General features: G+C 47.4%; 1 protein-coding gene across 2 annotated transcripts; it reads right to left on the bottom strand.

The window, feature by feature from the left end:
* Positions 1-46,719: 46,719 nt before the first annotated feature.
* LOC132819213 (collagen alpha-1(XI) chain-like) lies at positions 46,720-267,567 on the bottom strand. 2 transcript variants are annotated; one of them, XM_060830676.1, is made up of 63 exons: positions 267,467-267,567; positions 266,697-266,846; positions 266,369-266,467; positions 262,940-263,368; positions 242,343-242,411; positions 241,828-241,869; positions 234,091-234,153; positions 228,467-228,541; positions 223,890-223,973; positions 223,461-223,517; positions 207,409-207,462; positions 202,841-202,894; positions 202,311-202,364; positions 196,004-196,057; positions 192,973-193,026; positions 192,794-192,838; positions 182,287-182,340; positions 181,784-181,828; positions 180,568-180,621; positions 179,869-179,913; positions 179,689-179,742; positions 179,165-179,209; positions 178,999-179,052; positions 178,844-178,888; positions 166,402-166,455; positions 165,479-165,586; positions 164,803-164,856; positions 158,181-158,234; positions 156,031-156,075; positions 154,029-154,082; positions 153,890-153,934; positions 152,755-152,808; positions 151,882-151,935; positions 143,822-143,875; positions 141,354-141,461; positions 129,213-129,302; positions 128,186-128,239; positions 125,241-125,348; positions 119,697-119,804; positions 115,809-115,862; positions 115,053-115,106; positions 112,126-112,233; positions 101,528-101,581; positions 99,931-99,984; positions 99,793-99,846; positions 98,895-98,948; positions 89,832-89,939; positions 88,919-88,972; positions 88,513-88,566; positions 83,502-83,555; positions 69,492-69,545; positions 65,095-65,202; positions 64,941-64,994; positions 64,250-64,303; positions 62,358-62,465; positions 61,278-61,331; positions 60,228-60,263; positions 58,796-58,849; positions 53,205-53,454; positions 51,312-51,424; positions 48,901-48,969; positions 48,476-48,709; positions 46,720-48,363 (listed from the first exon to the last, which is right to left on the bottom strand). In XM_060830676.1, the coding sequence occupies exons 4-63, from the start codon at positions 263,240-263,242 to the stop codon at positions 48,217-48,219; spliced, it is 4,485 nt and encodes a 1,494-aa protein (XP_060686659.1). In that variant the 5' UTR covers positions 263,243-263,368; positions 266,369-266,467; positions 266,697-266,846; positions 267,467-267,567; the 3' UTR covers positions 46,720-48,216. The 2 variants fall into 2 exon arrangements, with proteins under 2 accessions (XP_060686659.1, XP_060686660.1); XM_060830677.1 differs by lacking the exon at positions 266,697-266,846.
* Positions 267,568-288,358: the final 20,791 nt, after the last annotated feature.

Raw genomic sequence — 288,358 nt, 5'->3', positions numbered from 1 at the left:
TGGTGTTCTGTCCCACTTTCTGTTTATGTCTCTTGGTGGGTTGTGGTGGGTGATGTCACTTCTGGTTCTTTTTCTCAGAGGTTGGTAAATGGGGTCCAAATCGATGTGTTTATTGATGGTATTCTGGTTTGAGGAATTCTCATATCTTTACACAGAGTTGTGAGAGCATGGAATGCGTTGCCAGCAGCAGTGGTGGAAGCGAGGTCATTGGGGATATTTAAGAGACTGCTGGACATATGGTCACATAAATTTGAGGGTTCGAATATTAGGTTGACCTTACATGAGGATCAATGATTGGCACAACATCGTGGGCTGAAGGGCCTGTTCTGTGCTGTACTGTTCTATGTTCTATGTGTCTCTGTTTAGCCTGTCCTAGGATGGGTGTGTTGTCCCAGTCGAGGTGGTGTCCTTCTTAGCCTCTATGTAAGGATATTACTAATAGTTGGTCATGTCTTTTGGTGGCTAGTTGGTGTTTGTGTATCCTGGTGGTTAGTTTACTGCCTTCTGTCTGATGTAGTGTTTGTCACAGTCTTAGCATGGTATTTTGTAAATGACATTCATTTTGCTGGTTGTTTGTGTAGGGTCCTTTAGGTTCATCAGCTGCTGTTTAAATATGTTGATATGTGTAGGCTACCATGATGCCATGGGGTCAGAGTAGTCTGGTAGTCATTTCAGAGATGTCTTTGACATCTTCCAGCTCAGTGAACAAACTTACAACCTGAATCCCCTAGTCCTCTGGCACATCCCCTGTGGCCAGAAAAGAAATTGAGGGTTTGGTTAAGAAAAAGAAGGAAGCATATGTCAGGTACAGACAGGAGAGATCGAGTGATTCTTTAGAAGAATATAAAGAAAGTAGGAGTATACTTAAGAGGGAAATCAGGAGGGCAAAAACGGGGACATGAGATAGCTTTGGCAAATGGAGTTAAGGACAATCCTTAATTTACGAATATATTAAGGACAATAGAGTAACTAGGGAGAGAATAGGGCCCCTCAAAGATCAGCAAGGCGGCCTTTGTGTGGAGCCACAGAAAATGGGGGAGATACTAAATGAATATTTTGCATCAGTATTTACTGTGGAAAAGGATATGGAAGATATAGACAGTAGGGAAATAGATGGTGACATCTTGAAAATTATTACAAAGGAGGAAGTGCTGGATGTCTTGAAATGGTGCCGGAAGACTGGAGGTTGGCAAACATGGTGCCACTGTTTAAGAAAGGCAGTAAAGACAAGCCAGGGAACTATAAACCGGTGAGCCTGGCGTAAGTGGTGGGCAAGTTATTGAAGGGAATCCTGAGGGACAGGATATACATGTATTTGGAAAGGCAAGGACTGATTCAGGATAGTCAACATGGCTTTGTGCGTGGGAAATCATGTCTCACAAACTTGATTGAGTTTTTTGAAGAAGTAACAAAGAAGATTGATGAGGGCAGAGCAGTAGATGTGATCTATATGGACTTCAGTAAGGCGTTTGACAAGGTTCCCCATGAGAGACTAATTAGCAAGGTTAGATCTCATGGAATACAGGGAGAACTAGCCATTTGGATACAGAACTGGCTCAAAGGTAGAAGACAGAGGGTGGTGGTGGAGGGTTGTTTTTCAGACTGGAGGCCTGTGACCAGTGGAGTGCCACAAGGATCGGTGCTGGGTCCTCGACTTTTTGTCATTTACATAAATGATTTGGATGCAAGCATAAGAGGTACAGTTAGTAAGTTTGCAGATGACACCAAAATTGGAGGTGTAGTGGACAGCGAAGAGGGTTACCTCAGATTACAACAGGATCTTGAACAGATGGGCCAATGGGCTGAGAAGTGGCAGGTGGAGTTTAATTCAGATAAATGTGAGGTGCTGCATTTTGGGAAAGCAAATCTTAGCAAGACTTATACACTAAGGTGGGGGAGGCCCGGGGGAGTGTTGCTGAACAAAGAGACCTTGGAGTGCAGGCTCATAGCTCCTTGAAAGTGAAGTCGCAGGTAGATAGGATAGCGAAGAAGGCGTTTGGTATGCTTTCCTTTATTGGTCAGAGTATTGAGTACAGGAGTTGGGAGATCATGTTGTGGCTGTACAGGACATTGGTTAGACTACTGTTGGAATATTGTATGCAATTCTGGTCTCCTTCCTATCGGAAAGATATTGTGAAACTTGAAAGGGTTCAGAAAAGATTTACAAGGATGTTGCCAGGGTTGGAGGATTTGAGCTACAGGGAGGGGCTGAACAGGCTGGGGCTATTTTCCCTGGAGTATCGGAGGCTGAGGGGTGACCTTATAGAGGTTTACAAAATTATGAGGGGCATGGATAGGATAAATAGACAAAGTCTTTTCCCTGGGGTCGGGGAGCCCAGAACTAGAGGGCATAGGTTTAGGGTGAGAGGGGAAAGATATAAAAGAGACCTAAGGGGCAGTGTTTTCATGCAGAGGGTGGTACGTGTACGGAATAGACTGCCACAGGAGCCAGAGGAGTTGGAGGCTGATACAATTGCAACATTTAAGAGGCATTTGGATGGGTATATGAATAGGAAGGGTTTGGAGGGATATGTGCCGGGTGCTGGCAGGTGGGACTAGATTGGGTTGGGATATCGGGTTGGCATGGACGGGTTGTACCGAAGGGTCTGTTTCCGTGCTGTATATCTCTATGACTCTATGACTCTAATTATAAATTTGAATCAGGCCCCTGTAATTTCTTCCCTTGTCTCTCACAGCATCCTGTGACAGAACTCACTCAGTTCTGAAGATTTGTCCACTCTCAAACCCAATACCTCCTCAGTCCCAATATTACTCTGCTGAAGAACCTCACAATCCATCTTCCCCAATTCTGTACCTATATTCTCCCCCTCTTTCTGAGTGAAGACAGATGTGAAATACCCATTTAAGACATGACCAATGTCCTCTGTCTCCACACACTGATTGCCCCTTGGGTCCTAATGAGCCCTACTCTTTCCCTAACCTTGCCCTCTGGTGTTTCTTTATGCTCCCTGCTTACTTTTTAAATTTGATCTTTTTGTCTTCTTTTCATTCCTTCCCCCAGATTAAACTATTTGAACTAGTAAATAAATGTTCACCTTGTCTCTATCATTTTTCTGACTTTGTCTCGTTTTCCCTGTTGCAAATTAGTTCTTGATCCTCAAAGGTGGAAAGGCGATGACATGTTTGAGAAAGTTCTTATTTGTTGTTCAGTTGGTATCATTGTCAATGTAACTGCTGCGCTTTCATAACTTCCTTGAACACCTTTTATAATTGCAACATATTTCTTGCATCTTCATCAGATTTTTGTACCCTTGGTGACATTTTGCCATTTCCTTGGTATTCATTACTGTTACAAAGGAGTGTGGTCTGTTTCTTAAGGACACCACAACCTGGAAACCACTTTCAAAATATATTACATGCCCAGGTAGCTTCTAATGTATCTTTCTGAATCACTATCGAAGTTCTGATTCTGTTAGTGATCTGCACACAGAATAAACTGGTATTTATTTTCTGTCCTTCTGGATTTGAACTTGCACTGCCCCTAGTCTAGGTGTTCACTAGTTCAGAGTTATAATGAGCTATCCCTTGTCCAACTGTTAACTTATTCCAGGTTATAAAACATAGAGCATGCAACAATACAGCGCAGAACAGGCCCTTCGGCCCTCGATGTTGTGCCGACCTGTGAATTAATCATCCAGGAGTTTATCTAAGGATTGTTTAAATCTCTCTAATGTGGCTGAGTTAACTACATTAGCAGGTAGGGCATTCCACACCCTTACCACTCTCTGAGTAAAAAACCTGCCTCTGACATCTGTCTTAAATCTATCACCCCTCAATTTGTAGTTATGCCCCTCGTACACGCTGACATCATCATCCTAGGAAAAGGATTCTCACTGTCCACCCTATCTAATCCTCCAATCATCTTGTATGTTTTGCTTAGCCTTCTTCTTTTCCAATGAGAACGGACCCAAGTCTCTCAGCCTTTCCTCATAAGACCTTCCCTCCAGACCAGGCAACATCCTGGTAAATCTCCTCTGCACCTTTTCCAATGTTTCCACATCCTTCCTGTAATTGGGGAAACCAGAACTGTACACAATATTCCAAGTGAGGTTGCACTAGCTTTTTGTATAGTTGGAGCATAACATTCCGGCTCCAGAACTCAATCCCTCTGCCAATAAAACCTAACACACTGTATGCCTTCTTAACAGCAGAAATATATGATGAGCTGTCCCTAGTCCAGCTGTCACTTGTTCAGGGTTATACTGGTCAGGGTTATAATGGTCAGCGTTATAATGGTCAGTGTTATAATGGTCAGGGTTATAATGATCAGGGTTATAATGGTCAGGGTTATAATGGTCAGCATTATAATGTTCAGCGTTATAATGGTCAGCGTTATAATGGTCAGGGTTATAATGGTCAGTGTTATAATGGTCAGGGTTATAATGGTCAGCATTATAATGGTCAGGGTTGTAATGGTCAGGGTTGTAATGGTCAGGGTTATAATGGTCAGGGTTATAATGGTCAGCATTATAATGGGCAGGGTTATAATGGTCTGGGTTGTAATGGTCAGGTTGTACTGGTCAGTGTTATAATGGTCAGGTTGTAATGGTCAGCATTATAATGGTCTGGGTTGTAATGGTCAGGTTGTACTGGTCAGCGTTATAATGGTCTGGGTTGTACTGGTCAGATTGTACTGGTCAGGTTGTACTGGTCTGGTTGTAATGGTCAGGGTTATAATGGTCTGGGTTGTAATGGTCAGGTAGTAGTGGTCAGCTTTATAATGGTCTGGGTGTAATGGTCAGGTTGTACTAGTCTGGTTGTAATGGTCAGGTTGTACTGGTCAAGGTTATAATGGTCAGGTTATAATGGGCTGGACGTAATGATGAGAAAAGCTTTTCTTTTTTCAAATATCTTCTTCTGACTTACATTGCAGCATAATTCCTGATCCTTTATTAAACTCTCTAAGTGATTCTGAACACCTCAGTTAAACTCCCTGGAATCTTCTCTGCTCTCAGGAGAACAGTCTCAGCTTCTCCAGTCTCTCCACATTCACTGACGACCATTGTCCCTGATCTCATTCTGTTAAACTGAATGCAGATTCTCAAACTTTCTCTGGGTGAGATTGGACTTTCCAATCTCTGTGCCTTTAGATATGAGCCACCCTGTCCTTGCACATTCATGCTGATGAAATGATCTGAAATTGTCTCCACAAAGGCCAGCAGACTGTCTGGATGTTTAGGCCGAGAGGCAGCAACTGAGAATGTTTTAAACCTCGCCCCACATCTGTTCACCTGACAGCCTGTACAACTGGGACAGTCACTGATTGTTGATGAGACTGATTAATCTCAAATGTGTTGTGTTTTGACAAAGATATTTTCTCACAGCTCTGCGCTCCTACAACATGACAATGGAATATTTGGCACATAAAAGGTAGATAACCAGCAGAATGTTGAGGGAGTCTGTCTCCTCAGCAGCTGCTCTGGCTATGTTTACGCTATTGATTTTCCTGTCACTTTTAAAAGCAGCTGCTGCAATGATTTGAGATCAGCTTGAGGGACCGGATTGGGTGGGATTGGCTGAGCCCTCTCAATGTATCACTGGAGGTTGTTGTAACCTGCAAACACATGATGAAAGCATACCTTGTCACACAGCAATATACAGATTGTTGGCTGATTAGGACGGCACTGATCAAGGGGCCTCCGTTGGCAAATGGAACTTGGCTAGTTATTGCTGGTTATTCCAAGAGGAACAGAATATCATGTCAGGGATGTTTTGCTGCAGTTGCACAAAACATTGATAAGATCACACCTAGAGTACTGTGTACTCCATGGCCTCCTTTGTAAAGATTCGAAATATAAATACATTCAGAGCAGATTCCTGAGGTGAGGGGGTTATCTAATGAGGACCTGTATCCATTGGTGTGATGAAGAATGTGAGGGATCTTATTGAAACCTATCAGTTCCTGAGGGACCTTGTCAGGGTGGATACTGAGAGGATGTTTCTCCTTGTGGGAAAGTCGAGAGCGAGGGGACACAGGTTAATAAAGAACAAAGAGAACAAAGAACAAAGAAAACTTACAGCCCAGGGACAGGCCCTTCGGTCCTCCAAGCCTGAGCTGATTCAAATGTACTGTCTGAACCTGTCGGCCAATTCCTAAGTATCTGTATCCCTCTGCTCCCCACCCACTCATGCATCTGTCCAGACGCATCTTAAGTGAATCTACCATGCCTGCCTCTACCAGGGCCTGTCTGTTCATAGCTGCCTGGACCTTATGTACACTTCCTTTTTCCTCTTGGCTAGTCGTACGATTTCTCCTGTCATCCACAGTTCATGAATCTTGCCTTTCCTTTCCTTTGCTTTCAACGGGCCATGCCTATCCTGCACTATCTTTAATCTATCTTTGAAAGCCTCCCACATCTCAAATGTGGATTTCCCTTCAAATAGCTGCACCCAATCCACATTTCCCAGCTCCTGCCTAATTTTGATATAATTGGCCTTGGTCCAGGTTAGTACTCTTCCCTTAGGACTACTCTCTTCTTTGTCTCCAAATTTCTAAAACTTTCAGAATTATGGTCATTGTTCCCAAAGAAATCTCCCACCGCAACTTCTACCACCTGGCCTGCCTTGTTCCCCAGTACCAGGTCCAATATGGCCCACTCCCTCATCGGACTATTGATATACTGCTCCCCACTGAAGACACATGTGAGGAGAAGTATTTTCAAAGTCATGAGTCTTTGAAACTCTTTTCTCCAGGAAACAGTGGAGGGGAGGGAAGGCCAAGGTAGATGAATTCTTGATGAAGAAGGCAATTGAAAGTGATCAGGGGTAGGCAGTCATATGGTGTTGAAGCTGCAGTTGGATTAGTTGTAAACTTCTGGAATGGTAGGCAGGTTTGAAGGGCCAAATGGCCTACTCCTGGCCCTCATTAGCTTATTCATATAAATTGAGGACTGTGATGCCAATGATACTGTATCTCACTGGGCATAATGTATGCAGAAAACTTAGGACATAAGGCATAGTCATTATAATGAGGTCAGTCAGGTGGACTTCATCGAATACGGGTTCCCTGAATGGGACGGGTAGTCTGATATGATCAAGAAGCCCTGACTGAAAAATAAAATCTGGAGTGTCAGAGGTTCTGTTCACTCTGTGATCTGGCTGTGAGGGAGCTGGGTCAGTGTTAAATGTGCAAATAAAGGGTGATGAGTGACAGGATTCTGGTCTCTGAGGTATATCCAAGAACAGGAAGAGTGCAGCAAGTCCAAATGACTGTATCACCGTGAAGAGGAGTGTGAAGGAGCTCAGGTCATTGTGAAACCAACTGGAAACAAAAAAACTGAAAACAAGGATAGTGTAAATCACAAAGGGCCCGACAGCGTCCATGGACAGCATCCTGCTGTCTGACCCACTGCGACAGCCAGCACCTATTGTTTTCAGGACAGATTCCAGCATCTGCTGTCATTTGCTGCTGTATTATGGAAACAAAATGAAGCAAGTTGGATCAATGTGAACTAACTTGGAAGAGTTTGCTGTAGTTAGGATGTTACAGCCTTGCTGGGAGGAATAAAGATTGGAATTAATTTGTCTTATCATGCAGAATAAAAGAAACATCCACAAGACTTCTTTAACAAATTCAAAGTTATTAGTTTATTTTCAATCAAAAAATATTCTTAAAGCAAGTTGCAAGCCATGGTCTGAACTTAAAACAATATTCCTTTTAATTCCACAGACACACAAATGCACACAATACTAAAGACAGATCTCTGTGGGGGTGATTGCTGTCTCCTTTTTGTTTTCTTTTAAAATTAATCATTGTGGCTAATGGTCTAGAAATAAAGAATAAAATGTGGTGACATCACACATCTATTCAATTTCCTCAGGATGAAGCTGAATTGCTGAATTGATTATAAATATTCAGTTCTGATTCCAATCTACTTGTTGAGAATTAATTATGTTCAGTACCTCAGGTTTTAAGATCATAAGATATAGGAGCAGAATTAGGCTGTCCAATCATGGCTGATATATTTCTCAGGTAAAAAGCTGAAGGGCTTTTGCCCGAAACATTGATTTTCCTGCTCCTCAGATGCTGCCTGAACTGCTGTGCTTTTCCAGCACCACTCTAATCTAGAACCTGATATCTTTCTCAACCCATTCTCCTGCCTTCTCTGTGTAACCCTTGATCTTCTTACTAATCAAGAACCTATCTATCACTGTCTTAATGATTGGCCTCCACAGCTCACTGCAGAAATTAGTTCCACAGATTCACCACCTTCTGGCTGAAGAAATTCCTCCTCATCTCAGTTCTTTAGGGTCATCCCCTCACCCTGAGGCTGTGCCCTCAGGTTCCAGTCTCTTCTGCTGGAGGAAACATCTTCTCCATGTCCACACTATTGAAGCCTCTCAGTATTCCACAAGTTTCAATCAGATTTTCCACCCCCTTATCCTTCCAAACATCATAAAGTATAGACCCTCAACAGCTCCTAATATGAGAATCAATGTTTCAAGCATAAGCCTTTCATCAGGAATATGGGCTGGGCGGGGGGTGGGGAGCAGGCAAAGGGAGATAAATGGGAGGAGGGTGGGCCTGGGGGAAGGCAGCTGAGAATGTGATAGGTGTTGCGGTTCTGTTTGCCGAGCTGGGAATTTGTGTTGCAGACGTTTCGCCCCCTGTCTAGGTGACATCCTCAGTGCTTGGGACCCTCCTGTGAAGCGCTTCTGTGATCTTTCCTCCAGCATTTGTAGTGGTTTGAATCTGCCGCTTCCGGTTGTCAGTTCCAGCTATCCGCTGCAGTGGCCGGTATATTGGGTCCAGGTCGATGTGCTTATTGATTGAATCTGTGATGAGTGCCATGCCTCCAGGAATTCCCTGGGTGTTCTCTGTTTGCCTTGTCCTATAATAGTAGTGTTGTCTCAGTCGATTTCATGTTGCTTGTCATCTGCATGTGAGGCTACTAAGGATAGCTGGCCGTGTTGTTTCGTGGCCAGTTGGTGTTCATGGATGCGGATCGTTAGCTGTCTTCCTGTTTGTCCTATGTAGTGTTTTGTGCAGTCCTTGCATGGGATTTTGTTCACTACATTGGTCTTGCTCATGCTGGGTATTGGGTCCTTCGTTCTGGTGAGTTGTTGTCTGAGAGTGGCTGTTGGTTTATGTGCTGTTATGAGTCTTAGTGGTCGCTGCAGTCTGGCTGTCAGTTCAGAAATGTTCCTGATGTATGGGAGTGTGGCTAGTCCTTTGGGTTGTGGCATGTCCTCGTTCCGTTGTCTTTCCCTTAGGCATCTGTTGATAAAATTGCGCAGGTATCCGGTTTTGGCGAATACATTGTATAGGTGTTCTTCTTCCTCTTTATGCAGTTCTGGTGGACTGCAGTGTGTTGTGGCCCTTTTGAATAGTGTCTTGATGCAACTTCTTTTGTGTGTGTTGGGGTGGTTGCTTTCGTAGTTTAGGACTTGGTCTGTGTGTGTGGCTTTCCTGTATACCATTGTGGTGAATTCTCCATTCGGTGTTCTCTGTACCATCACGCCTAGGAATGGGAGCTGGTTGTCCTTTTCTTCCTCTCTCGTGAATTGGATTCCTGTGAGTGTGGCGTTGATGATCCGGTGTGTGTTCTCTATTTCTGTGGTTTTAATGATTACAAAGGTTTCATCCACGTATCTGACCCAGAGTTTGGGTTGAATTTGTGGTAAGACTGTTCTAATCTTTGCATTACTGCTTCTGCTATGATTCTAGAGATGGGTGAGCCCATGGGTGTGCCGTTGATTTGTTCATATATTTGGTTGTTGAATGTGAAGTGTGTTGTGAGGCACAGGTCCAGTAGTTTGAATATGCCATCTTTGCTAATAGGTTCCCCGTCCTGTTGTCTGTTCTGTATGTCCAGCAGGTTGGCTATTGTTTCTCTGGCTAGGGTTTTGTCGATAGAGGTGAACAGTGCCGTTACATCGAATGAGACCATAGTTTCTTCCTTGTCTATGTGTATATTTCTGATGATGTCCAAGAATTTTTGTGTTGACTGTACAGAGTGTCTGGATTCGCTGATCAGGTGTTTCAGTTTCTGCTGTAGTTCTTTAGCCAGTTTGTGTGATGGAGTCCCTGGTGTCCCTTATACAATGGGTCTGAGTGGGATGTCTGGTTTGTGCACTTTAGGTAGTCCATAGAATCTGGGAGTGTTGTTGCTTTCAGGTTTCATTCTCTGTAGGTCAAACCTGGTTATCTGTCTGTTTTTTGTAGGTTCCTCAGTGTGTTGTTTATCCTATTGGTGAGCTGTGGGGTGGGGTCAAACTCCCTCTTTTGGTAGGTGTAGGTATCTGCAAGTAGTTGTTGTGCTTTTTGGATGTAGTCTGCTTTGTCCAGTATGACTGTCATTCCAGGACGACCACTGCAGCGGACAGTTGGAACAGACAACCGGGAGCGGCAGATACAAATCACTACAAATGCTGGAGGAAAGATCACAGAAGCGCTTCACAGGAGGCTCCCAAGCACTGAGGATGTCACCTAGACAGGGGACGAAACATCTGCAACACAAATTCCCAGCTTGGCGAACAGAACCACAAGAACGAGCACCCGAGCTACAAATCTTCTCACAAACTTTGAATGCAATAAGTGGATGGAGGTGGGGATGATGGTGATAGGTCAGAGAGGAGGGTGGAATGGATAGGTGGGAAGGAAGATGGGAGGTAGGACAGTTCAAGAGGGCGTTGCCGAGTTTGAGGGTTGAATCGGGATAAAGTGGGGGTGGGGCGGGGGAGGGGGGAAATGAGAAATTGACATTGATTCTGTGTGATTGGAGGGGCCCAAGGCGGAAGATGAGATGTTCTTCCTCTAGTCATGGTGTGGCTAGGAGGCCCAGGACTTGCATGTTTCAGAGAACATCTCCAGTAAACACACACTAAACAACCCCACCACCCTATGGCCAACCATTTCAACTTTCCCTCCCACTCTGCCAGAGACATGAAAGTTCAAAGTTTGTGCGAAGATTTGTAGCTCGGGTGCTCGTTGTTGTGGTTCTGTTCGCCGAGCTGGAAGTTTTTGTTGCAAACGTTTCGTCCCCTGGCTAGGCGACATCATCAGTGCTCTGGAGCCTCCTGCGAAGCGCTTCTTTGATGTTTCTTCCAGTATTTATAGTGGTCTGTCCTTGCCGTTTCCGGGTGTCAGTTTCAGCTGTCCGCTGTAGTGGTTGGTATATTGGGTCCAGGTCGATGTGTTTGTTGATGGAGTTTGTGGATGAATGCCATGCCTCTAGGAATTCCCTGGCTGTTCTCTGTCTGGCTTGCCCTATGATAGTAGTGTTTTCCCAGTCGAATTCATGTTGCTTGTTGTCTGAGTGTGTGGCTACTAGGGATAGCTGGTCGTGTCTTTTCGTGGCTAGTTGGTGTTCATGGATGCGGATTGTTAGCTGTCTTCCTGTTTGTCCTATATAGTGTTTTGTGCAGTCCTTGCATGGTATTTTGTAAACTACATTAGTTTTGCTCATGTTGGGTATTGGCTCCTTTGTTCTAGTAAGTTGTTGTCTGAGCGTGGCTGTTGGTTTGTGTGCCGTTATGAGTCCTAAGGGTCGCAGTAGTCTGGCTGTCAGTTCTGAAACGCTCCTGATGTATGGTAGTGTGGCTAGTCCTTTTGGTTGTAGCATGTTCTCGTTCCGTGGTCTATCTCTTAGGCATCTGTTGATAAAGTTGCGCGGGTATCCGTTTTTGGCGAATACCTTGTATAGGTGTTCCCCTTCCTCTTTTCGCAGTTCTGGTGTACTGCAGTGTGTTGTAGCTCTTTTGAATAGTGTCCTGATGCAGCTTTGTTTGTGTATGTTGGGGTGGTTACTTTCATAGTTTAGGACTTGGTCTGTGTGTGTTGTTTTCCTGTGTACCCTTGTGGAGAATTCAATGTTGTAATTGTACCAGCCTCCATCACTTCCTCTAGCAGCCATTCCACACATTCACCACCCTCTGTGTGAAAACATTGTCCCTTTAGGTCTCTTTTATATCTTTTCCCTAAACCTATGCCCTCTAGTTCTGGACTCTCCCACCCCAGGGCAAAGACCTTGTCTATTTATCCTATCCATGCCCCTCATGATTTTATAAACCTCTATAAGGTTGCCCCTCAGCCTCCGACGCTCCAGGGAAAACAGCCCCAGCCTGTTCAGCCTCTCCCTATCGCTCAAATCCTCCAACCCTGGCAACATCCTTATAAATCTTTTCTGACCCATTTCAAGTTCCTCATCTTTCCGATAGGAAGGAGACCAGAATTGCACACAATATTCCAACAGTGGCCTGACCAATGTCCTGTACAGCCACAACATGACCTCCCAACTCCTGTAGTAAATGCTCTGGCCAGTAAAGGAAAGCATATCAAACACCTTCTTCACTATCCTATCTACCTGCGACTCCACTTTCAAGGAGTTATGAACCTGCACTCCAAGGTCTCTTTTTTCAGCAACACTCCCTAGGACCTTACCATTAAGTGTATAAGTCCTGCTAAGATTTGCTTTCCCAAAATGCAGCACCTCACATTTATCTGAATTAAACTCCATCTGCCACTTCTCAGTCCATTGGCCCATCTGATCAAGATCCCATTATAATCTGAGGTAACCTTCTTCACTGTCCACTACATCTCCAATTTTGGTGTCATCTGCAAACTTACTAACTGTACATCTAATGCTCACATCCAAATCATTTATATAAATGACAAAAAGTAGAGGACCCAGCACCGATCCTTGTGGCCCTCCACTGGTCACAGGCCTCCAGTCTGAAAAACAACCTTCCACCACCCTCTGTCTTCTACCTTTGAGCCAGTTCTGTATCCAAATGGCTAGTTCTCCCTGTATTCGGTGAGATCCAACATTGATAACCAGTCTCCATGGGAACCTTGTCGTACGCCTTACTGAAGTCCATATAGATCACATCTACTGCTTTGCCTTCATCAATCCTCTTTGTTACTTCTTCAAAAAACTCAATCAAGTTTGTGAGACATGATTTCCCATGCACAAGGCCATGTTGACTCTCCCTAATCAGTCCTTGCCATTCCAAATACATGTACATCCTGTCCCTCAGGATTCCCTCCAACAACTTGCCCATCATGACATCAGGCTCACTGATGTACAGTTAAAAACAAGGACTGCAGATACTGGAAACCAGAGTCTAGATTAGAGTGGTGCTGGAAAATCACAGCAGTTCAGGCAGCATCTGAGGAGCAGGAAAATCGACGGTTCGGGCAATAGCCCTTCATTGGGAATAGAGGTAGAGAGCCTTCTGGGTGGAGAGATAAATGAGAGGAGGGTGGGGATGGTGAAAAAGTAGCAAAGAGTACAATAAGTGAATGGGGGTGGGGATGGAGGTGATAGGTCAGAGGGGAGGGTGGAGTGGATAGGTGGAAAGGAAGATAGGCAGGTAAGACAGGTCATGGGGACAGTGCTGAGCTGGAAGTTTGGAACTAGGGTGAGGTGAGGGAAGGGGAAATGAGGAAACTGTTGAAGTCCACATTGATACCCTGGGGTTGAAATGTTCCGAGGTGGAAGATGAGGCGTCCTTCCTCCAGGCGTCTGGTGGTGAGGGAGCGGCGGTGAAAGACGCCAAGGACCTCCATGTCCTCGGCAGAGTGGGAGGGGGAGTTGAGCTGTTGGGCCACAGAGTGGTGTGGTTGATTGTTGAGGGTGCCCTGGAGATGTTCCTTAAAGCGCACTGCTAGGAGGCGCCCAGTCTCCCCAAGGTAGAGGAGACCGCATCGGGAGCAATGGATACAATAAATGATATTGGTGGATGTGCAGGTAAAAATTTGATGGATGTGGAAGGCTCCTTTGGGGCCCAGGATGGAGGTGAGGGAGGAGGTGTGGGTACAAGTTTTGCAATTCCTGCAGTGGCCAGGGAAGGTGCCATAATGGGAGGATGGGTTGTTGCGGGGCATGGACCTGACCAGGTGGTAAAGGAGGGAATGGTCTTTGCGGAAGGCGGAAAGGGATGGGGAGGGAAATATATCCCTGGTGGTGGGGTCCGTTTGGAGGTGGCGGAAATGTTCTCAGATGATTTGGTTTATGTGAAGGTTGGTAGGGTGGAAGGTGAGCATAGAGCCCTCACCGGTCTACAGTTCCCTGGCTTGTCCTTATCGCCCTTCTTAAACAGTGGTACCACGTTAGCCAACCTCCAGTCTTCTGGCACCTCACCTGTGACTATCGATGATACAAATATCTCAGCAAGAGGCCCAGCAATCACTTCTCTAGCTTCCCACAGAGTTCTAGGGTACATCTGATCAGGTTCTGGGGATTTATCCACGTTTATACGTTTCAAGACATCCAGCACTTCCTCCTCTGTAATATGGACGTTTTTCAAGATGTCACCACCTATTTCGCTAGATACTATATCTTCCATGTCCTTTACCTAAGCAAATACTGATGCAAAATATTTGTTTAGTATCTCCCCACATCTCCTGTGGCTCCACACAAAGGCTGCCTTGCTGATCTTTGAGAGGCCCTATTCTCTCCATAGTTACCCTTTTGTCCATAATATATTTGTAAAAGCCCTTTGGATTCTCCTTAACACTATTTGCCAAAGCTTTCTCATGTCCCCATTTTGCCCTCCTGATTTCCCTCGTAAGTATATCCCTACTGCTCGATGCAGGTTTGCTCGCTGAGTTGGAAGATTCATTTTCAGACGTTTCGTCACCATACTCGGTAACATTGTCAGTGTGCCTCTGGACAAAGCACTGCTGATTATTCCTGCTTTCTATTTCTATGTTTGGGTTACTATGGGTTGGCGATATAATTTCCTGTAGTGATGTCATTTCCTATAGTGATGTTATTTCCTATTCTTTTTCTCAGGGGCTTGTGAATGGGGTCGAAGTCAATGTATTTGTTGATCGAGTTCCAGTTGGAATGCCATGCTTCTAGGAATTCTCGTGCGTGTCTCTGTCTGGTTTGTCCTTGGATGAATGTCTTGTCTGTATGTAAGGATACTAGTGAGAGAGGGTCATGTTGTTTTGTGGCTAGTTGATGTTCATGTATCCTGGTGGCTAGTTTTCTAACAAACAGGCAACCTGGTGTTGTGTGATTTGTAACTTAATACTGAATCAGAAAATTGTCTTGTACACGCTTAACAAATTCTTCTCTATCTAAACCTTTAACACCATGGCAGTCCCATTCTATGTTTGAAAGTTAAAATCTCCTACCATAACTACCCTATTATTCTTACAGATAGCTGAGATCTCCTTACAAATTTGTTTCTCAGTTTCCCTCTGACTATTAGGGGGTCTATAATACAATTCCAATAAGGTGATCCTCCCTTTTTTCCTTCTCAGTTCCACCCAAATAACTTCCCTGGATGCATTTCCAGGAATATCCTCCCTCAGCACAGCTGTAATGCTATCTCTTATCAAAAATGCCACTCCCCCCTCCTCTCTTACCTCCCTTTCTACCCTTCCTGTAGCATTTGTATCCTGGAATATTAAGCTGCCAGTCCTGCCCATACCTGAGCCATGTTTCTGTAATTGCTATGATATCCCAGTCCCATGTTCCTAACCATGCCCTGAGTTCATCTGCCTTCCCTGTTAGGCCCCTTGCACTGAAATAAATGCAGTTTAATTTATTAGTCCTACCTTGTCCCTGCCTGCCCTAACTGTTTGACTCACTTCTGTTCTCAACTGTACCAGTCTCAGATTAATCTCCCTCACTATCTCCCTGGGTCCCCCCCCCCCCCCCCCCCCTTACTAGTTTAAATCCTTCTGAGCAGCTCTAACAAATCTCCCTGCCAGTATATTAGTCCCCTTCCAATTTAGGTGACTCCGTCCTTCTTGTACAGGTCACTTCTACCCCAAAAGAGATTCTAATGATCCAAAAATGTGAATCCTTCTCCCATACACCAGCTCCTCAGCCATGCATTCACCTGCTCTATCCTCCTATTCCTGCCCTCACTAGCTCGTAGCACCGGGAGTAATCCAGATATTACTATACTCAAGAGCCTCCTTTGTAAATTCCTGCCTAACTCTTTGTATTGTCCCTTCAGAATCTCATCCTTTTCCCTTTCTATGTCGTTGGTTCCAATGTGGGCAATGACCTACTGCTGGTCTCTCTCCCACTTGAGAGCATTCTGCACCACCCTGTCTTCTATGTCTCTACTAAGTCACCTCTCAACCTTCTTCTCTCCAACAAAAAGAGCCTCAAGGCCCTCAGCCTTTCCTCATAAGACCTTAAGACCACAAGATATAGGAGTGGAAGTAAGGCCATTCGGCCCATCGAGTTCAACCACCATTCAATCACTCCGCCTTCCCTCCACACCCGGCAACATCCTAGTAAATCTCCTCTGAACCCTTTCCAAAGCTTCCACATCCTTCTTATAATGCGGTGACCAGAACTGTACGCAATATTCCAAGTCAGCCACTCTAGTGTTTTGTAGAGCTGCAGCATGATCTCATGGTTCTGAAACTCAATCCCTCTACCACTACCTTATTCCTTCTTAACAATTCTATCAACCTGGGTGGCAACTTTCAAGGATCTGTGTACCTGGACACCGAGATCTCTCTGCTCATCTACACTACCAAGAATCTTACCATTTGCCCAGTACTCTTTATTCCTGTTGCTGCTTCCAAAGTGAATCACCTCACACTTTTCCACATAAAACTCCATTTGCCACCTCCCAGCCCAACTCTGCAGCTTATCTATGTCTCTCTGTAACCTACAACATCCTTCAGGACTGTCCATAACTCCACTGACCTTAGTGTCATCCCCAAATTTACTAACCCACCCTTCTAAGCCCTCATCCAGGTCATTTATAAAAATGACAAACAGCAGTGGACCCAACACCGACCTTTGTGGTACACTACTGGTAATTGGACTCCAGGATGAACATTTCCCATCAATTACCACCCTCTAGTTGAGTCTTCTTTCAGCAAGCTAATTTCTGATCCAAACCACTAAATCAACCTCAATTCCATGCCACTGTATTTCTTGCAATAGCCTCCTGTGGGGGATCTTATCAAATCCATATTGAATTACTGAATTAGCCTGACTGAAATCCATATACACCACATCAACTGCTTTACCCTCATCCACCTGTTTGGTTATCTTCTCAAAGACTTCAATAAGGTTTGTGAGGCATGACCTACCCTTCACAAAACTGTCTTGACTATCCCAAATCAACTTATTCCTTTCTAGATGATTATAAACACTATCTCTTATAACCCTTTTCCAACATGTTACCCACAACCGAAGTAAAGCTCACAAATCTATAATTCCCAGGGTTGTCTCTACTCCCCTTCTTGAACAAGGGGGCAACATTTGCTTTCCTCCAGTCTTCTATTATCTCTAGTCTTCTTCTAGACACTATTCCTGTCGACAATGATGACATAAAGATCAAAGCCAAAGGTTCTGCAATCTCCTCCCTGGCTTCCCAGAGAATCCTACGTTAAATCCCATCTAGCCCAGGGGTCTTATCTATTTTTAATTTTTCCGGAATTGCTAACACCTCCTACTTATGCACCTCAAGGTAACTCTGAAAGGATTGCTTAAAGATGAGCATTTTTCAACTGAGGTGTGCGAAAGATCCAGGAAGAAGGGATCAGTCTTTCCAGTAAAACTATAAGCAGGTGTTTGGGAGCTTATACTCCATAATAATTCAAAGCAGTGTTTGGTACATCTTCATCAACTGGGGCCCAGGCAGCAGAACCTTGTTATGAAGGTTAACACAGACAGAGCACACCCTGAAACTAAAGCTGAAGGAGCTCCAGAGGGTTATTCTGTAAATACTGAGTTCTGATGAGCAAGTGGAGACATCGTCACTGACCTGGATGGTTTTTCATTAGCAGTGATACCCTCCAGGTATTGTGAGTAGTGGATGAAATTCCTGTTGCAGGACATATAAGAATACAAAAAATACAGATAACAAATATCTTACGTGATAAACAAATATTTTACGTGGGTCAGGGCTTCATAAAGCTGTAGAGCCACTCTGTAAAATATGTCATAGGTGTCAGGTGACATGAAACTGTTAGCGTGTAATCAGAGCAGGACCTTCCCTACCCAGCCCAGATTGTGGAGCACTGTTTAGATGCCTGTTCCATTGTGTAGGATCATTACTGAAAACAGGACACCTGGCCATCCTTAACTTTCTCATCAACCTGTTCAGAGTTGCTATAAAACACCCCTGGAGCAGTAAGTAATTGAACCCAGGCCTCCTGGTCCAAAGGCAAGGAGACTACCACTCCATCCCAAGAACTTCTCTGACAATCCCTATAACTGAGGGCTGAATGACCTACTTCTGTTTGTAACTATGGATAAGATAATTTAATTTCCCAGAACCTATTCCTTTAAAGGCCATTGTCATTTATGTATTAGTGGGAAAGTTAATTTTGGTTGACTTGAAGTTTTTTTTAAGTGAAGCAATTGTGAGAAAACAAGCAATTGCAAGAGAAAGTAAGAAAGTGGGCGATACAGAGGCTCAGTGGTTAGCACTGCTGTTTCACAGCGCCAGGGACCTCGGGTCAATTCCAACCTTGGGTGACTGTCTGTGTGGAGTTTACTCATTCTCCCTCTGTCTGCGTGGGTTTCCTTCCAGTGCCCTGGTTTCTTCCCACAGTCCAAAGATGGAGGTGGATTGGGTCTGGAGATGTGCAGGCCAGGTTGATTAGCCATAGGAAATGTCGGGCTATAGAGATGGGGTTGGATTTGGGTGGGATGCTCTTCAGAGGGTCAGCAAAGACTTGATGGGCCAAATGGCCTGTTTCCACTCTGTAAGGATTCTATTCTATGAAAACAGACCTGAGAGCAGACATCTGGAAAAATGTTTCAGATAATGCTTGGAAGATGACTTAATCGAAGGAGGAATATTTATTTGAGTTAAAATTACAATAAGGATCCAATTCAAGAGTATTGACCAGGAGCCAGGTTAATTGAATATAATTTTAGACCCTGACACAATGCAACTCACTGTGGAGATGAATTAAGTTTATATGCTGGTTTTGTAAGTTTCTCCCCTACTGTTGTTAGATTACTGAATGGCCTCACAAACTCTTAACATTCGCCTCAACTCCTAACATCCTGTGTTTTTGTTTTTGCTGCTGTTACCTATTATTTACTTATCTCTGCTCCTTAACTCTGTGATCTGTCTGTATTGCTCACAAGACAAAGCTTTTCACTGTGCCTTGGTACATGGGACAATAAATTCAATTAAATTCAGTTCAATTCAATTCAATTCAATTTAATTTCTCTTTATGGTTTCCAGTGAAGATTGGAATACAGATACTGAGCTATTTTCCAGATCCATGTTAGTTTTTGTTTGAAATGAGGCATTGCACGTGCAGACATCATGGAATTTTCCATTTTTGAGAAGGACATTTGTTGGAAAGTTTAAAACTAAAAATGCCAGTTTGTTTAGATAAGAGTCTATTCATTTAGCTATTCAATATAAATGTGTTCACATGAATGGTAAAGACAATTTGACCGCATCTGCATTGTTTTGATAGCGACATGATGAAATGTTAAGGATTTAGGAGGTATTAAAAAATTCTATAAATATTGTATCGGGGATGAGACTGAGGATGGTTAGATGTGAATACCATGTTTTGTTGTCAGTATGTCGCTTACTTTTTGAAATGGAGTTTCATCTTTCCTAAAGGTATAGTCATTTAAAGACACATTCTTTTATGTCCTTGAATTTTGGAGTGTGAACCAATGAAGGAGGATTGTGTGTTAAACCAGGGAGATGGTTCAAGCCAATGGCTGCAATAATAAAAATCACCTTCACTGTAGAACACTGTGAGTTGTGTATAATAGGACATGTCCTTGGAACAGTGAGAGCAAAGTGGAAAGCCCACATGGATGGGTTCCGAACTAAAGGAAATCTACTTGACCACATCATTCTGATTGGCTCCTGACTAAGTGGTCATGGCTTGTATGAAACAGTGCAGCGGTGGACTCTGTTTCTCTCCATAAATGCTGGCAGACCTGTAGAGTTTCTCCAGCAATTCCTGTTTTTGTGGCAGCGGAGCCTGAAAAGCTAAAACATCAGAGAATCTCTCTGTCTGCATCTCTCCTCAGTAACAGTTGGTCATCTTCAACTCACTCTTCTCCGTGCACTACCTTTTGAAGGAAGACTTTAAATTCTTTTCAAGGCAGTGATGGGACAAAGTCTTGACAGTAAACGAAAGAGAGCATTAGTGTGGAAACAACTCTGGGTCAACAGCGAAGAACCAAAAAGGAATTGACAGAAATTGAAAGAAACAATTAATCACCTCCTGTGGTGCAGACTAGTGTTATTAAATTGTGGTTTCCCTGATCTTTCTCCTTTGCTGTATCCTGGGACCACCCCCCGTCACTGTTCCCCCATCACGGACAGGTGTATATTCACATGAAGATGGTTCTGCGCATGGACACTTTGTGAAATATCCTTTCATAAAAACATCCAGGGACCATCTAGGGAAGGATAATAAGTCTGAGTGAATGGGTATAGCGATGTCGCTGGGTGTACTGACGTGGGGTACAGTGTACACGTGTACAGAGAGCATTTGGGGCTGTCAGCAGATCCTGTTTTCCGTTTCCATCCCTAACACCCACGTCTTGCCTGTCTGTCTGTGAAGGGAGACGTTGAAGAGGTAGAGTTTAAGTTGCAGAGAGTTATAGGTCAGCTATTTATAGGAAGCATCCCAATTTATTTTCATTTGCTCCCACCCTTCCCAAAGATGGAGTATCCTCAGATACTCAGTTTCCAGCTTTGACTTGCTTCTGAAACCTAAATATTGGACATCAAGTAACAGTTTTTGGAATTGCTGTCTTTTAAGTAATGACGCACAATGTAATTGAACCAAGTCCAGAGGTCTGTGCAGCAAGTACATGCTAATGTGGAATGATGCAAAATAGAACAGCCCGGACTCATAAACACCTGGAGATTAGAATGAGAAATGTACTGTCCCTCTGGAACTAAACATATCCAGTTGATAATCATCAGTGATATTACTGTCACAGACAAATGTTGAATCCATCAATAAATTGTGTGTGCAGTTATGTAGTTATACTTATATAGTGACAGGTCACGGTATAAAAGGGACAGAAACAACATGGATACAAAATTGGCTGAGAAACAGGAAACAGGCAAATGGTCAAAGGGAATTTGAAGGAAGGAAGCGATCCACTAGGGGTCAGTACTGAGATCATTGCTTTTCATGATGCATCTTAGTGTGCTGGTGACAACAGGAGATAACAGGAGATAACAGAACACTGAAGAGATAACAGAACACTGAAGAGATAACAGAACACTGAAGAGTTGTGACCTGTGAGGAAGACAACGTGGAACTACAGAAGGACAGAATCGAGTTTGTAGAATGGGCAGTTAGATAGAAGGTGAGACGCTGTGTTTTGGTAGAAAGAACATTGAAAGACATTATGAAATAGGGGGTACAATTTTAATGGGAGAATGTTCAGGGGCAGAAGGACGCGCGTATATTTGTGGCAGATCAGGTGGAGAGAGCAGTATTCTCAGCTTTATTATAGGGGCAAGGTGTACAAGAGCAGGAAGGTGATGTTGAACTTGTATAAGACTATAAGACCATAAGGCATAGGAGTGGAAGTAAGGCCATTCAGCCCATCGAGTCCACTCCGCCATTCAATCATGGCTGATGGGCATTTCAACTCCACTTACCAGCATTCCCCCCGTAGCCCTTAATTCCTTGTGACATCAAGAATTTATCAATCTCTGCCTTGAAGACATTTAGCATCCCGGCCTCCACTGCACTCTGCGGCAATGAATTCCACAGGCCCACCACTCTCTGGCTGAAGAAATGTCTCCGCATTTCTGTTCTGAATTGATCCCCTCTAATTCTAAGGCTGTGTCCACGGGTCCTAGTCTCCTCACCTAACGGAAACAATTTCCTAGCGTCCACCCTTTCCAAGCCATGTATTATCTTATAAGTTTCTATTAGATCTCCCCTTAATCTTCTAAACTCCAATGAATACAATCCCAAGATCCTCAGCCGTTCCTCATATGTTAGACCTACCATTCCAGGGATTATCCTTGTGAATCTCCGCTGGACACGATCCAGTGCCAGTATGTCCTTCCTGAGGTGTGGGGACCAAAACTGGACACAGTACTCCAAATGGGGCCTAACCAGAGCTTTATAAAGCCTCAGTAGCACAATGGTACTTTTATATTCCAACCCTCTTGAGATAAGAGACAACATTGCATTTGCTTTCTTAATCATGGATTCAACCTGCATGTTTACCTTTAGAGAATCCTCGACTAGCACTCCCAGATCCCTTTGTACTTTGGCTTTACGAATTTTCTCACCATTTAGAAAGTAGTCTATGCTTTTATTCTTTTTTCCAAAGTGCAAGACCTCGCATTTGCTCACATTGAATTCCATCAGCCATTTCCTGGACCACTCTCTCAAACTGTCTAGATCCTTCTGTAGCCTCCCCACTTCCTCAGTACTACCTGCCTGTCCACCTAACTTCATATCATCGGCAAACTTCGCTAGAATGCCCCCAATCCCTTCATCCAGATCATTAATTTATAATGTGAACAGCTGTGGCCCCAACACTGAACCCTGCGGGACACCACTTGTCACCGGCTACCATTCTGAAAAAGAACCTTTTATCCCAACTCTCTGCCTCCTGTCAGACAGCCAATCCTCAATCCATCCCAGTAGCTCACCTCGAACACCATGGGCCCTCCACCTTGCTCAGCAGCCTCCCATGTGGCACCTTATCAAAGGCCTTTTGGAAGTCTAGATAGACCACATCCACTGGGTTTCCCTGGTCTAACCTACTTGTCACCTCTTCAAAGAATTCCAACAGCTTTGTCAGACATGACCTCCCCTTACTAAATCCATGTTGACTTGTTCTAATCCGACTCTGCTCTTCCAAGAATTTAGAAACCTCATCCTTAATGATGGATTCTAGAATTTTACCAACAACCGAGGTTAGGCTAATTGGCCTATAATTTTCCAGCTTTAGTCTTGATCCTTTCTTGAACAAAGGGGTTACAACAGCGATCTTCCAATCATCCGGGACTTTCCCTGACTCCAGTGAGTTTTGAAAGATCTCAACCAATGCCTCCGCTATTTCCTCAGCCACCTCTCTCAGAACTCTAGGATGTATCCCATTGGGGCCAGGAGATTTATCAATTTTAAGACCTTTTAGCTTTTCTAGCACTTTCTCTTTTGCAATGGCAACCATACTCAACTCAGCCCCCTGACTCCCTTTAATTGTTGGGATATTACTCATGTCTTCCACTGTGAAGACTGATGCAAAGTACTTATTAAGTTCTCCTGCTGTTTCCTTATCTCCCATCACTAGGCTTCCAGCATCAGTTTGAAGTGGCCCAACGTCTACTTTTATATAAGACACTTGTTAGACCTCAGCTGGAGTATTGTGTCATATGGTGGACATCACATTATAAGAAAGATGTGAACATATTGGAGAGAGTGTGAAAGCAGTTTACAGGAATGGTTCTAGGGACAAAATAAACTTCAGCTAGTTGGAGAGATTGCTCAGAAGTTGGGACTGTTTTCTTTGATTTTGATTTGATTTATTATTGTCACATGTACCAAGATACAGTGAAAAGTACTGTTTTGCATGCTACCCCAACAAATCATACCTTATATAAGTACATCAAGGCAATGGAACAGAATGCAGAATATAGAGTTACAGCTACAGAGAAGGAGCAGAGAAAGATTAACGCTAATATATGAGAGGTCTGTTCATAAATCTGATAATAGTGGGGAAGAAGCTGTTGTTAAATCTGTTGGTACGTGTTTTCAAACATTTGTATCTTTCCTCGACTGAAAGGGGTATCACTGGGGTGGGAAGGGTCTTTGATTATGTTAGCTACCTTCCCAAGGCAGCGGGAAGTATAGGTGGAGGGAAGGAGGGCTAAGAGGAGATTTGATAGAGGATTTCAAAATCTGGAGCAGACTGGAGAAAGTAGCTTGTGAGAAACTGTCCCTGCTCATAAAACACACAAGAACGAGAGGGCATAGATTTAAAGCAAACAAAGCAATGGTGATGTGAGAGGAAAGCATTTTCTCACAGCGAGTAGTTGGGATCTGGGATGCACTTGCTGAAAATGCGGTGGGGACAAGTTCAATTAAAGCATTCAGGAGAACATTGAATGGTCATTGGATAGTAAATGGTGTACAGGAACCTGGGCAAAACAATGCAATTGGCAGCAAGTAATAATGCTCGTTGTGAGAGTTGGTGCAGACACGATGGGCCGAATGGTCTGATTCAGTGCTGTACCAGATCCATGATCCTGGGACACTGCCCAGGTGCCTGTAACAAGTAGCAACTGAGACTCAGTTTTATTTGGTAAGTAGATCCTGATTGAATTCTGAAACAAAAGTGAGGGTAGAATAAGGATTTCAGTCAACTTTGCTTTTTTGGATGTAATTTATATTTCTGTTAGTGCCTTTCAAGTTCCTTGTAGACACTCCAAGTGAATTATTAATGTTTGTTAATGTGTTGCTGATTTACATATTGTTTCCCAATGTGTAAGCTAATACATCACGTTCTCTCAGTGTAAGTAGCTCTGCTCTGGGACTGTGAGCTCTGTATGACTGCACCAGGCAGCAGCTCATTACCATTGACATTACCAGCCTCTCCATCAGCCAGCTCCCTCCTGCTCCAAGTGACCCCATCAAACAAAAGCAGCCTCTGGTGCTGTTTGCAATTTGGGAGGAAATATATTTCAGTCTCTCTGTCACTAGAGGAACATGGAGAGCAGGAACGTTGAGAAATGTTGGAGTCTCCCGGCTATTCTGATGAGGAGCTCAGTGGCAGATTTTGCAGCATCTGCTCATTTTGGTTCCTGACCTCCTTCAAAAGAGGCCAAATATTTCCATTTCCTTCAATTCTGTTCCATGAGTCTCTGATTTATTGGAAGCAACAGGGATGGGAGGACGTTGACAGGTTATGTGGAAAGCATAAGGAAATGGGTCTAATTTTTTCAGCTGTTTCAGACAGCGTGCTCAGGGGGATGAGCTGAATCTAAGCAGACTGCTCTGTAAACATTGGATCATTTTTTACAAAGCTTCTGTAAACATGGCTGTAATGTCTGCAATTCTCCATCCCCAGGCAAGTCCAGGGAAGTCTGAAAGATTGCGGTCAGTGCTCCCACAATTTCCACTCTCCATTCCCCCAAAATCCTTGTATGGATCTCACCTAGTTCCAGTCAAATTTATCTAATGACTGCTTGTCCAACAGCTCCTCCTTACCAAATATAAACAGTCCCAGGGACTCAGGTTCCTCCTTCTTCACCATGGCCTTGGCACCATTTGCATTGTGGGTAAAGACAGATTCAAAGTAGCGATTTTATACCTTTGCCATTCCCCCTGCCTCCAGATAAATCCCCATTTGATCTCCAATTAGTCCTACTCCTCTTTTCAATATACGTCTGTTATCTATCTATCTGGAGAAGACACTGAAACACCCATTCATGTTGGCTGCTGGTCTCTCTTCACGATCCCTCTTTGTTTCTCTTATTTACTTTTTCACTGGCTCACTAAACTACTTGACATTCAATGGCATTGCCATCAGTGAATCCCCTACTATCAACATCCTCGGGGTTATCATTGACCAGAATTTCTCCTTTGAATCCTCCCACTTCCTCCAGACCAAAGGGGTAGCCATGGGCACACGTATGGGCCCCAGCTATGCCTGTCTCTTTGTTGGCTACGTAGAACAGTTGATCTTCCGTAATTACACCGGCACCACTCCCCACCTCTTCCTCCGCTACATTGGTGACTGCATTGGCGCCACCTCGTGCTCCCGCGAGGAGGTTGAGCAATTCATCAACTTCACCAACACATTCCACCCTGACCTTAAATTTACCTGGACCATCTCTGACACCTCCCTCCCCTTCCTGGACCTCGCCATCTCCATTAATGATGATCGACTTGACACTGACATTTTTTGCAAACCCACCGACTCCCACAGCTATCTGGATTATACCTCTTCCCACCCTACCTCCTGCAAAAATGCCATCCAGTATTCCCAATTCCTCCACCTCCGTCGTATCTACTCCCAGGAGGACCAGTTCCACCACAGAACACACCAGATGGCCTCCTTCTTTAGAGATCGAAATTTCCCTTCCCACATGGTTAAAGATGCCCTCCAACACATCTCGTCAACATCCCGCACCTCCGCCCTCAGACCCCACCCCTCCAACCGTAACAAGGACAGAACGCCCCTTTCCGCCTTCCACAAAGACCGTTCCTTCCGTGACTACCTGGCCAGGTCCACGCCCCCTACAACCCACCCTCCCATCCTGGCACTTTCCCCTGCCACTGCAGGAACTGTAAAACCTGCGCCCACACCTCCTCCCTCACCTCTATCCAAGGCCCTAAAGGAGCCTTCCACATCCATCAAAGTTTTACCTGCACATCCACCAATATCATTTATTGTATCCGTTGCTCCCGATGCGGTCTCCTCTACATTGGGTAGACTGGGCGCCTCCTAGCAGAGCGCTTTAGGGAACATCTCCGGGACACCCGCACCTATCAACCACACCGCCCCGTGGCCCAACATTTCAACTCCCCCTCCCACTCTGCTGAGGACATGGAGGACCTGGGCCTCCTTCACCACCGTTTCCTCACCACCAGATGCCTGGAGGAAGAACGCCTCATCTTCCGCCTCGGAACACTTCAACCCCAGGGCATCAATGTGGACTTCAACAGTTTCCTCATTTCCCCTTCCCCCACCTCACCCTAGTTCCAAACTTCCAGCTCAGCACTGTCCCCATGACTTGTCCGGACTTGTCTGACCTGCCTAGCTCCTTTTCTACCTATCCACTCCACCCTCTCCTCCCTGACCTATCACCTTCATCCCCTCCCCCACTCACCCATTGTACTCTATGCTGCTCTCTCCCCACCCCACCCCCCTCTAGCTTATCTCTCCATGCTTCCAGCTCACTGCCCTTATTCCTGATGAAGGGCTTTTGCCTGAAACGTCGATTTCGCTGCTTGTTGGATGCTGCCTGAACTGCTGTGCTCTTCCAGCACCACTGATCCAGAATCTGGTTTCCAGCATCTGCAGTCATTGTTTTACCTCAGAAACTCAATTAGACTCACCAATGGCTATAAGAACAGGTCAGAGGCTAGGAATACTGCAGTGAGTAACTCACCTCCTGACTGACAAAGCCTGTCCACCATCTGCAAGTCAGGAGTGGGATGGGATACTCCCCACTTGCCTGGATGGGTGCAGCTTCAACAACACTCAAGAAACTTGACACCATCCAGGACAAAGCAGCTCACCTGATTGGCACCACATCCACAAACATCCACTCCCTCCACCACCAATGCAGCAGTGTGTACTATTGACAAGATGCACTGTAGATATTCACCAAGGCTCTTTAGACAGAGGGACCTTGGAGTCCATGTGCATCGATCCCTGAAAGTTGCCACCCAGATGGACAGTGCTGTTAAGAAGGCATACGGTGTGTTAGGTTTCATTGGTGGAGGGATTGAGTTCCAGAGCCGCAATATCATGCTGCAACTATACAAAATGCTAATGGGGACACACTTGGAATATTATGTACAGTTCTGATCACCATATTTCAGGAAGGATGTGGATGCATTGGAAAAGGTGCAGAGGAGATTTACCAGGATGTTGCCTGGTCTGGAGGGAAGGTCTTATGAGGAAAGGCTGAGAGACTTGGGTCTGTTCTCATTGGAGAGAAGAAGGCTAAGGGGGGATTTGATAGAGACATACAAGATGATCAGAGGATTAGATAGGATAGACAAAATACTTTTTTCCTAGGATGATGATGTCAGCGTGACGAGAGGGCATAACTACAAATTGAAGTTGTCAGAGGCAGGTTCTTTACGCAGAGTGGTAAGGGCGTGGAATGCCCTACCTGCTAATGTAGTCAACTCAGCAACATTAGGGAGATTTAAACAATCCTTCGATAAGCACATGGATGATTTTGGGATCGTGTAGGGGGACGAGCTGAGAATAGTTCACAGGTCAGCACAACATCGAGGGCCGAAGGCCTGTTCTACGCTGTATTGTTCTATGTTCTATGTAAATCCATGATGACTAAAAGGACAAAGGCAGCATATACAGTGAAAACCAATAATTGCTAGTTCCCATCCAAGCCACACACCATCCTAACTTGGAAATATTTCACCATACCTTCATCGTCGCTGAGTCAAAACCGTGGAATTCCGCTCCCCCTCGCCCCCCCAAGGGCATTGTCAGTCTATCTACACCAGATGGACTTCAACAGTACAAGGAAGCAGCTCACCACCATCTGCTCCAGGGCAACTAGAGATAGGCAACAGACGCAGGGCTTACTTGTGAATTAATCAGAAAATGATTAAGTCACGTTTCTTTGTTAAACTGGTAGATATTGCTGTAAGAAACTTTCCCAAAATCAATCCAGGAACACCTGTTCTTCTTTACCCCTTACAATCCTCGTCTAAATCTGGGGAGTATTGCACCTGTCTGACTTCTGTGCTGACCTGTTTTTCTAATCCCATGATTTGGAGATCCATAGATCACTCTGAGCAATGCCATTGCCCCCTTCTTATTCCTTAGTTCTAACCAAATTGATTCCACCCTGAACCCCCTGAAATCTCCTCTTTCTCCAGGATGACAATGATCTTCTTACCAAATGCTGCTGACCCTGCTTCTTTTGTTCTTTTCCAACCTTTTCTGAACATTTTGTAACCAGGAATATTTAACAGCCTGAACCCTTGAGCTAGATCTATTATTGCCACAACATCATGATCCTACATTGCAGAATGAGGATTTTGATCGCTTCTGAGGCAGATGTTGAGTTTATTTAATACTCAGATCAAGAAATGTTTAGACTCTAATGAAACCAAGCGATACAAGAGTGGATTTTGTTCAGATCAAATGACATCTCACCAACTGTTTTGCCAGACTGAAAAAAAACTGACAGAAAAGTTGCTGAAAGTCGATTTAATATTAACAAACAGTTGGTGGCTTAGATCAATTGACAATAACGACCTCTCCATGGGGTGGGGGTCGGTTCAAAATTGACATGCATCATCGATGCAAGTGAAACTGACCAATCAAAAGCCAGGAAAATTGTTGAAGCATCTGTTATTCAACTTCCCAATCATTTTTACTGAGCTTTTGTCAGAAAGGATAGGATTGGGAAATCTTTCAAAAGGGGAGGAACCTTCTTGAACTGATGAGGTGCTTTCATAGAAATGTAGACATAGGAGACTATTCAGTCCCTCACCTAATCACCCTGCTGTTCCGGTTGACATCCTCCTGTTAGTTTAGAACTTTGACCAAGTAACATCAAAGCATTCCAAATTCCAGACAATAAAAATCCAGCTCGTGTTACCTTCTATTAGGAGTCAATCCTTTAGAGTTCAGAAAATGCCAATATCAGTTCCATTAATTATGTCCGATCTCAGCTCAGGGACTTGGCGCTGCTCCCACTTCCCTCACGCCATGTGAACCAGGGCTCTCTGAGGCCCAGGCAAATGCTTTGGGTTCAAGCTCCAACAATACAACTGGTGGAATTTATATTTAAGCCAGAAAGTCTGGTGCCTGGGAAACTATCATTGACCAACAATAAAAAAACCCAACTAATGTCCTTAGGAAAGAAATTGTCCATCTTTACCTGGTCTGACCTACGTGTGGGTCCAGATCCACAACAATTAATTACCTCTGGACAAATGGGATGGGCAATAAATGCTAGCCTAGCCAGCACGAACTACAACTCATGGGTTAATGTAAAACATTGTCATACCTTGTGGGGTTAGTTGACTCAGTTGGCTGGATGGCTGGTTTGTGATGCAGAGTGATGCTAACACGGCAGGCTCCAGGTGAGGTCACTCTGAAGATCCTGCCCCCTAGGCCTGTCCTCAGGCATGGTGACCCTTAGGTTAAACCACCACCAGTCCTCGCTCCCTCGCTCTCCAATGAAAGGGTAGCCCTATGGAACTACGGTGACTTTGCACCATCCTGTATCCTAGGCTCCTGGGAAGGGTCTGGTATCCACCAGGAACCTTTCCTATTTTCTGGACGTGTTTCTGGTATTTTATTGATGTGTGGCCCAGCTGTTTGACGCTGATGGGTCTTACTCTTCACGTCGCTGTTAGCAATGTTCCACTTCCCTCCTTTACCCTCTAAGGTCCAGTATGAGGGAGTGAAACTCTACAGAGAGAATGCAATGAGGAACTGTCAGAATTCCCTTGTACAATTTGACATTGTCAGTTCCTGGCTGTAACTCTCAAAGGAAGAGGAACGTTCACAAGTTATCCCTCGAAGAAGAAAGTTATCCCTCGAAGAAGAAAGTTATCCCTCGAAGAAGAAAGTTATCCCTCGAAGAAGAAAGGGAGTCATCAGCAAACCTGAGAATGGATAATCTGTGAGCAAGATGCAGTTTCTGGAAAAGTGGAGGTTTTCAGATTCCCCACAATGATAAAAGAAACTGCTGATGACATTAAAAAGAGTCATCGATTCTCATGGTTTATACCATTACTGCTGGCATAGATTCTCACTCCAATCCACAGCTTAACCCAATACCTGAGGCTTTACCTGACAATTAATAGAGGACTTTGATCGGGTCGATGTGGAGAAGAATTTTATGGAGGGAGACCAGAGAACCGAGCATTAACAAACCAGTTCCCAATAAGTGCCAGCAGGAATCCAGGCGAAACATCTGGGGAGGGGGGGAATGGTGGTGGGGTGGGGAGAGAGAATGTAGAACTCAGTCCCACAGGGAGGAAACATTGTAGATACATTGAGGAAGAAGCAGTATAAACACATGATGGGGACAGGAATGGAAGGGTCTGCTGACATTTGTATTTAGCCGCCAACTCTCATTGGCATCAGTTAGATCCTTCAATACCACCTTGTTCCTGCTCAATATTACAGGGTTAACATGGGTAGTCCTGCATAGGTTTGACAACCTGTTGGAAGCAAAAAAATTCACCATTTATCACCTGATTTTCCTGGTAGTCAGATGAATACATTGTCCTACGTTTGCCATGTGTCAAAATGAACAATTTAAACTGACTGCATTAACTCTGTTTGATTCAGTTTCCATCAGGGTTGAATAATTCGACATGAAGCACGTGCTAGATTAGCCCCATTCTCACCCCACTGCAATAGGATTGGGCACTTCATGTGTTCAATCTCAGAACATTGTCAGAGTTTAGAAAGATGAGAGGGGATCTGATTGAAACATATAAAATTCTAACAGGGCCGGACGGACCAGATGCAGAGAGGAGGTTACCACTGGTCAGGGAGTCAGAGCCATATTTGGCCCATTGAATCTTAACCAACCAACCAACACACCCCATTCTATAGCACTGGGCACTCAGCCCATAGCCTGAAAGGTTATGACACTTTGTGTGCTCATCCAAGTACTTTATAAAGATTGTGAGGTTACCCACCTCAACTCCCCTCCCTGGCGGCTCATTGCAGACCCCCACCATACTCTGGCTGATAAATAAAATCCTCAAGATGTCTCTAAACCTCCTGCATATTAAGTTAAAATTATGCCCTTTTGTTATTTACCTTTCAACTAAGGGGAACAGCTGCTTTCTATCCCCTGGTCCATGCCCCTCATAATCTTATAGAGCCATTTAGAACAGAGTTGAGGAGAATCTTCTTCACCCAGAGAGTGGTGGGTGTGTGGAATGCTCTGCCCCAGAGGGCGGTGGAGGCCAAGTCTATGGATACTTTCAAGAAAGATTTGGATAGAGCTCTTAGAGATAGTGGAATCAAGGGTTATGGGGATAAGGCAGGAACAGAATGATCAGCCATGATCATAATGAATGGTGGTGCTGGCTCGAAGGGCTTATGCTCGAAACGTCGAATTCTCTATTCCTGAGATGCTGCCTAACCTGCTGTGCTTTGACCAGCAACACATTTGCAGCTGTGATCTCCAGCATCTGCAGACCTCATTTTTTACTCGAAGATTTTAACCTACTGCGAATCCTCTTACAAGGATGCCTTCCTTGAAGAAGCTCTCTTCCTCCCTCTACAAGGATTTCAGTGAGTCCCTCTCTCACTGCACCCCCCAGGTCATCTCCTCTGCACAGAAGACCTCCTTCCACCTATCCCACCTCCATCGCCCCTCCCCCTAGTCCCTCCTCCCTACCTTTTATCTCAGCCGGCTTGGCTCTCTCTCTCTTATTCCTGATGAAGGGCTTATGCTCGAAACGTCGAATTCTCTATTCCTGAGATGCTGCCTAACCTGCTGTGCTTTGACCAGCAACACATTTGCAGCTGTGATCTCCAGCATCTGCAGACCTCATTTTTTACTCGAAGATTTTAACCTACTGCGAATCCTCTTACAAGGATGCCTTCCTTGAAGAAGCTCTCTTCCTCCCTCTACAAGGATTTCAGTGAGTCCCTCTCTCACTGCACCCCCCAGGTCATCTCCTCTGCACAGAAGACCTCCTTCCACCTATCCCACCTCCATCGCCCCTCCCCCTAGTCCCTCCTCCCTACCTTTTATCTCAGCCGGCTTGGCTCTCTCTCTCTTATTCCTGATGAAGGGCTTATGCTCGAAACGTCGAATTCTCTATTCCTGAGATGCTGCCTAACCTGCTGTGCTTTGACCAGCAACACATTTGCAGCTGTGATCTCCAGCATCTGCAGACCTCATTTTTTACTCGAAGATTTTAACCTACTGCGAATCCTCTTACAAGGATGCCTTCCTTGAAGAAGCTCTCTTCCTCCCTCTACAAGGATTTCAGTGAGTCCCTCTCTCACTGCACCCCCCAGGTCATCTCCTCTGCACAGAAGACCTCCTTCCACCTATCCCACCTCCATCGCCCCTCCCCCTAGTCCCTCCTCCCTACCTTTTATCTCAGCCGGCTTGGCTCTCTCTCTCTTATTCCTGATGAAGGGCTTATGCTCGAAACGTCGAATTCTCTATTCCTGAGATGCTGCCTAACCTGCTGTGCTTTGACCAGCAACACATTTGCAGCTGTGATCTCCAGCATCTGCAGACCTCATTTTTTACTCGAAGATTTTAACCTACTGCGAATCCTCTTACAAGGATGCCTTCCTTGAAGAAGCTCTCTTCCTCCCTCTACAAGGATTTCAGTGAGTCCCTCTCTCACTGCACCCCCCAGGTCATCTCCTCTGCACAGAAGACCTCCTTCCACCTATCCCACCTCCATCGCCCCTCCCCCTAGTCCCTCCTCCCTACCTTTTATCTCAGCCGGCTTGGCTCTCTCTCTCTTATTCCTGATGAAGGGCTTATGCTCGAAACGTCGAATTCTCTATTCCTGAGATGCTGCCTAACCTGCTGTGCTTTGACCAGCAACACATTTGCAGCTGTGATCTCCAGCATCTGCAGACCTCATTTTTTACTCGAAGGGCCAAATGGCCTACTCCTGCACCTATTGTCTAATGTCTATTGTCTATTATTCTCTAAGGTCCTCCCTCAGCCTCCTCTGCTCCACAGAAAGCACTCCGCGCTTATCCAGTTTTCTTCATCGTTGGAATAGAGTCACAGATTCATAGAGTCCAACAGTACGGAGACAGGTCTTTGGCTCAAACTGGTCCATGTGACCAAAATATCCAACCACTTGGCCCATTTCCTTCTAATCCTTTCCTATTCATGTATTTGTCCAAATGCCTTTTAAATGTTGTTAATGGACCTGTCTCAACCACTTCAACTGGTAGCTCATTCCATATTGTTAAAAACAAGGACTGCAGATGCTGGAAACCAGAGTCTAGATTAGAGTGGTGCTGGAAAAGCACAGCAGGTCAGGCAGCATCCGAGGAGCAGGAAAATCTGTATTTCGGGAAAAAGCCCTTCATCAGGAATAGAGGCAGGAAGCCTCAGGGTCGAGAGATAAGTGAGAGGGGGGTTTGGGTGGGGAGAAAGTAGCATAGAGTACAATGGGTGAATGGGGGTGGGGATGGAGGTGATAGGTCAGGGAGGAGGGTGGAGTGGATAGATAGAAAGGAAGATAGGCCAGTAGGACAGGTCATGGGGACAGTGCTGGGCTGGAAGGTTGGAGCTGGGGTGAAGTGGGGGAAGGGGAAATGAGGAAACTGTTGAAGTCCACATTGATGCCCTGGGGTTGAAGTGTTCTGAGGGGGGAGATGAGGCGTTCTTCCTCCAGGCGTCTGATGGTGAGAGAGCAGCAGTGAAGGAGGCCCAGGACCTCCATGTCCTCGGCAGAGTGGGAGGGAGAGTTGAAATGTTGGACCACAGGGCGGTGTGGTTTATTGGTGCGGGTGTCCCAGAGATGTTCCCTAAAGCGCTCTGCTAGGAGGCGCCCAGTCTCCCCAATGTAGAGGAGACCACATCGGGAGCAACGGATACAATAAATAATATTAGTGGATGTGCAGGTAAAACTTTGATGGATGTGGAAGGCTCCTTTAGGGCCTTGGATGGAGGTGAGGGAGGAGGTGTGGGCACAGGTTTTACTGTTCCTGCGGTGGCAGGGGAAAGTGCCAGGATGGGAGGGTGGGTTGTAGTGGGGTGGGGGTGTGTGGACCTGACCAGGTAGTCACGGAGGGAGTGGTCTTTGCGGAAAGCGAAAAGTGGGGAGGGAAATATATCCCTGGTGGTGGGGACCGTTTGGAGGTAGCGGAAATGTTGGCAGATGATGCGGTTAATGCGAAGGTTGGTAGGGTGGAAGGTGAGCAACGGGGGTTTCTGTACTTGTTACAGTTGGAGGGGTGGGGTCTGAGGGCGGAGGTGCAGGATGTGAACGAGATGCGTTGAAGGGCATCTTTAACCACATGGGAAGGGAAATTGCGATCTCTAAAGAAGGAGGCCATCTGGTGTGTTCTATGGTGGAACTGGTCCTCCTGGGAGCAGATACGGTGGAGGCGGAGGAATTGGGAATACGGGATGGCATTTTTGCGGGAGATAGGGTGGGAAGAGGTGTAATCCAGATAGCTGTGGGAGTCGGTGGGTTTGTAAAAAATGTCAGCATCAAGTCGGTCGTCATTAATGGAGATGGCGAGGTCCAGGAAGGGGAGGGAGGTGTCAGAGATGGTCCAGGTAAATTTAAGGTCAGGGTGGAATGTGTTGGTGAAGTTGATGAATTGCTCAACCTCCTCGCGGGAGCACGAGGTGGCGCCAATGCAGTCATCAATGTAGCGGAGGAAGAGGTGGGGAGTGGTGCCGGTGTAATTACAGAAGATGGACTTCCGCCTCGGAACACTTCAACCCCAGGGCATCAATGTGGATTTCACCAGTTTCCTTATTTCCCCTTCCCCCACCTCACCCCAGCTCCAACCTTCCAGCTCAGCACCGCCCCCATGACTTGTCTTACCTGCCTATCTTCCTTTCCACCTATCCACTCCACCCTCCTCTCTAACCTATCACCTCCATCCCCACCCACACTCACCTATTGTACTCTATGCTACTTTCTCCCCACCCCCACCCTCCTCTCATTTATCTCTCCACTCTGCAGGCTCCCAGACTCATTTCTGATGAAGGGCTTTTGCCCAAAATGTCGATTTTCCTGCTCCTCGGATGCTGCCTGACCTGCTGTGCTTTTCCAGCACCACTCTAATCTAGACTCATTCCATATGTGTACCAATCTCTGTGAAATACTCCATCCCTGGCAGCAGCCTGGTGAATCTCCTCTGCTCCTCTCTCCAGTCCAATCACATCCTTCCTGTAGTGTAGGGACCAGAGACTACACACAGTACTCCAGCTGTGGCCTGGACAGCTCCAATATAACCTCCCTGCTTTTATCACCTACACATCGGCTGATAAAGGTGACTGTCCCCATCTGCTTTCTTAACCACCTGTTTAACGTGTCCTGCCACCTTCAGGGATCGATGAACAAGGTCCCTCTGTTCCTCTAAGGTTCTGAAAGCCCTGTCACTCATTATACTCACCAGGAGTGTTGAACCAGTGAACACAACCTCACAATGAAGTGTAAAACATTTAGGACTCAGATGGGGAAAGCATTTTTTTTAACTCAGAGAGTGGTCACCTTATGGAATTCTCTTTCTCAAAAGGCTGTGGAGGCCAGGTCACTGTTTATAATTAAGAAAGAGGTTGATGTGTTGTTAAACTTTAAAGGCATCAAAGGGTATGGTCAGAAAGTGGAAAGAGGATATTGAGGATACCAGGATGCTGCCTGGAATGGAGGGCTTATCTTATGAGGAGAGACTGACTGAGCTCGGACTTTTTTTCATTGGAGAAAAGGAGGAGAAGAGGGGACCTAATTGAGGGATACAAGATAATGAGAGGCATAGATAGAGTCGATAGCCAGAGACTATTTCCCAGGGCAGAAATGGCTAACACGAGGGGTTATAGTTTTAAGCTGGTTGGAGGAAAGTATAGAGGGGATGTCAGAGGCAGGTTCTTTACACAGAGAGTTGTGAGAGCATGGAATGCGTTGCCAGCAGCAGTTGTGGGAGCAAGGTCATTGGGGACATTTAAGAGACTCCTGGACATGCGTATGGTCACAGAAATTTGAGGGTGCATACATGAGGATCAGTGGTCGGAACAACATCGTGGGCTGAAGGGCCTGTTCTGTGCTGTACTGTTCTGTGCTGTACTGTTCTGTGCTGGACTGTTCTGTGCTGGACTGTTCTATGTCCTATGTTCTGTTAGGCTTTTAATTCCAGATTTTTATTGAATTCAAGCACCACCATTTGCTGTGGCAGGATTTGAACCCAGGGCTCAGGACATTCCCTAGGTCTCAGCATTAACAGTCCAGTGGTAATATCACGAGGTCTTCCTCCCTAAGGTGATGTATTATTTACAACAAAATATTACAAAATCATGAGGGGCATGGATAGGGTAAACAAGGTTGAAGGATCTGAGCTATAGGGAGAGGTTGAATAGGCTGGGGCTGTCTTCCCTGGAGCGTCTGGGTCTGAGAGGTGACTTTATAGAGGTTTATAAAATCATGACGGGCATGGATATTTTTGTACCTGGGATGGGGGAGTTCAGAACTAGAGGGGCATAGGTTTACAGTGAAAGGGGAAAGATCTAAAAGAGACCTAAGGGGCAACGTTTTCACGCAGAGGGTGGTACGTGTATGGAATGAGCTGCCAGAGGAAGTGATGGAGGCTGGTACAATTACAACATTTAAAAGGCATCTGGATGGGTATATGAATAGGAAGAGTTTAGAGGGATATGGGTCGGATGCAGCCAAATGGGACGAGATTAATTTGGGATATCTGGTCAGCATGGATGAATTGGTTCCATGCTGTACATCTCTATGACTCTAAACTCACTGTTTATTTTTGTGAAACCATTTTTTAACCAATGGCAAAAAAGAAAATTTAATTTTTATCTTAAAGTCTACCACTTTCTAAAGCTTTCTGAGGATGCAGCAGGATATGGTGAGGAAGGCATATGGTGTACTGGGCTTTATTGGCAGAGGAATTGAGTTCCGGAGTCCTGAGGTCATGTTGCAGTTGTATAAGACTCTGGTGAGGCCTCATCTGGAGTATTGTGTGCAGTTTTGGTCGCCATACTATAGGAAGGATGTGGAAGCTTTAGAACGAGTGCAGAGGAGGTTTACCAGGATGTTGCCTGGAATGGTAGGAAAATCTTATGAGGAAAGGCTGAGGCACTTGGGGCTGTTCTCATTGGAGAAGAGAAGGTTTAGGGGAGATCTGATAGAAGTGTATAAGATGATTAGGGGTTTAGATAGGGTAGATACTAAGAACCTTTTACCGCTAATGGAGTCAGGTGTTACTAGGGGACATAGCTTTAAATTAAGGGGTGGTAGGTATAGGACAGATGTTAGGGGTAGATTCTTCACACAGCGGGTTGTGAGTTCATGGAATGCCCTGCCCGTATCAGTGGTGAACTCTCCTTCTTTATGTTCATTTAAGCGGGCATTGGATAGGCATTTGGAAGTTATTGGGCTAGTATAGGTTAGGTAGGACTCGGTCGGCGCAACATCGAGGGCCGAAGGGCCTGTACTGCGCTGTATCCTTCTATGTTCTATGTTCTATGTTCTATATAAATCAGTTGGAGGCATGGGTAGAAAAATGGCAGATGGAGTTTAATCTGGACAAATGAGAGGCAACACATTTTGGAAGGTCTTGTACAGGTGGAAACTATACATTGAATGGCAGAATGATTAGGATTACCGATATGCAGAGGGATCTGGGTCACTGAAGGTGACAGTGCAGGTAAATATAGTAATAAAAGGCCCACGGCATGCTTCCCTTCGTTGGAAGGGGTATTAAGTATAAGGGTAGGCAAATTATGCTGCAGATTTATAGAACTTTAGTTCGGCTGCTTGGAATATTGTGCACAGTTCTGGTCACCACACTACCAGAAGGATATGGATGCTTTGGAGAGGGTACAGAAAAGGTTTACCAGGATGTTGCCTGGTATGGAGGATTTTAGGTATGAAGAAAGGTTGGATAGACTGGGTTTGTTTGCACTGGAACACAAGAGATTGAGGGCGACCTGATAGAAATTTATAAGATTGTGAATGGCATGGATAGAGTGGATAGTATGAGGCTTTTTTTTCCCAGGGTGGAGGGGTCAATTATTTGGGGATTCAGGCTCAAGGTGTGGGTGTGGGGGTGGAGTGGAAAGTTTAAAAGAGATGCGGGAGGCAAGTTTTTCTCTCAGTGAGTGGGTGAGTGTCTGGAATGCGCTGCCAGACGAGGTGGTGGAAGCAGACACAACAGCAGCGTTCCAGAAACACCTGGACAAACACATGAATAGGAAGGGAATAGAAATGAAGACAGCTTTAGTATGGGAGGGCAAATTGTGTTGGCACAGACTTGGAGGGCCGAAGGGCCAGTTCCTGTGCTGTATTGTTCATTGTATTCCCCCACACATTGAACGAAACACACAAAAAAAAAGATACAAGAATAATCGGTAGGAAAGGGAGAAATGTTCAAAGATGAACAAAACATAAGAATAGAGAGGCATTAAGAGCAGGAGTAAGCCATTCAGCTCCTCAAACTTGCTTTCCATTCAGTAAGACCACTGCTGACTTACCCCAGGCCTCTTCAAATCCACCAGCTCCTCATCACCCTCAACTACCCCATAATTTAAACATCTTTGTTTATTTATTTATTTTGTGGGACATGGGTGTCACTGGCTGGGCCCAGCATTTATTGCCCGTCCCTAGTTGCCCTTGAGAAGGTGGGAGTGAGCTGCTTTCTTGAACTGCTGCAGTCCATGTGCTGTAGGTTTACGCATAATGTCGTGAGGGAGGGAATTCCAGGATTTTGACCCAGCGTCACTGAAGGAACAGCAATATATACCCAAGTTAGGATGGTGAGTGGTTTGGAAGGGAACTTGAAGGTTGTGGTGTTCCCATGTATCTGCTGCCCTTGTCCTTCTAGATGGAAGTGGTTGTGCGTTTTGAAGGTGCTGTTTGAGGACCTTTGAATTTCTGCAGTACATCTTGTAGATAGTACACACTATTGTTGCTACAGAGCATCAGTGGTGACGGGAGTAAATGCTTATGGGTGTGGAGCCAATCATGTGGGCTGGCATGCCCTGGATGGTGTCAAGCTTCTTGAGTGTTGTTGGAGCTGCACCAGTCCAGGGCAAGTGGGGAGTACTCCATCACACTCCTGACTTGTCCCTTGTAGATGTAGGACAGGCTTTGGGGAGTCAGGAGGGGAGTTACTTGCCACAGTATTCCTAACCTCTGACCTGCTCTTGTAGGCACTATTTATGTGGTGAGTCCAGTTGAGTTTCTGGTGAATGATAACCAAGATGTTGACAGTGGGGGATTCAGGGATGGTAACACCATTGACTGCCAGGGGGTGGTGGTGAGATTATCTCTTATTGGTAATGGCCACAGCCCGGCATTTGTGTGGCACAATTGTTACCTGTCACTTGTCAGCCCAAGCCTGGATATTGTCCAGATCTTGTTGTATTTGAACATTGACTGCTTCAGTATCTGAGGAGTCACGAATGGTGCTGAACACTGTACAATCGTCAGCAAACATCCCGACCTCTGACCTTATGATAGCGGGAAGGTGATTGATGAAGCAGCTGTAGATGGTTGGGCCTAGGACACTCCCCTGAGGAACTCCTGCAGAGATGTCCTGGAGCTGAGATGACTGACCTCCAACACCCACAACCATCTTCCTCTGTGTCAGCTATGACTCTAACCAGCGGAGAGTTTGCCCCCTGATACCCACTGATTCCAGTTTTGCCCAGGCTCCTTGATGCCACACTCAGTGAAATGCAGCCTTGATGTTAAGGGCTGTCCCTCTCCCCTCCCCTCTGGAATTCTGCTCCTTTGTCCATGTTTGACCCAAGGCTGGAATGAGGTCAGGAGCTGAGTGACCCTGGGGGATCCCAAACTGGACTTAAATAAGAAAGGGACTTTACGTTTAAAAAAGATTGTCGAAGGGATCACTGCACATTTTTGCAGCTGGTTACTGTCACTCATTGTAAGTTCTGCTTACACAGCTGCTTGCTGAAGACAGTCTGGGTTGAAGCTTGGTCAGAGACGGTCTGGGAGAGGTTTGGTTACAGACGGTCTGGGAGAAGTTTGGTTATAGAGAGTCTGCCACCATGCTGTGTGTGCAAAGCAAGATTTAACAATCAACAAACAGCTGATTGGAGTTTAGAATGATGACCAATTGTCGATGACAGTGGCTTTCTGTTCACCAGAAATTCAGTGACTGACTACTACGTAATGAACAGTTTGTGAATGTGAACAATGTGGCCAGAGGCCTTCTCTGCTCTGGAATGGGAGGGGCTGCCTTTCTCTGTCGTAAAATAAAACTATTTTAAGACTGAAGGAAACTGGCTTCTTATTCTTTATCATTTGCTGGAATCTGTGGCTTTTGAGTTGTTCCCTCCCTAAAGGCTCATGGATTGCAATAATTGAAGAAGGCAGCTTCCCCCAATGTCTCCAAGGCAACTAGGCACCAGCAAGAAATATGGGCACAGCCAGCTACGTTCATGTCTTAAGAATGAATAAAAATTCAAAGACCAGTAGCTAAGAGACTTTACAATTTGTGAACCAGTCACTCCGTGTCTCCGGCAAGGAAGAATAGAGGTGTTTGGAGAAGAGAGAACTCAATGAACAGAAAGTCATGATAGGGATTGAATTGAATTGATTGTCACGCCTACTGAGGTACAGCGAAAAGCTTTGTCTTGTGAGCAATACTGTCAGAGTTAAGTAGCATCGATAAGTAAATAGTAGGTAAACTGCAGCAAAAAGAAAAACACAGGTACAGGCGAATGTTAAGAGTTTGTGAGTCCATTCAGTATTCTGACAAGAGTAGGGCAGAAACTGTTACGAAATCAGCTGGTGCATGTGTTCAGGCTTCTGTACCTTCTCCCCGATGGTAGAGATGGAGAAAAACCTTGCAAGGGTGGGATGGATCTTTGAGAATGCTGGCGGCCTTTCCTTGACAGCGGGCCTGGGAGATGGATTCTATAGATGGGAGGTTGGTCTTTGTGATTGTCCGGGCTGAGTTCACCACTCTCTGTAACCGTCTCCGATCTTGAATGGTACAGTTGCCATTCCAGGTAGTGATATATCCAGACAGAATGCGCTCGATGGCGCACCTATAAAAGTTGGCAAGGGTTTTCACCGTCAAATTTCCTCAGCTGTTTGAAGAAGAAGAGACGTTGGGCCTTTGTATAACCAGTGCAGCCACATGACCACTCCCAAGAGCTTGACACTCTCCACTCGTTCCACCTCTGTGCTGTTAATGTGTAGAAGGGACATGAGTAACATCCCGCTGAAAGTCAATAATGAGTTTCTTGCTTTTGCTGTCATTGAACACTTGGTAGTTCAGCGAATTCTATTTTGTGACCTTTGAACTGATTTCAAAACCTTTCCCTTCACCCATTACACCAAAGGTCCTTTAGAGAGAATCTATTAATTTCTTATGAATAGTCATTGATTATAGAAGCAATATTTGTGTTTTTGTTAACTTCTGTCTCAAAAGATAGATAAGATGGGAATTTTGTTAACTTTGATTAAATCTTGAACTTCCACGATGACTCTAGGATAGCAAAGCTTGATTTCTAATGCACTATCCCAGTGAGGTTTGACAAAGCTGGGGGGATCAATCCTGAAACTGGGGCAATGAGGATTTTGGGGTAACAATGGGAAATGACACACATGAAGGAAAACACCAGCTTCCGGACTCCATTTAAAACATGGCACTGGAGATAACAAAGGAAATCCAGTAAGTGGGAGACCATATGACTCTATAATGTAGGAGCAGAAGGAAGTGGGCCATTCAGCCCACCATGTCTGGCCCATAATTCACTGAAATTGTGGCTGGTTTGATAATCCTTCACTTTCTCAGTGTCCTACCTTTCTCCCCCATAACCTGGTAATTCTCTTATAGATCCTAAAACGGTCTCTCTCAACCTTGAAAATACTTAATGCCTTTGCCTCAACAGTCCAATGATCCACAGGTTTGTTCTCCTTGAGAGAAATGAATCCATCTGATTTCTGTTTTCAATGTACAACATCTTATTCTGAAATGATGCCCTCTGGTCCTAGACTCTCCTACAAAGTGATTTCCATGTTCACTCTGGCAAGTGTCCTCAGAATATCCTGTTTTTCAATCGGGTCACCTCTCATTCTTCTAAATTCTAATGAGTACAGACTCAAACTACTCAACTTCTCCTCATAAGACAGATCTAACAACTCAAAACTGGGAATTCATGAGGCGCTGTGGGCCATCAACAACAGCAGAACTGTACTCCAGCACAATCTGTAACCTCATGGCCCAGCATATCCCCCACTCACCCATTACCACCAAGCCAGAGGGTCAGCCCGGGTTCAATGGAGAGTGCAGGAGGGTATACCAGGAGCAGCACCAGGCAGACCTGAAGATGAGGTGCCAACCTGGTGAAGCCACCAAACAGGACTACTTGCCAAACAGCATAAATAACCAGTGATAGACAGAGCCAAGCAATTCTACAACTAACGGATCAGATCTAATCTCTGCAGTCCTTCCACATCCAATGCTGAAGGGTGGTGGACAATTAAACAACTCACTGGAGGAGGAGGCTCCACAAATATCTCCATCCCCAATGATGGGCAAAAGCTTTAGCCTTATCAATACAAAGATAAGGCTAAATCATTTGCAAAAGTCTTCAGCCAAAAGTAGATGATCCATCTCGGCCTCCTCCTGTGGTCCACAACATCACAGATACCAGTCTTTAGCCAAATCGATTCACTCCACGAGATGTCAAGAAATGGTTGGAGGCACTTGAAGTATCAAATAGCAAATAGCAAAGGCTATGGGCCCTGACAACACCCTGGCAATAGTAGTGAAGATTTGTGTTCCAAACTTGGCGATCCCCTAGCCAAGCTGTACTGTAGCTGTTTATCATGGCTAACCCACCTACAACTGCACATTATGGGTAATTAATGTTTCTCTGACATGGCTAACACACTTGCTTGCACAGAGGCAACTGAGCGTGGCTAATCTACCTAACCTGCACATCTTTGGACAGTGAGAGGAAACTGGAGCACCCAGAGGAAGCCCGCACAGGCACTGGGAGAGTGTGCAAACTCCACACACAGTCGCCCAGGTTCCTGGTTCCCTGTGCTGTGAGGCAACCGTGCTTACCACCGAGCAGCCCTTCCCACAGTTTGTACAAGGCGTAAGTCAGAAGTGTACAATTGAGTTTGTTTTTAATAATTAACATGTTTGTCTCAATGAAGTAAGTGGTTCATTAAATTAGATGTTGTTTAATTATTTTTTTTGCAATCAGGGTCACTGGACTCAAAACGTTAACTCTGTCTCTCTCTCTCCACAAATGCTGCCAGTCCTGCTGAGATTTTCCAGCAATGTTTGTTTCAGATGTCCAATACCCACAGTTCCTTTGTTTCAAGTTACCGTTTACTTTGTTTCCTGTCCATCAACCAGTTCTCCAGCCATCACTAACACGACCCACAATCCCATGAGCATTAATTTTACACACTCATCTCTGAGGTGGGACTTTGTTGAAAGCCTTCTGAAAGACCAAATAAACGGCATCTACAGGCTCTCCCTGATCAGCTACATTCACGAGCTACATTCTTGAAGAATTCTAGTTGATTTGTCAAGCCTGTTTTCCCCATTTAAATCCATTCTGATTGTGTGTAACCCTGTCACTGTTTTCCAGGTGCTCTGCTATTAAATCTGTTATAATGAACATCAGGGTGATTGGTTTATAATTTTGTCTCTACCTCCCTTTTTAGATAGTGGGGTTACGTTAGCTACACTCCGATCTCTAGAACTTTTTCAGAATATAAAAAGTCTTGCAAGATGAACATGAATGCATCCACTATTTGTAGAGCCACTTCCTGAAGTCCTCGGGATGTAGGTTATCAGGCTCTGGGGATTTTTCAGCCTTCATTCCCACCAATTCCCCCAACACTATTTCCCTCATAATACTGGTTTTCCTTCAGTTCCTCCCTGTGTTCCCCGAATACTGTTATTGCCCTCTTTTGCTGTGCTTGGCCTGTAGTAACTGACTTTAGCAGTGAGTGAGAGTTCTTCGAACTGCAACACGGGGGTGATCGAGGATAGTTCTTAACCTGCGATCTTTACTCATGAACATTCAAGGAGAAAGTGAGGTCTGTAGATGCTGGAGATCAGAGCAGAAAATGTGTTGCTGGAAAAGCGCAGGAGGTCATGCAGCATCCAAAGAGTAGGAGAGTCGACGTTTCGGGCATGAGCCCTTCTTCAGGAATGCTTTTTTTTGAGGTCGGGGTGGAAGGTGTTGGTAAAGTGGATGAACTGTTCAACCTCCTCGTGGGAGCACGAGGCAGCGCTGATACAGTCATCGATGTAGCGGAGGAAAAGGTGGGGGGTGATGCCAGCGTAGCTGCGGAGGATGGACTGTTCCACATATCCTATGAAGAGGAAGGCATAGCTGGGGCCCATGCGGGTGCCCATGGCTACTCCTGAAGAAGGGCTCATGCCCGAAACGTCGATTCTCCTGTTCCTTGGATGCTGCCTGACCTGCTGCGCTTTTCCAGCAACACGTTTTCCGCTCATGAACATTCAAACCCAGGCCAGTGCTCACAGGTACCTTACCATACAAGTGTACTTCAGGAGAGTTAAAAGTGTGCTGTCCTTTATCCCTCAATGGGAAATCATAAAATGTGTGTGCAATTGGGATATAATTCACAGATGATAGAAGATGGTGTACTCTGCTGCTACTGAGTGTCAGTGTTGGAGAAAGTGGATCCTTGTGGATATGGCACCAATCAAGTTGGCTGCTTTGTCCTGAATGGTGTCAAACTTCTCGAGTGTGGTTGGAGCCACACCACAGGCAAACAGGGATCTACAAGTTGCACTGCAGAAATTCACCAAAGATCCTCAGACAGCACCTTCCAAAACTACATCTACTTCCACCTAGAAGGACAAGGGCAGCAGATACATGGAAAACCACACCCTGAAAATTCCCCTCCAAGCCCCTCACCATCCCGATTTGGAAATACATTGCCATTATGTCACTGCCACCAGATCAAAATCCAGGAACTCCCTTCTTCCAGGACATGGGCTGTAACAGTTCAAGGAGGCAGAACGGGGAAGCTCTGTATCTCCGTTGAGCAGCTGACAAAGATGGAACACTGTGGTCCTGTTTTGTACACAGCATTTCCCCTGGGTCTACTGAGCTGTGATGTCCCTGTCATTGAAGATGCCCCAGTTTATGAACCAGCAGTGGGGGGGGTGGTCAGGCTGGTTGAGTTTAGCCAGGACCTGCAGTCTGTCTGGGCTAATCCCTCTCCCACACTGCTCCAGAGCGGGATGCTATACTCTCCGTGCTCACAATCTTTAGTTTACACATACCCTGGGGCGATCACACTGCCCACTCCCTCCACCTGACCCACAGCTGTTTGGGCAAAATCTTCAAAAGCGTCATTGTCCCACCTATCTGCTCCACCCTCCAGTCTGACCTACCATCTTCTGTCAGGGTACTGTTTATGGAGGCTTGCTGTGTACTGTCATCTTTTCTATCAAAGCGACAATGATATTTCATACTGGATTGTGGTGTGTCATGGGAAGATGCCATAGAAATGCAGATCTCCCTTTCCTCGGGAGCCTATGATGTCAGCAATGGGACTGATTCAGGCGCTATACAGACGGAGCAATGAAAAGAATTCAGGAGCAGGCTGTTCAGAGATTTTTGAGATGGGACAGCTGGTTTGCAACACAGAGTAATACTGATTGCACAGATCCAACTCCTGTCTTGGTAAAGGTACTCTGTAGCTCTACCTCCCTCCCCTTCCCTCCCCTCCCCTGAGGAACAGAGACCCTCAGGATACACTCATTATCAGATGCATCTCTCCCTGTCTCTCTCTCTCTCTCTGTCCAATCAGCAAGCCGTAGAGATGGCAGAAACTTTCATTTGAACAGCTTTACAGACCCCGAGCTGAGAAGTGCTGAATCATGCAATCCAATTGAAAGCTTTGGAAATTATTTTATTTTTATATAAACTTTTTTTTAGTAAAATACAGAAAGTGATTTGCTACAGGTGTAGCAATACAACGTAACTGTAAATCTGAAAGCGGTTTGATTTTCTCATCTAACTAAAATTATTCTACAATTAATTTATACACCAACAGAAGACTGAAAAAGATTGCCATGTGTGTTTTTCATAAATCTGTATAAATAGGAAACCATTCAAGGAGTTATCTGTTTTTGATTGGCGTCTTTGACATTATTGATTTAGTTATAAAGCTGGGACTGTACTGGTGAGAAACCCCTCTCGCTGTTAACTTGAAGGAAGTTTGTTGGTTCATTGTAAGCTCCTTACATCAGATTGTTGTGAGGGCTTAGCCCAGGTTCTAAATTTCCCCACAACACCATGCTTACCCTGAGACTCCTTCGGCTTTAATTCAAACAAATTTCTACCAAGCTCCAAAAAATATACTTTTTTAAAAAAGCAGAACTACCAAGGTAGACACGACTTGACTTTTATTCATGAAATTCTCTTACTATTTTCCAGGTCGATATTTACAAACGTAGCTCTGGAAATGAGAGGAAAGGCAGTATTTCCATTTGAATCTCAAGTGTCACAGATTATTGGATGGAGTCTGAATATCAATCAACTCTGAAGGTAAATAGTTAACCAAACGCTTCTTTTCAAGTCTTACATAGATTAGAAAACAAATTCCAAGATGGAAATTGTTAGAGAAGGAATTGCAAAATCCAATGTTAACAAACAACGAATGTGGAATTTTTGGATGTAAGTGGATCGTTACTTACTTGTTGCTTAGCAACGAGTTAGAATCACATGACCTAGACATATTATGGTCTTTGCATGGCCTTTCATGAACAATGAGTTAAATAGTTTGTTTAAGGGAGAGAGCGTCCAGTCTAGCTTCTCCAGGCAACACTTAGCTTTAATAAAAGATGTCTCAAATAGCCCATAGACCTCATGTTCCAACCACTGGAGAACCAATTTCTCTGCTTCAACTAAAGAGTGCCAAGCAAAACAGAGAGATCGAGTGTTTGAGGGGAGCAAAGCCAGAGTCCAGGAGAATGAGTTCTTAAACTCAGGTTGTGTAAATCGCTGAGATTCACTTGGGTAGCTCAAACCTATCAAATGTAGATTTGTCAATTCTGCAAGTGCTCTTGACTCCATTTTACATCGTGGACATTTCAGAATCCAATGAAAATGTATAAATATAGCACCATAACACAGTGTCCTGCACCCTCTTGCAGAGTCAGTCTCCACAATTGGGCAAGTTGTTGTAAAAGGAGACATCAGCAGCATCCTAAAAGGAGCTGTCAGTTATCGTTCACTTCATCACCATGGGTGGCCCTTTTCAAGGAATTCTTCAATTGGCTCAGAGTCCCAATGACATTCACTTGGCCTCAGCTCAGCTCCCAGTTCCATGTTAAAGAGCAACATCTGTTCACACAAGTCCAGTGCAGGAAAGAATACAGCTCATTCACAAGAGGCTAACATTTTATTTTGTTTCTTTTTAATTATTACAGTTTGCTTCTGAGTTTCCAAAAAAAAGTTAAAAATGGCTCTTTAAAAAATGGCAGCCAGAGAGACACATGCAAGTTCTGAGAGTGGAAACAGATATAAATGGTATTTTACAATAAAATAATTACAGTTCATTAAAATACACCTTCAGACCACCTTGGCAACGTGTGTGAACACCTTGAGTAGTCAGTTCCACTCTCTGTTGGCTGATGATCTCCCTCCAGATTGGACCAAAGCTTTCCCTTTGGCAGCGAGACAACTCCACACCATTATACGTTCCTCTAGGATCCCCATAATAGGTTTAAGTCATGTGATTCTGACCCCACAAGGGCATTTAATAATTTCTAGATATTAGTACATACATACACAGTGAGACAATGTTTACTCCATCCAGGATCAAAACTTGCACGTGTCTTGTAGTGGGTGGGTGCGATGAAGGTGTTGGTTTGTCTCAGTCTCTTAGCCCAGGAAACAAACAGGACCCACCTCAAATCCAAACTTCTGGTTCGTGTTGCCAAAGTCACTCACCAATAAGTCAATGATAGGCACTTGATCCACTTTTGCAGTGTGAATCTCGAGTACGGTCTTTTCTAAACCTTTCCGGAACTGAAAAAAACAACAACATCGATATTTACAGCCTCAGCACAGGATAAAATCTGAGCTGAACAGAGACTTAAACTTTATACAGTCTTACACAGACCAATCATACAGCACTCACCATACAACCATCTGAGATGGCTTTGATGTACAGATTATTATCATGTGACATCTCCTCGTCATTGGAACCCAGGAATCGGAGTGCCTTATCGTAGCTGTCTGAGGCTGCATCGTACCAGGCCACGGAGTTCTGACAGTTATATGTGAGATTCTGCCTTGCAGAGGCACTCAACAGCTTCAGGAATGTCATCTGCACCAAGTTAATTGGCTCACCCTGGGCGTCCACATATGCCAGCTGTGAAAGGAGCACACAGACAAGAGTTTACATTATTCTTAGGAATCAGTGGAATTAGGAAATCAACATTTAAAACACACAGCTCTCATCCACGCTGCTTTGTTGCAGTGAATTGTCTAATTTAAAGCTACAGGTTCAATCAGACAATAAACAAAGAGAATAATGAACAATTTCCGACAAGTAAAACTGACCAGTTTTCCTCTCTTGAACTCACTGAACCAGGAGCCAGGGGTTTCCTTGGGCCAGGGAGAGATTCGAACCTGCAACATAAGGAACAGAGGTCTGATTGTGTGAACAAAACTCATCGATCCAAGTCAGGAAACTAAACCATGATGTTAGGAGAAAAATTCCAATCTGTGATAGTCACAGAGAAAATAGATCATAGAACATTACAGTACAGTACAGGCCCTTCAGCCCTCGATGTTGCACCAACCTGTAGAACCAATCTGAAGCCTATCTAACCCACACTATTCCATCCACATCCATATGTCTATCCAATGACTATTTAAATGCCCTTACAGTTGGCGAGTCTACTACTGTTGCCGGCAGTGTGTTCCACACCCCAACTACTTTGAGTAAAGAGTCTACCTCTGACATCTGTCCTATATCTATCACCCCTCTCCTTGTGCTAGCCATCACCATCTGATTATCTTATATGTCTCAATTAAGTCACTTCACAACCTTCTTCTCTCTAACAAAAACAGCCTCAAGTCCCACAGCCTTTCCTCGTAAGACCTTCCCTCCATACCAGGCAACATCCTGGTAAATCTCCTCTGAACCCTTTCCAAATCTTCCATATCCTTCCTATAATGAGGTGACCAGAACTGTACACAATACTCCAAGTGTGGCCACACCAGAGTTTTGTACAGCTGCAGCATGACCTCTTGGCTCCGAAACTCAATCCCTCTCCCAACAAAAGCTAACACACCGTATGCCTTCTTAACAACCCTATCAACCTGGGTGGCAACTTTCAGGGATCTATGTACCTGGACACTGAGATCTCCCTGTTCATCTACACGACCAAGAATCTTACCATTAACCCAGTACTCTGCACTCCTGTGACTCCTTCCAAGGTGGATTACCTCACACTTTTCCACATTAAACTCCATTTGCCACCTCTCAGCCCAGCTCTGCAGCTTATCTATGTCCGTCTGTCATCTGCAACATCCTTCAGCACTATCCACAACTCCACTGACCTTAGTTAATTTGCAACTTTACTAATCCATCCTTCTACATCATCATCATCTAGATCATATATTAAAAAATGACAAACAGCAGTGGCCACAAAACAGATCATTGTGGTACACCACTAGTAACTGAACTCCAGGATCCACATTTCCCATCAATCACCCCCCTCTGTCTTCTTTCAGCTAGCCAATTTCTGATCCAGACCACTAAATCACCCTCAATGCCAAGCCTCTATTTTGTGCAATAGCCTATCGTGGGGAACCTTATCAAACACTTTACTGAAATCCATATACACCACATCAACCACTTTACCCTCATCCACCTGTTTGGTCACCTTCTCAAAGAACTCAATAAGGTTTCTGAGATATGACCGACCCTTCACAAAACCTTGTTGACTATCCCTAATCAACTTATTCCTCTCTAGATGATAATAAATCCTACCTCTTATAACCATTTCCAACACTTTACCCACAAGCAAAACAAGGCTCACGGGTCTATAATTACCAGGGTTGTCTCTACCCCCCTTCTTGAACAAGGGGACAACATTTGTTATCCTCCAGCCTTCTCGTCCTCCATTAATAAAGACAAGAACATTATTTGCAATTCTCTAATTTTCTGGCGCCTCCCTGAGTTCAGAGAAAACTGGAAGATTGTGGTCAGTGTCTTTGCAAATTCTCCCCTCACTTCCCTCAAATCCTTGGATGTATCTTAACCAGTTCTGGGAGCTTGTCAAGGTTAAGTGTCACCGATCTAACCAAGACATTATTCTCATTAATTTTGATTTCTACTCATGACAGAGTTTTACAAAGACAGATGTAGAGGATTCATTAGCTTTTATTAATAGAGGGATCGAGTTCTGGAACCATGAGGTTATGCTACAGCTGTACAAAGCTCTGGTGTGGCCGCACGTGGAGTATTGTGTACAGTTCTGGTCACCGCATTATAGGAAGGATGTGGAAGCTTTGGAAAGGGTGCAGAGGAGATTTACCGGGATGTTGCCTGGTCTGGAGGGAAGGTCTAGCGAGGAAAGACTGAGGGACTTAAGGCTGTTTTCGTTGGAGAGAAGAAGGTTGAGAGGTGACTAGATTGAGACATATAAGATAATCAGAGGGTTAGATAGTGTGGACAGGGAGAGCCTTTTTCCTTGAATGGTAATGGCGAGCATGAGGGAACATAGATTTAAATTGAGGGGGTGATAGATATTGGACAGATGTCAGAGGTAGTTTCTTTACTCAGAGAGTAGTAGGGACGTGGAATGCACTGCCTGCAACAGTAGTAAACTCGCCAACTTTAAGGGCATTTAAATGGTCATTGGACAAACATGTAGATGAGAATGACAGATCTAGTATGGGTGGGATTGGCTGAATGCCCTGCTCCTGAGCTGATGGTTTGTATGAAATAATGGAGTACTCACGCCGTCAGATTTCCTGTCGGGATAGATACAGGTCTCGCCTCCACTGGTGAAGTTGCAGTACACCTTGAAGGAATCTCCATGGCAACCTTGGTTTGGATCAATCCAATATTCACCTGATGGGGAGCAGAGACAGAAAGACACATCCTTACAGCAGAACATTCCAGAAACATAAAGCAAGCCCAACATACAGAAAAATATCCAATTTCCAGCAATGAAGCAAGCCATTCAGCCCATCTGCCCCAAGTGTCCCACATCCCCACTCCCACGAGGGCAGGGGAGGAATGAGTCCCACAATCTCTCTCCAATCTCTTGGTGAAGAATGTCTTCCTGAATTCCTGATTGGATTTATTAGGGATCATCTTACAATTATGGCTTCTAATTTTAAACTCCTCCACATTTCACATCATCCACCCTTTCAATTCAGTTTTTAATTTAAAAGCTCACTCAACTCTCTTGACACAATTCTAAAGAAAACTAATCCTCTCTTTCAACCTCCCTGATTGAAATCTTTTAGCTTGGTGACCTTTTTGCGAATTTTCCCTGTGTCTTCTCTAGTACCCTCTGTCCTCAGTCCTTGTGATTTATAAACATAATCACTGCTCCTTCAGCGTCACTGGTTCAAACTCCTGGAATTCTCTGCCTAGGGGCATTGTGGGTCAATCGATAGCATATGAATTGAATTGTCATTAACATGAAAGAGAACTCCTAAACCAGCCAGCACTTTGTAAATAGTTAACAGATGGCAAGAGGAGTGGGTGGGATCTGGGACCAGGAGGATGCTGCACAGGGCGGGACTGGAATATATAATGAGCATGTTGTCTCAGTGTTAATGATGGGGAGGTGCCAGTGTTGGACTGGGGTTAGCAAAGTCAGAAGTCACATGACACCAGGTTATAGTCCAACAGGTTTATTTGAAATCAGAAGCTTTCAGAGCGTTGCTCCTTCCTCAAGTGAAGTAGAGGGAAGTGCTCAGACACAGACTTTATAGGCACAGAGATAATGGCAAGATAATTCCAGTGATTAAAAGCATCAAAAGACACCACAAATGGTGTGAATGGAGGGTCGACAATAGCTATTCAGTTATTGACACCCTACTCACACCATCTGGCTGTCTCATGATGACCTCCAGTATTGGGGAAAAATCCATCTGGGTCACTCATGGCTGACATGTGGCTCCAAACATTTACTTTTAACCCTACTCTGAAATGGCCCCATCCTAGGGCAGTGAGGATGTACAGTAATACTCAAACCCTAGACGTAAGGAAAGAAGAACAAAAAGCAATGAACTATAGTCACACTATACAAAACTATTTGGAATAACTAACTATTTGGTAGACTCTTATATGCCCTCTGGGTAATTAGGGATGTTCAATGCTGCACTGTCCAGCAACACCCACATTCTTTAATTTATTACAAAAAACTGGAAGTTATTTTTGCATTTCAGGATGTCCCTGGAATAACAAATAGTTTTAGACATGAGCAGGACCCAATCGTGTCTGAGATCCAGAACATTCTTCCACAAAAACAGGGTGTGCTAACAGGGGGCCAATCAAGCTTTTAAGACCAAGATGGTGGATATTTGTTGAGTTAGAAAAATGAAGCCAAGCAGATAGAAATTGTTAAGGGTCATAGAGTCATACAGCATAAAAGAGGCCCTTAAACCATTGAGTCTGTGCTGACCCCTCTCTATAGACCTTTATATTAAGATGTAGATGAGTCACCACCTAATGGACTGAAGTGTGTGCGTTGCTGACTGGCCTCTCCTCGTCCCTGTATGTTTTGGAGTAAGATCAGGGGAAGGGTCTCCACTTTTCTCTGGGAATGGTGGCACAGGCTCAAAGGGCTGAATGGCCTGTCTGTAACGGTGCTAGGTAATGAAGGAGCTCCACTCACCATCTGGGAAGTCTGGATGAGACAGCTGCAGGTCTTTACAGGTCCGGCCGGGATTGCTGTGTGTTCCCATTGGATTCTTCATTCGATCAACTTCCATTTTCAAGTTATCAAGGGAGCCAAAGATGTCCTCCATCCCATTGGTGTAATCGAGGATGTTGTCAGCCTCATCAGCCTGGATCCCGTCGGAAGATCTCCGTGTTTTCTTTGGAGTCCGGATTGGCAACGGCTGAATGACCTCACCAGGGGGGCCCTTGAATGATCAAATGGAATAGTGAGACAATCACACCCTTCGAGTGGACCAATCCCAGTGCCAGGAATGATGTGCTGCCTGAAGAAGTATGGGGGAGGGGAGTAAATTCAATACCAACTTTTAAAAATGATTCAGGGAAATGCAGGACAGTGGGTTAGTTTATAGGGGAAGAGCAAAGGGGAGTGAGATTAATTAAAGATACTGTTTAAGGAGTTTGCTCAGAGAATGGCCTCTTGCTGTGCAGCATGTTGAGTGTGAGTTAGAATCGCACAGAGCCACTGCCTTGTCTGGTATTCCCTTCAATGAAGAGGGTGAACCAGCTGCTGATTCTGATCCTGCGTTTTGGATGAACATGTTAAACTGACCTTGTGGATGTTATCTGTCCCAGTTACTGTCATTGTGGTCATGTCAGCACTGACAAACAGCAGCATCCCGAGAGCTGAGGGGCGGTGATGGCCCCATGGTATTATCATGATTCTGCTAATCCAGAAACTTAGCTAACGCACTGGGATCTTGGATTAAAATTTCACCATGGCAGATGGTGGCATTTGAATTCAATAAAAAATGTGGAATTAAGAATCTACTGATGAAACTATTGTCAGTTGCCAGAAAACCCAACTGGGTCACTAATGTCCTTCAGGGAAACAAACCTGCCTCCCTTACCTGGTCTGGCCTACATGTGACTCCAGACCCACAGCAACGTGGGTGACTCTTAACTGCCCTCTGAAGTGGCCATTCACTACAAAGTCTCAAAGAAATGATACTAGACAGACCACCTGACATCGACCTAGGAACCGGAAAAGACAATGGCAGAAACAGCCCTGTTGCCCCTGCACAGTCCCCCTCCCTCACATCTGGGGGTTCGTGCCAACATTGGGAGAGCTGTCTCACAGACTGGTCAATTAACAGCCTGACACAGTCACTCTCACAGAATCATACCCTACAGACAATGTCCCAGACCCCACCAGCACCATCCCTGGACAAGCCCTGTCCCACCGGCAGACAGACCCAGCAGAGGTGATGGCACAACGGGATACAGGGAGGGATGGAGGTGCCCTAGGGGTCCTCAAACCTGACTTTGCACCTCAATTAGTCACACAGCTTCAGATTAAACCTGGACAAGGAGACCTCTTGCTGACTACCATGTACTGTCTTCGTGTGGCTGATGAATTAGTACTCCGTGTTAGAGGGAGTGAGGACTGCAGATGCTGGAAATCAGAGTTGATGAGTGTGGTGCTGGAAAAACACAGCCAGTTAGGCAGCATCTGAGGAGGAGATTCGACAAGAGTCCGGCACAAGCCCTTCCTCAGGAATGTGGCCCTCCATGTTGGACAACACTTGGTTGAAGCCCTGAGGGGGACAAGGGCACAGACTGTACTCTGGGGGGGGGGGGGAGTGGGATTCCAATGTCCACCACCAAGAGTGACTCAGCAGCAGCATTACTGATCGAGCTGGTTGGGTCCTAAAGGATACCGCTGCTAACTGGGTCAGTGACAGGTGGTGAGTGAACCAACAAGAGGGAAAAAACAAACTTGACCTCATCCTTACCAATCTGCCATCTGCAGATATATCAGTACATGACTGTATGAGTAAGGGTGACCACTGCACAGTCTTTGTGGAGATGAAGTCCCATCTTCACTTTGAAAATACTCTCCATTGTGTTGTGTGCACTACCACCACGCTAAACAGGACAGACTTCAAACAGATCGAGCAACTCCAGGCTGGGCATCCATGAGGCATGGACTGTACTCCAGCATAATCTGTAACCTCAGGGCCTGGCATATCCCCCACTCACCCATTACCATCGAACCAAGGGATCAACCCTGGTTCTACTGCTCCTTGGATGCTGCCTGAACGGCTGTGCTTTTTCAGCACCACTCTAATCTAGAACCCTGGTTCAATGGAGAGTGCAGGAGGGCATGCCAGGAACAGTACCAGGCAGACCTGAAGATGGGGGTCAACCTGGTGACAACACCAATCAGGATTACTTGCCAAACAGCAAAAGCAGCAAGTGATTGACAGAATTAAGGAATCCCACAATCAACGGATCAGATCTAAGCTCTGTGATTATGTCCACATCCAGTCATGAATGGTGGTAGACAATTAAACAACTCATTGGAGGAGGAAGCTCCACAAATATCTCCATCCTGAATGATGGATCCCAGCACATCAGTGCGAAAGACTGAAGCATTCGCAACAATCTTCAGCCAGAGGTGCCGAGTGGATGATCCATCTCGGGCTCCTCTGATTGTCCACAGCATTATAGTTACCAGTCTCGAATTAATTTGATTCACTCCATGTGATGTTAAGAAACAGTTAGAAACACTGTATATTGCAGAGGAAACAGACCCTTCGGTCCAACCCGTCCATGCCGACCAGATATCCCAACCCAATCTAGTCCCACCTGCCAGCACCCGGCCCATATCCCTCCAAACTCTTCCTATTCATATACCCATCCAAATGCCTCTTAAATGTTGCAATTGTACCAGCCTCCACCACTTCCTCTGGCAGCTCATTCCATACACGTACCACCCTCTGTGTGAAAATGTTGCCCCATAGGTCTCTTTTTTATCTTTCCCCTCTCACCCTAAACCTATGCCCTCTGGTTCTGGATTCCCCCACCCCAGGGAAAAGACTTTGCCTATTTACCCTATCCATGCCCCTCAATTTCGTAAACCTCTATAATGTCTCCCTATAGCTCAAATCCTCCAACCTTGGCAACATCCTTGTAAATCTTTTCTGAACCCTTTCAAGTTTCACAACATCTTTCCGATAGGAAGCAGACCAGAATTGCACGTAATATTCCAACAGTGGCCTAACCAATGTCCTGTACAGCCACAACATGACCTCCCAACTCCTGTACTCAATACTCTGACCAATAAAGGAAAGCATACCAAACGCTGCCTTCACTATCCTATTTACCTGCGACTCCACTTTCAAGGAGCTATGAACCTGCACTCCAAGGTCTCTTTGTTCAGCAACACTCCTTAGGACCTTACCATTAACTGTATAAGTCCTGCTAAGATTTATTTTCCCAAAAAGCAGCATCTTGCATTTATCTGAATTAAACTCCATCTGCCGCTCCTCAGCCCATTGGCCCATCTGGTCCAGATCCTGTTGTAATCTGAGGTAACCCACTTCGCTGTCCACTACACCTCCAATTTTGCTGACATCTACAAACTTACTAACTTTACCTCTTGTGCTCACATCCAAATCATTTATATAAATGATGAAAAGTAGAGGACCTAGCACTGATCCTTGTGGCACTCCACTGGTCACAAGCTGTTCCAGTACAGTTACAACGCTGACATCTACTTGACAATGTTGAAGATTGCCCAGAGGAGAGGGGAGAGTAACTGCCCTTATCGAGGCTGCATTCGACCGAGTGTGGCATCAAGGAGCCCTGGTAAAACTAGGTATTCAGCACCAAAGTCTCTTGTGGTTGGAGTCATACCTAACACATAGGAAGATGGCTGTGATTGTGGAGGGTCAGTCATCTCAGCTCCAGGACATCTCTGCAGGAGTCCCTCAGGGTAATGTCCTAGGCCCAACCATCTTCAGCTGCTTCATCACTGACCTTCCCTCCATCATAAGGTCAGAGGTCGGGATGTTCGCCAGTGATTGCACAGTGTTCAGCACCATTCGCAACTCCTCAGATACTGAAGCAGTCTGTGTCCAAATACAACAAGATCTGGACAATGTCCAGGCTTGGGCTGACATGTGGCAAGTAACATTCATGCCACACAAATGCCAGGCTGTGACCATCACCAATAAGAGACAATCTAACCATCATCTTTTAACATTCAATGATGCTACCATCACTGAATCCCCTATTATTAATATCCTGGGGGTAACCATTGACCAGAAAGTCAATTAGACATACCATGTAAACACAGTGGCTACATGAACAGGTCAGAGACTAGGAATAGTGTGGTAAGTAACTCCCCTCCTCACTCCCCAAATCCTGTCGACTATCTCCAAGGCACAAGTCAGGAGTGTGATGGGATATTTGCCATTTACCTGGATGAGTGCAGCTCCAACAACACTCAAGGAGTTTGATATCATCCAAGGCACCACATCCACAAACAGCCTGTTCCTCCCCCACCCAAGCTCAGTAGCAGCAGTGTGTATTATCTACAAAATTCTCTGCAGAAATTCACCAAAGATCCTCAGTCTGCACTTTTTACACCCATGACCACTTCCAACTAGAAAGTCAAGGGCAGCAGATTCATGGGAACACCATCCCTTGCAAACGTCCCTCCAGCCACTCACCATCCTGACTTGAAAATATATCGCTATTCCTTCACTGTCACTGGGACTAATTCCTGGAAATGCCTCCCTAAGGGCATTTCGAGTCAACCCACAGAACATGGACTGCAGCGGTTCAAGAAGGCAGCTCACCCCCACCTTCTCAAAGGGCAACTAGGGTTGGGTAATAAATACCGGCCCAGCCAGTGACACCCAGATCGGACATCCCACGAATGAATAAATATAAACTGAGTATCATGCTCACTTCAGACAGCGGTAAAGAGTTACCCAAATTCCCACGTGCATCAGGACTGCAGCTTGTCTCTGTGAAGGACAGTGGTGAACCAGATGGGTTTTTAATGGCACCACCACAGCTTTACTGAGACCAGGGGTTTACAAGTTGTTGTATTTCTCAGTCAGCACAGTGCACAGACCTCTCTTCACCCCCCACACCCACTGTAGGGTGGTTGTCAACTCATCCACCTGAAACCTGGCTTCACTACTGAACATTATGTTGGGGGAGGGGGAGGGGCAGCCTGGATCACACCCCTCCTCCCCTGAGCCCTCCATATCCACCAACTTCAAATACAACAGCGATGAGGAAGGTAGTGGGGGGTGTATGTGAACATGATTTCCAGCATATTATCTTGGCTCTTAATCTGTGATCGATCTAATTCCCATCTCCAGCGTTTTCAAATCTCAGAGGACAAAATGGATATTGCACTTTGGAATTTCTAGGTAAGGATTTTCGAGGTCAGGCTGGGCTGAGAAATTGTGTTAATTTGATATTGATTAAAACATTACAAATTGGTGCTTAGTGAAATGGATGGATTTTCTGGCATTGCTATAAAAACAGTTAGCGGTAAGGACTGAGTTCTGGGCAATTTAAAATTGATCAAATTCTTTCATTGCAACAAGGATCACACGTTAAACTATTTCATTGGTTGTGACAAGCTTTGGGACAGCTTGAGATTCTGACAGGTGCTATAGAAATGCAGATCCTGTTTTTCAACTTTCTTCTGAGTAAATTCCTGGATCAATATTTCAGCCAATCCATATCCATCACTGTTTCCAAAAGCTGCTCATGACTTACAGGAGGCCCAGGAGGTCCCATCAATCCAGTGTCTCCTTTCTGCCCAGATGGACCCTGAAAACAAGGAGAAAGACTTAGCAACACAAGGCACTGCCTAGGAAACTCTCACTGTCGCTCACACACACTCTCGCTCACACTTTCTCTGATGCTCATGCTCTCTATCTCTCACTCACTCATGGCCTTTCTCTCTTTCTTGCTCACACTCACTCTTTCTCTCTCAGTCTCTGTCTCTCATTCACACTCACTCTGCTGCTCATGGTCTTTCTCTCTCGCTCACAGCCTCTGTCTGTCTGTCTGTCACACACACACACACACACACACACACACACACACACACACACACACACACACACACACACTCTCTCTCTCTCTCTCTCTCTCTCTGTCTTGCTCACCGTTAACTACAGACAGATTCACAATCTCAGAAAGACTGTGGACTATTAAAAATGTCAGAGGGACACAGGAATGTAAGTCCCAGCCCCATTATGTGCTGGTCTGGGAATCAGGAGAGCTGGGACAGGGAGGAAACTGAAGCACAGCACAACCAATTGAATGTAGGGTCGTCAGTTTAAACAGTTTGTATTTAGACTGTTGAGTGATTTAACCTTCATCATGGGAGTCCCAGACTGATGGAGATAATTCTGTTGAAATGTGGAGAGGGTCTGTTTATGTGCTGTTATCTCAAGCCTTTTGAAATATCCTGATCTTGAAAACATCAAGACAGACAGACTGGATCTGTTACAGGGAATTGATTAAATAGCTTCTGCTGGACTGCTTTAATTAACAGGCCATCCAGTGTTGGTTAGAAAAGGACAATAACATTTGTAGCTTCAATCGAGTTCCTTTTTAACATTTCCCTGGGGGATATTAGATCGTTATGAATGTTTGATTATGTTTCAAAAGCTGCAATAAACTCAACAGAAAATTCTGAGTTCACAGCTTATTGACAATTTAAAAAAGGCTACTAAAAGATTAGCTGTCTTTGGTGTGGGGCCTGAATGCACATTGTTTGTTTTTACAGCAGATTAACCAGGAGAAAAGATTTAGAACCTATCAAGTGTATACTAATGAGAACTGTATTAGAATGTTAACAGTATGTGTTGTTCAACTCCTTCACATCTCCAGTGTGTCTCTGGGGGATAAGAGATGAATAGTCATGGAAGTTCTCATAGGTAGGTATGAAGGAGTTTGGGAATTGGTGGAGGTGAGGGTGACTTTAATGGGGACTAAGTTCCAGAGATCCCAGGTGAGATTATAAGCAGCCAGTTGGACATTCCCTTACCCCGGGGCACACAACATTTACCCGTAACCTCTAACCCCTATCACACCATTGCCTCTCCAAGGTGAACAAGCCCTCCATTAAATACTAACACCAAAGTCTCGAGCATGACTTTGAAAAGGAAAGCAGTGAATAAACTATGTCATTACTTACTACTGAACCCTTCGATCCCTTTGGACCAAGTGGACCCTACGATAAAACAAAGAGAATTCAGAAACTTCACCTCTGATGGTTCACCAACTCAGAGCAACACATTCAATTCCTGGTCAATAACAAATTACACAACACATCGCATTTAGCAATGTGTCCCAATTCTGCAGAGAATGTTCCGGAAGCAATGATAAAACACCCTGATTTCCAATGCCAGAATTACTTCAAGTTCTCCAACAGAAAAAAGGCCATTTGGTCTACACTGGGGATTCTGTCCCCACCCAGCCCCTCGTCATCTCAGCCTGTCAGCAGACCCTGTGATTCCTTCCCCAGCTCATGTGTTTATCCACCTTCCCCCTCAATGTGTCCACAATATTCACTTCCACACCCTCCCTGGGTTCCACACGTCCCCACCCCGCCCCTGTGGGAGTGAGTCCCACATTCTCCAGTCTCTGGGGGAAGATGTTATTCCTGAATTCTCACTGGGATTTATTAGGGACTGTCTGATATTGATGACCGTGAGTTCTGTGGAAACATCTTCTCTCTATTTCACCCTCTGTTGCTGTTCATTTCCCAGTCAGCTCCCCCTCAGTGGGTCTTTTCTTGAGCAATGCTCTACAGACTGCTCAATGGATCCTGGTCGTTAGAACTGCTCCTTCACGCTGAAATAACTGCGGATGCTGTAAATCAGACACAAAAACACAAGTTGCTGGAAAAGCTCAGCAGGTCTGGCAGCATCTGTGGAGAGAAATCAGAGTTAATGTTTCGAGTCCAGTGACCCTTCCTCAGAACTGAGGAAGTTCTAAGGAAGGACAGTGGAAGCGAAACATGAGCTTTGATTTCTGTTCACAGATGCTGCCAGACCTGCTGAGCTTTTCCAGCAACTTGTGTCTGTGTTTCTGACTGTTGTTTGCTTATCTCCAGTGCCATATTTCTCAGTAGGAGACCATCAGTTCCACCAGGGTCTCCGGGACTGCTCTTCGATCCTCAATGCTCTCACTCAGTAGCTGAGTTTCTGCAGAATGGTTTTAGTTTGCTCTGTTTCATACTTACAGGTAAACCGGGGGGTCCAGGGGGGCCGAGGGGTCCAGAGGATCCGGTAATGCCCTGTGGAGAGAGTAACAGTAACTCTGAGCAACAGAAAAAAGCTTCACTTCAAAACCAAAACTGATTGCTTTCATTCTAAATTTCATAATATTAATTTTTGTTTCTAATTCTTTCTGATGTCTTTCTGTTAATACCGTCTCATATCCCGAGCCACCGCTCCTCACCCACTGAGGGAGTGCCGCACTGTCAGAGGGTCAGTACTGAGGGAGTGCCGCACTGTCAGAGGGTCAGTGCTGAGGGAGTGCCGCACTGTCAGAGGGTCAGTGCTGAGGGAGTGCCGCACTGTCCGAGGGTCAGTGCTGAGGGAGTGCCGCACTGTCCGAGGGTCAGTGCTGAGGGAGCGCCGCACTGTCCGAGGGTCAGTACTGAGGGAGCGCCGCACTGTCAGAGGGTCAGTGCTGAGGGAGCGCCGCACTGTCAGAGGGTCAGTGCTGAGGGAGCGCCGCACTGTCAGAGGGTCAGTACTGAGGGAGTGCTGCACTGTCAGAGGGTCAGTGCTGAGGGAGCGCCGCACTGTCAGAGGGTCAGTACTGAGGTACTGCCGCACTGTCAGAGGGTCAGTACTAAGGGAGTGCCGCACTGTCAGAGGGTCAGTGCTGAGGTACTGCCGCACTGTCAGAGGGTCAGTACTGACTGAGTGCTGCACTGTCAGAGGGTCAGTGCTGAGGTAGTGCCGCACTGTCAGAGGGTCAGTGCTGAGGGAGTCTATTCTTGACTCTTCTGCTTCTGATCGCCTCTCGGTTCAGTTACTCAGCAGAATGTCTTTTGAATGACCTTGCAGATCTCTCACTAAATGGGCACGAGCACATGGCTTATTGTGGGATCTTGCTCTGCAGTTGTTACCTTCGGTGACCACGTTACAGCAGTGTTTCCTTGTCAGTGGAGTGTTTAGACACATGCTGGAGCGATGGATTGATATTATTGAAGAGAGCAGGAGTTTACTTTTGAAACCATAGTCAGGCCAGTGTTTATGTGGGAGACACTATGACCTCTCTGTGAAAGCTCAGTTCATTGGGATTCACTTACACTGTCACCTTTCACCCCTGGCGCTCCCTGTGGCCCTGGGAGTCCCCGGTCTCCCTTTTCACCTTGTTCTCCTGGGGGTCCAATCAATCCAATCAAACCTGGGTGACCCTGTAAACGAGGAGAAGTCATTTTAACAACAGCAACACCGCACATTTCACTCAAAACTGATCCAGTGTTTCCTATCTTCCTGGTGGTGGAAATTGAATAAAGATTCGTGCACTTTGTGTCTCTCACTGTGTCTCACACCTGCACACACACACCATGGGGACTAGGGAAAAAATAAGCACTACCACAGTTAGGCGGGGGTGTGGGGGTTAAAAAAAAAGAAAAGAAAAAAAAGAAGAAAATAAAAAGAAAGAAAAAATAACTGATCCAATTACCCTCCGGCAGGAGTAGCGGCTGTCGTCAGGGAGCCGTTGCTCAGGAAACGGCAACTCCGTACTCGCGGGTTCGAGTGGCTATCGGAGGGGAAGGCCGTGGCGGCGAGGGTGACCAGGGTCGGGGACGTGCTGGGTGCCGGGGGCCTGGGCTGGACGCTGCCACAGGACATAGCGAGCAGGGCAGCGGTAGACGTCCGGTACGTGGCCATCGCCATCCGACGCCTTAAAACGGCGGTGCTCGGACCCGACGTAGTGCACCAGTTGGAGGACGCTCAGGTGTGCGGTGGGATCCCGTCCGCGCTCACCCCAGCCCGGACGGAATTTCACATCGGCTCCAAGGTCCCGTACTTCCCGCGGGAGCCTGTGCCCCACAACCTGAGCCGCCTCCGGAATTTTAATTTTGTCCCTTTCAAGGACGTTAAAAGGCGTGCCCTGTACAGACTGCTGCTGCACACCGTCCACCCCTTCTCCCTCATCCACGCCCTGGTGTGCCCATTTGCCACCGAGCGGTGGGGATCCCCAGTGGAGGGCCCTCTACGCGGGAGTCCTCCCCCTTTCTCTCGGGGATCTGGGGTGGAGGGTGCTGCACGCAGCAGTCCCCTGCAACCGCAGATTGCGGTGGTTCACGGACTCCCAGCCCAACTGCTTGTTCTGTGGTGCTGTGGAGTCCGTGGACCATGTGTATGTTGGGTGTGGGCGTTTGCACTCCCTCTTTGATTTTCTGAAAAACCTTCTCCTCTGCTTTTGGTTGCACTTCAGTCCCACGCTCCTGATCTTCGGGCGTCTGGTACGGAGGAGGGAGGGCAGGTCTGAAGACCTCCTCGTGGGTCTGCTCCTGGGCCTGGCCAAACTGGCCATAAACAGGTCCAGGCAGCGGGCCGTGGAGGGGTCGTTAGGGCCGACTGCCTGCCCCTCTTCCGCGGTTACGTTAGGGCCCGGGTGTCCTTGGAGAAGGAGCACGCGGTGTCTGCCTGGAGCTGTTCTGGGAGAGGTGGGCGCCGCAGGGAGTGGAGTGAAGAAAGGTGTTTCCTTTCTTCCTGGTGTGGAAATTGAATAAAGATTTGTGCACTTTGTGTCTCTCACTGTGTCTCACACCTGCACACACACAAAAAAAAGAACAGGCGTGTGGACATCCTGTCCACTCGGAGAGCTGGCTCTTGTGGGAGCTGGACCAGTGTGCGTGTCCACTCGGAGAGCTGGCTCTTGTGGGAGCTGGACCAGTGTGCGTGTCCACTCGGAGAGCTGGCTCTTGTGGGAGCTGGACCAGTGTGCGTGTCCACTCGGAGAGCTGGCTCTTGTGGGAGCTGGACCAGTGTGCGTGTCCACTCGGAGAGCTGGCTCTTGTGGGAGCTGGACCAGTGTGCGTGTCCACTCGGAGAGCTGGCTCTTGTGGGAGCTGGATCAGTCTTTCCACGTGGTAAAAAAAACTGATCCAGTTTTAGCATCATCTCAAACAGAAGATTTCACAGTCACGGGTGACAGCTGCAGATTAGCAGCTTCCAACTCACTCACCTTCTCCCCCTTGTTACCTGGAACCCCCTTCAGTCCAGGAAGACCAGGTGGACCCTACAGCAAGAGAGAGAAATAGGACATCAGAATCAGAAATTGAATTACATCATCAGACCATTCTGAGTAAAGGGAGCTTGACTTTATCTCTGTCTCTTCCCTGTCCCTGGAGTGTTCGATGGGGACAGTGTAGAGGATGCTTTACTCTGTATCTAACTGTGCTGTCCCTGTCCTGGGAGTGTCTTGTTGTGACTGGGTAAATCTGAAATTTTCCATTGTATTAACATTCAGGAGGTCTCAAGTCCTGCTGATTAGGAGATAAAAGTGAGGCAGAGCGAGATGGAGGTAGAATTCTTCTCGCTCTGGAGTCTTGAACCAGATTCCCTTTGCTTCAGGAAAGTCAGCTCTACCTTCAGCTGCATGCCCCAATGTCTGGAGTTGCCTCTCTGACCCTCTCACTCTCATTTAAGATGTTCCTTAAAGCCGCCTCTTTGAGCAGGCTTTTGGTCACATGTCCTGATATTTCACGCAAAGACCCGTGGTCAGTTATTGATCTGACTTTGTAAGGCACGTGGATATTCCTTTGCAGATAATGTTATTGTTTATTATGGAACCTGCTGATTGGGTGAGTTATGTCATTCTGTAACCTTTCTCCAAGAGCTTTAATCAACTGCACCAAGGTAAACTATTCACTTACGATTGGTCCTGGGGGCCCATCTTGACCGGGTGGTCCAGGGAGACCTTGTTCACCCTGTAAACCAGATAAATGTCAGTGTTTGTCAAATTATTCCCTGTCATTTCCACAGATGAACAGAAGCCAATTAAACGTGAAGGTCACTGTGATTACTTACAACAGGTCCGGGAATTCCCCGCAATCCCTCGGGGCCTGATTTTCCTGGAGGTCCCTGAGGACCAACTGGGCCGGTCTTTCCGGGAGGCCCCTCTGCTCCTGGTTCACCCTGAGGCCCAACAAAAAACACAGTCAGTGTTCGGCACCACAGCCCACTTTACTGTCAATACTTCACACCATTGACAGGCTTCTATGGTCTAACGATTTTAGGGCAATGTATTTTTAACTCCATCACACCTTGCTTTGTGTCTTGTAGATGGTGGGACAGGCTTTGGAGAGTCAGAAGGGGAGTTACTTGCTGCAGTATTCCTAGCCACTGACCTGCTCTCGCAGCCACTGTGTTTATGTGGTGAGTCCAGCTGAGTTTCTGGTCTCTGGTATATTACATTTAGCTGTTACTCTTGAGTTTACATCACATAAGGTCAGTGAACACTGGAGTTTCCAGTTATGACAGCTTTGGTCATAGAGGCCGTAGAGAGGAATGGTCTGATTATTTTCCAAAGGATAGATTGTCCGTTTGGAGAGCCAGGAAAATATCACCTTCACGGCGTTGGCTCCATTGTAAAGAAAAGTAACGGTTTAGCAGTGACCATCAGAAAATGTGAGAAATTTCAAACACCAACTATTCAAAAAGACAGAGAATTGATAAGAACTCTTTGACACAGCTGGATCGTTCCATTGGTCATGGACTCTGTTATCAGTGGGTCATGTGACGATACACAGCGAATAAGGTGGAGTGTGTTATAATACTTAGATTTGACATTTATTGGGTTTTAGGAGGGTCACTGTTCAAATATTTGCTTTGCATTACAATGGAGATGACAGAATGACAGAAGCGTTTCGATACGGCAGACTTGAGGAAACCACCCCCAGACCTCACCCACAGTGGGGAGGATGTGGAGGTGCTGGTGTTGGACTAGGACGGGCAAAATCAGAAGTCGCACGACACCAGTTTATAGTCTGACAGGTTCATATGAAATCACAAGCTTTCAGAGTGCTTTACCTGATGAAAGAGCAGCGCTTGTGATTGTAAATAAACTTGTTGGACTATAACCTGGTGTCGTGGGACTCCTGATTTTGTCCTCCAGTGGGGGACAGACTTGGGAACCATCGATCCAAAGTGCCCTGTTCCTCCTGAATTCTCAATCTCCACATGTCATTCTCTAATCAATTTTCGTAGGACAGAAACAGGTCTTTCAGTCTATCTGCTCAGTACTGGGGGTTTTACTCTCCCCCCTTGGCTGGTCCCAGCTCCTTGTCACCTCACCCTGTCAGGAGACCCCTCCATTCCTGTCCCCCTCCTGTGTTTATCCAGCATCCCCTGTGTGAGTGAATCTCACACTTGGCATTTAAATGGTCACTGGATAAACATCTGGATGAGAATGGGATAGTATAGGATAGATGGGCTTCAGATTGGTTTCACTGGTCCTTGCAACATTGAGGGCCGAAGGGCCTGTACTGTGCTGTAATGTTCAATGTTTTATTCCCCCCGTTCCCTTTTGGGAGTCAATCCCACATTCCCCCCACTCTCTGTGGGAAGAGGCTTCTCCTGAACTCCCACTGGGATTTATTCGGGATTATTAGGGATTGTCTGATATCGATAGCCCTGAGTCTGGTCTCCTTTACACTGAGTGCGGGGGTGTAATGTCTTGTCCCTGCCTACCCAGTGAACCCTCTCATCATTTTAAAGAGCTCCCACAGATCTCAGTTAGTTTTATTCTTCTAGTGATTTTTGGGAGCTGACTGGAAAAAGTAAATTTGCATCTCCAGGGGCAGAGTGGGGGGAGTGGCATCGTCAAATTGCTCAAGTAACTGACTTAATTGATGGGCTGAGTGGCCTTTTCCTATCTCTGAATGGCCATCTGACAGTGCACCGGCCCCTGCCTGTTGAACCAGCCTGGTTCAGTCATATTCAGTCTCCTTATTCTTGTCGAAATTTGCAGCAACTGTGGATGACTCCTGCCCATTATAAGGTTCTAGCCTGGTGACCTGTGTCTGGTTTTTTAAGGGCAATGCCCTATCCAGCATTTTCTGCTTTAATGCACTGACCAGTTCAGAGTGAGGTCAGTGATGGAGGGAGGGAGGGAGCTTGTGACTGTCTCAACATATAGAGGGATTATAGCATCCATCCTCAGCACTGTCACCAGACTGCAGGGTCATATGGGTTAGCGACCAATCAGCAGCTACTTTCAGAGGACAGCACAGGTCACATGATCTGCCATCAATGTCAGCATTCCAAATGAGCAGTAATGACAAATACAATCTTCTCCATTAGCCAGGGGTTCAATGTGACCCCCTCATATCAGAAATCTCCACTCATCGTGCCACAGAGACTACGCATCATTCACCTCGAATCATTCTAATGCAAAGTTAAACTGTCGTCAACCTTGGAATGGCACCAGATCCCATCCTCTATCAATCATCACTGAGAGATAACCAGATCAATCCCATTAACCGACCATCACCATGAAATAACCAGATCACTCCCATTAACTACAGATCATCACCAAGAGATAACCAGATCAATCCCATTAACTACCCGCTCTCACTGAGACATAACCAGATCATTCCATTAACTACTGACTGTTGGATGACCAGAAAATTCCTATTACCTATTGGTGTTCACTAGGTGATAACCAGATCAGACAGATTCTCTCGAATCTGGGAGGCTCCAGCATTGCAGACCCCAGCCTCCAGCCAATACAGTTCACTCCACGTGATATCAAGAAATGGTTGGAGACACTGGATACTGGATAATGACAACATTCCAGCAATAGTACTGAAGACTTGTGCTCCAGAACTTGACACTCCTCTAGCTAATCTGTTCCATTCCAATTACAACACAAACATCTACCCATCAATGTGGGAAATTTCAGATATGTGCTGTACACAAAAAAACAGGACAAATCTAACCTGGTTAATTACTGAATCAGTCCATCTCCAAATGCAGCAAGAACTGGACAACACCCTGGTTTGAGCTAACAAGTAACAAGTAACAGGGCAAAAGTGAGGACTGCAGATGCTGGAAACCAGAGTTTAAACCAAAGTGATGCTGGAAAAACACAGCAGGTCAGGCAGAATCCGAGGAGCAGGAAAATTGATGTTTTGGGCAAAAAGACGTTTCAGGAAATGTTGATTTTCTGGCACTTGGATGCTGCCTGATCTGCTGTGCTTTTTCAGCACCACTCTGAAGTAACAAATGACATTCAGAACACACAGGTGACAGGCAAAGACCATCTACAACAAGAGAGAATCTAACCACAGCTCCTTGACATTTAGTGGTGTTACCATCACTGAATCCCCCACTAATAACATTCTGGGGTAGAAACTGACTTGTACTCATCATATAAATACTGTGGTTACAAAAGCAAGTCAGTGGCTAGGAATACTGCGGCACATTGCTCATCATGTGTAAAAAACATTTTTATTCCTTGAACTGTGGATGAAAATATGGAAACAGATACTGCTTTAAATCCATCAATGAAGTTATTTCTGGTTTTAATACACATTCCTGTGTATGTTCAGGAATTTAAAGAAGGAATTGATGTGAAAAAGTTATAAGTTAGCAATTCATATCTTTTTCTTGCCATTAGTAAAAGAGCTTGCATTAAAATAAATGATGATGTTCATGTTTATGATTCAAAATCCATTGCACAATTCAGTGGTCTCATCAAAGTGTTCACATTAGTGATGACTCTGGAATTAGTGGGGTTTGTTTTCCTGCACACTCTCTCGGAGAGTTATGACATCTCCTGACCACCCAGCACAAGTCAGGAGTGGGATGGAATACTTACCTGGATGGGGACAGCTCCAACAACACTCAAGAAGATTGATACCACTCAGGACAAAGCAGCCGCTTGATTGGCACCACATCCACAAATACCCACTCCCTCCACCACCGACGCTCAGTGTGTACCACCCAGAAGATGCTCTGCAGAAAATTACTGAAATTTGACCCAATGACACTGAAGGCATTGCGATATATTTCTAAGTAAGGATTGTGAGGGGCTGGAAGGGAATCTTGCAGGGGGTGGTGCTCCCATGGATCTGCTGCCCTTGTCCTTCCAGATGGAAGTGGTTGTGGGTTTGGAAGGTGCTGTCTGAGGATCTTGTAGATGGTACACACTGCTGCTCCTGAGCGTCGGTGTGGAGGGAGTGGCTGCTTGTGGATGTGGTGCCAATCAAGTGGGCTGCGTTACCATTGGTGGTGAACTTCAGTCCTAATGACAATAACAACAGTGATCGAGACGAGATAGTTAAACATTGTGCTTGCTCACTGGACAGCACATTTCCAATGATGATGTTTTTCCTTCTATATTCCTGTTTAAAAAGAAAACTCAGCCTCCTGCCCCCGTGTCAGTCAGAGGGACTGGAGCCAATGGGAATGCAATTCTGTACCTTTGCTCCTTTTTCTCCTTGTCTTCCTTCGGTCCCAGCTGCTCCATGTGGTCCCTACAGAAACAAACAGTCGCTTATATAAAACTCGACAGAAATTAGGAGACAATCCTCCACAGTCTCAATCATCTCCGAGTGGCAAATAAAGTCAACATGGCTCCTTTCAAAGATTCATTGCTTTTTATTGCAGTATCAGACTTATCAGAGACACTTTTATTTTTGATAATAACTGCCCTGCAGCAAAACCCCTTTCCACGTCAGATGATAAATTTTCTTCCCCATAAACTCCACAATATCCTGGAAATATTACATTAAAATAAACCTCGTTTTTATTCTTTCGGGAGGTAAATCACTTCCTTTTTACTAGAGTTTCACAATCAGAGATTTAATCCAACTTCTGGCTATGGAACTTCAGCTGCACTGAACTCAAAAGCTGCCCCAGGTCATGTTCTGTCAGGCCAGCCTCAATCTTTTGAAATTCAAGATTTTTTTCTATTCTATTCCCCTCCTTTTCTCCACACTGGAGAATGAGTCATTCATATCTGACCCAATAATATGCATTTATATAGCACCTACGATACAATAAAATCTCAAAATGTGCTTCAGAGGAGCCCAAATAGACAGAATAGTACAAACTGAGCACACATGGAGATATAAGGACAGGTGGCCACAAGGATTGACAAAGAGGTGGAGGGAGGTGGCAAAGAAGGCCCTGGATGGGGGAATTCCAGAAACAACATCCAGGGAGCTGAAGGGATGGCTGCCAATGATGGAGAAAATGAAAATCAGGAATATGTAAGAAAACATGTACAGAAATATAAAGGTTCTACCGCTGGAGGGGGTTACAGAGATAGGGAGGGGGTGTAGGGGCTGGAGGGGGTTACAGAGTTAGGGAGGGGTTATAGGGGCTAGAGGAGGTGACAGAAATAGGGAGGGATGTAGGGGCTGGAGGAGATGACAGAGATGAATCAGAGAAGGTTTTGGGGGTTTTAATTGAGGTGTTGAAAATGCTAGAGAGTTTGACTGAGTAAATCAGGAGAGTGTGGTTCCAAGGGCAGGAGAGAGAAATGGAGAAATAATCACAAGGAAGCCCCCTGACGGACTGGGCACTGAGGGGAGGGTCAGTGGATTGAATTGGATAGCTGTTTCAAGGAGCCAGCCGGAGAACTTTGCACTGAATGGCTTCAGTGTGCGAGAAAATCTCCTCATACAGCGATCAAACGAAGAATCGTTCTTTACAAGACTGCATTAGACAGAAAATTTAACAGTTCATTTGATTCGTGCTTCAGCTCAGGAGGAGATGTAATCATTATTTATCTCACACACTGCGATTGTAATGGTAAGTACCGAGAAGCGAATCTAATTGACCAATGGAGACTGGAGAACTCTGACTAAGGAGCAAATTGCTGAGAGAATTACCCTGAGCACAGAGCCCATCAAACATTAAATACCTCTCCCTGAAGGCAGAGAGGATGTGAAATCCATTTCAATGTGCACTACTGAGAAAATGAAATAATTTACACAGAAACAGAACCATCCCTGGATCAGATAACAACCAGGTACAGAATCATTCACCACATGAACTTTCATCATGTCAACGTGGAGAATCTGACACAGAACCACAAGGGGATGTCTCCCCAGTGACCAAAACCATGGTCAAAGACATGGCTCTGACTCTAGTGAAGTTTCTTGATAACATCCTGAACACTTTATTCCCTGGACCCCTCTGCACAACGAGCTCTTTCTGAATGCCTCAAATTAGCTTGATTATAAAATACAGTGCAGTGCAAGCCGCAGGATACTAAACGCTGTGTCAGACACCCAGACACACACTTCATCTTTTAAAATATTGGTTGGGGAATTAGGACACAATCCTTTTTAAAATTGAGCTACAAAATGCTGACTTCTGTCAGAGGAATCTAAGAGCCAGTAATTGGGTCCTACATACACTGTCCACATCAGTGAGGAACACGAGCTTCATTTAATCTCTCTCACTAAATATCAGCAGCAATCTGGAACGGTTACAGCTAGCTGCCACTCAAAGCATTGGAATCAATAACCTATTATAAAGCTGTCTCCAACTGTAAAGATCGAGCGTTTTGTACAGGATCAGGAATTACATTGTAATTCTGTGAAGGGTCTGTGAGAGGGAGACAGATATTATTCAAGTTTCTTGTGCAGATGGTGTGATTGACAAACTTGCCACTAAATAAAAAGATATGATTTAACTGCCAGGGTTTTCAAACAGGTAATTTAGAGTAAATTACATTTACCTAAAATAAGCATTTACCTGGACATTCTTTGAGCTCAGTAGATTATATGGAATCAGTGAATGGGGTGTGGGGGGTGGGGTGGGGCTACACACAATTTCTTTTATTCATAGGAGGTGGCTGACCCCAATTTATTGCCCAACCCTAGTTGCCCTTGAATGTAAAATTCTACGTGAAGGTTTTGGAAAAGAGGGCCATTCCCAACTTGCATCCATCAGGACAAATGCAAGAATGTCAAATTCCTAACCATCACAACAATTTATATTAAACAAAAAAAAACAAAGAACTGCAAATGCTGTAAATCAGAAATAAAAACAGAAATTGCCGGAAAGGCTCAGCAGGTCCCGGCAGCATATGTGAAGGAAAATACAGTTAACATTTCAGATCCAGAGACCCTTTCTCAGAACAATTTACACAACGGGGGAAGGAGGCTGATTGGTTGTGCAGTTGATTCTGATTGGCCAAGATGGGCCCCTGTGTTTGGGTCCCACTCATCGTCACAAAGTTCAGTAAATGCTGTGAATGAATTTCAGTGCAAGTGTGATGCGCAAGCTGTCCATCCCAGTGATTGGCTGATTGAATCAGACGTTCCTTGCCTTGTTGGTGTCTGCGCCAACTACTCCATCACAGGAGCGGACATCTACTGGACTAACCACTGCCTAACCCCGTTTACTATCTCCATCAACATAGCCCTAACATAGTGCGGCATCAGAAACGCTCTCGAGGGAAATTCAACTTCAATGGACTCTGGGATTCTACGAAGAAAGACATTTTGAATCGGTATTTTGCAGTCAGCCTGGCAACACTGGATAAGCACAGAGCATAGAACATAAAGCGTTACAGCGCAGTACTGACCTTCAGCCTCGATGTTTCGCCAACCTGTGAAATTAATCTGATGCCCATCTAACCCTTACTGTTACATTATTATCCATATGTTTATCCAATGACCATTTAAATGCCCTTAAATGCTTTTGGTGAGTCTACTCCTGTTGCAGGCAGGCCGTTCCACGTCCCTGCTACTCTCTGAGTAAAGGAACTACCCCTGACATCTGTCCTAAATCTATCACCCCCTCAATTTAAAGCTATGTCCCTTCGTGTTAGCCATCACTATCTGAGGAAAAAGGCTCTCCCTGTCCACCCTATCTAACCCTCTGATTATCTTATACGTCTCTATTAAGTCACCTCTCAACCTTCTTCTCTCCAATGAAAACAGCCTCAAATCCCTCAGCCCTGCCTCATACGACCTTTCCTCCAGACCAGGCAACTTCCTGGTAAATCTCCTCTGAACCCTTTCCAAAGCTTCCACATCCTCCCTATAATGCGATGACCTGAACTGTACACAATACTCCAGGTGTGGCCGCACCAGTGTCCTGCCGAGCTGCAGCATGACCTCATGGCTCCAAACGCAATCCTCCAACCAATAAAAGCTAACATACCATATGCCGCCTTAACAACCCAATCAACCTGGATGGCAACTTGCAGGGATTTATACACCTGGACACCGAGATCTCTCTGCTCATCTACACTGCCAAGAATTTTACCATTAGCCCAGTACTCTGCATTCCTGTTACTCCTTCCAAAGTGAACTACCTCACACTTTTCAGAATTAAACTCCATTTGCCACCTCTCAGCCCAGCTCTGCACCTTATCGATGTCCCTCTGTAACCCACAACATCCTTCGACACTGTCCACAACTCTGCCTTAGTGTCATCCGCAAATTTTTTCACCTATTCTCTATGCCCACATCTAGGTCATTTATAAAAATGACAAACAGCTGTGGCCCCAAAACAGATCCTTGTGGCACACCACTGGTAACTGAGCTCCAGGATGAACATTTCCCATCTGATTTCTGATCCAAACCGCTAAATCACCCTCAATCCCAAAAATGCGTATTTTGTGCGATAATCTACCATGTGGAACCTTATCAAATGCCTTACTGAAGGCCATATCCACCACATCAACTGCTTTACCTGCATCCACCCGTTTTGTCACCTTCTCGAAGAACTCAACAAGGTTAGTGAGGCATGACCTACCCTTCACAAAACCGTGTTAAGTATTCCTAATCAAATTATTCTTTTCCAGATGATTATAAACTCTACTTCTTACAATATTTTCCAACACTTTATGCACAACGGAAGTAAGTCTCACTGATCCATAATTTCCAGGGTTGGCCCTACTCCCCTTTTTGAACAAGGGAACAACATTTGCCATCCTCCAGTCTTTTGGCACCATTCCTGTCGACAATGATGACATAAAGATCAAGGTCAAAGGCTCTGCAATCTCCTCCCTGGCTTCCCAGAGAATCTGAGGATAAATCCCATCTGGCCCCTCTCACTAGCATTGCCCTTTCCAATGTGAATACTGATGAAAAGTATTCATTTAGCGCTTCCCCTATGTCCTCAGATTCCACACACAACTTCCCACTACTGTCTTTGATTGGCCCTAACCTTATTCTCATCATTCTTTTATTCCTGATATACCTATAGAAAGCCTTAGGATTTTCCTTGATCCTATCCGCCAACAACTTCTCATGTCCCCTCCTGGCTCTTCTTAACCCTCTCTTTAGATCTTTTCTGGCTAACTTATAACTCTCATGCCCCCTAAATGAGCTTTCATGCTTCATCCTCATAAAAGTCTTCTTTTTCTTGACAAGAGATTCAACGAATTTAGTAACTCATGGCTCCTTCCCTTGACAACTCCCTCCCTGCCTGATAGGTACATACATAACAAAGACCCGCAGTAGCTATTCCTTGAACAAGCTCCACATTTCAAGTGTACCCATCCCCTGCAGTTTCCTTCCCCATCTTATGCATCCTAAATCTTGCCTGATTGCATCATAATTGCTTTTCTCCCAGTTATACCTCTTTCCCTGCGGTATATACCTATCCCTGCCCATTGCGATTGTAAACATAACTGAATTGTGGTCACTGTCACCAAAGTGTTCACCTACGTCCAAGTCTAACACCTGGCCTGGTTCATTACCCAGTACCAAATCCAAAATGGCCTCGCCCCTTGTAGGTCTGTCTACATACTGTGTCAGGAAACCCTCCTGCACACACTGGACAAAAACTAACCCATCTAAACTACTTGAACTATAATATTCCCAGTCTATATTGGGGAAATCCCCCATAACAACTACCCTTTACTCTCGCTCCTATCAAGAATCATCTTTGGTATCCTTTCCTCTACATCCCTGGAACAATTCGGAGGCCTATAGAAAACTCCCAACAGGGTGACCTCTCCTTTCCCTTTTCTAACATCAGCCCAAGCTACCTCAGTGGATGAGTCCTCAGATGTTCTCTCGGCTGCTATGGCACAACCCTTGACTAACAATGCCACACCTCCCTCCCTCTTTTTACCATCTTCTCTGTTCTCACTGAAACATCTAAACGCCAGAACCTGCAACAGCCATTCCTGTCCCTGTTCTATCCATGTCACCGAAATGGCCACAACATCGAAGTCCCAAGTACCAACCCAGGCTGCAGGTTCACCCACCTTATTCTGGATTCTCCTGGCATTGCCCTCTCACGACCTTGTAAATCTATCCCTGGCCTCACTACCCTCAACCTCCTGTACACAGGAACTACAATTCAGGTTCCCATCCCCTGCTGCATTGGTTTAAACCCGCCCAAAGAGCATGAGCAAATTCCCCTCTCCCCCCTCCCAGGATATTGGAACCCAGGAATTACACCATGTCTGCAGCACCTGGTCTGCCCTTCAATCCATATCTCCTCATTCCATGTGAGGACAGTTTTGGTCTATCTGCCAGAAAACCTCAAAACTGAGTTCATGAGAATGACCTGGCGATCCAGGGGCTAAAATGTAATCCGTGCTTGGATTCTTCAGCATGATCAAGGCCACCTTCAGCACCAGCTTCCAAGACAATACTCCACTGAGAGTTAAGAATAGAGTGGTGCTCATCAACGAGGTAACAACAATGACTGCAGATGCTGGAAACCAGATTCTGGATCAGTGGTGCTGGAAGAGCACAGCAGTTCAGGCAGCATCCAAGGAGCAGCCAAATCGACGTTTCGGGCAAAAGCCCTTCATCAGGAATAAAGGCAGAGAGCCTGAAGCATGGAGAGATAAGCTAGAGGAGGGTGGGGGTGGGGAGAAAGGAGCATAGAGTACAATGGGTGAGTGGGGGAGGGGATGAAGGTGATAGGTCAGGGAGGAGAGGGTGGAGTGGATAGGTGGAAAAGGAGCTAGGCAGGTAGGACAAGTCCGGACAAGTCATGGGGACAGTGCTGAGCTGGAAGTTTGGAACTAGGGTGAGGTGGGGGAAGGGGAAATGAGGAAATTGTTGAAGTCCACATTGATGCCCTGGGGTTGAAGTGTTCTGAGGTGGAAGATGAGGCGTTCTTCCTCCAGGCGTCTGGTGGTGAGGGAGCGGCGGTGAAGGAAGCCCAGGACGGCCATGTCCGCGGCAGAGTGGGAGGGGGAGTTGAAATGTTAGGGGCGGTGGGGTTGATTGGTGCTCATCAAGGTCAGAGATAATGCTCATTGGAAAGAACACCTTAAGAATTTCTTCAACTGAGGCTTAGTTCTTAACTGAGTGCCCTAAGTCAGCACAAGCCAAGCCAGGCCTGAGATTGAAAGGTTATTTGACAGCCGAGAACAAGTCAGATGGACTCCCTGAAAAAAGGTGGCGGAGACTTACGCTTGGCACAGCCTCACCTCTGTCATCTGGAAGAATGAAAGCTTGGCAGGAGAGGTCAAAGGCACAATAATTGTGACCATCTTCAACAAAACAGTTGTGGCAAATTGCTGTAACTACAAAACAACTTTCATACTGTTTTCCGCCCAGTGGCTGAAGACCTCCACCTGGAGTCACAATGAAGATTTGATGGAACAAGGGGCACAGTGAACGTGGTCTTCATGATAAGACAAGTCAAAGAAAAATGCAGGGAGCAGAAACATGCTATCTTTGACCTCACAAAGGTCTTCGACGCTGTCACTGGGAAGGGACCATGGAACCTCCTCCTCAAATTTCGCAGCTGACAAATTCTTCAGCATCGTCTGCTGCACAGCAACCTGCAAGCTTGGCTCCTCACTCCCGATCCAATCTGTATGAAAACTGGGGCCACACAAGGTCATGTCATCTATCACTCTTTACCATGTTCCCCACGACCAAATCTTACCCCATTATCCAATCAGCTTCCTACTGGATCTTCTCTTTCAGACAAATGGAAAGTTGTTCCAGCTGTCTAAAACCAAGACAATTGAAACCTTGGTCACCAAGTTGTAGAAGCCGCTGGAGTGTACACAGATTCAAGGACCAATCCAACATCACTGTATTCTCAGAACTCTGTGACACAATGGGTGTGAGCTAATCATTTGTCCGATATCAGACAGCAGCTTTGCTGCAGCACACAGCTATCAAGATCCGCAAGGAGCCACTGGATAATGTGGATCAATTCCCAAACATTGGGATCCTCCAATATCAGTGTCCTCTCTCCAGCAAACATGCCCAGCTTTGAGAGGCTAGTTACCATCCACCAGCCATACTACATCATCCACAATCCAACAGCAAATCCCTGAAACCAGCTCTTTACCCTGAGCTCCATCACTGCCGCAGGTCATCGGGAAGGGCAGAGGAAACACCTCAGGGTCTTCCTCAAACAATACCCTCCAAACTTTGGAAGGATTGCTGACACAATATCCCCCAGACTGGAGGAGCAGCAGCTCTAAAAGGTACCAACAATTCTGACAGGTCCAGCCAAGAGGGAGGTTACAGCGAGCAGTGGAAGGAGTCGAGAAAAACGGAAACATCCCAAGTTGCCTCCTCAAACACTACCTGACCGTCTCAGCCTCATGTCCCCAACCAGAATCCCGATAACATTCCAGCCCCCCCCAGCCCCCGCCTCCCCCAACTCTACCCGCAATCCCTGCCCCCGCCCCAACCCCCACCCCTACCCCCACCCCAATCCTCATCCCAACCCCATATGGCAGGGTGAGTAGATCCAGCATCAGATCTGCACGGCCCACAGCCTGGGTCCAAAGGGATCCACTGACAAAGAGATCTAAAAGAACGTAGGAAGGTGCTGGCAACCCAGAAAGAGCTCACCACATGATTCAGCAAATACTGTACCACAGCCTCACGGGCTACATGTCCACATAGAACATAGAAAAGTACAGCACAGAACAGGCAGACAATTCTGAATTCAGATAGTCAAATCTCCCTGTATCCCATACTTCCTGACTTTATCAATGAGGCTACCATGGGGAACCCTATCAAATGTTTTGCTGAAATCTATATACACCACATCCACTGCTCAACCTTCGTCTTGACACCTCCTCAAAGAACTCAGTAAGATTTGTGAGGCATGACCTGCCCCTCACAAAGCCATGCTGACTGCCTTTAATCACACTTGGCTTTTCCAAATAGTCATAAATCCTATCCCTCAGAATCCTTTCCAAATCTTTGCTGACCACAGACATGAGACTGACTGGTCTGTAATTGCCAGGGATTTCTCTACTCCCCCTCTTGGAAAGAGAAACAACATTCACCTCCTTCCAATCCTCCGGCATGACATGATTGATCACATTAAACAACGGGCTGTTTTAACACCATGCAGAAGACAAACAATAATCAGCCAGGCTGCCCATACTAAACCGAGCGGCTGCTGTTAGAACGGTTCGACAATTGGATAACACTTGATAAACAGGCCAGAGGGCACCAATAGCTGCAACCACATCCAATCTGAGATGATAGTCCATGGCTGATACTCACTAAAAGCAAAATATGTTGACACAAAAAAAATCCATTCCATGTAAATTGAAAGAATATACCCATATTCTTGCCCCATTTTTGAAATTCCCAGGAGTCTAAGGAGCCTATAGCTTTCCCCAGAAAGCCATCGCTTTCTCCAGCCTAACACATTGACCAATCAGAACCAATCAGCACAACCAATCAGTACCCGTTAGGCCCTGTCATATAAATTGTGATGATCTGGAATTTGGCATTCTTGCAGTTGTCCTGATGGGAAGTTGCAGGAACATGGGCCTTCATCTCCGTCATCCCCATGCCCTGCATCACCAAACGAATATGTTTAATATGGTTCATATCTTCCAATTTGCTGCCAAGAAAAGAAAATAATTTTGAAAAATAGTCACAGCTGTAAAATAGAAAGCAAAAGGTGCAAACCGTGACCTACTCTTGGGAAATAAGTCAGGGCAGGTGACTGAGGTGTCAGTGGGGGAGCACTTTGGGGCCAGCAACCATAATTCTATCAGATTTAAAATAACAATGGAAAAGGATAGACCTGATCTAAAAGTTAAAGTTCTAAATTGGAGAAAGGCCAATTTTGACGGTATTAGGCAAGAACTTTCAAAAGTTGATTGGGGGCAAATGTTCACAGGTGAAAGGGACGGCTGGAAAATGGGAAGCCTTCAGAAATGAGATCATGTAAGCCCAGAGACAGTATGTTCCTGTCAGGGTGAAGTGAATAGCTGGTAGGCGTAGGCAATGCAGAATGATGAAAGAAATCAAGGGTTTGGTTAAGAAAAAGAACAGACAATAGACAATAGGTGCAGGAGTAGGCCATTCTGCCCTTCGAGCCTGCAGCACCATTCAATATGATCATGGCTGATCGTCCTCAAGGTTATAGATATGGAAGCATATGTCAGGTATGGAGAGGGGAGGTGGAGTGAATCCTTACAAAGATGTGCGGGTCAGGTGAATTGGTCATGCTAAATTGCCCGTAGTGTTAGGTAAGGGGTAAATGTAGGGGTATGGGTGGGTTGCGCTTCGGCGGGTCGGTGTGGACTTGTTGGGCCGAAGGGCCTGTTTCCACACTAAGTCTAATCTAATCTAAAAAAAAAAGTAGCAGTATACTTAAGGGGGAAATCAGGAGGGCAAAAAGGAGACATGAGATAGCTTTGGCAAATAGAGTTAAGGAGAATCCAAAGGGTTTTTATAAATATATTAAGGACAAAAGGGTAACTAAGGAGAGAATAGGGCCCCTCAAAGATCAGCAAAGCAGTCTTTGTATGGAGCCACAGGGGTTGGGGGAGACACTAAATGAGTATTTTACATCAGTATTTGCTGTGGAGAAGGACACGGAAAATATAGACGTTCGGGAAATGGATGGCGACACCTTGAAAAATGCCCATGTGCGGGTCAGGTGAATTGGTCATGCTAAATTGCCCGTAGTGTTAGGTAAGGGGTAAATGTAGGGGTATGGGTGGGTTGCGCTTCGGCGGGTCGGTGTGGACTTGTTGGGCCGAAGGGCCTGTTTCCACACTGTAAGTCTAATCTAATCTAAAAAAAAAAGTAGCAGTATACTTAAGGGGGAAATCAGGAGGGCAAAAAGGAGACATGAGATAGCTTTGGCAAATAGAGTTAAGGAGAATCCAAAGGGTTTTTATAAATATATTAAGGACAAAAGGGTAACTAAGGAGAGAATAGGGCCCCTCAAACATCAGCAAAGCAGTCTTTGTATGGAGCCACAGGGGTTGGGGGAGACACTAAATGAGTATTTTACATCAGTATTTGCTGTGGAGAAGGACACGGAAAATATAGATGTTCGGGAAATGGATGGCGACACCTTGAAAAATGCCCATATAACAGAGGAGGAAGTACTGGATGTCATGAAATCATAAAGATGGATAAATCCCCAGGACCTGATCAGGTGTACCCTAGATTTCTGTGGAAAGCTATTACTCGGCCCCTTGCTGAGATACTTGTATCTTCGATAGTCACAGGTGAGATGCTGGAAGATTGGAGGTTGGCTAATGTGGTACCATATTTAAGAAAGGTGGTAACGATAAGCCAAGGAACTATAACCAGTGAGCCTGATGTCGATGGTGGGCACATTGTTGGAGGGAATCCTGAGGGACAGGATGTACATGTACTTGGAAAGGCAAGGACTGATTAGTGATAGTCAACATGGCTTTGTGCATGGGAAATCATCTCTCACAAACTTGATTGAGTTTTTTGAAGAAGTAACAAAGAAGATTGATGAGGGCAGAGCAGTAGATGTGATCTATATGGACTTCAGTAGGGCATTCGACAAGGTTCCCCATGGGAGACTGATTAGCAAGGTTAGATCTCATGGAATACAGGGAAAACTAGCCATTTGGATACAGAACTGGCTCAAAGGTAGAAGACAGAGGGTGGTGGTGGAGGGTTGTTTTTCAGACTGGAGGCCTGTGACCAGTGGAGTGCCACAAGGATCAATGCTGGGCCCTCTACTTTGTGTCATTTACATAAATGATTTGGATGTGAGCATAAGAGGTACAGTTAGTAAGCTTGCAGATGACACCAAAATTGGAGGGTGTGGTGGGACAGCAAAGAAGGTTACTTCAGAATACAACAGGATCTTGACCAGTTGAGCCAATGGGCTGAGAAGTGGCAGATGAAGTTTAATTTAGATAAATGCAAGGTGCTGCATTTTGGGAAAGCAAATCGTAGCAGGACTTATACACTTAATGGTAAGGTCCTAGGGAGTGTTGCTGAACAAAGAGACCTTGGAGTGCAGGTTCATAGCTCCTTGAAAGTGAAGTCGCAGGTAGATAGGATAATGAAGAAGGCATTTGGTATGCTTTCCTTTATTGGTCAGAGTATTGAGTACAGGAGTTGGGAGGTCATGTTGTGGCTGTACAGGACATTGGTGAGGCCACTGGTCTCCTTCCTATCGGAAAGATGTTGTGAAACTTGAAAGGGTTCAGAAAAGATTTACAAGGATGTTGCCAGGGTTGGAGGATTTGAGCTACAGGGAGAGGCTGAACAGGCTGGGGCTGTTTTCCCTGGAGCGTCGGAGGCTGAGGGGTGACTTTATAGAGGTTTACAAAATTATGAGGGGCATGGATAGGGTAAATGGACAAGGTCTTTTTCCTTGGGGTCGGGGAGTCCAGAACTAGAGGGCATAGGTTTAGGGTGAGAGTGAAAACATATAAAAGAGACCTAAGGGGCAATATTTTCAAGCAGACAGTGGTATGCATATGGAATGAGCTGCCAGAGGATATGGTGGAGGCTGGTACAATTGCTACATTTAAGAGGCATTTGGTGGGTATATGAATAGGAAGGGTTTGGAGGGATATGGGCCGGGTGCTGGAAAATGGGACTAGATTAGAATGGGATACGTGGTCAGCATGGATGGGTTGGACCGAATGGTCTGTTTCCGTGCTGTACATATCTAGGACTCTATGAGGAAAGGGACAGCTATTTGAGTACGGTGAGGTAACCATATCTCGGGCTGGACAGAGGTGACCGACACAGTCATTCAATATTTGCTTTAGGTCATCCCAAAGCATTATTGTGGCAGTGACTTCATCAAGCTGAGATTGTAAATATAAAACCATCTTCAGGTGTGACGTGGTGAGGTTTGTCCATTCAAGGTCATTAAATAGCTTTGATAAATGGAATTTGCCTGGGACATATTGCAGTCTCAGAGGAGACAGAGTATCCAACAGGCTGTTGTCAGATTATACAGGTTAAAAGTAGAAGGTGCTGAAGAAATGCAACTAAAGATTTTTATGAGCTGCATCACTCCAGGGTTTACTCAACGCGAGCAGAATAATTTCAACCTGATTAATCGTTTCTGAATTGAGCTGAAGACAGGGAGGAAAAGGAAAATGTCAACGTGTTCCAGAGGAAAAGATTTCAAATGACCTTCTCGAATATTGAAATGCAATAAAACCCCACTTAATGAACCTTGACCATTTAGAAATCAATAACAAATCCTCTATTCCAAATCCATTAATAAAGATTGCATTTCAGATGCTGGAAATCAATAAACATTGAACAGATTGAAATAAACGAACACAACATCCAACATCATCGCAGATCTGGCTCACACATCGAGAGGCTGTGAACTGAGCATGGACCCAGGTCCGCAGCAGGTCCGGAAGTCCCACCCACAGCTACAACAGCAGCTGCTCCAAACAATTTCCTTCTATTTATTCACGGGATACAGGCGGAACTAGGGAGGAATGTCAGGGTGGAGGAGGTGACGGAGATAGGGAGGGGGTATAGGGGCTGGAGGGGGTGACGGAGATAGGGAGGGGTGTAGGGGCTGGAGGGGGTGACAGATATAGGGAGGGGCTGTAGGGGCTGGAAGGGGTCACAGAGATAGGGAGAGGTGTGGGGGCTGGAGGAGGTGACAGAGATAGAGAGGGGTGTAGTGGCTGGGGTGAGGTGACAGAGATCAGAAGGAGTGTGGGGGCTGGAGGAGATGACAGAGTTAGGAAGGAGTGTAGGGGCTGGAGGGGGTTACAGAGATAGGGAGGGAGTGTAGGGGCTGGAGGAGGTTACAGAGATAGGGAGGGAGTGTAGGGGCTGGAGGGGGGTTACAGAGATAGGGAGGGGGTGTAGGGGCTGGAGGGAGTTACAGTGATAGGGAGGGAGTGTAGGGGCTGGAGGGGGGTTACAGAGATAGGGAGGGGGTGTAGGGGCTGGAGGGAGTTACAGTGATAGGGAGGGGTGTAGGGGCTGGAGGGGGTTACAGAGATAGGGAGGGGGTGTAGGGGCTGGAGGAGGTTACAGAGATAGGGAGGGAGTGTAGGGGCTGGAGGGGGGTTACAGAGGTAGGGAGGGAGTGTAGGGGCTGGAGGGGGTTACAGAGATAGGGAGGGGTGTAGGGGCTGGAGGAGGTGACAGGGAACATTGTTACAGAGAGAGCCAGCATAATTGAGCTTGAAATGCTGGGTGATTAGGTCTTTATGTACAATGAGTGGATTGAAACCTGATTGGGGTTCTCTGCCTCCCCACACTCTGAGTAGCAGCAGTGAGTATTCTTACCCGTTTCCCGGGAGGTCCCGGGGGCCCTGCTTCTCCTGATGGTCCGGGCGGTCCCTGAAATACATCAAAAACACAACTCAGTGACTGACCGACTCTCATAACACACTACAGTGTGCATCTTCAACGCTCAAATTCACTGCTCGCAAATAGGCCATTCACATCTGCCCTGTGTCGAGGATTCTTCTCCAATGTACCCACATTATTCCTCTCCAACCCATCCCTGTGGGAGTGAGTCCCACATTTCACCCCATCCCTCTCCTGTGAGGGTGAGTCCCACATTCCCAATGGGATCTTTTTCAGGACTCTGTGATGTTGATTGTTACGAGTTCTTGATTCCCAGGTACATGGATACATGTGTTAGTTTTATCAAGTCTCTGCACAGTTTCTCGACCTGTATGAGATCACCTCTCAGGTTTTGTTCAGTCAGAATAACTGGTGATATAATTGCACTGAAACTAAATTTCTACAATTTCCGCGATAGTAAAGGTTTAATTCATACCCTGACAGTTGTGTGAAAATAACAGCTTTGAATATATTTCCGATTTAATTTAATGGGATGCACCCTTTCTGTTCTCATTCTTAATGTGTAGTTTTGTAATTGCTTTAAAATGAAATCTCCAGTTAAAATGAGAACAAAGAACAATACAGCACAGGAACTGGCCCTTCGCCCCTCCAAGCCTGTGCCAACCCAATTTGCCCTCCCATACTAAAGCTGTCTTCACTTCTATTCCCTTCTATTCATGTGTTTATCCAGGTGTTTATCCAGGTGTTTATCCAGGTGTTTCTGGAACGCTGCTGTTGTGTTTGCTTCTACCACCTCCTTAGGCAGCACATTCCAGACACTCACCACACTTTGTGTGAAAAACTTCCCCCTCTGCACCTTGAACCTGTGTCCCCTAGTATTTGACCCCTCCACCCTGGGGAAAGGTCTCATTCTATCCACACCATTCACAATCTTATCAGGTTGCCCCTCAACCTCCTGTGTTCCAGTGAAAACAAAACACATCGAGTTAAACTGCATCTGTCACCCCCTGAGAAAAGGAACAGGAAGTGATTTCACTACAGGAAATAACATCACCAACCCGAAGATACCCAAACGTATAAATATAAAGCAGGAATTATGTACACTTCTTCACCTGAGGCCCATTGAAGATGTTACCTAGTATGGTGACAAAACGTCTGGAAATGAATCTGACAGCTCAGTGAGCAAATCTACATCCAAAACCTCAACCTGACCTTCAAATCTTCTCAAAATTCACTAAAACTAACCCAGTTTATCCAACCTTTCTTCATAACTAAACTCCCCATACCACGCAACATCCTGGTAAACTTTTTCTGTACCCTCTCCAAAGCATCAACATCCTTCTGGTAGTGTGGTGACCAGAACTGTGCACAATATTCCAAGTGTGGCCTAATAAAGTTCTATAAAGCTGCAGCATAATTTGTCTATTTTTCTACTTAATGTCCCTTCCAATGAAGGCAAGCATGCCACAGGCCTTTCCACTCCCTTACCTACCTGCGCTGCCACCTTCAGTGATCTAGGGATCTGCACACCCAGATCCCTCTGCATATCGATGCTTCTAAGGGTTCTACCATTCACTGTATAATTTCCACCTGTACTTGACCTTCCAAAATGCATCACCTCACATTTGTCTGGATTAAACTTGATCTGCCATTTTTCTGCCGACACCTTCAATTGATCTATGTCCTGCTGTTGGAGACAATACCCCCTCTGACTCCACCAAGGGCATGCAAGTCCTGGGCCTCCTCCACCACCAAATCTAAGCCACCTGACGACTGGAGGAAGAACTCCTCATCTTCCGCTTTGGGATCCTTCAACACACTCCATCAACGTTGACTTTACTGGTTTCCTTATCTCCCCTTTTCCCACTTCATCCCAGATCCAGCCCTCCAACTCGGCACCAACCTCTTCAACTGTCCTACCTGTCCATCTTCCTTCCCACCTATCCACTCAACCCTCTTCTCAGACCAGTCACCATTATTCCCACCTGCATCTACCTATCGCCTTCCCATCTACCTTCCCCATCCCCACCCTCCTATTTATCTCTCAGCTCCTTCCCGAAACCCCATTCCTGATGAAGGGTTTATACCCGAAACATCGACTCTCCTGATCCTCAGATGCTGCCCCAATATCAACAAAGCACCAATCATATTCAGCCAATTACAGATAGTGTGTCAGACAGTGACTGCTTTCTTCAAAGATCAGTTGATAAACAGTTTGGCATGTGGCAAAGATACCTTCAAAAAACAGGATTACAGAGCACAGAATGGTCTCTGCCTGAAGGAGGCCATTCTGCCCACCATCTCTCTTCTGTTTCTGCAAGAATAGTTCACCTAGTGACACTCCATAAGTTTTAGTTACGAAAATTGGCCATTTACCCCATCCAGTCTGAACTTCCATTCAATGAGATTATGGTTGATCTGATAAAGCACAGCTCCACCAGCCGACCGTCACCCTGTAGCCCTTCACATTCTCCTTTCCAAATCATGATCCAATTCTCTGTCGAGGGTCATGATTGGATATACCTCCACTGCACACTCGGGCAGTTCATTCCAAATACTAATACCTTAAAATGTAACAAATAGTTCCTCCCATCATCATTTCTTTCTTAGCTAACTTCTTTAAAATTGAGAACTCATGATCACAAAAAGAGTGGGAACATTTTCTCATGATTAACCCTGTGAAGATCGCTGATGATTTTGAACATGTCCGTCAGATTACTTTTCAGCCTTCCTTTCTCCAATGAAAATATTCCGAGCTGAGGAAGATAGGAACAGCAGGAGACCATTCAGCCCACTGGTCTTGCCATATTACTCTAGATCATGGCTGCTCATCTAATTCAATGCCATTATCTCCCCCATATTCTTTGATGTTAGTGGTATCCAGAAACCTATTGAACTCCGTTCTGAAGCTACTCAATGACTGAGTTGCACAGCCCCATGGGGTAGACAGTTCCAAAGAGTCCCTCAGTGTCTGAATGACACGATTCCTCCTCATCTCAATAACTTGCCCCTTATCCTGAGATGGTGTCCCTGGTTTTAGGCTCATGAGCAATCCAGGAGAAATATACTCTCCGTCACCCGAGCACATCTTGTAAAAACTTCAGAAGTTTCAAAGGATCAATCTCGCATTCTTCAAAACTCTGGGGAACACAGTCACGATGATGACACAAAGATACGTGGAGAGACAGATAGTGCTGATGAAGTGGGGAGGCTGCAGGAGGACTTGGACAGGCCGGGAGACTGAGCAGAAAAGTGCCAGATGGAATACAATGTGCAAATGTATGAGGTTATGCACTTTGTTACAAAAAATGGAAGTACAGATTATCTTCTTAATGGGGAAAGGTTTTGGAAATCTGATGAACAAAGTGACTTGGGGAGTCCTGGTTGAGGATTCTCTTCAGGTTAACATGCAGGTTCCGTTGGCAGTTAGGATGGCAAACACAATGTTAGCATTAATTTCAACAGGGTTAGAATACAAGAGCACAGATGCACTGCTGAGGCTGTATGAGACTCTGACCAGGCCACATTTGGAATATTGTGAGCAGTCTTAGCCCCATATCTAAGGAAGGATGTGCTGGCATTAGAGGGCATCCAGAGGGGGTTAACAGGAATGATCCTGGGGATGAAGGGCTTGTCATATGAGGAGGGGTTGAGGACTCTGGGTCTGTACTCGATGGAGTTTAGAAGGATGAGGGGGTGGGGAGAGGGGAAGAGGGGAAATCTGACTGAAACTTAGAGAATACAGAGAGACCTGGATCGAGTGGACACGGGGAAGATGTTCCCACCAGGAGGAGAGACTAGGACCCGAGGGCACAGCCTCAGGGTGAGGGGTGACCCTTCAGAGCTGAGCTAAGGAGGAATTTCTTCAGGCAGAGGGTGGGGAATCTGTGGAAATCATTGCCTCAGAGGGCTGGGGAGGCCAGGTCACTGAGGGTATTTAAGTCAGAGATACATAGATTCTTGATTAGTAAGGGGGTCAAGGGTTACAGGTACAGGGCAGGAGAATGGGGTTGAGAAACATATCAGAGCTGAAAATGTGTTGCTGGAAAAGCGCAGCAAGTCAGGCAGCATCAAGGAGCAAGGGCTCATGCCCGAAACATCGATTCTCCTGCTCCTTGGATGCTGCCTGACCTGCTGCGCTTTTCCAGCAACACACTTTCAGCTCTGATCTCCAGCATCTGCAGTCCTCACTTTCTCCTTGACAAACATATCAGCCATGATCGAATAGTGGGGCAGATTTGATAGACTGAATGGCACAATACTGCTCCTATATCTAATGTTTTTATGGTCTGTCATTATGAAACAATCCAAATACCCCATCATCCCAGAGAATAATCTGACCAACTCTCTGTGGTAGTTAAATCCTTAGAGAAAGTAGCCAAACCTGTATACAATATTCCAGTTACAGTCCCACCAAGGTATTATACAAGTGCAGCAAGACAGCTGTACTCCTGGGCTGTTTAATACTAATCGCTGCTTGCTTCCCATTAACAAACCACTGTGCTACTCCAAACCCATGTGCTCTAATTCACTAACCTCCTGAGTTGTACTTTTATTGAAAGCCTTCTGAAAATCCAAATTCACCATATTGACTGGCTCACCTTTGTCTATGCTACAAGTTATATCCTCAATAAACATTAGAAGTTTCTTAAACATTCCTTCCAAAGGTCACATTTATCTCTCCGCCCTGCAGGCACTCTGCCTCTATTCCTGATGAAGGGCTTTTGCCCGAAACGTTGATTTTCCTGCTCCTCGGATGCTGCCTGACCTGCTGTGCTTTTCCAGCACCACTCTAATCTAGACTCTGGTTTCCAGCATCTGCAGTCCTTGTTTTTATCATGTTGACTCTGCCTAATGTTGCATTATTTGCATAAATGTGCATTAACATTTCCTTTATAATAGATACACACACGGGCACTCGCACATGCACGGACACACGCACACACACAGACACACACACCCATGCATTATTGTGGAAGGCACTCACAGGTTGTCCTGCCTCTCCATCTTCACCTTTCTCACCAGGAATTCCATCTGTTCCCTGCAATAGATATCACATTTTACTTAATGCATACAAAACATCACAGACGTGTCACTCTCTCTAATTACTTTTCTGAAGCAATTTGCATAACATTCCTCTAATATTTAACTAGTTCCTGTTAACAAAAGCATTACAATGAGCCAGGTGTGATTGGTGCGTTCCTGTACAGTTAGGAAGCAATGTGGAGACCACTGCTATAATCAACGTCTGCTCAAAGGCTGTGCACAAACTAAAACTCAATGTTATTCCTTTATTTTGTTTCCATTTCTCCAAAATGATGAAGGTTTCTTTGTGACAGGACATAGTAAGCACCCGGCAGCACGGAGTTGGAAGAGGAAGGGCTGGAACTTACTGATGGTCCTGGTTCCCCGGGAGGTCCAGGATCCCCAGGAAAACCAACAGGACCCTAAAGGAGAGAGCATCAACAGAAATGAACGGTACTGGGTTATTCAATAGCCCCAACCCCACACCATTCACCAGCACCACCCTCATCATCCAACATCACACCCATTAGCCCTCACACTCCCACTCCATCATCCCCACACCCTTGACCCCCACGCCATCACTCCCACCCCCATCCCCATCACCCCCAAACACACCCACCCCATTAGCCTCCCACATCTATCACCCACACACCATCCCCCCAAACCACTCACCCCACACGTCACCCCCATCATCCCTCCAACATCCATCACCCCCACCCCTACACCATTCACCTCATCCCCATTGCCCCCAACACCCATCAGCCCCATTCCCCCAAACTACCAGATCATACCCCTACATTCCCCACAGCCCACCCACCACATCCCAACACCAACTTCCCAGACACCCAAAACCCCACCTCTACATCCCTGAATGACCCACACCCTCAGACCTCTGGCCTTAAACTTCTAATCCTTAAAAATTCAGTCACGCCACCCCACACCCCCCAGCGCCTGCCCCAACACCAGACCTACCCCCGACGTTTGGACTGTCCTTGGGATGCGGGAGGGAATATCTGAGGGAGGTGTTGTGAGTGAGAATGAGAGCAATCGGGGGAGTGAGGTGGTGGTGGTGGAGAGGTTTGGAGGATAAGGGGAGTTTGACAGGTGTTTGAATGGAGAAGGGTGAAGGGGATGATGGAGAGTGGGGGAGTGACCGTCTGGATAGATGAGGGAGTGAGGGTGAGCATGAGGCTTAGGGTTGGGAGTTTGAGGGGTGAGGAAGGTGCGAAGGGAGTTTAATGGTGGAAAATCCAGGGACACAGAACATAATGTCTCACTTACCGGGTTGCCTTTTGGACCATCGTCTCCTGGTGGGCCTTTGGGACCAGCCGGACCAGCTGCCCCTGGGGGCCCCGCCTCCCCCTTGTCACCGATATCACCTTTAGGCCCCTGAAACAGAGACACAAAATGCTGATGAACCCATTGGACACCACTATAGACACAGCAAGAGGCCATTCAGCTCCTCTATTGGACACCCCCAAAGTCACAGCGAGAGGCCAAAACGCCCTTCCAGTTGAGTCTGTCAGGTCCTCAGGTCATGGCTGAACTGCACCAACCTTGTCTTCCACCTTAATCTCTCTCTCTCTAACTGAGTAAACCCCTCTTCAGAATCTAAATTTTCCAATTCACCCTCCAATGGCTCAAAACTCAGGAGATTACAGTCCAGTCGATTCAACCCGGCCTCATCATTTAACGCTTTCTGCCCCGGGATCATTCTGGCGAATCTGATTTGCCTCCTCTAAGGGCAGTCTCCCCTTCCTGAGGCATCCGGCCCAGAACTGAACCCAAAACATGTTTTTTTCACTTGTGGGACATTAGCGTATTTATTGCCCGTCCCCAGTTGTCCCCCTTGAGAAGGTGGGGGTGAACTGCCTTCTTGAACTGCTGCAGTTAATGTGCTATGGGTTGACCCACAATGCCCTTAGGGAGGGAATTCCAGGATTTTGACCCAGCGACAGTGAAGGAATGACGATATATTTCCAAGTGAGGATGGTGAGCAACTTGGAGGGGAACTTGCAGGGGGGTGGTGTTCCCATGAATCTGCTGCCCTTGTCCTTCCAGATTGAAATGGTCATGGGTTTGGAAGGTGCTGTCTGAGGAGCCTGGGTGAACTTCCATTGATCGTGATTCATAAAAACAATATAGATGAGAATGTGGGGGGATGATAATTAAGTTTGAGGGTGACATAGATTGTCAGGGTGGTTGACAGTGAGGTCGAAGGTGATGCGTTTACAGATGGGAGATGGAGTTTACCCTGATAAATGTGAGGTGATGCACTTTGGCAGAAGTAACAAGAAAAAGGAACTACTCAGTGAATGGCAGCACACTAGGAAACTTAAATAAACAGAGGGATGTTGGGGAGCTTGTGCACAGATGCCTGAAGGTGGCAGGACAGGGTTAATCGGGGAATTAAGAATGAACATTGGACACTTTATCTGTCATGGGTAGATTATAACAGCAGGGAAGTTATGCTGGAGCTGTACCGGAGTTTGGTGAGGCTTGGTTCCCACGTTACAGGAATGATGTGATTGTACTGGAAGGGGGTACAGAGGAGATTCACCGGGATGCTCCCTGGGATGGAGGGTTTCAGCGATGAAGAGAGGCTGGATAAGCTCAGGTTATTTTCTTGGGAGCAGAGAAGGCTGAGGGGGTGACATGATTGAGATTTACATAACTGAGGGGTAGAGATAGAGTAGATACGGGGAACTGGTTTCCCTTGGCAGTGAGTTCTAGATAAAAATTGTCCGACTGGACAGACACAGCATGGGTTCAGTAAGGGCAGGTCACGCTTAACTAATCTACTGGAATTCTGTGAAGATGTTCCAAGCAAAGTGGAGACTGGGGACCCAGTGGATGTGGTGTATCTAGATTTCCAAAAGGCTTTCAATATGGTGCTGCACTAGAGGCTGCAGGATAAGATAAAGATGGAAGGCATTACAGGCAAGTATTAGCATGGATAGAGGATTGGTTAACTAACAGGAAGCAATGAGTGGGGATAAATGAGTGCTTTTCTGGTTGGTGATCAGTGACTATTGGTGTGCCTCAGGGATCAATATCGGGATGCAATCATTCACAATTTACATCAATGATTCTCAAAGTTTGCAGCTAACACCAAGATGAGTGGGAGGGCTAAGTGTGCAGAGGACTGTGAGACTTTGCAGAGGAACAGACAGTTTAAGTGAGTGGGCAAAGGTCTGGCAGATGGAGTACAATGTTAATGAATGTGAAGTCATTCATTTCGGTACCTGAATGGTAAAAGGTTGCAGCATGCTGCTGTGCAGAGGGACCTGGGTGTCCTTGTGCACAAATCACAGAGGGTCGGTCTACAGGTACAACAGGTAATTAGGAAGCAAATGGAATTTTGTCCTTCACTGCTAAAGGGATTGAGTTTAAAAGCAGGGAGGTTATGTTACAGCTGTACAAGGTGCTGGTAAGGCCACACCTGGAGTACTGTGTACAGTTTTCGTCTCCTTACTTGAGAGAGGATGTACTGGAGGGGGTACAGAGGGGGTTCACGAGGTTGATTCCGGAGTTGAGGGAGTTGGCTTGTGAGGAGTGGCTGAGTAGACTGGGATTATATTCATCGGAATTTAGAAGGATAAGGGGGGATCTTATACAAACATAAAACTTTGAAGTGAATAGATATGATAGAAGTAGAGAGGATGTTTCCACTGGCAGATGAAACTGGGACAAGAGGCACAGCCTCAAAATGAAGGGGAGCAGATTTAGGACTGATTTGAGAAGGAACTTCTTCACCCAGAGGGTAGTGAATCTGTGGAATTCCCTGCCCAGTGAAGTAGTTGAGGCTACCTCAGTAAATGTTTTTAAAACTAAGATAGATAATATATTGAACAATGAAGTAATTAAGGGATGCGGAGAGAGGGCAGGTAAATGCAGCTGTGACCACAGAAAGATCAGACATGGTCTTAATGAACGGCAGAGCAGGCTCGAAGGGCCAGACGGCCTACTCCTGCTCCTGGCTCTTATGCTCTTATGAGTTCAAAAACTAGGGCCATAGATTCAAGCCACATGGCAGAAGATTTAGAGGGGACATGGTAAACACATTCTTAGGCAGAGGGTGGTGGGTGTTTAGATTTCACTGCCCAAGATGGTGGTATAGGCAGAGATCATAAACTCTTTCACAAAGTATCTGGATTTGCAGCTTAAATACTGTAACCCACAGGGTTACGGGCTGTGTTGAGGAAGATGGGATTGGAAATGACATCAGGGGCAAGATGGGCTGAATGGCTATCTTCTATGCTGTTTCATTTCTGTGGTTCTCTGGCTCCAGATGTACATGGCTATGTGTGGGGCATGGACAGAACAAATCGAAAGCAGCTGTATCCCTTAGTTACAGGGTCAACAACAAGGGGACTTCGTCTCAAGTGGAAAGACAGGTGATTTGGAGAGGATTTGAGAACATTCTTTTCACCCAGAGGGTGGGGATCTGGGATACACTGCCTGGGAGGAAAGTTGAGGCAGGAAACCTCACAACCTTTGACAAGGACTTGAATGAGCATTTGAGGTGTCACAACATTCAAGGTCATGGGCCAAGGGCCTGGAAATTGGGACGTGAGTGGATTTTCAGTAGTTTTTATTGGTACAGACTCAATGGGCTGAAAGGCCTCTTCTGTCATGTATGATTCTGTGACGCTATGATCTTGTAGATGGTGCACACTACTGCTATTGAACATCATCAGTGTAGGAAGGGAATGTGCAGGCGGGGGATTTGGTAAATGTTCTTGAACAAAGTTTAAAAACTTCTAGATCAAGTGTTTTGGTGCTGTGAGGAAACTGGGATTGTTCTCCCTAGAACAGAGAAGGTTCCGGAGGTTTAACCGAGGTTTTCAAAACCATGGAGAGAGTTTGATGGAGTAAATCAGGAGAGAGTGTTTCCAGGGGCAGGAGGGTGAGGGAGCAGAGGGAGGGGGATTGAAGGGAATCGGGGAGAAGCCCCCGAGGGGGAGGGGAGGGGGATTGTTTTACACAGTGAGGTGTTGGGGTCTGGAAGGTGCTGCCTGAAAGGGCAGTGGGAGCAGATTCAATCAGAACTTTCACACAGGAACTGGGGGGTGGGGAGGGGGTGTGTGTAGGTAGTGAGAAAGGAAAGTATTTCCCAGAGCTAGTGGGAAGGTGTGGGGGAAGGGGATTAATCAGATAATTTTTAAAGGAGCCAGCAAAGGAACATTGGGTTAAAGATTCCATCCTCATGATTGTGGATGGAACAGAGGATGTTCAGTGGACATTGGTGAGGCCACTTTTAGAAACTGCACACAATTCAAGTTGCTGTAAGAAAGATGCTGCGAAACTTGAGAGATTGCAGAAAAGATTGGCGAGGATATTGCAGAGACTTGGAGGGTTTGAGCTATAGGGAGAGACTGAACAGGCTGGGGCTGTTTTCCCTGGAGTGTCGGAGGCTGAGGGGTGACCTTATAGAGGTTTACAAAATTATGAGTGGCATGGACAGGGTAAATAGACAAAATATTTTTCCAAGAGTAAGGGAGTCCAAAACTAGAAAGCATAGGTTTAAGGGGAGAAGATAAAGATTTAAAAAGGACCTGAGGGGTAACTTTATCACACAGAGAGTGGTACATGTATGGAATGAGCTGCCAGAGGAAGTGGTGGAGGCTGGTACAATTGCAACATTTAAAAGGTATCTGGATGGGTATATGAATAGGAAGGGTTTGGAGGGTTATGGGCCGAGTGCTGGCAAATGGAACTGAGTCAGTTTGGGATATCTGGTCTGCATGGATGAGTTGGACCGAATGGTCTCGGCTATATGACTCTACATTAACAAATTGAAACACAGCACTTTACTGATTCATGTCTTTCAACTCTCTCCTCAACAATTTCCCAAGTTTCTCTGAGTGTTGCCTCTGCTTTATCCTGGCTCTGTTCCCACTCCTGGGAAGCTAAGGGAAAGAATTGTGGGAAATGGAAGGCTCTGGTAGAGGAGAGTTTTATCTGGATCCTGGCTCCTGCTCAATTCTCCAACGCGGAGTACCTCCCAGCTCTGGCAGTGACTGTAACTCAACAGCTCTTTGTATCTTAATGCATCATGTTTAAATGATCGGACACATGATCTGGCACAATGGAACAATGTGAAGGGAGTGAGCTAACTCCATGGTGTTGCACTGACTGCGCCGTTATCCACCATAGAACCAACCTGCACAGGAGGAGGCCATCCTGACCATCTTGCCCATGCTAGCTCTCCTCGCTGCTCTTTCCCTCTCAGCCTGCAATGTTTCTATAATCCCTGTTGCGACTGGACACAATCCTCCTACTGAGAGCTAGCAACTGATTTTAAAATTTTTAACAAATTCTTTGTTGTTGTATTGAATTTCTCCATTAATAAAACATAGTGTCTACCGAAAACTTGATAGTATCCATTTCAACTCAGCCACAACTGTCAGGCATTTGTGTTTATACATCCCCAGGCCTCTCTGTCCGTGTTCATTTTCCCTGTCCTGATTCTCCCCATTTCATTACTTCACCCCTCTCTGCAATTTATTAAAACTGCAACAAATCTATCCAGATTATCAAGATCCATTGCAGAATCATAGAATCCCAGAGTGTCTACAGTGAGGAGAAAGACCATTTGGCCCATTGTGCCTAGCATAGATTCTTTAAATGAGTATCATTCCCTAGTGTCAATCTCCTACCTTCCCCCCGTTCTCTTGCACACCATTTCTATCCAAATAACCAGCCAGTTTCCTCCCAAATGTCTCAATTGAACCTACCTACACCACATTTCCAGGCCTACATTCCAGGATCTACCTGCTGAGTGAGAAAGTTTTTTCTCCCATCATCCTCGCTTCTTTTACAGTTCTGTGTCCTCTCATTCTATTTTCCTTTTGCCAATGGGAACAGCTTCTCCCCAGTTACTCCATCAAGCTCATTCATGATTTTGGAAAACTTTCTGAAATCTCCTCTTAGCATTCTTCAATGTATCCTCATAAATAAGTTTTCTCATTCATAGAACCATTCTTGTGAATCTCTTCTGCATCTCTCTCTAATGCATTCACAACGTTTACACATTGTGGTACCCACAACTGTACTCCAGCCAATGTCTACCAAGCTTCTTGTACAAATCTGACATCACTCCCTAGCCTTTGTACTAGACTGGCATAGAGTCAAAGGGTTTGTACAGCATGGAAACAGACCCTTCAATTCAACTCGTCCATGCTGACCAGATATCCTAAACTGACCTAGTCCCATTTGCCAGCACTTGGCCCCTCTCCCTCCAGACTCTTCCTACTCACATACCCATCCAGATGTCCTACTAAATGTTGCAACTGAACCCACCTCCACTACCCCCTACAGCAACTCATTCAAAACACACATCACCTTCTGCATAACTAAGTTGCCCCTCAGGTCCCTTTTAAGGAGGTCTTTCCATAACCTGTTCTGTCCAGTTTCGGACTCCCCTATCCTGGGAAAAAGACCTTGGCTATTCAACCTGCACCATTACGTCTCGTGGCAACACTCCCCAGCGCCCTATTATTATCTGTATAAATCCTGCCCTGATTTACCTTTTCAAAATGCAGCGCCTCATATTTATCTAAATTAAACACCATCTGTCACTCCCCAGCCCATTGGTCCACCTTGTCCAGGTCCCACTGTACTTTGAGATAACCTGTCCACTACTCCACCTAGTTTGGTTTCCTTCTCAGTTTACAATTCTCCCAAGTTTTTGTGTCATCTGTAAACTTTGAAACTGTCCCTTGCCTATCAAACTCCAAATCATTAACATACATCAGGAAAAGCAAGGGTCCCAATACCAACTCCTGGGGATCTCCTCCACCTACCTTCCTCTCATCAAAAACAATCCAATGATAGTTACTCTCTGTTTCCTACCACTTAGTCAATTTTGCATCCATGTTGGAAAAATATTGGAACCAATTATTGAGGAATAGTTGGAAAACCATAATCTAACTAAGCAGCATGGTTTCACGAAGGGGAAATTGTGTCTCAACTGGAGGTGGTCAAGGGGAACCTGTAGATGTGATGTATTTGGACTTCCAAAAGGTACATGACAAGATACCTCACCAAAGATTAAGTCATAAGGTAGAAGCTCAAGATAATAGAGACAGTATATTGACATGGATAGAGAACTGGCTCATGAGCAGAAAACCAGTGAGTAGCGATTAGGAATTATTTTTCAGGTTGGTGAGCTAGGGCAGTGAGATTCTGCAGGACAACTGTTTACAATATATATTATTAACTTGGAGGAAGGAACTAAATGTACTCTAACCAAATTTTCAGATGTGCTCCAATCGGTGGACAGGCAGATTGTGAAAGGGATACATTTCCATAGAGATATTGATAGATTAATTAAGTGGACAGAGTTGGCACATGGAATGTAATGTGAGAAAATGCAAAGCTGTTCATTTTGGAAGGGAGAATGAAAAAACAAGGTGCTATTTAAATGGAGAAAAACTGCAGAAAGTTGTAACACAAAGGGAGTAGAGGATACGTATGGTCAGAAAGCTAGCACCCAGGGACAGCAGGGAATCAGGAACAGGGACAGCAGGGAATCAGGAACAGGGACAGCAGGGAATCAGGAAAGCTAGAACTCAGGGACAGCAGGGAATCAGGAACAGGGACAGCAGGGAATCATGAAGGCTAATGGAATGTTGGTCTCTATTTCAAGGAGATTGGAAGATAAGAATAGGGAAGTCTTACAGCAACTATACAAGGTGCTGGGGAGGCCATATCTGGAGCACTACAAGCAGTTTTAGTCCCCTTGTTTAAGGATTGATATCATTTCATTGGAGGCAGTTCAGAGAAGATTCACTCAGATCCTCCGTATGGAGGGATTGTCTCATGTTGCAATGGCAAACAGGTTGGGACTGTACTCACTGGAGTTTAGAATGAGAGGTGAGCTCACTGAAACATACTGGATTCTTAAGGGACTTGATGGTAAATGCTGTGAGGCTGTTGCCCCTCAAGGGAGAGTCTAGGACCCGGGGACACAATCTCAGGTGAAAGGAGCCTGTTAAAGACTGAGAGGAGGAGGAACTTCTTCCCACAGAGGGCTGAGTTTTTGGAAATCCTTACTGCAGCGAGCTGTGGGGGGCAGAGTCCTTGTGTATATTTAAGGTTGAGATCGAGAGATTCTCGATCAGTCGGGGAATCGAAGGTGATGGGGAAAGGGGCAGGAAAGTGGATGTGAGGAATGTTGGATCAGCCATGATCCTATTGAATGGCAGAGAAGGCTTGAGAGATTGAATGTCCTCATCCCATTCCTATTCCTGATGGTTTTATGGTTTCAATGTTTCTTTTATCACTTTTATTCCATTTTGTGACAAGTGTGTTCAAATCAATGCTGACTCCTAATCTTTTTCCTATCTCAAATAATTGTTTCCAGACCATTCTTGTTCCTGTTCTGCAGACTCTTCTCGGAGTTTTTGTGTGAACTCTGAAAGTGCCCACAGTTTCCCCAAGGACAGATCAGTAATATACAGTCAGGATATAGCCCTTGATACTGACCCAAACACTGGAAACAAAGCTCTCTCCTTCCCCAGCCTTCGATCAGAAATCTACACACACCCTCTCAGGGTTTCTGGTGTCATGGCCAATGGGTTTCTAGTTTAGTGGGTGAATTGCACTCCCATTGGACAGAGCAGTGCCTGACCAACTAAAACTGTGTTTCAATGATAAGCTGAACAGCATTACAGCATTGTCATTACAGCTTCCAGCTCATTCTGAATGAAAACCTAAACGGCAAAGTAGACCTGTTTCTGGAAAGGTGCAGAAACAGATTGATAATTTTAGTTATCTCCATATTTTTCAGATCGTTGACATTAGCTTGCTCATATTGCTAATGAGTATTCATTTCTGTGATGTGAGAGTGAGGAATACTCTGTGCAACAAACATGACATTGGACAGATGGGCAGAAAACTAACCACCAGGATGCATGAACACCAACTAGCCACAAAAAACATGACCAACTATTAGTAATATCCTTACTTACAGATGAAGAATAACATCACTTTGACTAGGACAACACATCCATTCTAGGATAGACTAAACAGAGACATGTAGGGGATTCCTAGAGGCTTGGCATTCAAACCGGAACTCCATCAATAAACACCTCAATTTGGACCCCATTTACCAATCTCTGAGAAAAAGAATCGGAAATGATATCACCCACCTTAACAGACCTAAATAGAAAGTGGGACATACCACCAGCGCTTCACCAGAGTCTCACTGATGATGTTATGTAGCATGGTGACCAAACGTCTGAAAACAAACCTGCCAAGTCAGCGAGCAAACTTACAACCTGAGCACTCTGTGCTGCAGGCTGGATTCTGTGGTTGTGATTTCTGTGGGTAACTCACCGATCGCCCCCTCTCTCCAGGTGGCCCTGGGTTACCAGCCTCCCCTGTCTCTCCCTGCAAACAGACAAAAAGATCAGTTAACAACATCCTGCATCTGAACCACAGCAAGAGATTGATAGGCGGTAGCAGAAAGATGAGAAGGGACCTGAGAAATTGGGAATGCCAATTGGGCATATACTGCAGGAAAGAATTAGTTAGGGACACAGAAACTCTCATCCCATTTAAACAAACATTTGGACATTGACCTGAGGCTGTCAATGGTGGGGAACAGCTGACAACTGGCCTCCATTTAAATGTCAGCACTAACACAAAGGGGTGACACTCACCTTCTGTCTCAGAGTCAATGGGAAATTGTTACTAAAACGGTTGGAGTCCTGATGGATGGCAGTGTGAGACTATAATGTTCATGGCCCATTGGCAGGAGATAACAAGAGAGTTGGAATCTCAGGAGTAACATCGGGAACAACAGCAGTGAGAGGTTCTGCATCAAAGACCAGGTCCCCCCAACAACATCGAGAGAAAAATACAAAATCAATCAATGGAGGGGCCCCATTCCCTGCCCGAAGGCCCCCCCATCCTGGCTTCTACTTGTAGGAAACTTCTCCATGACCCTATCTGTACTTCCAAACATTCCCAAGCAATCCCACACATTTCCACATGGAGTCAGAGTTTATCTAACCAAACTATTCCACTCCAAAAATTTTAGGAGCTGCTCCTTGTTTTGGGATTTGTGACCCACCAATCACTCTGGGAGCTTAAGGGGAGAATCTGTGAGGATGAGTGGGATTGAGGGCAGTCAGGGGGTGTTTGTTATTGACACCATTTCCAATGATGCGCTTGTAAACTCCATGATTCAGAGCTACAAAAATCCAAGTAATTTTGAAAGAAAATCTCTCACCTTCTCACCAACACCACCAGGAGAACCAACACCACCAGAAGGTCCTTGAGGTCCCTGAAAAAAAAACGAGAGAAATGGAATTAAAGGAGAATGGTTCTGAGGGAGAGAGTGATTACATTCTATTGGATTTGTACTTACATCAGCCCCACTGGGTCCTTGAGGTCCTCTAGGACCAGGAGGTCCAGGTGGTCCCTGTGTGAACAAGATCAGTGGGAATTAATATTCTCAAAACAAGCTTCCAATTTCAAATTTCACTATTAAACTTTCACCAGCTGCTGTTCTGGGCCTTGACAGCATTAGATCTTAGATCTTACATCACAAGGTCAATGGTGATATTATATCCGCCATGAGAATCAACGAGGAGACCAATCGAACACAACGCTTCTGCAGTTACCAAACCAGCTTCTTACTCAAACTCAGGCTCCTCAATGAGAAACACAGGGATCCCAAAGGGTTACACAAACAGAGACATCAGGATAATTGGTGAGATTATCTTTTATTGGTGATGGCCATAGCCAGCTATTTATGTGGCATGAATGTTGCTTGTCACTTGTTGCCCAATGGAGGGGGCCTTCGGGCAGGGAATGGGGCCCCTCCATTGATTGATTTTGTATTTTTCTCTTGCTGTTGTCGGGGGAGGTGGTCTTTGATATTCTCCAGATCCTGTTGTATTTGAACATTAACTGCTTCAGTATCTGAGGAGTTGCGAATGGTGCTGAACTCTGTGCAATCACTGGCGAACATTCCCACCTCTGACCTTATCTTGGAGGGAAGGTCAGTGATGAAGCAGCTGTAGATGGTTGGGCCTAGGACACTCCCCTGAGGAACTCCTGCAGGAATGTCCTGGAGCTGAGATGACTGACCTCCAACAATCACCATCATCTTCCTCTGTGTCAGGTATGACTCTAACCAGCGGAGAGTTTGCCCCCGAAACTCATTGATTCCAGTTTGCCCGGGCTCCTTGATGCCACACTCAGTGAAATGCAGCCTTGATGTTAAGGGCTGTCCCTCTCCCCTCCCCTCTGGAATTCAGCTCATTGACCCAAGGCTGGAATGAGATCAGGAGCTGAGTGACCCTGGGGGAATCCAAACTGGGCGTCACTGAGCAGGTTATTGCTGAGCAGGTGCTGCACGTTAGCCCTGTTACTGACCCCTTCCATCACTTTACTGGTGAGTGAAAGTTGACTGATGGGGTGGTAATTGGCCGGGTTGGATTTGTCCAGCTTTTTATGTACAGGACATACCTGGGCAATTTTCCACATTGTCGGGTAGATGCCAGTGTTGTAACAATATCCAATACCTCCAATCAAATTGGAGTGAATCAAATTGACTGAAGGCTGGTATCTGTGATGATGGGACCTCCTGGAGGAGGCAGAGATGGAACACCCACTTGGCACTTTTGACTGAAGATTGCTGTGAAAGCTTCAGCCTTATCTTTTGCAGTGATGTGCTGGGGATTGGGGATTGAGGATGGGGATATTTGTGGAGCCACCTCCCCCAGTGAGTTGTTTAATCAGCCATCACCATTCACCACTGGAGATGGTAAGACTGGAGAGCTTAGATCCACACAGCTCTGTCTGTCACTGACTGCTTACACTGTTTAACACATGAGTGGTTCGGTTTGGTGTCTTCACCAGGTTGACACCTCATCTTCAGGTATAGCTGGTGCTGCTCCTGGCATTCTCTATTAAACTTTGTATTTTCTGAATAACTCTGGTCTCAGTGATTAACTTACCATGGCACCGACGTCCCCAGTCTCACCCTTTTCACCTGGTGGTCCTGGCAGACCCTGCATTCATTTCAAAACAGAAGAAACAGATTGTTATGTCAATTATTTTGAAAATGTCTCAGACTCAGACAGAAACGTAATCTTCAAACACAATTGTCTAGACTTTCTTGAGGGTGGCAATCTCACAGTATTTAGCAGGGTCCGCGTACACACCTCCCATTGACACTAGAATAAAGACTTTCTGATCATCCAAAGTCCCGGCTATTGATTTCAGATGAAAGCAGAACATAGAACACAGAACAAAGAACATGTCAGCATGTTACAGACCCTTCAGCCCTCAATGTTGTACCTGCCTGTGAAACCATCCATCCTACACTATTCCATTTTTATCCATGTGTTTATCCAATGACCATTTGAATGCCCTGAAATGCCTTTGGGGAGTCTACTACTGTTGCAGGCAGGGCATTCCATTCTCTTACTACTCTGAGCAAAGGAGGTACCTCTGACATCTGTCCTATATCTATCATCCCTCAGTTTAAATCTATGCCCCCTTGTGCTCGCCATCACCATCTGAGGGAAAAGGCTCTCCCTGTCCACCTTATCTAACCCTCTGATTATCTTGTATCGCTCTATCAAGTCATCTCTCAACCTTCTTCTCTCTAACGTAAACAGCCTCAGGTCCCTCAGCCTTTCCTCATAAGACCTTCCCTCCATACCAGACAACATCCTGGTAAATCTCCTCTGAACCCTTTCCAAAGCTTCCACATCCTTCCCATAATATGGTGACCAGAACTGTACACAATACTCCAAGTGCGGCCGCACCAGAGTTTTGTACAGCTGCAGCATGACCTCATGGCTCTGAAACGTAATCCCTCTCCCAATAAAAGCTAACACACTATATATTTCTTAACAACTTTCAGGGATCTATGCACATGGACATCAAGATCTCTCTGCTCATCTACACCACCAAGAAACGTACCACTAACCCAGTACTCTGTATTCCTGTTGCTCCTTCCAAAGTGAATTACTTCACATTTTTCCACATTAAACTCCATGTGCCACCTCTCAGGCCAGCTCTGTAGCTTATCTATGTCCCTCTGTAACCTGCAACATCCTTCAGCAATGCCCAGAACTCCACCGACCTTCGTGTCATCCCCACATTTACTAACCCACCCTTCTGTGCCCATTGATAAAGATGACAAACAGCAATGCCTCCAAAACAGATCCTTGCGGTACACCGCTAGTAACTGAACTCCAGGATGAACATTTCCCATCAATCACCCCCCTCTGTCTTCTTTCAGATAGCCAATGTCTGATCCAAACTGCCAAACCGTCCTCAATCCCAAGCCTCTGTATTTTGTGCAATAGCCTTTCGTGGGGAACCTTATCAAACACCTTACTGAGATCCATATACACCACATCAACCACTTTACCCACATCCACCTGTTTGGTCACCATCTCAAAGAACTCAGTAAAGTTTGTGAGATACCACCTACCCTTCACAAAACTGTGGTGATGATCCCTAATTAACTTAATCCTCTCTAGATGCTTACAAGTCCCACATCTTACATCTTTTCCAACACTTTACCCACACGGAAGTAAGTCTCACTGGTCTATAATTACCAGGGTTGTCTCTACTCCCCTTCTTGAACAAGGGGACAACATTTGCTATCCTCCAGTCTTCTGGCACTATTCCTGTAAACAATGATGTCATAAAGATCAAAGCCAAAAGGTTCTACAATCTCCTCCCTGGCTTCCCAGAGTATCTGAGGATAAATCCCATCTGGCCCAGGGGACGTATCTATTTTCACACTTCCAGAATTGCTAACACCTCCTCCTTACGAACCTCAATCCCATCTAGTCTAATAGCCTGTATCTCAAAATTCTCCTCGACAAAAATGTCTTTCTCCGGTGTGAATACTGATGAAAAATATTAATTTAGCGCTTCTCCTATCTCCTTGGATTCCACACACAACTTCCCAATGCTATCTTTGGCTGTAAGAGTGTGGTGCTGGAAAAGCACAGCAGGTCAGGTAGCATCTGAGGAGCAGGGAAATCGACATTTTGGGCAAAAGTCCTTCATTAACCATTCGAGGGCTGAAGGGCCTGTATTGCACTATAATATTCCATGTTCTAAAGGAGATACTTATTTGGTGAAGATATGTGATTGTTAATGAAGATTAGTGGGAAGCCAGAGGATTGGAAAGTCTTTAAAAACCAGTAGAGGACATTTAAAAAAGTAATAAAGAGTGAAAAAGATGAAATATGAGAATAAATTAGCTAGCAATATAAAAGAAGATTGTAAGTGTTTTTCCTTAGATATCGAAAAGCTAAGACAGACACAAGAGCAAACATTGGACCGCTAGATAATGAGGCTGGAGAAATAGTAATGGGGAATAAAAAAATGGTGGGGGAACTGGATAGGTACTTGGTAGCAGATTTCACAGCAAGATACCAGCAGCATAGCAGATCTTCAAGAGAGTGAGGGGCAGAGGTGAGTGTAGTGGTCATCACTAAGGAGAAGGGTCAGGGGAATCTGAAAGGTCTGAATAAATCATCTGGACCAAATGGACTATACCCCGGAGTTCTGAAGGATATAGTTGATGAGATTATCGAGGAATGTGTGATGATCTTTCAGGAATCTCTGGAGCCAGGGAGGACTGGAAAATGGTTGTAATTATACCCTTTTTTTTGAAGGGAGGGAGGCAGAAGACAGGAAACTATAGGGCAGTTATACTGACTTTGGTCTTTAATAAGATTTTAGATTCCATTAATAAGGATGAGATTATGGAGTATTTGAAGTGTATGGTGAAATAGGGCTGAGTCAGCACGGCTTCATCAAGGGGAGGTCATGCCTGACAAATCTGTTAGAATTCTTTGAGGAGGTAATGAGCAAGTTAGATAAAGGAGAGCCAATGGATGTGATCTATTTAGACTTCAAGAAGGTGTTTGACAAGGCGCTGCACAGGAAGCTGCTGAATAATATAAGAGCCTGTGGTGTTAGGGGCAAGGTACTGGCAAGGTTAGGGATTGGCTGACAGGCAGAAGGCAGAGAGTGGGGATAGAGGTTTTGTTCAGGATGATAGCCAGTGACTGGTGAAGTTCATCAGGGGTCTGTTATGGGACCATAACTGTTCACATTAATGACCTGGATGGAGGAACTGAGGATGTTGTTGGTACGTTTGCAGATGACACAGATAGATGGAGGGACGGGTTCATGTTGAGGAAGTGGGGAGGCTGTAGAAGGACTTGAACAGGCTAGGACAGTGAACAAAGAAGTGGCAGATTGAATACAATGTGGGGAAATGTGAGGTTGTAAGTTTTGGTAGGAAGAATGTAAACAGAGACTATTTTCTAAATGGGCAAAGGCTTTGGAAATCCAAAGCACAGAGTTATTTGCAAGTCCTGATTTAGGATTCCCTTAATGTTAACATGCAGGTTCAGTTGGCTGTTAGGGAGGTAAATGCAATGTTCGCATTAATTTCAAGAGGTCTAGAATACAAAAACAGGGATGTATTACTGAAACTGTATACAGCTCTGGTCAGACTGCATTTGGAATATTGTGAGCAGTTTTAGACCCTGTATCCGAGGAAGGATGTGCTGGCACTGGAGAGGCTTCAGAGAGGGTTTACAGGAATGATCCCGTGGATGAAGGGCTTGTTGTATGAGTGGTGGTTGAGAACTCTGGGTCTGTACGTGATGGAGTTTGGAAGGATGAGGAGGATCTGATTGAAACTTAGAGAATACTGAGAGACCTGGATCGAGTGGACGTGGGGAAGATATTTCCACCAGGAGGAGAGACTAGGACCCGAGGGCACAGCCTCAGGGTGAAGGGATGACCCTAAAGAGCTGAGATGAGGCGGAATTTTTTCAGCCAGAGATTAATGACTCTATGGAACACATTGCCACATCACTGAATGTATTTAAAACAGCGATGGATAGATATGTGATTATAAGAGGATCAAAATTACAGGGAGAAAGCTGGAGAAGAGGATTGAGAAGCACATTAACCATGATCAAGTGATAGGGCAGAGTCAATGGGCTGAATGGCTTAATATCTCAAGCTATGGCCTTAAGGAGAACAATCCCAGCTTCTCCTGGCTCTTCACATTCACTGAGGTCCCTCCTCCCTGCTCCCATTCCCTAGTCAATCCCCCCTAAGAACTGAAGACATAAGAACAGGAGGAGGCCATTCAGCCCTTTGAGTCTGCTCTCTCAGTTAATGTTATCATGGTTGATCTTGTGCTGCAATGCCATTTCTCTGTGCACCCTGGCCATTTGAGGTATTGCTATAACTGAAGTTGGACGGTGCAGCATATCCTTTTCCTGCTCCCCTCCTCCACTGATTACATGAATGTTTATATTTCCCCAGAGTGCTACAATGACAAAACAGTGGGGGGGGGGGGGGGTTTGACTGTATCAGGTTTAAATCAGAAACAATTCAGCCAGCTTTTTAGTCAATAAAATAAAATTGGGCTCATTACAAACAAAACTTAATCCAACAAACACAAAGTTTATTGACAAAAAAATAGCTTTTGCAAGGCAAAGTTATATTCTAACATCTAAATTTAACATCAGGCAATTTGGATAATGGACAAATAATAGTTGAACTACCCATGTAACACTTTAAATAGCAAATATGATCAAAACAGATCCCATGGATGTCTGGGTCATCCTCCCTGGAGTTAGTGATTCTGTCAACTACCACTTCCTATTAAACTTCATAAGGGATTCCAATTGATCAATTTTGTTAACCCAGTCTCAAAACCCCTCAGGACCACTCTGTCTTGGACCATCTCAATGTTCTGGTGGTTCACTTTCCTTTCCTGGGACAATACTCCTCAGATTCTTGGAAAATGTCCTCCAACACGGAGTACTCACAGAATGATTCCAACTTTTCATTAACAGCTTGCTTCATCAAAGCCAGTACTCATCTGGATTGGCTCCTTCATTTACTTTAGTTGCACAATGTAACCCATCACAGCTCCCAAGACTTGCTGCATACAACCTCCTGGAACTTGTTCCTGAGTTCTAACAGTAAGGGATTATCCAACTGTTCTTGACTTCTCACTATGTCCACAGCTACACAGTCCAGCTGAATGAGTCACTCTATAGGGAGCTTGCTTCTCTATCGAGGGACTGAACTGCATGATTTTGGCTGATTTGGATATGAATGTTTTGGAGGGTTTTTGGTTATTTGTCTCACTGTATGTTACTAGCCTCACCTCAGTATCTGCAAGACTGTAATAGCCTGCTAGGCGTGAACATCAAAAATATTGAAAGAAGACCTAATGAATTTCTGAAATATTGAAGATTCAACACAAAAGAGGAATTGAAACCTGGGCCAGGTCAGTCATGATCCTATAGAATGGGTGGGGGCGAATGGACAACTCCTGCTCCTAGTTCTTATGTTCCACAAACAACTCACCACTCAGCAGGTAGCTATGGAAAAAGTGGCCTCCCTTACCCTATGCTAGCTTTAAAAATCTGCCATGCCCCCTGACATTCCAAAGCTGCCCTGTTCAGTGATGGGTTGTGGGAGAATGGAGATAGCTGGAGATGGCACTGCAATTCCTGGCAAGGCCAAAGTGAGGACTGCAGAAGCTGGAGATCAGAGTCTAGGTTAGAGTGTTGCTGGAGAAACACAGCAGGTGGGGCAGCGTCCGAGGAGCGGGAAAATCGGCGTTTTGGTCAGGAGGGTTAATGAAGCTCCTCGGACGCTGCCGGATCTGCTGCGCTTTTCCAGCAACACTCTAACCTAGACTCTGATCTCCAGCATCTGCAGTACCCACTTTCGCCTAACGCATTCAGCTTGTCAGAAATTAGCTCAGCGTCGTGTACACTGACCATGTGTTCATGTTGTTTAAAATCAGAGTCTCCTGCACACCTCTCCCCTCACTCCCCCGCCTCCTCCATGTCTGAACCTCAGCATTTTCTCCCCTATTGTACACTTGTCATTTCCAACACGACGGAAGGTGACATTGAACATTCCTCAGTCTCGACACTTTGATCAGGTCAGGAACATCCAGATCCCCCAACCCTCAGGACCCCACCCATCCACCTACCTGCTCAATTCCCCATCACCCGCCCCCAGCCCCTGGCACATGGGGTCAGCATGCCTAGAGGCAGCTACTCACTGGCACCTCCAACTCCTGATCAGTAGAGAAACCCCTCCACATGACCCCTCCACATGACCCCTTCACTTCATGTTTGTTGTTATCCCACCCTTTGTTGATACTATTGCCCCCATCACAACTCTCATCATCCCACCCTTCCCCTCAGTCCTGAAGAACAACTTGGGGTCCAATCTCCTGCCTGGGGTAGGGCACCCCCATATTTCTGCCTGGATCCTCTTTCCCCTCAGTTTCTGTGGATGGACTGTATGGACTGACTGAAACCCCATGAGTGACCGAACCGGACAGCCCTGGGAGGGAGGTGCCCAGAGAGCTGACTGATTGTTGTAATTCACACCCCTCGCCCTGCCCACACAGACTGCATTAGGACTTCCCTCCCCAAGTCTGGCCCCTCAAGAGCCCCAGGACTGACCGTGACCCATTGACCTGACTGGGAACACTTTGAGTGGCCACCTTACCATGACCAATCCCCTGGCTGGGATTGGAAACTTCCTGGTCACTGCCCCCTGACTGCTGGGTACCTCCCTGGGCCTGAGTGAGGGTGAACGTCTGGAGTCTGGGAGTCGCAGTTACCTACTCAGTGTGTGAGATGCTGGTACATGGAGATGCTCAGAGATTGACTGATTCTGTTCTGTCACACACCTCAACAGATCCCAACACACTCAGACCCTGAGAAAATAAGGTGACCCAGCACAGCTCTCGAGTGACTACCTTCCATCCTTCACCTTAAATTTATGTCCCTTGTAACACTCTGTTGTACCCGGGGAAAAAATCTCTGACTGTCTACTCTATCTATTCCCCTGATCATCTTATAAACCTCTATCAAGTCACCCCTCATCCTTCGCCGTTCCAATGAGAAAAGGCCGAGAACTCTCAACCTATCCTCGTACGACCTATTCTCCATTCCAGGCAACATCCAGGTAAATCTTCTCTGCACCCTCTCCAAAGCTTCCACATCTTTCCCAAAATGAGGCAACCAGAACTGCACACAGTACTCCAAGTGTGGCCTTACCAAGGTCCTGTACAGTTGCAACATCACCTCACGACTCTTGAATTCAATCCCTCTGCTAATGAACGCTAATACACCATAGGCCTTCTTACAAGCTCTATCCACCTGAGTGGCAGCTTTCAAAGAGCTATGAACATAGCCCCAAGATCCCTTTGCTCCTCCACCTTACTGAGAACCCTACCGTTAACCCTGTATTCCGCATTCTTATTTGTCCTTCCAAAATGGACAACCTCACACTTGACAGGGTTGAACTCCATCTGCCGCTCCTCAGCCCAGCTCTGCATCATATCTAAGTCCCTTTGCAGCCGATAACAGCCCTCCTCACTATCCACAACTCCACCAACATTCTGGACCAGCCAAATGCAGGATCCTGTGGGAAGTCAGGGTGACTTGAATGGTACAGTGTTCTGGCTCTGACAGAACAGAAATGACAAGAACTTGTCAAAATCTGAAAGAACATATCACCCTCAGTTTTGGATTTATTTAACAGCCAAGTCCCCATTGTCTCAGGGGCAGAGAATTCTCAAGGTTACAGCTTCTTCACTCTCCCCAGGACCTTGCCATCTCTCCTATCAAGTGGTGAATTGAGGTCCACGGCACCTGCTGAGAGCTGGAGATTTATAAATGAGATTAATTCCCTGTCACTCAGAATAAATAACCTGACCAAGCTTCAGTGCAGTGAGATTGACATAGACAGACAACGAGTCTCTTGACAGCTACTTTCTGGGAGGCAAATGGAAGGGATTAATCTGTGAGATCATGGGAAGTGGGAAAGTGGAAAAAAATGATGGAAGAAAACTCTTTGTACCAGAATACTCAAACCAGCACCTTCCAGCAGATTGTGGGAATGGCCTTTTTAGGGGGGTGTGGACAAACAGCATTCCCCTAAAGAGGAAAGATTCACATCTCAACAGACAGGAAATCTAATTAACCTTGTTTACTGACCCAGCAAAATACACAGCACTCTTTACTCCTGACTTCATCTCCAATCTTATTACCAAATGCTTTTCAATTTATTAAAACCGAAAGGAAAACTAATTAAAGATCGATACTAATGAATGCATTGATGAAATGCAGGTTTGTCAGCACTTTGCTCAGAATACATCCAGAGACCAATCACAGGAATGGCTTTGAGAAAGTTTCAAAGTCACTGCCCTGTCCCTCCATCTTACCCAGAGTGGAGTTGGGGGGACGGGGATGGAATTACCCACAAGCCTGACCACTCTTGGGTACTGTGTTAGTGACTATGGGGCAAGACCCCACCCTCTCTCAGGAAGGTGGTGCACCACTCAGCGCTAAAGTGAGGACTGCAGATGCTGGAAACCAGAGGTTAGAACAGGGTGGTGCAGGAAAAGCACAGCAGGTCAGGCAGCATCCAAGGAGCAGGAAAATCCAAGTTTCGGGCATCAGGAATAGAGGCTGGAAGCCTCCAAGGTGGAGAGATAAACGGGGGGGGCTGGGGAGAAGGTAGCAAAGAGTACAATAGGTGAATGGGGGTGGGGATGGAGGTGATAGGTCAGAGAGGAGGGTGCAGCAGATAGGTGGGAAGGGAGATTGACAGGTAGGACAGGTCATGGGGACAGGGCTAAGCTGGGAGGTTGGAAATGGGGTGAGGTGGGGGAGAGGAAATGAGGAAACTGGTGAAGTCCACATTGATGCCCTGGGGTTGAAGTGTTCCGAGGCGGAAGATAAGATGTTCTTCCTCCAGGCGTCGGGTGGTGAGGGAGCGGCAGTGGAGGAGGCCCAGGACCTGCGTGTCCTTGGCAGAGTGGGAGGGGGAGTTGAAATGTTGGACCACAGGGCGGTGTGTTTGATTGGTGCGGGTGTCCCGGAGATGTTCCCTGAAGCGCTGTGCTAGGAGGCGCCCAGTCTCCCCAATGTAGAGGAGACTGCATCGGGAGCAACAGATACAATAAATGACATTGGTGGATGTGCAGGTAAAACTTTGATGGATGTGGAAGGCTCCTTTTGGGCCTTGGATGGCAGTGAGGGAGGAGGTGTGGGCACAGGTTTTGCGATTCCAGCGGCTATCAGCTGTGATATTCTCTGTCAACACTCCTTTCTCTACATGAAGACTGTGGCCCCACTGAGACAGGATAGATCATTGGTGAGGCTAAATAGAACAGGCATTTGTCTTACAAAAAGCTCATTTATTGTATGATATCATCTGTTTCTTTTTCTGTGAAAGGACTGTTTCCAAACACAAGGTCTGAACTCACACAACACCAGGTTATAGCCCAACAAGTTTATTTGAAGGTGACGTGCACTTCACCTGATGAAGGAGCAGCGCTTCCAAAGCTTGTCATTTCAAATGAACCTATTAGACACTAAGTTGGTGTCATGTGACTTCTGACCTTGTCCACTCCAGTCCAACTCCGGCAGCTCCACATCACAGCTTCCAAAAACAAGGATTGTGAGCTACATTACTGCACTTTGTAAGTGCTATTTACACAGCTGTTGGTTCAAATCACCGGGGAGGTTTGTTATGGGTGAGCTGGAGTCAGGGGGCTGTGTATGAAGGGAGCTACTGCTGGCAACAAGCAGCTGATTGGTCTATTAGTTATCCATGACAAAGGCCTTCTGCCTGCCAACAGCAATGTGATTGGCTCCCAGGGAGCTGGTGGGTGCGAATGAGATAACCCTAACGTTGCAGACGTCTGGAAAGGAAGGTGGTGTCATCTCTGCAGTTAAAAAACAGTAAAAGTCTGAAGAAAGTCAGTTTATTTGCCTTCACCGGTTGCTGGAAGTTTCTAACCTAATTAGCCAGAGACTTTATAACATTGTAACCAGTTGCTCTGTACCTCTGTACCTCTGTACCAGTTGCAGGGTACGAAGAGAGTAGCCTTCAGTTTCCTGGTGCACGCTCAGTGACTGCGTGTTGAGTGAAATGCAAAACACTGACTGCTCCCCAATCAGAAGCGAAACCAAAACCTTGACTTTCTTTTCAGGAGGGTTGAATTGGGAAGTTGGGTTGTTACACAAAATCTGTCCTGAACTTTGATTAGACTTCACTGCGAGCCCTCGCCCTCCCCTTCTGGACACAACACAGAATTCAACAATTTTAGGGCCTGAGCACCTTCCCCCTGGCCGTGCCCACCCCCCTCCCTCACACACCAGGCTCTGTCAGCACATGGGCTGCTACCACACACAACCCATTGTCAGCTATTAAAAGCAATCCCCAGACTGACCTTTATCCACACCTTTCTCTATCCAATGGTCTCTCTCTCTCTTTGGGTTCTGTCCTCACGCCCACCCCACCCACCTCATCTCCTGCATGTACACCAACATCTTCTGAACTACCATCAGCTCTGAAGGAGGGTCACCGGACCCGAAACATTAACTCTGATTTCTCTCTCCACAGATGCTGCCAGACCTGCTGTGTTTCTCCAGCATTCTCTGCATGTATTCAGATTATCAGCGTCTCCCTGGAGTTTCAGTTTTTATTATTTTTGTAGGATTACCTGAAGACCGATTGGCCCAGGTGGACCAGGGAATCCACGCGGTCCTTCATCACCTTTCTGTCCGAACATTCCCTGCTGACCTCTGGGACCCGGCTCCCCATCTCCACCCTAGAGAAAAGAACACAAACACAGTTCAGTCTCTGGCTTTAGGATAACATCACCAATGGAAAGGAAACATGATGCAAGACAATGGAACACTAAGCAAAAATGGGGGAGGGGGTCTGGGCGTGGGGGGAGGCAGGTGTTCAAAGAAAATCGACATTTCGGGCATAAGCCCTTCTTCAGGATTCCTGAAAAAGGGCTTATGTCCGAAACGTCGATTCTCCTGCTCCTTGGATGCTGCCTGACCCGCTGTGCTTTTCCAGCAACACATTTTTAAGCTCTGATCTCCAGCATCTGCAGTCCTCACTCTCTCCTAGATGTTCAAAGAAGATCATTACTCTTTGGAATTCTCTTGAAAAGGCCCCAAGGCAGAGGGAGTTCAACAATGTAGACAGGCAGGAGGCTGGGGGAACACAGCAAGGCAGGCAGCATCAGGAGGGACAGGCAGGAGGCTGGGGGAACATAACAAGGCAGGCAGCATCAGGAGGGACAGGCAGGAGGCTGGGGGAACACAACAAGGCAGGCAGCATCAGGAGGGACAGGCAGGAGGCTGGGGGAACATAACAAGGCAGGCAGCATCAGGAGGGACAGGCAGGAGGCTGGGGGAACACAGCAAGGCAGGCAGCATCAGGAGGGACAGGCAGGAGGCTGGGGGAACATAACAAGGCAGGCAGCATCAGGAGGGACAGGCAGGAGGCTGGGGGAACACAGCAAGGCAGGCAGCATCAGGAGGGACAGGCAGGAGGCTGGGAGAACATAACAAGGCAGGCAGCATCAGGAGGGACAGGCAGGAGGCTGGGGAACACAGCAAGGCAGGCAGCATCAGGAGGGACAGGCAGGAGGCTGGGGAACACAGCAAGGCAGGCAGCATCAGGAGGGACAGGCAGGAGGATCATTATCAATTTAGGAGTTAGTTGCTGCAGTACAGAGGAGCGATTATGGGAAGGATCTTCAAATGAGGCTTTGCAGGTAGAGTTTAGGAACAAAAAGAGGACAGTGACATTACTGGGACTGTATTATACAGCCCCCACTCCCAACCCCACCAATATCAATAGGGGAGCAGATTATAGAGACAATTTACTGAGTTGCGTAAAAATGATAACAAGGTAATTATGTCAGAAGATTTAAACATCCCCAACGTTAATTGGGATAGTCATAGTGTAAAGGGTTTAGAGGGACAGCTTTCTTGAAATGTGTTCAGGAGAGCTTTTTATATCAGCATGAAGCTAGCCCACAAGAGGCGGGGCAGTGCTAACTATCATTCTGGGGAGTGAAGCCGGGGAGGTGTTTGAGGTGACCAGGTGGAAGCACTTTTGTGATGAAGCGACAGAGAGAAGCGAGAGTGAACATAGGCCCCTTAGAGAATGAAAATGGGGAAACAGTAACAGGGTATGAGGAAATGGCAGAGCAGTTAAATAAATACTTCACAGTGGAAGACACTAATAGCATTCCAAAATTACAAAATATTCAAGGACCACAAGGAGGAGAGGAAATAAATGCAATAACTGTCCACAGAAAGCACGAGAGAAACTAATGGGACTAAAGGAAGATAAATCCCCTGGCATTTTTTATTCCTTCATTCCTGAGACGTGGGGGTCACTGGCTGGCCCACATTTCCTGCCCATCCCTAACTACTCTGGGGAAAGGGGGGGGGGGGGGGGGGGGGGGGGAGGTGAGCTGTTTTCATCTGCTGTGGGTTGACCCACAATGCCCTTAGGGAGGGAATTCCAGGATTTCGATCCAGTGAAGATGAAGGAACGATGATATATTTCCAAATCAGGATTGTGAGTGGCTTCGAGGGAAACTTGAAGATGATTGCCTTTGTTTTTTAGATGGAAGTGGTCAAGCATTTGGAAGGTGCTGTCTAAGGATCTTTGGTGAATTCCTGTAGAGCATCTTGTAGACGGTATACACTGCTGCTACTGAGCGGCGGTGGTGGTGGGTGGGTGAGTGGATATTTGTGGATGCTGAACCAATCAAATGACCTGCCTTGTCCTGGATAGTGTCAAGTTTCTTGAGTGGAGCTGCCCCCATCCAGGCAAGTGGGGAGTATTCCATCCCACTCCTGACTTGTGCCTTGTAGAATTTGGACAGGCTTTGGGGAGTCAGGGGGTGAGTTACTGGGAGTGGGGTTGGGGTTGCGATGTCAGGAACAAGGGGGAAACCCCTTAAAATCCAATGGGAGTTCTGGAACTCGTTCCCACAGGCAGCTGTGGAGACTTTGGCTGTAGGACATCCCAATTGGCTGTGGCTATGTTTATGCACAAATGATGCAATGCCTAAGATTTAGACTTTATTTATTCTGAGGAAGATTCTAACTCAAATCTGCAAATACATTCTCCAGCTGTGTAATACTGTCCAAACATCTCAAAGCCCTGAGAAAAGACACCAGGTGGGTTTTGGGTTGGAGAACCTTCTGTTTGTGTTTGCTCCTCAACGGCTGTCCACTATCTCATCGAAACTGAAGAAAACCCAACACAAGGCTCCGCTGGTCCTCCTGGTCAGCGAGTTCCTGTTACCAGTTTGTGAAAACTAAGAGGACCATTAGAGCAGTGTTAGAGATCTCCCATAACCCAACAAGATGTAAGAACACACTGTAGCCGCTAATCCAGGGAATCCAAGTGATCCAGGGTATGGGAAGAAATGGAAAAGGCACTGGAATTCAATGATCAGCAACGACCATCTACAATGGCAGAGAAGGCTGGAAGGGCCAAATGGCCTATTCCTGCTCTGGCTTTGAATGTTTCGATGAATCGCCTCCCATTATTTGGATGAGCATTGTCCTTGTTGTAGAATTACCACTGAGAGCAAGGGCAGTGACTTACTGCTGGTCCAGGCTGTCCAATAGGTCCTTGAAGACCATGAGGTCCAGGAGGTCCCTGAGGAAAGAGACAAAAGGAAAGAGGTGAAGCCAGTACTGGGCTATCGCACAAACCAGGCTCCGAGGTTAAACTGTCGGCACCGTCACGGAATGAGTTTGCTGAATCAGCCTGTTCAGGATGTTTTAACACAACCCTGGACCAGGTGGGACTTGAACCCAGGCATCCTGGATCAGAGATTGGGACAATATTACTGCACAACATTCCCTTGAGGACACTCAGCGCTGACATGAGTAAAGACTACAATGGCAGCTCAGTAAGGCCTGGGAAGATGCTGAGCTGGTTCAGGTGACACAGCGAGAGGCTGAAGGGAATCTTGGGCTTGTCCATCAAAGTTCAGCTCCCACTGGGAGCATCCCAGACAGAGGGAATGGGTGTAAGCTGTGCCATAGCAACAAGGGCCCACTCTGACAGAACACCCAGAAACAGTGAGGGCTTCCCCACCAGAGGGTCAGTGCTGGGGGAGTGCCGCACTGTCGGAGGGTCAGTGCTGAGGGAGTGCCGCACTGTCGGAGGGTCAGTGCTGAGGGAGTGCCGCACTGTCGGAGGGTCAGTGCTGAGGGATTGGAGTTTGATACAAACAGGACTTTTTGTGAAAATGCTGAGTTCCTGGAGACTTCTGAATGGAGCCACGTGCTGTCAAGCAGCAGAGAGGGAGAAACCACGGGAATATTTCCATCAGGAATCAGTCGCCTCACTCACCTGCTCCCCTTTTGATCCTTTTGTTCCTTTCTGACCAGGTTCCCCAATCTCACCCTGTGGGAACAAACAATCAAATGAAAGCTTCATAGAACATAGAACAGTACAGACCCTTCGGCCCTCGATGTTGTGCCGATCCTTTATCCTACTCGAAGATCAAACTAACCTACATACCCTTCATTGTACTATCATCCATGGGCCTATCCAATAGTCTCTTAAATGTCCCTAATGTCTCTGACCCTACTCCCATCGCTGACAGTGCATTCCACACACCCCCTACTCTGTGTAAAGAATCTACCTCTGACATCTCCCCTAAACCTTCCTCCAATCACCTTAAAATTATGCCCCCTTGTAATAGCCCTTTGCACCCTGGGAAAAAGTCCCTGGCTATCCACTTTGTCTATGTCTCTCAACATCTTGTGCACCTCTATCAAGTCGCCTCTCATTCTTTTTTGCTCTAATGAGAAAGGCCTAGGTCCCTCAACCTCTCTTCATAAGACACACCCTCCAGTCCAGGCAGCATCCTGGTAAATCTCCTCTGCACTCTCTCTAAAGCTTTCACATCCTTCCTATAATGAGGCAACCAGAACTGAACACAATATTCCACACCCACTGCTCTACCTTAAATGTATTTTGTCACATCCTCAAAGAATTCAATAAGGTTTGTGAGGAATGACCTTCCCCTCTCACGGCCATGCTGACTATCTCTAACAAACTAGGTTTTCCAAGTTGTCAGAAATCCTGTCTCTCAGAATCCTCTACAACACCTTGCCCACTATTGATGTCAGACTGACTGGTCTGTAATTCCCAGGATTATCCTTATTCTTTTTCTTGAACAAGAGAATAACATTTGCCACCCTCCAATGACCTGGCCCTACTCCAATGGACAGTGAGGATGCAAAGATCATCGCCAAAGGTGCAGCAATCTCTTCCCTCGCTTCCTGGAGCAACCTTAGATATATCCCGTCTGGCCCAGGGGACTTATCTATCCTTATATTTTTCAAAATTTTTAGCATCTTCCTGCTTTGGTGCAGTGTCACCAATCCCAACCTCTCTTCCCCAAGAGATCAACCCATGGCTCAATATTCCAGAAATTCGGAATTACCAATGATCCCATGGCAATGTCTTTAGAAAACTAATCGGGACTGGGAATTCGTTATTGGAATTGGGCTTTGATCCTGAATTTGAAATAAACACCAGGACCAGACATTGGAATAAATCACAATATTGAGAATGATCCAGTGATTGGGAAGAAATCCCAGATCTGGTGGTCTCTCCTTAAATTGGAGAGATCCCCAAAATTGCAAATTTATGCCAGAAATGAAGATTAATCACAGAAATGGAATCATCAATTGGTCATTTCTGGTGGGATGGTAACTCACTTTGACTGCACACCAAGTGGATCAGTAAATCTCAGACTGAACCCCTCAACACTCACCGCCCCTCGACCCTCACCGTCCCCTCAACATTCACCCGCACTGTCCCCTCGACCCTCACCCTCACCGTCCCCACAACCCTCAGGTACTTGCTCTCACTGTCCCCTCGACACTCGCCCTCACTCTCTCCCCGACTCTCACCCTCACCGTCCCCTCTCCCTCACTGTCTCCTCGACCCTCACCGTCCCCTCAACATTCACCCGCACTGTCCCCTCGACACTTGCCCTCACCGTCCCCTCGACCCTCACCTCACCAACCCCTCGACCCTCGCCTCACCAACCCCTCGACCCTCGCCTCACCAACCCCTCGACCCTCACTGCCCCTGACCCTCGTCTCCTCACCCTCACTGCCCCCTCGACCCTCACCCTCACTGTCCCCTCGACCCTCACCGCCCCCTCGACCCTCACCCTCACTGTCACCATCACATTCGCTCCGTCAGGAAATGTCTCCCTCCCACCATCCACCATGTACCCCCTCTGTCCCCAGTTCCGAACGACACCCCCACCAGATCCACATCCCCAGATCATGATCACACCCTGATCCTCTAAACCCCTCCCACTCCCTCCGTCCCCCTGACCCTGTCCAGGTCCCCACCCTGATTCATTCTCCTGTCTTAAATCAGATTGGTGATAAACAATGTGGAAACGTTATAATTTGAGGGGGGAAGGGACGGGGGGGGGTGGAGATTTCTGGGTTTCCTCCTCTCCATGTCCCCCTCCCCCACACCATCTCCATCTCTCGGGAAATCTCATGGTGACTGTCCCCACAGCCAATGGGTAACAGATGCATGGCCCCTCTGCTTACAGGCTGGTCAACAAGTAACAGGTCATTGGGAGGGACAGTGAGGTCAGGGGTCAGTGGGACTCGGGGAGAGTGGGGTCAGGAGTCAGTGGGACTCGGAGAGAGTGGGATCAGGGGGACTGAGGGAGAGTGGGGTCAGGGGGACTGGGGTCAGGGGTCAGGGGGACTGAGGGAGAGTGGGGTCAGGGGGACTGGGGTCAGGGGTCAGTGGGACTCGGGGAGAGTGGGGTAGGGGGCAGTGGGGTCAGGGGGCAGTGGGACTCAGGGAGAGTGGGGTCAGGGGGACTGGGGGAGAGTGGGGTTGGGTCAGTGGGGTCAGGAGTCAGTGGCATTGAGAGAGTGGGGTCAGGGGGACTGGGGGAGAGTGGGGTCAGGGGGACTGGGGGAGAGTGGGGTCAGGGGGCAGTGGGGTCAGGGGGCAGTGGGACTCCGGGAGAGTGGGGTCAGGAGTCAGTGGGACTCGGAGAGAGTGGGGTTGGGTCAGTGGGGTCAGGGGTCAGTGGGACTCGGGGAGAGTGGGGTCAGGAGTCAGTGGGACTCAGGGAGAGTGGGGTCAGGGGGACTGGGGGAGAGTGGGGTAGGGGGCAGTGGGGTCAGGGGGCAGTGGGACTCGGAGAGAGTGGGGTCAGGGGGACTGGGGGAGAGTGGGGTAGGGGGCAGTGGGGTCAGGGGGCAGTGGGACTCGGAGAGAGTGGGGTCAGGGGGACTGGGGGAGAGTGGGGTAGGGGGCAGTGGGGTCAGGGGGCAGTGGGACTCGGGGAGAGTGGGGTCAGGGGGACTGGGGGAGAGTGGGGTCAGGGGTCAGTGGGACCCAGGGAGAGTGGGGTTGGAGCAGTGGGGTCAGGGGTCAGTGGGACTCGGGGAGAGTGGGGTTGGGGCAGTGGGGTCAAGGGGCAGTGGGACTCAGGGAGAGTGGGGTCAGGAGTCAGTGGGACTCAGAGAGAGTGGGGTCAGGGGGACTGGGGGAGAGTGGGGTCAGGGGGACTGGGGGAGAGTGGGGTCAGAGGGGCAGTGGGACTCAGGGATGGTGGAAGGAAGGTGTTCAGTTCTTGGTGTGGTAACCAAAGTTCTCCAGATGATCCAGAGGTTGAAGTTAAATTGTTTGAAGAAAAAGGGTGCATTTTGGAATGTAATTCATTACTTTTAAAATAATTAAAGGTGTTTAGAATAATTAAAGGAGTTGATTGGGCTGACAGAGCGAATCTGATTCCCCTGTGGAGGGGCAAAACCTTCCAATTGGAGCCTGGCCATTCAGGCGTGGGGGATGGGAAGCACCTCCCTTCACGGGGGGATGGGAAGGAGTTCTGGAACTCTCTCTCAATACAGCTTAGAGGTTGGAAGGTGGGATCAATGAGACATTTTAAAAGAGATTAAACGTTCTTTTCTGGGATGTTGAGGGATTTGTGGAAAGGTGGGTAAGTGTAGCTCATATCTACATCCGGCCTGATTGATTCCAAAGACAATAAGGCTCCTTCCTCATCTATAAATTATAGAGCTGGTGTAATGGGCTGAATGGCCACCTTTAATCTCTATGAATTGCAAAATGACCTTTAGTAACAAATCTAGAAGACTCACCATCACCTTGTCAACCATTGGAAAGGCAATAGGTCAGGCATGTGATAGGAGAATAATGGGAGGTGGAATGCTCGCTCACCTTGTCACCATCTTCTCCTGGAGGTCCTTGTGGCCCAGCAGGACCAGGCAAACCAACTGGTCCCTGCACCCCATCACGACCGGCTGGACCCGGGGGTCCTTTCTCCCCCTGGAAGAGGACGGAAAGAGGTAAGTGAAACTTGGGTAAAGGTTTGAAAATCCATTCATTATGCTTCAATTAGCCAGGAAGGGAGGGGTTCCGTCAATCCTGAAGGTACCAGCGGCAGGTTTACAAACGGACAGTTTGAGATTGAAGCAGACTGTGTAATTGGATCAGCAGCATTTATATATCTGTGACAACAGGTCTGTGCCACTTTGCTGTTTGGCCAATTAGCCTGGAATCAGTGACAGGGAATCACTGCAGCAAAATACTTTCTGAAATAAAAACTGAAAACATTAGAAATACCCACAGGTCTGGTAGCAATGTCATCATGTTGTGTTGAATATTTGCACTTTAAAATGTTGTTATCTCTGATTCTGGCTTTGCAGGTTCTATCAGATTTGCTGAGTATCTGCAACATTTTCTGTTGTTATGAACCCTACCGCATGGCCACAGACAGGAGTAACCATCCATTTGGAAAGACTGATGTTAATTAGGGAGAGACTGCTTAGATATTGTTAAGATCAATAAGAATAATGTCATTGAAGGAAAAGGGAATATTGATCACTGTTCTGCTGCAGATGTTGGATATCTGGCCTTCAGATGGTATTTGACATCATGTCAGAACAAGAGACTTATTTAAAAATAAAACTCTCATTGTTTTAAGGAAATAATGGTGGTTCTTTTACTTTTGGCCAGGGTCCTCCCAATGCCCAGTAAAAATGCTGAGGTGAACCCATTCTGCTGGGCTTCCCTGGAGCTGTTTGATGTGAGCAGAGTGTCAGTGGCTTTAGGAGAGACCTCTTCCGCTCCCTGGGGAAATGCTCCACCTCTAAGCAAATGGCCAGCAGCGCCCCTGGGAGTACAGGTCAATGTTGGTACTGCAGCCAGTGATTGACAGGTTCTCTCTGGCGTTGTCCTGGAAAGTGGTGTATTGCTAAGCCCAGACTGACAGGCATCAACCAGGAAGCCACGGGGGTGAGAACCCAAGGTATAGACAGGTCAGAGGGAGGGGAACAGCATAGTGGGGGGGGGGGGGGGGGAAGGGTATAAAGTGTTGGGAAATATCATTGCAGTGTCACTGATGGGCTGAATAGACTCACAAAGGAGGTCTATACCTGTCTCCTCACAGTCAACATGAAAAGTAAAAACTGTTGGAGTTACACTTGCAGGAAAGGTTACAGCTGGTGGTGTGGGAGTGGGGTTAGTGGTGGTTAAGAGGGCATTGCTTATTAATAGGGTTATTAATTGGCCAATGAAAGGTCTCAACTGGTCAAGAGGTGGAAGGAGGCCCAATGCCTCCTCCTCCTCCTGAATGAAATTTTGTGTTAGTCACTTGGGGAGATGAAAAGATCAAGGTCCATGGCGCTGTGACCAATTAGCTCCCACTAGTTACCTGCCAACCTGCTCCTCAGGAAGATGCATTCAGTAAGAAATCGCCCTGGTGGAGGGTCTGATCCAGGATGTGATTAGTGACAGGAAGCACAGGGAGTGGTGGAAGATGTTCTGAGACCCAGAGGGTACAGCCACACAGGAGAGTGTGGGAGACAGTAACATATAATGTCCACAGTGTAGGGATTATGTTTTTTTTTAATAAACTGTGGACTACCGTATAGAGAATGGTTTTACAAACAGGGATTTACCAGGATGGCTGCATAATTTCACAGTAAGGACCTTCCTATTTATTGGGAACTCTTTTCTTTGTGGCTGTGTATTTCTGCAATGTAAAAAATGAGGTCTGCAGATGCTGGAGATCACAGCTGCAAATGTGTTGCTGGTCAAAGCACAGCAGGTTAGGCAGCATCTCAGGAATAGAGAATTCGACGTTTCGAGCATAAGCCCTTCATCAGGAATGTGCAGATTATCAGGACGCAAGGAGTTATCTACGAGTCAAGCTGATTGGTTCTCAGGTAACCGAGTAGGTTGGAACTGGAAACAAGTTACAGAGACACTGGGACTGAGAAAGAGAGAAAGACTTCTGCTGGTTCTCCCCAGCAGAAGCTGCCTGTTCTCTGCAGTAAAAAAAGCTTGAAGAGAACCAGCTACTTCTCCTGCAGCAGTTGCTGAGGGCTGATAAATCAGAGACTTTTTCCAAGTGAATCAGTTGCTCTCCACTTCTTACAAAAAAGTGGAAGCTTCCAGAGAAAGACATCTGACAACACAGAGGCTTTAGTGGTTAGCCCCACAGCGGCAGGAACCCAAGTTTGATTTCAGACTCGGGTGACTGTCTGTGTGGAGTTTGTACATTCTCCCTCTGTCTGCGTGGGTTTCTCCACATGCTTTAGTTTCCACTCACGGCCCAAAGATGTGCAGATTAGGTGCACAGACCATCGTAACTAGGAGGGGGGTCATGGGGATATGGTAGGTGGCTAGGTCTGAGTGTGAAGCTCTTCGGAGTGTTGGTGCAGACTTGATGGACATTGGCCTGGCTAACCAAAGAACGATGATCTCAACATCAAACCTGGGAAGCAGATATTTAATTGACTAATTGTCTAATTACTTATACTAAATAATTCTTGTTCATTACAGAAAGGAGCCTTGCTTTCTATTGACATTGGTCTAAAAGTCAGGCAAATGTAAGAACTTGTGTCATTTTAAAAATGTTAACACTTGGTGGAGTTGAGGAAGAGGGGCTTTGATTTCTGGGGCCCTGCCCATGTGTGTGGTAAACACATGGTGGGTTTGAGGCCAGTGTGACTCGGAGTGGAACGGTCAGAAACATTGCCAGCTGCTACCCCAGTTTGGCAGAGATGGAGGAGTTTGAGATGAAACACTTCAGAATGATTAATATTCAATCTCAAGGATGTGTCATTTGTCACATTTTAAAATATAGTTGAGTAGTAGCGTTCCCAATGTTCATATCTGTGAATCCTAAAAGGTGGCAGATCTAATCTATTAACTAGCGCTCAGCTGAAGCCTCACAGCAGTGCACTCCCTGAATGGTGTGAAGGCCTGACGAAGGTCTATGGGACATTTTTCAGGCTGTTATGAGGGATGAGGGAGTTCAGTTCTGAGATGTAGGAAACTTCAAACCCTTCACCTCACAACAAGCAAGAGTTCAGAGGTGACTTGATAGAGGTTTATAGTATTTCCTGGATCAGAAATTGGCGAGCTGAAAGAAGACAGAGGGTGGTGGTTGATGGGAAATGTGCATGCTAGGGCTCAGTTACCAGTGGGTGTGCCACAAGCATCTGTTTTGCGGTCACTGCTGATTGTCATTTTTTATAAATGACCTGGAGGAGGGTGTAGAAGGATGGGTTAGAACATTTGCAGATGACATTAAGGGAGGCAGAGTTGTGGATAGTGCCAAAGGATGTTGTGGGTTACAGAGAGACATAGATAAGATGCAGAACTGGGCTGAGGAGTGGCAAATGGAGTTTAATGCAGAAAAGTGTGAGATAGTTCACTTTGGAGTAATAGGAATGCAGAGTACGGGGCTAATAGTAAAATTTTTGGCCTTGTAGATGAACAGAGAGATCTTGGTGTCCAGATACACAAATCCCTGAAAGTTTCCACCCAGGTTGATGGGGTTATTAGGAAGGCATAAGGTATGTTGGTGTTTATTAGTAGGGAGATTGAGTTTTGGAACCACAGGGTCATGCTTCAGTTGTACAAGACACTGGTAAGGCCACACCTGGAGTATTGTGCACAGTTCTGGTCACTGCATTATAAGAAGGATGTGGAAGCTTTGGAAAGGGTTCAGAGATTTACTAGGAATGTTACCTGGTATGGAGGGTAGGTCTTATGAGGAAAGGAAGAGGGACTTGAGGCTATTTTTGTTGCAGAAAAGGTTGAAAGGTTCAGATGATTAGATAGTGTGAACGTGAGGACTGCAGATGCTGGAGATTCGAGTCGAGTGTGTTGCTGGAAAAGCACAGCAAGTCAGACAGCATCCAAGGAGCATGAAAATCAACGTTTAGGGTGGACAGTGAGAGTCTTTTGCCTGGATGGTGAAAGCTAACATGAGGAGACAGAGCTTTAAATTGAGGGGTGATAGATTTAGGACAGATATCAGAGGTAGTTTTTTTACTCAGTATTAGGGGCGTGGAACGCGCTGCCTGCAGCAGTAGTAGTCTCACTACTACTGGCCATTGGATAGACATCTGGATGAGAATGGGATAGTGTAGGTTCGATGGGCATCAGATAAATTTCAAGGTCAGTGGAACAACGAGGGCTGAAGGGCCTGTACTGTGCTGTAAGGTTCTGTGTAAAATGAGGGGTTTTGATCAAGAAACATAAGTCAATTAGCAGAGGTCATAGTGTCAAAACTATTGACAAATGATGGATGGGAGATCAGATGTTTTTGCATATGGAGAGCTTTTGACCTGGAAAGCTTAACCTGGGAAGGTTATAGGACCTCATTCCAACGATAATTTTTAATGGAGTTTGAACAGGCCCTGGACAAGACACAAGAATGTGGGAATAATCCTGACTATTCTGTTAAAGAGAGCTGACAGGCTGAAGGATCTCCAGCACAGAATGATCCCTGTCAGACATTGGTGAAGTACATAGCAGCATCAGGGAACCTGCAGTCTGTGGATGAACATCAGCAAGTGTGAGGTGGTGCACATCTGTAGGAAGATCAGGGTCATGAACTCATTGGGAAAGAGTTGGATTGCTGAGGTCGTTAGTGAGTTTCTGATGAACAGAGTGAGCTGGGAACCAGACATTAATGAAGATCTTGACCAGGCAATGGTGGCTGCAAATGTGTTGCTGGTCAAAGCACAGCAGGTTAGGCAGCATCTCAGGAATAGAGAATTCGACGTTTCGAGCATAAGCCCTTCATCAGGAACAAATTACGAACTTGATTAGGTGTAAGATGAACTATTTTAGTAAGAAGAACATGGAAGTAATTCACAGTTTGGAAAGAAAGATTGTAAATGAGCTCAAGGTGTTGAAGTCTCTGGATGATGGTGAGTAGCTGTGCAGACAAATAAGATCATTAAACATACTGGAGTGAACAGCTGGTGTGCATGTTTGGAGGATCAGAATTTAAATGAACCTGTATCGACCCTGTGCTGAGTTGTGCACTCCAGATTCAAGAAAGGAATGTTAATGCAGAAGGGAAGGTGCAAGACTGAGTGAGAAAAGCAAAGAGAGAAGTGATGGGATAGCTGACTCGTTCACGAGAAAATGTGAGGGTTGACCCGAAGGAGAGTTTTGCGATGACAAAAAGCATGGATTCCACTTGCAGGAAGGAAGGAAGGGAGTGATGAGAATGTGGAACTCACTCGCACTGGGACGGTTCGAGGTGAACAAGATTGATAATATGAAGAGGAAGCTGGGAAAATACACAAGGTGCAAAGGATGTGGTATTAGGGTGAAGGCAGCTGAGAGGCTCCATGTAGAGCAGAAACCCCAGAACAGGGCGGGTGCAGCAAAGGGCTATAATTGTACATAACTACAGGCTGATCTTTCAGCCCCGTGAAGATGGACAACACTTACAGGAGCTCCCTTCTCTCCAGCAGGACCAAGGCCCCCTTGAGGACCAGGACGGCCAGGAAGACCAATCGGTCCAGCAGATCCAGCAGCTCCTCGCTCGCCAGGAGATCCCTGAAAACAATCATCCAGTCAGTTTCTCAATGATAATAACCACATGTACACTGAACATCCTTCCAGAGTTACTCAGGAATCCAACTCCAAACACAGCCTTACAACCAATCACATTGCAACCCAATCCCAATACAACAATTCATTTCAAAACAGCCCCCCTATTCCCAACACCTCCACAAACCTCAAACCGCCTCTCCAACCCCAATCTCAGCTCCACAAAGCCTAACCTCCCCCATACCCTCACCCCAATGTCCCTAACCCAGTGAACCCCAATCCAACTCACACCACCTCAGGGAATCTGTAACGAACTGCCCCAGAAATGATATCGATTCTGGGGTATTTTCTGAGGTTTTCAAATTGATAAAAAGGATTGAGAGATATTGAACAAAGCTGGGGAAACAGTGTTGCGGTACAGATCAACTGTAATCTGAGGGAATGGCAAGACATTAGATTAGATTAGATTAGATTACTTACAGTATGGAAACATGCTGAAAGGATGTAATAGACTTTCTCTGTTTCAAATTTGCTTCATTCCTCAATTGTCTGCGTTAAGACTGTGATTTACACTGTTAATGAGCTCAGGAAAGAAAAAACGTTCCAGTGTACTGCATCTCCCCTTGTACAGGCAAGCTGAAGGAACGTTTCACCTCACTCCAACAGGGAATAGAATGGAGATTGGGAGGTCAGGATATTAATAATATGCTACTTCAAACTGAGAAACCAGATGACACTGGAACAAGATTGTCCTCACTCTCTGACAGACTGTCCTCAACAAAATCTGCTCAGCTCAGACACTGGCTGTTCAACAGGCCAAAAGTATCAAAGAACCCAAATAACTCCATCAGAGAAAAACGTAACTGCATTTAATTGCAGGGCAGCAACAGTACGGGGTTAGATACAGAGTAAAGCTCCCCCTACACTGTCCCCCATCAACACACTCCCAGGATAGGGATAGCATGGGGTTTTATTTGTGGGATCTTGCTGTGCCTAGATTAGGCACTGTACTTTCTTCATTGTAACAGTGCCTAGACTTTCAGATGAATTTCCTTGTGTTTCAAGTTTTGGGATGGGGGTCCTGTTGAGAAGGCAGTTGAGGAATATAGGCCTTTTCCAGAATACAAGTCTCTGGATGTGGTTGTGAATGCACCAGAGCATGGTCAATGGATTTTTAAAAACACATCAGTATTCTCCTGTGATAGATTATTGGTTTTTCAGCATTTTATAATGGTACATCACCTTTTGAGATATTTGAAGTATATTTGATCTGTTAACAGTTAAACTCCACTTTCATTGAAACTGCTTTGAAATTGCTGTCTTTTGTAATAAGTATTTAAATGTTATGCAAACATATGCAAATCCACAGGGAATATTTGCTTCTGATATGCACTTTTGGAATGAAAGTATTTGTCTTCAAGGGGAGTTTTTTTCTGCTTAATCTTTTCATGATTCTGAAGGTCAAGGAATGTAAATTCTCTAGTTTATGCACTGCTTGGATATGCGGAATACTTTTCGACATTCAGGAAAGGACAACCAATTTGCATTTCTGAGATATTTTCATTGTTACCTGCAGCTCTTTACATGCTGCTGAGAGAACCCTTCAAAATCCAGTAAAGGAAACAAAAACCTACATTTCCATAGTGCCTTTAGCAACCTCTGGATTTTCCAGACAATCAGATTCTTCTGAAGCATAGACATTGATGTAGTGAGGAACAACAACTACCAAATGGAGCAGAGTATCAGGCGTCAAGCAAGGGTATCGTGAAGGGCCAGAAACGCGCTCTGGACGGCAACTTCTGATATTGTTCCCTTACGCAGCGAGGATGGAGATAGCAGCCCGTACCCAGTGAATGCTGTCACACACGCCTGGCTACGTGACTCCCAGATCACTGAAGAGAACCAGCAGGATACAGAGAAAACAGCAAGTTGGACCCTGGTGAATCTGTACCCCTTCATATAGGGCAGGCTGGTGTGGTGCTGATTTCACCCGATCAGTAATCCACTAACATAGGCTAATGCTTTGGGCACATGGGTTCAAGGCTCACCGGGGTAAATAGTGACATTGAATACAGAAATCTGAAATAAAATACTTGCCTATTGATGATGATGGAACACCGTTGGGAGGCAGACTCACTCATGTCGTTTAGGGAAAGAATCTGCCACGTGGCTTCACACCCATAGCAGTGCCCTCTGAACTGGCCACTCAGCTCAAGGGCAATTAGGAATGCTGACCTCCCTGACAACATCCACATCCTGAGAGTGATTTAAATAAAATCCCAAGCCCATTTCCATGAAATTGTTCAACATTCACCACAGCTGCATCTTCAATGAGAGTCTCTCAATCTCAGTTTGAAAAGTTCTCATTGGCCTCTGGCTCCCACAGCCCTCTCTGTCATTGGGTCCTGGATCATCACAGCCCCCTGTGTCATTGGGTCCTGGATCATCACAGTCCCCTGTGTCATTGGGTCCTGGATCATCACAGTCCCCTGTGTCATTGGGTCCTGGATCATCACAGCCCCCTGTGTCATTGGGTCCTGGATCATCACAGCCCCCTGTGTCATTGGGTCCTGGATCATCACAGTCCCCTGTGTCATTGGGTCCTGGATCATCACAGCCCCCTGTGTCATTGGGTCCTGGATCATCACAGCCCCCTGACATCAACACCCCGCTACACCTTTAATGCTGATGTAAACATGACCTTGAGTGGCTGATATTACTAACATGTTTTAGTTCATCAAGATGTTAATTGTCCCCTCCCTGACACTGTGAGAACCACACTGTGCACCAATCCCCAGAGCCCTCCTATAAAATCCCAATTCCAAATCGGGGGAAACACTCACAACGGGGCCGGTCGGACCAATTGGACCCTCGCCTCCTTTCAATCCCGCTGGTCCCTGTAGGTCGAAGAAAAACAACAGAAGGTTATTTTAGATTTCATCTGAAAACAAATCGAGAGAGAGAGGGGGAGGGAGAGAGGGAGAGAGGGGGGGAGAGGGGAAGAGGGGGAGAGATATGAACATATCCGAGATCAGAACACCATTTTATCCAGTAATCACAAGAATTGTTTATACTCTTTCCTCCTGTTTAAAACTTTAACACCAGAAAGTATCGGAGCAGAAATTGACCATTCAGCCCACAGTCCTAGAGCTGTACAGCACAGAAACAGACCCTTCGGTCCAACCTGTCCATGCCGACCAGATATCCTGAACTAATCTAGTCCCACCTGCCAGCACCTGGCCCCTATCCCTCCAAACCCTTCCTATTCATATACCCATCCAGATGCCTTTTAAATGTTGTAATTGTACCAGCATCTGCCACTTCCTCTGGCAGCTCATTCCATACACGTACCACCCTCTGTCTGCTCCACTGTCCAATGAGATCGTGACTGGACAGATCAGATCATTCTCAACTCCCCCTTCCTTTTCCCCATAAAGCCTTGATTCTCCTCCTGATTAAATATCGGTCTCTCTCAGCCTTGAAAATGGCACCACCTCACCAGTCCTCTGTCCAGAACTCTTCAGTACAGTCATTTTAATTTCATAAACTCTTTAACTCTCTGCTCCTGTTCATCCATTAGGGATTGTGCCCTTTATTTAATCCTGTTTATATCCTGTTTATCTCCGTTCTTGCCTCCAAATCCAGTCGTTTTTAGATGTCTCTCAACAGGAAACTGTATCTGCTACAAGCTCATCATTCCTGCAGCATCTTCTCGTTTCTCACTGTTCCTCTCATTATCTCTGTGCTGGAGTTTGTCATGTGTACATTGATATCATAATTAGCATTGGGTCCTGAAGCACAGGAGCACAAGGTGGCCATTCAGCCCATTGAGGCTGCTGTTCCAGTTATAAACCAGACTGTTGACTTTACCATTGCTCCAGCCAGGCCTCTCTCTCCAGGGAATCCACGAAGACCTGGAGGACCATCTTTTCCAGCAACACCCGTAGGCCCTGGGTCACCCTGTAATGGAAACAGGAAACAATATTAAAGCAAGAGATTTTAAAATATGTCAGCTTATAATGCCAGAAATCTGAGGCAAACATACAGCATTTGGAGACAGACTTTAACATATGCTAGTTAGAATATGGTCACCTCCTCACTCTATTACTCCAATATTCTTCAGCTCAGCTTCATCTCCTATACCCCTCCCAATCTCTGTAACCCCCCTGCAGCCCCTACACCCCCTCCCAATCTCTGTAACCCCCTCCAGCCCCTACACTCCCCCCCCGTCTGTAACCTCTTCCAGCCCCTTCATCCCTCCTGAGTTAATGTATTAATCATTAAATATATTTAATCAGACCATGAGATATAGGAGCAGAGTTTAAATCATTTGGCCCATCAAGTCTCCTCCATCATTCAATCATGGCTGACATGTTTCTCAACTCCATTCTCCTGCCTTCTCCCCTGTAACCTTTGATCTCCTTACCAATCAGGAACCTCTCTCTGAAATACCCTCAGTGACTTGGCCTCCCCAGCCCTCTGAGGCAATGAGTTCCACAGATTCCCCACCCTCTGCCTGAAGAAATTCCTCCTTAGCTCAGCTCTAAAGGGTCACCCCTTCACCCTGAGGCTGTGCCCTCGGGTCCTAGTCTCTCCTCCTGGGGGAAATATCTTCCCCACGTCTACTCTATCCAGGTCTCTCAGTATTCTAAGTTTCAATCAGATTCCCCACCCCCTCATCCTTCTGAACTACATCGAGTACAGACACAGAGTCCTCAACCCTTCCTCGTACGACAAGCCCTTCATCCCGGGGATCATTCCTGTAAACCTCCCCTGGACCCCCCTCCAAGACCAGCCTCATCCTTCCTTCAATACAGGGCCCAAACCCCCTCACAATATTCGAAAGCAGTCTGACCAGAGTCTCATACAGCCACAGCAGAACATAGTCATAGAGCATGGATGTAGTCCCTTCGGTCCAACCAGTCCATGCCAACTATGTTCCCAAACTAAACTAGTCCCACCTCCCTGCAGTTGATTGATAGTTTGTTTTGTTGTCACGTGTACCCAAGTACAGTGAAAAGCTTTGTTTACGAGCAGTACGGGCAGATATGAGCTGCTTGGTTCAAATCCCTCCAAATCTTTTCTGTTCATGAACTTATTGAAATTTTTTTAGTGTTGTAACTGTACCTGCACCCATCATTTCCTCTGGCAGTTCATACCACACACAAACCACTCTGTGTAAAAAGGTTACATTCCTCCTGTCCTTTTTAAAACTTTCTCCTCTCACCTTAAAAAAAAACCTCTCTCTAAGGTCACTCCTCAGCCTCCTATGTTCCAGTGAAAATAGTCACAGCTTATCCAACCTATTTTTATAACTCAGCCCTCCATTCTTGGCAACATCCTGGTAAATGTTTCTGAGCCCTTCGCAGTTTAACAACCCCCTTCCCAGATCTGGGTGACCAGAGCTGTTCGTTATTCCAGAAGATCCCTCATCAATATTCGATACAACCTCAACAGGACGTCCCAACTCCGATACTCAAAGGTCAGAGAAATGAAGGCAAGCGTGCTAAACACCTTCCTCACCCCCCTCCTCCACCCCCCCCGTACAAGGAAACACCCACATTCCTAACCCCACCCCCCCCCGTACACGGTACCATGCACCTTCCTCACCCTCCTGTCTACCTGTGATGCAAGTGTCAGAGCATTATGTACTTGAAACCCTCAGTCCCTGTTTTACACCACTCCCCAGGGCCCTCCCATTAACTGAATAAATCATGCCATTATTTGTTTTACCAAAATGCAATACCTTAGAATTATCCAAATTAAATTCTATCTGCCACTCCTCACCCATTGGCCCAATTGATCAAGATCTCTTTGTAATTTTAGATACCTTCTTTACTGTCCGCTATGTCACACCCCTGCTCTTGTATTCTAGCCCTCTTGAAATGAATGCTAACATTGTACTGCCTTCCTGATTGCCAACTGAATCTTAACGGAATCCTGAACTATGATTTCAAAGTCCCTTTGTGCTTCAGATTTCCAAAGCCTTTGCCCATTTATAATAGTCTACACCTATTCTTCCGACCAAAATGTATAACCTCACACTTTCCCACACTGTATTCCATCTGTTACTACTTTGCTCACCCCCTCGGCCTATCCAAGTCCTTCTGCAGCCTCCCTCCTTCATTACTAAACATCCCTCCACCTATCTTTGTGTGATCTGCAAACTTAGAAACAATGCTCTCCGTTCCTTTGTACAGATCATTAACGTCATCATGTGAATAGTTGTGGTCCCAACACTGACCTCTGCGGAACTCCACTAGTCACTGGCTGCCATCCTGGAAAAGGTCCCTTTATCCCCACTCTCTGCCTTCTGCCAGTCAGCCCATCCCCTCTCCATGTCAGTCCCTTGTCCCTAACACCATGGACTCTTGCCTTATTTAGCAGTTTCTTGAAGTCCAAACAGATCACGTCCACTGGCTCCCCTTTGTCTAACCTGCTCATTACCTCCTCAAAGAATTCTAACAGGTTTGTCAGGCATAACCTCCCCTTGATGAAGCTGTGCTGACTCAGCCCTATTTTACCATGCACTCAGAGTACACTGCAATCTCATCCTTAATACTGGACTCGAAAATCTTACCAATGACTGAGGTCAGGCTAACCGCCCTATAATTTCCCATCTCTGCCTTCCTCCCTTCTTAAACAGCTGTGTCACTTCAGCCATTTCCCAGTTGTCTGGGACAATGCCTGTCTCCAGTGAGTCCGAAAAGATCACCATCAATGCCCCTACAATCTTCTCAGCCATCTCCTTCAAACCCTAGTGTGTCGTCCATCTCGTCTGGGTGATTTATCCATCTTCAAGCTTCCCTTGAACATTTCTCCTTAATGACGGCCGCTCCACTCTCATCTGCCCCTGATTTTCTGGCTCGGAGATCACTGTGCTCCTTTTATTCCAGTCTCTTGTAGTTGATCATGCATTCAGATCCCTCAAACCTATCTCCTGAAATTCCTGAACTGCTCTGCCTCCCAAAAACTCTCCTCATTTAACAATCAATCCCTGAATGACTCAGGATAGGTTCACATTCCCACCTCACTATTTGCTCTGATCTGCTTCAGGCCAATTTCCCACATTGAGTTTGATTTGACGGAGTTGTTGTCACATGTACCTAAGTTCAGTGAAAAGTTAGGTTTGTGAGCACTACAGGCAGATCAAAGTAAGCAAGGACATACAGATCAAAGGGTGAAAGTAAAACGCAGAGGCACACAGGTTACATTACAGAGGGTGTGCATAAAGCACGATCAACAGCAGCAAGATCAGCATTATCTGAAGTTACAGAGAGTTATTGCTACATAAATGCAGCTTGTGTCCAGGCAGCATCTAATGGGTTTATATTGGGGACAGCGTTAACATTCTCACTGTTTTATTTCCTCCAATTGTATCATCAATGGAAAATTGAGCTACTGGGAAAATAGTCAGAGAAACTGATATTAAATCCTGTCCTGGGGCAATTTGAAAATTTCACTTGTGTTTCAAAAATTTAATAAATTGCACATTCAGTAGAGGTTTAGGGTGTAGGTTTGCTCGCTGAGCTGTAGGTTTGATACCCAGACGTTTCATTACCTGGCTAGGTAACATCATCAGTGGCAACCTCCAAGTGAAGCGAAGCTGTTGTCTCCTGCTTTCTATTTATATCCATTTCGACTGGGACAACACATCTATCCTGGGACAGGCTAAGCAAAGACATGCCAGAGAATTCCTAGAGGCCTGGCACTCCAACCACAACGCCATCAACAAACACATAGATCTAGATGCCATCTATCAACCCCTCAGAAAACAAACAGGAAATGACATCACCACAAACCCCAGGAACCCCATCCAAGAGAAAGATATACATAGAAAGCAGGAGACAACAGCTTCGCTTCACTTGGAGGTCACCACTGATGATGTTACCGAGCCAGGTAATAAAACATCTGGATAGCAAACCTACAGCTCAGTGAGCAAACCTACACCCTAAACCTCAACCTCAGCTACAAACCTTCACAAACATTGCAATTCAGTAGATGTGGCCATGAAACTGCCAGATTGTGGTAAAAAATTGACATATTCTCCAACGCCCTTTCACAAAGAAAGCAGCTGACCACATGACTCCATTCACAACATTCTCATCAATTCTTCAGCTCTCAGAGTCCAGCAAGGGGCTGAGCTTTTCACACTGACTGACCGAGTGGATCAGACCCTCGTGTCAGACAACAGCAGACCTCCAACCCCACCTACACTCCAGGGCAATTCGAGGCAAACAACGATCAGTTAGTGTCCCTCAGTGACGTGCACATAAAACACCATCAGTTCACTCACAATGACTCAGATCCTGACCCGGACTTTATCCGGGCAGTCAAGGCAAAGGGCCAAGTGCTGGGGAATGAGATTAGATTGAAGGTCAGGGGTTTCTCAAGTATTGGTGCAGACCCGATGGGCTGAAGGGCCTCTTCTGCATGGTATGATTCGAGCATTCCTACTCAGTGCTTTTGTAATTCGTTCATGAGATTTATGGATAAACGTTGCCCCGGTCCATCAGTGTCTGACCTGAATGATACTGAGGACATGACAGTGAGCTGGCTCCTCAGCTCCATCAGAGTTGCCTGGGCTTGGCCATTTCAGAGCAACCCCATTGCTATGGGCCTGGAGTTACGTGTAGTCCAAACCAGGTAAGGATGGTCGATCTTCCTCCCTAAGAGACATTAATGAACCAGATGGGTATTTTTCATGACAATCCAATAGTTTTATGGTTGTCATCCTGGGATTGTGTTCAAAACTCCAATCTGGTGAATGTAAATTCCACCAGTTACTCTGCTCCTCTCCTGACCTCAAGACTGCCTGTCCAGTTTGTGGAAATAAATCCCCGGAACCTTCTCTGCTTTAAGGAGAACAATCCCAGCTTCTCCTGTCTCTCCACATCCCTGGGAGCTTTCTGTTTCATTGGGTCAGCACCACAGACTGTCGGTGTTGTATTATCAATTACAAAGCAGGATTCCAATGTGAAATGGAACCATCTGGAATTTCTTTGATGTTGGTTGTGAGATGGACATTGGCTAGGAGCCCTGGGGAGGGGTGGAGGATGGGTGTTGGTGGAGAGGGGGTGGTGAGGGGGTGGATGTAGGTGGTGGGGGGTGGTGAGGGGGTGGGTATTGGTGGTGAGGGGGTTGGTGTTGGTGGTGAGGGGGTGGTGGGGGCTGGTGGTGAAGGGGTGTGGGTGGGTGGTGGGGTTGGGTGGTGAGGGGGTGTTGGGGGGTGGTGAGGGTGGGTGGGGAGCGTGGGTGGGGAGCGTGGGTGGGGAGCGTGGGTGATGAGGGGGTAGTGAGGGGGGTGAGGGTGGGTCGTGAGGGTGGGTCGTGAGGGTGGAGAGCGTGGGTGGAGAGCGTGGGTGGAGAGCGTGGGTGGAGAGCGTGGGTGGAGAGCGTGGGTGGAGAGCGTGGGTGATGGGGTAGTGAGGGGAGTGTTGGTGGGTAGTGCTGGTGGGTAGTGTTGGTGGGTGGTGAGGGAATGTTGGTGGGTGGTGAGGGAATGTTGGTGGGTAGTGAGTGGGTGGGTTGTGAGGGTATGTTGGTGGGTGGTGAGGGGGTGTTGGTGGGTGGTGAGGGGGGTAGTGAGTGAGTGTTGGTGGGTGGTGAGGGGGTGAGGGTGGGTGGTGAGGGTGTTGGTGGGTGGTGAGGTGATGTTGGTGGGTGGTGAGGGGGGTTTGTGAGGGATGTTGGTGGGTGGTGAGGGGGTGATGAGGGAATGTTGGTAGGTGGTGAGGGGGTGTTGGTGGATGGTGAGGGGGTGTTGGTGGATGGTGAGGGTGGGTGGGGGATGGTGAGGGGGGGATGGTGAGGGGGGGATGGTGAGGGGAGGGGGGTGTGGAGGGGTGGTGAGGGTGGGTATTGCGAGGGTGTTGGTGGATGGTGAGGGGGTGTTGGTGGATGGTGAGGGGTGTTGGTGGATGGTGAGGGTGGGTGGGGGATGGTGAGGGGGGGATGGTGAGGGGGGGGGATGAGGGTGGGTATTGCGAGGGTGCTGGTGGATGGTGAGGGGGTGGTGGTGAAGAGGGTGGGTGGGTGGGTTGAGGAATTACCTACTGCATAAAATGTGGTCTCCCCTTCGAGGCCCAAACATCATCGACTATTTGCTGCTGATAACTGTATCCCCCGATCCTGTGGAGCTACTAATGTTGGATTGGGGGTTGGGGGGTGGTATTGGGGTCAGAAGTCACATGATCCCAGGTTACAGTCCAACAGGTTTATTTGAAAATCACAAGCTTTCAGAGCGCTGGCCCTTCAGCGGGTGGACTGAGCTGACAAAGGAGCCGTGCTCCAAGGCTTACGGTGTCAAACAAACCCGTCAGAGTAGAACCTGGTGTCATGTGACCTCTGACCTGTGCCCCCCCCCAGTCAGAAGAGACACATTCCTGGTGAACCTCGTCAATATTGGGATTGAATGTGGGGAGGGGGTGGGGGTGGGGCGAGAGCCATGTGATTGGGATTTATGGGATGACTGTGATTGGTCAACAGAGAGTGAGAATTCACGGGGCATTTTGAAATTGTGAGGAGGGGAGGAGGGGAGGGTGACAGGAATCAGTGCTGGGGCCTCAGCTATTTCCAATCAATATTGATTATTGAAATGAAGAGACGGAGTGTCACGTTATTGATATTTATTGATGATGCAGAGCTGGCTGGAAAGGTCAGGCTATACACAGCAGACAGAGGCTGCAGAGAGACGAAACACAGATCACAGATCACAGAACAGTACAGCACAGTACAGCACAGGCCCTTCAGCCCACAATGTTGTGTCGAGCATTTATCTTAATCTAAGATCAACCTAACCTACACACCCCTCAATTTACTGCCATCCACATACTCATCCAGTTGTTGCTTAAATGTCCCTAATGTCTCTGACTCTCCCACCACTGGCAGGGCATTCCATGCACCCCCCCACTCTGTGTAAAGTAGCTATCTCTGACACCTCCCCTAAACCTTCCTCCAATCACCTTAAAATTATGATCCCTTACAACAGCCATTTCTGCCCTGGGGAAAAGCCTCTGACTATCCACTCTATCTATGCCTCCATTACCTTGCACATCTCTATCAAGTCACCTTTATAGGTGTGAAAAGCCCTAGCTCACTCAATCCCTCTCCATAAGATCAACCCTCCAGTTCAGGCAGCATCCTGGTAAATCTCCTCTGCACCTTCTCTAAAGCATCTACTTCTTTCCCACAATGAGGCGATCAGAACTGGACACAATATTCCAAGTGTGGTTTAACCAGGGCTTTATAGAGCTGCAGCAAAACCGTGCAGCTCTTAAACTCGATCCCCCTGTTAATGAAAGCCAAAACACCATATGCCTTCTTAACAACCCTATCCACTTGGGTGGCAACTTCAAGGGATCTATAGACATTGACCCCAAGATCCCGCTGCTCCTCCACACTGCCAAGAATCTTGTCTTTAACCCTGTATTCAGCATTCAAATTTGACCTTCCAAAATTAATCACTTCACATTTATCCAGGTTGAACTCCATCTGCCACTTCTCAGCCCAGCTCTGCATCCTATCAATGTCATGTTGTAGCCTGCAACAGCCCTCGATATGATCTTCAACATCACTGACCTTTGTGTCATCGGCAAATTTACTAACCCACCCTTTCACTTCTTCATCCAAGTAATTTATAAAAACTCCAGAGAGCAGAGGCCCAAGAACAGATCCCTGCGGGATATCACTGGTCACTAACCTCCAGGCGGAATACTTTCCATCCACTATCACTCGCTGTCTTCTTTCAGCCAGCCAATCCTGTATCCAAACAGCCACATTTCCCTGTATCCCATATTTCCTGACTTTCTGAATAGGCCTACCATGGGGAACCTTATCAAATGCCTTGCTGAAATCCATATACACCACATCCACAGCTCAATCTCTGTCAGCTTGTCTCGCCACATCCTCAAAGAACTCAATAAGGCTTGTGAGGCATGACCTGCCCCTCACAAAGCCATGCTGACTGTCTTTAATCAAACTATGAATTCTCTCTCTCAGAATCCTTTCCTGTACCTTGCTGACCACTGATGTAAGACTGACTGGTCTGTAATTCCCAGTGATTTCCCTGTTCCCTTTCTCAAAAAGAGGAACAACATTCGCCTCCCTCCAATCATCCGGTACTACTCCATGGAGAGTGAGGATAGAAAGATCATCGCCAGAAGCGCAGCAATCTCATTCCTCGCTTCCCACAGTTCTCTTGGATGTATCTGGTCTGGCCCTGGGGACCTATCTATCTTGATGTTTCCCAGAATTTCCAGCACATCCCCTTAATATCAATCTGTTCAAATCTATTAACCTGGTCATGATGTTGTCACTATTAATAAGGTCCATCTCTCTAGTGAAAACTTTAACAAAAAACTCATTCGGGCCTCCCCTACCTTTTCAGATTCCAGGCACAAGTTCCCTTCACAATCCCTGATTGGCCCAACCCAGATCTCGAGAGGTTGAGTAAGTAGGCCATCAGGTGACCACATCAGTTTACCGGGGGGATGTGATATTATAAGGAAAGAAAAGGCAAGTACTTTTGAAAGGATGAAACTTGTAAAAGCTGGCATTGTAAAAGTAGAAGTACATGTGCATTTGTACAAGGAACACAGAGAGGCGGGTAACAGCAAATGTCATGTCCAGCATGACTCGCCTCTCTTCAGATACTGAAGCAGTCCATGTTCAAACGCAACAAGATCTGGATAATAACCAGGCTTGGGCTGACAAGTGGCAAGTAACATTTATGCCACAAACAAAATGCCAGGCTATGACCAACATCCCTTGACATTCAGTAGCGTTATCATCACTGAACCCCCCATTATCAACATTCTGGAGATTACCATTGATCAGCAACTCAACTGGACTTCCTCCATAAACACAGTGGCTACAAGAGCAGGTTCCAGAACTCCCACCAGATTTTAAGGGGTTTCCCCCTTGTTCCTGCCATCAAAACCCTACCCGCCCTCCCAGTAACCCCCCTCCTGACTCCCCAAAGCCTGTCCCACCATCTACAAGGCACATGTCAGGAGTGTGATGGAATACTCCCCACTGCCCTGGATGGGTGCAGCTCCAACAACACTCAAGAAGCTTGACACCATCCAGGTGGAAAGCAGCCCCTGCCTGATAGACACCACATCCACAAACATCCCCTCCCTCCACGCTCAGTAGCAGCTGTGTGTACTATTTACAAGATGCAATGCAGAAATTCATCAATGTTTCTTCAACAGCACCTTTCAAACCCACGACCATTTCCATCTAGAAGGAAAAGGGCAGCAGGTACATGGGAACATCATCCATAGGTTCCCCTCCAAGGCACTCACCATCCTGACTTGGAAATATATCACCGTTCCTTCACTGTCACTGGGTCAGAATCCTGGAATTCCCTCCCTAAGGGCTTTGTGGGTCTACCTACAGCACATGGTCTGCAGCGGCTCAAGAAGGCAGCTCACCCCCACCTTCAAGGGGCAACTAGGGACAGGCGATAAACGCTGGGCCCAGCCAGTGACAACCTTGTCCTAAGAAAAATAGTTGGCCTATAACCCAAGGGGTCTGGGGGACAGTAACAATTGGCCGGGTGTTTGGGGAGCAGATGCTGGGATACAGTGGGCAGTGTTGCTGGCTGTAATGAAGGGAGCGTGGACCTGCGGTGCAGGAGGGCACTGATGGTTCACCTGATGGTTCCCTGGGTCCAGGGGGTTGACCTGTAACATGGGGCTGAGTAAACTGGGTCAACATTCTCTGACATTCAGAAGAATTAGAGGGATTGAGGATCTCATTGATACATCCAGGATTCTGATAGGGTTTGATGGGGTTGATATTTAGATTGAATTCCTCCCCTCCATTCTGAGAACAACAGTTTAAATACCACCAAGACAGATTGCAAAATTGGAATTCAATAACAATTGGGAATTTAAAGCTCGTGAAATGGGGACCATTTGTCAATCGTCATAAAAACCCATCAGGTTCATTAATGTCCTGTACAGAAGGAAGTCTGCTATCCTTACCTGGGTCTGGCCAACTTGTGACTCCAGACCCACTGCAATGTAGGTGACCGTTAACTGTCCTCTGGGCAATTAAGGATGGGTGAGACATAGTTGCCTAGCCAGTGATGTCACATCCTGTGAACCTATTTTTAAAAAGTGATTTTTTGTTTCTGGGAATTGAGAGATATGGGAAGCACATGGGAAAGTGGAGGTGAAGCCTATGACTGGCTATGTTGATACTGGTACAGGAAGTTAAAAGGGATTGGTTAGATTGACAGATCAATGGCAGATGGAGTTTAACCTTAATAAATGGGAGGTGATCCACTTTGGGAAAAGGAACAAGACAAGAGAATACTCGATGAATGGTAGGACTCTAGGAAGCTCAGAGGGATCTTGGGGTGTGTGTTCACAGATCCCTGAAGGTGGCAGGACACGTTAAAAGGATGGTTACGAAGGTACATCCGATCATTACCTTTATTCGTCAAGGAATTGAATATAAGAGCTGAAAGGTTATATTGGAGCTGTACAGGCCTGTGATGAAGTGATAGGCTGGAGTACTGTGTGCAGCTCTGGTCCCCACACATTAGGAAGGATGTGATTGTACTCGGGGGGTGGGAGGGGTCAGAGGGGATTCACCAGGATGCTCCCTGCGATGGAGTATAGCAGCGATGAGGAGAGGCTGGATAAGCTCAGGGTGTTTGCTTTGAAGTGGAGAAAGTTGAGGGGGGGGCCTGATAGAGGTGCGTAAGACGATGAAGGGCATGGATTGAGAGAAGTTGTTTCCTTTAATTAAAGGGACAATAATGATATAATGTTAAAGTGAAAGGCAAGAGATTTAGAGGGGATTTGAAGAAAAGGTAGGGGTCCAGAATACGCTGCCTGGGAGGAAGGTTGAGGCAAAAGACACCTTGAAACCTTTAAACAAGGACTTGGATGAGCAACTGAAATATCGTGGCATTCAAGGCTATGGGACTAGTGCAGGAAAGTGGGATGATTGTAGACAGGACAGTGCTGACTTGATGGGCTGAAGGGCATCGGCTGTGCTGCATAATTAAGGCCAGGTGAAGACCATTTGGCCCCTTGAATCTGCTCCATTTGTAAAGTTTGCAGTTTGGGTCACCGTGAGGCTGTGGGGAACGTGGGCAGAGTTTTGGAGAATTGGGGGTTGGGTGCTTGGAGCTGATTGGGCAGGGGAAGCAGGTCGAGTTATTGTGCAGGGATTTGCATAGTTGGAGACTCTTGCCGTTGAGTAGTTGGGGGGGGGGGGGGGGGATGGGGTTGTGACAGTTTGGAGTTTGCACAGCTTGAGAGTTTTGGGGCTTTTAGATTGTTTAGGATTTCAGGAATTAAACATTGAGGCAAGAAATTTTGGGGAATGAATTGTTGGGGGAGTTGCTTGCTTTAGAAGTGGTTGATTTAATTAATCTGGGGGCAGGAGAATTCGGAGATTGTGTAACCGGGGTTATCGAGTGACGAGATATCAGGGCACGGCACACGACTGGGATTGGTCCATCCCTACTGACTGACAAACACCAGAGACCATTGGACCATCAGAAATGGAACAGGAGTAGGCCATTTGGCCCCTCGAGCTTGCTCTCTCATTCTCATGACCGATTCGACATTCCTCACGTCCACTTCGCTCCCCGTTCCCCATAACCTTTGATTTCCCCGACTGACCAAGAATCTCTCTCTCTCAGCTTTAAATATACACAAGGCCTCTGCCCCCACACCTCCCTTTGGCAAAGACTCACAACTCTCTGAGGGAAGAAATTCCTCCTCATCTCAGTCTTGAATTGGTGTCCCTTTATTTATTCTGAGGCAGTGTCCTCTGGGCTGAGACTGTCCCCATGAGGGGGACCATCCTCTCAGCATTGACCGTGTCAAGCTCCTTCAGAATCCTCAATGAGGTCACGCCCTCACCCCTCACTCTTCTAAACTCCAGTGAGTAGACTCCCAATCTGTTTGACCCCTCCATACCAGGGATCATGCTAGTGAACCTTCTCTGAACTGCCTCCTTTGTTAAATATCCAGCAAGACTCACCTTAGCACCTTCTTTTCCAGCTGCTCCTGGGAGACCTTGTTCCCCTGGTGGTCCAGGGGGTCCTGGGTGCCCTCGCTCACCTAACGGCCCGGTCTCTCCTGTTGGACCCTAACACCAGCAACAAGAGGACACAGGTCACTATGAAGGGAGCAAGATCATTCAATAACCTGTCATTAACATATCATTAACATTTTGTTAACATATAATTGGAATACATTAAACAGTGAGATTTCTCTCTGAAACCGAGAAGTCATTCTGAAATTAAAGCCAGAGTCGAGAGTGTGGTGCTGGAAAAGCACAGCAGGTTCAGGGAGTATCCGAGGAGCAGGAACATCGATGAAGGGTATTCCTGATGAAGGGCTCTGGCCCTGAATCGTCGATTCTAGTGGGATGCTGCCTGACCTGCTGTGCTTTTCCAGCAACACACTCTCAACCCTGATCTCCAGCATCTGGCGTCCTCACTGTCTCCTGAAATTAAAGCCATTCCATGACGATTGGCTGAAACATTAATGATTTCTAATGGAGAGGCTAATTTCTCTCAGCAGTTCTTTCTAAAGCGAAGGATAAGTTCTCAAATTTTGCACAAGATTTATTGACAAGAATTAACGATCCATTGGAAAACCTCTGAGCAGGATCGTATTTTCATGTCACTTCCTGGGATTCTCCTTGGGTCTGATAGAAACCTTTCTCCCTGATTGCAGGAGCAGGAACTTGAACAGAGAGGCTCTGATGGTCAGGAAAAGCTGGGCAGGGAGGAGGCTGTTCCTGAACAAAGACACTGGAGGGTCTGACCTGAGAGAGATAGACAGAAGGTGTTCCACCATCTCCACCGCCCTGCCCACTGTGTTGCGGAGACCAGACTCAGGGCCATCAATATCTCACAATCCCTAAGAAATCCCAATGCAATCACAAACGCAAAATAGGAATCTGCAGAGGGTCATTCCACAGTGAGACTGAACCAAACCCCAGAACGGTGGAGTCCTGTCACCAATGACACTTCAGCATCTCTCATACTCCAGTTATCACAGAACCTTGTCTGAACCAGGCGATTACTGGGTGATAAACTACCCTCCCCAACCATCCGGAGTTTCATCTTAAACCCCAGTGATCTCAGAAAGGAAATGGAATCTCATGAAAAGATTGAGTTGTCGATAGGGTAAGGGTGGTGGAATGGAAGGAGCCAAATTATTCATGAAGAGAGCTATCACAGACTCAATGGGCTGAGTGGCCTCCTTCTCTACTGGAGCTGTTCTGCTGGGAAGGCACATTGGCTCAGTGGTTAGCACTGTTGCCTCACAGAGCCAGGGACCCGGGTTCAATTCCTGACTCAGGTGACTGTCTGTGTGGAGTTTGCACGTTCTCCCCGTATCTTGTGGGTTTCCTCTGGGTGCTCCAGTTTCCTCCCACAATCTAAAGATGTGCAGCTTAGGTGAATTGGCCATGGGAAATTGCCCGTAGTGTTAGGTGCATTAGTCGGGGAAATGAGTCTGGGTGGGTTGCTCTTCGGAGGGTCGGTGTGGACTTGTTGGGCCGAAGGGCCTGTTTCTGCACTGTAGGGAATCTAATCTAAAGATTGGACCACTCACTGGGTAGTCACGTGACCCAATGATAATGGAGTCTGTGACCAATCACAATGTTCCATCTATCAATGAGCCCAGACAGGAGGTGACGAAGCCCACTCCCCACCCAACCTCCATCTCTCAATGGGGGAGCGCTTTGGGAACCACTGATCCAAAGTCCCCTGTTCCTCCTGAACTCGCTGTAATCTCCACACGTCACATCTCCAATTACTCAGATCCTGGAGCCCAGCATGTGGTGTCCTGAGAGAAATCACTCTCATTTCCATTTGAAAGAATCAACATGAACAGCCTCCACGGTCTCTCCCTGGAGTCTGCTCCAATGATTACCCTCGATCACACTGCAATATTGATCCCTGGATCACACTGGAATATTGATCCCTGGATCACACTGGAATCTGTCCATTGGAGGTCAGGCTCTGCAGGGTTTCCTGACCTGGATACAGTGAGGCAGCTGGTCAGGGAGGAGCTGATCCAATCCCCTTAGAGTCTAAACATAATGACTGGATCAATTCCCAATCTTCGCTGCTCCATCACACCCTGCAGAGTAACTCTGATTCCGTGAGGGATTGGAGACGGGTTGTGGAAACTGCATGATAATGGAGTGGTCACTGCCCAGACCTCAACTACTGTTGTCCCAGAGTGTGAGCTCTTGGCCCTAAGACCAAGGAGTCTTCACACTCGGATCAGAGATTAGCCCCATGTCAGGGATGGATTGTTAACTGACACACCTCCCCAGATTACCAACAGAAGACACCCCCGAGAGTTCCATGTTCCAGTTCAGTTTGACAGTTCAATTAATAGTTGACAGGGAGCAGGCTGCTGGACAGTGACACACACAGACAGCTGCTCCCCCTCCACCCCAAACTCCACCAGCGAGAGGTGTCCTACCTGAGGTCCCACAACACCCCCCGGACCAGGGGGCCCGGTCTTGCCTTGGAAACCCTGAAAAACAAAAACATTATTATTTTAATATAAGGATACAGTACTGGTGGGGACAGATCCGTCCCTGTATAACACTGGGGTACAGTACTGGTGGGGACAGGTCTATCCCTGTATAACACTGGGGTACAGTACTGGTGGGGACAGATCCATCCCTGTATAACACTGGGGTACAGTACTGGTGGGGACAGGTCTGTCCCTGTATAACACTGGGGTACAGTACTGGTGGGGACAGGTCTGTCCCTGTATAACACTGGGGTACAGTACTGGTGGGGACAGGTCTGTCCCTGTATAACACTGGGGTACAGTACTGGTGGGGACAGATCCGTCCCTGTATAACACTGGGGTACAGTACTGGTGGGGACAGATCTGTCTCTGCACAACACTGGGTACAGTAAAGATGGGGACAGGTCTGTCACTATGTAACACTGGGGTACAGTAATGGTGGGGACAGGTCTGTCAGTGTATAACACTGGGGTACAGTACTGGTGGGGACAGGTCGGTCACTGTATAACACTGGGGTACAGTACTGGTGGGAACGGGTCTGTCACTGTATAACACTGATACAGTAGTGGTGGGGACACGTCTGTCCCTGTATAACACTGGGATTCAGTAAAGATGGGGACAGGTCTGTCACTATGTAACACTGGGGTACAGTAATGGTGGGGACAGGTCTGTCAGTGTATAACACTGGGGTACAGTACTGGTGGGGACAGGTCGGTCACTGTATAACACTGGGGTACAGTACTGGTGGGAACGGGTCTGTCACTGTATAACACTGATACAGTAGTGGTGGGGACACGTCTGTCCCTGTATAACACTGGGATTCAGTAAAGATGGGGACAGGTCTGTCACTGTATAACACGGGTACAGTACTGGGTGGGGACAGGTCTGTCAGTGTATAACACGGGTACAGTACTGGGTGGGGACAGGTCTGTCAGCGTATTACACTGGGGTACAGTACTGGTGGGGACTGGTCTGTCACTGTATAATACTGGGTTACAGTACTGGTGGGGACAGGTCTGTCACTGTATAACACTGGGGTACAGTACTGGTGGGGACAGGTCTGTCACTGTATAACACTGGTGTACAGTACTGGTGGGGACAGGTCTGTCTCTGTATAACACTGGGGTACAGTACTGGTGGGGACAGGTCTGTCACTGTATAACACTGGGGTACAGTACTGGTGGGGACAGATCCGTCACTGTATAACACTGGGGTGCAGTACTGGTGGGGACAGGTCTGTCACTGTATAACACTGGGGTACACTACTGGTGGGGACTGGTCTGTCACTATATAACACTGGGGTACAGTACTGGTGGAGACTGGTCTGTTAGTGTATAACACTGGGGTACAGTACTAGTGGGGACAGGTGTGTCCCTGTATAACACTGGGGTACAGTACTGTTGGGGACAGGTCTATCCCTGTATAACACTGGGGTACAGTACTGGTGGGGACAGATCCGTCACTATATAACACTGGGGTACAGTACTGGTGGGGACAGATCCGTCACTATATAACATTGGGGTACAGTACTGGTGGGGGCAGGTCTGTCCCTGTATAACACTGGGGTACAGTACTGGTGGGGACAGGTCTGTCACTGTATAACACTGGGGAACTGTACTGGTGGGGACAGGGCTGCCAGTGTATAACACTGGGGTACAGTACTGGTGGGGACAGGTGTGTCCCTGTATTACACTGGGGTACAGTACTGTTGGGGACAAGTCTATCCCTGTATAACACTGGGGTACAGTACTGGCGGGGACAGGTCTGTCAGTGTATAACACTGGGGTACAGTACTGGTGGGGACAGGTCTGTCAGTGTATAACACTAGGGTACAGTACTGGTGGGGACAGGTCTGTCACTGTATAACACTGGGGTACAGTACTGGTGGGGATAGGTCTGTCACTGTATAACACTGGGGTACAGTACTGGGTGGGGACAGGTCTGTCCCTGTATAACACTGGGATACAGTACTGGTGGGGACAGGTCGGTCACTGTATAACACTGGGGTACAGTACTGGTGGGAACGGGTCTGTCACTGTATAACACTGATACAGTAGTGGTGGGGACAGGTCTGTCCCTGTATAACACTGGGATTCAGTAAAGATGGGGACAGGTCTGTCAGTGTATAACACGGGTACAGTACTGGGTGGGGACAGGTCTGTCAGCGTATTACACTGGGGTACAGTACTGGTGGGGACTGGTCTGTCACTGTATAACACTGGTGTACAGTACTGGTAAGGACAAGTCTGTCTCTGTATAACACTGGGGTACAGTACTGGTGGGGACAGGTCTGTCACTGTATAACACTGGGGTACAGTACTGGTGGGGACAGATCCGTCACTGTATAACACTGGGGTGCAGTACTGGTGGGGACAGGTCTGTCACTGTATAACACTGGGGTACACTACTGGTGGGGACAGGTCTGTCACTATATAACACTGGGGTACAGTACTGGTGGGGACAGGTCTGTCCCTGTATAACACTGGGGTACAGTAAAGATGGGGACAGGTCTGTCACTATGTAACACTGGGGTACAGTAATGGTGGGGACAGGTCTGTCAGTGTATAACACTGGGGTACAGTACTGGTGGGGACAGGTCGGTCACTGTATAACACTGGGGTACAGTACTGGTGGGAACGGGTCTGTCACTGTATAACACTGATACAGTAGTGGTGGGGACAGGTCTGTCCCTGTATAACACTGGGATTCAGTAAAGATGGGGACAGGTCTGTCAGTGTATAACACGGGTACAGTACTGGGTGGGGACAGGTCTGTCAGCGTATTACACTGGGGTACAGTACTGGTGGGGACTGGTCTGTCACTGTATAATACTGGGGTACAGTACTGGTAAGGACAGGTCTGTCACTGTATAACACTGGTGTACAGTACTGGTAAGGACAAGTCTGTCTCTGTATAACACTGGGGTACAGTACTGGTGGGGACAGGTCTGTCACTGTATAACACTGGGGTACAGTACTGGTGGGGACTGGTCTGTCACTATATAACACTGGGGTACAGTACTGGTGGAGACTGGTCTGTTAGTGTATAACACTGGGGTACAGTACTGGTGGGGACAGGTGTGTCCCTGTATAACACTGGGGTACAGTACTGTTGGGGACAAGTCTATCCCTGTATAACACTGGGGTACAGTACTGGCGGGGACAGGTCTGTCAGTGTATAACACTGGGGTACAGTACTGGTGGGGACAGGTCTGTCAGTGTATAACACTAGGGTACAGTACTGGTGGGGACAGGTCTGTCACTGTATAACACTGGGGTACAGTACTGGTGGGGACAGGTCTGTCACTGTATAACACTGGGGTACAGTACTGGTGGGGACAGGTCTGTCCCTGTATAACACTGGGATTCAGTAAAGATGGGGACAGGTCTGTCAGTGTATAACACGGGTACAGTACTGGGTGGGGACAGGTCTGTCAGCGTATTACACTGGGGTACAGTACTGGTGGGGACTGGTCTGTCACTGTATAATACTGGGGTACAGTACTGGTAAGGACAGGTCTGTCACTGTATAACACTGGTGTACAGTACTGGTAAGGACAGGTCTGTCTCTGTATAACACTGGGGTACAGTACTGGTGGGGACAGGTCTGTCACTGTATAACACTGGGGTACAGTACTGGTGGGGACAGATCCGTCACTGTATAACACTGGGGTGCAGTACTGGTGGGGACAGGTCTGTCACTGTATAACACTGGGGTACACTACTGGTGGGGACTGGTCTGTCACTATATAACACTGGGGTACAGTACTGGTGGAGACTGGTCTGTTAGTGTATAACACTGGGGTACAGTACTGGTGGGGACAGGTGTGTCCCTGTATAACACTGGGGTACAGTACTGTTGGGGACAGGTCTATCCCTGTATAACACTGGGGTACAGTACTGGTGGGGACAGATCCGTCACTATATAACACTGGGGTACAGTACTGGTGGGGACAGATCCGTCACTATATAACATTGGGGTACAGTACTGGTGGGGGCAGGTCTGTCCCTGTATAACACTGGGGTACAGTACTGGTGGGGACAGGTCTGTCACTGTATAACACTGGGGAACTGTACTGGTGGGGACAGGGCTGCCAGTGTATAACACTGGGGTACAGTACTGGTGGGGACAGGTGTGTCCCTGTATAACACTGGGGTACAGTACTGGTGGGGACAGGTCTGTCAGTGTATAACACTAGGGTACAGTACTGGTGGGGACAGGTCTGTCCCTGTATAACACTGGGGTACAGTACTGGTGGGGACAGGTCTGTCAGTGTATTACACTGGGGTGGAGTACTGGTGGGGACAGGTCTGTCTCTGTATAACACTGGGGTACAGTACTGGTGGGGACGGGTCTGTCACTGTATAACACTGAGGTACAGTACTGGTGGGGACAGGTCTGTCGCTGTATAACACTGGGGTACAGTACTGGTGTGGATGGGTCTGTCACTGTATAACATTGGGGTGCAGAATTGGTGCAGACGGGTCTGTCAGTGTAAAACACTGGGTTCATAGTGTCCTACAGCACAGAGACAGGCCCTTTGGTACAAACTGGTCCATGCTGAGCAAAATGTCCATCCACACTAACCCCCTTTCCCTGCACTTGGCCCATATCCTTCTCATCCTTTCCTATCCAGGTATTTGTCCAAATGCCTTTTAAATATTGTTAATGTACCCGCCTCAACCACTTCCGCTGGCAGCTCATTCCATATGCGTACCATATGGAATGTGAAAAATAAGTTGCCCCTCAGGTTCCCTTTTATTCTTTCCCTTCTAACTTTAAACTGATGGCCTGTAGTGCTTGATTCCCCAACCCCGGGAAAAAGACTGAGTGCACTCACCTTACCTCTCATAATCTTGTACACATTCATAAAATCCCCCTCAGTCTCCTGTTCTCTAAAGTAGTAACTCCTAGCTTTGTTCAACCTCTCTCTATAACTCAAACCATTAACTCCTTGTAAATTTCTTCTGCTCTCTTTCCAGTTTAATAACATCCTCCCTATAACAAGGTGACCAAAACTGAACACAATACCCCAAATGTGGCCTCACCACTGCCCTGTACAACTGCAACATAACTTCCCAACTCCTATCCTCAATGCCCTGACTGATGAAGGTCAATGTGCCAAAAGCCTTCTTCACTGCTCTGTCTACCTGGGACTCCACTTTCAGAGAACCGTGCACCTGAGCTCCAAGGTCCCTCTGTCCCACTACACTCCTTAAGGCCCTACCATTCACCATGAAACCCCTACCTTGATTTGACTTTCCAAAACGCAAGACCTCACACCTATCTATATTAAGCTCCACCTACTATTTCTTGGCCCACTTTCCCTGCTGATCAAGTCTTGCTGTAATTTCTGATTTAGTGATCATAACAAGGTAAGTCAGGTGGACCTCACAGAATATGAGTTCCCTGATTGAGCCTGTTAATCTAGTTCAGTTTGGGCTGACAGATATAAACAGGAGTGTCAGGGGTTCTGTTCACTCTGAGAGCTGGCTCTGAGGGAAATGGACTGATGTGAAGGACTCTCCACCTGTAAATAAAGGGGGACTTGGTGACAGAATACTGGTCTCTGTGGAGTTATTTCTTGGTGCAGTTCTGGTAGTGAGCGGAACATATTAAATCAAGAAACTATGTCAATCTTGCAAAAATATTTTTTATTGTTAAAGTGAGTATTCTTTCTTTTGCAGTTAATATTTCAAGAAAATGTCATGCCCCACATTTGACTGTGAGTACATGTCTACGTGTGTGTGTATGTGTATGTGTGTTGGTCTATGTGTGCCTGTGTTTGAGAAAGTGTGTGCAAGTGGGACTGAACAGTGGTTAGCACTGCTGCCTCGTAGCGCCAGGGTCCCAGGTTCAATTCCACCCTCGGGTGACTGTCTGTGTGGAGTTTGCACATTCTCCGTGTCTGCTTGGGTTTCCTCCAGGTGCTCCGGTTTCCTCCCACAGCTGTGGGGGTTTGGGTGGATTGGCCATAGGGAAATGAAAAGTTACAGGGATGGGGTGGCTCTGGGTGGGATACTCTTCTGCGGGTCACTGTGGATTCAATGGATCAAATGGTCTGCTCCCACACTGTGGGGGACTGTATGATTCGGAGGGAGGGAGGGTGTATGTGCACATGTGTTAATCATTTGTCATGTGATTTTTCATTCACCTGTCGTCCATTTTCCTGGATCCCACAGAACGCAGAGAGGAACAATCCTCTCCGATTATTCTAATAGACCAACTCCGACAGTGCTCTCATTGTCACTCACACCTTCGAAATCAGACATGGTGATGATTCAAACCTTGCTGTCCTTCTGACATCTGCCTGAAGCAAACAATCTAGAAACTTTAATTCTCACACAAACTCTAGGTTTCACTCTCAAAGCCGATCATAACCTGCCTGAAGGTTGTTTGGAAATATCTGATGCCTGTCAAGGTAGAATTGCCCGTCAGAAACTTCGATGAAACAAAAATCCAAATTTCACAAACACTTGCTGTTGCACTGACTTCCTGAGCAGGTGTATCCCATTCTGTAAGACCCAATATCCAGCAACAACCTGAACACAATCTAAAATGACTGTTTAACCTTCCATACTCAGGGCCTTCCAGGCCGGTCAATATAACCCAGCCTCGTCATCGATCCCGGGGAGGACAGGGTTATTCTGGTGAATCTGCACTGCCCTCTCCCAGGCCAGTCTCCCCTTCCTGAGGAGCAGGATACTGACTCTCCAAACATTGGAATAGGGACTGATGTAGGCCATTCAGTCCCTCAAACCTGCTCCTTTTCTGAATAGGATTGTGGCTCATCTGATTGCAGCCTTGACTCCAGGTTCCCACCTATGCTCAGTCACCTTTGACCTTCATTTGTCAATCTACCAACCTCAAAAATCCACCTGAGAAATATCCAATGGCCCAACCTCCACTACTGCCTTGGGAAAGGAATTTCAAAGACCCATAAATTCTCAGAAAGAACACTCCTCCTCACCCTGTGTCTTCAATGGGAGACCCTTCATTACTAACCCATGTCCCCTCACTCTAGACCCTTGTACAAGGGGAAGCATCCTCTCAGTCTCCACCCTGACAAGGTCCCTCAGGATCTGACAGGTTTCAATAAGACCCCTCACATTCTTCATCACCCCATTAGATACAGGTCCAGCCTGTCCATCCTTCCCTCATTAGATAACCCCCTCACCCAGGAATCACTGGAGTGAACTTTCTCTCCTAATGTAATGCTATCCTTTTATAACTGAGCAATCCAGGACTGTGCCCAGCGTTCCCGTGGTCTCACCACCATCCAGTACATTTTAAACTGGAAGAAAACATCCCCAGTTTTACAATCTGTTCCCCTTGAACATTCCAGTTCTTCTCCTGATCACTCTCGGGCCTTGTTTCCTGCTGTTGTTGATGGCCCAGGATCCCCAGATCCCTCTGTACTGCACAGCTGCACAATCCCGCTCCGTTTTTATGAAACATTGATCTCTCTGGAGAAGTCAACTCCAGACATTGATCTCTCTGACAAAAACTTTCCCACTCACTCAGTTTTTGCTCCTTACAGACCTCCTGATATTCTCTTCACAAATCACTTCCTTACCTTTTTGCCACCAGCAAGTTTCAACTTTCAGACCTCCTGTCCTAGTCATTGGTATAAATTATAACATGCTGAGTCCCAAGCTCTGTCTGCTCTCAAACTAAAAGTGACCTATTTATGGTCACTCTCTGTTGGTCACTCAATCCTTGATCCATGTTAATCTGTCACCTACCCTCCACCCACCCAAGATTTCTCATTTTACTTATAACTATTCAAGTAGCACCTTAGCAAATGTCTTTGAGAAATGTAAATACATCATTTATTCACAATGTTTGTTCCACCTCAGAAAGTTCTAGTAAATTTATTTGAACATTCTTTCTTAATGCCATGTGGCCCCCAACCAAACAGCAGCTTCTCTGTCCCCTTTCCCTGTCCCAGCCTCTCCGGTAAAAAGCAGGATTCTCGTCCCAGTGACAGGGGTTATACTCACAGTCTCGCCCCTCTGTCCAGGGTGTCCTGGCAATCCATCCTTACCAGCGGGTCCCTGTAAACACATGACCGTGTACAGCTCAGAGAGGTGAGGTGTAAGAATGGTATGAACACAGAGGGATGGCACAAGACGAGAGTTTAAATCCCAGGCTGACGTGGGGGCCCATGCCCATTGGCTGCAGAGTCAGAGAGAGTCCTGTGTCTCCTTGTTCTGGGATTGTTAGATTGAAAGCAGGTGATTAACCTGAGACACCAGTAACATCTTCCTCGGATCAAATAGAAAGCCCATTGGCTGAGAGCCCCAGCCAATCAGAGCATGCAGCTTCTGCCTGTGCTACACCAGGGGTGGGGGTGGTCAGGGGAGCTGGGGGAAGGAGTGTGATGGTAGTTAACCCTCTGACCTCTCCAAATGTTCAGGATGACCAATGGAGCCAAGCCACAGGAGAGTGAGGCAGAGGTGGAGATAGTGAGGGGAGCAGGTGGAGGGTAGGACAGGTGAGGGTGCAGAACCGAGGGGAACGGAAAGGGGGTGGGGAGATCAAGCGAGAGGGGTAAACTGTCAGTGAGGTTAGCCAGCTCCTGGGGAAAGCAGGGCTCAGTGAGTAACAGATCGCACTGCTTGTAAGTCCGACCCATTCGATCTGACCATGAAACCTTCAGCTTTCCCTCCCGAGGATATGCAACAAGAATGTGGGTCCAAAGGCAGTGGGATCTTCCTATACACATTCAGATCAGGTACCAAGGCTCTGACTGGGCCTTGATGCAGTGTTGACTTGGGAAGCTGGAGGTTTGGTTTCTGCATTGGAATGGAATGGAGACCAGGCCAGGGCCAGGCTGCTCAGGAATCCCCACAGAAAGGGAACAGTTTACTTACTGGAGGCCCTTTGGGTCCGGCAAATCCAGTGGGGCCCTGGGGTCCTGGAGGTCCCTGAGAAAACAAACAGAATAAAGATGAAACACGACAGAGCATTGGAATGTCTCTGGGAACACAAGTATCCCTCACCATGTCCCTCTCAGCTCCAAGCAGCTTACATCGTCCTTATGGCCAGAGCTCGAAGATTGAGCCACCATCGGAGTGACCGCCCCTTCTCAGTGACCAGCTCATATTGTCAGATGGTGATTAGACACTGAGCTGTTTCCATCAAACCAGGCCCAACCTACTCAACCTTTCCCCTTTTTGGGAAATGTCTCTCAGTCGAGATATCAGCCAAGAGAATCCTCGGGAAGTCAAGACACTGGGACAGTATCCAGGCAACAGCCTCCGCTCCCTCGGTCACAATATTCAGCTTGGAACTCGACTCACATCATCAGCTCCCCCCCTCCTCCAGCCCCTACACCCCCTCCCTATCTCTGTAACCCCCTCCAGCCCCTACACCCCTCCCTATCTCTGTAACCTCCTCCAACCCCTAAACCCCCTCCCTATCTCTGTAACCTCCTCCAGTCCCTACACCCCCTCCCTATCTCTGTAACCACCTCCAGCCCCTACATCCCCTCCCTATCTCTGTAACCCCCTCCAGTCCCTACACTCCCTCCCTATCCTCTGTTACCTCCTCCAGCCCCTACACCTCCTCCCTATCCCTGTAACCTCCTCCAGCCCCTACACCCCCTCCCTAGTTCTGTAACCGCCTACTTTATTTTCCTGCAAATGGCTTTGAGGCTGTAATTCCCTCAAGGCTGCTATATAAATGCAAATTGTAGTTGTTGTGAAGATGTTGGATGTGTTAGTCAGTGACAGATTGTTCACTAACTCTCTGAAGCAGTGTTATTTATTGAAGCAGTGCCTGGGTGACAGTGTGTCGAGGTTAAACAGCCAGTGGGAGCTGCTTCATTGCTGATGTCTCTCAGGGAGGAACTGAAAGCTGGACAGGGTCAGAGAGGACACAGGCTCCTGTCATGTTTCCAGACGGCTTTGAGATGCCTTGGATCCTGTCAGCGAGCAGAACCAGCTCAAAGGACCAGATGATTGACAGGATGGGCATCCACTTGTCAGTCATGGACACCTCACTTACCCTTTCCCCAGGCCCACCAGGGGGACCGTCACTTCCAGATGTTCCCTAAGGACACACAGAGACAACACACAGTCAATCTCAGCAACGGGTGAAGGTGAGAAATGATTCCATATCCTCAGTGATCCCACTCAGTCCGTACCTTTGCTCCTGGTTTTCCAGTGGGACCTCTTGGACCACGACCTCCACGTGGACCCTGCAAAACATTCACCACAAACCGTGAAAGACTCAGACAGAAATAAATGGGTGAGCTTTTACTGTCGAGATGGAGACCTTTCCCAACACGCTTTTTAATTGGAGGATAAATAACTTCACGACACACGGTGATGATGTCAACCACAGCAAACTGGGCAACTCCACCTCACTCCAAAATCAGTTTCACAAAAACACAAACTCATTCTCTAATTCCCTCCAGTTCTGAGGAATTTCAGGATTTTCCCAATAATCAAAGTCACAGCAGAACGTTTGTCTGGATATCGATGGCAGGAGGAACCTGGTGATAAAACGAGGTTTGGTTCTTGCCATTCGATCTTGTTCAGTCCCGAAACAAAAATCATCTCAAACAGGTCAATCACTTATAGACCGTTACTGAATTATTCTTCAAGACTTTGGGGTGGCACGGTGACACAGTGGTTAGCACTGCTGCCTCACAGCGCCAGGGACCCGGGTTCAATTCCTGCCTCAGGCGACTGTCTGTGTGGAGTTTGCACGTTCTCCCCGTGTCTGCGTGGGTTTCCTCCGGGTGCTCCGGTTTCCTCCCACAGTCACAAAGGTGTGCAGGTTAGGGGAATTGGCCATGCTAAATTGCCCGTAGTGTTAGGTGAAGGGGTAAATGTAGGGGAATGGCTCTTCGGAAATAAATTGCCTGTAGTGTTAGGTGCATTGGTGAGAGTGAAATAGGTCTGGGTGGGTTACTTTTTGGAGGGTCGGTGTGGACTGGTTGGGCCGAAGGGCCTGTTTCCACGCTATAAGTAATCTATATCTAATCTAATCTATACTTTTATATGTTTAATTCCTCTTTTCCCTTTAGATCTCTTTCATTTCTTTCAGAATCCACTCTCTCTTTCCCTCTCAGGTGCTTTTTGTGCATCTGATTGGATCCTAATTGACCAATTTTCTTCGTGGTCATTCTGGATTTTGGAGCCATCCTTAATCGTCATTAGTTGAGCAGTCACTCAGGCCGAGCAGCTGGAGAAGCTGGGATTGTTCTCTGTGGAGCAGAGAAAGTTCTGGAGAGGATTAACCGAGGAGTTTAAAATCAGGAAATGAGATTGATTGAGTAAATTGGGAGAGACTCTGTTTCTGCCCTCCTCCTGCCCAGTTTCTCAGGTTGTCAGTCCTTCTTAAACCCGATGCTTTCCTGCCCATTGTGTGCGTCAAACACAAAAAAAGGAGCAAGAGTAGGCCCTTCGGCCCTTTGAGCCTGTTCCACCATCCAATATGATCATGGCTGATCATCCAACTCAGTCCCCTGGTCCTGACTTCTTCCCCATGCTCTTTGATCCCATCATCCATAAGAAGTTTATATAACTCCTTCTGAGGCAGAGAATTCCACAGGCTTCCCATTCTCTGGGTGAAGAGATTTCTCCTCGTCTCAGTCTCCTCATCTCCTCATGGTATACCCTGGTTCTGGAGTCTCTGGTCACTGGGAACACCTTTCTAGCATCTGTCCTGTCTAGTCCTGTGAGAATTCCAACAGAGAGCCCTCTCTGAATTCTTCTAAACTCCAGTGAATGCACTCTCTCTTGATCCCATCAGTCCTGCCAGCCCAGGACTCAGTCTAGGAAACCTTCACTGCACCCCCTCCTTCCCTGACAGCCTTCAGTAAACTGTCACTCCACTCCCAGGAACATCCCCCTTTTCCCCAGAGAACAAAAGGCAGTGCTGCCTAAGTCCAGACCCAGTGCGAAGCCTCCAGCAGAAAACAGGGGTTTGTTCAACTCTGTGATCGGTTTGGAATCAAACATCCAAACCAGTTCATCCTATGATTCACAGCAGCTTTGACAATATCAATACCTTCGTTAACTGACATTTTACCAGATGATTGTAAATATTCAGATCTAGTCAACACAAAGTCTGTAGTCCCCAGGCCCCTCAGTAACTGGTAAAGCCATTTCTGAGGGGGCACAGTGACAGATACTTACGGTCGGACCCCTTTGTCCTCTCGGGCCAGATTTACCAGGAACACCCTGTCAATCAAAGAGAAAATATAATTATACAGGGAACAGGCAAATAGGATACCCAATGCCAATACAGTGACATAGAGCATCATGTTCAGAGGGTAGGTGCAGAGGGAGTGCCGCACTGTCGGAGGGTCAGTGCTGAGGGAGTGCCGCACTGTCGGAGGATCAGTGCTGAGGGAGTGCCGCACTGTCGGAGGGTCAGTGCTGAGGGAGTGCCGCACTGTCAGAGGGTCAGTGCTGAGGGAGTGCCGCACTGTCGGAGGATCAGTGCTGAGGGAGTGCCGCACTGTCGGAGGGTCAGTACTGAGGGAGTGCCGCACTGTCAGAGGATCAGTGCTGAGGGAGTGCTGCACTGTCGGAGGGTCAGTGTTGAGGGAGTGCAGCAGTGACAGTGTTAATAGTGATCACACAGCAGCAGTACCTCTCTGAGTGTGATGAACGGTGTGATGTGTCAGGTTGTACAAGGCTATAGGCCAAGGGCCCTCAAGTGGGACTGGAATAGTCAGGTGGTTATTTCTGACCATTGCAGAGACAATGGGCTGGAAGGCTCGAGATCTCTGCAGTGATGTAGTGACAGGTGCTATGGCAATGCAATAAACAATGCTGCTGCAGAAATCATGTTATTTCACATAAAGGGAAAGCTTTGTCATCCCGTTTCCCCCCTGCCCCCACTGACAGACAATGTTCCAGCCTCTGTTTGGTTGGTGAATTGTCACTGGCCTTTGAACAGGAATGACTCACTAACGTTCCCTGAGGTGAATGAGTGCCTTCATTGCTTCAAGTGCTTTCATAAAGTCTCTGGTGATTCTCAACCATCGGAAATGAGGCCGGCCGGCCCGTCCCACTGGGGGATCAGATTAAAGTCACTGTCAGCGCTGGCTGCCCAATGCTGTCAGGATGAGATGAGCTGTTCTGTAAATTGCAGCAATTGACATGTTCCTTCCATCAGTAAACTGCCTGCCTCTGACCCCTCCACCCCCTGCATGCATTCACACCATCAGCGAGTGACCCGTCCACACCTGCTCCCTCCCAGCTGCTGCCCACATCAATAATTCCTGCTCCGGCATTCCGATTAGATCAGAGCCTGACTCATCCTGCACTCCCTCAACATCTGGTTTAACCCTCTCCTCACCATCTCCAGCTGGGACACAATGCAGCACCTCTGTTCGACAATATTCTCATGGTGTCTGGCTGGTTCACCTCTCATCATCCCTGTAACCCCCTCCAGCCCCTAAACCCCTCCCTATCTGTAACTTCCTCCAGCCTCTACTCCCCCTCCCTACCCCTGTCACCTCATCCAGCCTCTACATCCCTCCCCATCGCTGTCACATCCTCCAGCCCCTAAACCCCTCCCTATCTCTGTAACCCCCTCCAGCCCCTACACCCCTCCCTAACCCTGTCACCTCATCCAGCCTCTACACCCTTCCCCTTGCTGTCACATCCTCCAGCCCCTACATCCCTCCTTACCTCTGTAACCCCCTCCAGCCCATAAACCCCGCCCTATCTCTGTAACCCCCTCCAGCCCATAAACCCCTCCCTATCTCTGTAACCCCCTCCAGCGCATACACTCTGTGTGGGTCGCTGTTGTGCACACTGTGTGGGTCACGGTCGTGCACACTGTGTGGGTCACTGTCGTACACACTGTGTGGGTCACTGTCATGCACACTGTGTGGCTCACTGTCGTACACACTGTGTGGCTCACTGTCGTACACACTGTGTGGGTCACTGTCGTACACACTGTGTGGCTCACTGTCGTGCACACTGTGTGGGTCACTGCAGTGCACACTGTGTGGGTCACTGTCATACACACTGTGTGGGTCACTGTCACGAACGCGGTGTTGATCGCTGTAGTGAACACGGTGTGTATCGTGTAGTGAACACTGTGTGGGTCGCTGTTGGTGATTACCGGTTGATGGAATGCTGTGAGACACATGGAGCTGGGCTCTGCCACATGGTGCAGAGTCAGAGCAGCCTGGGCTTGAGGCTGGGACAGGACCTTCCTGAGAAATGTTTTACTCTTGACCAACTGGCCAATTACACTGGCAATAATGATCGACATCAGTGATTGGCTGAATAAATACTGGGATCCATCAATAACTCTCTCTCCTTACCCTCGCTCCTTTTTCCCCATTTGAGCCAGGAAATCCTGGGAATCCTGTCGATCCCTGAGGAAAACAAAGAAAACTATGTGAGGACAGGGATGGTGAAGATCAACAGTGGTACAGTTAGAAGGAGATCATTGCAGTTTTCTGAGTTTCTGGTTCAGAATAACGTTCCCTGACAGACCTGTCCTGTCAGCTCACTCACTGGTCAACAAATCAAACCTACCCTCCTTTCAGACCATCCAGACCCCAGCCTCAGGGAGGAACGTGTCCAATCCTGGGCCCTGCTCTTTCAGAATAATGTCAGGGTGAGGAGAGGGAGCCAAGGAGATTTACTGGAATGGGATCAGGAATAAGGGACTTCAGTGAGTGTGGAGAGACTGGAGAAGCTGGGATTGTTCTCCTTAGAGCAGAGAAGGTCCCAGGAGGTTTAACCGAGTTTTCAAAACCATGGAGAGAGTTTGTTGGAGTAAATCAGGAGAGAGTGTTTCCAGGGCCAGGAGGGTGAGGGAGCAGAGGGAGGGGGATTGAAGGGAATCGGGGAGAAGCCCCCGAGGGGGAGGGGAGGGGGGTTGTTTTACACAGTGAGGTGTTGGGGTCTGAAGGTGCTGCCTGAAAGGGCAGTGGGGACAGATTCCGTACACTTCCCACTGCCTTGGGAAAGCAACCAACATAATCAAAGATGCCTCACCCTGGTTATATCCTTTTCCACCCTCTCCTGTTGGGCACAAGATACAAAAGTTTGAAAATACGTACCAATAGATTTAAGAATGCTGTTACCAGCTTTATGAACGGCCCTCTCATATATTAGAGTCAATCTTTCTCTGCACCCTCTCTGTAGCTATAACACTATATTCTTCATTCTGTTCTGTCATCCTAATGTGTTTGTGTAAGGTATGACTTGTCTGGATAGCACACTATACAATATTTTTCACTGTATCTCAGTAAATGTGACAATAATAAATTAACCTAAATCAAATCAGTAATAACTTTCAAAAGGGAATCAGTAAAAAAAAACTGGAAAAAGAACATTGCAGGAGGCTGCAGGGTAAGAGCAGAGAGTGTGGCTTTAATTAAATCGATCATTCAAAGAACCAACACAGGATTGATGGGCTGAATGGCCCCTTCCTGTGCTCTTTGATTTGCTAACCACAAGTTTTCATTGATCAATAAACTGGGGCTTTCAACATGTTGTTGGATGGTAATTTGGAAAAGGAACAGTGTGGGGGGAAAGAGAGAAGATGGCTTGCTTTAAGCCAAGTCTTACAGCAGACAGCAGGTGGGCAGAATGGCCTCATGTCACCCTCTGATTCACCCACCAATGTTATTCTGATTTCACAGTGAACAATAAACCCTCTTCCTGACTCCTGTAAACTCTGGCAGTTCTAGTTAACATCTTTCAAAACCAATAAAATGTAAACAAGTTTCGAACATTCCCAGGGAATCATCAGATCATTGGAAATTCACTGCATTTTTAATCAGCAAGGAATTGAATCACTTACCAGAGAGTCTGAAAGCCCGATTGCATTTGGAAGATGAGAACATTATTAAATGATAAGTCAAGGGGATAGAAGGTACATGAGACAATTTGAAAGATGCAGGAACAGTGCCACCTCATGGTTTGGACAGAAAGATCAGAACGGGCTGATTCAATGTACCCAACAGGAGGAGTCATTCAGCCTCAATAACTCCCCTCAGTTACTCATCTCTCCCCGGCCTCGCCCCTCTCTATTTCTAGAATGTTCTCCAACCCCTCAGCTCTCTGATGTTTCCATGCTCCTCTATTCCAAACCTTTTGTACACCTTCATTTACAATCACTCAATCATTGGTGCTACAAGAGTCTCTGTCAGATACTGCTGAAGATCAACCCCATGTCCAAATATCCTCATGAGACTCAGTGTCAAATGTTGCTGCTACCAAACTGTATCAGGATATTATTTGATGTTAAAGGCTGTATAAAAGTTACAGGGTGGATGATGAGCAAATAGATTGCAGATACACAGCTGTGTGTGTAGACCAGCTCCACCCAGAGGATCCTCATCGAACAGGAACCTCCGTCTGGAATTGGGGGTGAGAGCTGTTTGAGGGTAAATTCACATTTCACATATGGGAGTTTATCAAAGGTTATTATGATTGCTCAGCACCAGCATGCTCCTGTCAGGATGCAAGATAAAGATGAAAAATGTGTTGCTGGAAAAGCGCAGCAGGTCAGGCAGCATCCAAGGAGCAGGAAATTCCACGTTTCGGGCATAAGCCCTTCATCAGGAATGAGGAGGGTGTGCCAAGCAGGCTAAGATAAAAGGTAGGGAGGAGGGACTAGGGGGAGGGGCGATGGAGATGTAATAGGTGGAAGGAGGTCAAGGTGAGGGTGATAGGCCGGAGTGGGGTGGGGGCGGAGAGGTCAGGAAGAAGATTGCAGGTTAGGAGGGCGGTGCTGAGTCCGAGGGTTGGGACTGAGACAAGGTGGGTGGAGGGGAAATGAGAAAGCTAGAAAAATCTGCATTCATCCCTTGTGGTTGGAGGGTTCCTAGGCGGAAGATGAGGCGCTCTTCCTCCAACCGTCGTGTTGTTATGGTCTGGTGATGGAGGATTCCAAGGACCTGCATGTCCTTGGCAGAATGGGAGGGGGAGTTAAAGTGTTCAGCTACGGGGCAGTTGTGTTGGTTGGTCCGGGTGTCCCAGAGGTGTTCTCTGAAACACAAGTAGGCGGCCCGTCTCCCCAATATAGAGGAGGCCACATCGGGTGCAGCGGATGCAGTAAATGATGTGTGTGGAGGTGCAGGTGAATTTGTGGCGGATATGGAAGGATCCCTTGGGGCCTTGGAGGGAAGTAAGGGGGGAGGTGTGGGCGCAAGTTTTGCATTTCTTGCGGTTGCAGGGGAAGGTGCCGGGAGTGGAGGTTGGGTTGGTGGGGGGTGTGGACCTGACGGATGGCATTTTTACAGGGGGCAGGGTGGGAGGAGGTGTAGTCTAGGTAGCTGTGGGAGTTGGTCAGTTTGTAGTAAATGTCGGTGTTGAGTCGGTTGCCTGAGATAGAAATGGAGAGGTCTAGGAAGGGGAGGGAGGAGTCTGAGACGGTCCAGGTCATTTGAGGTTGGGGTGGAAGGTGTGAGTAAAGTGGATGAACTGTTATGCCCGAAACGTCGATTCTCCTGCTCCTTGGATGCTGCCTGACCTGCTGCACCTTTCTAGCAACACATTTTTCAGCTCTGATCTCCAGCATCTGCAGTCCTCACTTTCTCCTGCAAGATAAAGATGACAAGATTCAGAAACCCTGGATGGTAAGAGACATTGAAAGTTCGGTCCAAAAGGGACAGAAAGTATCTATCAGGTTACGGAAACTGAAACCAGACACGTCCCTTGAGGAACATGGAGGAAGCAGGAAGCAACTGAAGGAATAAAAACAGAAATTGCTGGAGAAACTCAGCAGATCTGGCAGTATCTGTGGAAAAAAGGCAGACTCATAATGAGTCACCAGACTCAAAACACCAACTCTATTTTCTCCCCACAGATCCTACCAGACCTGCTGAGTTTCTCCAGCAATTTCTGATTTTTGTTTCAGATTTGACGCATTCACAGTTCTTTGTTTTATTTAAGTTTATAAAAGGAATTAGGAGGGTTAAAAAGGACCATGCAAGGTCCTTGGCAAGTGGGATGAAGGAGGATTCCCAAGGCATTTTATTCATGTAATAGGAGCAAGGGGTTAGCGAGGGAAAGGATTGGTCCACTCAAGGACAAAGGAGGGAATTTGTGTGTGGAGCTAGAGGAAGTGGGTGAGGTCCTTAATGAGGACATTCCATCAATATTCACTAAGGGGAGGGGGATAGTGATCTTCTAGGGTATGTCGATATTAAGAAATAGGGGGTGTTGGGTGTCTTGAAAAACATTAATATATGTGTTTCCCCAGGGCCGGAAGGGATCTACCCTAGGACACTGAAGGAGGCACTGTCGGAGATTTGTCATGTCTTGACAGAGATCTTTGTATCCTCTTTAGCCACGGGTGAGGTCCTAGAAGCTTGGAGAATAGCCAATGTTGTTCCTTTGTTTAAGAAAGACAACAGGAATAATTCACAAAATAAGAGACAGCTCAGCCTTATGTCAGTGAATGGGAAAATAATTGGAGAAGATTCTCAGGGACAGAACGTACATGTCTTTGGAGAAGAATGGACTTACTCGGCCTAGTTAGCACGGCTTTGTGTGGGGTTAGCGTGGTTTATTAGGGCTAGTTAGCACGGCTTTGTGTGGGGTTAGCGTGGTTTATTAGGGATAGTTAGCATGGCTTTGTGTGGGGTTAGCATGGCTTATTAGGGCTAGTTAGCACAGCCTTGTGTGGGGTTAGCGTGGTTTATTAGGGCTAGTTAGCATGGCTTTGTGTGGGGTTAGCATGGTTTATTAGGGCTAGTTAGCACGGCTTTGTGTGGGGTTAGCGTGGTTTATTAGGGCTAGTTAGCACAGCTTTGTGTGGGGTTAGCATGGTTTATTAGAGCTAGTTAGCATGGCTATGTGTGGGGTTAGCATGGCTTATTAGGGCTAGTTAGCACAGCCTTGTGTGGGGTTAGCGTGGTTTATTAGGGCTAGTTAGCATGGCTTTGTGCGGGGTTAGCATGGTTTATTAGAGCTAGTTAGCACGGCTTTGTGTGGGGTTAGCGTGGTTTATTAGGGCTAGTTAGCACGGCCTTGTGTGGGGTTAGCGTGGTTTATTAGGGCTAGTTAGCATGGCTTTGTGCGGGGTTAGCATGGTTTATTAGAGCTAGTTAGCACGGCTTTGTGTGGGGTTAGCGTGGTTTATTAGGGCTAGTTAGCACGGCTTTGTGCGGGGTTAGCGTGGTTTATTAGGGCTAGTTAGCACGGCTTTGTGTGGAGGAGGTCTTGCCTCACAAACCTGATTGAGTTTTTTGAAGAAGTGACGAAGATGATTGGTTGAGGGATTGTGTCTATAGTAATTTTACTAAATTATTTGACAAGGTCCCCCATGGTAGGCTGGTCTAGAAGATTTAAAAACCTGGAATTTAGAACATAGAACATTACAGTGTAGTACAGGCTCTTCGGCCCTCAATGCTACACCGGCCTGTGAAACCAATCTGAAGCCCATCTAACCGACATTATTCTATTCTTGTCCATGTGCCTATTCAATGACCATTTAAATGCCCTTAAAGTTGGCGAGTTTACTACTGTTGCAGACAGTGTGTACCACACCCCTACCACTCTCTGAGTAAAGAAACTACCTCTGACATCTGTCCTATATCTGTCACCCTTCAATTTAAAGCTATGTCCCCTCATGCTCGCCATCACCATCCAAGGAAAATGGCTCTCCCTGCCCACCCTATCTAACCCTCTGATTATTTTATATGCCTCTATTAAGTCACCTCTCAACCTTCTTCTCTCTAACGAAAACAGCCCCAAATCCCTCAGTCTTTCCTCGTTAGACCTTCCCTCCATACCAGGCAACATCCTGGTAAATCTCCTCTGCACCCTTTCCAAAGCTTCCACATCCTTCCTATAATGCGGTGACCAGAACTGTACACAATACTCCGAGTGCAGCCGCACCAGAGTTTTGTACAGCTGCAGCATAACCTCATGGTTCCGGAACCTAATCCCTATAAATAATAAAAGCTAACACACTGTACGTCTTCTTAACAACCCTATCAACCTGGGTGTCAACTTTCAGGGATTTATGCACACGGAGACAGGTCTCTCTGCTCATCCACAGACGAAGAGCCTTATCCAACAGCAGGTTATAGTCCAACAGGTTTATATGGAGGCGTGAGGAAGGGGTGGGGAGTGATGCTGGTGTAACTCTGGAAGATGAACTGGTCCATGTACCTGACAAAGAGACAGGCATAGCTGGGGCCCATGCAGGTGCCCATGGCTACCACATGGGATAAATGTGAATTTCACCAGGTTCCTCATTTCCCCTCCCCCTAACATTATCCCAGTCCCAAGTCTCCAACTCAGCACCGCCCTCTTGACCTGTCCATCACCTTTCCTACCTATCCGCTCCACCCTCCTCTCTGACCCATCACCTTCTCCCAAACCCCCTAGTGCATTCCCAGCTACCTTCCCCACAACCCCACCCCCCTCCCATTTATCTCTCAGCCCCCGGTCTACAAGCCTCTATTCCTAATGAAGAGCTTCAGCCCGAAACATCGATTCTCCTGCTCTTCAGATGCTGCCTGACCGGCTGTGCTTTCCCAGCACCGCTATCTCTGAATGAGCCTAGAGATGAGGTGAGGAAACTCCCCGCTCCACCACCACCACCACAATGCCCCCCAAACCCCATCCCCCTCCCACTCAGTGGGGCAGAGCTTTGGAACCATCAATCCAAAGTCCCCTGTTCCTCCTGAACTCGCTGTAATCTCCACATGTCACATCTCCAGTGACTCAGATCCTGGAGCCCAACATGAGATTTCTTGTGAAGAGGACTTTCAGTGTCACTAGGAACAGGTAAGAGGAACACCTTGATCACCTGAAGCTCACACCTTGTGGACTGGTCTTCCCACTGGGACAGTGAGTTCATATGAAATACTCCAAGATCAAGACACTTTGTGTTTCCATTTGTACCTCCTCGGAGACAGATCCTGATGTGAGTGAAGAGATATAGAAAGCTTGTTTTATGAAGGACAGTCTTACCTTTGGACCTTGTCTCCCGGGATATCCAGGTAATCCTGGAACGCCGAGTTTTCCCTGGAAAAGAAACACATTACAAGGATAGGACCACATGCCGAAAGCCAGTGACACTGTTAGAATGAGCAATCTTTGAACATATCCCACAAACTGAATACAGCCCTCCAATTGGCTGCTGTATTTTCCAAAGCCATCCTTAGATGGTACTGCAGGATGGGGCCATTCAGCCCCTCAAAACTACCCCAGATGATAACCAAATCTATATTTAAGCCCCCGTAATATTCTCATTTCCATTGTCCTTCACTGCCTGACTGATAAAAGTTCATCAATCTCCTTCTTGAACGCTTTGATTGGTCCCCAACCTCCTCTTGTTTTCAGGACATGATGTCAATCCTCAAAAAGTCAATCAAATGAGTTCAGCTTTTGAATGGACAGCCTCCACTGTCTCTCCAATGATTACCCACGATCACACTGGAATCTTGATCCCTGGATCACTCTGGAATCTGTCCCTTCAAGCCCAGGCTCTGCAGGGTCTCCTGACCTGGACACGGTGAGGCAGCTGGTCAACACTCAGCTGACCCAATGGCCACATCAGTTCATGACCTTGTCCTTCTGTAGTGAGACTAAGGGACAGTTTCCACAAATCAGGTCCAATCCCTGTCCTCCTTGCTCTGATACTAACCTTCTCTCCAGCAGATCCTGATGATCCAGCATCTCCTGGAGGCCCAGCACGACCTTTCGGCCCCTCAGGTCCATCCTCACCTCGAGGACCCACCGAACCAGTTTCACCCTGTGGCAGAGAGTAGAACACAATCATTTCTGGGCAGAGATACATTCACTTCTGCCCATCAACTATTCCTATGAATTCATTCAAAACATTTCAAACCAGCCAATAAGAATCCGTGGGATAGAGAATCCTATAATTCAGCTTTTTCACTCTGTGATGTTCCTGTTCCGGGATTTCTCCAATTCCTTTTTGAACATTAGTTTGAATCTGCTCCCACTGCCATTTCAGGCAGAATGTTCCAGTTCACACCTCACTGTGTAAAACAATCCCCCTCCCCTCACCCCCTCTGGGGCTTCTCCCCGATTCCCTTCAATCCCCCTCCCTCTGCTCCCTCACCCTCCTGCCCCTTGAAATCTCCTAATGCAGGTTCAAGGGTCACAAGGGGAAAGTTCATTTTCCTGAGGACTTCCCAGGAAATCCCACCTCGGTGCCAGAGTCAAGACTGAGCTAGAGAAAGGTTCCCGTTCCCAATTCCCAATTCCCAGATCATGACGACTGTCAGCTGGATTGTGACCTTCACTCGGAAAGTCACAACATTTCAGTTCCAATCAGTAACAGATCACCTCGGTCTGGAAAGGATCTATTGTAATCGAGGTAATACATTCAAACACAAAACTGGAGCTGTAGGGAGGTCCATCATACGCTGGGGTTAAATGTAATCATTGAGTTTATAAGAAATAGAGTTGATTCAATGCCAGTGTTAAGCAGAGTGTGAGAGACCCAGGCTAGTCCCACTGAGAAACTGTCTGTGCTGTGGCTGGGCCAGAGGAACGCAGCACAGAGTGAATACAATGCGAGGCACTGGGAAAGGAGCTTACCCTTTCACCTTTCACACCCATGTCACCTTTAAACCCAGGAAAGCCATCTTCACCCTGAAAAGAGACAGAGAGCAACATAGATGATTGTAACGACCAGCAAACACTTTCCAATCAGGAGAAAGCAAACATTTCACTTTGACTGAAGGAACTGAGGACACTTAGTGTCAGAAGTTAATTAGTTTGAGAAGCTGTGATGTAAAACACAACAAACATTAGCTCAGAAAAATAAAACAGTAGGTGCCTGTGATTAAATACACTGGAGTCAGAGTTATTTACAACACAGGATGCCACTCACTCTGGCCTCCCTACTGAGGAACACAGTCACTCTCATTCCTATGCTGCATTCCCAAAACCCTGAGTTTATTTCCCTCAACTTCCTTTTGGAATTATTCATCATTTTCATTTGCGAGAGATCCCCTTCCTCCCAGCAGCCGTGTTTAAATCTGCTCTGAACTGGTATCCCTCAGTGAAATCTCGGTCAGGAGCACACTTGCTGACTTCTCCAGTCCCTTCTCACTGCAACCATTCTGGTCAATACCCTCTACAAGTGAGTCAGTGTCACCTCTCTCTCTGCACATCACCTCGTACCTCACACTCTCATACCTTCCCCCAGACCGCAGGCTCTCACTCCACCACCACTGACTGCTTCCGGCATCACAATCATCATTGACCATTCCTCCAAGTCTCACATCATCAGCAAATTTTGAAATGTTACTCTGTAGTTCACTTAGGTATACAAGAGTAGTGCTCCAACACACACCATTCATCATCTCCAGTCTGAGAAATAGCTATTTACCACAACCAGCAGGATCTCGCACTCAGACCGGAGTTTCTCTCTCCTCAAACCCGCTGAGATTCTCCAGCCATTTGCCTGTTTGTGTCAGATTCCCAGTATCTGTAGGGTTTTGTTTTTATTTGTCACACCTTGCAGCAACAAGATGCCAAGACCTGCTCTCTCTCTCTCAGACATTCAGACCATGGAGGATGGGGACTTCAGTCTCAGTCTCATTCTCCCCCTCCTGTGGTTTGAACATTCCTCACTTTCTCTTTTTTCCCACCCATACTGGCTCCAGGCCAACTCCTCCCGAAAGAAACTGACCAAGCAAATCTGGAAAAAAACACATCTATCTGGAGGGTTCCTCCCAGTTTTGGAAATAAGCTGCTAACTGGCCAGATTAAACCAGTTCAATCCCCTCAATACTGAGGCAGGAAACCCACTATTTGAATTGTGTTCAGGATCTCAGAGTGAATGAAATCTGTTCGAACTGGCCAATCTGTGCACAGCAAACCCCCACGAGGAGGTATGTGAGAGTGAGCAGATGGTCCTTGTGAATTAACTAAAGAGGGAACATTTGCTGAGGAACGACACACAGAGATCCCACTGTCCCTCAAAGCCTGGCTGTTGGAGTGTTCACATCGATTATCAGGACAAGAGGAAACCTATACCATCCAAAATACAAAACAGTCAACAGCACAGTCTTCACACAACGGCTTGTGACAATCAGATAAAAATACAAACTCGAAAAGGTCACCCCGCAGCCTCCGACGCTCCAGGGAAAACAGCCCCAGCCTGTTCAGCCCCTCCCTGTAGCTCTAACCCTCAACCCTGGCAACATCCTTGTAAATCTTTTCTGAACCCTTTCAAGTTTCACAACATCTTTCCGATAGGAAGGAGACCAGAATTGCACGCAATATTCCAACAGTGGCCTGACCAATCTCCTGTATAGCTGCAACATGACCTCTCAACTCCTGTACTCAATACTCTGAACAATAAAGGAAAGCATACCAAACGTCGCCTTCACTATCCTATCTATCTGTGACTCCACTTTCAAGGAGCTATGAACCTGCACTCCAAGGTCTCTTTGTTCAGCAACACTCCCTAGGACTTAGATTAGATTTACTTAGATTAGATTAGACTTAGATTAGATTTACAGTGTGGAAACAGGCCCTTCGGCCCAACAAGTCCACACCGACCTGCCGAAGCGCAACCCACTCATACCCCTACATTTACCCCTTACCTAACACTACGGGCAATTTAGCATGGCCAATCCACCTGACCCGCACATCTTTGTGACTGTGGGAGGAAACCGGAGCACCCGGAGGAAACCCACGCAGACACGGGGAGAACATGCAAACTCCACACAGTCAGTCGCCTGAGTCGGGAATTGAACCCGGGTCTACAGGCGCTGTGAGGCAGCAGTGCTAACCACTGTGCCACCGTGCCGCCCACTGCCACACAGGACCTTACCACTAAGTGTATAAGTCCTGCTAAGATTTGCTTTCCCAAAATGCAGCACCTCGCATTTATCTGAATTAAACTCCATCTGCCACTTCTCAGCCCATTGGCCCATCTGGTCCAGATCCTGTTGTAATCTGAAATAACCCTCTTCACTGTCCACTACACCTCCAATTTTAGTGTCATCTGTAAACTTACTAACTATATTCTACATTTACATCCAGATCATTTATATAAATGACAAAAAGTAGAGGACCCAGCACCGATCCTTGTGGCACTCCACTGGTCACAGGCCTCCAGTCTGAAAAACAACCCTCCACCACCACCTTCGAGTCAGTTCTGTATCTAAATGGCTAGTTCTCCCTGGATAGGGTAAACAGACAATGGAGTGGGGAGTCCAGAACGAGAGGGCATAGGTTTAAGATGAGAGGGGAAAGATATAAAAGGGTCCTGAGGGCAACTTTTTCACACAGAGGGTGGTACGTGTATGGAATGAGCTGCCAGAGGAAGTGGTGGAGGCTAGTACAATTGCAACATTTAAAAGGCATCTGGATGGGGGTATGAATAGGAAGGGTTTGGAGGGATATGGGCCGGGTGCTGGCAAATGGATTAGATTAATTTGGGATATCTGGTCGGAATGGACGAGTTGGTCCGAAGAGTCCGTTTCCGTGCTATACATCCCTATGACTCTGTGACTGGATTAGAGAGAGAGAGAAACATCAGCCATGGTTCCTGCTCAGTGTCTCCACCCAGAGGCGGCTACAAGCAAATGTTTATAAATTCAGCTCAAACTGCCTCGTGTCATCCGAAACTCAGAGTATGGCCTCTAGCCCACACCACGTCCTTTTCACCCAGTATCCTGCGCTCTGCTCACTGACCCACATTAACACTTGGCTGCACAGGCAGCCTGGTTCAGGTAAAGGTGGGCAGATGTGGAGGTGCCAGTGTTGGGCTGGGGTGGTATCCTGTGCATGTTTGACACAGTAGCCCTCCAGCAGTCTGCTCTGAGAGGTTTAAATCATCGTGTTTGACACTCCTTTGTGACCATCTATCTGAACTGGGACTTGAGTTTTTAACTCAGAGATAGGGACACTACCACAGCATCATGACCACAAGATAATAAGATGCAGAAATGCAGAGTAGAAATAGGCCATTCAGCCCATCGAGCCTGGTCTGCTATTCATTAAGTTCATGGCTGATCTGATCATTCTTAACTCCACCCTCCTACCTTTTCAATATAACTCTCGATTCCCTTTCTGATTAAAAATCTGGCTCTTTCAGCCTTGAATTTATTTAATGCCACAGCCTCAACAGCCCTCTGTGGTAAAGACTTCCACAGATTCCTTCCCATCTGAGAGAAGAAATGAGATGGAATTTCTGTCTTAAATGTGCATTCTGAGACGATGCCCTCTGCTGTGAGACCTTCCCACAAAAGGGGGGGGGGGGCGATCCTTTCCACATTTACCCCAGTAAGTGCCCTCTGCATCTTGTATGTTACACTGAGGTCACCTCTCGTTTTTCTAAACACCAATGTGCTCAAGTCCTCCTGCTACAGCACTCTCTGCACAGTCGGAGCATCAGGAGGGGGAGCTGTCTGCTTCCCTGATATTTGCTGAATGATGAGGAAAGAAACAGTTCGGGAGATTTAAACACTGGATCCTGTAGTTTATTGGAGAGAGAAACAGAGTTAACATTTCGAGTCCAGTGACCCTTCAGTGGTGGCGACACTCTGGGACACAGTTGGGAGGGAGTTACTGAACATCTCACATGCCTGTTGTTCTCACTAGACCCAAAACATTGACTCTGTTTCTCTCCACAGGTGACTGCCAGACCTGTTGAGTTTCACCAGAATTCTCAGTTTTTGCTTGTTTCGGATTTCCAACATCTACAGTTTCTTTTACTTTAGTTTTATTGAAGATATTTGCTTTCACTCCAGGATTTAATTAAAACTCCAGCAATGTCAGTCAGACCCATCTCTTAATCACTTGATTGCTCTGAAGAATGGGTGTTAATTGTAACAAATGATTCATCACAGACAGTAAAGAGCTCCATTTTATCCAGTCCACTCCCTGTTCAGGATCTCACATAATGATCTCTGGCAAATAGAATCCCACGTCCATCGCCTCCTCAAGAGCTAGTCTTTTAGAAATGAAGAACTTTTCTTAATGTTTTCACTTCCTTAACTTCCCCAAGAAAAATCTGTCTTCTATTCATAGCAGGCAGGAGCAAAGAGCACAGCAAAAAATCACCCAAACCATCAACAGAAAGGAGCTGATTCCTGGAAACTAGGATCAGGAACAAACCATTCAGCCCTTCAAACCTAGCCTACCATTCCTTATGGGCATGGCCAATCGGGATTTCTGCAGGAGGATGATGCCAACATTCCCACACCTGGGTTAGACCCCGGGGCTACATTCACCGGTTGGAGTCAGAGAGTCTCTCTTTCAGAGAAACATCCTGCCCCAGGGAATAGCCAGTAAAACGGAGGCAGGGTCCCCTGGCAATTCCAAACCTCTCAGTCCAGTGTTTGGGATCAGGCCGTGGTGTGGGGTGTCAGTGGGGAAGCAGAGGACAGACCCACACTGGGGAGGGGAGTGGAAGGGAGGGGAGGGGCAGAACAGGGAGGGGAAGGGATGAGATGAGAGGGGAGGGGAGTGGAGAGGAGGGCCACTGAGTGCTCAGGGACTGTGCTTTGGGCAGGGAGTGAGGAGGCAGGAGGTGGTAACTGATTGGGTGGTTGGGGTGGAGAGAGCCTCACCTCGAGGGGGCAGGCTATGGACAGGGGCTCCATTCCCATTGGCTGGTTAGGGGCCTTTGACAGGATGAGGGATTGGTGGACTGTTTTCCCCCACTCCAGGACAATCTCAGAACAACTGAGGCCCGAGGGAGGGCAGGTCGATGGTCGGTATCCTTTTGTAAACAGTGTGGATGTGCAGTGTATGGCATAGCACGAGCTTTTGGTGAGACTGACCGCTGTAAGTGCCCATTTCTCCAGCCTAGCGTTTATAAAATTTCTCCACTTGACTATGTCTCATCTCATTATCTCACACCAACACAGTCAGCATTGTCTGGGTCAGTCAGAGTTCACAACCAATTCAACCCCTGGACAATCAAACTTCTCAAATCCCCCTGCTCCTCTCACAATCGTACACCATCCTGCAATGACCCTCATTCAATAAATTGAATCCTGAGGTATTTCGCTGGAGTGTGAGAAAACAAACAAACTGTGCATCAAGCCACAGAAATAAATATCAGAAACGTTGACATGCAGCATGTTCAGAGAGTTCAGGTTTAAAGAGCTTCTTAAAGGGGTGGGGGGGGGGGGGGAGGTTGGAGAAAGTGGGAGGGTGAGAAGTTGTTATGGGTGACTTAACTTTCCCAATATTGACTGAAACTGCCCTAGTGCAGATGGTTTGGATGGAGCAGTTTTTGTCAGGTGTGTTCAGGAGGGTTTCCTTACTCAGTATGTAGACAGGCCGACAAAGGGAGAGGCCATTTTGGATTTGGTGCTCGGCAACGAGCCAGGACAGGTGTCAGATCTCACGGTGGGAGAGCACTTTGGTGACAGTGATCACAACTGCCTCACATTTACCATAGCCATGGAGAGGGAAAGGAGCAGTTACCGAGGGAAGATATTTAATTGGGGAAAAGGAAATTAATACACTATCAGACAGGAGTTGGGAAGTACAGACTGGGAGCAATTGTTCCACAGAAAGGGCACAGCAGACATGTGGAGACTATTTAAGGAGCAGTTGTTGTGAGTGATGCACAAATTTGTTCCTCTGAGACAGGTAAAGAGGGGTAAGATTAAGGAACCTTGGATGATGAGAACAGAGGAGCTTCTCATCAAAAGGAAGAAGGCAGCTTATGTAAGGTGGAGGAAGCAGGATCCAGCACAGCTTTAGAGGATTACAGGCTTGTGAGAAAGGAGCTCAGAAATGGACTGAGGAGAGCCAGGAGGGGGCACGTAAAAGGCTTGGCAGGAAGGATTGCGGAGAACCCAAAGGCATTTTACTGATACGTGAGGAATAAGAGGATGATCAGGGAGAAGGTATGGCCGATCAGGGATAGCGTAGGGAACTTGTGTGTGGAGACTGAGCAGATAGGGGAAGCCCTAAATGAGTTTTTGCTTCAGTTTTCATGAAGGAAAGGGAACTTGTTGTGAATGAGAACTTTGAGGAGCTGGGATACAGTCTTGACCAGATCAAGATTGATGAAGTTGATGTGCTGGAAATTTTGAAAAACATTAAGATTGATAAGCCCCCAGGGCCAGACCAGATTTATCCGAGGCTGCTCCGGGAAGCGAGAAAGGAGGTTGCTAAGCCGCTGGCAAAGATCTTTGCTTCCTCACTCTCCACGGGAGTCATACCGGAGGATTGGAGGGAGGCGAATGTTGTTCCCCTTTTCAAGAAGGGGATAGGGAAATCCCTGACAATTGTGATAGATATAGGACAGGTGTCAGAGGTAGTTTCTTTACTCAGAGAGTAGTAAGGATATGGAATGCTTTGTCTGCAACGGTAATAGATTTGCCAACTTTAAGTACATTTAAGTCGTCATTGGACAAGCATATGGACGGACATGGAATAGCGTAGGTTAGATGGGCTTCAGATTGGTATGACAGGTCGGTGTAACATCGAGGGCCGAAGGGCCTGTACTGCGCTGTAATGTTCTATGTTCTATTACAGACCAGTCAGTCTTACGTGTGTGGTCAGTAAGGTTTTGGAAAGAATTCTGAGGGATAGGATTTATGACTATTTGGAAAAGCATATAGTGATTAAAGGCAGTCAGCATGGCTTTGTGAGGGCCAGGTCATGCCTCACAAATCTGATTGAGCTCTTTGTGGAGGTAACAAGACGGGTCAAGGAAGGTCAAGCAGTGGATGTGGTATATATGGACTTCAGCAAGGCATCTGATAAGGTTCCTCATGGTAGGCTCATTCAAAAAGTCAGGAAGTATGGGATACAGGGAGATTTGGCTATCTGGATTCAGAATTGGTTGGCTGACAGAAGGCAGAGAGTGGTTGTAGATGGAAAGTAGTCTGCCTGGAGGTCAGTGTTGAGTGGGGTCCTGCAGGGCTCTGTACTTGGACCTTTGCTCTTTGTAGTTTTTATAAATGACTTGGATGAGGAGGTTGAGGGGTGGGTTAGTAAATTCACAGAGGACACAAAGGTAAGAGGTGTTGTCGATAATATCGAGGGCTACTGCAGGCTGCAGCGCGCCATAGACAGGATGCATTTTGGAAGGTTGAACTTAAATGCTGAATATAGGATAAACGACAGTGAGGTATCTGGGTGTGCAAGTACATAGATCCCTCAAAGTTGCCACCCAAGTGGATAAGGTTGTTAAGAAAGCATATGTGTTTTGGCTTTCATTAACAGGGGGATTGAGTTTAAGAGCCGTGAGATTTTGCTGCAGCTCTACAAGTCCCTGGGGCGACCACACTTGGAATATTGTGTCCAGTTCTGGTCGCCCTACTATAGGAAAGATACAGAGGCTTTGGAGAGGGTGCAAAGAAGGTTTACCAGGATGCTGCCTGGACTGGAGGGCTTGTCTTATGAAGAGAGGTTGAATAAGCTTGGACTTTTCTCTCTGGAGAGATGGAGGAAGAGGGGAGAGCTGATCGAGGTGTACAAGATAATGAGCTGCATGGAGAGAGTCAACAGACAGAGACTTTTCCCCAGGGCAGGATTGACTGATATGAGGGGTCATAGTTTGAAGATATTAGGAGGAAGGTATAGAGGAGACGTCAGAGGTAGGTTCTTTATGCAGAGAGTTGTGAATGTCTGGAATGCATTGCCAGTGATGGTGGTGGAAGCAGAGTCATTGGGGACGTTTAAGCAACTGCTAGACATGTGCATGGATAACAGTGAAATTGATGGGTATGTAGGTTAGGTTATTTTATTTTAGATTAGGAATAATCGTGGGCCGAAGGGCCTGTACTATGCTGTACTTTTCTATGTTCTATGTTCGAAAGAACAAAAAAATAACACAGCACTGAAACTAGCCCTCGGTCCCTGCGCTGACACATTTTGCCCTTCCATACTGAAACTGTCTTCACTGAGAGGATCCGTATCCCTCTATTCCCTTCCTACTCCTGTATCCATCCAGCTGCTTCTAGAACACTGCTGTTGTATCTGCTTCCACTCCCTCCTCTGGCAGTGGGTTCCAGGCTCTCACCACCCTTTGTGTGAAAAACCTGACCTCACCACGTCTCTTTTAAACTTCCCTCCCCCTCACACCTTGAACCTGAATCCCTGACCCCTCCACCCTGGGAAAAAGCCTCATGCTATCCACTATATCCATGACATTCATCCCTCAACCTCCTGCGTTCCAGTGAAAACAAACCCAGTCTGTCCAACCTTTCTTCATAACTAAAATTCCCCATACTAGACAACATCCCAGTAAACCTTTTCTGTCCCCTCCCCAAAACATCTACATCCTTCTGGTAGTGTGGTGACCAGAACTGTACACAATATTCCAAGTGCAGCTGAACTAAAGTCCTATAAAGCTGCAGCATAATTTGCCTATCGTTATACTCAATGTCTCTTCCAACAAAGGTAAGCATGTCATAAGTTTTTTATTCCCTTGCCTACCTGCCCTGCCACCCGACAGGAGGTTTACCTGTGCACCTGCATACCTACAGCCCTCTGTATGCAATACTCCTAATGGTTCTAATATAATCTCCACCTGTACTTGACCTTCCAAAATGCGTAAGCTGGCAGACACGGGAGAGAGGAGGGGAGGGGGGTAGTGGGGAGGGATGGAGAGGGAGAGGGATGGGAAAGAGGAGGAGTGGGACAGAGGTGGACAGCGAGAGGGAGAATGGGCTAAGGAAGGAATTGCAGAGCTTGTAGTCCAGGCAGCAGAAGCCACAGCCACCAGTGTCAGAGGATTTCACTCCAGAAAAGGTGAGGTCAGAATTTGAGCAGAGAACCGGGTGGGTTATGGGCCTGCAGGAGATTGGACGGACAGAGGCGTGGAGGGATTTGTAAACAGGAATGAAAATGTTAAAATTGATGCGGATCCGATGGAGGTTAGTGAATACAGGTGAGTATGTCGGTGAGGAATAATCCCTCAGGGACACCAGAGGTAATAGTGCAGGAGGAGGGGCCAGCCAATGTGAGTGATTGTCTAGCTGTGATCAGGAAGGTGAGGATGGACCCAGGGAGCACTGTCCTACTGAGCTGAACGATGATTCCGAGTAACTGCAGCTTCAGAAATCCTGGCTCCCAAACAGATCCATCCGATTGCTGGCAGCCCTGCCTTCAGATACCTGGATCCCAAACTCTGGAATTCCATTGTTAATGCCCTTCGCTCCCCACCCTTCTCTCACCCTGTTCCTCTTTCAAACTCACTTTTTGATTGAAGACACTTCAAGTAACACAGCGTGAAAACAGGTCCTTCGGCCCCACCCATCCATGCGGATAAGTTTCCTAAACTGAACTCTTCCCATTTGCCAGCATCCGGCCCATATCCCTCTAAACCTTCCTATTCATATACCTAGGAGCAGGAAAATCGACGTTTCGGGCAAACGCCCTTCATCAGGGCCTGTATTCCTGATGAAGGGCTTTTGCCCGAAACGTTGACTCTCCTGCTCCTCAGATGCTGCCTGACCTGCTGTGCTCTTCCAGCAACACTCTGATCTAAACTCTGGTTTCCAGCACCTGCAGTCCTTGTTTTTACCTATTCACATACCTAACCAGATGCCTTTTAAATGTTGTAATTGTACCAACCTCCACCACTTCCTCTGGCAGCTCATTCCATACACGCACCACCCTCTGTGTGAAAATGTTATTCCTCAGGTCCCTTTTATGTCTTTCATGTCTCACCCTAAACCTGTACCCTCTAGTTTTGGACTTCTGTAAACCCTCCTCATGGACCAAGCTCTCTCAGTGGATCTCTCTTTCTGGGGCTGAGCACAATATTTTCTGTTGGAAGTGCTCCTGAGCCTCACTACATGTCAATGTTTGGAAGGCATTCTGTCCCATGGTGTCATGGTGGCTCGCAGTGCCAGGGACCTGGGTTCGATCCCAGTCTTCGGTGACTGTCGATGTGTGGGGGCTCCGGTTTCTTCCCACAGTCCAAAGATGTGCAGGTTAGGTGGATTGGCCATGGTGAATGCAGGGATACAGGGGGGATGGGCTGCTTGTTGGAAGGTCAGCATGGACTCGATGGGCTGAATGACCTACTTTCACACGGTCTGGATTCTATGTTGTGAACAACTGCAAACTGAGTATCACATTTAAGTGAGAGACTATCAGCCTGAATATTAGTGAGACTATAAGTGAGACTATCAGCCTGAATATTAGTGAGACTATCAGCCTGAATATTAGTGAGACTATAAGTGAGACTATCAGCCTGAATATTAGTGAGACTATCAGCCTGAATATTAGTGAGACTATAAGTGAGACTATCAGCCTGAATATTAGTGAGACTATAAGTGAGACTATCAGCCTGAATATTAGTGAGACTATCAGCCTGAATATTTGAGAATAAGCTAAAATTCCTGAATATTTAAACCGTTTATTTAAAGGGCCTTCCAAGTCTGACTCCTTTATAGTTGAATGTTATTGGTAACACATGGTCAAGGTTCCATGGTCCCAGCCTATCACAGCTCATCGTGAAGATTCCTGAAGCTTTTCCTGGAAGGAGATGGATCTGCTTTCAGTTAAACAGAAGCTATTGTAATAATGTTTCTACATCTCATGTCACTCTTCAAAACCTCAAGAAGCTATTTTTATTCACTCACAGAACATGGGCATCATTGGCTGGGCAGCATTTATTGCCTAACCCTAGTTGCCCCTTGACAAGGTGGGGCGGGTGAGCTGCCTTCTTGACCCGCTGCAGTCCATGTGCTGTAGGTAGACCCACAATGCCCTTAGGGAGGGAATTCCAGGATTCTGATCCAGTGACAATGAAGGAACGGCGATATATTTCCATGTCAGGATGGTGAGGGGAACTTGCAGGGGGTGGTGTACCATGTATCAGCTACCCTTGTCTTTCCAGATGGAAGTGGTCATGGGTTTGGAAGGTGCTGTCTGAGCATCTTTGGTGAATTTCTGCAGTGCATCTTGTAGATGGTACACATTGCTGCTACTGAGCGTCGGTGGTGGAGAGAGTGGATATTGGTGGACCCGGTGCCAATCAAGTAGGCTGCTTTGTCTTGGATGATGTTGAGTTTGTTGAGTGTTGTTGGAGCTGCGCCCATCCAGGGCAAGTGGAGAGTATTCCCTCACACTCCTGACTTGTAGATGGTGGGACAGGCGTTGGGGAGTCAGGAGGGGAGTTCCTCGCTGCGGTATCCCCAGCCTCTGACCTGCTCTCGCAGCCTCTGTGTTTATGTGGTGATTTCAGTTGAGTTTCTGGTCAATGATAACTTCCCGGATGTTGATAGTGGGGGATTCAGTGATGGGAACACCATTGAATATCAAGAGGCTGTGGTTAGATTGTCTCTTATTGGTGATAGTCACAGCCCGGCATTTGTGCTGTGTGATTGTTATTTGCCACTTTTCAGTCGAAGCCTGGACATTGTCCAGATCCTGTTGGGTTTGGACATGGAGCTGCTTCAGTGTCTGAGGAGTCACGAACGGTGCTGAACACTGTACAATCATCAGCAAACATCCCCATGTCTGACCTGGAAGGTCATTGATGAAGCAACTGTAGATGGTTGGGCCTAGGACACTGCCCTGCGGGACTCCTGCAGAGATGTCCTGGAGCTGAGATTGACCTGGGACATGGCTATGCCCTTCTCACTATGTGCTTTTACCAGCTGCATATTCTCATCGACAGGGAGGGGCAGGAAGTGATGGAGGGAGGGGCAGGGGGTAAATGCAGACGAGGAATTGGAAGCAGATGGAGATGATTGTGAACGTAGAAGTGCCCTGATCAGGATGAGGTGTGCGTCTGCCACACACCTGGAAGTGTGACTCCCTTGCCCACTCCCTCTCTCTGTTTGTCCCTTCTTCTCTCTCTCTCCCTCCCTCCGAGCTGCCTGGCTCCTGTCTCAAGACTCTCTGGGAAAGGTTCCACATCACGGAAAGTGAGGAATGAGGTGTCAGCCCCTGCTCCTTCAGCTGGGATAGCAGCTAAGCTGGCCATTCCGAGGATTCCTATCCCATTCGGCTCCTGTGCCTCAGGTCCACCCTCTGCAGATATTCAGCACAAAGAAATAAAACTAAAGGGAAGTGAAGTTGGTAGAATTTTTACCTTTTCTCCCTTTGCTCCTTTAAGGCCGCGAACTCCATCAGCTCCCTGTTTAAAAATAAAATTAATCTGAGTCAGCTCCGAGTGATCGACCAACTCCCCACTGAGAATCTGGGCAGCTCCATCGTCCTCAACGACAGACTGGAATTGGGCGTTACCTTAACTCCGCGAGGTCCTGGATATCCAATAGGACCCTGTGGCCCTGTGGAACCCTGAAACATTAATGTAGAAAGTGTATCATGAGCGTACAGAGTCCATTCAAATGCTGACTAAGCACAAATCAATGTGGGGCTAATAGAGTGGGACTCTGGGTCCCGATCTTACCTCAGCACCCTTCTCTCCAGCTGGTCCCTCTTTACCAGGGTGGCCCTGAAGACAGACACAAATCAAGATCATTGCTTCCCAAAGCAGGCCGGGCACACACCCCCCTGTTCCAGACTTCACACAGAACACTGGCTCGGGACGGTTTAAACAGGGAACTCCCTGCTGGGGTTTGACTACTCACAGACAGACAGCCTTCTCTGAGAGGGCTGAGGGAGGGGTCTCACTGAGAGAGGGTCTGTCTGTGAGGGAGGGTCACACTGAGGGAGGGTCACATTGAGGGAGGGTCACACTGAGCGAGGGTCACACTGAGCGAGGGTCTGTCTGTGAGGGAGGGTCACACTGAGAAAGGAGGTTGTGAGGGAGGGTCTTGCTGAAGGAGGGGGCTGTGAGGGAGGAAGCTGTGAGGGAGGGTCACACTGAGGGAGGGTCTGTCTGTGAGGGAGGGTCTTGCTGAAGGAGGGTCTGTCTATGAGGGAGGGTCTTGCTGAAGGAGGAGGCTGTGAGGGAGGAGGCTGGTAACTTACCGGAGGTCCATCAGCTCCTGGGAGGCCTGGTAACCCAGCCTTACCCGGAGGGCCCTGGAAAACAAAAAGCAGAGAGTTTGCAGCTTTCAGAGGAACATTGTTGGGGAAGACCAAGACTCTGAGCGTTACGATGCGGGAGAATTCCTGGGAAAACAGCGCGAGGCCCTGGTTCAGCCTTACCTTGGCTCCTGGAGGCCCAATGGTACCTTGAGGCCCAATCAGACCCTGCGAGAGATGGAGACAGAGACAGAGAAATATTTCCAATCACTTCAGACCGGGGTTTGTTTCAAACAGTCGTTTCAGCTTCTGAGAGACTTCACTCAGATCTGGCACTGACCCAGTTTCAATAAATCTTCACACTTCCAATTTTTAAACAAACAAACAGAGCCAATGGGATTGTGGCAGCAGTCGGATCAGAGCAAGGTTTTGGGATTTCAGAGAAACCCGATCCCCTGAACAAGTTGCTGCAGGTGGTCAGCCAGATATTCCAAAATATTCCAATATATTCCTGGTATTCCAAAACCACTGAGATCATCAACCGCTCCTCCCTGACTGACCACTCCCCTACCACCTCCCTACTCCCCTCTGGCCCCTCAACCCCTCTATACACACCCTCCCATCTCCTACAACTCCTCCCATCTCATTCCACTCCACCCTTCCCTCCACCTCAACTAACCTCCACCCACACCACACCCTCCCCTCCCCCTCCGTCCCACATCACAATCCTCTAGCCCTCCTTTCACTCTACCTTCCTAATGCTCTATACTCACCCTACCTTTGTGTCTACCAGCTATGCCCTCCCCTCCCCTCCCCTCCCTCCCTCTCCCCTCCCCTCGGTTTCCCTCACTTACGGTGACCTCTCAGCTGCTGCTGACCTACCTGGGGTCCTGGGATTCCCTGCTGACCCGCGGGACCAGGCTCCCCCTGCGGACCCTGGACAGAGAGAGAGAGAGAGAATGTGAGAGTGTGTGAGGTGGGGGGTGGGGGTGTGGGTGGGGGGGTTGGCTTGGGGAGAGAGAGAGTGTGTGTGAGAGAGAGTGTAAGAGTGTATAAGAGAGGAACAGTGTGTGAGAGTGTGTGTGACAGAGTATGTGTGTGTGTGTGAGAGAGAGAGAAAGAGAGTATGAGTATATGAGACAGAGAATGTACGTATGAGAGAGACAGAGAGTGTGTGTATCACAGAGACAGAGAGGGAGAGAGTGTGTGTGAGAGTGGGAGTGAATGAGAGAGAGTGTAAGAGTGTGTGTGAGGGAGAGAAAAAGTGAGAGAGTGAGAGAGATGGAATGAGAATGACAGTGAGACAGGACAGAGGGGGAGAGAGAGAGGGAGGGAGGGATGGAGGAGAGAGAAAGTGAGTGCCAGAAACGAAACCACAAGAAAACCTGAACATAGCAAATGTCCAAATCAAGTTGAGTCACAATTTAATCAAACACTCACCCCACACACTCATTTTATCCCAAACACACACACACCCTCACACTCTCACACTCACACTCACACACTCTCACACTCACACTCTCACACTCACACTCACACACTCTCACAGTCATACTCACTCACACACAGTCACACTTACACACACAGTTACACTCATTCACAGCCAGTCACACTCACACTCATAGACAGTTATAGTCACACTTTCTCACACACCTTTTCATACACTCTCACACTCAATCTCAGTCACTCACACTGTCACACCCTGACAATCACACAGTGATACTCACACTCTCATAATCACACTCTCACTCTCTCATGGACACCAAGTCACAGTTATACTCTTCCACACACACTTTCTCACACACCCAGCCACAGTCTCACACTGTCACACTCACACTCACCCAGTCACATTCACACTCTCACACAATTACTCTCTCACACTCATATCCAGTCACACTCACACCAGGTCATATTCACACCCAATCACACTCTCTCTCTCACACCCAATCACATTAATCCGACTCTCACAGTAATACCTGTCTCTCACTCACTCTCTTGCACAAACGTGCACTCTTATACACACGCTCACACACACTCACTCACATAGTGACACACAGATATTGACTAAATTCCTGTCAACTGTTGGATATTCCCTCACCATGTTTCCTTTGGAACCCTGAGGCCCATCCAAACCAGTAGGACCCTGAAAAAGGGAAAAATATTAAAAACTATCTTTAAATGAACAAATATATATTGTGTTCTAGAAACTTTCCCACTCTATTGTTATCGACTCAGAGCTTTCACAAAAGGAATTATTTGACATTCAAAGGGAAGGATTGGTTTTCTTAAATCAATAAATCCTCCAGCAGAGGCCATTCAGCCCTCCAATCCTGTACAAGCTCCTTGAACAAATTTTCCAGTTAGACTCACCTCCCCATTGGCCTGCAATTCCTCCCATCCCCCCCACCCCAGTTCCTGTGTGAAAGTTCTGATTGAATCTGCTCCCACTGCCCTTTCAGGCAGCACCTTCCAGACCCCAACACCTCACTGTGTAAAACAATCCCCCTCCCCTGCCCCAGACACATTAAACCAGTTCATTATGAAAATGTGGAACAAAACAAATGAAAAGAGGAATGTTTAAAAGGAGCTGATCGGACGTACGGGTTGTCCAGGGGGTCCTGGAGATCCTCGTGGCCCAAGAAGTCCCCTTGGCCCCTACAGAGAGAGAGAGAGAGAGAGAGAGAGAGTGTGAGTGAGGGAGGGAGGGAGGGAGGGAGGATCCCAGTCAGAGACAGCAGTGATTCTCCATTAAGACAATGAGGTTCGACAGCAATTAAAACAGGGTTAGTTTCAGGATGGACCACCATAGCACAGGAGGCCATTCAGCCCACTGAGTCTGTACCTTGCAGTTAGTCGCATTTATAACAGAAAAAACAAGGAACTGCCACAGACCATTCAGCCCATCAATCCTGCCTCACCATTCAACACAAGAACCAAAGGACAGTACAGGCCCTTCGGCCCATCAAGATTGCACTGACACATTATGCCTTTCTAAACTAAAAACCCTTTGCCTCTACAAAATCGATATTCCCAGCTGATTCATGTATCTCCCAAGATGCCCCTGAAACACTGCTTTTGTATCCATCTCCATTATCTTCTCTGGCAGCACATTCCAGGGACTTACCACCCTCTGTGTAAAAAACCTGCCTCTCACATCTCCTTTCAACTTACTCCCCCCTTTACCTTAAACATATGGCCCTAGTAACTGACATTTCTATCCTGAGAGAAAGACTGACTATCCATTCTATCCATGCCTCCCAATTTTGTAAACGTTTACTGGGTCACCTCTCAGACTCTGCTGTTCAAGTGAAAATAAACCAAGTTTGTACAATCTTACCTCAGTGCTAATACCCTCCAAACCAGGCAGTACCAGGCAGTACCAGGCAGTACCAGGCAGTATCCTGGTCAACTGTTTCTGTATCTTCTCCACAGCCTACACATCCTTCTGGCCGTGCGGCAGCCAGAACGTCACACAGGATTCTCAATGTGGCCTAACTAAAGTTCTATTCAGCTGCAATATGACTTTCCAATATGTTTATACCCAATGTCCCAAACGTTGAAGACAACATGCTATACATCTTGATGTGGAGATGCTGGTGTTGGACTGAGGAGGACAAAGTTACAAATCATACAACACCAGGTTATAGACCAACAGGTTTATTTGGAAGCACTGGCTTTTGGAGCACTCCAAAAGTGTAAACTATCAAATAAACCTGTTGGACTATAACCTGGTGTTGTATGATTTTTAATCTTATACGCCTTCTTGCCCACCTTATCCACTTATGTTGCCTCTTTCAGGGAACTGTGGACCTGTACACCACGATTTCTCCATGTGTTGATACTGCCATTTACTGTATACATCCCTCCTGCATTAGACTTTCCAAAATGTATCACCTCACATTTGTCCCAATTAAACTCCATCGGCCATTTCTTTGCTCAAGTTTTCAGCCATCCTGTATCCTGCTAAATCCTCTAGCAATCCTCCTCACTATCCCCAGCCCTTCCACAAACTTTGTGTCATCTGCAAACTTACTAATCAGACCACCTACATTCTCCTTCATTTATATATATTACAAACAGGGCTGCTATAGCAGATTGCCACCAGTCACAGATCTCCAGTCAGAAAAATACCCTTCCATCGCTCCTGCCTGCCTTCTGTGACTAACTCAGTTCTGTATCTATCTTACACGCTCACTGCAAATTCAATATGTACCAACCTACCATGAGGTGCCTTGCTAAAGTCCATATAGATTCCATCCACCGCCCTGCCCTCATCAATCATCTCCGTCACTTGAGTTTGAGAGGCATGATCTTCCCTGCACAGTCTTTCTGCCTATTATTAAAGACTCCATACTTTTGCAAATGTGAGTAAATTCTGCCCCTGTGAATCTTCTCTAATTTCTCTCCCACTGACATAAGGCTCACCAGTCTGTAATTTCCCAGATCGCCTGGTTTGACCTTCTTAAACTCAGGAACAACATTGATTATTCTCTAGACCTCTGAGGCCACTCCTGTGATGAAAGAGGACACAAATATTTCATACAAGGCCCCAACAATTTCCTCCCTTGCCTCCCTCAGCATTCTGGGATAGATCCCATCAGGCCCTGGGGACTCGTCTACCTTAATGCTTTTCAAAATACCCAACACTTCCTCCTGACATATTGTTACAAACACCATCCTGAACCATACTGAACATATTCTCCTCCATCCAAGTTCCTGGTGAAAAGGGAGTCCCAGGCAATATCAGGGAAATTAAAATCACTCACCATAACAACCCTGTTGTTCCCACATTTTTCCATCATCTGTCTGTATATCCGTTCCTGTCTCACCCACTGGCCGTTGGGAGGCCTGTAGTACAATCCCATCAAAGTGATCGCACCCCTCCTCCTCCCCTGCTGCACCCATATGGCCTTGCTGAGAGAGCCCTCCAAGGTGCCCTCCTTCAGTACAGCTGGGATATTCTCCCACTCCCCCACCTCCTTTACAGCCCCCTCTACCGCGCATGAAACATCTAAATCCTCCGGTTGTAAGTTTGCTCACTGAACTGGAAGGTTGATTAGATTAGATTACTTACAGTGTGGAAACAGGCCCTTCGGCCCAACAAGTCCACACCGACCCGCTAAAACGCAACCCACCCATTCCCCTACATTTACTCCTTTACCTAACACTACGGGCAATTTAGCATGGCCAATTCACCTGACCCGCACATCTTTGGACTGTGGGAGGAAACCGGAGCACCCGGAGGAAACCCACGCAGACACGGGGAGAACGTGCAAACTCCACACAGTCAGTCACCTGAGTTGGGAATTGAACCCGGGTCCCTGGCGCTGTGAGGCAGCAGTGCTAACCACTGTGTCACCGTGCCACCCACAAGGCTCCTTTGGTCCCTTGGATGGAGGTGAGGGAGGAGGTGTGGGTGCAGGTTTTGCAATTCCTGTGGTGTCAGGGGAAGGTGCCAGGACGGGAGGGGAGGGGTGTGGGCCTGACGAGGGATTCGTGGAGAGAACAGTCTTTACAAAAAGTGGATAGGGGTGGGGAGGGAAATATATCTCTGGTGGTGGGATCTGTTTGTAGGTGGTGGAAATGGCAGAGGATGATGTGATGTATATGGAGGTTAGTGAGATGGAAGGTGAGGACGGGGGGGGGGAGGGTTTCTGTCATTGTTGTGTTGGGAGGGGTGGGGTTCAAGGGCAGAGGTGCGGGAAGTGAATAAGATGTACTGGAGGGCATTTGACTGCATGGGAGGGGAAGTTGCAGTCTTTGAAGAAGGAGGCTATTTGGTGTGTTCTGTGGTGGAACTGGTCCACCTGGGAGCTGTTGATGGAGATGGAGAGGTCCAGGAAGGGGAGGGAGGTTTCTGAGATGGTCCAGATGAATTTACGGTTGGGGTGAAATGTGTTTGTGAAGTTGATGAACTGTTAAATCTCCTTGTGGGAGCATGAGGTGGCGCTGATACAGTCATCAATGTAGCGGAGGAAAAGGTGCCGGGTGTAACTGTGAAAGATAGACTGTTCCATGTAACCGACAAAGAGACAGGCATAGCTGGGGTGACTAACTTGCTGAATGTGCTATCCACCACATTCTCAGCCTCATGGATGTCCCATAGTGAGTCCATCCGCAACTCTGGGAACTCCATGTGATAAATCAGGTGCTGCAGCTGAACACACTTCCTGAATATATGGCTACCATGGAGATGGGAAGTTCCCTAATTTCCGACATATTATAGGAAGAACATTCCACAGGCCCAACCTCTCCTGCCATTTCAAACCTTACCAACATGAATCAACTTTATCACTGACAGACAATAAACCAGGAACCTTATCCACTAGTCACCAAATGGGGGTCCCTTATTCCCACTGGACGGAGGTGGGGACTGTAAATGCTGGAGATTAGAGTCAGGATCAGAGTTGTGTCGGAAATGCACAGCAGGTCAAGCAGCATCTGAGAAGCAGGAAAATCGAGGTTTTGGGCAAAAGCCCTTTGGGGTTTTTGCCTGAAACATCGATTTTCCTGCTCCTCGGATACTGCCTGACCTGCTGTGCATTTCCAGCCCCACTCTGATCCTGACTCTCTTACTCCCACTCTATTCCCAGCAGGCTACAGCAACAGAAAGTCAGTTGTGAGGAATAGTCACTCAACTTGAGATGTTAACTCTGATTTCTCTCCACGAGATGCTGCCAGACCTGCTGAGTTTTTCCAGCAGCCTTTGTGTTTTTGTTTCTGATTTACAACGTCTGCAGTTCTTCCAGCTTTTACAAAAACTAAGTTCCTTATCACTCTCTCCAGACACAACTCACTCAAACTGGAATCTTGGTTTCTGAATCAAGCCAAGGTCACTTTGAGTCACCTTCAAAGATTTGTCCCCTGTTCACCCCCAGGGTCACTCTCACTGACCCCCCTCTCCTCCTCAGGTATTTATCCCCCTGTTCACCCCCAGGGTCACTCTCACTGACCCCCCTCTCCTCCTCAAGTATTTATCCCCCTGTTCACCCCCAGGGTCTCTCTCACTGACCCCCCCCCTCAGGTATTTATCCCCCGTTCACCCCCAGGGTCTCTCTCACTGACCCCCCCCCCCTCAGGTATTTATCCCCCTGTTCACCCCCAGGGTCACCCTCACTGACCCTCCTCTCCTCCTCAGGTATTTATCCCCCTGTTCACCCCCAGGGTCACTCTCACTGACCCCCCCCCCTCAGGTATTTATCCCCTGTTCACCCCCAGGGTCACCCTCACTGACCCCCCTCTCCTCCTCAGGTATTTATCCCCCTGTTCACCCCCAGGGTCACCCTCACTGACCCCCCTCTCCTCCTCAGGTATTTATCCCCCTGTTCACCCCCAGGGTCACTCTCACTGACCCCACTCGGGTTTTTATCCTGCCCTTCGATCTCCTTCCACCATTTCACATGATCATGGCTGATCTGATCTTCTTGCAGTTGACCTCCCAAAATGCATCACCTCACACTTGTCTGAATTAAAATCTATTTGCCATTTTGCCCCCCAGCTTTCTAACTCATCTATATCCTGCTGTATCCTTCAATAACCTTGCTCACTAGCCACAACTCGACCAAGTTTATATCAGCTGCAAGCTGACAATTCAGATCATGTACGTCCATCTATTATTAATTACATATTATAAGCAATAGCATTGATCGCTGTGTAACATGCCTGGTAACAGACCTCCAATCAGAAAAACACCCCATTACAATTACCCTCTGTCATCTATGACCAGGTCAATTTTATATCCAACTTACCAACTGACCATGAAATCCATGTGGTTTAATCTTCTGAACCAACCTACCATGGGGGACCTTGGCAAACAATTTACTAAAGTCCAAGTAGACAACATCCACTGCCTTACCCTCATCAATTATTTTCATCACCACAAGAAAAATCAATTCTGTTTGTGAAAGAAGTCCTCCCCCACACACAGCCACGCTAACCCCGCACACAGCTACGCTAACCCCGCACACAGCCACGCTAACCCCGCACACAGCTACGCTAACCCCGCACACAGCTACGCTAACCCCGCACACAGCCACGCTAACCTCACACACAGCCAGGCTAACACTGCACACAGCCACGCTAACCCCACACACAGCCACGCTAACCCCGCACACAGCCACGCTAACCCCGCACACAGCTACGCTAACCCCGCACACACCACGCTAACCCCACACACAGCCACGCTAACCCCGCACACAGCCACGCTAACACTGCACACAGCCACGCTAACCCTGCACACAGCCACTCTAACCCCGCACACAGCCACGCTAACACTGCACACAGCCACGCTAACCCCGCACACAGCCACGCTAACCCCACACAAAGCCACGCTAACCCTGCACACAGCCATGCTAACCCCGCACACAGCCACGCTAACCCTGCACACAGCTACGCTAACCCCACACAAAGCCACGCTAACCCTGCACACAGCCACGCTAACCCTGCACACAGCCACGCTAACCCCGCACACAGCTACGCTAACCCCGCACACAGCCACGCTAACCCCGCACACAGCCACGCTAACACTGCACACAGCCACGCTAACACTGCACACAGCTACGCTAACCCCACACACAGCCACGCTAACCCCACACACAGCCACGCTAACCCTGCACACAGCCACGCTAACCCCGCACACAGCCACGCTAACCCCACACACAGCCACGCTAACACTGCACACAGCCACGCTAACACTGCACACAGCTACGCTAACCCCACACACAGCCACGCTAACACTGCACACAGCCACGCTAACCCCGCACACAGCCACGCTAACCCCGCACACAGCCACGCTAACCCCACACAAAGCCAGGCTAACCCTGCACGCAGCCATGCTAACACTGCACACAGCCACTCTAACCCCGCACACAGCCACGCTAACCCTGCACACAGCTACGCTAACCCCACACACAGCCATGCTAACCCCGCACACAGCCACTCTAACCCCGCACACAGCCACGCTAACCCTGCACACAGCCACGCTAACCCCACACACAGCCACGCTAACACTGCACACAGCCACGCTAACCCTGCACACAGCCGCGCTAACCCTGCACAAAGCCACGCTAACCCTGCACACAGCCACGCTAACCCCGCACACAGCCACGCTAACACTGCACAAAGCCACGCTAACCCCGCACACAGCCACGCTAACACTGCACCCAGCCACGCTAACCCCGCACACAGCCACGCTAACCCCGCACACAGCCACGCTAACCCCACACAAAGCCACGCTAACCCTGCACACAGCCACGCTAACCCTGCACACAGCCACGCTAACCCCACACACAGCCACGCTAACCCCGCACACAGCCACGCTAACCCCACACAAAGCCACGCTAACCCTGCACACAGCCACGCTAACCCTGCACACAGCCACGCTAACCCTGCACAAAGCCACGCTAACCCCGTACACAGCCATGCTAACCCCACACACAGCCACGCTAACACTGCACACAGCTACGCTAACCCCGCACACAGCCACGCTAACCCTGCACACAGCCACGCTAACCCTGCACAAAGCCACGCTAACCCCACACACAGCCACGCTAACCCCACACACAGCCATGCTAACCCTGCACACAGCTACGCTAACCCTACACACAGCCACGCTAACCCCACACACAGCCACGCTAACCCCACACACAGCCACGCTAACCCTGCACACAGCTACGCTAACCCCACACACAGCCACGCTAACCCCACACACAGCCACGCTAACCCCGCACACAGCCACGCTAACCCCGCACAAAGCCATGGTGACTATCCCTAATAAGTCCATTCTTCTCTAAATGTGAGTAAATCCTGTCTGAGAAACTTCTCCAATAAATTCCCAACCACTGATGTAAGATTCACCAGCCTGGAACTGCCTGGATTATTCCTGTTGTCCTTCTTAATCAAAGAATGACATTGGCTATTCTCCAGTCTTCTGGGACCTTGCCTGTGGTAAAAGAGGATTTAAAGATCTCTGTCAAGTCCTCAGCAATCTCCTCTCTTGCCTCCATCAGTATCCTGGGATGGATACTGTCAGACCCTAGGATTTATCTAAATGTTTTTCAAGAAACCTAACACTTCTGCTTTTTAATATTGACATGTCCTCGAATATCAATATATCCTTCCCTAACATTACCATCATCCAGTTCCCTCCCCTTGGTGAATACTGAGATAAACTACTCATTAAGGATATCACACACTTCCCCCTGGATTCACACAAAAATTCCCTCCTTTGTTATTGAGTGGACCTATCCTTTCCCTAGTTCCTCCCTTGCTCCTTATGTATATCTACAAAATACCTGGGAATTCTCCTTAATCCTATTTTCTAAGATCATTTCATGGTCTATTTTAGCTCTCCTATTTCCTTGTTTAAGTTCCTCCCTCGAGGGTCTTGTCTGATTTCATTTTCCAGGATTGTACCTGAAATGTCTAAGGCCTAGAACATTGAGTAACCCTTCCTGCCCTTCTCTCGAACATGTTTCGGTCATTCCCGCATCATCGTAGTCACATGTACTAATCCAGGCTCGAAGATTATCTGCCTTACTTGTTATACTCCTTGCATTAAAATAATTACACTTTAAACCACAAGTCCCACTGTGTTCATTAACCTGGACCTGCTTGTTCTTATTATTAGATTCAGGTCAGGCAGCATCCAAGGAGCAGCAGAGTCGACATTTCGGGCATAAGCCCTTCATTAGGAATGTAGCGCAGGGAAGGGAGCTGAGAGATAAATGGGAGGGTGGGGGTTGGGCTGGAGAGGAAGGTTCCAGGGAAGGTGACAGGTAGATGCAGGTGGGCGGTAATTGCGATAGGTTGGTGGGAAGGAAGAGGGACAGGTAGGTTAGTTCAAGAGGGCAATGCCAAGTTGGAGTGCTGAGGACAGTCTGGGATGAGATGGGGGGGAGGGGAGATTTGGAATCGGGTGAATTTGATGTTGATTCCGTGTGGTTGAAGGGTCCCTGGGTTCCTCCTCCAGGCGTCAGGTGGCTTGGATTTGGTGGTGGATGAGGCCCGGGGCTTGCATGTCCTTGGCAGAGTGGGAGGGGCAGTTGAAGTGGTCAGCCACAGGGTGGTGGGATTGCTTGGTGCATGTGTCCCAGAGATGTTCCCTGAAACACTCCGCAAGTTGGTGTCCTGTCTCCCCGACCTTGAGAACACATTGAGAGTAATGGACACAGTAGGCGAGGTGGATGGATGTGCAGAAAAATCTCAGCTGAGGCCGTTGAGTGAGGGGAGGGGGAGGAGGTGCAAACTTACTTAAACCTCTCCCTTATCCTCAATCACTGCCTATCGCTGACCAACTGCTCTGGTTCTAGTCCCACTGACACACTAATTTAAACTCTCCTGTGTGGCACTAGGGCAATGACTGACCAATTAGAGTCAAGCTGGCTGCTAATTGTCAATCATCATTAATTGGTGCACTTGACAGGTGAATGCCTCTGTTAACCAATCAGCACTGTCTTCCTAAGCAATATAAATGTTGATGTTTCACGTGAATTGGTAGTCTTGCGAGGTATCCTGATGAATTCAAGGCAAAAACTTCAACAAAATCCGTCCCTTTTCTGTAACACTCAAGCTCTTATTCAATTTCCATAATGAGTCTAATTCTAAGTGAATTATGATCACAACCATTTTCTGGATCAGTGGTGCTGGAAGAGCACAGCAGTTCAGGCAGCATCCAAAGTGCAGCGAAATCGACGTTTCGGGCAAAAGCATCACTACCAGTCAACCTTCCTTTGAACAAATCAACGGAACACCCATGGGCTCACCCATCTCTAGACTCATAGCAGAAGCAGTAATACAAAGATTAGAACAAACAGTCTTACCGCAAGTACAACCCAAACTCTGGGTCAGATACGTGGACGACACCTTTGTAATCATTAAAAATACAGAAATTGAGAACACACACCGGATCATCGACGCCACACTCACAGGAATCCGATTCACGAGAGAGGAAGAAAAGGACAACCAGCTCCCATTCCTGGACGTGATGGTACAGAGAACACCGAACGGAGAATTCACCACAAAGGTATACAGAAAAGCCCCACACACAGACCAAGTCCTGAACTACGAAAGCAACCACCCCAACACACACAAACGAAGCTGCGTCAGGACATTATTCAAAAGGGCCACAACACACTGCAGCACACCTGAACTACAAAAAGAGGAAGAAGAACACCTATACAAGGTATTCAACAAAAACGGATACCCACGCAATTCCATCAATAGATGCCTAAGGGAAAGACAACGGAACAAGGACATGCCACAACCCAAAGGACTAGCCACACTCCCATACATCAGGAGCATTTCCGAACTGACAGCCAGACTACTACGACCACTAGGGCTCATAACAGCACACAAACCAACAGCTACTCTCAGACAACAACTCACCAGGACAAAGGACCCAATTCCCAGCATGAGCAAAACCAACGTAGTGTACAAAATCCCATGCAAGGACTGCACAAAACACTACGTACGACAACCAGGAAGACAGCTAACAACCCGCATCCATGAACACCAACTAGCCACGAAACAACACGATCAGCTATCCTTAGTAGCCACACACGCAGATGACAAGCAACATGAATTCGACTGGGACAACACTACTATTATAGGACAAGGCAAACAGAGAACAGCCAGGGAATTCCTGGAGGCATGGCACTCACCCACAGATTCAATCAATAAGCACATCGACCTGGACCCAATATACCGGCCACTGCAGCGGACAGCTGGAACTGACAACTGGAAGTGGCAGATACAAACCACTATAAATGCTGGAGGAAAGATCACAGAAGCGCTTCACAGGAGGCTCCCAAGCACTGAGGATGTCACGGAGACAGGGGACGAAACGTCTGCAACACAAATTCCCAGCTCGGCGAACAGAACCACAACAACCTTCCTTTGTTTCAACTAAACCCAGAACCGCCCTTTCATTTACAAACTATGCACCAGCTGAGGCCTACCCAGGGAGTGATGAAGTTTCCTTGTAACCTTCTTGCTGTTATTACCTATTTCTAGATTTATAAACCAGGGATCCTGTGTGTTGTATTTCTGACATTGTTTGCCACATAGAGAGAATTGGTTTGTAGAAGATTATTTCAAAATAATAACTTACAGCTTCACCAGGTAACCCTCGTGGACCAATCTCTCCATCGTCACCCTGTGGAAAACAAAAGATCAAAGTAGATACTTTGCTGGAGGGTCAAGGAGGGTCAGGAGGAGAGAGGAGATCCTCTTCGATTTTGAGCGATGATTCATTTAATAAAGAGAGAAGAAGGAGCTGCACAGACTCACCCGTTCCCCATCTTCTCCAGGAGGACCAGGGGGACCCATTGCCCCGGTCTCACCCTGTGAACAGACAGCAAGAGCTGAGTTACACATTTAATCCATCTCACTTCCTTAAACATTGGGACCTGCCATCGCCCAAACACTGGCAAAAGCTGAAACAATATATTTTACATGAAAGCAGTATGAAGGAGACATTACCAAAGGAATCCCATCAGCTTGTACTGAACACAATCGTCAGAAAAGAATTGTTGCCTCGTTCCTGAATAACAAACCTCACAAACGCTGCTGTGCTGCCTGTCATTGTAGAGTGAAATCACAGACAATCCTACAGGGCAGATTGAGGCCATTCAGCCCAACAATCCCGTGCTGATTCTTTGAAAGATTAATCCAGCATCGACCACTCCTTGGGCGTTTCCCCCACAGACCTGCAATTCCCTTTGAGAGCTATGATTAAATCTGTTCCTCTTCCAGGCAGCACATTCCAGATCCTAACAACTCCCCCCGGTAACCCCCTGTTGGAGCTTTTCCCTTCGATCTGTCTCCGTCTGGTCACTGAGCCTCCTGCCCAATCTCTGTGGGAGGTACGAGAAGGTACATTCAAAAAAAGGGTCAAAGCCTTATTCTTGTGGAAGAAAGTTTAGTATCAAACCAATCTCACGTTGAAATAATTACAGCAGGAAAAGGGTTCCCTTGTATTGCAAAGGAAGGGATTCCAGGATTTTGAACCATGACACTGAAGGAGTGGTGACATATTCCAAGTGAGCGGCTCAGAGAGGAATTTGCAGTGGTCCCATGGGTGGTGGTCCCATGTATCTGCTGCCCTTGTCTTGCTGGAGGTTGTGGGGTAGGAAGGTGCTGAGTAAGGAGCCTATCTGAAAGGTGATGTCACTGCAAGCTGTCCCAAGTTGGCAAACCATGTTCTCCATGTGATTGGTGAGACATAGAGAGGAAAGGGAATGATTGAAGATGTGAGAGAGTGTGTGTGTGTGTGTGTGTGTGTGTGTGTGTGTGTGTGTGTGTGTGTGTGTGTGAGAGAGAGAGAGAGAGAGAGGGACAGACAGACAGACAGAGAGAGACAGACAGAAAGATATATAGAGAGCCAGAGTGAGAGAAACATAGAAAGACACAGACAGACAGACAGAGAAAGAGACAGAGAGGAATGGGTGGAGGTTGGGGGTGAGAGAGACAAAGTGAGAGAGAGAGATAGAGAGATAGAAAGTGGAATGGTTGGGGGTTGGAGATGAGAGAGAGATTTGCCTACCATGGAATACAATGGAGATTCAGTAGGTTTATACCTGGCAGGGTGTGACTGCCCCATCAGAACAGACAGAGGAGACTGGTGCAGAATTCTCGGGAATTTAAAAGATTGAAAGGCTATCCGTTCCTGTTAGAGTGATGGGTAAGGCTGGTAATGATAGGAATGAAACAAACGTTATAGACAACTTGGATCAAGTGAATCTTTTGAAATGTGTAAAGAGTGTCAGGGTATCCTTAAGAGGGGAACCTGGAGGGCACAAAGGGGATAAGAGATAGCCTCGGCAGATAAGGATAAGGAGAATCCAAAACGTGTCTCCAGGTACATTAAGAGCAAAATAGCGACTACAGAGGGAGTCGGGCCCCTTAACGACCAATGAGGTTATCTGTGTGTTAAACCTCAGGAAATGGGAAGGATACCAAATGAATAGTTTGCATCTGAAAGATATGGAGGCCAGATAACTCAGCGAAATAAATATTGATGCCTTGAAAACAGTCCACAATACAGGCAACGAGGTGCTGGGGGTCTTAATAAACATAAACACTGGGACCTGACCATGGTATCCCAGGAGGCTGTTAGATGTTAGGAAAGAAATTGTGGTGCCCATAGTAGGGATATTTAAGTAATCTACAGCTAAGGGTGTGTTCCAGAGGACTGGAGGGTGGTCAATGTGCCTTTATTTCAGTAAGAGTGTAAGGAGAACCCTGGGAGCTATAAACTGGTGAATCTGACATCGGTGTTAGGTACGTTATTGAAGGGGATTCTGAGAGATAGGGTTTGTGTGCATTTGGAGAGACAAGGCTTTGTGCACAAGAAATCATGTCTCACAAACGTGATTTGAATTTTTGAGGATGTTAGGAAATAACTGATAAGGGTAGAGCAGTAGACATGATCTACATTGACATTAGTTAAAACTTTGACAAGGTTCTGCTTGGTAATAAAGTTATATCACATGGAATTCAGGGACAGCTTCCAATTGGATACAAAATTGGCTTAATGACAGGAGACGAGGGTGGGGTGGAAGGTTGTTTTTCGGACTGGAGGCCTATGATCAGTGGTGTTCCACAGGGATCAATGCTGGGCCCACTGTCCTTTGTCATTTAGATAAAACAATCTGGATGAGAATTGAGGAGGTGTGATTAGTACACTTGTAGATGACACCAAATAGTGGATGGTGAAGAAGGACATCTAAGATTACAAAGGGATCTTGATCAATTGGGTCAATGGGCTAAGAGGTGGCAAATGGAGTTTAATTTAGATAAATACGAGGTGCTGCATTTTGGTAAAACCAACCAGGGCAGGATTTATACAGTTATTGGTCGGGCCCTGGGGAGTGTTGTGGAACAGAGAGGCCTAGGGGTTCAGCTACATAATTCTTAGAGTGTTGCATCACAGTTAGATGGGGGGTTAAGAAGGCGATTAGCACGCTTGCCTTCATTACTCAGACCATTGAGTGTAAGGGTTGCGACATCAGGATGAGGTTATACAGGACAGTAGTAAGGCCACTTTTGGAGTCCTGTGTACTGTTCTGGTCGCCCTGTTACAGGAAGGATATTATTAAATTGCAGTCAGTTCAGAAAAGATTTACCAGGACTTACTGAGAGTGGAAGGCTTGAGTTATGAGGAGAGTCTGGATAGGCTGGGACCCTTTCACTACAGCATAGAAGGTTGAGGAATGACCTTATAGAGGTTTATAAGATCATGAGGGGCATGGATCGGGTGAATAGTCAAGGTTGAGGGGGTTGGGTGTGGGGTGCAAGTGCAATGCGATGGAAACCTCACCCTGTTTCCTTTCATCCCTGGGAGGCCTGGTAATCCATCGAAACCACGATCCCCCTGGAAAAAATACAAAAGCAACTCAAGAATACGACAGGTACAGAGAATGCGCACGTGTGTGTGTGTGTGTGTGTGTGTGTGTGTGTGTGTGTGTGTGTGTGTGTGTGTGTGTGTGTGTGTGTGTGTCATGATTTGGAGACACCGGTGTTGGACTGGGGTGGACAAAGTTAAAACTCACAACACCAGGTTATTGTCCAGTAGGTTTATTTGGAAGAACTAGCTTTTGGAGCGCTGCTCCTTCATCAGGTGGTTGTGGAGAATAAGATCGTAAGACACAGAGTTTATAGCAAAAGTTTACAGTATGATGTAACTGAAATTATATATTGAGAAGGACCTGGATTGTTGTTAAGTCTCTCATCTTTTAGGATGACGTGTTGGTTTCAGTTCTTTCATATGTAAATCACAAAACCTTTTTTAAAAGTTACATTCTCAGGTTAACTTTAACAATTGGTGTAATGTCAGCCCAGATAATGTATTGAAGGTGTTAGTTTCCGTGTGTGAGGCTGTCTGTGCCGCAATGGTCAGACTGATTCTCGTCTAAAAAGTGGCTTAACAGGATCTTACATGGATTCCTGCAGTTTTTGAGCAAAGTAAAATGTAATTCTGCAAGTACAAATTCACCCCAAAAACTTATATGTGGGTGTGTATGTGTGCGTGTGTGTGTGGGGGGGGTGGGGCATATATGCATCTGTGTGTGAGTGTGAGTGTAAAAGGGTATAAGTCTGTAAGAGGGTGTGTGTGTGTGTGAGTGTATATATGAGCATACCTCTCATACGCTCACACATACACTCCCACAAACACACACTCACAGACTTATACCCCTTTACACTCACACATGTACACACACCCTCTCACAGACACTCGTAACCTCCCCCTCCATACACACACCTACGTACACACATACACATACAAGTTTGTGGGGTGAATTTGTACTTGCAGAATTACATTTTAATTTGCTCAAAAACTGCAGGAATCCATGTAAGATTCTGTAAATCCGTTTTTTAGATAAGAATCAGTCTGACCATTGTGGCACAGACAGCCTCACACAGGGAAGCTAACACCTTCAATACATTATTTGGGCTGACATTATACCAATTGTTAAAGTTCACTTGAGAATGTAACTTTTAAAAATAGTTTTGCTATTTACATATGAAAGAACTGAAACCAACATGGTCTTTTTCAATAAACAATTTCAGTTACACCACACTGTAAACTTTTGTTATAAAGTTTGTGTTTTATAATCTTATTGTGTGTGTGTGTGCGTGTGCGTGTGCGTGTGTGTGTGTGCGTGTGTGTGTATGCGTGCGTGTGTGTGTGCGTGCGTGCGTGCGTGTGTGCGTGTCTGTGTGTGTGTGTGTGTCTGTGTGTGCGCGTGTGCGCGCCTGCCTGATGGAACACAGAATAGTACAGCACAGTACAGGCCCTTCGGCCCTCAATCCCACTCTAAGATCAGACTAACCCACATTCCCTTCATTGTACTATTTTCCATGGGCCTATCGAAAAGTCTCTTAAATTTTCCTAATGTCCCTGACCCTACTCCCACCCACTGGCAGTGCATTCCACCCCCCGCCCCCTCCCCGCCCCACCCTCTGTGTAAATAACCTACCTCTGACATCTCCCCTAAACCTTCCTCCAATCACCTTAAAATGATGCCCCCTCATGATAGCCCTTTCTGTCCTGGGAAAACGTCTCTAGCTATCCACTCTATCTATGTCTCTCAACATCTTGTACACCTCGATCAAGTCACCTCTCATCCTTCTTCACTCCAATGTGAAAACCTTTCTTCATAAGACACACCCTCCAGTCCAGGCAGCATCCTGGGAAATCTTCTCTGCACCCTCTCTAAAGCTTTCACATCCTTCCTATAATGAGGCAACCAGAACTGGATACAATATTCTAAGTGTGGTCTAACCAGGGCCCTATAGAGCTGCAGAATAACCTCGCAGCTCTTAAACTCAATCCCCTGCTAATGAAAGCCAACACACCACATGCCTTCTTAACAACCCTATCAACCTGGGTGGCAACTTGGAGGGATCTATGAGCATGGACCCCAAGATCCCTCTGTCCCTCTACACTGCCAAGAATCCTGCCTTTAACCCTGTATTCTGCATTCAAATGCGACTTTCCAAAATGAATCACTTCACCCTTTTCCAGGTTGAACTCCACCTGCCACCTCTCAGCCCAGCTCTGTATCCTGTCAATGTCCCGCTGTAATCTACAACAGCCCTCCACACTATTCACAACTCCACCAACCTTCGTGTCATCGGCAAACTTACTAACCCACCCTTCCATTTCCTCATCTAAGCCATTCATACAAATCACAAAGAGCAAAGGTTCCAGAACCGATCCCTGCAAAATACCACTGATCACCGAGCTCCAGGCTGAATACTTTCCATCTACCACCACCCTCTGTCTTCTTTGGGCAACCCAATTCTGTCTCCAGACAGACAAATTCCCCTGTATCCCATGCCTCCTTACATTCTGAATGAGCCTACCATGGGGAACTTTATGAAACATTTTGCTAAAATCCATATACACCACACCCACTGCTCTACCTTCATCAATGTGTTTTGTCACATCCTCAAATAATTTAATAAGGTTTGTGAGGCATGACCTGCCCCTCACAAAGCCATGCTGACTATCTCTAATCAAACTATGGTTTTCCAAGTTATCATAAATCCTGTCTCTCAGAATCTTCTCTAATACCTTGATGTAAGACTGACTGGTCTGTGATTCCCAGGATTATCCCTAATCCCTTTCTTAAACAAAGGAATAATAATTGCCATCATCCAATCATCTGGGACTACTCCACTGGACAGTGAGGACACAAAGGGCATCATCAAAGGCTCAGTAATCTCTTCCCTCGCTTCCTGTAGTAACCTAAGGCATATCCCGTCTGGCCCAGGGGACTTATCTATCCTTAGGTTTTTACAAAACTTTCAGCACCTCCTCCTTCCTAACATCAACCTGCTCTAGCATATCAGTCAGTTACACGCTGTCCTCAGAAATGTCAAGGTCCCTCTCAGTAGTGAATATTGAAGCAAAGTATTCATTAAGGGCCGCCCCTACCTCTCTGACTCTAGACACAAGTCCCCTCCACTATCCCTGATCAGCCGTACCCTCACTCTGGCCATCCTCTTATTCCTCGCATAAGTGTAGAACACCTTGGGGTTGTTCTTAATCCTACCCAGTAAAGCTTTTTCATGTCCCCTTCTAGCTCTCCAAAATCTATTCTTCAGTTCCTTCCTGGTTACCTTGTAACCCTCTAGAGCCTTGTCTGATCCTTGCTTCCTCAACCTTAACTAAGCTTCCTTCTCTCTCTTGACCGGATGTTCTATGTCCCTTGTCACCCAAGGTTCCTTCACCCTACCATCCCTTCCTTGCCTCAGTGGGACAAACCTGTCCAGCACTCACAGCAAGTGCTTCCTAAACAAGCCCCACATTTCTGTCATGATTTCCCTGAGAATATCTGTTCCCAATTTATGCTCCACAGTACCAACTGAATAGCATTGTACTTTCCCCTCCCCCAATTAAATACTTTCCCATACCATCTGCACCTATTCCTTTCCATGAATATAGTAAAGGTCAGGGAGTTGTGATCACCATCACCAAAACACTGTCCCACTGATAGATCTGACACCTGACCTGGTTCGTTGTCAACCATCAAATCCAATATGGCCTCCCCTCTAGTCGGCCTATCTCCATATTGAGTCAGGAATCCTTCATGGACACACCTGGCAAAATAAGCTCCATCCAAAGTATTTGTGTGAAGAAGGTTCCAATCAATATTAGCAAGTTAAAGCCACCCATGACAACAATCCTGTTACTTCTGCACCTTTCCAAAATCTGCCTCCCAATCTCCTCCTCCATGTCTCTGTTGCTATTAAGTGTGCCTGTGCCTGTGTGTGAGTGTGTGTATGCCTGTGTTTCCGTGTGTGTGTGTGTGTACGCGTGTTTGTGTATGTTTGTGTTTCCGTGTGTGTGTTTGTGTGTGTACTGGCGTGAGTGTGTGTATAGCTGTGTTCCTGTGTGTGTGTGTGTGTGTGTGTGTGTATGTGAAAGAGAGAGAGTCAGCGTTCTGTGTGAGAGAAATTCTGAGTATGTGTGTGAGTGAGACAGTGTGTCTGTGCACATGTATATGCCTGCGTATGTGTGTGGGTGGGTGTGACAGAGAAAGTGTGAGTGTGTGTGTCAGAGTTTATGTGTGTGCGGTGTCTGTGAGGGTGAGAATGAGTGTGTGCATTTATTCAGGTGGGATTGTGTGTGTGGGAGGGAGTGTACTCACGTGAATGAATGTGTGTGATTGTGCACGTGTGTGTGTGTGACAGTGTGTATGTGAGAGTGAGTGTGTGCAAAAGTTTTTGCATGTGTGTATATGAGTGCAAGGGTGAATGTGTGTGAGATACTTGTGGGTGGAGGGAGGGAGTGTTTCACAGAGTGACTGAGTGTGAATGTATCATCGATGGTGTCATCGTTTGAGTGAAGGGGAGAGTGGGCATGAGTTTGTGTTGTGAGTGTTCAGCTGTATGTGGATGTCTGTGTGACTGCAGTTGTTGAAGTGTGAGAGTGCATACTCGCACAAGTGGTTGTATACATGAACACGTGCAAATGAAAGGTTTTCATGTACTTGTGAACGTTTATGCTGGCTGCGTGCATGTGTGCCTGGGGACATGTGTGCCTGGGGACATGTGTCGATATTAGTGCCTGCCTCTGAAATGGATTCACACTTCACTTCACTGTAAAGGCCGTGCAGGGAGTGATGGATAAGGTCAAGGAAAACATAATATTCACCAGAATGAATTTTCAGCTCAAAGCTTTCCTCCCTCACACCCCCCACCCCTCACCCTCACCCTCACCCTCACACCCCCCACCCCCACCCCCACCCTCACACCCCCACCCCTCACCCTCACCCTCACCCTCACACCCCACTCCTCACCCTCACCCTCACACCCCCACCCTCACACCCCCACCCTCACCCCCACCCCTCACCCTCACACCCTCACCCTCACACCCCCACCCCTCACCCTCACCCTCACACCCCCACCCCTCACCCTCACACCCCCCACCCCCACCCCCACCCCTCACCCTCACCCCCACCCCTCACCCTCACCCTCACACCCTCACCCTCACACCCCCACCCCTCACCCTCACCCTCACCCCCCCACCCCCACCCCTCACCCTCACACCCTCACCCTCACACCCCCACCCCTCACCCTCACACCCCACCCCTCACCCTCACACCCCACCCTATACCTCCCACCCCTCACCCTCACACCCCCACCCCTCACACCCCACCCTACACCTCCCACCCCTCACCCTTACACCTTACACCTCTCATCCCCACCCCTCACCCTCACACCCCCACCCCTCACCCTCACACCCCACCCTATACCTCCCACCCCTCACCCTCACACCCCCACCCCTCACCCTCACACCCCACCCTACACCTCCCACCCCTCCTGTCACAGCCATCCCTCACCCCTCACCCCCAAACCTCACCCTCACCCTTCACTCCCATTCTCTCTGTCCTCCTGTCAGAGCCCCCCGTCTCCACGAGTGACAGTCAGTCCCTGACCATGGGCGTTAGAACCTGTTCATACATAACCTTGTTACTCTATGATTCTGTTATTGTGTGACTCTGCTATTACATGACTCTATCACTATATTACCGAGGTTAAAAACAAGGGCTACAGATGCTGGAAACCAGATTCTAGATTAGAGTGGTGCTGGAAAAACACAGCAGTTCAGACAGCATCTGAGGAGCAGGAAAATCGACATTTCGGGCAAACTACCTTGTTAATTATATGACCCTGTCGTTGTATGAGCGCGCGGTTATGTGACCCTGTTATTAATCCAACTCCATTATTAAATGACCTACATTGATTTCCCACATGGAACTGGCTCGATTTCAAAGTTCTCGTCTGGAATTTTAAACCTCCAGTACTCTGTCCACCTGCAGATATCTGAGATTGCCCTCAGACCCACAACCCTCTGAGATATCCATCCACCCACCATCTGCAGTGCTCCCCCACTTGAGACTGCCCCCACATTTTGGTGTTTGCTTCCTGACCCTCCATACCCCTCAAAGCCCCCTCTTTATCCAAGACTCTGGTCACCTGCTTCATGGGACACCATGGGACATTCTGTTCCTTTATCACCTGTGTGATGCTCCAGAGGATGTTTGGATCCATTCAGGACACTATATAAATGCACATTGTTGTTGATGAGCAGAGCTCGGTGATGTGTTAATTACCTTTGCTCCAGGTTCTCCTGGCATTCCCCGGGATCCATCAGCACCAGGACGACCCTGGGAATGACAACAGAACATTGTAAGGAACAGATGGAAGGAAACTGCAGGAATGACATGAGAGGAATTAGGGGAAAGGAACAGGAAGGAATAGGAAACAGAGATCCAGGATTCCTCAATCAACCCAGCCAGAAAACGCGGAGGTCAGGCGTGAAGCTGGGAATTTGGGAAAAATCACAGAAAATTGGGATCAATGCATGTGAATTGGGAGCTGGAGTTCAGGGAATAGGGATTGGGGAATAGAGAAGAGATTTTAATAATTAGAGATTGAGAAATGGATAAGGGATACAAGGGTGGAAAATGAAATTATGAAAATGGAATAATATCTGAGAAAGAGCATCTTCTGTGTTTAATCAAACAAACAGATCAATAATTGACATGGATTTATTGTGTGTGATGTTTCATATTTCCCTGCCTCAGAGGGATTCCCAAAAGAAAGTTTAAACGAGACCAAATGCAGTGACGTTCATACCTACCCTCTTGCCTGGCTTTCCAGAAGCACCCAGCAGTCCTTGGATTCCTCTCGGACCCTGCAATCAGAGTATGGACACAGTGAGGGACACCCACCGTCACACCTCACCCACCCCTGGTCTCCCCCAACCCACCAGGGTTACACACAACATTCACTCCATCCGAGACAGAATGACAGCAAAATCAGAGTGATACAGCACAGGAAGAGGCCATTCTGCCCATTACTACTATACTGGTGCTATGAAGTAACTAGCCAATTAATCAAAGCTCCCAGTGTTTCCCCAGTTCCTGTGTGAAAGTTCTGATTGAATCTGCTCCCACTGTCCTTTCAGGCAGCACCTTCCAGACCCCAACACCTCACTGTGTAAAACAATCCCCCTCCCCTCTCCCTGTGCGGCTTTTCCTGATTCTCTTCAATCCCCCTCCCTCTGCTCCCTCACCCTCCTACCCCTGGAAACACATCTCTTAGTTCACTCAGTTAAAGAGGGCATCACAATGGGACGGGAGAAAATTGGAAAGCTCAAGGGAAGGCTGCCTTTCTTGACCTGAAGAGGATAATCTAATCCAAGGAAGAAGAAACATACCAAGGGGAGGATGATGCGACCGTGGCTGGTAAGGGAAGGCAGGGACAGCATAGAAGCAAATGGAAAGGTATACAATGTGGTGAAGATCCACGGGAAACCAAAGGATGAGGGAAATGGAAAAAACTGCGATGCTGTGATCAGAGACAAAAGGAGAATGAGCTGGAAAAGCTCAGCTCTCTCCTGAGGAAGGGTCACTTGACCTGAAACATTAACTCTGATTTCTCTTCACAGATGCTGTCAGACCTGTTGAGCTTTTCCAGCAACTTCTACTTTTCTCAAAGGCTCAGGGAGCTTTTAAAAACCATTAGAGGGTAGCTCAAAAACACAATAAAGGGGAGAAGATGAAATATGAGAATAAGCTAGCTAGTAATATAAAAGAAGTTTGTCAGACTTTTTTAATATATCTAAAAGGTAAGAGAGAGACAGAGCATTGACACTGGACCACTGGAAAGTGAGGTTAGAGACATAGCAATGAGGAACAAAGAAGTTGCAGGGAAACTGAATAGGTACTTTACGTCATTGTGGAAGACACCAGCAGCATATCAGGGGGTAGCGGTCAGTGTCGAGAGAAGGTGTTGTGGAAGCCAAAAGGTCTGACGGAGATAGCTGAGGAGATTGTAGAGCCATCGGTGATGATCTTCCAGCAATCACTGGAATCAGGCAGAGTCTCAGAGATTTGGAAAATGGTTAACATTATATTCTTGTTCATGAAGGGAGAGAGGCAGGAAGCAGGCCAGTTAGCATGACCTCAGTCATTGGTTAGATTTTAGAATCCATTATTAGGGCAGCACGGTGACTCAGTGGTTAGCACTGCTGCCTCATAGCACCAGGGGACCCAGGTTCGATTCCAGCCGAGGGCAACTGTGTGGAGTTTGCACATTCTCCCCGTGTCTGCGTGGGTTTCCTCTGGGTGCTTCAGTTTCCTCCCACAGCCCAAAGATGTGCAGGTCAGGTGGATAGGCCATGCTAAATTTCCCATAGTGTTAGGGTGTGCAGATTAAGTGGGTTATCTGTGGGAAATGCAGCGTTACAGGAAGGTGGATGGGTCACTGTGGACTTGATGGGCCAAAGGCCCAGCCTCCACACTGTAGGGACTCAAATGATTTCTATGATTAAGGATAAGATTCACGTGGAAGTGAACAATAAAGTAGGGCTGAGTCAGCACAGTTTCGTCAGGGGGAGGTTATGCCTGACAAACCTGTTAGAATTCTTTGAGGAGGTAATGAGCAGGTTAGACAAAGGGGAGCCAGTGGATGTGATCTGTTTGGATTTCCAGAAGGCCTTTGACAAGGTGCCACACAGGAGGCTGCTGAATAAGATCCCATGGTGTTAGGGGCAAGGTACTAACGGGGAGAGGGGATTGGCTAACTGGCACAAGGCAGAGGGTAGGCAAACAGGAGTCTTTTTCAGGATGGCAGCTAGAGACTAGTGAAGCTGCATTATACATTAACGACCTGGACGGAGGAACTGAGGACATGGATGCTCAGTTTGTAGATGACAGTTTGTAGAGGGACGGGGAGTGTCGAGGAACTGGGGAGGCTGCAGAAGGACTGGGAGAGTGGGCAAAGAAGTGGCAGATGGAAATACAATGTTGGAAAGTGTAAGGTCATGAACTTTGGTGGGAAGAATGGAGGCATGGACCTTTTTATAAATAGGGAAAGGCTTCAGAAATCTGAATCAGAAAGCAACTTGGGAGTCTTGATTCAGGATTCCCTTAATGTTAACATGCAGGTTCAGTTAGCAGTTAGGAAGGTAAATGCAATGTTCGCATTAATTTCATGAGGGCTAGAATACAAAAACAGGGATGGACTGCTGAAACTGTATAAGACTCTGGTCAGACTGCATTTAGAATACTGTGAGCAGTTTTAGACTCTGTATCTGAGGAAAGATGTGGTGGTGTTGGAGATGGTCCAAAATTGATCCTGGGGATGAAGGGCTTGTCATATGAGGAGGGGTTGAGCACTCTGGGTCTGTACTCGATGGAGTTTAGAAGGATGAGGGGGGATCATTGGGAGAGGGATTGAGTTCCGGAGCCGCAATATCATGCTGCAACTATACAACACGCAGGTGCGGCCACACTTGGAATATTGTGTACAGTTCTGGTCCCCATATTTCGGGAAGGATGTGGAAGCATTGGAAAAGGTGCAGAGGAGATTTACCAGGATGTTGCCTGGTCTGGAGGGAAGGTCTTATGAGGAAAGGCTGAGAGACTTGGGTCTGTTCTCATTAGAGAGAAGAAGGCTAAGGGGGGATTTGATAGAGACATACAAGATGGTCAGAGGATTAGATTAGATTCCCTACAGTGTGGAAACAGGCCCTTCGGCCCAAAAAGTCCACACCAACCCTCCGAAGAGTAACCCACCCGGACCCATTTCCCCTCTGACTAACACATTCTCCCCGTGTCTGTGTGGGTTTCCTCCCACAGTCCAAAGATGTGCAGGTCAGGTGAATTAGCCATGCATTTACCCCTTACCTAACACTACGGGCAATTTAGCATGGCCAATTCACCTGACCTGCACATCTTTGGACTGTGGGAGGAAACCGGAGCACCCGGAGGAAACCCACGCAGACACGGGGAGAATGTGCAAACCCCACACAGTCAGTCGCTTGAGTCGGGAAATGAACCCGGGTCTCAGGCGCTGTGAAACAGCAGTGCTAACCACTGTGCCACCGTGCCGCCCCAAGATGTTAGAGGCAGGTTCTTTACTCAGAGAGTAAAGAACTCACAGTCAGGCGACTGACTGTGTGGAGTTTGCACGTTCTCCCCATGTCTGTGTGGGTTTCCTCCGGGTGTTCTGGTTTCATTCCACAGTCCAAAGATGTGTGGGTCAGGTGAATTGGCCATGGGAAATTGCCCATAGTGTTAGGTAAAGGGGTAAATGTAGGGGTATGGGTGGGGTGCGCTTCGGCGGGTCAGCGTGGACTTGTTGGGCCGAAGGGCCTGTTTCCACACTGTAATGTAATCTATTCTAATCTAATTAGAGTGTAAGGGCATGGAAATGCCTTACCAGTCACTGTAGTTAACTCGGCCACGTTAGGGAGATTTAAACAATCCTTAGATAAGCACATGGATGATGATGGGATGGTGTAGGGGGACAAGCTGAGAGTAGTTCACAGGTTGGTACAACATCGAGGGCCGAAGGGCCTGTTCTGTGCTGTATTGTTCCATGTTCTACCTGACTGAAACTTACAAAATACTGAGAGACCTGGATCGAGTGGACATGGGGAAGATGTTCCCACCAGGAGGAGAGACTAGGACCCGAGGGCACAGCTTCAGGGTGAGGGGATGACCCTAAAGAGCTGAGATGAGGAGGATTTTTTTCAGCTAGAGATTAGTGACTCTGTGGAACACATTACAATGGAGGGCTGTGGAAGCCACATCACTGAATGTATTTAAGATGGAGGTAGACAGGTATGTGATAAGTTAGGGGATCAAAGGTTACAGGGAGAAGGCTGGAGAAGAGGATTGAGAAAAACAGCCATAATCAAACAGTGGAGGAGACTTAGAACATAGAACATTATAGACAGTACAGGCCCTTCGGCCCACGATGTTGTGCCCACCTTTTATCCCACTCTATGATCAGACTAACCTCTATACCCTTCATAGTACTACTACCTTCCCTGTGCCTATCCAATCCCAATCTCCTGCACACCCTCTCCAAGACCCAGACATCCTTCTGAAAGAGCAGGGTCTGGTGTATGAGAACCCACTCAGATCCCAAACGTTCATTTGTCAAGACTGAGCATAAATGTTAATTCCATGCCTGAAACAATAAAAGTTAGAATCTCAAATACTTCATATAACAGCCACCCTAACATTTATGTACACCTTCAAACAATTAGTGCAGGATCATTCCAGATCTCTGCGCTCCTTTGGCCTTTGAGTTTACATTACCTTGTCTCATTCTCTGAGCTAAAACATTTTCAATTGGAAGCTTAAACAGTATTTACATTCAATGTGTGATATTATAAGGTACAGTGTCATTTACCTGTGGACCTTCTTCACCTTGTTCACCTTTTAGTCCAGGTGATCCGGGAATTCCCTGTGAGACAAGAGGAACAGGATCAATTGGATCGAAATTACAGAAGCTCACTGCATCTGGGATTACACCAGCCTCAGTAACCTCTGGGTGATTTATCACAGAAAATCCTCACCCCACTCAATCCCCTCCCAGGACAGCACAAAGCATGACACAATCAATTCATACACTTCCGGTCCTAACTTAAACTAAAAGAGAGCGGTGATGACAACGTAATCAGGAATCCAGCTGGCTTCATTGATAACCTTCATCGATGACCTTCAGGCACCAATCAACATAATTCCTTTTCAAGGGATTTTCTTGGGATTTTCCTTGAGAGCTGCTTTCTCATTAACTTCACTCTTAGATAATTCCGTCGCCACAGTAACCATCCCTTCTGGATTTGACTTAACATTTGGACTTGCACAGATACAGAATGAGAACAATTCCTCAAGGTTCCCCATCCTTCACTGAAGCTAAAACCACAAACTCAAGGAAATCATCAGCCTCCCCCACAGCACGCTGTTTAAATTGCCCTGAGGCAATGGGCATTAGTTTGTAACAAATATTTATACAAGATAGCCAACACACCTTTACACTTTAGAACAAAGAACATAGAACAGTACAGCACAGTCCAGGCCCTTCGGCCCACAATGTTGTGCCAAGCATTTATTTTAATCTAAGATCAACCTGACCTACACACCCTTCAATGTACAGGCATCCATGTGCATGTCCAGCAGTCACTTAAATGTCCTTAATGTCTCTGACCCTACTCCCCCCGCTGGCAGTGCATTCCACACACCCACCACTCTCTGTGAAAAGAACTTACCTCTGACATCTCCCCTAAATCTTCCTCCAATCAATTTAAAATTATGTCCCCTCATGACAGCCACTTCTGCCCTGGGGAAAACTCTCTGGCTGTCTACTCTATCGATGCCTCTCGTTACCTTGTACACCTCTATCAAGTCACCCCTCTTCCTTCTCCACAGTGTGAAAAGCTCTAGCTCACTCAACCTCTCCTTCACAGGCACCTTCAATACACATTCCACAGTCCACTGAGGGGACAGCCAATGTCTTTCTACTGAGTAACAATGAAGGTAGAACATTTCGAGCAGGCAGTTAATCCCCTCTTTAGCACATTTAAAATCTCAGTTCCAGATTCAAATTGAACAATTGACAATATTTTCGTTACTTTAGCACCTGCTACAGTTTCTTTCCTGTAATTGCTATTGAACATCTGCAGCCATAATCTAGAGAAACCACATTCATTTTCCAGGAACTCAGTACCTCGGTGACTCTCAGTTAGAAGAGCATTCCTTTGTTGACAGGTTTAAAACTATTCTCTCTTTTTTGCAATCCCCCACCCCTTTCCCCAGATCCCCCTCATTTACAGCAGGGAATATCACCCCCAACTCTCCAACACCCTGCACCCATCCGACAGCAACCCCAATAACATGGTCCTCCAATCAGAGGCTGGCTCTCTCTGATGTTTGCTTTGATAAGCACACTCAGCAGTGAATGTGTGCGCCAAAAAAATGAATCCGTGATTAGAGGAACAAAGCAAAGACTGGAGGAGCTCTCTTTCCTGTACAGCCTGACCTTGCTCTGAGTGGTCACCCACAATTGATAGTTCCTGTGCTTTTTGCAAATGTTTAGCTGCAGGAGGTCCCACTGTCCCCATGTGCTCTGACCGCCAGGTTTATGGGCAGACATCTGTAACCCTCGACACAGTGGGACAATGCAATCCCAAAATGACTACAGGCAGTTAACTCTAAAATAACTGTTGAAAACTGTTAAAGAGCTCTTGGAATGTATTAAACTTTGGCAGAAACAATAAGAGTGAGTGTTATAGATGTGTTTAGTAAACAGCTTTCTGTTTTGAATGAGGCAGCAGAAAGGTTTCTTTGTAAAACTCAAGTACAGTACAAACATCAGCCTCTACACTTCTCGCTGTCGAGGGGTAAACATCACTGATGAGATACCCAGCTCACTAATCAGACTTTATTAATCAAACTGAACCAAATCTTAAGATGTTATGGCCCTTTGCAACTCTAAGTTTGGTATATTCATCACCCCTCCCTCCTCCCTCCACCCCCCATCCCCAGAGAGCTCCAGTAGAATGTTTCAACCTGAATTCCCTTTCACAGATCCATGCTGACTCTGTCGAATTATCATCAACTCATCTCAGTTCCTCAGAGTGACACAGTGACTCAGTGGTTAGCACTGACCCAGAGTGACACAGTGACTCAGTGGTTAGCACTGACCCAGAGTGACACAGTGACTCAGTGGTTAGCACTGACCCAGAGTGACAAGGTGGCTCAGTGGTTAGCACTGACCCAGAGTGACACGGTGACTCAGTGGTTAGCACTGACCCAGAGTGACACAGTGGCTCAGTGGTTAGCACTGACCCAGAGTGACACAGTGACTCAGTGGTTAGCACTGACCCAGAGTGACACAGTGACTCAGTGGTTAGCACTGCTGCCTCACAATGCCAGAGACCTGGAGTTGGTGGCTGGGTGGACTTTTCACCTTCTCTTTGTGTCCATCTGAGATTCCTCTGGGTGCTCCAGTTTCCTCCCACAATCTAAAGATGTGCAGGTTAGGTGGATCGGCCATGGGGAATATTGGGGTAGGTCTGGGTGGGCTGCTCTTTGGAGGGTCAGGGTGGAATGATGGGCTGATTAGCTTGCTTCCACACTGTCGGGATTTATGATCTAGTTGCAATTTCTCAGCCTGTAACATTTTCCTGATGGCTGTGTGAAACTAACTGGCCGGTAGTTTCCTGCTTTCTGTCTGCCTCCTTCTTTGGATAAGGTATTAATTCACTGTCTTCCAATCAAAAGGCTTATCTCTGAAGTTAGGCTATTTTGAATTTGAATTAGCTTTATTGTCATGTAGCTCAATTTCAGAAAATTAAAAACCAAATGCATCAACTGCACCGTTGAAGGTCCTTGGATGAGGCCCATCAGAACACGGGCACTTGGCAGCTCCAACAATGTACTCAGTACCACTTCTCTGGGAAGTGTGGGTTTTATTCCTGTGAGTTTAATAGTGACCAGATCCTGATTTTCCATTTATTTTCCAGCTTTGCTGAACTTTGGCTTTTCTCTTTCTTTGCCTTCTGAATTTTCACTTCCTTTCTGAACCGCTTCCTATCTGCATTTCTTATTCATGCCTCATCTGGTCTGTGTTGTGATTATCATCATTTTTCTTTATTTTCAATTTTGTTGGTTTAGCTTTAATTCATCAGTGGGAGGAGCAATAATGGCTTAGCCAATGGGAGGAGCAGTACTGGCTCAGCCAATGGGAGGAGCAATAATGGCTTAGCCAATGGGAGGAGCAGTACTGGCTCAGCCAATGGGAGGAGCAATAATGGCTTAGCCAATGGGAGGAGCGATACTGGCTCAGCCAATGGGAGGAGCGGTACTGGCTCAGCCAATTTCTGGATTCTATTGATCACCTTTGTCAATGTGTCCAGTGGCACTTTCATTAGTCCATCAGTTTTTTCCATTTTATTTTCCTTTGTGCCATTTTTATCCCTTTTCAGATCAGCTGCTTTTCAATAAATTGTGGCCTTTGTGATTGTTCTGTTGCTTTCCCTAGTACATGGAACAGCGGAGGCCATTCAGCCCATCCCTCCTCCTCCACATTCTAGATCATGACATATTCCCACACTATCTCCATGTTCTCCTTGAAGAAATTAGTAACTTGATATCTATCAATCTCTGTCTTGAACCTGCTCAAAGACTGATCTGCCACAGTCCCCTGGGTTAGAAAATAGAAAATTCCTTCTTATCTCTGGGCGAAATGGTTGGCCCATTTTTCTGAGACCATGTCCCCTGGGTTTAAAATCCAGCCAGGGGAAACATGCTCCCTGAATCTATTTCTTTCTATGAGATCACCTAACTCTTTCTTCTACATCTGGATAGTTTTGACCCAGCCTCTCCCGATAGGAGAGTTGCACCACACCCATGTCTACATCTGGTTAAACTCCATTGCACTCTCTCTCTGGTAAATCCTCAGGTAAGGGAATCAGAGCTGCCAACGATGCTCCAGCTACAGTCTCACCAGAATTCTGTATCATTGAGGGGAGACATGTTTGCTTCTGTCTTCAATTCCTTTTAGCATTTCAGGATACTGCCTGCAGTCTATGTTGTTTGCTGCTCCTGCACCCTCCCTTTTACAGAATCACAGAATTTTTAGACTGTAGAACAAGGCCAGAAAAATGTGACTTTTTAGTCTTCATATTGAAAATGACCTTACTCAATTTTCCTAAATTTCTCACCATGACCACGTGGTTGGGAAGTTTCTGTTAGGTTCAATTATTCATTTCTGTGTTTTCAATCCTGTCTCTGCTGCCAATGGACCTACATTTTTCCTTGTTGAACTTTTTCTTTTTAATAGATTTAGATTAGATTATTAGATTAGATTACTTACAGTGTGGAAACAGGCCCTTCAGCCCAACAAGTCCACACCGACCCACTGAAGCGAAACCCACCCATTCCCCTACATTTACCCCTTACCTAACACTACGGACAATTTAGCGTGGCCAATTCACCTGACCTGCACATCTTTGGACTGTGGGAGGAAACCGGAGCACCCAGAGGAAACCCACACAGACACAGGGAGAATGTGCAAACTCCACACAGTCAGTCGCCTGAGTCCAGAAGCTTTTCCAAACCATCTTTACATTTCTTGCTGTTTTACATTCACTTTTTATTCTCTCTTTTTCAATTTCTTGATTATTGAGTTCTCCCAATATTCAGGCTCACAACCATTTATTAACAACTTAATCAGCCACCACTTTTGAATAGCAATAGTTCTCTTCCTTGTCCTGTTTGGTTTTTTTGTCTTCAAGGAATGTATGTTTTTTGAAAACTAAGCATTAATTCTTTAAATACTAGTCACTGCCTGTTTCCTATGAAACCTTTTAATATATTTTTCCAACCCACCACAGGAAGTGTCCTCCTTATATCTTCATCATTGCTCTTGTTTCGATGTGCACAAATGTACCTAAGGCTTATTGTGTTATGATTGTTACTGCCTTGATGTTCCCCTATGTTTGCTTTCCTTATCTGGTCGGGATCCTTTCTCCTGATTAGACGCAGCCGTGCTTTCACATTCTCAGCTTTAAGTGGATAATTGTAGCTTGACCTCTGTACCAAAACATGTTACTCTTCCTAGATAGTTGTGTGATGTAAAGAGAACTCCTGGATTCTTGCATCGCCAACCTCATCTCCAACAAACATCAGGAATTCATAAATTCCTCTCTCGCAGATTGAAGTGATGAAGCAGCTGTTTGTGGAATCTCTCTGATTCACCAAAACACACCTCCTGCAACATTCCCTCGTGCTCTCTTACCTTCTCTATTCACGCCTCTTCCTGAGAGATTATTTCGGGTTTGATCTCCAATGGTTGTTATTCTTTAATCCTTGTACACATTTGCTGAAATCAGCTCCTTTCTGCTATTGGCTGTTCTGCAGTTTGGCCTTTCCAAGTCAGATTGACCATTCCTGGGATCGTAGAGCTGCTCCTGATAATGAAGGCCCAAAGCATGAGCCGTTATTCTGTCAGCGACAAGAACATTGAGTCCATCTCCACTCTCCTGTCTTCTCTGATGAGTTCCCAGCTCAGTTTTTCCTGCAATTATGTTTGAGCCCCTCCTGCAGCATCAGCCTGGATTATTGTGCAGGTGTTTGAGTTTCGGTGGTTTTATATGAGCTGGCTTTTTTCTGTCAGTGATGTCATTGTCGTTGTTCTTTCTGCACTCATTATACTTTCTGCTTGGAAACTGTTTTCCATGATTGTATTGAGTCGGAACAGTGACCCAGGAGGAGACCCTCTGCCCACCAGGTCCCTGCCTTTGTGGAGTGATTCAGTGAGTGTTACCCCGCATTGCCCACACCTCACCCTCTGATTGCTGTTATTTGCAGCGGGAGCAGAGGTGATGGCCAATTTTCGGTACAGCTTTTGTTTGGGGCGGGAGCCCACCCACACCTGACCCCCCCCCCCAAGATAATACAAAATGGTGTGATTTAAACATATCCTGGACTTTTAGCCAGTGGCATATATATTTCGGTGTATTGGAATTGTTTTTATTATTTGTTCCTGGAATAACAATATCGCTGGCTGGGCCGGTTTCATTGCCCATTTCTGATTGCCCAGAGGACATCACTATGGAGAAGGAGAGGATGAGGCAAAATGGGAGGATATTTAATTGGAGAAGAGGAAACTATGATGCAATTACACATGAGTTAGGAAGCATGGATTGTTCTATGGTAAAGGCACTATAGACATGTGGAGACTGTTTAAGGAACAGTTGTTGCAGGTGATGAATAAATATGTCCCTCTGAGATAGGCAAGAAGTGGTAAGATAAAGGAACCTTGGATGATGAGAGCAGTGGAACTTCTCGTCAAAAGGAAGAAGGTAGCTTACATAAGGTGGAGAAAGCTAGGGTCAAGCTCAGATCTAGACGATTACAGGCAGGCGAGGAAGGAGCTCAAAAATGGTCTGAGGAGAGCCAGGAGGGGGCACGAGAAAGGCTTGGCAGAACGGATTAGGGGGAACACAAAGGCATTTTACACTTATGTGAGGAATAAGAGAATGGTCAAAGAAAGAGTAGGGCCGATCAAGGATAGCATAGGGAACTTGTGTGTGGAGTCTGAGGAGGTAGGGGAAGCCCTAAATGAGTTTTTTGCTTCTGTCTTTACGGAAGAAACGAACTTTGTAGTGAATGAAATCCTTGAAGAGCATGTGTGCATGCTGGAATGGATAGAGATAGAGGAAGCTGATGTGCTGAAAATTTTGTCAAACATTAAGATTGACAAGTCGCCAGGCCCAGACCAGATTTGTCCTCGGCTGCTTTGGGAAACGAGAAATGCAATTGCTTCGCCACTTGCGAAGATCTTTTCATCCTCGCTCTCCACTGGAGTTGTACCTGAGGACTGGAGAGAGGCAAATGTAATTCCTTTCTTCAAGAAAGAATATGGGGAAATCCCCAGCAATTACAGACCAGTAAGTCTCACGTCTGTCGTCTGTAAGGTGTTAGAAAGGATTCTGAGGGATAGGATTTGTGACCATCTGGAAGAGCATGGCTTGATTAAATGCAGTCAACATGGCTTTGTGAGGGGCAGGTCATGCCTCACAAACCTTATCGAGTTCTTTGAGGATGTGACTAGAAAAGTTGATGAGGGTTGAGCTGTGGATGTGGTGTATATGGACTTCAGCAAGGCATTTGGTAAGGTTCCCCATGGTAGGCTCATTCAGAAGGTCAGGAGGAATGGGATACAGGGGAACTTAGCTGTCTGGATACAGAATTGGCTGGCCAACAGAAGATAACGAGTGGTAGTAGAAGGAAAATATTCTGCCTGGAAGTCTGTGGTGAGTGGTGTTCCACAGGGCTCTGTCCTGGGGCCTCTACTGTTTGTAATTTTTATTAATGACTTGGATGAGGGGATTGAAGGATGGGTCAGCAAGTTTGCAGATGACACAAAGGTTGGAGGTGTCGTTGACAGTGTAGAGGGCTGTTGTAGGCTGCAGCGGGACATTGACAGGATGCAGAGATGGGCTGAGAGGTGGCAGATGGAGTTCAACCTGGATAAATGCGAGGTGATGCAATTTAGAAGGTTGAATTTGAAAGCTGAGTACAGGATTAAGGATAAGATTCTTGGCAGTGTGGAGGAACAGAGGGATCTTGGTGTGCAGGTACATAGATCCCTTAAAATGGCCACCCAAGTGGACAGGGTTGTTAAGAAAGCATATGGTGTTTTGGCTTTCATTAACAGGGGTATTGAGTTTAAGAGTCGTGAGATCTTGTTGCAGCTCAATAAAACTTTGGTTAGACCGCACTTGGAATACTGCGTCCAGTTCTGGTCGCCCTATTATGGAAAGATGTGGATGCTTTGGGGAGGGTTCAGAGGAGGTTTACCAGGATGCTGCCTGGACTGGAGGGCTTATCTTATGAGGAGAGGTTGACTGAGCTCGGACTTTTTTCATTGGAGAAAAGGAGGAGGAGAGGGGACCTAATTGAGGTATACAAGATAATGAGAGGCATGGATAGAGTCGATAGCCAGAGACTATTTCCCAGGGCAGAAATGACTAACACGAGGGGTCATAGTTTTAAGCTGGTTGGAGGAAAGTATAGAGGGGATGGCAGAGGCGGGTTCTTTACACAGAGAGTTGTGAGAGCATGGAATGCGTTGCCAGCAGCAGTTGTGGAGGCAGGGTCATTGGGGACATTTAAGAGACTCCTGGACATGCGTATGGTCACATAAATTTGAGGGTGCATACATGAGGATCAGTGGTCGGAACAACATCGTGGGCTGAAGGGCCTGTTCTGTGCTGTACTGTTCTATGTTCTATGTTCTAGGACAGTTCACAGTCAACACAATTGCTATGGGTCTGAGAGGTTTAATAATTAACTTGTTAGTATTTTCAGAGCCTTTTTTTAAAAGCAGCACATGTCTGTGGGATATAGGTAAAGTAGTGTTACTTCTGCAATTATAATTACTGATACAAAATAAATGACCTCACACCAGTGTGTAATTGTTTCAGCCAGGAGCTGAGTCAACAAGAATGGAAACTATTAGATTAGATTAGACTTACAGTGTGGAAACAGGCCCTTCGGCCCAACAAGTCCACACCGACCCGCCGAAGCGAAACCCACCCATACCCCTACATTACCCCTTACCTAACACTACGGGCAATTTAGCATGGCCAATTCACCTGACCCGCACATCTTTGGACTGTGGGAGGAAACCGGAGCACCCGGAGGAAACCCACGCAGACACGGGGAGAACGTGCAAACTCCACACAGTCAGTCGCCTGAGTCGGGAATTGAACCCGGGTCTTCAGGCGCTGTGAGGCAGCAGTGCTAACCACTGTGCCACCGTGCCGCCCACAAACTATGTGGAGGAAATGCATCATTGTTTTTGTATTCGCTAAAATTGTATGCAAGAATGAAAGGGGACTGCAAAACAGTGGTAGATGTTACAGGCGACTAGATAAGATGCTGTGAGGGGAGGCAGGTAAGCTGGATACGCCTGTATAAACAGTAGGTATAAACATCTGTTTCCCACTTTTACAGAAACACAGGAACAAACCCCAATTAAAAGGGTCTTAAAGATCTGTATGAGAGGGGCGGTACAGATGGAGGGAGTAGATAATGGTAAGGAAAGGATATGCCTAACAATGACCCACAGCGGGATGAGGTCAAATGGCCTTGTGAGGCCAGAAATAAGCATTTTGTCACAGACAAGGCCGGATAAGACAAGAGGTAAACAGGAGTAATGGGTACCGGGCTTAGGGAAATGGAGGATGTAAACAGGGGGGGGAGCAATGAAATAAAAAAAATAGAAACCAAATGATATAAATCTCGAGTATTTGTTGAATTCGGTGTGTGTGTCCCTGCCTTGTAGACAGTGGACATCACACCCTCTCGCAAGAGTAAAATAAAGGACACTACTGATTCCGATTTTGTCTCGGACTGAAATTATTGAAGTGTGTGAGCTTCGTTTCTCACATGTCAGAGAGCAGTTCCGACAACAACAATGGGAATTTGTTTCTATTGGGAGAGTTTTATGATCAGTGAATAGTGAAGACTATCAGATGGCTTTCAGCTCAGAAGCGTCAGGAATTATCTTTAATTTTGTTTGGCAGGAAAACCTACCATTTAGAAAATGTTTGCTTTACAGTTTTGCAAAATCCTGGTAGACTTAAGATGTATGGAACAGTCTTTGTGAAGAAGGAATTAACTGAGAATAATTCGGAAATCGGTTACCTAAGTGTAAGGGGTTTAGTTGAAAGCTCCAGGCCAAAATAGTTTGGTTAGAACTTTTAAGGGTTTATTTGAAGCTGAAAAGGTCCGACCTCAGTTGTGTGAATAATCAAGAAAGATGCTGTCAACATTTCAAGAGCAGGAACTGGAAAAAGATGTTGAGTCCAAGCTGTGATCGAGGACGATGCCCGCCCTGTCGTTGTTGAACCGTGAAGTGGAGGCCTTGGAAAAGATGGAATTGTATTTATTCTGTGCTTTGGAATCTTTCAAATTCTGTTTTATCATTGTTCAGTTTAATCTATTTTACCTTTTTTTGCATAAGGGCCTTGCTTTTTTGTTAAAGCAGGATCTGCAGCATTTTATATTTGTGTTTCAGCGAAAGACCATCTCAAGCCAGGGCTGGGCTTGGTCCTCTATTATCACCAGGGGTTAAATTAAACATTGCATTAGGCCCGATATTACCGGAATCACACCATGCCAGAGAGCTAGCACTGCCAATTACTGAGCCCGCCACTGCCAATTACTGAGCCTGGCACTGCCAAATACTGAGCCTGGCACTGCCAAATATTGAGCTCTGGCATTGTTAAATAGTGGGCTCTGGCACTGCCAAATACTGCGCTCTGGTACTGCCAATTACTGAGCTTTGGCACTGCCAAATACTGAGCTTTGGCACTGCCAATTACTGAGCTTTGGCACTGCCAAATACTGAGCTTGGAGACTGGCAAAAGGCCATCAGTTTGAATTTTGGTCAGTTTTACTTTCACCTGGGAATATCCTGGGTGGGAATATCCTGGGTGGGAATATCCTGGGTGGGAAATTTGCTGGTGCTGTTCGGGTGGGTTTAAACTAGCTCAGCAGGGGGATGGGAACTGGAGGTGTAGTTGCAGTGTAGAGGAGGATGAGGGTAGGAAGGACAGGGACAGGATTTCAGGGTCACAGGAATGTGATGGCAGACGGCGAAGTGGTTTGAAGTCTGTTTACTTCAACGCCACAAGTTTTGATCCAAGGTAGGTGAGCTTGCAGCATGGATAGGTACCTGGGACTTCGATGTTGTGCCCATTTCAGAGACATGGACAGAGCAGGGTGAGGAATGGATGTTGCAGGTTCCAGGGTTTAGATCTTTCATGAAGAACAAAAGAGGGGGAGGTGTGGCCTTGTTCGTCAAGGACAGTAAAACGGTGGCTGAAAGAACTTTTGATGAGGACTCGTCTACTGAGGTAGTGTGGGCTGAGGTTAGAAACAGGAGAGGTGAGGCCACACTACTGGGAGTTTTTTATAGGACTCCGCAAAGTTCCAGGAAGGTGGAAGAGAGGATTGGCAAAATTATTCTGGAGAGGACTAAAAGGAACAGGGTGGTCATTATGGGGGACTTTAACTTCCCCAACATTGACTGGAAATGCTATAACTCCAGTACGTCGGATGGATCAGTTTTTGTCCAATGTGTACAGGAAGGTTTCCTGACACAGTATGTCGAAGGGCCGACAAGAGGGGAGGCCACACTGGATCTGGTACTTGGTAATGAACCAGGCCAGGTGTTTGATTTAGTTGTAGGTGAGCACTTTGGAGAGAGTGGCCATAATTCAGTTATGTTTAGTTTAGCGATGGAAAGAGATAGGTACATGTCACAGGTCAAGAGTTATCAATGGTGCAAGGGCAATTATAATGTGATTAGGCAAGAATTAGGATGCATAGAATGGGGTAGCAAAATGCAGGAGATGCAGACAATGGAAATGTGGAGCTGGTGGAAGGAACAGATATTGCGTGTCCTTGATGGGTATGTCCCTGTCAGGCAGGGAGGAAGTGATAAGGTAAGGGAACCGTGGTTTACAACAGAAATTGTATCACTTGTTACGAAGAAGAAGGGGGCTTATGTGATGATGAGGCAAGATGGTTCAGACGAGGCGATGGAGAGTTACAGATCAGCCAGGAAGGATTTAAAGAGAGAGTTAAGAAGAGCAAAGAGAGGACACGGAGCAGTCTTTAGCAAATAGAATAAAGGAGAACCCTACAGCTTTCTATAAGTATGTGAAGAATAAAACGATGATTAGGGTAGGAATAGGGCCAATCAAAGACAGAAGTGGGAAGTTGAGTGTGGACCCTGTGGAGATCGGAGAGGTGCTAAACAAACATTTCTCACCTGTGTTCACTCAGGAAAAGGAGAATATTGTAGAGGAGAAGAATGAGGTACGAGATATTAGACTAGAAAGGATCGAGGTTAGTTATGAACAGGTGTTATCAATTCTAGAAGGAGTGAAAGTAGACAAGTCCCCTGGGCCGGCTGGGATTTATCCGAGGATTCTCTGGGAAGCTAGGGAGGAGATAGCAGAGCCTTTGGCTTTGATATTTGAGTCGGTCATTGTTTACAGGTTTAGTACCAGAGGACTGGAGGATTGCAAATGTTGTGCCCTTGTTCAAGAAGGGCAGTAGAGATGACCCAGGTAATTATAGACCAGTGAGCCTTATTTCTGTTGTAGGAAAGGTTTTGGAAAGGATTATAACAGAGAGGATTTATAATCATCTGGCAAGCAACAATTTGATTTCAGATAGTCAACATGGTTTCATCAAAGGCGGGTTGTGTCTCACAAACCTCATTGAGTTTTTTGAGAAGGTGACCAAGCATGTAGATGAGGGTAGGGCAGTTGACGTGGTATACATGGACTTCAGTAATGCCTTTGATAAGGTTCCACATGGTAGGCTGTTGGAGAAAATGCAGAGACATGGGATTGAGGGTGATTTAGCAGTTTGGATTAGAAACTGGCTTTCTGAAAGAAGGCAGCAAGTGGTGGTTGATGGAAAATATTCAGCCTGGAGTCCGGTTACTAGTGGTGTGCCACAAGGGTCTGTTTTGGGACCACTGCCGTTTGTCATTTTTATAAATGACTTAGACGCAGGCATAGGTGGATGGATTAGTAAATTTACAGACAACACTAAAGTCGGTGGAGTAGTGGACAGTTTGGAAGAATGTTACAGGTTGCAGGGGGACTTGGATAAACTGCAGAATTGGGCTGAGAGGTGGCAAATGGAGTTCAATGCAGCTAAATGTGAGGTGATGCACTTTGGGAAGAATAACAGGAAGGCAGAGAGTACTGGGTCAATGGAAAGATTGTTGGTAGTGTGGATGTGCAGAGGGATCTTGGAGTCCATGTACATAGATCCCTGAAAGTCGCCACCCAGGTGGATAGTGCTGTTAAGAAGGCATACGGTGTGTTAGGTTTCATTGGTAGAGGGATTGAGTTCCGGAGCCGCAATATCATGCTGCAAGTATACAGAATGCTGGTGTGGCCACACTTGGAATATTGTGTACAGTTCTGGTCCCCATATTTCGGGAAGGATGTGGAAACATTGGAAAAGGTGCAGAGGAGATTTACCAGGATGTTGCCTGGTCTGGAGGGAAGGTCTTATGAGGAAAGGCTGAGAGACTTGGGTCTGTTCTCATTGGAGAGAAGAAGGCTAAGGGGGGATTTGATAGAGACATACAAGATGGTCAGAGGATTAGATAGGGTAGACAGTGAGAGTCTTTTCCCTAGGATGATGATGTCAGCGTGTACGAGGGGCATAACTACAAATTGAGGGGTGATAGATTTAAGACAGATGTCAGAGGCAGGTTCTTTACTCAGAGAGTGGTAAGGGCGTGGAATGCCCTACCTGCTAATGTAGTTAACTCAGCCACATTAGGGAGATTTAAACAATCCTTAGATAAGCACATGGATGATTTTGGGATAGTGTAGGGGGTCGAGCTGAGAATAGTTCACAGGTCAACGCAACATCGAGGGCCGAAGGGCCTGTTCTGTGCTGTACTGTAACATGTTCTTCTGTTTCTGTTATTTTTCACTTTTCACCTTTGAACAGAGTCAAAGCAGGAACGAGTTTCTCAGGAGAAATTGAATGGAAATCTGGAGTTCTCTCTCCAACAGAAACATGAGACTCCCAGTAACGGAAACACTTCAGACTGAGATTGATGGTTCCATTGGGGAAGAGTATGGACAGCAATGAGACTCAGGGTCTAATCTGATTGAAATCTCAGCACAGACTCAATGGGCTGAGTGTCCAGTGTGCAGTGTCCCCTGGACTGTTCCTGAGGATCATCTTGTCCAGAAGAGGATTGGGTGATTTGATTCAGGCATGACCTGTGACATTTGTAAATTGGAAGCGCCTCACCTTGCTCTGTCCAAACACAAAAGGGCAATTTTGAAGTTTCGGAAAGATTTTGCGTGGAATTGGAAAGGATGGGTTTTGATTCTGCAGACACAGAGTGAGCAGGAAGTCAGCCCGGGTGCTGTCTGGCAGATTGATTTCATCCATGTGCTCCGATAATTTCCAACTATTTCCTGCTCCCTTACAGAATACTTTGCAGTCAGCGATGTCTCGATCATATACCGACCGCAAACTGCAATCAAACCCTCACAGGGACAGACACACAATCCACTCAGCTCCATTCTCCAGCATCGGCCAGGGAGAGGAATGAGACTAAATACCAGCAGCAGCAGCAGCAGCAGCAGGAAATGGGTTCTCCCACGTTACAGTGTCTCGTCTGGTTACCATAAACTTCCAGCCGATTGGAGGAGGGAAGCTACTGTTTCGTGAATAGAAAGAGGTTTGAAGTGGAGCACAGCTTCAAATAACCTTTGACCCAGTCCCCGGCTGCCTGGACTTGAATCGATAGTTACACCATCAAACAGAATGCCAACACAAGTAGCAACTTGCTCACAGCTTCACAGCAGCCAGACACAGGCTCAACTCATCAGGGAAATGACAGTGAATTCCTCTTCCTGCAGCGTTTACCCAACAAAACAAACTCAGTCAAAATCACTCATAAATCACAAGGACCATTCAATACATTTCTGCACATCTGAGAGAGTACCGCTTTGTCAGGGGGTCAGAGGGTCAGTGCTGAGGGAGTGCTGCACTGTCCGAGGGTCAGTACTGAGGGAGTGCCGCACTGTCAGAGGGTCATTACTGAGGGAGTGCCGCACTGTCAGAGGGTCAGTGCTGAGGGAGTGCTACCCTGTTGGAGATGTCAGGCCCGGGGTGAGCAGTTGAAACAAAACCTGCATTCCTCAGAGGTCAGGGGTAGAATTGTGAAGAGTTCTCTAGAGGCCTGTCCAGTGCTGGACTGTGATCGATTGGGTGATCTGGTTGTTATTATTTTGTTGTTTATTTGGGGTGTTGCATTTCACACATTCCTGGCCACTGTGCCCCATAAGACCCGCCCATGTGGAATTGTTTCATTCTTATCTCTCAGGATAAGCTGACTCCCATTATCCAACACCTCTCTCTATCCATCACCTCCCAGTGTCCACCGTCTCCCACTGTCCACCATGTCCCATTGTCCATTACCTCCCATGGTCCATCAGCTCCCACTGTCCATCAGCTCCCACTGACCACCATCTCTCATTGTCCATCACCTCCCATGGTGCACCACGTACCACTGTCCATCATCATCCACTGCCCATCACCTCCTCCCATCCATCACCTCCCCTTGTCCATCCCCTCCCACTGTCCACCTTCTCCCACTGTCCATCACCTCCCATTTGAAAATGTGTTGCTGGTTAAAGCACAGCAGGTCAGGCAGCATCCAAGGAACAGGAAATTCGACGTTTCGGGCATAAGCCCTTCATCAGACTTATGCCCGAAACATCGAATTTCCTGTTCCTTGGATGCTGCCTGACCTGCTGTGCTTTAACCAGCAACACATTTTCAACTGTGATCTCCAGCATCTGCAGACCTCATTTTTTACCCGAAGATCATCACCTCTCATTGTCAATCACCTCCCTCTGTCCACCACCTCCCACTGTCCACCACCTCCCACTGTCCATCACCTCCCACTCTCCATCACCTCCCATTGTTCATCACTTCCCACTGTCCATCGCTTCCCTCTGTCCATCACCTCCGCCTGTCCATCACCTCCGCCTGTCCATCACCTCCGCCTGTCCATCACCTCCCTCTGTCCATCACCTCCCACTGTCTATCACCTCCCTCTGTCCACCACCTCCCTCTGTCCATCAACTCCCACTGTCCATCACCTTCCATTGTCCACTACCCCCCTCTGTCCACACTCCCCCTCCACCCACATCTCCCCACATTCAATGAGCCATTCCTACAAATCCCTCAATAGTTCAGGTTTCCGACAGGGATCTGGTTGCAGTTCGTGCTCCTGTTCAGACTCTGTCCCGATGACACTGGGAACCAGAGACTGTTGAAACATATCATGTGACAGAGAGAAAATCCAATCAAATCACCACTTACCACAGGACCCGCTCTTCCTGTCAATCCCATTGGCCCAGTTGGACCTCGCATTGCAATCTGGAGAGAACACACAAACATGTTAACGATGAGGAGAGGCTGAGGGAGAGACCGGTTAAGAGGATCTGAGGGAAAGAGAGAGAGCTAGAGAGAGCTTGAGTGAGAGAGAGAGAGTTAGAGAGAGTCTGAGGGTGAGAGATAGAGAGAGTTAAATAGGGGCTGAGAGAGAGTTAGATAGGGGCTGAGGGAGAGACTGAGAGTTAGAGAAGGTCTGAGACAGAGCGCGAGAGTTAGACAGGGTCTGAGAGAGAGATGGAGAGATGGAGAGTGTTTTAGATAGAGTGAGAACATGAAAGAGAAAGGGGAGGAGAAAGGGGAGGAGAAAGGGGAGGAGAGAGAGAGTTAGTTTGCTGTGGTCTGGTGTTGACTTACCCTAGCCTGCTGTAGAATCGCCTGAGCCTGGGCTTCCTGAGCTGATATCACTGGCCCCTTTTCACCACTCGAACCATACCGGAACTACACACAACAGAGACACACAATCACCTCAAACTACACGCCATGGCACAAATTAATCACAAGTGCATGTGTAAATTGAGGATTTACTCTGGCCTGAGGTATTACCTTGGACAGTCACTCTGAGGATAGCACTCATTCTGCATTTCCTTAGCCACCATCCATTACCACTGCATATTCGTTCCCCATAAAACTAACAACCCAGGTGAGAGAAACCACAACAAAAACAATTCACACTCACACGATAGAGAGAGACCACTCCCAGTGATTGCACAGAATGGAGGAAAGAGGCAAACTCTGCAAATTAGGCTGAACTGAGGCAGCATTTCTTCATGAGCAGCAGCGACATGTGTCTGGGTCTGGGTCCTGAAAGCAGCTGCAGGACCAATGGGAGACTGAAGGTGGCACAATCAAGTCGAGTCAATGGGGTTTCTTGCTGCAGTTTGAAAAGGAGATGGAGCAAATTCGGGAAAATGGGAAGCGGGCTAGAATTGAGTCACCATCTGATTGATTGGGCTGAATGGTTTCTGTTTCTCTTACCCATTTCACCCTCACAGTGCCAGTCTCAAACCTGCCAGCCCAGTGGTGTCTATCCTGTCTGTGTTCATCTGGAGGGATTCCTGAAGTGAGGGGTTCCTGTCACTCATTGGGAAGGATCCCTATCCCAGGGCCTTAAACTCTAGATTCAAGTCCCACTCAGGCACCTGCCAGCTGGGGCTGAGGAAGGAGTGTTGGTAATACAGCCTTACAGGCCCAGTGACCATCTACAAACCCTTTCAATGACCCAGCAGCAAGCAGTAAGAGTGTTGGGGATTCCTGGTTAGCTAGGCCTGGCTGGCAGTTCCAGTCCTCAGGTCTAGGTGACAGGGAAGCAATCTCCTCAAGGGGCCAATCTGTGATGGGAAAGGACACAAACATGTGTTTTATCCGACCCTTCCCCACTCTGAGAGAGAGAAAGAGTTCTGCAGGTGTAATCTTCCATCGGTGAGAGTCTAACAACTGCATTGGATTATAACCAAGTCCCAATACGGCCTTTAATGATTTACTCCAATCATTGCTCAGTTTCTGTGTGAAATCTCAGTGCCATGAAGGTGATGGGGACTGAGGGGTTTCCAAAAAGTAACAACAGTGAATAAATATGCACAGGGGCGTGGGTCTGGATTGATGGACAGCATAGACTCAAAGGGTTGAATGGCCACTGTCAGTTCACAGACCTTCACAAGCTGTGGTTTCAATTTGAGGTTCAGGATATGGCAGTAATGTTTTTAATTGTTCATTCCATACAAACCATTCCTCTGACTGTGAGGCTTCCAAACAATTAGTAACATCACTGATACAAGACCAAAACAAAAGCCTGTTGTAGGAGGCCGTTCTGGACCCAGCTGGTACTTCACACAAAGCCATCCTAACCCTCCAGGAACTGACTGAGTCCACCTATCCTTCATCAGTCAGACCTTGACAGTGGCCTCAACAGAATCCGCAAATAATACAGGCCATTCAGGCAATTGTACCCATGCTAGCTCTTTGAAATAATTATTCCTGACTTCAGTGAAAAGCTTTCTCTTTTCCAGTGTTTCCCCGGTTTCTGTGTGAAAGTTCTGATTGAATCTGCTCCCACTGCCCTTTCAGGCAGCACCTTCCAGACCCCAACACCTCACTGTGTAAAACAATCCCCCTCCCCTCTCCCCTTCTCGGGCTTTTCCCTATCCCCTTCAGTCAGTGAGCCAGCTCCTGCCAGGATTTATTAAAACCTGGAGATCTGGGTGCAGTTTGTAAAGGATTAGTTTATAAACCATCAGCCTTACCTTCTCCACATCTGGAATCTAACAGCAGTAACACTGAGGCAGGTTTCAATACTCCTTGGACTGAGATAAAAATGAAACTATCTCTTCTTCATGAAATACTTTCCAAACTCTCTCGGTGCTGTCTGTGGATTGAGCCACCGTGTGTTCACTCCCCTCCTCCACATCATTGATGTAAGTTGTAAAAGGTTTAGGTCCCAGCACAGACCCCCAGGGGACTGCACTCACCACATCCTGACAAGCAACAAAGACCCATTTCTTCATAGTCTCTGTTTTCTGTCAGATGGCCAGTCTTCTATCCATGGTAATCTGTTACCCCCTACACCATGAGCTTTTATTTTCTGTCATACCCTTTGATGTAGCACCCCGAATTATCTCCTAGAAGAGGAGATGGTGGATTGTAATGTCACTGGATGAGCAACACAGAACCCTGGGATAACGTTCTGGGGATGTGGATGCAAATCCTACCATAGATGGTGACATGTGAATTCAGCAAAATATCTGAATAGAAAATTCTGGCCTTATGATGCCCATGAACCTACTGCTGCTTCCTGTAAAACCCCTCTGGCTCAGTAATGCCCATTAGGGGAGGAGAGTGCTGTTCTACCCTGGTCAGGCCTGTTTGTGACTCCAGACCAATTGGAATGGGTTTGACTCTTAATTGCCACCTGGGTAATTAGGGATGGGTAATAAATGCTGGATAATAAAACAGATGTTGAGTCAATGTGGAATTTCAAGACTGAGTTTGATTAATGTTTAGGGTAATAAGGATCACACAGAAACAAGGTGGGATCGTTTAGTGATGACCAAATGCAGCTGAATGGTTTCCCACTTTCTGAAGGGAATCTATAAATCTGTTGCTAAAAGCCCTGGATCTAGTCTGCTTCTTGTAACAGGTTTATCAGGTCTCCTTCCATTCACAAAGGCTCATGGGTTTGACCTGACGGGTGCTATAGTCTCTGAGAGAGAGGGTGAGGGTGGGGGGAACTGCAGGGAATCTCTGCAGGATGCTCAAACCTTCGGGCTGGCCTCAGCCCTGGCATCGTGGAGTTTGTGCTGTTTCCAATTTCATTAAAGGCCATTAGGAGAATCGACAAGCGACTGGATTGAGTTTTTCTAAACAATCATCTCTTTGCCACACTCCATTTACTGAGGCACAAAGATTGCACGCAAAACCAAAAATGCTGGAAAAACTCAGCAGTTCTGTCAGCATCAGCGGAGAGAAAACAGAGTTAATATTTCAGGTCCAGTGACCCTTCCTCATAACTGATAATACTTTGGAAAAGGTGGAATATATGCTGAAGGTGATATATATGTTAAAGGTGGTGTATATGCTGAAGATGGTATATATACTGAAGATGGTATATATCCTGAAGGTGATATATATGTTGAAGGTGGTGTATATGCTGAAGATGGCATATATGCATAAGGTGGTATATATGTAGAAGATCATATATATGCTGAAGGTGGTGTATATGTTGAAGGTGGTAAAAACAAGGACTGCAGAGCTCCATTCCTGATGAAGGGCTTTTGCCTGAAACATCGATCTTCCTGCTCCTCGGATGCTGCCTGACCTGCTGTGCTTTTCCAGCACCACTCTAATCTAGAGTCTATATGCTGAAGGTGATATATATGCTGAAAGTGGTATATATCCTGAAGGTGCTTTATATGTTGAAGGTGGTATATATATTGAAGGCGGTATATATGCTGAAGGTGGTATATACATTAAAGATGGTATATATGCTGTTCCCTGGCCACTATCTCTGTCTCAGTTGTGCTGCAGGGCTCCAGTGAAGCTCAGTGGAAGCTGGAAGAACAGCATCTCATTTTCCGCTTGGGAACTTTACAGCCTTCCGGACTCCATATCATTTTCAAACCTTTTAGGGCCTGAGCACCTTCTCCCATGTTCCTCCCCAAAACCCCACACCCCAGACCCTGTCATGATAAGGGCTGCTGTTAGCAGAGCCAACCCACTCCCACTCACTGATGCTCCCCGTTATCAGCTTCTCCTCTCTCTCGAGCTCACCATGACCAATCCCTTTGTCTGCCGACTCACTGTCCGCTCTCTCTGGGCTCCAAGTCAACCCAGTGTTTATTTCTGTCTGCCCCCTCCCCCGACACTCCCCAACTGCTCCCCCCCATCCCCTGTCTTCAGTATAAACACTGAAGTATACTTTTATAGATACATCAACTCTGCAGAAGAGACACTGAACAAAACATTAACTCTATTTCTCTCTCCACAGATGCTGAGTTTCTCCAGCAGATCTGACAGAGTGAGTTTGATGGAGCAAATCAGGAGAGAGTGTTCCCAGGGGCAGGAGGGTGAGGGAGCAGAGGGAGGGGGATGGAAGGGAATCGGGGAGAAGCCCCCGAGGGGGAGGGGAGGGGGATTGTTTTACACAGTGAGGTGTTGGGGTCTGGAAGGTGCTGCCTGAAAGGGCAGTGGGAGCAGATTCAATCAGAACTTTCACACAGGGAATCGGGGGGAGGGGGGGATGGAGGGAAGAGGGACCTACTTTGGACAGTTCAAAGATCCAGCGTGGATTTGATGAGCTAAAGTACCTTATTCTGTGCTGTTGGATTTCATGATTCCTCATTGAGTTTACAGTTCCACTGAAGCCTGAACAAAATTTAAAAGCCAATATGGCAGCCAGCCAGAGAGAGAGAGAGAGAGAGAGAGAGTATGGAACATACCGGTAACATGAGCATTGTGCCTGGAGGACCAGGCAATCCGTCTGCTCCTGGAAGACCAGCTCGACCAGGCGGACCCTGTGAGAGACAGAGAGACATTTAATCCATTTTTCAGGTGGGTTTAATGTAGCAAGTAACGTCAGGGGCTGAGAGTGGGGGAGGGAGAATAGCAGAGAATCTCAGCCCTCAGGGAAATGGCTACATAATTTCCAACATTCCTGCATTCCTGTTGAATATGAAAATTCACTTTTCTCTTGCCACGGGGGCTTCACTCTGCGCCTGGTGATCATTCAATCAAACACCGTCTTCAAACTGACAACTTCTCCCTCCCGAACAGTTCACACACTCCTAGCTGTTACTCGGGACAATTAATTCCAGCAGTCTCACGTTTAACATGCCTTCAACTTGATCAGATCACAGACTGAAAAATAAACCACTTACATTTACGCAGCACCCAAATCTACCTCAGGAGCGAACAATGTGTTTCACAGTAAAGTCAGTGACAAAGCTGCTGCCATTCACACAGTGAGAGAAGGTGATGGTGTCATGGATAATGTCACTGGACCAGTAATCCAGAGAACATGGAACTGATCTTGGGGGCTAGGTACAGTTCCCATCAAAGCAGAGAGTAGAATGTTAATACAATCAACACATGCATCTAAAACCCATCAGGTCACTAATGTCATTCAGGGAAGGAAACTGCCATCCTTACCTGGTCTGGCCTATATGTGACTCCAGACCCACAGCAATGTGGTTTGTTCTGAACTGGTCTCTGAAATGGCTCTAGGAAGGTACATCATTGTATGAAACAAATCATAATTTACTGAAAAGCATTGAATCTGGACGGATCACCTGGCATCGACCTAGGAACTGAAAAAGACAACGGCAGAAACAGCCCTGTTGCCCCTGCACAGTCCCCCTCCCTCACATCTGGGAGTTCGTGCCAACACTGAGAGAGCTGTCTCACAGACTGGTCAATTAACAGCCTGACGCAGTCACTCTCACAGAATCATACCTTACAGACAATGTCCCAGACCCCACCATCACCATCCCATTGACAGGACAGACCCAGCAGAGGGGGCAGCACAGTGGGATACAGTCAGGAGGGAGTTGCCCTGGGAGTCCTCACTCCAGACCCCAGGAATCCTCATGGCCCCATGTTAAACATGGGAATGGAAATCTCCTGCTGATTACTGCCTACCCTCCTCCCCTTGGCTGATGAATCAGTCCCCTTCCATGTTGAACATCACCTGGAGGAAGCACTGAGGGTGACAAGGACACAGAATATACTCTGGGGGGTGGGGGATTTCACTGTCCCATCACCAAGAGGGGCTCGGCAGCAGCATTCCTGATCGAGCTGGTGGGGTCCCAAAGGATATAACTGCTGCTGGACTGGGTCTGCGGCAGGTGGGGAAGGAACCAACAATATGGAAAAACATACTCAACCTCACCCTCACCAATCTGCCAGCTGCAGCTGCATCTGTCCATGACAATATCCTTCCTGTAACTAAACGCAACACTCTAAGTGCGGCCTAACCAAAGTCTCATAAAGCAGCAATGTGACACCCTGACTTCTGTACTCAGTTCCTTGACCAGTAAAGGGAAGTATGCCATATGCCTCCTCTTACCACCCTAACTACCAGCATGGCCAGTTTCAGGGAGCTATGGCTTTGAACCCCAAGATGCTTCTATACATCAATGCTGTTCGGAGTCCTGCCAGTAACTATATACTTTTCATTAACATTTGATCTTCCAAAGTGCAGCCCCTTGCACTTACCCAGATTAAACTCCATCTGCCATTTGTCCTCCCATATCTGCAACTGATCGATATCCTGCTGTATCCTTGGACAACCTTCTATACTATCCACAGCCCCACTGATCTTTGTATTGTCTGCAAACTTACTAACTGACCCACCTACCTTGTCATCTAAGTCATTTATATCCATCACAAACAGCAGAGGTCCCAGGAAGGATCCCTATAGAACACAATTAGTCCCGGACCTCCAGCCTGAAAAACACCCTTCCGCCATGACACTCTGTCTTCTATGTGCAAACCAATTCTGACTCCACGCGGCCCGGTTACCATGGATCCCATACACCTAAACCTTCTGGATGCACCAGCGTAAGGAACCTTGTTGAAAGCCTCACTAAAATCCACGTAAACAATCCACTGCTCTACCCTCATCGAGCACCTTTGTCACCTTCTCGAAAAATTAAATCAAATTAATAAGACATGACCTGTCCTGCACAAAGCCACGCTGACTCTCCCTAATTAGGCCATGCTTTTCCAAATGTGTGTAAATCCTATCCCGAAGAATCCTCTCCAATAGCTTCTGACTCCCAATGTGAGCCTCACCGGCCTATAGCTTCCTGGATTATCCCCATTTCCCTCATTAAACAAAGAAACAACACTAACTACCTGCCATTCCTCTGGGATCTCTCCAGGGACTGGGGAGGACACAAAGATCTTGGTCAAGGTCCCAGCAATCTCCTCTCTATTTGACAATGTGGAAACTTGCCCCAGAATGTCCAGTACATAAAGAACAGCACAAATCCCAGCGTCTCTCTGCTTTTAAATTGCGTGCCTGTACATCTCCTCCACTTCACCTGAAGGGGCAGCACTCTGAAGGCTTGTAATTTCAAATAAACCTGTTGGATTACAATCTGGGATCGTGTGACTTCTGACTTTGTCCACCCCGGTCCAACACCAGCACCTCCAGGACATCTCTGCAGGTGTTCCTCACGGGAATATCCGAGGCCCAACCATCTTCAGTAGATTCATCAATGAACTTCCCTCCTTCATAAGGTCAGAGCCAGGGATATTCGCCAGAACCAGGGATATTCGCCAGAGCCAGGGACATTCGCCAGAACCAGGGATATTCGCCAGAACCAGGGACATTCGCCAGAGCCAGGGATATTCGCCAGAGCCAGGGACATTCGCCAGAACCAGGGATATTCGCCAGAACCAGGGATATTCGCCAGAACCAGGGACATTCGCCAATGATGGCACAGTGTTCAACTCCATTGATAACTCCTCAGACACTGAAGTAGTCCATGTTCAAATGCAACAAGATCGGGACCATATCCAGGCTTGGGCGAATAAGTGACATGTAACACTGGCACCACACAAATGCCAGGCTACAACCATTTCCAATAAGTAACAATCTAATTACAGCCCCTTGACACTCAATTGAATTACCATCACTGAATCCACCGCTATCAACTAACCTCATCATTACCATGGATCAGAAATTCAACTGGACTCACCTCATAAACACAGTAACTGCAAAGAAAGTCAGTCAGTGCTGAGGGAGTGCCGCACTGTCAGAGGGTCAGTGCTGAGGGAGTGCCGCACTGACAGGGGGTCAGTACTGAGGGAGTGCAGCACTGTCAGAGGGTCAGTACTGAGGGAGTGCTGCACTGTCAGAGGGTCAGTGCTGAGAGAGTGCCGCACTGTCGGAGGGTCAGTACTGAGGGAGTGTCACACTGTCAGAGGGTCAGTACTGAGGGAGTGCCGCATTGACAGGGGGTCAGTGCTGAGGGAGTGCCGCACTGTCAGAGGGTCAGTACTGAGGGAGTGTCACACTGTCAGAGGGTCAGTAATGAGGGAGTGTCACACTGTCAGAGGATCAGTACTGAGGGAGTGCCGCACTGTCAGAGGGTCAGTACTGAGGGAGTGTCACACTGTCAGAGGGTCAGTAATGAGGGAGTGTCACACTGTCAGAGGGTCAGTACTGAGCGAGTACTGTACTGTCAGAGGGTCAGTGCTGAGGGAGCGTCACACTGACAGGGGGTCAGTGCTGAGGGAGTGCCGCACTGTCAGAGGGTCAGTACTGAGAGAGTGCCGCACTGTCAGAGGGTCAGTACTGAAGGAGTGCAGCACTGTCAGAGGGTCAGTGCTGAGGGAGTGCTGCATTGTCAGAGGGTCAGTACTGAGCGAGTACTGTACTGTCAGAGGGTCAGTACTGAGAGAGTGCCGCACTGTCAGAGGGTCAGTACTGAAGGAGTGCAGCACTGTCAGAGGGTCAGTGCTGAGGGAGTGCTGCATTGTCAGAGGGTCAGTACTGAGCGAGTACTGTACTGTCAGAGGGTCAGTGCTGAGGGAGTGCTGCATTGTCAGAGGGTCAGTACTGAGCGAGTACTGTACTGTCAGAGGGTCAGTACTGAGAGAGTGCCGCACTGTCAGAGGGTCAGTACTGAGGGAGTGCCGCACTGTCAGAGGGTCAGTGCTGAGGGAGTGTCGCACTGTCAGAGGGTCAGTACTGAGGGAGTACTGCACTGTCAGAGGGTCAGTGCTGAGGGAGTGCTGCACTGTCAGAGGGTCAGTACTGAGGGAGTGCTGCACTGTCAGAGGGTCAGTGCTGAGGGAGTGCTGCATTGTCAGAGGGTCAGTACTGAGGGAGTACTGCATTGTCAGAGGGTCAGTACTGAGGGAGTACTGCACTGTTTGATGTCCCATCATTCAATGTTTTAAATCAGTTATTCCGTTTGCGTTGTGGCATTGATTTCGATCTCTCCAGTTGCTCTATTCTGAATTGCTAACATTTTTCTGCTGTTTCCTCCCAAATACTTGCCCTTTGCTGTGTGACTATTCACTGCACGTATTTGCTCCCCTGCAGTAGTGGCCTCCGTTCCAACATATTTGACTGGGTGGAAGTTGCTCTTGAGCTACTGATCCAGTGAAATGGGCTTTGGAAATGTAAATTGCCACTTTTTAACTATTTGCAATTCACCAGCTGGGAATGTGCAGCCATTTTGTATCATGAACCAATATTTATTGACCATCAAATAAATGGTCAGATTAGTGTTTGAGGAGATTTATTTGGAGTGGATTGGACAGTAATTTTCTGTGATAGAGCTGGGTATAAAACTCGAGCTCACAGTGAGTTGTTGGAGTGAGAGCTCAGGCTGAGTGTTATACAGAAGGAATCTGTGATCTGTGAGTCATGTTGACTTACTGGGTTTAACGTGAAAGGAAAGCAAACAGTGTTTGACAAACGTTAAATTCTGGGCAATTCTGACAGACTGGAATGCCATCTGCCAAAGTGCAGCTTTCTGCCAGTGAGGAATGTTTCTGACTGTGCATTTTAATAACCTTCAAACATCTGGTTTGTGTGAACGTGGTATGGTAATGTAAGTCAAAGAATTCCTTCTTTTTCTCTCTGTCCCTCAATCAACAGTAAACGGATCCTCCAGGGAACCTTGAATAATTTTCTTTCATGTGCATCAACAGCGGTGAGTGTATGCAGAAGGGGCTGCCTTTCCACATGACCATCCTAAAGCTTCTCTCTGTCCCAGCTCCTCAGTCTCTACATGAAGGAGTCATTCCTCACAAATCCATCAATGCTGAGGGTTTGGATTATTCTTCAGCTGTGAGTTTTGAAGAGGTTTTGTTTTCACAAAGGGGTGTTTGCACATTCCACAGTTTCCCGATTTTAAATTCCAAATGCAAAATTATGTCAAACTTCAACCAGACCATTCAGAAAGAAATTCAGTTTTTATTGACATCAACTTTTTCAATCCCTTCAGAAATATTAAGTCTTCAAACTTAGAAAGATCAATTCTAGTCTAACGGTTTCAAGACAGCATTTTCACTTGTTGACGTTTATTTGTGAGTTGTGACTTACCCTCTGACCTGGATCGCCTGGGGGTCCTGGAGGGCCAGTCAAACCAGCAGAACCTGGGAGACCCTAAACCAAGGCAAGAAAATCTGATGTAATCCGTGCCTGTGAAACCTATTAGAGAACTGTGTCTAGTTCAGTCTGTACAGGCGTCAATGCTGCTGTAAGGGACAGGAGCAGGGGAAAATACAACAGCACACAGCCATGGCACTGGTCCCAGGCTATCCTTCCAAGTCCCACATTTCCCCATCACCCCCTAACTCCCTGTGGGAGTGAGTCCTGCATTCCCCCCTCTCCCCCTCTGGGAGTGAGTCCCACAGTGTCCCCCTCCCTGTGGGAGTGAGTCCCAGACTCTACCCCTCCCTGTGGGAGTGAGTCCCACACTCTCCCCCTCCCTGTGGGAGTGAGTCCCACAGTCTCCCCCTTCCTGAGGGAGTGAGTCCCACACTCTCCCCCTCCCTGTGGGAGTGAGTCCCACAGTCTCCCCCTTCCTGAGGGAGTGAGTCCCACACTCTCCCCCTCCCTGTGGGAGTGAGTCTCAGACTCCCCACCTCTCTGTGGGAGTGAGTCCCACAGTGTCCCCCTCCCTGTGGGAGTGAGTCCCACAATCTCCCCCTCTCTAGGAGTGTGTCCTAGACTCTCCCCACCCTGTGGGAGTGAGTCCCAGCCCCTGTCCCTGCTCCTGCCCCTCCCTCTCCCCCCCTCTCCCCCCCCTCCCTCTCCCCCTCCCCCTCCCTGTGGGAGTAGTCCCACACTCTCCCCCTCTCTATCACACCTGTCCACCAACATTCAGTCTCATTCCCCATCCCTTAATTGCCTGAGATCAAACCCCTCTTGATGCCAGCCTTAAATCAGGGTGCTGACTGATATCCACTGCCCTCTGGGGGAGAGAATGCTAAAGATTCACAACCTATCAGAGGGCAGGCTGGGACTGGTCATGTTCCACATGGATCAGTGATTGAATCCTGGCTGTTCCCAATCTGCCTTCATCACTTTGATGTGAATTTGTTGCAAACACAGATGAGGAGGCAGTGTGAGCTGTGAGGAGGATGTACAAAGACACACGAAGGGGATTTGGAGAAGCTCAGTGAGTGAGCGGACATTTGGCAGATGGAACACAATGTGGAGAAACGGGAGGTTTCCAGCCTGACAGGACAATCAGAAATACAGAGCTTTCCCTAAATAGGGAGAGGCTGGGAAGTGGGGAAGTTCCAAGGCACTCGGATGTCCTTGTTCAGGAATTATTGAAAGGTAGCGTGTAGGGACAGCAAGGAAGGAATGCAGCAAATGATGTGTTGGCCTTTATTCCCGGAGAGTTGGTGTATCACAGTAACACTGTCTCACTGTAATCAGTTCAAGGCTTGGTGGAAGTATATTTGGAGCATGGTGTGCAGAGCTGTGCTCCTCACAGTGCAACTGCTGATAGAGTGGGGACTGAGTGAACATACAGTCGGAGTAATTATAGAACAGGGAATAATTATACAGGGGGAATGATTAGGCAGTGTCCATAAAATAAACTGCAGGAGTGACACACCAGTGGGGATAGCTTCCATAGAATCGAATACTTCAAACATTAAGTCTGTGTTTCTCTCTCCACAGACACTACCAGCTCTACTGAGTTTTTCCAGCACTTTGTGTTTGTTTCAGATTTCCAACACCTTCAGTGTTTTGTTTCTGCAGGAGATAGTGTTTACAGTCAGGGACAGTGAAGCTGACAGGATGATTGTACTGAGGGGGGAGGTGTACAGGTGGGGGGATTCTCCGGCTGGTAGGAGCTCACAGCTAGATAGTCTAATTACTGAAATTAGGCATCTATGTAGCAAAGGTAAACTCGTATTAATAGAAGATTAGTATTAATTGATTAGTATTAATGGAAGATTTTCACCATATCACAGACTGGGAGAAATAGACAAGCACTTAACAGAAAAATTATGGATTTTTAAAGTATGTTCAGAACAATTTTCTTCAGCAACATGTAGATGTGACAAGTCATATTGGATCTAGTTATGATTTAATTTGATCTAGATGTTTGTGAGCATTTGTCAAATAGTGATCATAACATAATCGAGTTTCATTTTGAATTGAAATAAGACAGATGTTAAATGGGATGAGGCTGAGACTGTCCACAGGAAACTGGGAAGCTCTGCTGATTGGGAAAACAACCAGGGAACAGTGCAGGGTCTTCAAAGAAACATTGAATGTCATCCAGAAACAGTTTGTAACAATGACAAGGAAAAGATCTACCTCACAAAAAAAAACAGCCATAGACATCAGAGCAGATAAGGGACAGCATAAACATAAAAGGAAGTGTTTATAAAAACACAACTAACAGTACAGATCCCAAAGAATGTGACAAAGACCAACAAAGGGTGACAAAGCTGCTTATAACAGTGGCTAAAAATTATCATTGAGGGAAACTTGCAATTGACATAAAAGAGAATAAGAAGAGATTTGATAACGATTTGAAAGGAAAGCAGCTGGTTCAGAGTAAAACTGGCCCATTGAAGGCTGAGAGTGGGGATACCGTCAGTGACTACAGGAAAATGGCAGACATGCTGAAGAATTATTTTGCATCAGTATTTACAGCAGGAGATGGAGGAGAGCTTGCTGGAAGTTCCAAAGGAATTACCAGAGGATCAGGGACAGCGTCCAAATAAAACTAGCTGAAGCTTTATCAGGGAAAGAGAAACTATTTCCAATGGGTGAGGTTTTTCAAAGCAGGGATTTAGTGTGGGCCAGAGGATCGGGAGAGATGTTAAGAAGCAGTTGCACCCACAAAGAGAGGGAAAGGTTTGGAACGCTCTTCCACAACTAACAGTCGATGCTAATTCAGTTGTTAAACTTAAATCTGAAATAGACAAGTTTTTATGAAGCAAAGGTATTAAGGGATATAGGCCCAAGGCAGGTATGTGGAGTTCAGCCATAGGAAAGATATGCTTTTATCGAATGGTGTAGCAGGTTTGAGGGGCTGAATGGCCTACTCCTATTCCATGCTGTACATCTCTATGACTCTATGAGTGACTGAGTACACTGTGATTACACTCATTGGAATTTAGAGAATGAGGGGGGATCTTATAGAAACATTATGAAGGGACTAGATAAGATAGAAGCAGGGAGGTTATGTTCACTGGTGGGTGAAATTAGGACTGGGGGCATAATCTCAAAACAAGGGGGATCAGATTTAGGGCTAAGTTGAGGAGGGTTGTGAATCTGTGGAATTCCCTGCTTAGTGAAGCAGATGAGGTTATTCCATTGAATGTTTTTAGCAAAGATAGATTTTAGAACAATGAAGTAATTAATATTGTGTCCAGTTGTGGTTGCCCTACTATCGGAAAGATACAGAGGCTGTGGAGAGGGTGTAACGAAGGTTTACCAGGATGCTGCCTGGACTGGAGGGCTTGTCTTATGAAGAAAGGTTGAATAAGCTCAGACTTTTCTCTCTGGAGAGATGGAGGAAGAGAGGAGACCTGGTCGAGGTGTACAAGGTAATGAGAGGCATAGATAGAGTCAATAGCCAGAGACGTTTCCCCAGGGCAGGATTGACTGGTATGAGGGGTCATCGTATTAAGATATTAGGGGAAAGGGATAGAGGAGCCATCAGAGGTAGGTTCTTTATGCAGAGAGTTGTGAATGCATGGAATGTGTTGCCAGCGGTGGTGGTGGAAGCAGAGTCATTGGGGACATTTTAGCGACTATTGGACATGCACATGGATAGCAGTGAGTTGAGGGGTGCGTAGGTGAAGTTATTATATTTTACATTAGGATTAATCTTCGGTACAACATCGTGGGCCAAAGGGCCTGTTCTGTGCTGTACTTTTCTATGTTCTAAACAATCAAAGAGTGTGATGCTGGAAAAGCGCAGCAGGTCAGGCAGCATCCAAGGAGCAGGAGAATCGACATTCTGGGCATAAGCCCTTCATCAGGAATGAGGCTTGTGGGCCAGGGGCTGAGAGATAACTGGGAGGGGGCCTGGTGCTGGGGGAAGGCAGCTGGGAATGTGATAGGCAGATGAAGGTCAGGGAAAAGGTCGGAGAGGAGGGTGGAGTGGGTGGGTGGGAAAGGTGATGGGCAGATCAAGAGGGCAGTGCAGAGTTGGTGGTTAAGTTGGGGGTGGGGAGATGAGGACACTGGTAAAATTGACATTGATCCCGTGTGGACGTGCCTTCCATCCCCATCACTCAACAGACGTCAGCCACTGCCGACAATACCGCTTCCATGATCACCAAGAACCCACCGCCACGAAAACCAACGTGAAGTCCACCTGTCATGTCACTTCCACCTGCCGCCTCAACCACTTCCTCCCCCACCAACATCACTCACCGGAACACCACCAAAAGCATCATAAACATCACACCTTACATCACTTCCACCTCCGTGGATGCCACCAAAGGCACCACTTCCGCCCACCCCCCTGACCCACAGGGTGAGCGATACTTCCTTTGGTGATGTCACCCATGATCCCATAGCCATATCCCTCCAGAGACAGTCTGCACCCCCACTCCCAGCTCCAGCCCTACCTCGGGTCCCAGCTCCAGCCCTACCCCCACTCCCAGATCCAGCCCTACCCCGGATCCCAGCTCCCAGGCCTGTTGAGTTTTCACCATCCCCCCAGACCTCCCCCTCATTGAGGATGAACAATCAGTCCTCAGCAAAGGCCTCACCTTCATCCCCCTCTGCTCCCGGATAAATTAACTCGACACATGTTTCAGCATCAAACACTTCCTCCACCACCTCTATTTCCACCTCTGGACCTACATTTCCTGTCTGGACCCCTGCACATCCACTGAGGACCCCTTCTCCCGCCCTAACACACCCCGCTCTGGTCTGTTACCCACTCTTAATCTCTACATTTCTAACTGTCACCGTGATATTGATCACCTCACCTGTCAGTGGAGGAGAGGGTGGTGGTGATGGTGTGGCGTACTGACCTCTACACTGCTGTAGCCAGATGCCAACTCACAGACACCATCTCCTACCACCTCCTCAACCATTACCTCACCCTTCATCACCAAACCATCATCTCCCAGACCATCCACAACCTCATCATCTCTGGGGATTGCCCACCCACAGCCTCCAACCTCATTGTCCATGAACCCCGCACCGCCCGATTTTCCCTCCTTCCTAAAGTTCACAAACCTGACCGGCCCATTGTCAGCCTGCCCCTGTCCCACCGAACTTATCTCTGTTAACCTTGACACCGTCCTGTCCCCCCTTGGTCCAGGAACACCCAACTACGTTCGGGACAGCACCTATGCCCTAACCTCCTCTAGGATTTTCGTATCCCCAGCCTCCAACATCTCATCTTCCCCATGGACATCCAGTCCCTGTACACATCCATTCACCACAATGAAGGTCTCCACACCCTCCGTTTCTTTCTCTCACGCTGTTCCACCAACACCCTCATCCATCTGGCTGAACTGGTCCTCACCCTCAACAACTTCCTCTTCCAATCCTCCCACTTCCTCCAAACCAAAGGGGTAGCCATGGGCACCCATATGGGCCCCGCTATGCCTGTCTCTTCGTCGGGTACTTGGAACAGTCCATCTTCCTCAGCTACACCAGCACCATTCCTCACCTGTTCCTCCGTTATATTGATGACTATATTGGCGCTACCTTGGGTTCCCGCGAGGATGTTGAGCAGTTCATTAACTTCACCAACACCTTCCTCCCTGACCTTAAATTCACCTCAGCTACCTCAGACACCTCCCTCCCCTTTCTCGACCTCTCCATCTCCATCTCCGATGACTGACTCAACACAGACATCCAGTACGAACCCATGGACTCCCACAACTACTGAACTACACCTCCTCCCACCCTGCCTCCTGTAAAAATGCCATCCCGTATTCCCAATTCCTCCGCCTCCACCGTATTTGCTCCCAGGAGGACCAGTTCCACCACAGAACACACCTGATGGCCTCCTTCTTCAAAGAACGCAACTTCCCTTCCCACGTGGTCAATGATGCCCTCGAGTACATCTCATCCACTTCCCGCACCTCCCAACAGTGGGGGGAGGGGGGGGTTAAAACAGAGGGGGTGGGGTGGGGTTACACAATGGGGGATGGGGTTACACTGTGGCTGGGCGGGGTTACACTGTGGTTGAGGGGTTACGCTGTGTGGGGAGGGGTGACAGAGTTGAATGGGTTTACACAAAGGGGTGTTGGACTAGCCGGTGTGGGGTGGAGTTATACTGTGTGGGCAGGGTTACACTCTGGGGGGTGGGGATATACCATGGGGGTGGGATTATATAGAAGGGGCGTGGTTATACCATGGGGACGTGGTTTACCATGGGAGCAGGGTTATACTATGGGGGTGGGGTTATACCATAGGGGTGGGGTTATACCATGGGGGTGGGGTTATACCATGGGGACAGGGTTATACCATGGGGGCAGGGTTATACCATAGGGGAAGGGTTATACCATGGGGGTGGGGTTATACCATGGGGACAGGGTTATACCATGGGGGTGGGGTTATACCATGGGGGCAGGGTTATACCATGGGGGTGGGGTTATACCATGGGGGTGGGGTTATACCATGAGGGTGGGGTTATACCATGGGGGTGTGGTTATACCATGGGGGCAGGGTTATACCATGAGGGTGGGGTTATACCATGGGGGTGGGGTTATACCATGGGGGTGGAGTTATACCATAGGGGTGGGGTTATACCATGGGGGCGGGGTTATACCATGAGGGTGGGGTTATACTATGGGGGTGTGGTTATACCATGGGGGCGGGGTTATACCATGGGGGCAGGGTTATACCATGAGGGTGGGGTTATACCATGGGGGTGTGGTTATACCATGGGGGCGGGGTTTTACCATGGGGGCGGGGTTATTGGAGATGATTGCAGAGCTGAAGTGAATCACAGAATTACTGGAAAAGCCCTTTGGCCCATTGAATGTGCATTAATTAAACTGTTCTAAATCTGTCCCATTTTCCAGTACTTGGCCCGTAGCCTTGAACTTTATGATATTTGAAATGCTCATCCAAGTATTTGTTAAAGTTTGTGAGGATTCCTGCCTCAATCCCACCCCCACTCCCCAGGCAGCGCATTCCAGGCCCCCACCAGCTTTTCCATTAATCATCTCTACACTTCCTGCTGTTACCTCAGAATGATGCTCCCTTGTTATTGACCTTAGACTGAGGGGAACAGCTGCTTTCTATCCACCCTGTCCATGTCCCTCATAACCTTACGCATCTCTATCAGGTTCCCCCTTTACCCTCCTGCGTTCCAACAAAAACACCCCAAGCTTATCGGGCATGATGGGCTTCACCTTCCCCGTCCTTTCAGACTGTCAGTTTCAGATGCCCACAACCTTCCAGTCCCCTCTAACCCTCTCGCTCATTACCTTAAAACTGTGCCCCCGGTTACTGACCTCTCGATGAAGGGAGAGGGGTGCAATTTAAAAATAAGGGGGATGCCACTGAGGACCAAGATGAGGAGAAAGTATTTTACTCAGAGAGTTGTGAATCGTTGGAATTGTCCACCACAGAGAGCTGTTTCTGGAAACAGTTGTTCAGTTTCTGATTCCCGGTGGGGGACAGGGAGATGGGGATGGGAAGGGGAAAAGGCATTGAAGTGTTCAATCAAGTGTTCCATGTGTTGAATGGAAGGACAGGCTTGATGGGCTGAGCAGACTACTCCTGCTTCCATTTTACAGTGGGGAGTGAATACACAGCGAAGAATGATTGTACACTGGAAGGGATTCTATAATGGGATTTGTTTGCGAGTTGATAAAATCTTACCGGTGCTCCTGCCAGCCCAGGGGGTCCTTCTATCAGCATTCCCTGAAACAGATCAAAGACCAGCGTTAGTTTTAACTTCTCTCGTCATTGTTTTGAAGAGCTGCTGTTATCAAACCTCTCTTTCACCCTCTTTTTGTGTCTCCTCTTCAGTGTTCCTCTCTCTCTGCTTCCCAGTCTCCCTCTCTCCTCTTGCCTCCCACCCCCCCCGGTTCCTCCCTCTCTTGCTCCAGGTCCCCTCTCTCCTCTCTATCACTCTCTCTCTGACATCCTTGCATTCCCATTGCTCTAAGATCATGGAGTTGTTCTGTTTGGACGATCTGTCCAGCCTGAGGGCTTGTTTTCTTGGGCTTTGTTAAGACTCCGTTTGCTCCAGTTTCCTGTGCGACTATTTGGCCAGGAGAGGCAGCACACATGCCTGCAGGAAAGCCTGTGGTTCAGTCTGACAGAGGGACCTGGTGTCCCAGCCTCTGATCATGAGCGACAGCAGTGGGACAGTGGGTGGGGTTTATACTCACAGGTTCCACCACAGCAGGCTCTCCTTTCTGCCCCTTCTCTCCCAGCAGTCCGAGAGAATTTGTGTTCACCTGCAATGAAAGGAACCACCCTTTAGAGATGTGCTTTAGAAATTCTGACATCAATAACCCTGCCTCAGTGTTAAACACTCACTGCCTCGCTCACTCATTCACACAGAGGGAGACACAGACCACAGACAGTGAGGCACTGACACACACACACAGACACAGACACACACACACACACACAGACAGACACAGACACAGACAGACACAGACACACACACACACACACACACACACACACGCTGAAATGCGCACAGACACACACACAAAGTGAGACATACATAGGCACACATACACAGAGAGAGGAAGACAGACAGATACACAGACACACATATACACACAGACAGAGCGAGTCAGATACAGTCATACACTGACACACACTCTCCCCCTCACATAGAGACACACACAGCCTTCCACTGTTTGGGTAAACAACAGAACAAACTCCAGTATCAATGGCACGTTCTCATTGCATAGACACCAGTGAAATAGCTCTGATCGGGGCATTTAATTGGAACTCAAAATACTTTCTCAGAAGAGTTTTGAATCTGATACATGAAGAAAATTATGGAAAAAGATTGGAAAATAAGGGGCCACTCAGCCCAGAGTGCCTGTTGGCTCAATGAAAACTCGATGCAATTAATCTCACTTGTGTGCTCACTCCCCAGGCCTGAAATTATTTCCTTTTCAAATCATTCTCCAAAGCCTCTTCGCTATCCTCCACCTGGACTCACCTTCCCTCACCCATTCTCATCTTCTTGAAGATAGCTGGAGAATGACTCACAGCCACTCTTCCTCCCACGCTGTGACTCTGGTGTCCCTCAGGGATAGTCCTTCAGCCTCCAGTATCCCTCACCAACACATCACCCCTCAGCAACATCATCTGAAAACACGGTGGTAGATTTTTTTTTACTCATTCATGTGTTGAGAAAGTGGGGGTGAGCTTCCTTCTTGAGCAATGCAGTCCAGGAGCTGTGGGTAACACCATAATGCCCTTACGGAGGGCATTCCAGGATTCTGACCCAGTGACACTCCCCTGCTCACACTCACCTACTCACACTCCCCTGCTCACACTCACCTACTCACACTCACCTACTCACACTCCCCTGCTCACTCCAGGAATAGAGGTTTTGAACTGGGGAAGGCGATGTGGGATAAGGCAGGAGCCGACTAAAGTGAACTGGCAGCGGCTACTTGCAGGAAAATCCACATCAAAGCAGTGGGATGCATTCAATAAGAACATCAGAGCGAGGAGCAGGAGTCGGCCGCCTGGCCCTTCGAGGCTGCCCCACCACTCAATAAGACCATGACTGATCTTTTTGTGGTCTCAGCTCCACTTACCCACCCTCTCACCGTATCCCTTAATTACTTCATTGTTCTAAAATCTATCTTTGCTAAAAACATTTAATGGAATAACCTCATCTGCTTCACTAAGCAGGGAATTCCACATATTCACAACCCTCCTCAGCTTAGCCCTAAATCTGATCCCCCTTGTTTTGAGATTATGCCCCCAGTCCTAATTTCACCCACCAGTGAACATAACCCCCCTGCTTCTATCTTATCTAGTCCCTTCATAATGTTTCTATAAGATTCCCCCCTCATTCTCTAAATTCCAATGAGTGTAATCACAGTGTACTCAGTCACTCATAGAGTCACAGAGATGTACAGCATGGAAACAGACCCTTCGGTCCAACCCGTCCATGTTGACCAGATATCCCAACCCAATCTAGTCCCACCTGCTAGCACCCGGCCCATATCCCTCCAAACCCTTCCTATTCATACACCCATCCAAATGCCTCTTAAACGTTGCAATTGTACCAGCCTCCACCACTTCCTCTGGCAGCTCATTCCATACACGTACCACCCTCTGTGTGAGGGGATGTTGGGGGGAGGGTGTTGGGGAGGGAGTATTGGGGGAGGGGGTGTTGAGAGAAGGGATGTTGGGTAGGGTGTGTTGGAGGAGGGAGTGTTGGGGGGAGGGTGTGTTGGGGGGAGGGTGTGTTGGGGAAGGGGTTGTTGGGGAGGGGGTTTTGGGGGAGGGGGTTTGGGGGGAGGGTGTGTTGGGGGACAGTGTGTTGGAGGAGGGAGTGTTGGGGGGAGGGTGTGTTGGGGGAAGGGGTGTTGGGGGAGGGTGTGTTGGAGGAGGGAGTGTTGGGGGAGGGGTTGTTGGGGAGGGGTTTTTGGGGGAGGGAGTGTTGGGAGAGGGAGTGTTGGGGGAGGAGGTGTTGGGGAGGGTGTGTTGGGGAGGGGGTGTTGGGGAGGGGGTGTTGGGGGGAGGGTGTTGGGGGGAGGGTGTGTAGTGGGGAGGGTGTGTTGAGGGGAGGGAGTGTTGGGGGAGGGAGTGTTGGGGGAGGGGGTGTTGGGGGAAGGGGTGTTGGGGATGGGGTGTTGGGGAGAGGGTGTTGGGGGAAGGGGTGTTGGGGGAGAGTGTGTTGGAGGAGGGAGTGTTGGGGGAGGGTATGTTGGGGGGAGGGTGTGTTGGGGGAGGGTGTGTTAGGGGAGGGGTTGTTGGGGAGGGGTTTTTGGGGGAGGGAGTGTTGGGGAGGGAGTGTTGGGGGAGGGAGTGTTGGGGGAGGGAGTGTTGGGGGAGGGGGTGTTGGGAGAAGGGTGTGTTGGGGGAGGGTGTGTTGGGGGGAGGGTGTGTTGGGGGGAGGGTGTTTTGGGGGGAGGGTGTGTTGGGGGGAGGGTGTGTTGGGGGAGGGGTTGTTGGGGGAGGGTGTGTTGGGGGAGGGTGTGTTGGGGGGAGGGTGTGTTGGGGGAGGGGTTGTTGGGGGAGGGTGTGTTGGGGGAAGGGGTGTTGGGGGAGGGTGTGTTGGGGGAAGGGGTGTTGGGGAGGGTGTGTTGGGGAAAGGGGTGTTGGGGGAGGGTGTGTTGGGGAGGGTGTGTTGGGGGAGGATGTGTTGGGGAGGGTGAGGGGGTGTTAGGGAAGGGTATGTTGTGGGGAGGGGGTGGGGTAACCTCACACCAAGTTGACGGAAAATTTGGAAACATGATTTCTCAATCAGAGCTGTGTTTTTGGAACATAGAACATTCCAGCGCAGTACAGGCCCTTCGGCCCTCGATGTTGCGCCAAGCTGTCATACCAATCTGAAGCCCATCTAACCTACACTATTCCATGTACATCCATATGTTTGTCCAATGACGACTTAAATGTACTTAAAGTTGGCGAATCTACTCCCGTTGCAGGCAAAGCATTCCATACCCTTACTACTCTCTGAGTAAAGAAACTACTTCTGACATCTGTCTTATACCTATCTCCCCTCACTTTAAAGTTGTGTCCCCTTGTGTTTGCTGTCCCCATACTTGTCCGCATTAAACTTCATTTGCCACCTCTCAGCCCAGCTTTGCAGCTTATCTATGTCTCTCTGTAACCTATAACATCCTTCGTCACTACCCACCGACCTTAGTGTCGTCTGCAAATTTACTAACCCACCCTTCTATGCCTTCATCCAGGTCATTTATAAAAATGATGAACAGCAGTGGACCCAACACCGACCTTTGTGGTACACTACCGGTAACTGGACTCCAGGATGAACATCTCCCATCAACCACCACCCTCTGTCTTCTTTCAGCAAGCTAATTACTGATCCAAACTGCTATATCTCCCACAATCCCATTCCTCCGCATTTTGTACAATAGCCTACCGTGGGGAACCTTATCAAACGCCTTGCTGAAATCCATATACACCACATCAACCCGTTTACTCTCATCTACCTGTTTGGTCACCTTCTCAAAGAACTCAATAAGGTTTGTTAGGCACGACCTACCTTTCACAAAACCGTGCTGACTATCCCTCATCGAATTATTCTTTTCTAGATGATTATAAATCTTATCTCTTATAACCTTTTCCAACACTTTACCAACAACTGAAGTAAGGCTCACTAGTCTATAATTACCAGGATTGTCTCTACTCCCCTTCTTGAACAGGGAAATCACATTTGCTATCCTCCAGTCTTCTGGCACTATTCCTGTAGACAATGACGATTTAAAGATCAATGCCAAAGGCTCAGCAATCTCCTCCCTGGCTTCCCAGAGGATCCTAGGATAAATCCCATCCGGCCCAGGGGACTTATCTATTTTCACACTCTGCAGGATTTCTAATACCTCTTCCTTGTGAACCTCAATCCCACCTTCCCTAGTAGCCTGTATCTCAGTATTCTCCTCGACAACATTGTTGTTTTCTAGAGTGAATACTGTTGAAAAATATTCATTTAGTGTTCCCCCTACCTCCTCTGACACACAACTTCCCACTACTATCCTTGATTGGCCCTAATCTTACTCTCGCCATTCTTTTATTCCTTAAATACCTATAGAAAGCCTTAGGGTTTACCCTGATCCTGTCCTCCAACAACTTCCCAGGTCTCCTCCTGGCTCTTCTGAGTTCTCTCTTTAGGCCTTTCCTGGCTACCTTGTAACCCTCAAGTGCCCTCACATCTCATCCTAACATAAGCCTTCTTCTTCCTCTTGACCAGAGATTCCACTTCCTTCATAAACCATGGCTCCTGCGCTCTACAGCTTCCTCCCGGCCTGACAGGTACGAGAGGGAATCATTTCCCTAAACTTCTGCATCAAAACCTCTCAACAACCTGGAAACGCCATTCCGTCCCTCTCAGTCCCCCTCATATTTCCTTTGTCTCCTCATGCACTGAGCTGACCCCAACACTGTCTAGAACCTTCTTTACCTTACTAACTCAAAAGAAAGATGCAGAATGTTTCCTTTATGTCCCTCCCTTTTTAGTTCCAGTGACAGTGTCTCAGACACAGAGGATCATGTTTACTGTTACTAATCCCATCCTGGTCACTTCCCCTGCGATCAGTTTCCAGGTGGGGCCTTGTTTGTTGGGGCTTTCCTGACCAGGTGCTCCGTTGAGGAACACAAGGCCAGGGAGCAGCAAGGTCCACCCACGGCACCTGCCAGCCAATCCCAGGACAATGGGCACTACCCCTGGGAGGGATTGACAGTCCTGGTACAGCACACTGAAGCAGAAACCATACCATCCAGTCCAAAGGGTCAGTGTTGAGTGAGTGCCGCACCATCAGAGGGTCAGTGCTGGGGGAGTGCTGCACTGCCAGAGGGTCAGTACTGCGGGAGTGCTGCACTGTCAGAGGATCAGTGCTGAGGGAGTGCTGCACTGTCAGAGGGTCAGTACTGAGGGAGTGCCGCACTGTCAGAGGGTCAGTGCTGAGGGAGTGCCGCACTGTCAGAGGGTCAGTACTGAGGGAGTGCCACCCTGTCAGAGGGTCAGTGCTGAGGGAGTGCTGCACTGTCACAGGGTCGGTGCTGAGGGAGTGTCGCACTGTCAGAGGGTCAGTGCTGAGGGAGTGCTGTAGTGTCAGAGGGTCAGTACTGAGGGAATGCTGCACAGTCAGAGAGTCAGTGCTGAGGGAGTGCTGCACTGTCAGAGGGTCAGTGCTGAGGGAGTGCCGCACTGTCAGGGGGTCAGTTAATGTTCAGTGACTGTTGCCCTATCTTTGATTTGCTGCTCAAAGGAATATAAAATGTAGCCACCTCCTTCTTATTGACGCTAGAGCCAATTGGTGGACACAGCAGCCAATCTCCTGCCTTGTTTTGTCCCCATGCGACATATATTGGTGTGGTATCAGACATGGATTCATAGTCGTAGAAATATACAGCGTGGAAGCAGATCCTTCGGTCCAACTTGACAATGCTGACCAGACATCCCAATCTGACCTTGTCCCATTTGCCAGCACTTGGGCCATATCCCTTTAAACCCTTCGTATTCATATAACCAACCAGATGCTTTTTAAATGTTGTGATTGTACCAGTCTCCATCATTTCCCCTGTGCCACCACTTGAGCGAAAACATTATCCCTCATGTCCTTTGTAAATCTTTCCTCTTTCACCTTTAACCTATGACATCTAGTTTTGGACTCCACCACCCAAGGAAGAAGTCCTTGGCTGTTCGCCCTTTCCATGCCCCTCAAGTTTATAAACTTCTGTGGGAGAACCCCCTCAACCTCCTGGACTCCAGGCAAAAAGTTCTGCCTCTTCACCTACAGCATGATGCTGGCCTTTAGGGGGTTCCTCTGTGTGTTTGCAGGCCTTACACGGTTCCCCCCAATGTCTCTTGGTGAAGCGTTGCTTCTGATACATTGTGCAGTGCAGAGCACGATCCCGGTGGCTGAGACATTCCCGGGCTCACACAACCTGTGAGTCACATGATAAGGTGATGGTCCCCAGAATGAACACACGGATTCACGGTGCACAGTGACTGTGCAATCACTCTCGTTGCTGGATCAGTAATGTCCTTCAGAGAGAGGGGGTCTGTCACCCTGACCTGGTCTGGTTTCAATGTGAGTCCAGACCGTCTGAAATAGCCCAGACAGCCAATCAACTCAGGGGCAACTAGGGATGGGTAACAAATGGTGACCTTTCCAGCAATGTCCTCACCGCAGACAGGGATTCTGAAAAAGCACTTGCATATTGTACTGCAATGTACCCCTCGTGTGGCATCAATGGGGTATTCCTCAAGATTGTCCAGAACTGCTTTTCAAAAAGATTTACAAGTGAAAAACAATGACCCGTTCCATCAGCCTTTCAGCTAAACTAGCTTCAGCTAAACTAGCTTCAGCTAAACTAGCTAAACTAGCTAAACTAGCTAAACTAGGAAATCACGTCCCATCTCTCTGGGCCAACATCTACTGACAGATCAAGTGACTGCATTATCCAAGTGATAGTGAGGTGACACCAGCCCAGACTTGTGTTACCCAGAGGCTGACTGAGGCATTAACCTGCTGGAAAATTGGTCAGAATCTTTGTGGAAATCACGTGAAATAGCAGAGGGTTTTATTGTTAATGCTTTGTTTCCCCCGGTGATGAGGAGCTTGACTGACTGCATTTCTTGACCAGCTACCTGCTGATTTCTGTAGTGAAGGTTTATTATTTCTTTGAACAATTGAAATTCTGTCAGAATGTCACTGGAGAGTCAATCCATGTTCAGATATTGCTTTCCCATTCTCACTGTGCTCTTTACAGGTGCCTGCATCAAAGATCTGTTGTAATGTGCATTTCTCTCCCTTATTCTGTGTCAGAGTAACTCCTTTTGATTCACTCCTTATTGGTACTTTAGAGAATGCTAATTCTTTTATTTTCTTTTTTTAGAAAGAAACAGCTGAGCAGTCCCTGTGTAGCTCAGAGTGGCATCACATGCTTCCTTTTTCAACGTTTGCATCAGTTAGGAAGGAAGTGAAGGAATGGGATGGACCCCTGACTGGGTATGACCCCTGACTGGGTATGACCCATGACTGGGTATGACCCCTGACTGGGTATGACCCATGACTGGGTATGACCCCTGACTGGGTATGACTAAGACAAAGTGTACCCAGGACATTTTATTCAGGTGTCACTGACATGTTACTGTTTGTGGGATCCTGCTGTGCACCAATTGGCTGCTACATTTCCAACATGAGAACACTGTCCTCATTGTGTGGGAAGTATCTGGGAGTGTTTTGTGTTGCTGGAAAAGCACAGCTGGTCAGGCAGCATCGAAGGAGCAGGAGAATCGATGTTTCAGGCGAAAACCCTCCATCCTATTCCTGATGAAGGGCTAATGCCTGAAACATTGATTCTCCTGCTCCTCAGATGCTGCCTGACCAGCTGGGCTTTTCCAGTGCTACACTTTTTGACCTAGATCTCCAGCATCTGCAGTCCTCACTTTCTCCTTGGGAGTGTTTTGGCCTAGTGAAAGGTGCTATAGAAATGCAAACATTACTTTTCTCTGCAGCAGTTAGGATTCCAGCCCCCATCACCCCCGCCCCCCCTCCCCCCACCCCATCGAAGGGGTATTGACCATGTCAGCATCACACAGATACTGAGGACGGAGTTTAGACCAGAATGGTGAAGTAAATTATAGGGAGCATTATATGACACTATGTATTACAGCGAGGCAGAACTGTATATTATGGAGAACTGAGGCTGGATATTATATGTCTGCTCTTTCCCCACTCCTCGTCATTGTCCACACAGGCGGTTTCACCTGGAACGGGGTGGGGGATGAGAGTTGGACACGTTTCCAAATGGAACACACCCTGAGAGGGTGTTGACCGTCTGACCCTGTCTGATACCCTGAAGGTCGTGGTTACACAGGGATCCAGAGATAGGAATTGAGCAGATGTGGCTACTTTGTGGGTTTACAGGATCGGAGCCTGTCAGGGAGACAGAATGTTCCAGAACTGCCTGAGCAGGGCCTGCACCAGAAGCTTGGGGATGTCTGTGGGTGAGATTGTGACCAGAGCAAATCACCCTGTTCAGGACAGACCAAAGGCAGCTCCATGTGGGCGCTTCAGACTAATTGGGCAGGATATCACACAAACCAATGATATCCGTACACAGCTTTCACTCAGAGTGTCCCTGCCTTCCCCCCCACACCCCCTCCATCCTCCACTCACCATCCCCTACACCAGGACCGACTGAATACAGGAGTGACACACAGGGAAACAGGGCAAGGCAGCAGCAAGGGGTTTGGGTGGGGGTGAGGGGGAAGCGAGGGGGGAGTGGCGGAGTGAGGGGGCAGTAAGGGGCTGAGGGGCAGTGAGAGGAGGGCAAGGGGAGTGGGAGAGAGTGATGGGATGAGGGGAGCGAGGAGTGAGTAGGGCGACTGAAGGGTAGCAAGGTGGGGAGGGAGGGGTTTGTTAGGGGAGTTGGGGTGGGGGGGAGAGTAAGGCAGTAATAGGACCACAGTGGACAACCCAAAGGAACAGACTCTCTTTTTAAGTAATGACAGTAAAGGATTGAGATAGAAAGAGGAAGAAATGAGAACAGATTGGAGTGAAGTCGAAGTCCTGACCCTCCGACAGTGTGGCACTCCCTCAGCACTGACCCTCCGACAGTGCGGCACTCCCTCAGCACTGACCCTCCGACAGTGCGGCACTCCCTCAGCACTGACCCTCCGACAGTGCGGCACTCCCTCAGCACTGACCCTCCGACAGTGCAGCACTCCCTCAGCACTGACCCTCCGACAGTGCGGCACTCCCTCAGCACTGACCCTCCGACAGTGCGGCACTCCCTCAGCACTGACCCTCCGACAGTGCGGCACTCCCTCAGCACTGACCCTCTGACAGTGCGGCACTCCCTCAGCACTGACCCTCCGACAGTGCGGCACTCCCTCAGCACTGACCCTCCGACAGTGCGGCACTCCCTCAGCACTGACCCTCCGACAGTGCGGCACTCCCTCAGCACCGACCCTCCGACAGTGCGGCACTCCCTCAGCACCGACCCTCCGACAGTGCGGCACTCCCTCAGCACCGACCCTCCGACAGTGCGGCACTCCCTCAGCACTGACCCTCCGACAGTGCGGCACTCCCTCAGCACTGACCCTCCGACAGTGCGGCACTCCCTCAGCACCGACCCTCCGACAGTGCGGCACTCCCTCAGCACTGACCCTCCGACAGTGCGACACTCCCTCAGCACTGACCCTCCGACAGTGCGGCACTCCCTCAGCACTGACCCTCCGACAGTGCGGCACTCCCTCAGCACTGACCCTCTGACAGTGCGGCACTCCCTCAGCACTGACCCTCTGACAGTGCGGCACTCCCTCAGCACTGACCCTCTGACAGTGCGGCACTCCCTCAGCACTGACCCTCCGACAGTGCGGCACTCCCTCAGCACTGACCCTCCGACAGTGCGGCACTCCCTCAGCACTGACCCTCTGACAGTGCGGCACTGCCTCAGCATTGACCCTCTGACAGTGGGGCACTCCCTCAGCACTGACCCTCTGACAGTGCGGCACTCCCTCAGCACTGACCCTCTGACAGTGCGGCACTCCCTCAGCACTGACCCTCCGACAGTGCGGCCCTCCCTCAGCACTGACCCTCCGACAGTGCGGCACTCCCTCAGCACCGACCCTCCGACAGTGCGGCACTCCCTCAGCACTGACCCTCCGACAGTGCGGCACTCCCTCAGCACTGACCCTCTGACAGTGCGGCACTCCCTCAGCACTGACCCTCCGACAGTGCGGCACTCCCTCAGCACTGACCCTCTGACAGTGCGGCACTCCCTCAGCACTGACCCTCTGACAGTGCGGCACTCCCTCAGCACTGACCCTCCGACAGTGCGGCACTCCCTCAGCACTGACCCTCCGACAGTGCGGCACTCCCTCAGCACTGACCCTCTGACAGTGCGGCACTCCCTCAGCACTGACCCTCCGACAGTGCGGCACTCCCTCAGCACTGACCCTCCGACAGTGCGGCACTCCCTCAGCATTGACCCTCCGACAGTGCGGCACTCCCTCAGCACTGACCCTCCGACAGTGCGGCACTCCCTCAGCACTGACCCTCCGACAGTGCAGCACTCCCTCAGCACTGACCCTCTGACAGTGCGGCACTCCCTCAGCACTGACCCTCCGACAGTGCGGCACTCCCTCAGCACTGACCCTCCGACAGTGCGGCACTCCCTCAGCACCGACCCTCCGACAGTGCGGCACTCCCTCAGCACTGACCCTCCGACAGTGCGACACTCCCTCAGCACTGACCCTCCGACAGTGCGGCACTCCCTCAGCACTGACCCTCCGACAGTGCGGCACTCCCTCAGCACTGACCCTCTGACAGTGCGGCACTCCCTCAGCACTGACCCTCTGACAGTGCGGCACTCCCTCAGCACTGACCCTCTGACAGTGCGGCACTCCCTCAGCACTGACCCTCCGACAGTGCGGCACTCCCTCAGCACTGACCCTCCGACAGTGCGGCACTCCCTCAGCACTGACCCTCTGACAGTGCGGCACTGCCTCAGCATTGACCCTCTGACAGTGGGGCACTCCCTCAGCACTGACCCTCTGACAGTGCGGCACTCCCTCAGCACTGACCCTCTGACAGTGCGGCACTCCCTCAGCACTGACCCTCCGACAGTGCGGCACTCCCTCAGCACTGACCCTCCGACAGTGCGGCACTCCCTCAGCACCGACCCTCCGACAGTGCGGCACTCCCTCAGCACTGACCCTCCGACAGTGCGGCACTCCCTCAGCACTGACCCTCTGACAGTGCGGCACTCCCTCAGCACTGACCCTCCGACAGTGCGGCACTCCCTCAGCACTGACCCTCTGACAGTGCGGCACTCCCTCAGCACTGACCCTCTGACAGTGCGGCACTCCCTCAGCACTGACCCTCCGACAGTGCGGCACTCCCTCAGCACTGACCCTCCGACAGTGCGGCACTCCCTCAGCACTGACCCTCTGACAGTGCGGCACTCCCTCAGCACTGACCCTCCGACAGTGCGGCACTCCCTCAGCACTGACCCTCCGACAGTGCGGCACTCCCTCAGCATTGACCCTCCGACAGTGCGGCACTCCCTCAGCACTGACCCTCCGACAGTGCGGCACTCCCTCAGCACTGACCCTCCGACAGTGCAGCACTCCCTCAGCACTGACCCTCTGACAGTGCGGCACTCCCTCAGCACTGACCCTTTGACAGATTGGAGTGAAGTCGAGTTAAATTAGATCCAGAAAGAGGGTAAAACAAAGCTGTCTCTTTTAGGGAGGGAAATCTGCCTCCCTGACCTGGTCTGACCTACACGTGACTCCAGACCCACAGTGATGTGGTTGACTCTCCATTGCTCTCTAACAAAGGCCTAACAAACCACTCAGTTATATCAATTACTACAAAGTCTCAAAGAAATGAAACCTGACATTGACCTAGGAACCGGAAAAGACAACAGCAGAAACAGCCCTGTTGCCCCTGCACTGTCCCCCTCCCTCACATCTGGGAGTCAGTGCCAACACTGAGAGAGCTGTCTCACAGACTGGTCAATTAACAGCCTGACACAGTCACTCTCACAGAATCATACCCTACAGACAATGTCCCAGACCCCACCATCACCATCCCATTGACAGGACAGACCAGCAGAGGGGGCGGCACAGTGGGATACAGTCCATAAGACCATCAGATATACAGACATAGGAGGACATTTGGTCCATGGAGTCTCCTTTGCCATTTGATCATGGCTGATATGTTTGTCAACCCCATTCTCCTGCCTAATCCACATAACCCTTGAACCCCTTACTAATCAAGAACTTGTCTTAAACTCACTCAATGACTTGGCCTCCACAGCTCTCTGTGGTAATGAGTTCCACAGAGTCACCACCCTCCGGCTGAAGAAATTCCTCCTCATAGAGTCATAGAGCCACTCAGTATGAAAAGAGACCTTTTGGCCCAACCTGTCCATGCTGACCAGGATTCATCAACTGAACTCATCCTATTTGCCAGCATCCGGCCCATATCCCTCCAAACCCTTCCTACTCATGTCCCCATCCAGATGCCTTTTCAATGTTGTAATTGTACCAGCCTCCACCACTTCCTCTGGCAGCTCATTCCCTACACGTACAACCCTCTGTGTGAAAAAGTTGCCCCTTAGGTCCCTTTTAAATCTTTCCCCTCTCACCCTGAACCTATGCCCTCTAGTTTTGGACTCTGCTACCCTGGAGCAAAGACCTTGTCTATTTACCCGATCCATGCCCCTTATGATTTTATGAATTTCTATAAAGTCACCCCTCAGCCTCCGATGCTCCAGGGAAAATAGTCCCCACGTATCCAGTGTCTCCTTATAACTCAAACCTTCCAGTCTCAGTAACATTGTTGTAAATCTTATCTGCAAACTTTCCATTTAATGACATCCTTCCTATAGCAGGGCAACCAGAATTTTATACAGTACTCCAAATGTGATTGAACCAACATCTTGTACAGATGTAAGATGACGTCCCAACTCCTGTCCTCAATGAGCTCCTATACTCCTGTACCCATTCTCACATTCCAGTCACTTAATCCAAACTGCTGCAAATGTGTTGCTGGTCAAAGCACAGCAGGTTAGGCAGCATCTCAGGAATAGAGAATTCGACGTTTCGAGCATAAGCCCTTCATCAGGAATAAGAGAGAGAGAGCCAAGCCGGCTGAGATCAGTCCTCAGCAGGGGCCTCACCTTCGTTCCCCTACGCCCTCGGATTAATGAGTTCAACACGCGGCGAGATATTGAACAATTCTTCCGCCGCCTTCGCCTCCGTGCCTACTTTCACAACCAAGACTCCCGCCCACCCTCTGACGACCCCTTCTCCCGCCTCCAACACACCCCATCCACCTGGACACCCCGTGCAGGCCTCCTACCCGCCCTCGACCTCTTTATAGCCAACTGCCGCCGTGACATCAACCGACTCAACCTGTCCACCCCTCTCACCCACTCCAACCTCTCACCCTCAGAACGTGCAGCCCTCCACTCCCTCCGCTCCAATCCCAACCTCACCATCAAACCCGCAGACAAGGGAGGCGCGGTGGTAGTTTGGCGCACTGACCTGTACACCGCTGAAGCCAAACGCCAGCTCGCGGACGCCTCCTCTTATCGCCCCCTTGACCACGACCCCACCTCCCACCACCAAACCATCATCTCACAGACCATCCAGGACCTCATCACCTCAGGGGATCTCCCATCCACCGCCTCCAACCTCATAGTCCCACAACCCCGCACCGCCCGTTTCTACCTCCTGCCCAAAATCCACAAACCTGCCTGCCCCGGCCGACCCATTGTCTCAGCCTGCTCCTGCCCCACCGAACTCATCTCCCAATACCTCGACACGGTCCTGTCCCCTTTAGTCCAAGAACTCCCCACCTACGTTCGGGACACCACCCACGCCCTCCACCTCCTCCAGGATTTTCGCTTCCCCGGTCCCCAACGCCTTATTTTCACTATGGACATCCAGTCCCTGTACACCTCCATCCCCCATCACGAAGGACTCAAAGCCCTCCGCTTCTTCCTTTCCCGCCGCACTAACCAGTACCCTTCCACTGACACCCTCCTTCGACTGACTGAACTGGTGCTCACCCTGAATAACTTCTCTTTTCAATCCTCCCACTTCCTCCAAACTAAAGGAGTTGCCATGGGCACCCGCATGGGCCCCAGCTATGCCTGCCTCTTTGTAGGATATGTGGAACAGTCCATCTTCCGCAACTACACTGGCACCACCCCCCACCTTTTCCTCCGCTACATCGATGACTGTATCGGCGCTGCCTCGTGCTCCCACGAGGAGGTTGAACAGTTCATCAACTTTACTAACACCTTCCATCCCGACCTGAAATTCACCTGGACTGTCTCAGACTCCTCCCTCCCCTTCCTAGACCTTTCCATTTCCATCTCGGGCGACCGACTCAACACAGACATCTATTATAAACCGACTGACTCCCACAGCTACCTGGACTACACCTCCTCCCACCCTGCCCCCTGTAAAAACGCCATCCCATATTCCCAATTCCTTTGTCTCCGCCGCATCTGCTCCCAGGAGGACCAATTCCAACACCGCACAACCCAGATGGCCTCCTTCTTCAAGGACCGCAGATTCCCCCCAGACGTGATCGACGATGCCCTCCACCGCATCTCCTCCACTTCCCGCTCCTCCGCCCTTGAGCCCCGCTCCTCCAACCGCCACCAAGACAGAACCCCACTGGTTCTCACCTACCACCCCACCAACCTGCGCATACAACGTATTATCCGCCGCCATTTCCGCCACCTCCAAACGGACCCCACCACCAAGGATATATTTCCCTCCCCTCCCCTATCAGCGTTCCGCAAGGACCACTCCCTTCGTGACTCCCTTGTCAGATCCACACCCCCCACCAACCCAACCTCCACCCCCGGCACCTTCCCCTGCAACCGCAGGAAATGTAAAACTTGCGCCCACACCTCCACACTCACTTCCCTCCAAGGCCCCAAGGGATCCTTCCATATCCGCCACAAGTTCACCTGTACCTCCACACACATCATCTATTGCATCCGCTGCACCCGATGTGGCCTCCTCTATATTGGTGAGACAGGCCGCTTACTTGCGGAACGCTTCAGAGAACACCTCTGGGCCGCCCGAACCAACCAACCCAATCACCCCGTGGCTCAACACTTTAACTCCCCCTCCCACTCCACCGAGGACATGCAGGTCCTTGGACTCCTCCACCGGCAGAACACAACTACACGACGGCTGGAGGAGGAGCGCCTCATCTTCCGCCTGGGAACCCTCCAACCACAAGGTATGAATTCAGATTTCTCCAGCTTCCTCATTTCCCCTCCCCCCACCTTGTCTCAGTCGGTTCCCTCAACTCAGCACCGCCCTCCTAACCTGCAATCCTCTTCCTGACCTCTCCGCCCCCACCCCACTCCGGCCTATCACCCTCACCTTGACCTCCTTCCACCTATCCCACCTCCATCGCCCCTCCCCCTAGTCCCTCCTCCCTACCTTTTATCTCAGCCTGCTTGGCTCTCTCTCTCTTATTCCTGATGAAGGGCTTATGCTCGAAACGTCGAATTCTCTATTCCTGAGATGCTGCCTAACCTGCTGTGCTTTGACCAGCAACACATTTGCAGCTGTGATCTCCAGCATCTGCAGACCTCATTTTTTACTTAATCCAAACTATCAACATCTTTTCGTCACCATCACCCCTCCCACTCCCCTATAAATGCTCTTCCCTCCACCACTTCACTTCAACTCTCATGAAGCCCTCTAGACTGGAGACATTAGCTTGCTCTCTCCCTGGATGCTGCCTGACCCACTGTGACCTCCAGTATTTGTTGTTTTCAGTTCAGATTCCTGCATCTGCAGTAATTTGCTCCTCCACCCTGTACTCAATACACTGACCGATGAAGGTAAACATGCTAATGCCTTCGTTACCTCCCTGTCCACCTGTGATGCCACTTTCAAGACACTATGTCCCTGAACCCCTCGGTCTCCCTGTTTGACAACACTCCTCAGGGCCGTACCATTAGCTATATAAATCCTGTCCTAGTTTGTCTTACCAAAATGCAACATCTTGCATTTATCTAAATTAAACTCCATCAGCCACTCCTCGACCAATTAATCCAATTGATCAAGATGTCATTGTGCTCTATCCCATCAATCTTGGTGTCATCTGCAAACCTATTAACTATGCCTCCTATATTCTCATCCAAATTGTTTATATAAATGATGAACAACAGAGGGCCCAGCTCCAATCCTTGTGGCACACCACTGGTCACAGGCCCCCAGTCTGAACAATGATCCTCTATCACCACCCTCTGCCTCCTACTGTACAGCCAATTTTATATCCAATTCGCTAGCTGTCCCAGGGCCCTGTGTGATCTAACCATACTGACTAGTCCACCATGCAGACCCTGTCCACCGCACTGCCCTCACCTATCCTCTTGGTCACTTTTACAAAGAATCGATCAAGTTTGTGAGTCACCATTTCCCACACATGAAGCCATGTTGACTATCCCTAACCAGTCCTTGCCTTTCTAAATGCATGTAGGTGCTGTCTCTCAGAATCCCCTCCAACAACATACCCACCTTTGACCTCAGGCTCACCAGTCTACAGTTCCCAGGCTTTTCCTTGTGTTCTCCCTTAAACAATGCCACACATTAGCCAGCCTCTGGTCCACTGACCCCTTGCCCATGGCTATCAATGATACAAATATCCCTGATAGTGACCCCGCAACTTCATCCCGAGCTTCCCACAATGTCCTGGGATACACTCGATTAGGTCCTGGGGATTTACCCAGCTTGCTGCATTTTAAGAGCCCCAGCGTCTCCTTTTGTGTAATGTGGACTCTTTTCAAGGCATCACTATTTATCTCCCCGAGTTTCCCAGCTTCCATGGCTTTCTGCACAGTAAATGCTGATGGGAAATATTCATTTAGATCTCACCCATCTCCTGTAGTTCCACACATAGACACAGCCTCATTGACCTTTTAGGGGCCCTATGCTCTCCCTAGCTGCTCTTTTGCCCTTAATATACTTGAAGAATCTCTTTGGATTCTCCTTAACCTTATCCAACAAAGCGATCTCATCTCCCCTTTCTTCCCTCCCGATTTCCCTTGTAAGTTTACTCCTCCTCCCCCCACACGCCTTGAGCCATTGACTTGATCCCAGCTGCCTATACCTGAGATATTCCTCCTTTCTCTTGATCTGAGAGTCAATATCTCTAGGCCTCCAGTGTTCCCTCCTCCTGCCAGCCCAGCCCTACATTCTAACAGGAACATTGTGTCCCTGGACTCTCATTATCTCTATTTTGAATACCTCCCACATGCCAGACATCCCTTTTCCTTCCAGCAGTTTCCTTCCAGCAATCAATGTACGACATTTCTGGTCTAATACCGCCAACATTGACTGTGACACATTCTAGAACGTTAATTTATGAACCAGGTCTATCCTTTTCCAGCATTATTTTAAAACTAATAGAATTATGACTGCTGGCCCCAAAGTGCTCCCCCACTAACACTTCAGTCACTTGCTCTGCCTTATTTCCAAAGAGAAGGTCAAGTTTTGTTTTTTCTCTCATAGGGCACATCTATATATCGATTAAGAAAGTTTTCTTGAACACACTTAACAAAGTCCTGTCCATCTAAACCCTGAACACCATGGCAGTCCCAGTCTATGTTTGAAATGTGAAAATCTCCTGCAATTACAACCCCCTGATTCTTGCAGCTATCTGCAAACTCCCTACAATATTCAAGTTCCCACTCCCTACTGGGAGGGTCTACAGTACACTCCCATAAAGGGGACCATCTCCTCCTATTTCTCAGTTCCACCCATATAGCTTCACTGGACAATCCCTCAGGAATATCCTCTCTAAGTACAGCAGTGATACTTTCCTTACTCAAAACGCCACTCCCCCTCCTCTCTTGCCTCCCTTTCTATTCTTCCTATAGCATCTAAACCCAGTTTTCCAAAATTCCCAGCCGTACTCTTGTCTATTTAACTTGCTCTGTTTTAATTCTGTGGGAGAGAGTGAGGTCTGCAGATGCTGGAGATCAGAGCTGAAATATGTTGCTGGAAAAGCGCAGCAGGTCAGGCAGCATCCAAGGAGCAGGGCTTATGTCCGAAACGTCAATTCTCCTGCTCCTTGGATGCTGCCTGACCTGCTGCGCTTTTCCAGCAATACATTTCAGCTCTTTTAATTCTGTACCAGCCTCAATGTTTGCTCTTGCCTCGCTACTATGTACGGTCCACCCCTTGCCAGACGATGTTAAACTCTCCCAAGGGGGTCTGGCAAATCTCCCCTCCCGGATATTTGTCCCCCTCCAGGTGCAACCCTGTCCCTCTTGTACAGGTCACCTCTCCCCTAGAAGAGATCCAAATGATCCAAAGCTCTGAATCCCTGCCTCCTGCACCATCTCAGTTATAGAGTCAGAGAGATGTACAGCACAGAAACAGACTCTTCGGTCCAACTCGTCCATGCCAACCAGATATCCCTAACGTAATCTAATCCTATCCTAACCTAATCCAGTCCAATATGCCAGCATTTGGCCAGTTGTCCTTTCACCCTGAGCTGTACTGTCAGGTCCTCATCTCTCCTACTAGCAGAAACAGCTTCTCCATGACCATTCTACCCAGGCCTCTCAATATTCTGTTACTTTTAATCAGAAATCCCCTCATCCTTCTAAACTCCATTCAGTGCAGACCCTGAGTTCTCAACCCCTCCTCATATGACAAACCCTTCATCCCCAGGATCATTCTTGTGATCTTCCCCTGGACCCCTCTCTGACACCAGCACACCCTTCCTCAGATACAGAGCCCAAAACTGCTCACAATATTCGAAATGCAGTTTGACCAGATCCTTATATAGTTTCTCTTGAAATGAATTGCTAATATTGCAATTACTTTCCTAACTGCCAACTGAAACTATTTGTTCAAATTAAGAGAATTGAACTAGGACTCCTAAGTCATTTTGTGTTTCAGATTTCCAAAGCCTTTTCCCATTTAGAAAATAGTCTCTGCTTCTATTCTTCCTAAATATCAAAACCTCATTCTTTCCAACATTGTATTCATTCTGCCACATCTTTGCCCACTCTCCAACCCCGTCCAAGTCTTTCTGCAGTCTCCCCATGTCATCAACACTACCTGTCCCTCCACCCGTCCCTCAACCTGTCTTTGTGTCATCTGCAAATTTAGCAACAAAGTCCTCAGTTCCTTCATCCAAATGGTTTATGTACAATGTGAATGGCTGTGGTCCCAACACTGACCTGATGGAACTCCACTAGTCACCTGTTGCCATCCTGAAAAAACCTTCTTTACCCTCATTCTCTGCCTTCTGGCAGTCGGCCAATCCTCTATCCACGCCAGCACCGTGCCCCTGATACCACGGGCTCTTATTTTATTTCACAGTCTCCTGTGCAGCACCTTGTCAAAGGCCTCCTGGAACTCCCAATACAACATGTCCACTTGCTTTCCTTTATCTAACTTGCTCATTATCTCCTCAAAGACTTCCTCTTTAGAGTTGGGAGAGAGTTGACCTGTGAGCTCTCGATGTTGGTTCTGGACACCATGATGTCTCATGGCTTCAGGTTAAACATGGGAATGGACACCTCCTGCTGATTACTGCACACCCTCCTCGCCTGGCTGATGAATCAGTACTCCTCTATGTTGAATAACACTTAGAGGAAGCACTGAGGGTGGCAGGAATGTAAGTTGTCCTCTGGGTGGGGGATTTCAGTATCACTGATCGAGCTGGTCAGGTCCTAAAGTACATAGCTGCTAGATTGGAGCTGCGGCAGCTGGTGAGGGAACTAACAAGAGGAAAGAAACGTACGTGACCTCCTCCTTACCAATCTGCTGTCTGCAAATGTATCTGTCCATGACAGTATCAGTAAGATGTAACAGACCTCTGAGGGAGGAAATGTCTGATTTTAGTCCAAAATATTCGCCCTCTCACCCTAAGACTCTGACTGACCTTTATAATTTCACAGCTGCATTATTTATCCTCCGGGGGTTTCCTCAGCATTCAGCTCTTAGTATCTGGCATAAGCTTCTCGCTATTTTTGTATTCTACGTGGTGCTCTCTGACTTCCTGGGGCTCTGGATTTTGCCTTCCCAACTTCCTCTTTGTTGGAACATCTTTGTTCTGAAGCCTCTCTCATATCCCCCTCGCCTGCCTCCCACTGCTCTGACACAGATTCACCTTCGAGTGGCTGTTGCCCGGCCACTTTTAACAAATCACATTTCTGTTTAATACAATGGGCCTTTTCCAAATTCAAAACCATTACTCCTGTCTGTCTTTGTCTTTCTCCATCACTACACTCAACCTCAAATTCGGATTTCCCACTGCTCCAGCTTTCACTTGGCCTGATCCATTCCCAAAGTCGAAACCCCAAACCATTAGAACATCGCAGAAAAACCTCCTTACACTGAATCTCCAACTTATCACTTCTGACAATCTGCCAACTCAAAATTGTTAATTTATTCATTCTTTTGGTTTTCTGTCCTCAAACAAATCCTTAATTCCTCCTCTGTGCAGTCCTCTATTCAATTAACCCCAATCTCCTGTGGAATCCTGTCAGACACATGCATCATAACCAATTCCACACAGAATTCCGCTGGATAATCAGCCTCTCAGATAAACCCACTTCTGCAGATTTCATTGTAATGTCACCCTCGAAGTCTCCAGGCCTGTAGCTGGAACTGTGACTGAGAGCTGGAGAAAATCAGAAAAGAACATTGTCTCCATGTAGCTTTGAAAGTTAATTACCAGAAAAAAAGGCAAAACCATTGAATGTGCAGCAACAAGAGTTGCTGTGGACTTACACTCGTCTCCGCAGGTACCCCAGCACCAAACTCCACCCCAGTAGCTGTGGTCTTTGGGTCTTTATCTTCGTATTCTGTGATTTCATAATAATATTCATCTTCGTAACGCTTGGTGTCATATTCACTGGGGTCATATTCTTCAACATCATATGCTTTGAATTCCTGGTCATTATCACTGGTCCCTTTGGTGGAAGTAACTTTGGCATTGTGCCCAGCGGGGTCATGCCCAGTGGGGTCATGCCCAGTGGGGTCATACTCTTTCTCATCATATTCCTTGTCATCATATTCACCAGGATCGTACATTTTGAAATCGTACCCATTGAGGTCATACTCATTGAGGTCCTGTTCATTTTCATCAGTCACTTGCTTTTCAAAATGATAATCCTCTCCAGTCAGATATTCATCTTTATAGTCTTCTTCAATGTTTGTCTAATTGTTGCCCGAGTGAAGTTCAGAGTGTTTGGGAAATGAGAATGAAATGAGCATTGTGTTAGCAAAGCCCAAGCTGAATTGTACCGTACGCTGCATTGCAAAGTAGCCCCAGAGGTGGTGAAGGTCACACTCAGTGGTTGTTGAGTGAATTGGGATAATCACATCCCGAAGGAGAGCTGAATGAATCACTGCGTTTACTGCATCAGGAAGTGGGCTTATTATTTTGAAAAGAACATTTCTATAAAATAGCAAGACTGTATCCAGAAATCAGTTATATAAACGAAAAGCAAGTATTCATTATTACAGCTTGAAATGAATAAGGAAATGAAGAGGACATTTCCTCTGACATCATCACCTCTGGGAAACCTTTGCAAGCAATCGTCAGTGTAGAGATAGCGACCGGATCAGAATGTTTAACGTGACTTTGCTTTGTTTCATTTCAGTTATTTCGGAAGGTTCAAAGACTTAGAATTTTAAAACTTATCAGATGGAGTTTGATAAACTCTCTTGACCACTTGCTGTTGTCCTGTTTAAGCACAGGGATTGTAACGACTGACTTTCTGGAATTCTGGGAACCTTCTATAGAACTGGGACAAAGAGTGTTTGGGGACTTACAGAGGAATAGAACTCAGTTTGAATTTTGATCAGCTGATGGTTTTGTGGATAGGATGAGTTGTGGAGGGGATGGGACGAAGTTTGAGTGGAACAGAAACCCTAGCACAGGGCAGATGGGCCAAATGGCCTGATTCTATGCTCTGTAACTCTATCAATGAACAGGACAGAGGTGAAACTCCAGAAAAACCCAAAGCCATGCAAAAAAATTCCAAAGAACTGTGGATACTGGAAATCAGGAACAAAAGCAGGAATTGTTGGAAAAACTCCAAAGTGAAGAAGGATCACTGGGAGCTGAAACATTAACTGAGATGCTGTTTCTAAAACCGTGCAGTTTGATACAATCAAAGCAAATCTCATCTAGATAAGCCCCAGTGTGAAGGAGTAACGCAGTACCAGTCCAGGCTTTGTCAGTATTGTGATGATGCTCACATTTATGGGACTGTTCCCACTGCAATGATAATGTCAGTGTGAATAAACTGCACCTTCCACTGCTGGGTGAGTCTGTAACAAGGGACATGGGCTTCAAACCAGGCCACTCAGGGGCCAGTCACAGGGGCTAGTCACAGGGGCCAGTCACAGGGGCCAGTCACAGGGGCTAGTCACAGGGGCCACTCAGGGGCCAGTCACAGGGGCTAGTCACAGGGGCCAGTCACAGGGGCCAGTCACAGGGGCTAGTCACAGGGGCCACTCAGGGGCCAGTCACAGGGGCTAGTCACAGGGGTCAGTCACAGGGGCTAGTCACAGGGGCTAGTCACAGGGGCCAGTCACAGGGGCCAGTCACAGGGGCTAGTCACAGGGGCCACTCAGGGGCCAGTCACAGGGGCCAGTCACAGGGGCCAGTCACAGGGGTCAGTCACAGGGGCTAGTCACAGGGGCCAGTCACAGGGGTCAGTCACAGGGGTCAGTCACAGGGGCCAGTCACAGGGGCCAGTCAGGGGCCAGTCACAGGGGCCAGTCACAGGGGTCAGTCACAGGGGCCAGTCACAGGGGCCAGTCACAGGGGTCAGTCACAGGGGCCAGTCACAGGGGTCAGTCACAGGGGCCAGTCACAGGGGCCTGTCAGAGGGGCCAGTCAGGGGCCACTCAGGGGCAGTCAGGGGTCAGTCAGGGGCAGTCAGGGGTCAGTCAGGGGCCACTCAGGGGTCAGTCAGGGGCCAGTCACAGGGGTCAGTCAGAATGAACTTCCTCAGGCAGACGGGAGGACTGTGGATCTAAAACTTTCTCCCTCATTTCTAGGGTCAAGTGAATGTAGAATTTGATGGATTCTGATTTGTTAAAGGCTTTAACAAAGGCAGGGATGGCATGGTGGCTCAGTGATTAGCACAGCTGCCTCACGGTGCCGGAGACTTGGGTTCGATTCCAGTCTTGGGTGTTAGTCTGTGTGGAGTTTGCACTTCTCCCTGTGTCTGTGTGGGTTTCCTCCCACAGCGCGTAGGCTGGGTGGATTGGTTATGCTAAATGGCCCATAATATCCAAGGATGTGTAGGCTAGGTGGATTAGCCATGGATTAAAGGGGCTGAATGGTCTGCTTCCACACTGTGGGGAGTCTATGAAAATGGGAGAGGAGGAGTTTTACTGAAGCTTTGATGGTAGCAGCTTGATGGGCCAAAGGACAGCTTCAGAGGTTCTTTATGTCACGTGGATAAGTTTAAAAACAGGTCAGCCACGGTCAAGTTAAATGCTAGAAAAGGTTCACAGGGCTCAGTTAACTTGCTGTTGTTCCAGATAGCTCAACAGGTAATGGTTCAAATCATTCAGACAACAGAGCCCAGTGGAAGATGCACTGAATCAAACAAAGTCAAATCAATGTTGAAAATTCTATCCTGAAGCATTATCTCTCACTTTGATTCACATTTATCATCACGTTAAATAGAATCAGCAATTCCTGGAGAAAGCAGAAGCAAAATGAGTGGATTTATCTCAAACAAATTGATCAATTTGTCATTCACCAAATCCAATACAAACAGCATTTTCTCAAAGATTTTGTAAAAATGCTGAAAATTCATGATGTTATTGGCAAAGGAAACTAAAATGCTGAAGAAAGATTCGGGTTGAGAGCAGTTACTTCCAGATGTGCCTCTCTCACTGAGTAACTCAACAACTCTCAGTATCTCCTCCCGTGAGATAATGGGGCACAGTCCATAACTGCAGACTTTCATTTGGCCACTTACAGTCTCCATCACACTCAGCACAGGGTCAGCTTTATGTCTGAGTCTTTCTCTGTGCTTTGGAACCCTCACAAGCCTGGACATCAAGCTCTCAGCCAGAAAAAGACATTAAGGTTAATTTAAACCAGCTCAAGTTGGAAATGGGACAGACTGAGGAAACACAAACCAGGAATAAAACTCTCTGAAAACCACAACCCTCACAGTTTCCTTTTACCTCGTTCGCTTTCTCTCGAGCTGCTGAGCTGGTCGTTCCTTCATATGTTTCATAGTAATATTCCTCTCCTGTCTCCTCTGGCAGCACATTGTTCACAACCTGAATTCAAACCAAAACAATGAAACAAAACTAGAGTTAATTTATAAAGCAGTTGAATCAAGTCTCTGTTTAGCCAGTGAGGGAGGGTTAGACATGATTGGGGAATAACAAGGGAGGGTTTTTAGGGAGGTGTGGGGGTGGTTTTAGGGATCATTCGGGTCATCAGAGATCTTCCAATCTTGATTCCTCGGAAGATCTTGATTGGGTTTTTTGCTACATTTGGCCCAACCTGAAGTTTTGACGATTGGTGGCTGGAAAGGTGCTGCTTCCTCTTCTGAGTTGTAAAAGTTTTTTTGGAAGTAATCTTTGTCGCAATGTTCTTAGTTATAGTTTGTCCAACATCCTTCTTCAGTTTGATGAATGAAATGGATTTCTTTCTCTGAAAAATGTGGTGAGAGATGGAATGGAAAAAAGCATAAATAATGATGACCCGAAAATGGGGAAACATGAGATTCTCAGGCCAGGGGACTGCTTTTGGAATCCTTCTCATTTCCAGCTGCTTCCAAAAAAATTGATGATTTGTGAAGGAAGGGAGGGATTGAGGGAAGGGTCAGAGGATGGAAAAAAAGGAAGGAGGGAGGGGTCTGGAGATGGATGTGAGGGAGGGATAGGGGGAGACAGAGATGATGGTACAAGGTGGTGGCTAGCAGAGAGTGAGGAAAATGTGGAAAGGAGTTGGTATGGAGAAAGAGTGAATGACAGCTCTGGTAAGGAGGATAGAGAACGACAGGCGGGATGAGGTACAGGTGAACGACAGGCGGGATGAGGTACAGGTGAACGACAGGCAGGATGAGGTTCAGGTGAACGACAGGCAGGATGAGGTACAGGTGAATGACAGGCGGGATGAGGTACAGGTGAACGACAGGCAGGATGAGGTACAGGTGAACGACAGGCAGGATGAGGTACAGGTGAACGACAGGCAGGATGAGGTACAGGTGAAGATCGGGTGGACAAAGATAACAGACCATGCTGACATGTAGAGGCTGGGCTCCTCGTTACCTCAGTTGGGAATTCTGTCTGCTCCAATGTTGGGACTTCCTCAGTTGGATGATAGTCAAACTCTATAAAGTCTCCGTCACTATAATCATAGTCATATTCGAGTATTTCTTCCGGAGAGTACTGTGTCATGAAGGGAAATGCAATCAGTTATGTTAGTTGCAATCCAAGGGAGACTTGGCCAAGCAGAAATACACACTGAAGGAAATGAAAAGATGGTCAGATAAACGAGGGAAACATTGACAGTGTGCACAATATACAGTGACTGCTGGCCAATCAGCAGTGAGCTGTACATTGTCCACAGGTGCCAAGATTAACCCTCCTGCATGTTTTCATTCAGTTGCCAATGCTCACAACTTCCAGCAAGCTGTTTCTGACACAGGAGAACTCCAGGACTGGAAGTTCCCATTTGTTTTCTATCTCATGTTTTGGGTCTGCAGTGCTGAGCATTAAAGGGCAGTGAGTTTATTCATAACCTTCCAAACAAAGTGGAAGAAATACATAAAGAAGTAAATGTTACCTCCTGACAGGAAACAGAAAAGGGAGTGGGATAACTCTCTGAGAAAACCCGCACAACAGGAGTGGCCTCATGGGACCATAATACACAGGGGCAGAAATTAGGCCATTCAGCCCATTGAGTCTGTTCCACCATTCAGTCATGGCTGATCAGTTTCTCAACCCCTTCTCCCACCTTTTCCCCATAACCCTTGATCCCTTGATATTCACAAACCTATCTATCTCAGCCTTAAGTATACTCAATGCCCTGGCCTCCACAGCTTCTGTGGCAGTGAATTCCATCGATTCCCCACTCTCTGGCTGAAGAAGTTTCCCCTGATCTCCGTTCTATAAGGTCTCCCCTTTACTCTAAGGCTGTGCCCTCAGGTCCTAGTCTTTCTTACCAATGGAAACATCTTCCCAAAATCCACTCTGTCTAGGCCATTCAGTATTCTGTATGTTTCAATTAGATCCCTCCTCATCCTTCTTAACACCATTGAGGAGAGATCCAGAGTCTTCAAACATTCCTCATGTGTTAAGCTGTTCATTCCTGGGATTATTCTCGTGAACCTCCTCTGAACATGCTCCTTGGCCAGTACATCCTTCCTGAGATATGGGACCCAAAACTGCACACAATACTCCAAACGTGGCCTGACCAGAGCCTTACAGAGCCTCAGAGGTACTTTCCTCTTGTATTTGACCTCCCAAAGTTCACCTTAGACTTGTGCGGATTAAATGCCACCTGCCATTTCTCTGCCAACTGTCCCAATGTATCTATATCCTGCTGTATCCTTTGATAACCTTCCTCACTATCCACAACTCCACCAATCTTCCTGCTTTTTGCAAACTTAATAATCAGGTCTCCTATATTTCCATCCAAATATTTTGTTTAAATTACAAACAACAGATGTCCCAGCACGGATCCCTGTGGAACCTGCCTGGTAACAGAACTCCAATCAGAAAGCACCCCTCTACAATTACCCTTTGTCTTCTTTGACCAAGGCAATTTTGTAATCAACTCATAAACTCACCACGGATCCCACGTGATTTAATCTCCTGGACCAACCTACCACGAGGAACCTTGACAAATACTTTAGTAAAGTCCATGTAGACAACTTCCACTGCCCAATTCTCACCAATCATCTCCCTCACTTCTTCAAAAACCTCTATCAAGTTTGTAGACGAGACCTCCCCCACACAAAGCCACGCTGACTATCCCGAATAAGTCCATTCTTTTCCAAATGCAACTACATCCTGTCCCAAAGAATCTTTTCCAATAATTACCCTACCACTGTCATAAGATTCACCGGTCTATAATTTCCTGGATGATCCTTGTTGCCTTTTTGAAAAGAAGGAACAGCATTGGCTATTCTCCAGTCCTCTGGGACCTTCTCTGTGGCTAAAGAGGACACAAAGATCTGAGCTATCTCCTGTCTTGTCTCCTTTCAGCATCTTGGGACAGGTCTCACCTGGCTCTTGGGATTTATGTACCTTAATGTGTTCAATAGATCAAACACCTCCTCCTTCTTCATATCAACATGCTCTAGAATATTCCGAATCTTACCAACATCCATCTCCTTCTCCTTGGTGAACACTGAAGTGACGTACTCATTAAGGACCTCACCCACTTCCACTAGCTCCACGTACAAATTCTCTCCTTTGTCCTTGAGTGGACCTACCCTTTCCCTAGTTAGCCTCTTGCTCCCAAACATGAAGATCCATCAGTTTACTCAGCCCCATATTACAGGACAACCCCCTGGACCCAGGGAACCATCAGGTGAACCATCAGTGCCCTCCTGCACCGCAGGTCCACGCTCCCTTCATTACAGCCAGCCACATTGCCCACTGTATCCCAGCATCTGCTCCCCAAACACCCGGCCAATTGTTACTATCCCCCAGACCCCTTGGGTTAAAGGCCATCATGCCATTTATTTTCCAAATTACTTGCTGTACCTGCACATTATCTCTCTGTGTCCTTTGTATTCATCCAAATAACCTGTTCTTGTGGAATGGTTCAAATGCCACATCTTAGCCAATCTGGTGCCAAAGTCCTAGATCTGGAAAGAGGGTGGGGGCAGCATGCTATTCACTCATGGAGAAACCTGTGGGTGGCACAGTGGCACAGTGGTTAGCACTGCTGCCTCACAGCGCCAGAGACCCAGGTTCAATTCCCACCTCAGGCAACTGTCTGTGTGGAGTTTACACATTCTCCCCGTGTCTGTGTGGGTTTCCTCCCTGTGCTCCGGTTTCCTCCCACAGTCCAAAGATGTGCAGGTTAGGTGAATTGGCCAGGATAAATTGCCCGTAGTGTTAGGTAAGGGGTAAATGTAGGGGAATGGGTCTGGGTGTGTTGCTCTTCGGAGGGTCAGTGTGGACTTGTTGGGCCGAAGGGCCTGTTTACACACTGTAAGGAATCTAATCTAATCTAAAACCTGGGATCATTTAAACTCAACAATTTAAACAGATTAGTTTTTGCTGGAACAATGCTCACTCCCATATTGTGGAATTAATGACTTTTTAAACAGTCAACATTCATGTGTGTGAACAGTGGACATGTGTTCTCAGAAGAGAAAGATGCTGTAGCCAGGGATTTCACTCGGGATGGTCAGCTTCTAGAACATGTTAAGGTTAATAAGGAGGAGGTACAAGATGTTTTAATGGGCACAGAGGTACGTAAATCCCTAGGGCCTGATGGGATATATCCCAGGTTGCAATGGGAGACAAGGAGAGAGATAGCTGGGGCCCTGGCGGAAATATTTAATACTTCGCTGGCCACAGGTGAAGTGCCAGATGACTGGAGATTAGATAATGTAGTTCCTTTGTTCAAGATGGGCAGCAGGGATAGGCCGGGGAGTTACAGATAGTCTGACAGCGGGGATAGGCCGGGGAGTTACAGATAGTCTGACAGCGGGGATAGGCCGGGGAGTTACAGATAGTCTGACAGCGGGGATAGGCCGGGGAGTTACAGATAGTCTGACAGCGGGGATAGGGTGGATAGTCTGACAGCGGTGGGAGGGAAATTATTGGAAACAATTCTGAAAGACAGGATTAATCGATTTTGGAAAAGCAGGGATTGATCAGGGATAGCACGGATTTGTTAGAGGGAGATCCTGTCTGACTAATTAAATTGAGTTTTTTGAAAAGGTGACAAAATATACTGATGAGGTTTGTGTGGAGCTCAGTACGGAGAGTGTGGGGATGGCAGACACTGGAGATCAGACTCAAGAGAGTGGTGCTGGGAAAGCACAGCAGGTCAGGCAGCATCCGAGGAGCAGGAGAATTGACGTTTCGGGCATATGCCCTTCAGCAGGAATGAGGCTTGCCGATGAAGGGTTTATACTCGAAACGTCGATTCTCCATGGACTTCAGTAAGTTCATTCACATGAACTTTTGACAAGGTCCCACAGGGAACGCTGGTCCAGAAGGCGAGTTGGCAACCCGGGTCTGTAACTAGTTTAGAAATAGGAGGCAAAGGGTCATGATGGAGGTTGTGTTAGTGATTGTGATTGGGAACCTATGACCCGCGGTGTCCCACAGGGATTGGAGCTGAACTCTTGTTGTTTATGGACATTAATGACTTGGATGTGAATATAGACAGTATAAATAGAAAGTTTGCAGATAACACAAAAATTGGTGGGTGCTGCTGACAGTGAGGAGGATGGTCTGAGGCGATGGTCTGATGTTGATCAGCTGGGAAACTGGGCAGAGCCATGGCAGGTGGAACCTGATAAATGTGAGGTGATGCATTCAGGGAGGTCTATTAAGGGAAGGATATAGACAATAAATGGTAGCTTTCTAGAGAGTACTTAGGAATAAAGAGACCTTTAGTACAAGTCCATATATCCCCGAGGGTGTCAGCACAGGTAGACAGGATTGGGGGCATGGAATATACTGTAGAAGCAAGGGGGTCCTGTCCTAACTTTATAAAACATTGGTTAGGCGACAGATGGAATACCATATCCAGCTCTGGTAACCACACTATGGAAGGCTGTGATTGCACTGGAGTGTGTGCAGGGGAGGTTCACCAGGATGGTGCCTGGGATGGAAAGTCTCAGTAATGAGGGGAGACTGGATAGGCTGGGTTTGTTTTCCCTGGAGCAGAGAATGCCGAGAGGGGATCTGATTGATGGATACACCATTATGGGAGGGATAGACAGAGTAGCTTGTGAGAATCCATTCCCCATAGCAGACGTGTCAAAGACCAGAGGGCAAATATTTAAGTGAGGAGCAAATGGTTTTGAGGGGAGCTGTGGAAAATGTTTTCACCCAGAGAGTAGTTTAAATATGCAGAGTGCTGCCTGAGAGGATGGTGCTGCCTGAGAGGGTGGTGCTGCCTGAGAGGATGGTGCTGCCTGAGAGGGTGGTGCTGCCCGAGAGGATGGTGCTGCCCGAGAGGGTGGTGCTGCCCGAGAGGGTGATGCTGCCCGAGAGGGTGGTGCTGCCCGAGAGGATGGTGCTGCCCGAGAGGGTGGTGCTGCCCGAGAGGGTGGTGCTGCCTGAGAGGATGGTGCTGCCTGAGAGGGTGGTGCTGCCTGAGAGGATGGTGCTGCCTGAGAGGGTGGTGCTGCCTGAGAGGGTGGTGGGGACAGCTACTCTCACAGCATTGTAGAAGCATCAGGATGGGCAGTTAAAACGCCCGGGCATAGTAGGCTATAGGGAAAGTGCATGTAAATGGGATTAGGGTAGTTTGGTGTTTGATGGTCAGCGTAGACATGGTGGGCTGAAGACCCTGCACCTTTGCTCGATGACTCTATGACAGTGTCTGTAGATTTGTCATTCTGTCACCTCATTCCAATCCCCAGAGTCTAATTTTTGAAAAACCACGGTCTGCTGTCCCTGTGGGCTGAAAGGATGGTGCTTGCAGTTTCAATTGCTGATAGTTGCCCTAAGCCTGAGGCCTACAATTATAGAATGGCAGACCATTCACCTTCCTTCACAAACGATCATCATCACAAAGGCAGGGTGGGCTATGTGCTCACTGTTTGATTGACAGCTCTGATATGGGGTTATAAGTATAGACAAATGTTTATTTTTATCGGATTAAGCAATGAAACGATTAAGTAATTTGAATGGGCTTTCATCAGTGAGACATTTTTTATATACTGTGAAGTCTATAAATAAATGATGACTGAGATTTAAATTTGCTTAAATTCAAAACAGGCAGATCTGGTCCAGTTGTGGAATGACATCTCATGTTAGTCACTGTGTGGAGGGTTTTGTCAGTGTGGGACACTGGAGTACAGTGAGTGCTTTGCTTGTTGTTCACAGCTGATGACTTCTGCTGTTTAATATGATGTGGGCAAAAGTGAGGACTGCAGATGCTGGAAACCAGAGTTTAGATCAGAGTGGTGCTGGAAAAGCACAGCAGGTCAGGCAACATCCAAAGAGCAGGAGAATCGACGTTTTGAGCAAAATCCTGATGAAGGACTTTTGCCTGAAATGTCAGTGTGTACGAGGGGCATAACTACAAATTGAGGGGTGGTAGATTTAAGACAGATGTCAGAAGCAGGTTCTTTACTCAGAGAGAGGTAAGGGTGTGGAATACCCTACCTGCTAATGTAGTCACCTCAGCCACATTAGGGAGATTTAAACAATCCTTGGATAAGGACATGGATGATGATGGGATAGTGTAGGGGGAAGAGCCGAGAGTAGTTCACAGGTCAGCGCAACATCGAGGGCCGAAGGGCCTGTTCTGAGCTGTATTGTTCTATGTTCTAAAACAACTGGCACAGATTCAATGACCTCTTTCTGCGCTGCACTATTTCAATGGAATAAAACACAATGGAAGGGTGCTCAACAGACGTTGAGACAATGAGCACTTGAAATACCATCGTGTATGAGGCTACAGGCCTTGTGCTGAAAAATGGGATGAAAACAAATAGCTAATTGCTGGCTAGCATATAAATGATGGGCCAAAGGGCCTCCTTCTGTGCTGTAACATGCCCAACACTGCCTGAGTAAGCTTCTTGCAGCGCTAAAGGGCTGAGAGAGAACCTCCTGGCCCACAGTTTCACTCCCTGAACCAATTCCTATCACAATTCCCATGAGAATGTATCCTGTTTGTCTTAGTGTAAACATACGTTTATAGTGGGAATGAGCTGAAAATGTGTTGCTGGTTAAAGCACAGCAGGTCAGGCAGCATCCAAGGAACAGGAAATTCGACGTTTTGGGCCAGAGCCCATTAGGGGCGGCACGGTGGCACAGTGGTTAGCACTGCTGCCTCACAGTGCCAGAGACCCGGGTTCAATTCCCGACTCAGGCTGCTGACTGTGTGGAGTTTGCACGTTCTCCCCGTGTCTGCGTGGGTTTCCTCCGGGTGCTCCGGTTTCCTCCCACAGTCCAAAGATGTGCGGGTCAGGTGAATTGGCCATGCTAAATTGCCCGTAGTGTTAGGTAAGGGGTAAATGTAGGGGTATGGGTGGGTTTCGCTTCGGTGGGTCGGTGTGGACTTGTTGGGCCGAAGGGCCTGTTTCCACACTGTAAGTCTAAGTCTAAGCCCTTCATCAGGATAGTGGGAATGCTCAACTACATTAAGATTAAATTAGATTCCCTACAGTATGGAAACAGGCCCTTCGGGCCAACAAGTCCATACTAACCCTCCGAAGAGGGACCCACCCAGACCCATTCCCCGACCCTATAATTACTCCTGACTAATGCACCATGGGTAATTTAGCATGGTCAAGTCACCTGACCTGCACGTCTTTGGATTGTGGGAGGAAACCCACACAGACACGGGGAGAATGTGCAAACTCCACACAGACAGTCACCTGACGCTGGAATCGAACCCAGGTCCCTGGCGCTGGGAGGCAGCAGTGCTAACCACTGAGCCACTGTGCCACCCCGATAACATTTCCAGTTGAATTACAAACAGCTCTGTCCGTGACAGAGATGCAGAAGTAAAACAAACCGAGTGGGAACTATGCACCAGACAGTGACTTCATAGCATTCGGAGGTTTCAGTTTGATGGGACGTGTAAGGGGTACATTTTTAAGGTGAGAGAAGAGAGATTTTAAAAAGACAGGGGCAAATGTTTTACACAGAGGGTGGCTCATATGTGGAATTTCAGAGGAAGCAGTGGATGTGGTTGCAATTATAACGTTGAAAAGACATTTGGATAAGTCTATGAATAAAAATGGTTTGGAGGGATATGGGACAGGGAGGTGGAACTATTTTAGTTTGGGATTATGTTTGGCACAGACTGGTTGGACCAAAGGATGTGCTTCTGTGCTGAATGACTCTGTGACTAGTGTGAATCCCCACTTCCTCTTCCTCTCCCCCACCACTTTTTCTCTCTCACTCACTCCCTCTCTCTTTCTCCTTCTCTCTCTCTCTCTCTCTCTCTCTCTATCCCTCCCCCCGCGTTAGTTACTGCTGTCTAATTTAGTTGAAAGAAACCATAGTTTTCGATTTCATTCAGTCTGCTTTGTGGACTGTCCTAGCTGGAGAATGAGCTCAGACTTGTTTTCGGTTCCACCGTTTGGGGAGCTGAGGAGATTTATTTTTTACTCAGTGACTTGTTGAGATGTGAAGGTGCTGCTTGAAATGGTGGTGGGAGCAGATGCAATCAGAACTTCAAAAGGGAATTGAGGTAATACAGAGAAAGAGAATAATGATTGCAGGGTCATGGGGAAAGGTCAGAGGAGTGTGACTGGCAAAGATCCTTCAAAGAGCCAGAACAAGATGGATGGGATGAATGGCTTCCTGCTGTGATTCCACTTGCAGAGACTAAACACCAGATGAAGGTGGTTTCTGGGACGTTACTGTTGGAGGACTCCTGTTCAACAGAACATGTCAAAACGTTGAAACATTGGCAACAAGTGGACCCTTCATGTGACAGAGGTGAAAGAGTTTCTCTAATGGCCTGATTAATTATTTCAGGTAAGGACAAACAGGAGTAACAACAGAGTTCGTGACATCAGACACAACCAGCAAACTCTATTTGCCTGGTCTGTGCTGCCACCAAATTAACCATTTTTAATTTGGTGGGAAAATGTAACCAGAAAGTGCAGCTCCCAAACTGAGGATGTTCCTGGAGGCAACAAGAGGTTTAACAAGATCGAACATTCACCTGAAAGGAAGGTGAGAAAGATACAACTTCCTGGAGCAGGGACACAGTGACGCTCAGAGCAAGACAGGGCACCAGAGGCAAAGAAATACATCACAGTAACTCAGGCTGGAGGCATTTATATGAAAGCATGGACAGTATATCGGACCATTTGTATTAGCCAGTATAAGGGGCAATTAGCAGATGTGGGAGGAAATAGGTTAGTTCCCACAGCTGAGCCTTGAAAACAGGTCACTCAACCTGATGTTTTCGACAGAAAGTAAAAATTCCCTTCACAAAGAATAAATTCACCATGATATCCACCAGAATTAGAATATCCACCATCTCCTACTCTTCCTGTCCTCCTGCTTATTAAACAAGGTCTTCTCTGATAAAACATCCTGGTTTAAAAGGCCGACACTGGATTCTCCCACAAGAGGAAACATCTTTTCCACATCCACCTGATCAACAGCCCTCAGGATTTTATTTATTTCAATTAAACTATCCCTCACTCTCCGAAACAAGCTCTATCTGTCCAACCGTTCCTCAAGAGACTCCCACTCATTCCTGGGACCAATCTGGTAAACCTTCTCTGAACAGACTCCAAATTCCTTCCTTAAGGAGGGAGACCAAAACTGTGCACAATATTACGCTCTTGCCAAAGCTGTGTAAAACTGAAGCAAAACATTTGCACTGTTCTGTTCAATTTCTGTCATAATAAAAGATAATATCCCATTAACCTTCGGAATCACTTGCAGCACCTGAACATCTCCTTCTCACTCAATCCACTGACCCCAGGAAGCAAGTTGTTACCTTCCCTGAACTGGTTCAAATTCAGATCCTTCTCCACCTTCGATAAGGAGCCCGAGCCTGGAGACATGACTCTGGGTCTGATCTTTCCAATCCTGGGACACTTCCAGAAAGAATTCTCTGCCTCAAAACATCATGCAATGAAGACCTACATTCCTTTCACCTTCCTTCTCACTGACTGCACTTTATAAAAACTGTGCAGTTCTGGATATTGTTGGTGAGGCCAGTTTCATCAGGCATCAGGCATCTAAGAGTCAACCACATTGCTCTGGGTCTGGAGTCACATGGAGACCAGACTGAGTCACGTGGAGACCAGACTGAGTTACATGGAGACCAGACTGGGTCACGTGGAGACCAGACTGAGTCACGTGGAGACCAGACTGGGTCACGTGGAGACCAGACTGGGTCACGTGGAGACCAGACTGAGTCACGTGGAGACCAGACTGGGTCACGTGGAGACCAGACTGAGTCACGTGGAGACCAGACTGGGTCACGTGGAGACCAGACTGAGTCACGTGGAGACCAGACTGGGTCACGTGGAGACCAGACTGAGTCACGTGGAGACCAGACTGGGTCACGTGGAGACCAGACTGAGTCACGTGGAGACCAGACTGGGTCACGTGGAGACCAGACTGAGTCACGTGAAGACCAGACTGAGTCACGTGGAGACCAGACTGAGTCACGTGGAGACCAGACTGAGTCACATGGAGACCAGACTAAGTCACATGGAGACCAGACTGAGTTAAGAGCAGCAAGTCTCATTCCTTAAAGGAAGGATGATTAAATGTTTAAGGAACATCAGGGAACCAGATGGGTTTTATAACAATTTATAATCGCTAAATGGACACTATCGGGCTCATATTTTTTAATTCCAGATTTCTGTGACATTCACATCTCACCTTCCGCCACGGTGATTTTCAAACTCATGTCTTTTGAACATTAGCCTGGGGTGTTAAACGACTAACCGTGACATTACTCACTAACTTCCTCTGACCCATGAACCAGGGCATCCAAGTCCTTTGGTGTGACAGAGTTTTGAAGTCTCTCTCTGGCGGAATCATATGCTGCCTTTCTATTCCTCCTGCCAAAGGTTCACAGGTCCCCACTTACCCAACGCGACTCTACATTCGCAGGCAATTCCTGTGGAGAGTGAAACCAGGCTAACACTTTGACTGAAGCTGAAAACAACCTGTTTTCCCTGACCCTGTGTTTCCAGTTGGTTCGCCAACCCTCCATCCACACTAACAGCTCACCGAGACACCAGGAGCTCAAACTCTAGGTCACAACCTCTGCTGGGAACCCAATCAATTATACTTCAGGAATCAGAAAACACTCCACAGCTGTTCCTTTATAGATGCTGCACATCACAGCCTCAAAACTCTCCAATTAATTTCTCAAACATAATTCCTCTTGAACAAAACTGTATTGATGCTGCGTGATTGAAAATGTCTTTAATAATGGAGTCCAATGCTGGGCTTTCTAAAAGGACAGCAGATGCTGTAAATTAGAAACAAACAGAAGTTGCTGGAAAAGCTCAGCAGGTCTGCCAGAATCTGCAAAGAGAAATCAGAGTTAATGTTTAGGGTCCAGTGACCCTTCATTCGAAATCCTGGCCATTCTGAGGAAGGTTCACTTGCCCCAAAACATTAACGTTGATTTCTCTTCACAGATTCTGCAAGACCTGTCAAGTTTTTCCAGCAACTTCTGTTTTAGTTCCTTTCCAATAACCCTGACTGATTCAAATCGCCCCGTTATTGTGAATATTCCGCTATTCGTGAGCTTCTGCTGTGAAGACAAACAGAAGTTATGTTCAGACTCTCAGTCGCATTCCTGTTTATATTACTCATTCCTCAGGACCGTCTTCTGAGGGACCAACACTCACTTCAGTTATTGCCCTCCTTTGATACACTTGCAGATGTTCTCAATGTCGGTTTTATACATTTATTGCTAATTTGCTGTTCTTTCCCTCCTCATTATGCTTTGCAATCTGTTCCAGCTTTCTGAAACTTTTCTAATCCACCGATCTACCGCTAATTTTAATAACATTGCCAGCCTTGTCCTCCAATCTGACATCATACTTTCGAGAACAGAAAGCTAATACATTAAAGTGAAGTGGGGGCAGACAAGTCTAAGTGAAGATTATATTAGGGACAATATATTGTTTGATCGGTCAAAGCATTATTTATTCTGTGCATTGTTAGTGAGCATTAGTGAAAGGCTGAAGATTGGGGAGCAGGAGCAGGGTTGATAGTGAGCGAAAACACGAGGAGTGTGAGAAACAGCATGTTCATCACATTCCATTCACACTTTCCACCCATGCAGCCAGCAACAAATCAGCCATAACAAATTGTCTGTACCGCACCGACACACCATATGCACCGCACTGACACACCGTGTACACCGCACCGACACACCATGTACACCGCACTGACACAGCGTGTACACTGCACTGACACACCGTGTACACCGCACCGACACACCATGTACATCACACCGACGCAGCGTGTACATCGCACTGACACACCATGTACACCGCACTGGCACACCCACCGTGTACACTGCACTGACACACCGTGTACACCGCACTGATATACCGTGTACACCGCACCGACACACCATGTAGACCACACCCACACACCATGTACGCTGCACCGACACATCGTGTACACTGCACCAACACACTGTGTACACTGCACCGACACACTGTGTACACTGCACTGACACACCAAGTACACTGCACCAACACAGCGCGTACACAGCACCTACACACCGTGTACATCACACTGACACACCGTGCACACCACACTGACACACCGTGCACACCGCGCTGACACACCATGTACACTGCACTGACACACCGTGTACACCGCACCGACACACCGTGTACACTGCACCAACACACCGTGTATGCTGCACTGACACACCCCGAACACTGCACTGTCCCAACGTGAACACTGCACCGACACACTGTGTACACCGCACTGACACACCGTATAAACCACACCGATACACCGTGTACATCGCATTGACACACCGTGTACACTGCACTGACACACCGTGTACATCACATCGACAAACCACGTACATCACACCAACACACTGTGTACACTGCACTGACACACCGTGTACACCGCACCGATACACCGTGTACACCACACTGACACACCGTGTACACCGCACCGCTACACCGTGTACACCACACCGACACACCATGTACATCACATTGACACACCATGCACACCGCATTGACACACCGTGTACATCACACCAACAAACTGCATACATCACACCGACACATCGTGTATGCTGCACCGACACCATGAACACTGCACTGTGCCAACGTGAACACTGCACCGACACAACGTGTACACCACAACAACACCGTGTACACTGCACTGACACTGTATACACTGCCACTGACACACTGTGTAGACAGCACGGACCCACTGTCTACACAGCACTGACACACCGTGTACACAGCACTGACACACCGTGTACACAGCACTGACACATCATGTACACTGCACCGACATACTGTGTACACTGCACCGACAAACCGTGTACACTGCACCGACACACCACGTACAACGCAGCGACACTGTGTACACTGCTGCGATCCACCGTGTACACCGCACCTACCCACAGTGTACACAGCACAGGCACACCATGTACACAGCACTGGCACAGTGTACACAACACTGACATACTGTGTACACTGCATTGACTCACCATGTACACCGCACCGACATACCATGTTCACTGCACCGACACACCGTGTACACCGCAACGAAACACTATTTATACTGCGATGACACACCATGTACACTGCGATGGCACACCATGTACAATGCAATGACACACCGTGTACACAGCACCAACAAACCATGTACACTGCAACGAAACACCATGTACACTACACCAACACACTGTGTACACTGCACCGACACACTGCGTACAATGCAGTGACACTGTGTACACTGCTGCGACCCACTGTGTCCACCGCACCTACCCACAGTGTACACAGCACCGGCACACAGTGTACACAGCACTGACACACCATGTATACTGCAAAGACACACCGTGTACACTGCACTGACACAGCGTGTACACTGCACCGACACACCGTGTGCACTGCACTGACTCACTATGCACACCGCACCCACACACCGCGTACACCGCACCGAAACACTGTGTGCACAGCACCGACATACAATGTACACTGCGATGACACACCATGTACACTGCACCGATACACCGTGTATCCTGTAATGAAACAGCATGTACACATCACCGACCTACCGTGTACACAGCACCAACACACTGTGCACACAGCAATGACACAGTGTGTACACTGCACCGACACACCGTGTATACTGCACTGACTCACCATGTACACCGCACCCACAAACCGCGTACACCGAACCGAAACACTGTGTGCACAGCACCGACATACAATGTACACTGCGATGACACACCATGTACACTGCAATGACACACCGTGTACACTGCAATGACACACCGTGTACACAGCACTGACATACTGTGTACATCGCAACAAAACACCATGTACACAGCACCGACATACCGTGTACACCGCTACAAAACACCGTGTACACAGCACCGACACACTGTGCACCCAGCTCCGACACACCGTGTACACAGCACTGACACACCACGTACACTGCACCGACACACCATGTACACTGCACCGATACACCGTGTATCCTGCAATGAAACAGCGTGTACACATCACCGACCTACCGTGTACACAGCACCAACACACCGTGCACACAGCAATGACACAGTGTGTACACTGCACCGACACACCGTGTACACTGCCCAGACACAGCATGTACACAGCAGCAAAACACCATGTGCACCGCACTGACACACTGTGTACACTGCACTGACACACCGTGTACACTGCACCGACACACCGTGTACACTGCACCGACACACCGTGTACACTGCACCGACACACCATGTACACTGCACCGACACACCATGAACACTGCACTGACACACCGTGTACACCACACCGAAACACTGTGTGCACAGCACCAACATACAATGTACACCACAACGAAACACTGTGTACATTGCGATGACACACCGTGTACATTGCAATGACACACCATGTACACAGCACTGACATACCATGTACACCGCAACGAAACACAGTATACACAGCACCGACACACCGTGTACACAGCACCGACACACCATGTACACTGCACCAGCATACCGTGTACATTGCCCTGACACACCGTGTACACAGCAACGAAACACCACGTGCATCGCACCGGCACACCGCCCCGACACACAGTGAACACCGCTCTCACACACCGTGTACACGGCATTGACACAGCGTGTACACTGCACTGACACACCGTATAGACTGCTCCAACACAACATCTACACTGCACCGACAAACTGGGAACACTGAACTGACACACGTTGTACACGACACCAACACACCGTGTACACTGCACTGACTCATTGTTTACACTGCACCGACACACCTTGTACACCGCACCGACACACTGTGTACACTGCACCGACACACCGTGTACACAGCACGGACCTACCGTCTACACAGCTATGACACACCACGTATGCAGCACCGACACACCATGTACACAGCACTGACACACCGTGTACACCACACCAAAACACCATGTACATCACAATGACACACCACATACACAGCACCGACACACCGTACACTGCACCGACACACTGTGTACAACGCAGCGACACTGTGTACACTGTTGCGACCCACAGTGTACACCGCAACAACACGCGGTGTACACAGCACAGACACACCATGTACACTGCAATGATCCAACATGTACACCGCACCGACACACCGTGTACACAGCACCGACCCACTGTGTATACCGCACCGGCACACAGTATACACAGCGCACTAACACACTGTGCATACTGCACCTGCACACCGTGCACACTGCACCGACACACCATACACACAGCACTGATGCACCATGTACACAGCACCGACACACCGTGTACACTGCAATGACACACAGTGTACACAGAACCGACAAACCATGTACACAGCACCGACAAACTGTGTACATCGCAATGAATAACCTTGTACACTGCACCGACTCACCATGTACACCACACCGACACCCAGTGTACACAGCACCGACACACCGTGTGATCTGCACTGACTCACCAGGTACACCACACCGACACACCATGTACACTGCACCGACACACCGTGTACACTGCACCGACACACCGTGCACACTGCACCGACACACCGTGCACACTGCACCGACACACCGTGCACACTGCACCGACACACCGTGCACACTGCACTGACATACCATATACACAGCAAAGACACACCGTGTACACTGCAATCACTCAATGTGTACTCAGCATGGAAACACTGTGTACACCACAGGGACACACGGTGTACACTACAATGACACACCATGTACACAGCACTGACACACCATGTACACAGCACTGACACACCATGTACACAGCACCGACACACTGTGTACACTGCAATGACACACTGTGTACACTGCAATGACACACCATGTACACAGCACCGACAAACCATGTACACCACACCGACACACCATGTACACTGCAGTGACACAGCATGTTCACAGAATCAACACACTGTGTACACTGCTATGACACAATATGTACGTAGTACGGAAACACCGTGTACACCGCACGGACACACCGTGTACACTGCACCGACACACTATGTACACTGCACCGACACACGGTGTACACAGCACCGACATACCGTGTACACCGCAACGAAACACTGTGTACACAGCACTGACACACCATGTACACAGCACCGACTAACCGTGTACACTGCACGGACACACCATGTACACTACAATGACACATCATGTACACTGCACCGACACACCGTATACATTGCACCGACACACCGTGTACACTGCACCGACACACCATGAACACTGCACCGACACACCGTGTACACTGCACCGACACACTATGTACACTGCAGTGACACAGCATGTTCACAGAATCGACACACCGTGTGCACTGCAGTGACACATTGTGTACACAGCACAGGAAACACTGTGTACACCGCAAAGACACACCATGTACACTGCACCGACACACCGTGTACACAGCAACGACACACCGTGTACACAGCACTGACCCACCATGTACACTGCACCCACACACTGTATACACTGCACTGACACACCGTTTACACCGCACCGACACACTGTATACATTGCACCGACACACCGTATACCCTGCACCGACACACGGTGTACACTGCAATGACACACCGTGTACACTGCACTGACACACAATGTACACTGCAATGACACACTGTGTACACTGCACCGATACAATGTGTACACTACAATGACGCAGGGTGTACACTGCACCGACACACTGTGTACACTGCAATAACACAGCATGTTCTCAGAATCCACATACCGTGTACACTGCAGTGACACAATGTGCTCACAGCACGGGAACTCCATGTACACCGCACCGACACACCATGTACAGTGCACCGACACACCGTGTACACTGCACCAAAACACCGTGTACACAGCACCGACACACCATGCACACCACAACGAAACACCATGTACACTGCACCGAAACACCCTGTATACACTGCAATGACACACCTTGTACACTGCACTGACAAAGCGTGTACACCGCAACGAATAACCATGGACGCAGCACCGAAACACCGTGTACACAGCACCAACACACTGTGTATACTGCACTGACTTACCGTGTACACCACTCTGACACACCATGTACACAGCAACAAAACACCATGTACACTGCACTGAAACATCGTGTACCACACCGCACAGACACACTGAGTCAGTGCTGTGTACACGGTGTGTCGGTGCAGTGTAGTCAGTGAGTTGGTGCAGTGTACACAGTATGTCATTGCAGTGTACATGGTGTGTCGGTGCTGTGTACACGGTGTTTCGTTGCGGTGTAACGGTTTGTCGGTGCGCTGTACGCGGTGTTTCGGTGCAGTGTACAAGGTATTTCATTGCGGTGTACATGGTATGTCGGTGCTGTGTACACGGTGTTTCGTTGCAGCGTACACAGTATGTCAGTGCTGTGTACACACCGTCTACACTGCACCGAAACACCGTGTACACTGCACTGACACACCATGTACACTGCACCGACACACCGTGTACACTGCACCGAAACACCGTGTACACTGCACTGACACACCGTGTACACTGCACCGACACACCGTGTACACTGCACCGACACACCATGTACACTGCAATGACACACTGTGTACACTGCACCGATACAATGTGTACACTACAATGACGCAGGGTGTACACTACAATGACGCAGGGTGTACACTGCACCGACACACTGTGTACACTGCAATAACACAGCATGTTCTCAGAATCCACATACCGTGTACACTGCAGTGACACAATGTGCTCACAGCATGGGAACTCCATGTACACCGCACCGACACACCATGTACAGTGCACCGACACACCGTGTACACTGCACCAAAACACCGTGTACACTGCACCGACGCACCATGCACACCACAACGAAACACCATGTACACTGCACCGAAACACCCTGTATACACTGCAATGACACACCTTGTACACTGCACCGACAAAGCGTGTACACCGCAACGAATAACCATGGACGCAGCACCGAAACACCGTGTACACAGCACCAACACACTGTGTATACTGCACTGACTTACCGTGTACACCACTCTGACACACCATGTACACAGCAACAAAACACCATGTACACTGCACTGAAACATCGTGTACCACACCGCACAGACACACTGAGTCAGTGCTGTGTACACGGTGTGTCGGTGCAGTGTAGTCAGTGAGTTGGTGCAGTGTACACAGTATGTCATTGCAGTGTACATGGTGTGTCGGTGCTGTGTACACGGTGTTTCGTTGCGGTGTAACGGTTTGTCGGTGCGCTGTACGCGGTGTTTCGGTGCAGTGTACAAGGTATTTCATTGCAGTGTACATGATATGTCGGTGCTGTGTACACGGTGTTTCGTTGCAGCGTACACAGTATGTCAGTGCTGTGTACACACCGTCTACACTGCACCGACACACCATGTACACTGCAATGACACACCATGTACACTGCACCGACACACCGTGTACACTGCACTGACACACCATGTAGACAGAATCGACACACCGTGTACATTGCAGTGACACAATGTGTACGCAGCACGGAAACACCGTGTACACTGCACGAACACACCGTGTACACTGCACCGACACACAGTATACACTGCATCGACACACCATGTACACTGCATTGACACAGCATGTTCACAGAATCGACACACTGTGTACACTGCAGTGACACAATGTGTACATAGCATGGAAACACCGTGTACACCACACGGACACAGTGTACACTGCAATAACACACCATGTACACAGCACCATCAAACTGTGCACACAGCAAGGAAACACCATTTACATGGGAGTGACACACTGTGTACACTGCACCGACACACCGTGTACACTGCACCGACACACCATGTGCACTGCACTGACACAGCATGTACACTGCACCGACACACCGTGTACACTGGACCAACATACCGTGTACACAGCACTGTGCATACAACACCGACACACCGTGTACACTGCACTGACACACCGTGTACACTGCACTGGTTCACTGTGTACACCGCACTGACACACCGTGTACACAGCAACGAGCCACCATGTACACTGCACTGACACACCGTATACACTGCACCGACACACCGTGTACATTGCACCGACACACCGTGTACATTGCACCGACACACCGGGTACACTGCACCAACACACCGTGTACACTGCACCGACACACCGTGTACACTGCACCAACACACTGTGTACACAGCACTCACACACCGTGTACACAGCACTCACACACCGTGTACACTGCACCAACACACTGTGTACACTGCACCGACACACCATGTACACTGCACCGACACACCGTGTGCACTGCACTGACACAACATGTACACTGCACCTACACACCGTGTACACTGGACCAACATACCGTATACACTGCACCAAAGCACTGTGTACACTGCGCCAACACACCGTGTACACTGCACCGACACACCATGTACACTGCACCGACGTACTGTGTACACTGCCCTGACATACCGTGTACACAGCAACAAAACACCATGTACACTGCACTGACACACCGTGTACACTGCACTGACCTAGCGTGTACACTGCACCGACACAGCATGTACAGTGCACCGACACACAGTGTACACTGCACCGATACACCATGTACACTGCACTGACACAGCATGTTCACAGAATTGACACACCGTGTACACTGCAGTGATACAATGTGTACACAGCACAGAAACACTACGTACACCGCACGGACACACCGTGTTCACCACACCAACACACTGTGTACACTGCACCGACACACCGTGTACACTACAGTGACACAATGTGTACACAGCACGGACACACAGTGTACACTGCACCAACACACCGTGTACACTGCACCGACACACCATGTACACTGCACCGACGTACCGTGTACACTGCCCTGACATACCGTGTACACAGCAACAAAACATCATGTACACTGCACTGACACACCACGTACACTGCAATGACACACCATGTACACTGCAATGACACAGCATTTACACTGCAGTGACACACCATATACACTGCACCAACGCACTGTGTACACTGCACCAACACACCATGTACACAGTACAGACACACCGTGTACCCTGCAATGAAACAGCGTGTACACAGCACTGTCACTCTGTGTACACTGCACCGACACACCATGTACACTGCACTGACACATGGTGTACATTGCACTGACACACCATGTACAATGCACCAACACAGCGTGTACACCACACTGACATACCGTGTACAGTGCATCGACACACCGTGTACACTGCACTGACACACTGTGTACACTGCACTGACTTACTGTTTAAACTTCACCAACACACTGTGTACACTGCACCAACACACCGTGTACACTGCACTGTCACAGCACGGGAACACGGTGTAGACCGCACGGACACACCGTGTACACTGCACCGATGCACCTTGTACACTGCACCGTCACACGGTGTACACTGCACCAACACACTGTGTACACAGCACCGACACACCGTGTACACTGCAGTGACACAATGTGTACACAGCATGGAAACACAATGTACACCACACGGACACACGGTGTACACTGCAATGACACACCATGTACACAGCACTGACACACCGTATACACTTCACCGACACACTTTGAACATCGCACCAACGCACCATGTACACTGCACTAACACACCGTGAATACTGCACCGACACACGGTGTACACTGCACTGGCACATGGTGTACACTGCACTGACACACTGTGTACAATGCACCAACACAGCGTGTACACCACACTGACATACCGTGTATAGTGCACCAACACACCATGTACACTGCACCGACAAACCGTGTACACT

The sequence above is a fragment of the Hemiscyllium ocellatum genome, chromosome 9 (genome assembly GCF_020745735.1).
Source record: "Hemiscyllium ocellatum isolate sHemOce1 chromosome 9, sHemOce1.pat.X.cur, whole genome shotgun sequence".
NCBI lineage: Eukaryota > Metazoa > Chordata > Chondrichthyes > Orectolobiformes > Hemiscylliidae > Hemiscyllium > Hemiscyllium ocellatum.
The sequence above is the reverse complement of the archived record's forward strand: the minus strand, read 5'-3'. Positions and strand labels throughout refer to the sequence as shown.

Bases quoted from the DNA above. Each gene is read 5' to 3' on its own strand.
- LOC132819213 (XM_060830676.1), bottom strand. From the start codon at position 263,242: ATGTACGATCCTGGTGAATATGATGACAAGGAATATGATGAGAAAGAG. The intron at 83,556-88,512 runs GTGAGTGCCTTC...GATGTATTTCAG, and splicing joins ATGGAGAGGCAGGACAACCT to GGACCGCCCGGACCATCAGG. The intron at 61,332-62,357 runs GTAAGTGAATCC...CTCTCTCCACAG, and splicing joins CAGGGGTGAAAGGTGACAGT to GGCATTACCGGATCCTCTGG.